This window comes from Dysidea avara, chromosome 4 (genome assembly GCF_963678975.1).
Source record: "Dysidea avara chromosome 4, odDysAvar1.4, whole genome shotgun sequence".
NCBI lineage: Eukaryota > Metazoa > Porifera > Demospongiae > Dictyoceratida > Dysideidae > Dysidea > Dysidea avara.
Window position 1 is genome coordinate 18,519,138 of NC_089275.1, and position 256,129 is coordinate 18,775,266.

Here is a 256,129-nt window from a genome sequence, read left to right on the forward strand (position 1 = left end):
CAGTACTCAATATCATGCATGAGTTCTTGCATTTCATTAGAAGTCAACATTATTACTATCCCACTAGAGACTTCCAACTATACAGTAGATACTACAATTATATCTATATATGCTTCGGGGAAGATGCAGAAAGCCACCTGTTAGTCTCATGGCAATTCCAGACTCTCTAGTGATGCAACTATCAATGCTAATTTATATAGGCAATATATTGGGATTAGATACAAATTTGCTCAGCAAACTCTACCCGTGGGACAGTTTGTCTATTCCCCTATTTCAAATGAATATCACTATATATGGGAATGTAGTACTGACCACACTAATTATGTAGACTGTACATGTTCACTGGGTAGTTGAGTGATGGTGGAATAGGAGAACAAGACAATGGATACTGCATGTACGTGAACTGTACGAGATACAACATTCTTGCAATACTAAATTAAAGGTACAATACAAGAAGCCATTTCCTATTGAATGTGAATATAGGTAAACACCAGCTTGAAAACATGTACATGAGAAGAATTCAACTAGCAGTGCAAATGCTTTGCACATCAGACCATGATCAGTGATGGATTTATGGGAGGGGGTTCTCAGGGTTCCATCTGGTTCGAATCTTACTCTCAGTCAGTACCACATTTCATTGAATTAGTTTTAAAGTTGCCATCAGTGCAGCCAAAAGTTTGTCACTAACAAGAATGTTGACCATATAACTTCAGTGGCATGTGTCCAAGTGCATAGCTTTCTATGTTGTGTCACATTACAAAGCCTCACTGTGTATTTATTTGTGGGTTTTCACCCACTACTTGACACATTATAAATTCCATGATATATTTCCAAAGTATTCACTAGTTACAAATATCCCCCATGAGCAATTATAACAATAAAATTAATACGTAGTTGTTGGGACTTTAAAGCAATCATTTACCACTTGTCTATGCAGCATGCATTATAGCACCTCTGTTAAGAGTAATAAATATTATTGTTTTGCAGTTGAATCTCTTAATTGTAATTGCATTTCATACACACAGTACTACAACTAAGTATAGCTGAACTAAACATGCCTTTACCCATTTCAAAATGTTGCTGTCAGACCTTCAGTGCTGGTCACTGTAAAGCTATAATGATAGTAATAATAATAATAATAATAAAAGTTTAGATCTGCATGGTGGTATAGACCAACCAAAGATTTTATATGTGTATGTTTACCTGCATAGAGTTTACAAAACTTACACCTTTATGTTGCATACTTATGAATGTTGAAAAATAAATTGATGTGGTGATTAGTACCCTAAATACAATCTCTAATTACCATAATTCACTTTATTTTCATGTAAAATATTTCATGATATATATTTTCATGTAAAAATATTTTCATTTGATTAACGTGAATGACTGCTCTATTAGAGTAATTAATCTTGAGTAAAAATCTTTGTACACAGTTTTCCATATGAAATTCTTGTCAAATTTGGCTTGCTATGCCCTATGCATAGCTATAGTAATGGACTTGTGTTGGGAATTTGTAAAATAGTACAGTCAGACTGATGTGTTGAGAAATTTGTGACAAACTGACATGTGCAGACAATGGTACGTATACTTCAAGATAGATAGATAGATATTTTTTTACAGTCAGCTAAAGCCATTCTTCCTTGCAGGAGATATTACAATACATAAGTACAATACAACAACAAAAACAAACACTACAGTTAGCTACAGTTATAAACAAGACAGTACATACACAAAATAATCATTGCAGAAACTATTAAAGTGACAGAAACTATTAAAGTGACAGAAACTATTATTATTCCAAGCCATACTAAGGTGTGAAACTGTTACATACAATATAAATACCTGTTGCAAACTCTGTCACTTCACAGTGAACTGCAAGTTTCTACTGCTAACTGTTCTACTCTTGTCTTCTCCAATAACAGTAGCTATGATGTTGAAGATTGTTGCCCAGCTTCAGTTTGCCATCCATGGTCCATAATTACATGCCAGTGAATACTGTGATGCTCATTGCCAACTTTGGGTGTACAGTGATGGACACGATGATCATGAGAAAAAGGCTTGCAAAACTCCCTAATATAGCACACGGCTTTGCATAATCATTGCCTGTATATCGTGGTTTGCTTTGCCATGCTGTACTGTGATGTATTCTCTGTGTGTATACGTGCATGCATTTACTGTAATGATGTTTTTTGACTTTTTCATAAGGCAATTTCTTGAAGAAAACTACCAATGGCTTGTAAACTACAGGAGTGTATTAATGTAATGTATATAAATCTTTGAATTTAATTATGTTGTCGCGTGATCTCACGTGATCCTCTTAAAATCACCTTAGTGGTTTGTGGGTTGGGGGATGGCAGATGAGAAGTGGGTGGCACAATATCTGGTACTGCTATTCAACCAGCTGATGGTGTAGCTATATCTAGGACACTCTGCTGATGCATGTCTGTTAGAAAACCCTTACTGTTTTCTTTTCTTTTGTTTTTGTTTTTTTTTTAAGAAAAAGGTGTGGGTTCAGCTAACTAACTCACCTAATCTTTTCTGTCTAAAGAGTGCTGAATAGCTGTGTATAGTTGGGCTGAAGTCTGGAAGATTATATGATTATTTCCTGCCTTTATCCTTGTTATTTTACAATCGTGGAAAGTATGGATTCATATTTTATGCACTGTGTTACCAGTCAAGAAAGTCATTCTCCTTGTCAAGAAGCATTATAATGTTATAACATTCCTCTGTTTTATTTGAAAAGCTGTGTTCAAATACCTATTCATCATCTCTTTAAAAGTACAATAGCACCAGCAGTGGATTAAATACCTATGAAAAACTCATAGAATTGTCTCAGTACTCAAGTTAGGTGGAAATACAGTGTATTGCCTAAGAATTACTGCCTAATCTCTTGCATTTGAGTATTTCTACTTGTTAACACTACACAATGCTACATTTCCCATGTCATAAGCAGCTGTGAAGGCGCAACAAAACATTGTGGTCTAAATAAGTTAAACACCAAAACACAGGGTTCCATGGAATTTAGAACCCCTCAGGCCCTGTGGTGGCACCCCCGCTTCACTTTGCTCAGGTGCCACAACACAAGGCCTTTCAGGTTACTAAATCCCATAGAACCGAAACCATATTAGAAATCTCCTTGAGTTGGTTAGAAACCTACTGAATAATGTATTAGACTACCAAGTACGTTCACTTTGTATAGTATTTTAACAAAATGTAGGAACCAAATCCTTGGTTCTTCATAGTTTTAGAAACCTTGGCTTCACTTCAGTTTCTAAAACCATGAAGAACCTTGGTCTGAGTTTCTAACTTATACTTATAAGGCAGAAATTGATGCAATCCATTTCCATAAGGAATTTGATAGCATGCCACTAAACAAATTGTTGGTCAAATTATGGGGGATGGGAATCATGAGTAAGGTACATTGTGGAACTGGTTTAATTCATATTAATTTTACAATCAGCAACAGAATCCATTTGCCATACTTCATGCATAGATTATATATACTACGTACCAGGGTACATAGTATATATTATCTATGCTTCATGCTACTTATCAGTATTCCTCAGGGGAGCATACGGGTGTTTATCAATGACTTACCATCTACTATTACATTCCAGTCATTTGTCTATTGCAATGACACAAAGTATTACCAGAAAATCATCTATTTGTCTAATATTCAACAGATTCAAAAGAATATTAACTTATTGTTTACCTGGCTGGTAAAAATCTTTTCTTTAAAGATTGGATCTTGATATACTTTTAGTTAAATGTTAGATGGTAAAGATTTTTAAAATGCACATGCAAATGCATAGCTCAACTTTAATTTATACACACAGTGACTGTTCAGTGCACAATTTACAACTAGCCCAAAACTACTTACAACTAGACTTTTGACCACAACTAACCCGTTTTTGCCCCTGTCTTGTTCAAGATATTTTGCATATCATATGTGACTGGATTTGCGAAAAGGGGTCTTCCACACACATCCAATTCTATGAACTTGAAAGACCATACCTTTGTGTTCAAAAAAGATACTAACCTGACAATTTTTTCATCTATTAACCTATGTTGGTACCCATCACTGTCCAAATTTCCAAGCAATATCATTTTCCTATCTGAAGTTATGAATTGCCAAAGTTCGTAAATTGGATGTGTGTGGAAGACCCCTTTTCGCAAATCCGGTCACATATAGATAACTACACTCTTAATCCACAACACATCTTGCATTAAAGAAATTACTAATTGTGCATTTTACAACTCAAGTACTTGAACCCAATTACACAAGAGAACATCAATGAGCTCGAGAAATGATGGGATTGATAGGCATATGTTCACTAAATGTGTGTGTGGTGTAGGGATACATAGTTAGCTACCAGTAGTCTGTTCCACTGTCAATTGGCTTGAAAGCTGAAGGGTTTGAATACATTTGGAGCATAGCTTATTATAGTGAAATACTAACAACTGTTCTAATCATAAATACTTGTGCTAGTAAGTAACACTTTATCGTAGACATTAATGAATAGCAAATGGAAACATATTTCATACTAAGCTGGAGGGTGAAAAGGTATGTACAGAGCTTTCAGGTAAAATGCCATCTGACACCCATGCATTGGTTTGGTGTAGAGAATTTGAACTATGATATATAAACAGATTAGTTTGTTAACTGATGAGCAAAACTATATAAGTACGTACCAATACACTAACACACAATAGTATAATATAGTGGATAAATAAGACACTATGCATGCAGTACTGATTCTGCTAAAGAAAGATTTTGCTACCATAGCTACTGTGTGTCAAACATTCAAGTAATCTGATAGTGGCTTGTTAGCCTGCATGTTGTGCAAAACTGATTGGCTTGTGATGAAAATTATATACGACATTCTAGACAGAGTGGCTATATTTTGTGCAAGATCATATACATAGTAATACCAGTATGCACGGCCATATGCATATACATTGGAATATATTGGTACAAGCACATAATGTAAAGATCATTATGTTGATACAATAAATTATATGGTGCACATGTTGAAAGAATGTAGCTATCTATACACAGTTGCGGTTATATTGTGTGTTTGTATAATGTAGAAAGACATCATTAATGCTTTTGTTGAGTAGCGAAACTGAAATTTATGCTACTTAATAGTCCATTTACCCTTACTTCCAATCTTATAATATTGAATTATTATTCGTAAACAAGTTACTTTACTATTTTCTGTGCATGTAAGTGCATGTGGAAGAACAATTTGTGAAATTTAGATTACAGTGTAGTTACATGTTGACAAGTGAGTGTAAGCAAAAATCAACAATGACTACTAGTGCATACATAATTACAGTTGAAATAGTTACTAAATGTAAAACATTAAGGGATTGAAATAAGAGACCAGACCGTATATCACAGGTATGGGGAAATCGCTACATTAGCAATGGAATTAAATATATACATGTATATTTCGCTTAATATGTCAAAGTAAGTAGGGTATCCCACATAGTTATAGCTAGCTAATTGGGCTTAACTATAATCCTACACAATAGCTATAACTGACTAACTTTGGAGTTTGATCATATCGCTCACTTTTTAGTGAAACTGGTTGTATGATCCATCCATCCATCCTAGGCTGTGGCATCCTTAGGCTATCCACTTATCCTCTATACAGCCTAGTTTTAAAAAAATTCTATGACGGCTACAGTATATAGGTTTGCAATGCTAGATTTTTACCTTAAATTCACTGTAGCCCTCCCATAAAGGTACTTTTGTTGTGTAAAAATATTTCTATGATACTTATATTCTAAGCCTAGGATGCCATAATTAATTGGATTTTATTTGGGGGATATTTCTACCAAACACGTACTATATGATTACATCATTTTTATGCATTTACACATTTATCCTGAAAGTATTACAGTATTTTTCCAGAATGTTACCGATTGTTTGCTGTGATGCTTTGCTACTGCTCCTGGCATTATTTTGGACTACCACAACTGGTAGTGTCTACACTGTGACACCTGATGATTACTACTATCCTAAGACTACATGTCTTCATTGTCATAACCTAAAACACTACCTGTTCAATGCCACCAAATACTTCACCTCTAACACTCAACTACTCTTCCTACCAGGAATACATCACCTTAATACTGATCTTATAATACAAAATGTCCACAACATTTCACTCATTGGAAATAATACTGCTAGTGGCACAACACCAGATGTAGTCGTTCTTTGCAATGCTAGTATTGTTATTAGCGTAAAATTTATCAATGTCACAAACTTAACAATAAACAATATTACCATCAATGATTGTACACGTTATGCTCCTTTACATGATGATGATCATGGCTATGCAATGTTGGTAATTAAAGAGTGTAGCAGTGTACTGCTTCATCGAATACATATCAGTAAAAAGTTTCTACATATCACAATGTATGCCTTAATAGGAATCAATATTTTGGGTGACTTAAAATTTAGTCATGTCATGTGTTATGGAATTTACCTGTATTACAGTGGAACAAATTTAGCAATGAATAATTCTGTTATTTCAATTAATTCATACAAATTGCATTGTGATGATAATTGTGATTTGAGTAGTGCAGTTAGTCTATTAGTTCTACATGTCCCAGTAAAGAATTTTAAGGTCATATTAAACATCTCTAACAGTAGTAATCAAGAAGTCCAACAAATAACTCACTGGCAAATACCTGCATTTCACATTACAGGAAACACAGCAGTATTGATAACAGATTGTGAGTTTGTTAGTAATAATTATCTTGGAAATTTTTTTAGTTTTATTGGTACAAATAGCACTGTTAAGTTAGCTAATTGTAGGTTCTTAAACAATGCAGCACGGTTTCAGTTAATATTTGTAATCATGGAAAATAATGCAACTGTGCATGTAAATAATTGTATATTCCTACACAATGAACTGAGTGATGCACTAATATCGTTGACTGATACAGATGAAGCAATTATCTCAAATTCTGTGTTCCATAATAATAGTAATGGAAAGATGTTACACATTAAAAGTAACCTAAAACTCAGAACATTGATATTAGATAACAGTAATTTTTCTAATAATTATCACACAAAAAATGTGACACATGGTAATGTTATTGAGTTATTCAGCACTAACATTATTTTGATCAATGACGTAATGTTTCACATGAATTTGATGTATAGAAGTATTATTCAACTAAATTTTAACAGTTTAATTCTCCTGCGAAATGGAACAACAACGTTTCTTAAAAATGTAGCAATATGCATCATAGACTTCAACTATGAAAACCGTGAAGAATCTGTAGCTATAGCAGAAAACACTGCATTAATTTTCTACAAAAATCGTGTTTGTAAAATTTTTATTTTGAGTTTACTGCCTTTTCCATTATGCATTTTTCAGTACTATAGTGATACTCAACTTACTGATCAAGTTTCAAAAGATAAAAACTATTCAATCATTTTTCATACTAATTATTACAGCCCACAAGTACAGTGCTACAATTATATGCCACTAGACACTTGCCGCTGGTATCCGGAATCATCGTTTTCAAACATGCTCCCATCTGATGTCAACAAGAAGTACATAAAATTTACAAATCTATCAGTTAATTATCATGTATTACCACAGATTTCTAGAAATACACTTTGTACCTGCAAAGATAATGAACATCCTGATTGTAGTATAAAAGAATTAGGTTATTTGTTTTCTGGACAAACCATGAATATATACGTTTCTTACAACACCAAAGCGTTTACGAACTCAAAAGTAAAAATTGCATTTGAGACTGCTGTCAACCAGTTGTATGCAACACCATGTATTATCAATGTTATAGAAACCATGCAAAATACCAATAGTAGCTGTGTCAACGTGACATGTGCTGTGGTTTTCCCAACAGACAAATGGTGTGTAATGTTTCTGAAAATTCCTTCACAATCAAATGATTACCTCAATATGTTTTACATAAAGCAACATTCGTGTCCACCAGGTTTTATTAAAATGGCAAAAAAATGTGTATTCTATCCAAAACTTACACAATATGGAGTAACCAGTTGCAACATTGATGATCAAACTATACTACATCCTGCTAATAGTTGGATATCTGCTACACCTCACAACAACTCCTACATTTATCATATTAGGCCACAATTCCCATTCCATTATTGCTTGCCTCATCCATCACTCCTTAACTTCTCCACTGCTAACTCACAATGTCAGTTTAATAGGTCAGGAGTCATGTACGGTCATTGTCAGCAAGGCCTCAGCAGCGTTTTTGCTTCCTCCAAATGTCAACTTTGTTCCAATATCTATTTGTTCCTTATCATACCTATTGCAATAACTGGTCTTCTCTTAGTTTTTATGCTCTTTATAGTGAACCTCACAGTAACTGAAGGAACCATCAATGTCTTCATTTTCTATGTACAGTAGGTTGCAAAAAAAAGTTTACGTTTCGTAATTGTAATTACGGTGTGATTACTAAGTAATTACCATGTTTGTACTGTAATTACGTTTTGACCGTAATCCATAATTATGCAAAAAAGTAGTTTTTCACCAGCCATATTTACAATATATTCATAATTACCAATAGAGCATAATTCGTAATTACGTTCTGTAATTACGTTACTACAGTGTAATTAAAATTACAAACGTAAACTTTTTTTTGCAGCCTACTGTAAATGTCACTGGCATACATGCAACAGTGCTACTTCATACTAACACATTAGCATATATGTTTACATCACTAGCTAATCTTGATTTGGGTATTCAGAACATGTTTCTACAATGGTATGGATGACTATGCTAAGATATGGTTACAATTATCATTTCCCTTCTACCTCATCTTCATTGCTACATCACTCATCATAACAAGTCGTTACTCCACTACAATACAGAGGCTCACTGCACGTAGAGCACTACCTGTTCTTGCTACACTATTCCTATTGTCCTATACTAAAATACTCCACACAGTATCCATTGTCTTGTTCTCCCATTCCACCATCACTCAACTACCCAGTGAACAGTCTACATTAGTGTGGTCAGTAGATGCTAATGTGCCACTACTTGGAGTAAGATTTATCATCTTATTCATAACATATCTCATCATATTCCTGATACAAGTACCCTTTACCATTATCTTGTTGATTAGCAGACCACTCCAGAGATTCCATTACATTAACAAATTTAAGCCACTAATAGATGCTTATCGAGGGCCATACAAAGATAAATTCTACTACTGGCCTGGTTTACAGTTAGTGATGCGCATTGTTTTTCTGGGAATTTCTACATTAGATAGAAACACTATCCTCGGATTTGGCAACATTATTGCAGCTGCAATATGTGTAATGACTGGAATAGCACATCCCTTCAAAACTAAATTCCACAATTATCATGAACTACTGCTACTTCTAAATCTTCAGATTTTATATATTGTTGTACATCACAATTTCAGTGAGACCATTATCAATACAGTTATTACTATGGCTGCAGTTCACTTCACTCTTATTGTGGTGTACCACATCATCACTTACATGTATGGTGGAGTGATCAGGAACAAGATACAACAAGGTGTGAACACAGTTATGGGATGGATTAGGAAGAGACCAACACTACAAAGTTTTCAGCTTGCTAACGTTCCTGAAGTTGCTTTCAACTATTGTGAATATCGAGAGCCTTTGCTGGAACAAGAACAGTGAACACAACCACTAATTGCACATCACATTATATAAAATTCTGCAGCTATGCCAATGATGTATGTATATTAGCATGGTAAATGCACTTGCACTTTTTCAGGCATTCATGCAGACCCCATTAAATATGTAACTAACACCATCCATAGCTTGGCATGTGAGTATGGTGCCAACCTGGAATTTGGTCAACTTACACTCCTGGTGTGGTGCTGTTCCTAGATGTAATTTTAAGACAATAGGTTAAACACATGATGAGTTATGACTCATCAAACTTGGAAATTTGGAAAGGCTATAAGACCCCTTTTTGCAGATCTGGTCACATTTAACGTTACTTGCTTACTGTATGATAATATTCTAATACTTCTCTGTGCATTTATGGGGTTACATGTTAGTTAGTGTTGCTATTAACATTTAATTGTTTTGTTAAATCCTTTGTATATAATAGCTACATCCTGTGCATATGTATGATCATGATGTACATACAAAATACCATTAAATTTAGTATGCAGTACATATAGTCAACTATAAGCATAGATGATATACAGTACCAATTTACACAATAATGCTTCATATGTGACCCGGTCTGAAAAACCAGTTTTACAGCCTTTACCACTTAACAAATAATAACTTGTAATTGTTCTGTGAACAAGGTATAGCTAGCAACCAAAACTTAGTTAGCTCAGAGCTGTTGTATATATAGCACAGTAATGGGGCAAAGTTTCAAGTAAGGTATGGGGAGTTGTCCGTAAACAAACTTGGATATCTTGAACTTTTATCAGGCCAGGTCACATTATGTAGTTCTACATTTAGGGTTGATTCAATATGTAGCTGAACAAAGGTATTCACATTCACAACAGAGTATTACAAAAGGTGGTACAGTAACTGATTACAAAATGACTGATAACAGCAAATAATGCATGCTAAATAATGTGTTAGTTACATGTAGCTACATGTGTGCTTGTGTATAGTGAAGCACGTAGAAATGTGTGGAATATTAGAGACATATATGTAAAGGAACCACTATTGATTACTTTATTGCAGTGATGATAGTACTAATAGTTATAATCAAAAATCAAAATTATATTGAACTAAAGAAGCTCATGGATTTTTATATACATATATAATATAGCTGCTACTTTGTCAGTTGATTGGCTGACTGACTGAATGCATGACCCACTGACTGTTTGACAGACAGACAGACTGACTGACTGACAGACACACTAACTGTTTGATTGACTGACTCACTGATTGATTCATTCATTCATTCATGCCAGCCTGACCAACCAACCAGTCCTACTGACCAACTTTGAAAGTAGAAATTAAGATTTTAATGTACACACCTGTATGGCGTCACATTTTTAGCCACATAATTAATTTGTTGAAAAGTTACACTATCATGTAACTGCACTCGTACTACAGTGAATTCCCTTATGCTCTCAATCACTTGATACAAAATCTTGTTTGTTGTACCATACAAGGCACATGCTGGCACTAAAACTATTGTTGAGATTGTGCTTTCTAGTTAAAACACCAGAAGAATTCATTTGTAAAGTAATACCCTTACAGTACCTAAAACATTAAGTATAAAATATAGGAAATTTGTAATTCATTAGTAGTATACAGCTCAGAAATAAATGAATAGGAAATAACATATGTGACTGCCACGTTCAAGAAGACCAACCTTTCATTTTGCTAAACACTTGAACATTTGGTCTAGATACAGTATAATAATTATAGTAAGTGCTGCTTTCATTGTAACTTAAAATGAATATTATTACTCATAAGATGAAAGAACATAGTTACCTATAGTCTGGAACCATATTTCAATTTTTCCACTGTTCTAGCTATATCCTTAAGTCTTTCATACTCTACAGGACCAGTTCTCTTTACCATACTATGAAATGTTGAGTGCTGTTTCTGTAGGAGGTTAAATGGTGTATCAAACTCTATCACTTTACCTGAAGATAAAACCTACAAATCGCACTGACTCAAAATGTTAACGAGATATATGCACTGCTACCAGTGCGTATATCTCATTAACTTGAGACGTTGCACACCTAATAGGAGTGTACACTATATTCAGAAATCATTAGATTTCTTTGATGTTATACTGTTATTGTCTTCTCTTATATATGGAATCAAGCAAGCTGCGATTGTGGGATTGAATTCTGCCAAACAACCTGTGATTGTGGGATTCAGTTTTAATACATCAACAGTAGTTTTTTTTACTTTTGTAAATGTAGCGATTAAAGTAACATAATTAACACTAGTCTCTTAAAATTGCTATACTAGCAAAAAATAAAATCAAACTACTGTTTGATGTATTAAAATTGAATCCCACAATCACAGTTTGTTTGGTAAAATTCAATCCCACAATCACAGCTTACTTGGTTCCCTATATAAGGGAAGGGTATAGCAACTAAAGATTTTGCCAATTAGGTGGATCTACATGCTAAAGTAGAACATATTAGTTATTCCACGGGCACTTGTGCTTTGCTTGTATATATGCACTCGTGCCCGTGGTATAACTATTATATATATATAATAAGACTTATCCAAAATGGTAAAGCATGTAGTGGTGAGGTATGTCTCTGGAAATGGAATTGATCATGTCCTAACTACTTGTGAATTATGCATACTGTATAGTAGAAACTTTGGCAGTATAAAACTTTAATGAATCCAATTAGCAAAAAAACTTAGGCAAATTGCCACACTTCGTCATATACCACATATTGCTTGTAGATAACAACATTTGCATGAATATGCTTTGATTTGTATGTTGCAAAGTATATGAATTTTGTAAAACAGCTGCCTCTCGTAAACTCTGCAGGTGTACTAATAAAGGTGGTCTAATATTAGGGGTGACTATAAACTAATCTACGTAGTAGAAATGTATAGAATGCTGAGTTAGCTCTCAGAGTTCACCTTCATAAAAGACACTGTATACATACAAATTTTCATGGGACGCAATTTTTGCTGTTACTTACCGTTAGCAAATTTCATCTTGAAAATTAGCGATTATCAGGATTGGCTCTATGTTTTCTAATAGGTAAAAAAAAAGTGATCCTCAAAAATAAAACTGCAAAAAATCCTGACCATACCTCGAAAATTTGTATATAATTATTATGGTGCACCTCTATGGAATGTATGCAGTACTAGAACACAGAATTAAATGATATCAAATTACGGTGGCAGTATAAGACATGTTAAGATCTCAGATCACCTTTTATAGCAAAAATACTTTCATCCTAATAATGTAACCCCCACAGATAGTTAACAAGTTGCAAAGCACAATGGACAAAATGTTGATGTTGGACAAGATTATGGTGATGGTAGAGAAGCCAGTAACCATGGAACCGATATGACACAAACCAACAACAATCTGATTTAGGTGCTCCTGATATAGCCAGTACTGACCTATGAGTACTATAAATAGGTACAGATTTCTTCTATTTTCCATAATGAACTCTGTGTTTTAGAATATACTACTAATAATAAAATTACACAAATCATATTAAAACTTTAAACGTGGCCCTAAAAAGCTGCAATATATGTTGTAGTTCCAAATGTAAATACAGTATGGCTATACTTTACTAACTTGGAGGAAGATACAATCACCTTTGAGATACTGACATGTGAGAGTGACCTTGTGGAGCTCTTCATTAGAAATGAACTGCTGTCTTCCCCAACCTCTAGCTCTATCACCATCAGTGACTCTACCAGCATTATCATCTTGGGAACGATCATCATAAGCCACTGTACTTGAATAATGATCACAGTCACTGATCTGGTTCAACAATGTCACTTCAAACTCTCCCCTCAGTGGCCATGATAGCTCATCATCATGTGGACCCTTCATGAGGCACATGTACACTGACAGATGAGTGCCTATAGAAGTCCTATTGCCAGCAGGGTAAACACACAGACACATCTTGTATCCTATAGTAACATCAGTGTAGAATGCATCACTGCACCATATAGTACTATCTGCTTTTTTTTCATGAAACTCGGTGATACTGACAGTTACTGGACACACTTGATTGCCCGATTTTGTCATTGCCACTGCAGCTGTTAACTCAATACATCGCTTAGCTATTGCTAAAAACCATGTATCATTATCAACAACACAAGCATCTTCATCGGGATCTTGGGGAACAAGTGTCTGTACTACAAGCATTAGTGTATTGATTTGTTTCATTGCAGTGGTGAGTTGTGATTTTGCACCAGACAGTTCTTTATCAGAGGCTGTAAGTCGACTTTTTGTCATGGACAGATGTTCTTTCATCTTCTCATCTGCATGTTTCTCTACGTCCTTACGCTTTATCCTCTCCTCACACCCCACATTGTGATACTCACACTGTATCATCTCAAGAGGACACTCCTTCCTGTGTGCTTCCATGTCTTCACGAGGGACACTCCCTACCTCACACTTATTGGGACAGGGTAGGGAAAGCTTGGAACATTGCTCCTTGTGTTCTCCCACAATAAATTGATGTTCTCCTGTAATGTGGCAGTACTGACAGTCAACCTTACGACTTACACACATGGTCTCAACATGACTGGTAAGATATCGTCGCTGTAACATCTTTCCACACTCATTGGAATATTTCACATCCTCAAACTGACAACCGTCACTGTTTCCAAAGTGATTTTTGATGTCATTCAGTTCACCGTGCCACTCACAACCTCTGTCCTTGTTAGTACACATCACATGAAGACTTTTAACTTCTCGATCAAGTTGTTTGTTGGGAAATGTAACAAACTCTTCATCTCGACAAACAGGGCAAGCATTGGTAACAGTAGCGGCTTTTTTGATATTATCCAGACAAGACTTACAGAAAACATGTCCGCAACACGTAGTGAGGTAAGGATCTCGGCTCGGGAGATGACAAATGTTGCAGACATAACGATCTGGCGTGGTATCGACAAATTTGTACTCGTATCCACCAGTTCCATTGGGCGTGGCTATGGCCATTATGTTGAACTACTAGTCTCGTCCTCGCAGACCCGTTCTCTGGGGTGGCGCTTATCGATTAGAGATTATAAGCGCCCCTCCGAAAATCTCTAATCGATAAGCGCCACCCCAGAGAATGGGTCTGCGCGAGGGTCTACGAGGACGATACTACTGAACTACAATGATTCAGTACTACAATATCTACTTGTCTCAAGCGACTTGTCTTACTTAATGGACGGTAGACTACCTGGAGAAATCAGTGAACGTGGGAGCAGAGAGAGTGCCGGCCTGAGAGACAGCACGAAACCGAGGCCGAGAGCCTGGGACTATTCGAACTAATGCACCTATCAATACTAAGCTCCACTGCCCCCCTCCCGGGAGTACACGGGGGAATAATGGGGATTTGATCCCATTTGACCTTAAATCGCCCCACTACTGGGGCATTTGACTGTTCAAAAATTTTAGCACTTGCTTGACTTCAGCCCTCAGGGGCTAAAAAAGGGGGCTAGTTGTGGCCAAAAAGCTAGTTGTAAGAGACTTTTGGCTAGTTGTAAGAGACTTTTGGCTAGTTGTAAGAGACTTTTGGCTAGTTGTAAATGGTGATTGGGCTAGTTGTAAAAGTCAGGTTAAAATAGCAAGCTGCACCACAGAAAAGTATAACCTCAAAGTTACGTATAATAATCTATGTGCACATGTGTGCAGCTTAAATCTCTTACAGGGATTTGGCTAAAAGTACCTGAAGATCCTATCTTGAGATGGCTATTTTTCAAAAACATTCTCCACTTCACTATTTGATTAGAGATTGCCTCTACAATTCAGCCTATAGTCATAGTTACTTTTATTACAGTCCATGACTAAAATTGCCCTAAATTCTAGCTACTAATTGTACAATAGTTTATTCTAAAAAAACTACTTTTAAACCCTGTAACTGCTGCCTCTATATGTAGCTCTTTTAATCCTTTCAATTCACCATTTCCTTAGATTTCAGTCAGGCATTTCTCTCAAATTGCTTCCAGATTCAATCTCATCATAGCTACATTTCAAAATTTTCCTGGGGCAGTATATATGCCCCAGCCCCCCTAGTCCCCCTTTGGCCTCCCCCATCCACTGACACTTCACTACACAAGTTATAACTCTCTTCACTACTTTAGCTATTTAGACAATCACAATGATAATTAGAGTACAATATGTATATACACCAAACATAAATGCAAATTTTGTTACTCGCGAAATTCGTGAAAGTTTCGTCCCTCGAAAATTTCCGGCCATACGGTATCTGCAGCCACCAACAAACATGCACGTGATCCCCAAGAGGGGAGAAGTAAAAGATGGAGCTACAGAAGAATCCTGATCCTAGCTGACTCTAGAATTTGCCAGCTGGTAGGCCACTGTAAAAGAATTGAACACTAGTACATGTTTAAACTAACCATTGCGATAGTTTCCAAATATATCATGTGTGAACAAAGCGATCAGCCACCTGCTTGATGAGGTCACCCCTAAAGTTAGGCCACTTATTGTTACTTATGTTTCAGATCCCCACCAACATTGCTATGTTTTACCACCTAAAGTTGGTCATCATTATGAGCTTCACTACTTATTTATTGGTAAATGATCAATCCAAATGTCAGGAGAAGGGACTTTAATACTTTCACTTCTCAATAAGCAAGATACCATAAACAACAAAAGTTTGCTGAATTTACCCGTAGCTAATGTGGAACAATTATACTGAATAGCTGATTGGCAATTAAAGTTTTGGTGAATTTCCTCAATTCGTCAAATTTGCCAATCTTTAGTCACTCCAAACTTTCATCATTTGTGGTAATAATTAGTAAAAAATCAAGATACTCTATTAGAGCATTCAGCTTTAATTAGCAATAAGTGGCCTCATGTATAAAGATGGTTTCACTGTACAAGGTCTAACCCTTAGTCTATTTGAAAAGTCTTAGATTTTTTCTAAGAAGCATCTAGATCTGAACACTACACAATCAGTTGTAATTCTACTAGAATATATGTAGTTCTTATAACAACTCAGGGCACTGCCATAAAGTAGTATTTTATGAGGGCACTGCTGATTTTTATGCTGAATACCTTCCTTCATCAAAAACCTCTCTCTTAATGAATATAGCTAAGGCCACTTCAACTTAATTTCATGTTTCTCAGGCCCGACCGACCCATTTAATTTCTTGGAACAATGTCTATATTAACTTTTAAGATCACGTGTTTGGTCACGTGAGTGAAAGGAAATGGTGTCGATGTATTGCTGGCCTTCCGTATCAGTAAAGCGCGGAGCAAATCTGGTTATTGGTCATGGTTATTGTAGCATTACTATGGATAGCTTATTGTGCAAGACTTACTTTTTGTTGTAAAATAACTTGGTGCATGAAGCTATTTACTTTTTGGGTGTTTATATAATAGTACATTAAAGTATGTATTATTCTTTTGCATGGTTATATATACTGTGAGTGGCATGTTTAGCTTTAGTCTAAGTTTAGAAAAAAAAATTTTTATTTTGCCTACCTACCGACCCTATGTTTGCCTATCTTTCGCCCGAGAAACATTAATTCAAGTTGATGTGGCCTAAATTGGTTATTTGAGTCTTGAGACTACATGCTAAATGGTTGGTGAAAACTTGTTTTTCTTAAAAGTTGAGTGAAATGTTCTGTGTTGTCATTTATCAATACAGCATAATTTTAGAAAGAATGATTTTAGTAGTTGCTGTTTTGAAAGGTTACTAATACATGTCTTTGAAATGCTTCTGTTATTAACAGAGCAGTCACATTTTAATTTAAAATGACTGGTGCAGTGGTTTATTTTAAATGACATTAAGCCTTCCACCTGCATTGAATTTGGGAACATCCAGATGATAAATTACGTACATTCTCAGTTGGAGTACATTTTTTTACTGACATGTCACTTACATACAGGTACCCAGTGGATTGATCATCACTATGATATTTCCTTATCTGTTGTTTATGGTTGAGGTATGTAGATATATATATGTGCTATGCGTATTGTGTAAATGGTGCCGAAATTATGCTGAACTATATTTTGCAACCTTTCGGTTAATAAATTGTGGCAATACTCTATAGTACAACTCATAGGAGATCTGGGAAACAAGTTGTACACAGGATAGAGGCTGAGGTTCCATTCTTACATTATCCTGCAAAAACTGGGAATGTGGGGTAGGCACATAAAATAATTTTAAATTGGCTAACTTTTTCAAAATCTCATGACTCGTATCAATCATTTTGTTATTAGCATGCAATTTTTTTAACTTGTACAGTCGAACCTCTCTAATCCAACACCTATGTAATCTAGAATCCTCTCTAATCCGACCACAATGTCATTTTCCAACACTTTTGCATAGAAAACAACCTCTGTAATCTGACACCTCTGTACTCCGTAATCTGACACAAAATTTGATTCCCTAGACTTGGAAGTACATTGTTTTTGACCTTTGTAATCCGACAGAGAATAATAGCACGGCAATAAAAACAATTACGGAAAATAATTTTTAAGCAACCAAAGTATTTAATTGGTTGAGAGTAACAGAAAAAAAAGCTGTAATAGTTGCAAATTTTAAAATTTATCATTCTTGTTAATAATCTTGTGTGATCTGTTTTACCTGCATAATCTGACATAATTCTAAATATTGTACTATGTCGGATTACAGAGGTGACTTGATAATCCAACAACCTGCTAAATCCAGCAAAATTTATGGCTCCCATTGAGCATCGGATTAGAGGGGTTTGACTGTATAAACTTTTACTTGATACAAGCTACAGAATGCAAATATTCTATTTCAGTAGTTGTTATATAAATAATAATTTATGGTGTATTTTGTATAATTATTTTTTGTAGTTTGTACCCAAATGCCAGCCAGGCCTGGTCACATTAATTAACTTAGAAAATTGTGTTTAATGTGTCCTTGATTATGAATTTTGTGTTTTGTGTTCTGGCATGTAATTAGTTCATCAAATGTACAAGTTGCACATTACATAAACTGCTGTAGAATTTTTACAGCATAGCATTGTTATTGCATATGAATTTTAGCGTTTAAGCTTGCTTGGCTGTCTGCCATTCTTGAATTTTGTAATCATCAAGATTTATTTTACAGTGTAGCAACAACACAATTAATCTTCCATTCTTCCACAAAAATGTACATATACAGTGGAACCTCAGTTATCTGAACTGTATTTACTCTAAAAATGATGGGTTTAGAGTTGCGAGTGTTCTATTACAGTAGTCAAAGTGTTGTATTGTTTTCAAAAGTGCCTAATTACATTGTTTAATTTTAAATTACACACAACTTCTGCACTTTTAAGTTATCTGAACACTAGATGGCCCCAGGGTGGTTCAGACAACTGAGGTGCCATTGTATAATGTACATTATGTTTGGTGTTTTCATTTGTAGTTTTTACTTCCTGATGTGGAACATAGAAATATTGGTGAGGTGTACTATAGTTGTATGTATATACTGTGTTTGTGTACTAATTAGTGATGTGTGTCTATTATGATCAAACATAACAATTATGTGTTGTTATCTTACGTTACATGTGTGCTGTTGCAATTCTCAACTAGCGTGCAATAATGGCAAAATACATAGAAGGGGTGGGGTATTTTTTGTAATTTTGTTGTGAAGTTCACAAGATTAACAGGTCCAGATGGGATCTAAAGTTTCTCTGGAAATCTGACCCCAGGAAAATTTATAAGAAATATAATTTTAGACTATTTTCACTTGTATATTAAATGGCTGTTTACAGTTTTTAATGGGATATAAAATGTGATTGTATTACTGGAATGTAGAGTATCTCAATCACTTGTTACATACACTCTTTACTTGGCCCCCTTCTATATTTCTTTACTCTCCCATACTTATGTCAAAATTGTACTTCTCTACTATTAATTTTTGTCACACCTTTTAATTATATATTTTGTTACAAGAAAATATTCAGGATTTTTGGCTTCCTCAATGTATTTTGATGGAATGTGCAGCAGGGTATGATGCATAATTGTTTAAGAAATTTGACATAAATGGAAGGAGAGTCTATATGGCTTATCTAACTTGCACATCAAATGGATGAATAAAAGCAGTTCACTGGCCTATTTGCAGCTGTATAATTATTTGCATACCAAGCTGGTTGTGTTCAATCTTGGCCTTAACAAGGAGGTAGCTACATTATACAGCTGTTAAGTGTGATGGTCATAAAGGAGGTTGGATGAGAGTGGCTAACTTTAGTACCAGCTCAGGAGATGACTGTCCCACAGGATGGACTAAGATTACTACTCCTGCTGACCCTACATTTCCCAGCATCGATGTGTGTCATTCACCAAATGATGCTGCTGGTTGGTGCCCAGTAATCTTCTCTGTATGTGGAGTGAAGTATTACAAGATATGTGGAATGGCAAGAGACTACCAAAAAGGAACTCCAGATGTTCTTAGCTTGCAAAATTCTAGACCGAGAAGCATTAATGGTGCCTACGTGGATGACTTATCCATAACTATTGGCAGCCCTCGACAACATGTGTGGACTTATGTTATAGGAATCAATGAGGATCCTGATGCATCACCCAACATTTGTCCTTGTGCTGGTAATTCAGACACATCTGCTTATCCAGATCCTTTTATAGGTAGTCACTACTATTGTGAATCAGGGATTACACAAGGAATAGCGTTTGATAATTATTACACCAATGATCCTTTGTGGGATGGTGAAGGCTGTGTCAATCCTAACAACAATTGTTGTACTAGTCCCGGAATGCCATGGTTTTTTGCGAGATTTTCCAGTTTCCCAAAGGTCCAACATCGAAGCAAGGATTTGTACAGATGAAGTTTATGCAAATGAAGGAGTTGAAGTAGATCAACTTCAATTTTATGTTTTGTAAGATACTATAGGACTCATACATTTAATGCCGTATCGATTTCTATATAACCATTTGTGGCCGGATTTCACATTACAAGACTTCCACACACTCAAAATCAAACTTACGTTTTTACCAGAAATGGATTGCTGGCCTAATACACTATCATATTCCACACTGTACTTCCTTCAGGACTGGCAAGTCTGGTTTCTGTGGCAGCTTTCTTCCGACCCTGTCAAAGCCACGAGTGGGAGATTGGTGCCATTGAATGGCCATGGCTTTGTGATAATGGTGTGTAGTGAGCTGGGACCTCACAGAGAGCTCGCCAATAGTGTTCTCAGTCAATTTGGAGTGATTTGAGGGCCATGGAGGGCCATGGAGAGCCCAAACTTGGCCTCTGGATTCCAATCGTCTTCTTGCTTTATTTTATACCCCTATATTAAGCCCACCCACCGCCCCTCACCCTCCCACCGCCCCCCATCCTATTACTACCACCTGTGATATTATTACCCGCTCGAGAAAAGCTGCCCAAAACAGGGCTAATTTTGGGTATCAGAAATGTATACACCCACTCAGTGATAGCTACGTAGTAAATAGATGCATACTTGGTGCAAATTTTGTTTGCACAGCTGTAGGCACTGGGAAGTTATTACACAATGATTACTTAAAATCGCCATATCTCCTAACGAAGTTTTGTGCGTCAAAGCCGGGTTTTGTCAAATTCAGTCACATTTGTACATTACATATTTCTGACAAATAGTCTTAAAATACTATATTATGAGATGATTTGATAATTCTCCTGCTGATCAGCTGAATTATTACAAGAAGCATAGGAGTATAAAGGATCTATGCAAGAAGGCATACACAAGCTTATATCGCTTGGACTAACAATTTGGCAAATGAAGTTTATAGATAATGCTAACAAATGCTGCATTATGTATATAGTTAGATCTAAGAAAAATCACAAATTATAAGACCACACATTAGAAATTTATTTTCCTCTTCCATTAACAATCACTAACATAGCTATATATACAGCTATACTAACACTGAGACATGTAAATGCATAACACAACTGTAGTATAGTGATACCATAACACTAATATATTATACACATTTTCTGTTACTGCGCTTTTGTCATAGATTCTCTGCATGCACACCAATATTCACTTTACTGCATGTCGTAAAAAATTGCCGAGATTCTAAGGTAATCCAGTCTATTAATTAATTGTCTTTAAAATACATTGAATAAAAAATTTTTTTTAAATATTCTGCCTCCTTAGGCCTGTTACACACAGGCTTTCAATCTTTTGGTGTATATAAATGCATTTGGTATATAGTAATTAAGAGTACTGCATGTATAATTATATTCAGTATGCAACTATTAGAGAATTTGTGTAAGACCAGAATACTGTTATGGCTCAGTTTTAAAGTCATATTGCAGACCTTTAAGGAAAATATTGACCTGAACAGACCAGATTTTAAAATATCTGTCCTTTTAGCAATCACCACTTCATGGATAATAATAATACTAGTTTTATGTTTTTCATTTATCATTAATTTTTGTTTCACTTTTTTTATCAATGTTGTACCAAACCTATAACCATTATGCAATAATGAAATGTGTAATTTAACACAGTGTGATATTATAATTATAAACTTGGTGGAGTACAAAACTGCCAGTGTACTTGCTGGTGAGGCTGTGTGACACCTCAGGCACTTTCATAAACCGCAAGTTTTCTGTAGATTAAGTTACCATCTGAGCAAACTCTGGGATTTTTCTGCATTCAACATAGGTTTAGTCTCATTCTCTGCTCAATAGGAGCCTCCCTTGTAGATCCATAATGAGATAAATAAACATAGAAACATGTGGTATGCATAACACATTAATACTATAACACACTTCTGCAAAAACATGTACTGACAGATATGACACACGACTGAATGATAATGCTATAGCATCATGTTATGTTTTAATGCCATAAACACATTATGACAGAAGATTTGGCACTATAGCTCATTTCTTACTCCACATAACAAAAATCAAATGGGCCAGATTTTAATCAAACTGCAGGCATTGAAGATGAGCAAACCATCAAGCATTATGCAATAGCATATCCGTAAGCTGGTAAAACTTTAATTTTATGCACCTGTGTTGTATAAGGTGTCTTATTATGTTATGCATACTGCATCTTCCTGTGTATGTAAGTAGTTGGTATAGATTAGATTTCCTTTGTTGATTTACAATGTGAACAATTACTGACCTCCAGGTATTTCCACTGCATTCAACCAGTACTCAATATCATGCATGAGTTCTTGCATTTCATTAGAAGTCAACATTATTACTATCCCACTAGAGACTTCCAACTATACAGTAGATACTACAATTATATCTATATATGCTTCTGGGAAGATGCAGAAAGCCACCTGTTAGTCTCATGGCAATTCCAGACTCTCTAGTGATGCAACTATCAATGCTAATTTATATAGGCAATATATTGGGATTAGATACAAATTTGCTCAGCAAACCCTACCCTCACTTCTATAGTGGGACAGTTTGTCTATTCCCCTATTTCAAATGAATATCACTATATATGGGAATGTAGTACTGACCACAATAATTATGTAGACTGTACATGTTCACTGGGTAGTTGAGTGATGGTGGAATAGGAGAACAAGACAATGGATACTGTACGTGAACTGTATGAGATACAACATTAATATTCTTACAATACTAACTTAAAGGTACAGTACAAGAAGCCATTTCCTATTGAATGTGAATACAGCTTAAACACCAGCTTGAAAACATGTACATGAGAAGAATTCAACTAGCAGTGCAAATGCTTTGCACATCAGACCATGATCAGTGATGGATTTATGGGAGGGGGTTCTCAGGGTTCCATCTGGTTCGAATCTTATTCTCAGTCAGTACCACATTTCATTGAATTATTTTTAAAGTTGCCATCAGTGCAGCCCAAATCAGTTTGTCACTAACAAGAATGTTGACCAAATAACTTCAGTGGCATGTATTCTCAAGTGCATAGCTTTCTATGCTGTGTCACATTACGAAGCCTCACTGTGTATTTATTTGTGGGTTTTCACCCACTATTTGACACATTATAAATTCCATGATATATTTCCAAAGTATTCACTAGTTACAAATATCCCCCATGAGCAATTATAACAATAAAATTAATACGTAGTTGTTGGGACTTTATACAGCATTCATTTACCACTTGTCTATGCAGCATGTCATTATAGCACCTCTGTTAAGACTAATAAATATTATTGTTTTGCAGTTGAATCTCTTAATTGTAATTGCATTTCATACACACAGTACTACAACTAAATAGCTGAACTAATCATGCCTTTACCCATTTCAAAATGTTGCTGTCAGACCTTCAGTGCTGGCCACTGTAAAGTTATAATGATAGTACTGTAATAATAATAATAATAATAATAAAAGTCTAGATCTGCATGGTGGTATAGGCCAATCAAAGATTTTATATGTGTATGTTTACCTGCATAGAGTTTACAAAACTTACACCTTTATGTTGCATACTTATGAATGTTGAAACATAAATTAATGTGGTGATTATTACCCTAAATACAATCTCTAATTACCATAATTCACTTTATTTTCATGTAAAATATTTCATGATATATATTTTCATGTAAAAATATTTTCATTTGATTAGCGTGAATGACTGCTCTATTAGAGTAATTGATCTTGAGTAAAAATCTTTGTACACAGTTTTCCATATGAAATTCTTGTCAAATTTGACTTGCTATGCCCTATGCATACCTATAGTAATGGACTTGTGTTGGGGATTTGTAAAATAGTACGGTCAGACTGATGTGTTGAGAAATTTGTGACAAACTGACATGTGCAGACAATGGTACGTATACTTCAAGATAGATAGATAGATATTTTTTTACAGTCAGCTAAAGCCATTCTTCCTTGCAGGAGATATTACAATACATAAGTACAATACAACAACAAAAACAAACACTACAGTTAGCTACAGTTATAACAAGACAGTACATACACAAAATAATCATTACAGAAACTATTAAAGTGACAGAAACTATTAAAGTGACAGAAACTATTATTATTCCAAGCCATACTAAGGTGTGAAACTGTTACATACAATATAAATACTTGTTGCAAACTCTGTCACTTCACAGTGAACTGCAAGTTTCTACTGCTAACTGTTCTACTCTTGTCTTCTCCAATAACAGTAGCTATGATGTTGAAGATTGTTGCCCAGCTTCAGTTTGCCATCCATGGTCCATAATTACATGCCAGTGAATGCCGTGATGCTCATTGCCAACTTTGGGTGTACAGTGATGGACACGATGATCATGAGAAAAAGGCTTGCAAAACTCCCTAATATAGCACATGGCTTTGCATAATCATTGTCTGTATATCGTGGTTTGCTTTGCCATGTTGTACTGTGATGTATTCTCTGTGTGTATACGTGCATGCATTTACTGTAATGATGTTTTTTGACTTTTTCATAAGGCAGAAAACTACCAATGGCTTGTAAACTACAGGGGTGTATTAATGCAATGTATACAAATCTATGAATTTAATTATGTTGTCGCGTGATCTCACGTGATCCTCTTAAAATCACCTTAGTGGTTTGTGGGTTGGGGGATGGCAGATGAGAAGTGGGTGGCACAATGTCTGGTACTGCTATTCAACCAGCTGATGGTGTAGCTATATCTAGGACACTCTGCTGATGCATGTCTGTTAGAAAACTCTTCCTGTTTTCTTTTGTTTTCTTTTTGTTTTTTTTTTAGAAAAAGGTGTGGGTTCAGCTAACTAACTCACCTAATCTTTTCTGTCTAAAGAGTGCTGAATAGCTGTGTATAGTTGGGCTGAGGTCTGGAAGGTTATCTGATTATTTCCTGCCTTTATCCTTGTTATTTTACAATCATGGAAAGTATGGATTCATATTTTATGCACTGTGTTACCAGTCAAGAAAGTCATTCTCCTTGTCAAGAAGCATTATAGTGTTATAACATTCCTCTGTTTTATTTGAAAAGCTGTGTTCAAATACCTATTCATCATCTCTTTAAAAGTACAGTAGCACCAGCAGTGGATTAAATACCTATGAAAAACTCAATCGAATTGTCTCAGTACTCAAGTTAGGTGGAAATACAGTGTATTGCCTAAGAATTACTGCCTAATCTCTTGCATTTGAGTATTTCTACTTGTTAACACTACACAATGCTACATTTCCCATGTCATAAGCAGCTGTGAAGGCACAACAAAATGCTGTGGTCTAAATAAGTTAAACATCAAAACACAGGGTTCCATGGAATTTAGAACCCCTCAGGCCCTGTGGTGGCACCCCCGCTTCACTTCGCTCAGGTGCCACAACACAAGGCCTTTCAGGTTACTAAATTTCATAGAACCGAAACCATATTAGAAATCTCCTTGAGTTGGTTAGAAACCTACTGAATAATGTATTAGACTACCAAGCACGTTCACTTTGTAGTATTTTAACAAAATGTAGGAACCAAATCCTTGGTTCTTTATAGTTTTAGAAACCTTGGCTTCACCTCAGTTTCTAAAACCATGAAGAACCTTGGTCTGGGTTCCTAACTTATACTTATAAGGCAGAAATTGATGCAATCCATTTCCATAAGGCATTTGATAGCATGCCACTAAACAAATTGTTGGTAAAATTATGGGGGATGGGAATCATGAGTAAGGTACATTGTGGAACTGGTTTAATTCATATTAATTTTACAATCAGCAACAGAATCCATTTGCCATACTTCATGCATAGATTATATATACTACGTACCAGGGTACGTAGTATATATTATCTATGTTTCATGCTACTTATCGGTATTCCTCAGGGGAGCATACAGGTGTTTATCAATGACTTACCATCTACTATTACATTCCAGTCGTTTGTCTATTGCAATGACACAAAGTATTACCAGAAAATCATCTATTTGTCTAATATTCAACAGATTCAAAAGAGTATTAACTTATTGTTTACCTGCATGGCTGGTAAAAATCTTTTCTTTAAAGATTGGATCTTGATATACTTTTAGTTAAATGTTAGATGGTAAAGATTTTTAAAATGCACATGCAAATGCATAGCTCAACTTTAATTTATACACACAGTGACTGTTCAGTGTACAATTTACAACTAGCCCAAAGCTACTTACAACTAGACTTTTGACCACAACTAACCCGTTTTTGCCCCTGTCTTGTTCAAGATATTTTACATATCATTAACTACACTCTTAATCCACAACACATCTTGCATTAAAGAAATTACTAATTGTGCATTTTACAACTCAAGTACTTGAACCCAATTACACAAGAGAACATCAATGAGCGAGAGAAATGATGGGATTGATAGGTATATGTTCACTAAATGTGTGTGTGGTGTAGGGATACGTAGTTAGCTACCTGTAGTCTGTTCCACTGTCAATTGGCTTGAAAGCTGAAGGGTTTGAATGCATTTGGAGCATAGCTTATTATAGTGAAATACTAACACCTGTTCTAATCATAAATACTTGTGCTAGTAAGTAACACTTTATTGTAGATATTAATAAATAGCAAATGGAAACTCATACTAAGCTGGAGGGTGAAAAGGTATGTACAGAGCTTTCAGGTAAAATGCCATCTGACACCCATGCATTGGTTTGGTGTAGAGAATTTGAACTATGATATATAAACAGATTAGTTTGTTAACTGATGAGCAAAACTATATAGGTACGTACCAATACACTAACACACAATAGTATAATATAGTGGATAAATAAGACACTATGCATGTAGTACTGATTCTGCTAAAGAAAGATTTTGCTACCATAGCTACTGTGTGTCAAACATTCAAGTAATCTGATAGTGCATGGCTTGTTAGCCTGCATGTTGTGCAAAACTGATTGGCTTGTGATGAAAATTATATACGACTTTCTAGACAGAGTGGCTATATTTTGTGCAAGATCATATACATAGGAATACCAGTATGCATGGCCATATGCATATACATTGGCATATATTGGTACAAGCACATAATGTAAAGATCATTATGTTGATGCAATAAATTATATGGTGCACATGTTGAAAGAATGTAGCTATACACAATTGCGGTTATATTGTGTGTTTGTATAATGTAGAAAGACATCATTAATGCTTTTGTTGAGTAGCGAAACGGAAATTTATGCTACTTAATAGTCCATTTACCCTTACTTCCAATCTTATAATATTGAATTATTATCCGTAAACAAGTTACTTTACTATTTTCTGTGCATGTAAGTGCATGTGGAAGAACAATTTGTGAAATTTAGATTACAGTGTAGTTACATGTTGGCAAGTGAGTGTAAGCAAAAATCAACAATGACTACTAGTGCATACGTAATTACAGTTGAAATAGTTACTAAATGTAAAACATTAAGGGATTTGAAATAAGAGACCAGACCGTATATCACAGGTATGGGGAAATTGCTACATTAGCAATGGAATTAAATATATACATGTATATTTCGCTTAATATGTCAAAGTAAGTAGGGGTATCCCACGTAGTTATAGCTAGCTAATTGAGCTTAACTATAATCCTACACAATAGCTATAACTGACTAACTTTGGGGTTTGATCATATCACTCACTTTTTAGTGAAACTGGTTGTATGATCCATCCATCCATCCTAGGCTGTGGCATCCTTAGGCTACCCACTTATCCTCTATACAGCCTAGTTTTAAAAAAATTATATGACGGCTACTGTATATAGGTTTGCAATGCTAGATTTTTACCTTAAATTCACTGTAGCCCTCCCATGAAGGTACTTTTGTTGTGTAAAATATTTCTATGATACTTATATTCTAGGCCTAGGATGATTAATTGGATTTTGTTTGGGGGATATTTCTACCAAACAGTATAATGACATAATTTCTATGCATTTACACATTTATCCTGAAAGTATTACAGTATTTTTCCAGAATGTTACCAATTGTTTGCTGTGAAGCTTTGCTACTGCTCCTGTCATTATTCCGAAGTACCACAAGTGGTAGTGTTTAAATTGTGACACCTGCTGATGATTACTACTATCCTAACACTACATGTCATCATTGTCATAACCTAAAACACTACCTGTTCAATGCCACCAAATACTTCACCTCTAATACTCAACTACTCTTCCTACCAGGAATACATCACCTTCATACTGATCTTATAATACAAAATGTCCACAACATTTCACTCATTGGAAATAATACTGCTAGTGGCACAGCACCAGATGTAGTCATTCTTTGCAATGCTAGTATTGTTATTAGCGTAAAATTTATCAATGTCATAAACTTAACAATAAACAGTATTGCCATCAATGATTGTACAAGTTATGCTCCTTTACATGATGATGATTATGGCTATGCAATGTTGCTTATCAAAGAGTGCAGCAACGTACTGCTTCATCGAATACATATCAGTAAAAAGTTTCTATATATCACAATGTATGCCTTAATAGGAATCAATATTTTGGGTGACTTAAAATTTAGTCATGTCATGTGTTATGGAGTTTACCTGTATTACAGTGGAACAAATTTAGCAATGAATAATTCTGTTATTTCAATTAATTCATACAAATTCCATTGTGATGATAATTGTGATTTGAGTAGTCCAGTTAGTCTATTAGTTCTACATGTCCCAGTAAAGAATTTTAAGGTCATATTAAACATCTCTAACAGTAGTATTCAAGAAGTCCAACAAATAAATCGCTGGCAAATACCTGCATTTCACATTACAGGAAACACAGCAGTATTGATAACAGATTGTGAGTTTGCTAGTAATAATTATCTTGGAAACTTTTTTAGTTTTGTTGGTACAAATAGCACTATTAAGTTAGCTAATTGTAGGTTCTTAAACAATGCAGCACAGTTTCAGTTAATATCTGTAATCATGGAAAATAATGCAACTATGCACGTAAATAATTGTATATTCCTACACAATGAACTGAGTGATGCACTAATATCGTTGACTGATACAGATGATGCAATTATCTCAAATTCTGTGTTCCATAATAATAGTAATGGAAAGATGCTACACACTAAAAGTAACCTAAAACTCAGAACACTGATATTAGATAACAGTAATTTTTCTAATAATTATCACACAAAAAATGTGACACATGGTAATGTTATTGAGTTATTCAGCACTAACATTATTTTGATCAATGACGTAATGTTTCACATGAATTTGATGTATAGAAGTATTATTCAACTAAATTTTAACAGTTTCATTCTCCTGCGAAATGGAACAACAAAGTTTCTTAAAAATGTAGCAATATGCATCATAGACTTCAACTATGAAAACCGTGAAGAAACTGTAGCTATAGCAGAAAACACTGCATTAATTTTATGCAAAAATCATGTTTGTAAAATTTTTATTTTGAGTTTACTGCCTTTTCCATTATGCATTTTTCAGTATTATAGTGATACTCAACTTAATGATCAAGTTTCAAAAGATAAAAACTATTCAATCATTTTTCATACTAAACATTACAGCCCACAAGTACAGTGCTACAATTATATGCCACTAGACACTTGCCGCTGGTATCCGGAATCATCGTTTTCAAACATGCTCCCATCTGATGTCACAAGAAGTACATAAAATATACAAATTTATCAGGTAATTATCATGTATTACCACAGATTTCTAGAAATACACTTTGTATCTGCAAAGATAATGAACATCCTGATTGTAGTATAAAAGAATTAGGTTATTTGTTTTCTGGATAAACCATGAATATATACGTTTCTTACAACACCAAAGCGTTTACCAACTCAAAAATAAAAATTGCATTTGAGACTGTTGTCGACCAGTTATATGTGACACCATGTGTTATCAATGCCATAGAAACTGTGCAAAATGCCAATAGTACCTGTGCCAAAGTGACATGTACAGTGGTTTTTCCTACAGACAAATGGTGTGCAATATTTTTGAAAATTCCTTCACGATCAAATGATTATCTCAATATGTTTTACATAAAGCAATATTCATGTCCACCAGGTTTTATTAAAATGGCAAAAAAATGTGTATGCTATCCAAAACTTACACAATATTATGGAGTAACCAGTTGCAAAATTGATGATCAAACTATACTACGTCCTGCTAATAGTTGGATATCTGCTACACCTCACAACAACTCCTACATTTATCATATTACGCAACTTTGTTCCAATATCTACTTATTCTTTATCATACCTATTGCAATAGCTGGTCTTCTCTTAGTTTTTGTGCTCTTTATTGTGAACCTCACAGTAACTGAAGGAACCATCAATGTCTTCATTTTCTATGTAAATGTCACTGGCATACATGCAACAGTGCTACTTCATACTAACACATTAGCTTATATGTTTACATCACTAGCTAATTTTGATTTGGGTATTCCATCATGTTTCTACAATGGTATGGATGACTATGCTAAGATGTGGTTACAATTATCATTTCCCTTCTACCTCATCTTCATTGCTACATCACTCATCATTACAAGTCGTTACTCCACTAAAATACAGAGGCTCACTGCACGTAGAGCACTACCAGTTCTTGCTACACTATTCCTATTGTCCTATACTAAAATACTCCACACAGTATCCATTGTCTTGTTCTCATATTCCACCATCACTCAACTACCCAGTGAACAGTCTACATTAGTGTGGTCAGTAGATGCTAATGTGCCACTACTTGGAGTAAGGTTTATCATCTTATTCATAACATGTCTCATCATATTCCTGATACAAGTACCCTTTACCATTATCTTGTTGTTTAGCAGGCCACTCCAGAGATTCCATTACATCAACAAATTTAAGCCACTACTGGATGCTTATCAAGGACCATACAAAGATAAATTCTACTACTGGCCTGGTTTACAGTAGGTGATGCGTATTGTGTTTCTGGGAATTTCCACATTAGATAGAAACACTATCCTTGGATTTGGCAACATTATCACTGCTACAATGTGTGTAATGACTGGAATAACACATCCCTTCAAAAATAAATTCCACAATTATCATGAACTACTGCTACTTCTAAATCTTCAACTTTTATATATTGCTGTGCATCACAAATTCAGTGTGACCATTATCAATACAGTTATTGCTATGGCTGCAGTTCACTTCACTCTTATTGTGGTGTACCACATCATCACTTACATGTGTGGTGGAGTGATCAGGAACAAGATACAACAAGGTGTGAACACAGTTATGGGATGGATTAGGAAGAGATCAACAGTGCAAAGATTTCAACTCACTAACATTCCTGAAGTTGCTTTCAACTATCGTGAGTATCGAGAGCCTTTGCTGGAACAAGAACAGTAAACACTACCACTCACATTTATAAATTATAATTATAGAAAATTCTGCAGCTATGCCAATGACGCAGCACAGTAAAATTAATGCACTTATATTTGCATTCATGCAGACCCCATAAAATATGTTACTAACACATTGAGAAGTCATGCATATAAAATAAATCATATATTTAATGTTAATTGCTTACTGTGTGACAATATCTATAATATTATTCTAATACTTCTCTGTGCATTTATGGGGTTACCTGTTATTTTGTGTTGCTATGAACATTAAATTCTTGTTTATAAATTCTTCATAATAGCTACATCCTGTGTATGATGTACTCTATTTAGTATGTAGTCACCTATTAAGCATAGATGATGTATAATACACAACAATACTGTCATATATATGTGACCCGTTATGATAAAACCAGTTTTATAGCTTTTACAGTTGACTCCAGTCAACTTGTAACTGTTTTGTGAACAAGGTAGCAACCAAAACTTGGTAAACTTAGAACTGTTGTACAGCATAGTAATGGGGCAATGTATCAATTAAGGTATGGGGATTTATCTGATATAACAAACTTGGATATCTGGAACTAGTTTTATCAGGCCAGTGCTGTACCACATTTATAGGGTTGGTTCGTTATGTGGCTGAACAAAAGGTGGTATAGTAACTGATTACAAAATAGTAGTTATTATGTATTTACATGCAGCTACATATGTATGTATGCAAATATGTACGTATGTATGTGTGTATGTGTGTATGTATGTATGTATGTATGTATGTATGTATGTATGTATGTATGTATGTATGTATGTATGTATGTATGTATGTATGTATGTATGTATGTATGTATGTATGCTGCATGCATGCATGTATGTATGTATGTATGTATGTATGTATGTATGTATGTATGTATGTATGTATGTATGTATGTATGTATGTATGTGTGGATAATATTATTACTCAAATGATGAAAGAATATAGCTATACATGTACCTATAATCTGGAACCATATTTCAATTTTTCCACTGTTCTGGCAATATCCTTAAGTCTTTCTGACTCTACAAGACCAGTTCTGTTTACCATACTATTAAATGTTGAGTGTTGTTTCTGTAGGAGGTTAAATGGTGTATCAAACTCTATCACTTTACCAGAAGATAAAACCTACAAATCAACAACATCTGTACAATTGTTCACCATCATCCTAACTCACCAGTACTCTATCAGAGTCCATTATTGTTTCCAGTCGATGAGCAATAGTAAGGATAGTACAATAGCTGAACTTTTTGCGTATCATTTCCTGAATTATACCATCCGTTCTGTAGTCAAAAAGAAGTGTCTACCATACATCTCTTCTCATGAGTTAACATCTTCACTCACATTAGATCAACGTTGGCAGTTGCTTCATCAATTACGAGAATCTTGTTTCTCCTCAATAAAGCTCTTGCTAGACACATCAACTGTCATTGACCCACACTAAAGTTAGAACCACCCTCAGACACTTGTGCTTCTAACCCATCCTCCAAATTCACTATAACGTCTCTCAATTGAACCTGTAAGAATTGTATTGTTATTCTAAACTACTGTATTTTGAATAGTAACCTCTTCCAAGGCATCCCATAGTTGGTGATCTGCAAGTTCACTGAATGGATCCAAGTTGTACCTCACAGTTCGACTGAACAGTACTGGGTCCTGTGTCCTGTGTCATACACACACTAATCCATGGCTACATATACATATCTCACCACAACATACTACACGTCACCTGTGGAATAATTGATATCTTTTTACGAAGATCATGTAATCCTATGTCCGTTATTTGCATTCCATCAACTTCAAACATTCCTTCTGGTTCTGCTAATGCTAATCTGAACAATGCTGCTAATAATGAAGACTTGCCAGCTCCAGTCCTACCCACAACACAAACCTAATACAATACATACATGCAACTTGTTACAAAGGAATAATAATTGGTTATCAATGTATTAACCTTTTCACATGATTCAATTCTAAAAGATATCGATTTCAGCACGTAGGGATAATCAATAGCATATTTAAACTTTGTGTTATGAAGTTCAATAACTCCTTTGTCAGGCCATTCAAGAGGAGGAGTTTTGTTATGTAAAATGGTTTCCAGTTCTGCTTCACTTTCTAACTGACCATAAGCCATGACCCTCTCCACAGATACCATCTATAACAGGTATACTTGTCTATATCATTCAAAGATCTTATACCAGGCTCTCTACTTCAGCACTTAAGCGGACAGCATATTGCAGTACATTGCTTATAGTAGCAGCATAAGCCAGTGATAATCCCACAAGTGCTGGATCAAGAACTAAATACAAGTAAACATGTTAAAGTGTTACATAAAAAACCCATACTATACCATCAGCCAGTGGAACAGAAGTAAAAACAACAAACATAATAAAGACTGCTCCCAATATGTCAAGTATCATCCCAAACCATCGAGTAGTGGCTACCTTCAAGTACCATGCTTTAGTGTGTTCATTCTGGTAGAAATGGTGAGTATTAAGAAATTTAGCTTGCTCTTTGTAGGCTCTGATGATAGATAGACCTTGAATGGTGCATGAAATGTGAGAGTATACAGGACTATGAGCTGAGGAGAAAGTAAAACACTTGAGCAACTGACACTATATCACATTCTGCTTACCCAGTGCCTCAAGTCTTTGTATATTTCTTGAAGCACACAAAAAGTAATGTCGAAATGCAAGCAGTGACACAACAACAAGAACCACAAGTATGGATAACCAGTAGTTGGTGACACAGGCGGTCACAAAGACACCAACAATACGTAACCCTAACTAAACAAAAATGGAACGGTTGTTGCACTGTACATTTCATTGCTTACAGAAATGAAATCTAGCAGTTTATTTGGTAACAGTACATCCATAAATCCCAATCTTTTGAAAATCGGTTAAGCACACGACCTATGTTAGCATAAAATGTACACATTGGTAACCTGTTGTTCACTTCACTTGTAAAACTACAAAACATACTATCTATACTATCTTGTAGTGTGTCAAGTGTGATTTATTAGTACATCACACCAGCATGTTTTGTACAAGAACAACAAACATTCTCCCTTCTCTGAATGAGATGACTTTTACAATGGAATTCTCCACCAGGAATGCAGTACACTTATCAAGTTTAAGCAATGCATACACCTACAGCTATGTGCAGCCAAAATTTCATCATGCCTTTCTCTGCAATCTTTACAAAATACGTAATCTAATCACCTTGAAATTAGGTTGCACACCTCAATAGGGTCTAAAGCAAATAAATTAATGTGAAAACTAAATGTGAGCAACATGTGGATAAGAAAAGATACAATGATGTGCACAAAGTTTTAAAATAAATTAACTACAAGCAGCCCTCGGGGTTTGGGTGTGTATATCAGCAAAATCCCTTGCAGCCATGGTATAGCTATTACAAAGACAGAATACCACAAATTGTTTGTGTACAGATAAAAATGATACACAGTAGTGTGTTGTGCAGACCACAACAGGAAGAACAATAACACAATTTCCCTCATACTTATAAACAACTTTTACAGTGAAATTGTCTGCTAAATATTGAGAAAACTCTCTCAAGCCACTCCTGAGATACTGTAGCTATAGGTAGATAACTTAGAAGTTTTATTGTTTTCTTTGGTTTTATCAAATTAATGTCTTAAATCAATGTTGTAAGTTGATGGGATACAGAGATCAGGATTTTATACATTCTTTCCTACAGTCATGATCATAATTAATAGGGTACATAGTATGACTTGAGTATATGGTCTAGGGAGCACAGTGCACCAGACGACTAGCCTTGTTAGCTTTAAAGATGCTTAAAATTTCACTGCATGGATTTACATTGTAGTCGTAGCATAAATGGATATTAATTTCAACCCGTATGACAGCACATTAGCATCAAAAAGTAGTTAGGATTTACATTGTAGTCGTAGCATAAATGGATATTAATTTCAACCCGTATGACAGCACATTAGCATCAAAAAGTAGTTATTGTTGGGATGGTATTTCGATGACATTATACAGAAAATTATACTTCCAATTCAACAGTAAATGTGGAGCAGAATGCAGGGGCGGATCCAGAGTTTGGAAAGAGGGGGGGGCACCTTGCTGAAAAACTGTTGAAGACCAAAAAAAAAAAGGTCACAACAATAATAACTAGTTATCCTTTACCAAATATATCACGTCTTTTATAGCTTCATAGGTAAGCTACACTGCCTCATGAACGTTGTGACTGCTTTATTAGAGTAATTGACTGCTCTATTAGAGTATCTCGATCTTGTATGCAATTTCTTGAAGGGGGGGGGGGGGGGAGGGGGGAATTTGCCCCAAATGCCCCATCCTGGATCCGCCATTGGAATGTTCACAATCATGGGATATAAGTGCAGGGGCCAACAATAAAAATATTCATTTCAGCTCACATCAGCTTTTTTACTGAGCTTATGAAATGATTTTGGATTTGATATAGTAGTGTATCTAATCCAAAACAGCCCAGCTGTGAAAAAGGGTGTAGCCTTCCAACAATAGGCTAGTATGAAAAAGATGTAATATCAAAGGTGGCGGCCAATAAATGGCTGCAAAGATATTACAAATTAAGTAACAGTATAACATCTTTGCAACTATTTTTTGGCCATCACCGTTGATATTACATCTTTTTCATACTAGCCTATATTTGAAAGGCCGCACCCCTTTTTACAGCTGGGCTGCTTTTTTTTCTTTTTTTTAATGTTATACTCCTTTAATATAATTATGACCATTTTCATTGAAGTGCACCCATTCCCGTCGCTCTTCCTTTTGCTTACAATAAAATAATGTAGCTAACATAACTATGATGAATTTTGGAGAGGATCCAAAGTACAATCGTCAAACAATATGAAGCTGAAAATGCTGTGAAATCAAAGGTGGTGGCCAACAATTTTAATGTTCTTAGATGCTGTCATCATTTACATAACTGTGGTCATTTCTTGGCCACCATCATAGATTCCACAACCAGATTCTTTTGAAGGTGACACTTTTTTCTAGGGCTGAAACTATCAGGTTTTTTAAGTATATGAGTACTCTCTAGAGTTAACAATCGAGTGCTCACGGATACTAGCTACTTTTAGTCATACCCAATTGACAAGTTTTACACTGACCTTAAGCAATGATACACACACTGTATTAAAGTACTGATGTTAGTGTTCCTAACAAGAAATTATGCCAATTTAACTCTATAGCCTTCATTGTGTCACTTCCTGATGGCAAATGCATCATGTGAGCTGGGTCATGTGATCTTAACAAGTACTCGAGTATTTGTAGTATTTGTTTCAGCCCTACTTTTTTCCAGCTTGGCTGTTTGGTGTAAATTACACATCACTGCTACATAATAACTGTATACTTCACACATTATCCTGTACTCACCAACTGGGTTAGTATCAAAAAACAGTATTGGAGCACGTAGTAGTGATTTAAACATTTTACTATGTAAATTACTAGTAGCAGCAAAGCAGAGCAGGTAACACAGTACAGCTCTGGATAATATTAGTGTAGTAGTCACTCCAACAAGTCCACCATATATTCCAACTCTTTGGTCTGTAGTGAGGTTAAAATCAGAAGAACTTGCAGTGGAAATGTTAGCAGTTTCTGGTAAGCAAGACTCAGCTTCACTGGCCCTAACAATCACAGGTTACTAAGCAGGATTACCTCACAATTTCATCTTACCAATTAGCCAACCACCAATCTGTACCAATCACTGAAAATATTGCATGATTTAAACTGTAGTTGAATGCTTCAATTTAATACTACCCTCTACTGCTAACAGTAGTACAATGAGGGCTATTGTTATTAAGTGACTTCCACTACCTTCTTTGGCAAATACAAAGTAAGTCTTGTTTGAAATGGTATCATGAGCTCTCTCCTCTTCTGGCATCAAGTTACACTTATTCTAGAAGCAACAACATTACTAAATACAACCACACAAACTGGTTCTTACATAGCTACTAAGGCTGAGTGACAATGGATAATGACAATGTCACTTTATCACAAAAAGTCACAGAAGCATCAGGTGTGATTTATTTCAATTACCACACAGTCTTAATAAACACTGGCCTGAGTCAAAAATCAAAAATATGTATAAACATTGAGGCACTTTATATCTCATATAGTACAAGCAAAGCAATGTTTTAATTCATATATGAAACTACTTATGGATTGCAGTCCAATACATAAAATGTGCTGACATGAAGGTTTATATACAGCATGGTTGCACACGTACAAGTGTGAACAGTGTTATATACATAGTCCAAGAGCAAGTTATGAATACTAGCCTCCTTGTATTGTACAACAATCATTATTGCATTCCTTATATATATGTGACTGGATTAATGTCAACTAGTACAGCTAATATACAGATGTAGATAATGATTCCCATAGGCGGCGGAAAGGGGGGGGGCTAGGGGGCTAAAGCCTCCCTCAGAATGATATCACACCGAAATTATCTTTCTTGGAGTGGGGCTGAAAACCGTGATAAAGATCGAGATACTCTAGGCCAATGAAACTTGATTAGCAGTTTCGCGTCATCGCCCGCATGCTTTTGATGCACCCGCATGGAATTTCATTATTGGTATTTCAGATCGAAATACTCTAATAGAGCAGTCACTTTTACTCTAATAGAGCAATCAGCTATACTCTAATGGAAAAATCACTTGTTATAGATTAGTAACGTACTTTAGCTATTTAATGCAAGAATAATCAGTGTAGATCTCACTGTTTTTTGACAGAAATCGTCATGTTTGGATGTGTGTTGTGCTTTTGGAAAAATAGTGAATAATGAATAATAACCGCCCGTCCGCATCAAATTTTCAAAAATCTGAGCGAGAAACTGGTAATCAAGTTTCATTGGCCTCTAATAGAGCAGTCACTCTAATAAAGTAGTCAGTGTGTAGCGAGCTATGTAAGGATTTTTATGTAGTTTATCAGCTAGAAATGGTAGCTGGTAAGGTGGAAAGCTCTTGTCAGTTAGTTGTGACCTTTTTTTTTTTTTTTGGTCTCACCTTACCAAACTATAGAAATAAGTCTGGGTCAGCCCAGCCCCCCCTCATATCAACTACTTCCTCCGCCGCTGATGATTCCCTTGTTTCATTGGGTTTTTTATCTGTGACCCCTACTCAAATGTAATTTTTACTTACAGTTTACCTTTTTACAATAACATACATAACTCATTACCATTGCATACTACATCAAGGGAAAGAGTGTTTAACATGTTTAACATTAATCATGTTTAACATGCTGATTGGTATGGCAACACCCCCAGTGTGCACTCGAGCAGCACACGCCCCCAGGGTTCAATCACCACTTATTATGGATTTCATATGTGTACATGCATATAGCTACATACAAAATAGACATGACTATATAATGTTTTCCTAGCTATACACACCACCCTTCCACCACACTTAGCTCTATTGTCTACTTTTGTCTAATTCTAACCACAATAACATTTTCCACAAAGCCATAAAGTATATGCAACAACAAACAAACAAACACTCATGCAGATATTTACCACATAACATTGTACCAATACCATAAAGTGTACAAAACAACACAAAACAAAATAAACATTCGTACAGATATCTATACACAAGTAAAAGGGCAACTGAGGAAATCGTTGGAGTAGGGTGAAATAACCTTTGCACAAGCCAGGCAGATAAACATTGCAGATGTGGCACAATACAAAACTAGATTAACAGTTGACCATGAAGCAAATAGGTCTCCAATAAGTAGTACAAGATTGCAGCAAAGCACAATATATGCATAGCAACACAACATGATAGCAGCAGCCACTGAATAATCATATAAGTTAGATTTAGCATGATTGATTTGGTTTTGCCATGTGCAGATAATTAGCACTTCATTTGCCTAAATTCTCCCCAAATTTCCTCAGTTCCCTAACAACCCATTATAGCAACACTACCATATTAGTTGGTATCACACACACACACACGCACACGCACACGCACACGCACACACACACACTCACACACCCACGCACGCACGCACGCACGCACGCACGCACGCACGCACGCACACACACACACACACAATGTGTTATAGGAGCTACGATCCCATGATCTTAAACCTGTCAAACTAGTCGACAAATTATACAACGAATCATTAGGACATCATTATGTTTCACGTATCCTACAAGATTGGTTTACGTTCTAACCTGAATCAAGTGCATCAGATTCATTTCATGGTGCTAGTACTAGGGTACTATACTAATGTACAATTCTCTAATGGACATTGCATTCAACTGAGGGAATCTGTGTTGTTGAATTCAATTTCCTTCACCCAAAAGGCTAGTTTATAAATTATTCTCTTTCTTTATCATTAAAGTATGTTGGCTTTATTTACTGTGATATGGTATGTGTAGGTTTGCACTTCATTTTATTTAAATTACATGACTGAACATGTGTCACAATTATCAATGACTGAAATGCGAAGTCGCCATTTCACTTCTTTTTCAGCTTTGTTCCACTCATCATACAGCATTACAAATGAAGAGCAGTACAAGAAGCACTTCTGCAATCAATCCAGTCACACTACAGAAAACAGGGCTGGATCTAGCACTGCTAGCTATGGTGGTCAGGCCATCTAAGTGGACTATAAGCCTCACAGTTCAAGCCACAGTTTCCAAAGACATCACAGCTACAAATTTTTAAAATTTAGTGCTCTGAAATGGTATCTGGAGCATTTTTAGCTTCAAATTTAATGTTTACCACACCAGTAATCATTATGAAAATAATAATCTAATCAAAAACAGCCAAGCTGTAAAAAAAGGTGCGGCCCCCAAAAAGGCCATGGTGAAAGGTGGCGGCCAAGAAATGGCTGTGATGGTAGGTTAATGGTTACATTTTAATAACAACAATTCAGGTGAATTTGGTGCCAAGACCAATGCAAGCGGCACAAAATTCACCTGAATTGTCGTTATTAAAATGTAACCATTAACCTACCATCACAGCCATTTCTTGGCCGCCACCTTGGATTTCACATCTTTTTTCACCATGGCCTTTTTGGGGGCCGCACCTTTTTTTACAGCTTGGCTGTTTTTGATTAGATATCACTTCTTTTTGTATTTGTATACTGCAAAGCCGGCCTATGGATGGCTTTGGGGCTTTTTTAACCCATGTGTTTTTTTTCTTTACTACAGGAAGAAGAAAAGAACTTAAAGAAGAATTTTAGTACTTCAATTATTTTTGATTTTATTAGTAATTATACAAATTATATACATATATTTATTACATGCCCATTATTCCCCACAGGATATTTTTTGCAGCTGATCTCTCTACTGGGTGACTTGAAATGTAACTGAACTATATACAGGATGGTTTCTTTATAGCTGAACTCTCTACAAGGTAACCTCTTCTAGCTGGTCTCTCTACAGGGTATTTTGTTTCTAGCTGAACTCTCTACAGGTGATTTGTTTGCAGCTAAACTCTCTACATGGTGGTGTCTTTGTAGCCGAACTCTCTACATGATGGTTTCTTTGTAGCTGAACTCTCTATAAGGTGACTTCGTCTAGCTGAACTCTCTACAGGTGATTTGTTTGCAGCTAAACTCTCTACATGGTGGTGTCTTTGTAGCCGAACTCTCTACATGATGGTTTCTTTGTAGCTGAACTCTCTATAAGGTGACTTCGTCTAGCTGAACTCTCTACAGGGTGATTTTTTTGTAGCTGAACTCTCTGCAGGGTGATTTGTTTGCAGCTGAACTCTCTACATGATGGTTTCTTTGTAGCTGAACTCTCTACAAGTTGACTTCGTCCAGCTGATCTCTCTACGGGGTGATTTGTTTCTAACTGAGCTCTCTACAGGTGATTTGTTTGCAGCTAAACTCTCTACATGGTGGTTTCTTTGTAGCTGAACTCCCTACATGAAGGTTTCTTTGTAGCTGAACTCTCTACAAGGTAACTTCTTCTCTACAGGGTGATTTGTTGTAGTTGAATTCTCTACAAGGTGGTTTGTATGAGGCTGAACTCTCTACATGGCGGTTTCTTTGTAGCTGAACTCTCTACAGAGTGATTTGTTTGCAGCTGAACTCTCTACATGATGGTTTCTTTGTAACTGAACACTCTACAAGGTGACTTCTTCTAGCTGATCTTTCTACACGGTGAATTGTTGTAGCTGAACTATCTACAAGGTAACTTCTTCTAGCTGATCTCTATACAGGGTAATTTGTTTGTAGTTGAATTCTGTGCAGGTGGTTTCTTTGTAGCTGAACTCTGTACATGATGGTTTCTTTGTAGCTGAACTCTTTACAAGGTGACTTCTTCTAGCTGAACTCTCTACGGGGTAATTTCTTTGTAGCTGAACTCTCTATATGATGGTTTCTTTGTAACTGAACTCTCTACAAGGTAACTTCTTCTAGCTGATCTTTCTACTGGGTGATTTGTTTGCAGCTGAACTCTCTACATGGTGGTTTCTTTGTTGCTGAACTCTCTACAAGGTGAATTCTTCTACCTGATCTCTCTACAGGGTGATTTGTTTGTAACTGAACTCTGTACAAGTGCGTTTTTGTGGGTGATCTCACTGCAGGCTGATTTGTTTGTAGCTGAACTCACTAAAGGGTGATTTTGCTTGTAGCTGAACTCCTTGCATTGTATCTAGTTTCTAGCTGATCTCTCTACAGGGTGATTTGTTTGTAGCTGATCTATCTGCAGGTTGATTAATTTGCAGCCGATCTCTCTACAAGGTAATTTGTTTGTAGCTGAACTGTCTGTATAGTGATTTATTTGTAGCTGATCTCTCTGCAGGTTGATTTGTTTTAGCTGAACTCTCTACAGGGTGGTTTACTTGTGTAGCTGAACTCCTTACATTGTGTCTAGTTTCTAGCTGATCTCTCTACAGGGTGATTTGTTTGTAGCTGATCTCTCTACAAGTTGATTTGTGTGTAGCTGATCTTTCTACTGGTTGATTTGTTTGTAGCCGATCTCTCTACAGGGTAATTTGTTTGTAGCTGAACTCTGTACAAGGTGCTTTTTTGTAGGTGATCTCACTGCAGGTTGATTTGTTTGTAGCTGAACTCACTAAAGGGTGATTTGCTTGTAGCTGAACTCCTTACATTGTGTCTAGTTTCTAGCTGATCTCTCTACAGGGTGATTTGTTTGTAGCTGAACTCTCTATAAGGTGATTTGTTTGCAGCTAAACTCTCTACATGGTGGTTTCTTTGTTGCTGAACTCTCTACAGGGTGTTTTGCTTGTAGCTACTCTCTACAGGGTGATTTGTTTTTAGCTTATCTCTCTACAGGTTGATTCGTGTGTAACTGATCTCTCTACAAGCTGATTTGTTTGTAGCTGAATTCTCTGCAAAGTGTTTTGTTTGTAGCTGACCTCTCTCCAGGGTGATTTGTTTCTAGCTGATCTCTCTACAGGGTGATTTTTTTGTAGTTGACCTCTCTTCAGGGTGATTTGTTTCTAGCTGATATCTCTACAGGGTGATTTTTTGTAGCTGACCTCTCTTCAGGGTGATTTGTTTCTAGCTGATCGCTCTACAGGTTGGTTTGTTTGTAGCTGAACTCTCTACATGGTGATTTGCTTGTAGCTGAACTCCTTACATTGTGTCTAGTTTCTAGCTGATCTCTCTACAGGGTGATTTGTTTGTAGCTGATCTCTCTACAAGTTGAATTGTGTGTAGCTGATCTCTCTGCAGGTTGATTTGTTTTAGCTGAACTCTCTACAGGGTGATTTATTTGTAGCTGAACTCCTTACATTGTGTGTAGTTTCTAGCTGATCTCTCTACAGGGTGATTTGTTTGTAGTTGATCTCTCTACAAGTTGATTTGTGTGTAGCTGATCTCTGCAGGTTGATTTGTTTTAGCTGAACTCTCTACAGGCTGATTTGTTTGTAGCCGATCTCTCTACAGGGTAATTTGTTTGTAGCTGAACTCTCTACATGGTGGTTTCTTTGTTGCTGAATTCTCTACAGGGTGTTTTGCTTGTAGCTGATCTCTCTACAGGGCAATTTGTTTGTAGCTGATCTCTCTACAGGGTGATTTTTTTGTAGCTGACCTCTCTTCAGGGTGATTTGTTTCTAGCTGATCTCTCTACAGGGTGATTTTTTGTAGCTGACCTCTCTTCAGGGTGATTTGTTTGTAGCTGAACTCCTTACATTGTGTGTAGTTTCTAGCTGATCTCTCTACAGGGTGATTTGTTTGTAGCTGATCTCTCTACAAGTTGATTTGTGTGTAGCTGATCTCTCTGCAGGTTGATTTGTTTGTAGCCGATCTCTCTACAGGTAATCTGTTTGTAGCTGAACTCTCTATAAGGTGATTTGTTTGTAGCTGATCTCTCTACAGGTAATCTGTTTGTAGCTGAACTCTCTATAAGGTGATTTGTTTGTAGCTGATCTCTCTGCAGGTTGATTTGTTTTAGCTGAACTCTCTACAGGGTGATTGCTTGTAGCTGAACTCCTTACATTGTGTCTAGTTTCTAGCTGATGTCTCTACAGGGTGATTTTTTGCAGCTGAACTCTCTTCAGGGTGATTTGTTTCTAGCTGATCTCTCTACAGGTAGATTTGTGTTGATTTGTTCATTGCTGATCGCTCTAAAGGTTGATTTGTTGCAGCTGAACACCCTGCAAAATGTTTTGTTTGTAGCTGATCACTCTAAAGGGTAATTTGTTTGTAGCTGAACTCTCTCCACAGTGACTTGTGTGTAGCTGAATTCTGTGTAACTGAATTCTCTAGAGAGTGACTTAATTGTAGCTGAATTCTCTACACAGTGCATGACTTGTTTATAGCTGAACTTTCTTCAGTGTGACTTGTAATGTTCTGAATCTCTATAGTGATATATTTGCTTAACTCTCCACATGGTGACTGTCTTCTTGCTGAACTGTCTATAAGATTAACTGTTTGCAGCTGAACTCCCTACAGAATAACTTGTGATGTAATAAAATTCTATAATGGAGTAAATAAATTAGCCGAATGCTCTATTAGGGTGACTGTTCTATTAGAGTATCTCGATCTCGCATTTGCTACACGGAGTTGGCTTTCGAATCATAACTCAGTGGTTTGTAATCCGATTCTTCTGTACTACTGCAAGGACTTTCTATGAAGAGTATTCCAGCTATACACCGATTTTCAGCTCATTGTTCTAAGCGGTTTGCCTAGTAGGCGTGAAAACTAATACTTTTTTATTCATAAAAATCGATCGCGTAATTGTGACACAGGTTGGGTTTTGTGTTATATCTCCGTGGTCTTTATCTCGATTCCTTTCAAACCACCAAAAGGCACTCCTACGATGGTTACTCCATCTACATAGCAATTTTCAACTTATTCCATGAAGCGGTTTACCCTGTAGGCGTGACAACAAATCGATCTTGTTTTACGCGAATAATCGGTCATAACTCCTGAACCATTCATCGGATTTGCACCAAATTTGATGCTAGGATTCGCCTTTGGACTCCCTTTCTGTGTGCCAAATTTCAAGGCGATCAGAGTACGCGTTTGCTTGTTATAGCAATTTTTGCAAGTGTGCGAAAAGACGAAGAAGAAAAAAAACGAAGAAAAAAAACGAACCTTTGGCAGCTCGTATCTCGGAAATGGCTGGAGCGATTTCCTTCAAATGTGGAATGTAGACTCCCTTGGCTGGCGGGAAACTGTGTAGCAAATTTGGTTCCAATCAGATAAGTGATCACCGAGATACAAAGGTGTGAAAATGACGTTTTCGTTCTTCCTGTCAATATACTCACGGTGTGGCGCGCCGGCTTCTTGGGCCGCACGACACACTATCGTGTGTCTTGATAGTGAAAATAAATTCTGGCCAATTCCCCACGCAACAGAACTATTACAAAAAGCATCTTTATACAACAGCTGCAATCAAAACATGAGTCCACTAATCAAACTGTGAGTCCACTGATGATAAGGAATCCATGAAGAACCATCCTGCTAATACAGGCTCACCATAGAAATCACATGTGCACATTTTGATTACCGCACATGTACATTTTCTTTCTGTTTTATTTTTTGGAAATAAATGCTCAAAATTTGGTACAGCCGTTTTTGTATAGGCCATACTGCTAGATCTGGCCTTGGAAAATAAAACACCAAAGCTATGCCTTGAGTTACTGCCAATCAACACTTATGCGGTAGTGAAGAAAGAAATGGATACAAAGGAGGACCCATTGTACTGTTAGTAGCTGCTGCAGTTGGCAAAAAGGCACGTCTCAGGTGACACAATGTTGAACAGTGAAGAAATCAAACCCATAGTCTTATCCATAGTCATGCTAGGCTTAGCTGGCGCCATTGACAGTCAATTATCAGAAAAATCCATTAAATAAAACATAAATTTCATAGAAACTTGTTGAAAGGGTTTGGAGTCACTTTGAAGACATTTATGGGCTTGGTTATGCCTAACCAATACTGCCAAGTGAGGCTGGTTTTTGGGTGATATTCTTGGGGAAAAAAAGCCCATAATATATATATATCTCCATGATCCCTATTAACAGTATGCATGCATTAAAATTGCCTGTGTTCTTAGGACCAATAATCTCTAAAGCCTTTAAGTTGACCAAACAGTTACAGAATACAGGAGCCATTTAAACACATATTGTACACAGCCATGCACCGACCTCGTTGTAATCAGTATTGATGTTTAAACCCTCAAAGTGACTGGGAATTGACACCAGGGAAAACATTGAAGGAACAGTATGTAAAGACATTTCATCTGGCACTGAACTTTCAGAATGTAACCGTTTACCACGATTTAGTGCCCTATTTAATAATAATTGCCGTGGATCAATTGGACTTTTAGGTAAGTCAAAATTTGTTTCTTCTGTTACATCTTCATACTCCTCTACAACGTTTTGGACTACTAAATCAGACGGTTTATCTTCTACATCATCAAATAGTTCAGTAGGGTCAAGGCCAGTTGATTTTAACTCCTCATAATTTCCATATCCTTGTACACACCCCTACTGAACCAAATAACGTTACTGTCACTTCGTTTAACTAACACAAACCTCTTTTAGTACTAGAATACGATCTGCATGTTCAGCATATTGTAACTGATGGGTCACTAAGATCACCAACTTATCAGCTAACACTCCACACATACACCTTATAAGAAAACAACTAACACCTATTCATTCCATTGAACATTACATACCTATCAAACAGATGTCTGCTCACTGCAGCACCTACAGCACTCAGAGGATCATCCAATAACATGATGTCACTGTCCCTGTACACTGCCCTACACACAGGATTTAAACTACTTGTCTACTAACATCCTTATAACACCTGGCAAAGTTCACTCTAGCCTTCTGACCACCACTAAGGTTCACTCCTCGTTCTCCTATCAAAGTTTTATCACCACATGGCATCTCATCAATATCCTACAGTTAAACATATAGTACTTCATCGTACAGGTATAACCACCGTGATAATATTTAACCTTACCTTGTAGCAATGAGAATGTAAGGATAATATTATATACCTTAACTAGTGAACAACACTCCACTACTCTTTTGTACCAAACTTCATCATACTCTTGTCCAAACAAAATGTTTTCTTTCAGCGTTCCAGAAAATATCCATGGGTCCTGACTAGCATAAGATACACTACCCTCAATGTCTACTGACCCATCCAATGCTTCTAGTTCTCTCAGTAGACACTGTAGTATTGATGACTATAGTTGGTGATATGAAGATCAGTTAGAATAGTCAACTAGCATAACATGTCACCTTTCCTGATCCAAATGGACCAATTACAGCTAATAACCTGTTTGACTACATCAACTGGTTATAATCACTTTGTCTACAAACTAAATATCTCACCCGATCTACAGTGAAGTTGATGTCTTTTAAAACAATGTTTTCTCTGGCCTAAATGTATGCACAAATACCAAACATTTAGTCAATATGTGTATGCATAGAGAATAATTACCATATTCACACATACATTGTCAAATTGCATGTACGGTATGAAATAATTATGGTTTAAAACATTTCAGTATTTTCATGGTATTTTTGTGGGTCACTTGTTTTTCACTCAGGTTACCTGTTACTGTATAGCATGTTATAGCATAGAGCTAATGTTGATGATTACGTTTCAAGGATGAAAAATTTGCATACAGTTGGCAACTATGAAATAAAATTAATAAGTCTCTTGAAAATTTGTACACTTACAGTAGAAAATTAGTTAACACACATACAACACTAAAGGGTGACAAAATGCATTAAATCAAATGTTCAAATTTACTCTCAGTTACTTATACGCTATAAATGCATTTCTCGTATACTAATTGGCCATTTAAGGATAGGGTAACAATATTGGCACATGTTTCCAGACCCAAAAACTTAGCACTATCAGAATTAGTATTGTATAAAAGTGGCTAGGTATTCAGAATAAATGTGTATAATATACATCAATGTTTCTATCAAATCTGGTCATGGGAGCTGCTATACACTAACATGTGCACTAACATGTGTCCAGGATGCTGTTAGATTATTGACTATAATCCTGGGAGTTACTCCATTGGACAATGATCCATCTCCACTATCAGTAGTGATTTCTTCATTGACCAACATTAGAGGAAGCATCACATTAGGGGAACATGATCTACTACTTGTCTTGACCTCATCACTATAATTATGTTATTGTAATATTACTCAGTTCTGGAAGTAGTAACAAGTTCTGTGAATAGTGAGACAATTATTATAGACCTGAATTCCTACTTTGTGTTTACCTGAATTTGTTTTGAAGCAACCCACATGTCTGACAATCCTAGTAAACAGTTCACAACTGTAAAGAAGTAAAAGATTATTGTAACTGCAAAGACAGTGATTACAATAAACACTTTCTTAGGAGTAAGAACATTTCCCAGTCCAGTATATGTAGAAAAAGTGGCAAAACTGAGTAAAGTGATTAGTGCATAAAAGAGTCCTTGATTGAAGGATCTGATCATACTAGTTGTGGTGATAATCTTGCTCTCTTTCCTAACACATGTAAAATAAACTATTGTGATAATGATGAAACTGCTACGTATGACCAACTTTCTTATCCTCTTCACATATTCATGGAATGCCCACTCCCAGGCATACATCTTGATCAGTCTCATACCACCGATGATCTCATTCATCACTCTCACTCTATTGTCTGTCACTTTAGCTGCCTTCAACCTGTAACATCCATGGATATCAGAGACCACTATCATGTCCTCAACCTCAACATACCACATCCTGGTGTACACACGTGCTAGTATATATTGAAGTGGTGGTTGTAGGAACATGATCCCAAAGCCAACCAAACAGCTGGGTCCTACTTCATTCCACAAGAAGTACACAGCCAGTGGTGCTGATAGGGGGAATATCCACCACATGTTGATAAACTCTAAGCCCTAAGGAGATTTGTGTAAAATTGCTGATATAGCCAGACAAGGGTGATGTACTATATTATGAGTGTAAATGAGTAGTGTGTGTGTGTGTGTGTGTGTGTGTGTGTGTGTGTGTGTGTGTGTGTGTGTGTGTGTGTGTGTGTGTGTGTGTGTGTGTGTGTGTGTGTGTGTGTGTGTGTGTGGGTGGTGTGTGTGTGTGTGTGTGTGTGTGTGTGGAGAGGGGTGTAGCATGTGTATTTGCATGTAGTGAGCATGTGTGTGTCTGTGTGTGAGTGTCGGCTTTGTAGTGTATTGTGTGTGTTTGTGTAGTGTTCATACGTATGTGTGTGTGCATGTGTGTGTGCATGTGTGCATTATTGATTTCTGTACCAAAGAAAGATGACTTTTCTTTGTGTGACAATTGGATTGTTATTTGGTGTAATTGTGGTTGCGCAAACATGACATGTCAGCTACAGTAGTAGAAACATGACACAAAAGTTTTATACTTTTATAGACTTAAAGAAGACTACCTAGGACTGCAATGAAGACTACCTAAGGCTGGTCTAATGCAGGGACCTGATCTGACCAGATCCCTGCATGAGAACATGCAAGCTAGAAATTCACTTCTGGAGAGGGGGATTGGCTAAAATTGAGGTTTCCAATGGAGATGTATTCTTGCACCTACTTTGTTTATCCTCTTCTTTAATGTGGTGTTGGCAATAACAATGTACACAACTTGGCATCACATTTCTTTATAAATGTGGAGGTAAGCTAGTGGGTGAGAGAGGATTAGAGCACCCTCCACATCTTGGATGACTGGGTAGATGATTCTGCTATAGTAACGTCTGAATGTACTGTTCAGAATTTTGGTAAAAACTAATCAGAAGAACTTTAGGGTTTTCTGAAGGTACAACTAGGCTTTACTGTGCCTGGCCAATACTACCAAAGTTGTAACTTTTTTTCTAATCAATCACAAAACAAAGCATTCACAATCCCTATAGCTACCACCAATTTTAATGCAGCAATTAATTTCACAACACAAAAATAAATCAAGTACTACATATACACATTACCACATCAAATCTCTGGACATCATTAGAGGCAAGGTTTACAATGTGTCCAATAGATAACTGTCCAATGGTGGAGTGGGATAGGTACAGGATCTAATAATTATATAATAAACATGAAAAAAGGTACAATTAAACCTATCAATTATAATGAGAAATAATGTCATGATAATTAAAACTAAGCACACGTATGCTAGCTGTATAGTACCTGCCAGTTAAAACTATCATATGTGATAATGCTCACATGGTTGGATCTAGAAGTAAATGGCATGTAGACTGTCTACTGAAATTTATCACTGAAATAATTAGACAACAATATTAGCTATATAGGGCCAATAGGTTATGCATAAGGATTAGCTGTTATGCATAAGGTTATGCATAAGGATTAGATTAGCTGTCTGTTACTATAACGGTTAGTTAAAGTCTTTTAGAACTAGTACTTACATTTTACCACTGTTTCTGTATACCCAAAAAGTGTGAAACACCATACATTAGTAATACAAAGAAGGAGAAAATCAAACATGCATAAGTATATTCTAAAAACTATCTTGGAATGCTTTTATCACAGGGGTATATTTAATAGGTTGCTATATACCCTTGAACACAAAATTTCACTGACCAAGATACTGTAGTGATAATGAAATTAGCTCCATTTTTTTAAATGTATATATACGTAAATACATATACAAGCACAGAATTGTTACCTTTTCATATATGACAGCAGTAAGCAATATTCTGTTTCTCATACCAGTAGCGCTAGCCAGATAAAACACCCAGGCATGCAACACAGCTATAACAAACGTGATTGCGGTGACTCCAGCTGCATACAAATAAGCATTCCTAGTAGCCATTTCAATTTCATCCTCTAATGAATTCACCAGAGTGGAATTATTAGCTTCTTGTGCTATGGACAATTCTTCTTCTAAACTGTTCTTTTCACAAAAGTATTGTGATAGATTACCCACCAGTACTGCTTGTACAAGAAGTATTACTACCTGTCACGTTTCACTCATTATAATACTGACTGAGTTTTAAAATGTTAACTACCTCAACATAATTCAAAATGCCATAAAGAAGTATTACTCCCTTAAAGTATCGAAGTAAGGCTAACCATAGTCTTGGCTGTTTATTCCTTTGTTGACGTCTTAATTCAAGAGCCCAATACCTGTGTGACAATTATTTACACAGCTAATCATGCATGAAGATATATCAATGTGTACAAGAAAATAAGGTATCCTGAAATAAAGTGCTTAAAGGCTTAAATCTTCTAATGCTGTTTGTCACTCAATAAATTTTATTTAGCGTATCATCGTAGTTTCAAATCCTCGTGTTCAGTAGCTATTATTAACAATTGTAGAGAATGCTGCATAACAAAGCTAATGGAGTTTCAGCAGACTATCAAAAGAAACTTCATAGGTTAACATGAAACCTTCATTACGCTGTACACCAGATATGCTCCTATGAATGGTTGACAGGGACCAGCAAAATAGTTATGCTTTTAAATCTCCCTATTATACTTTTTAGCAATTCTGTTTTCTTCACTTATTATTCCCACTACAATTTCCTGGAGTCATTCATGATAATTATGTAGTTGTTTTCTTCTGAAAGTTTCGAGGCAAATACTATAGCAAGTGTAAATTGTAGTTTTAAAAGATTGTGATACTCCAATAGAACAGTCGCTTTACTTTTGGGTGACTGCTTTTCTCTGGTTTTATACTAGTAGTATTTAAGTGATGTCTCCAACATTATTCTACAAGTTTAAGGAAAAATTAGAAATTTTAAATTCAATTAGGGATCATAGAAAAAAAAGTAGGGAAACAAGGGAAGTCGTCTACACCTGCAGATATACTAGTGAACATTTAATCCCTAATCCATTTGCAGGTGTAGCTTGTTTCTCTGCTTTTTTTTCTATGATCCCTAATTGAACTTAGAATTTCTAATTTTTCCGTAAACTTGTTTGTTTCCTATTTTTGTAACATTATTATTATGACTGGTGAACCCACTCTTACTGCATCAAAAGAAAGGATGGTGCCAGAATTAATGCTTTCGTCTGAACGTGCGCCCCAGCTATCATATACTACTTCAAAAGTGCAGTGGCCATTACGCTTCGCTTTCAGCTTTGTTCAGTCCGTTACACAGTACTACAGACAAAAGAAACAGTAGAAAAAGTGCCTCTGCAAAAATCCAGTCACCACGAAAATGCAACGATCCACGTGCCTCCGACTATCAATTACTGCCTTGAAAGTGCAGCAGTCATTATACTTCACTTTCAGTCCCTTACACAGCATTACAAACAAAGAACAATGTTAGAATCATCTCTGCAATCAGTCCAGTCACCACAAAAAATACGGATGATTCCGGTTTACAAACATACTGTAGGGAAGCCATGCATCACACTACTGCAAATCGACACTTTGGGCTGTCAGAAAAAAGAAATGGGACACAAAGGAGGACAAAGGTAAGTCCATGATGCGTGCATTGTACGTACTGCGGTATGCCAAAAGGCATGTTTCAGGACGAAGTGACGTTGAACAGTGAAAAAATCACACCCATAGCCATGAAAATGGGCATGATAATGGGCGTGAAAAATCATGTCCATTATCGAGTTACGCTTGCCTGAAGGCATCGGGCAGGCAGGCAGTTAGTCAGTAGAAAATTCCATTGAATAAACTTTTTTTTAAATTTTGTAACAATTTATTGGAAGCCTTTAGGATCGTACTGAAGGCACTTTTGGGTTTGGTTATACCTAACCAATACTGCCAAGGTGCCAGGATGGAGTTGCGAAGCTGGTTTTGGGGTGAATTTTTTGGCTAGGAAAACCCAAATCTCCATGATCCCTAATATACAATACTACCATACTGTATGATATTTTGAGTTGTTTCTGAATCATATCATTCCAGATTCTTTTTACCTCCTAATATATATTCCTGAAATTATTCCAGCATATTCTGCGCATCCCTAATGGTTAAGGGGTAATTAATATCAACAATAAATTTATCTCTCTGTTCTGAAGAGTATTTAAACTATTAGCATCGATTATTCCAATAACACTGCTGGACAGAGACTACAGTAATTGCTTATTTGATTTTGTATAGTAATTAGAATAGCTAAGTACATAATTAATTTTGTTTATGGATGTACAGGCATAAGCCTTTATTCTTAAAATACAAATACAAATACAAATAGTGCATAGCTACTCTATTTAGTACACACTATTTTTTTACACATGAACTAAGCATTGTTCATACTGTATAAGTCATACTCAAATCATTGGTAGGCTTAACAAGTATTAAAGTAGGAAAAGACTTAGTTTTCTTAACAGCAATGAAAATAAATAAATAAACAGAAGCATAGATTGTTTATGGTGATATATGTAATCTAATCAAAAGCAGCCAAACTGTAAAAAAGGTGCAACTTCCAAAAAAGTCAAGGTGAAAAGATGTGAAGTCCAAGGTGGTGGCCAAGAAATGGCTGTGATGGTAGGTTATAGTGGCAAAAATTTTAATGACAACAATTCAGGTAAATTTGTGTTGCCTCTTATGGAAAGTTCTTTTAACTTGTCTTTTTCGAATTGTTTAGCTATACATGCACATTCAACAACATTATTTAGTAATTATTGTGTTGATTAATCATTACATTAACTCAATATACAGGCTGAATTGTTTACAGGTAAATGTGTATGTGCATAACTGAAACTTCTACAGGAGGACTCAATGACACAATGTAGCTGTACTCTTAGACTACATGGAGAATGGTTTGTAGTTGAACTCACCACAGAGTGACTCATAACCTAACTAAACTCTACAGAAAGAATTGCAAGATAGCTGAACTTTCTACAGGGTAGTTTTCTTGTAGGTGAACCCTCTACAGGGTGACATGTTTCTAACTCACTCTCTACAAGGTGACTTGGTTCTATCTGATCTCTCTACAGGATCATTTGTTTCTAACTGATATCCTTCTACAGGGTCAAGCTGACCTTTCTACAGGGTGATTTGAAGTTTAAGTGATTTTTCTACATGGTGACTTGTTTCTAGCTGATCTCTCTACAGGGTAATTGTTTCAAGCTGATCTTTCTACAGGGTAACTTGTTTCAAGCTGATCTTTCTACAGGGTGACTTGTTTCTAGCTCAACTTTCTACAGGGTGACTGGTTTCTAGCTGCAGGGTGATTTGAAATGTGGTATAACACTTTGCAGGTTGGCTTTTCTTGACTTGTTTCTAGCTGATCTCTCTACAGGGTGACTTTTATAATTAAGTTCCATACAGAGTGGCTTATACAGTGTTAATTTCTCTACAAGATATAGATGAATGCTTTGATAGAGTACTGAACTATTTACTTCTCAGCTGACTTCTCTATCAGGGTGACTGCTCTATTAGAGTATCTCAATGTTGTACTTTCTATACCAAGTTGTATGCACCTATCAACGTAATCTCCGACTATCACTGATATGGGATGAGGTGGGGATTTGCATCACTGAAAATTACAATTCCCCGCCTACTGGTGAAGTACTGGCAATGCAAACCCCGGGAATACTGGAGCTAGGAAGGGATTTGTACAGTTGTGTGGCATTGGTCTAGCAATGAGTTAGTTTGAGTGGATTCTAGTATGAAAGTAGTAGCTAGCACTCAAGACACTCCTTCCTAAACTGAAATCACATGCTTTTGGTGCCTGAGTGATTTTTGTTGTGCAGACACATCCCCACTATGTCAGGGAAATTTAACAATCAAATCCCCCACCATCCCCAACCTTGCCCATATCTGTGGTACTCGGGCATTACATTGATAGGCGCATTATAACTCCGTGGTTTTAAGTCTGATTCTTCTATACCATTGAGCCTTTCTAAAATGATTACTCCATCCATACAGCGATTTTCAAAGCATTACTCCAAGCGGTTTTTCTGATAGGTGTGGCAAGCAGTCGCTTATTATTAGTTAATCTAGATTGTGTAATTGTTATACACTGTTGGTCTTTTCGTTGTATCTTTGTGGTCTTTAGCTAGCTCGATTTCTTTCAAACCACAACACGTTTGAGGTTTTATAGTTAACCTATCCACGCACTGGTTTTCAGCTTCTTCCCACAAGCAGTTTACCCTGTAGGCGTGACAACATATTGATGATATTTTCGTGAATAAGGCCATACCTATTTGAAAAGTTGTTGCTCAGACCCGACCGACTCAATTTTGCACAGATTTTAATTAAGAAAAGAAAAAAAATAGATTACGTGACACCTTAAAATTGCTGCAAAAGATCGAGATACTCTAATAGAGCAGTCAGTTGGTACAATTTTGATTTCAAATATAATGCTAGTTATCTGTAAACATAAAACCAGTGTATTCCTCACCCCTGGTGAAGAAAATCTATGATAGCATCAGTGCAGTGCTCATTGAACTAGCTACTAGCTATGTTTATCTGTTTTTCATTAGAAGAAATTTGATAAGTCTGCATACAGCTTTAATGTGACTTACTGTGCTTATCTATTATATGGCTTGTAACCAGAAGTGGCTCATGATCACTCTCGGGATATTTACGTACACTATACCATTTAAACGTAATTTGACTAATTACATTTTGTCGAGTTGGAGTCCTTGTTATCTCCTTGACTCCAGACACTTTTACTGTCTCTCACCAAGGTGGTAGGAAATAAATTACTAGTAGAGCAGCTAAGCGAAAAAAATCGTTCATTATGTATGGTTGTAAACAAAGCACTGTAACTTTTGAAGCATTTATTGAATAACATTGTACTTGCATCATTTTACTTGTAAAGATTGAAATGATACTGAGGGGACAACGACTTAACAGTTCACTAGCAACAATGACACTGCCTATCAAATACATACTCACACCCATAGTTTCCTTACTCTATGCTGGGTCCTCTATAATTCTCTGCACATTTTGCTGAAACACAACCAGGAGATTTAGACTTCAGTTCTTCCTCGGTGACTTGATAGGAATCTGTCCCACAAACACCGTGTTTGGAAAAAGACCACGGCTGCCATCACTTATAACTAAATGTAAATGTTAAAAAATACTTTAACAGATCCCAATGCATTATTACAATACAAAAATAGCCTTATGATCAGGTTTGTTTCACCTTGTTGTCTACGCTGTTTTAATTCATCTACTAGTTTCTTGTGCTTGGCTCTTTCGAACTTTGTCATGTCGGGGGCGATAAATTAATAGGTTTCACGTTACAGTTTGGAGGTTAAAAGTCATGGAACTATACGTACCTGTTTAGAATATAATCTTGATTGATTTAAAATTATTGGTAACTTATTAGCTATCAGTGTAAGTACAGTTCCTTTATTAGTTTTAGAATTAGTATTCAATTGCAGGTAGTAACATGTACATGTACTAGCATGTACATATCCGGCTAAGAATAAGATATTGTAGTTAACTTTTTTTTGCCTACCGGCCAACCCATTCTGTTGTAAAATAAATCCAAGCAACAACTTTTCAAATAGGTATGGCCTAATCACTAATAACTTCTTGGTTGTTTATCGTATTCCAGCCAAACTTGGTACCAAGATACGCCTTTATACCCCTGGCTTCTGTGTGCCAAATTTCCTGTTGTAATTGTGCTTGTAGTTTAGTTCTAGAGTAGTTCGCATTGTAGTTGTAATTAATTTTGTGTTTGCTAATAAAATACTGCCTGACAAAAAAAATTGAAGTCTCACATCTCAGGAATGCATGAAGTGATTTTACTCAAATTGGCATGTGTACCACTGATGGTGGAGGGTGTGTCCACAGCAAAAATTGCTTCATTTTGTGAAGGAAGCACGGAGCTATGAATGCATGAACATCGTGTTTTCTTTCTTCCTGTCAATATGCTCATGGTGTTACATGCAAGCTTAATTCTTGGGCCGCACGACACACTACCATGTGTCTTGATTTGATCCATTTAAATCGTGACAATAATGAGCAAACAAGTATGGTTAGTACATTACTTTTTAAAGTCTTTCAATAACTTCTGTGATCTGGCCCCTTCAGGGTTAGCATAAAGATCTTCTTGTTTTAGTTCTCGTCTATACCCAGTCCACACCAGTGGGTCTAGCCAGCTGAAAACAAAATATTTGGCATAAATAAATGTACTCTCTGTTGTAGCAAAAAGTTTCCAAGTTTCAGGTGAACATACATAAACTCAGTCTAATTATTAGCTTAAGCAATAGATGCGGTGAGCAAAACATATCATTTAGGCTACTTCAACTTGATTAATTGTTTCATGGGTGAAAATCTTTAGAGTTTATAGGGTTGGTAGGTAATTGTAAATAAAAATGTCAGTACAAAAGGAGGAATAAAAACAAAATACAAGTAAGGGAGTGTGGTCTAGACAAAACGACAACTTATTTGCAGCCATAGTCATTGTGTTTCTGAGCTAGGTTACAGGTAAACAGTATAGTAAATTCATTGATACAATACAAGGCCTGTGCTTATATAGTTTCTAGTGGTATTTTAGCTTCATTTTCAAGCTATGAAAAAGCCAGGTGGGTCAGTCAGGCCCATTAAACAAGTAATCAAGTAAAGAGTGTGCTTTCACACAGATAAATAGAAAGTTAGAAAAACATTTACTTAACAATCTAACAATACTTAACAATCTAGCTGACTTACACAGTAAAAACGAACTAGTAAAGGTCACTACTATAATGTCCGCCACAATACTCACTATTTTTGTGTAGTGACATTCACTACTAATTTTGTAGCGAACATCACTACCATGTAGTGAGGGTCACTATTCACAGAAATAGTGAGTATTGTGGCAGAAATTAGTAGTGACCTTCACTACTTTGTTTTTACTGTGTACAGGTTCCTCGTGGTGATTTTATGCCTTAACACTGATACATAAATATAGCAGAGATTACTATATTTATAGTACACACAGGATATAGTAGTAAAAATGTACAGAAGCAGGTCATGAGTCTGAGATAAGGTATATAGCCATATAAGGGTCTTATTATTATCAAGATGATCTCACTTATAGTATGTTCACGTTGAGCTGAATCCTCAAAAACATTTAATAACTCATGGATGCAATTACACACAACCTTGAAATTTGGCTCATTTGTAGTACTGCTTGACCCGCTAAAAATGTTTCAAAATCTTGTTGTTCAAATGTTTGACATAATATTTACGGCCAATCAAAATTTTCACAATACATTTCTTATGGGAAAGCCATATGAGTACAGTGTCCATTACAGTCCTTTCCCGAACTCGTAATGGAGCCAAACCATGTCTGTCTGTTGTTGACACCTTTGCTGTTACCAATAATCATCTGGTTGGCTTAAAATGTTAACTCAGTTGAGAAAAAATCTACTTTTAATTTTTAGCTGTTTTTCAGGATTCAGCTCAACGTGAACATACTATAGGCCAGGTGAACTTGATTAGCTAATTGTTTCTCGTCCCACCTGCATCACTTTACACCACACTGCCTCAAATTTTATTGCTGTTATCACTAAGCTATGTGTGCAAATGTTGTGATGCTAAGAAGGCTGGCTTTCATTTTTGCAGCACAGCAAACATCTCTTGCACCTCAGAAAACATGCATGCATGGTACAATCTGAGCATTGTTTGTAAAAGGCTTCAGTTGACCTTTTTAGTGGAGCATTTTGAAAAATGACATTCGATCTGCCCACATTAGAATCAAAAATTTTGTGGATGAGAAATTAGTAATCAGCTAATAGCTTCCATAGAGGAGAGGTAACACCTTCAATTCAGTAGCTAGTCTCCCAGACCCAAATGCAAAACTGAAGCGGTCTGGGTACGAGACTATTCAGTAGCTACATGACTTGACAACTATATTTACTGTACACCTCGTCGAATACTGTAGCTGAATAAAGACCTCATAGCTAAATCCCTGAATAGTTCCCTGTACTGGGGGTATATCTATGCAGTTATGGCGATTATATGGTGACCTGCCGACTTCACGACCTTCAATCCTTCGGGGTGGTATTATAAGCGCCCCTACCTCTTTGACCTTACCCAAAGAACAGCCTTGAAATAAGATTTGCCTCTTTCCTGGGATCTTTAGCTGGTGTTTCGTACTTGTACTGATCAGTCATTGTTTAAAGTATTCCTCACATCAACGCTTCACAGTATTATGCATGGACCAATCACATCTTCACACGGGAACGCCTATCAATCACGCAGTGTTCGTAGCTATGTGCATCACGTGAAGCAGAGATTTTACCAACCCCCTGTTGTAGTGCTACACATCTACAAGGTGAAGGTGTGTTGAAGACGTCGCAGCAGCTGAGTGAAAGCCACGAAAGCTTCGTGTAGCAGCAGCACCTAACCAATTTAAGCACATGATAGCTAGCTAATGGAGTGTAATTTTGTTGGTGAGTAGCTAACTAACTAAATTTAACACAATGATGAAACTTGTTATTATTATTATTATTATTATTATTAACACTTTACAGTGACCAGCACTGAAGGTCTACAGCAACATGTGCTGCAGCCTTAGGATTACCTAACCTAACTTCAAGGACTTAGACTTAATGACCTATAGCTGGAAAGGTGTAACAGAAAAGGGGCCAAAGTAAGGAAAAAAATCCCTCCAACCCCAGGATTCGAACTGCAGGTCACCCAATGTCTAGTCGGGGCCACACTCAGTCTTCCTCCAGGAGGGATGGATTTTCTTCCCTCCTGGAGGAATAACTTTCAGGAAAAAAATCCCTCCAACCCCAGGATTCGAACTGCAGGTCACCCAATGTCTAGTCGGGGCCACACTCAGTCTTCCTCCAGGAGGGATGGATTTTCTTCCCTCCTGGAGGATTTTCTTGTCTAATCGAGTCACTAAATAATAAAGCCACCTGTCTAAACTGTCCATTGTAATAAGCTAATCATGTCATTTCCCACCTTTTGAGTCAAACAGTTTAAGTTGGTGTAACAACTTTCAATTCAAGATGTAGGACCAGCTAGGTGTCCTACAGACCATCAGCACTTGTGACGAGTGTTAATAAATAAATTTGTGTATTAAATAACTTGCCTAACCAAACCACCTGCCTAATAAGGTTAGGAAAATTTACCCCCAAAACTTAGCCATAATCAGGCAGGTCTCAAAACTTACCTGTATATAGACAGGTTTCAAAACTTACCTATATATAGACAGGTTTAAAAACTGCACAAATACCTAACTATATAAATACTCTAATTGAAAGTTTCTTCAAATGTCATGTATTGTTTAAGTACACCAACCCCCTGCCACTGTGTTAGTCAGACATGGGGCCAAGTACATGAGTACTTATACTTAAGTACACTTAAGTACAGATTTGAAAGTACTTGTAGTTTACTTAAATACTTTCTTAAATTCCCCAATGTACTTGTACTTATACTCAAGTACTTTGCTAAGTACTTGTATCAAGAGTTCATAAAATAAATATATATATTATGTACTCTTGCTTGTATGTACTTGAGTACTTAAAGTACTTGTAAGTACTTGTAAGTACTGCAAACATTGTACATAGTTTGTACACAGTGGGTGTACAATGAGAATATCAAAATTGTATGAAGGTGCAGTTTACAACTTCTTGCGATTCTTCTACTGCCTTCCCCAACCTTACTGTGTATCATGTTGCCACGATTAACGATGTCGCCAATGCTGTTGTTCAAGTCAGTGCGTTTTAAGAGTTTAAGAGAGAGAATAGTTGACAATAACCAACCCCCCTAGGCACACTTACATACTACAATACACTGAATACAGCAAATATTTTACTACAGCAAAATGTACTTGTACTTTCCTTAAGTACTCTCTTGATTGCTGCTGGAGTACTTGTACTTGTACTTGGAAAATTCAAAAGTACTTGTACTTTACTTAAGTACTTTTAAATGTACTTGGCCCCATGTCTGGTGTTAGTGTCCAGTAGAAATAATCATGAAAGACTTGCATGCATGCAAGTATGCAGGGTTATTATTCTGGCAAAAGACCTGTACACATGCAGGTGTCTTACTGGGTAAGACACCTAGAGACATCTAGCCACAACTTTTGACAAACAAATTGCATACTTTGTCGGCTACAAAAAAATCCGTTACAAAAAGCCATTGTAACTAAGACATGCATTGCTAGGATTCTATAAACACCCTCAGGAATGATGTACTCAGCTGCCTTGGTGGTTATTACATCATTCCTTTGGGGCTGAAAAATTCTAGCACTTCACATCTTACCTATACCAGCAAATCCCAAGCACATCTGTGTTATACAACATTTTCTAGTTAGCTCAATTTGTATTAAAACCTACAACTTGAATGTGGGATGCAAAAGTGGCATGACGGACCATGTGAGAATGAGCAAATTGTTAGAACTTGTCTCTCATAACTGGGAGGGAAGTCCAAGGTGGGTTCTAGTGGCACCATTCAAGTAGACAGGGTTTGTTGTCATGACATACATGATTAGAAATTATGCAACAATGGAACACATGGTGCACAGCTAGAAAACAGTGCAGAATTGATGATTCTAGTCTCAATGTTGTGTTCAATGCCAATGAAGCAGTGTGCATGTGAGTGGTTGTGTTAGTTTGAATTTCCAATGCATACTTCACCAGCAATGACCGACGTATGTGCTATTTAAGGGTGTACAATAGGCATATGCTCAAAATTTTCCCAGAATACTTTCAGAAATTTCCCAAATTTTTTGCCTACAATGCTCTTCAGTGTTTCCATTATGCTTGCTTGCATTATACTTCTAGGTCAACAACATTTCTTACAATTATCTTGGAACATTTTAATCAGTGAATGCTCTGTTAGAGTATTTCACTGCAAAGTGATTGTAGTTTATTAGAGAGTATTGATCTAAGGAGCTGAATACTCTATTGCAGTTTGCTGCTCTATTAGGGAGTGTCAACCTATTTTCATGGAATTATGCCCCTATTATATACTATGAAGTATAATATATATTCCAGAAATATTTTAGTAAAATTTAATTTGAATACGCATGCCAAACAGAAACTAATATTGAACACACTACTTTATCAAAATTAATATTGATTAGCTATTTGACTGTTTCTTAGCTAATAATTTACACCTCAAGGAAATGATAATCTAATGTAACACTTCATTCTAATGCAACAGTCAGAAATTACTGATACACTCTAATAAAACAGTCACTTGTTAATTTTTGAAAGCAAAAGGATTTGGCTTAATTAAGTGTCCCTTTTTTTGCTCATCGCATAAATACAGCTGTATCATCCTACTGGGGACCTGTATTGGAGCCTGTATGATTAACATTTTGAGAGTTGACATATTTATAGCTCTGCCCTCTTCATGTATCAGCCTAGTCTACTAAATGAAAAGATTTTAACCACAACAACACCATCACATAACAAAGGTGTTGCTTAATAGTACAACAAATTACATTTTTAGCTAACTGACTGATGATACTAAATACACTAAATCTAACTGATATGCTTCATGATCAGTCAGTAATATTCTTGTCTAGGTAGAAAACAATAAGGAAATTAATCAAGCCAAAATGGCATGATCTTCAAAAAATTAATGTCTGCACTAAAGTAGCAGTGTCAAAGAGGTGGCTACAGTGGAACCTCAGTTATCCGGATTCTTGGTAACCGAACTACGGAAATGGCTGCTCTATTAGAGTAGTGACTGTTCTATTAGGGTAGTTGAAAATGCTGATATTTTAAAACTTTCTCTTATGCAGTTTTAAGGCTGTTTACACACAGTTTCAGAGATACAAACTTTTCAGGCTTATAGACAGTGCTCGAAATAGTATATTAAAAATTATCTGTCACAATGTCTGGACAAAGCAGTAAATGACCTGCCAAAGTATAAATCTGTCCTGCATCATGGTTCTAGTTTGACCTATACACCAGATTAACATATGGAGCAAGTACTGAAAGTACTGTAACAATGTCATATAATGTACACACTGTTTCTAGTCAAGTAGAGCAGGGAAACTGAAGTTTTAAGCTATTACAATGAAGTTACAAGGATCCCATAAGTCAAAGGTAACACTGGTAAACAAGGTTATAAATACATTTTATATCTTCATAGCTGACAAGTACAAGTAGGATGATGTTCAAACCTCAATGTTTGTCTGAGGTATACACCCAGTGGCTTCTGGTCACCCACAAACCATCAACAAGTTACTTAATGAAATTCCACTGTTTTTGTAAGGCTGCTCATCAGCATTCTGAGTTATCCAGACACTATGTCTGGACAACAATTAAATTGACTGGAAATTGTCCGGTTGTCGGACGTTATTTCGAGCACTGCTTATGGACCACCCCTGGTCCCAAAGTTCGAATAATTGAGGTTCCACTGTACTAACTACCTGTATAACTCCAAGAATTTCAAAATGACGAAATTTACTATCACTGAATCAGATCATCTGCAAGTTATTATAACTATCTTGTACTATAGTTAATTAAATACTATATATACATTTTTTAGTGTAAATACTAAGCCTGAGTCAAATATGCTCAAAATTTTGCCCAAAATGCTTTCAGGAATTTCCCCATATTGTCACCCATAATGCTCTTACAGTATTCCCATTATGCTTGCATTATGCTCCTAATTAAGTTAGCAACATATGTCACAATTATCTTAGAACATTTTAATCGGTGAATGCTCTATTAGAGTATTTCACTATAATGTGACTGTTCTATTACAGAGTAGTGATCTAAGGAGCTATGTACACTGTACAATGTATTTGAGTGTTCTATTGCAGTTTGCACTGACTGCTCTATTAGGGAGTCTATTTTTATGGAATTGAGCTCTCATATAATTATACTTTGCCTAATATGCCAGCATTATGTTGGCATAGTACTCCAGCCTATTAGCTATGCTTTTATTATGATGGCATATTTGACGTAGGCCTAATAAATACATTTGCATGTATTAATTGGCTATAACCATATATACCATCAAATAGAATCCACACAAGTGTATTATAATTAAATTTATGAGTTCAATTACTGCCACTGTACATTTACTAGTTTATCAATATACAAGGTTCATTCCCTTCTGCTCTTATACTTGACACAGAAAATCTTGCTTGCTGTACCTTATACAATGTTTTCTAGTTGAACTGGAAGAATTTATTTGTAAACAATAATTAAGAGTAAACAGGCAATGTGTAATACTTCATTAGTAGCAGTTCTGAAATAAATGAAAAGAAGTAACATAACTATGGTAACTGCCAAGTTCAAGGAAGACCAAACTTTCGTGTTTAACTATTTTTTAGTCTAGATACAGACTCATACATGCAGTATTATTATACTGCGTTGTAATCTATAATAAACATATTTTATAATAATGAAATAATTATTCCAACTTAAGAAATATAGCTATACCTATAGTCTGGAACCATGCTTCAATTTTTCCACCGTTCTGGCAATATCCTTAAGTCTTTCTGACTCTACAGGACCAGTTCTCTTTACCATACTATGAAATGTTGAGTGTTGTTTTTGTAGGAGGTTAAATGGTGTATCAAACTCTATCACTTTACCAGAAGATAAAACCTACAAATCAACAACATCTACACATTGTTCACCATCATCCTAACTCACCAGTACTCTATCAGAGTCCATTATTGTTTCCAGTCGATGAGCAATAGTAAGGATAGTACAATAGCTGAACTTTCTGCGTATCATTTCCTGAATTATACCATCCGTTCTGTAGTCAAAAAGAAGTGTCTACCATACATCTCTTCTCATGAGTTAACATCTTCACTCACATTAGATCAACGTTGGCAGTTGCTTCATCAATCACAAGGATCTTGTTCCTCCTCAATAAAGCTCTTGCTAGACACATCAACTGTCGTTGACCCACGCTAAAGTTAGAGCCACCCTCAGACACTTGTGCTTCTAACCCATCCTCCAAATTCAGTATAACATCTCTTAATTGAACCTGTATGAATTATATTGTTACTCTAAACTACTGTATTTTTGAAGCATAACCTCTTCCAAGGCATCCCATAGTTGGTGATCTTTAAGTTCACTAAATGGGTCCAAGTTGTACCTCACAGTTCCACTGAACAGTACTGGGTCCTGTATCATACACACACTAATCCATGGCCACACAATACATATCTCACCACAACATACTACACACATCACCTGTGGAATAATTGATATCTTTTTACGAAGATCATGTAGTCCTATATCTGTTATTTGCATTCCATCAATTTCGAAAACTCCCTCTGGTTCTGCCAATCTGAACAATGCTGCCAACAAAGAAGACTTGCCAGCTCCAGTCCTCCCCACAATGCCAACCTAATATATAACATATACACCCAACTTGCTACAATCCTTAATTGAATATCAATGTATTAACCTTTTCACATGATTCAATCTTAAAAGATATCGATTTCAGCACGTAAGGATGATCGATAGCATATTTAAATTTGGTGTTATGAAGTTCTATCACTCCTTTGTCAGGCCATTTAATATGAGGAGCTTTGTCATGTGGAATAGTTTCTAGTTCTGCTTCACTGTCGAACTGACTATAAGCCACAACCCTCTCCACAGATACCATCTATAACAGGTATACTTGTCTATATCATTCAAATATGCAATGATCTCATACCAGGGTCTCTACTTCAGCACTTAAACGAACAGTATATTGCAGTACATTGCTTACAGTAGCAGCATAAGCCAGTGATAATCCCACAAGAGCTGGATCAAGAACTAAATACAAGTCAATATGTTAAAGTGTTACATAAAAACCCATACTATACCATCAGCCAGTGGGATGGAAGTAAAAACAACAAACATAATAAAGACTGCTCCCAATATGTCAAGTCTCATCCCAAACCATCGAGTAGTGGCTACCTTCAAGTACCATGCTTTAGTGTGCTCGTTCTGGTAGAAATGGTGAGTATTAAGAAATTTAGCTTGTTCTTTGTAGGCTCTGATGATGGATAGACCTTGAATGGTGCATGAAATATGAGAGTATACTGGACTACGAGCTGAGGAGAAAGTAAAACACTTAAAAACTGACACTATATCACATTCTGCTTACCCAGTGCCTCAAGTCTTTGTATATTTCTTGAAGCACACAAAAAGTAATGTCGAAATGCAAGCAGTGACACAACAACAAGAACCACAAGTATGGATAACCAGTAGTTGGCAACACAGGTAGTCACAAAGACACCAACAATACGTAACCCTAACTAAACAATAAATGAAACAGTTATTGCACTGCATATTTCATTACTTACAGAAATGAAATCCAGTAGTTTGAATGGTAACAGCGCATCCATAAATCCAATATCTTTTGAAAATCGGTTAAGTACACGTCCTATGTTATCATAAAACACTCTAGTAACCTGTTGTTGTTCACTTTTAAATCTACAAGATATATTTCATTACCTATACTATCTAGTAGTGCTTCACATGGTGCATTACACCAGCATGTTTTTTACGAGAACAACAAAATGCTTTGTTCTCCCTTCTCCACATGAGATGGTTTTTACAGTAGATTTCTCCACCAGGAAGGCAGTTCAAATTTAAGCTATGCATGCACCTACAGCTATGTGCAACCAAAAGTTCACTATGCCTTTTATGGTCTGGTCTCTGCATACTTCACTTAAAACAAAGTTTTACAACTAGCTCAATCATCATTTACAAATAGCCAAAAGTCATTTTTTACAACTAGCTTTTTGGTCACAACTAGCCCCCTTTTAGCCCCTGGAGGCCAACAACAAAAATATTTATTTCAGCTCACACCAGCCTTTGCACTAAACTTAAATGATTGTGGATTTGATATTAGAGTAGTATACTCTCATTGAAGTGAATCCATTCCCTTCGCTCTTTCTTTTACTTAAGATCAAGACACACAGTAGTGTGTCATGGCCCAAGAAGCCGGTGCACCACACCCTGAGTATATTAACAGGAAGAAAGAAAACGTTATTTTTACGCATATGTAGCTCCATGATCTCTTGTATGATTTAAACCAAAAGTGCCCGCATGGTAGGGGAGTCTACATACGAAATGTGAAGAAAATTGCCCCAGCCATTTCCGAGATGCAAGCGGTTAAAATTTCGGGTTTTTTCTTTGTTTTTTTTCTTCCTATACTTCTTTTCACACACTTTGCAAAATCTGCCATAAAATACAAACGCATATTCCTATCAAGCTGAAATTTGGTACACTTAAAGGGCTTATTAAGGCGGATCTCAGTACCACGTTTGGTGGGAATCCAATAAAGAATCACACAGATATGACTAATTATTTGCGTAAAATTAGACTGAACTCCTGTCATGCCCACAGGGTAAACCCCTAGAAGAAATGAGCTGAAAATTGCTATGTAGATGGAGTAACCATCGTAGGAGTGCCTTTTTGTGGTTTGAAGGGAATCCAGATAAAGGCCATCGAGATATGACAAAATCCAACCTGTGTCACAATTACACAATTGAGTTTTATGAATAAAAATATTAGTTTTTACGCCTACCATTTAAGATTTAAGATCAGATACTGGACAGTCAGCTCAGCTGATTTACCCAGGGGATGAAAAATATAAAAAGGTACAATTACATGCATGCATTCTATTAAACTAACAATTACAACAATTAAGATTAAGTAAGTAAATTCGTCTATGTCTCTTGATACAATCACATTAACTGGTAAATTGTTCCAATCTTTAATCGTTCTAGGGTAGAATCTGTACTTATAAATGTTAGGGGTGGCTTGTGGCTGGATAAAGTGATCCAGGTGGTGTTGCCTTGTGTGAAATTGGATACGTTGGTAATGTGCGGGAAGAGATAGGTAGTGAGTTGTTAATTATTTTGTAGAACAATGTTAACCTTGATGATTGATGACGCTGTTGTGATGTGGATATGTTAAGAGTGGATAATAATGATGTAACACTGATGGTTCTAAAGAAAATCCATCGTGCAGCTCTTCTTTGTATACAAATACAAGAAGTTATATCTAATCAAAAGCAGCCAAGCTGTAAAAAAAGGTGCGGCCCCCAAAAAGGCGATGGTGAAAAAAGATGTGAAATCCAAGTTGGCGGCCAAGAAATGGCTGTGATGATAGGTTAATGGAAAAAGGCGATGGTGAAAAAAGATGTGAAATCCAAGGTGGCGGCCAAGAAATGGCTGTGATGGTAGGTCAATGGTAAAAAATTTAATAATGACAATTCAGGTGAATTTGGTGCCGAATTTTAGGAGTAGGCAACACAAATTCACCTGAATTGTCATTATTAAAATTTTTACCATTAACCTACCATAACAGCCATTTCTTGGCCGCCACCTTGAATCTCACATCTTTTTCACCATGGCCTTTTTGGGGGCCGCACCTTTTTTACAGCTTGGCTGTTTTTGATTAGATACAATATGTGACTGGATTTGCGAAAAGGTACCTTTTCCACACATTTGACATACCAGCAAACACAATGATGTACCGTATAGTAAAAAACTTTGACGGTAAAAAACTTTGGCGAATTTGGCGAATAAGGTTCGATTCGCCAAAGTTTTTTACCGCCATTTTTTTTCTTTACAGTTATCACATGATCACAATCGAGTGGCCACGTTGACGGATTGTGATGAAGTCTATCCTTCAATATTTCAAACCGCTACCAAAAGAGAAGACAGAAGATATTGCTCTACCTGCTCCACATGGACCGTTAAGCAGCAAAGTTCCACCGGGAGCAATCGAAGCGGCCAATGAAAGGGTATCGTCTAAGCTACAACCTCCGCCGTCAACGAAATCCTCCAGTGATGCTGATTCCAGCAGGGGTAACTACATAAAAGTGAGTGATGCCCAAAGATTTGCTATTGCAAAGCGAGCGGCACAGTTTGGAACAACCGCTTCGATGAGATATTTTGCCAGCAAATACCCTGATCAATTTGCGTCTTTGAAAGAACCTACTGTTAGGAGGTGGAAGAATAAATATAAGGCAGACTTGGCAAATAATAAATCTGTTGGCACTGTGAATGACGATTCTGAACAGGAAGAATCACGAGAACTCTGTCTGAAAAAGACTGGACGACCACTCAAGCTGGGTGAAGAACTCGATAAACAGGTCAGGGAGTATGTTGGGGTTCTAAGAGCTAAGGGCCTTGTTATCAACACTGCTGTTGTTATAGCTAGTGCTGAGGGTATACTCATGCACAAAGATGCCAACTTATTACAACAAATCGCTTTGACAGAAGGATGGGCAAAGTATCTGTTACGGCGAATGGGGTTTGTGAGGAGGAAGGCTACAACAAAAGCTAAAATCTCTGTTGAGGACTTTGAAGAAATCAAGAGAGACTACGTTTTAGACATGGAGGTAGTGGTATCAATGGATGAAATTCCTAAGGAGCTTATAATTAATTTTGATCAAACTGGAATACATTATGTTCCAGTTTCAGATTGGACGATGGCTGAAGAAGGGGCAAAACGGGTTGAATTGGTAGGCAAAGACGACAAAAGACAGCTAACTGCTGTTTTTGCAGGTTCCATGAGTGGAGAGTTTTTGCCACCTCAATTAGTTTATCAAGGGAAAACAACACGTTGCCTTCCACATTATGACTTTCCGTCGGATTGGCACATAACATTTTCTGCTAATCATTGGTCAAATGAGGACACGATGAAAGAGTACATTACCTACATTATTCTACCATACATCCATAAGAAGAGGGAAGAATTAAAGCTTGCTAGTGATTATCCAGCATTGCTTACCTTTGATAATTTCAAAGCCCAGTGTACTCATGCAATCCTCACTCTCCTCGATCAAAATAACATTAATGTTGTATTGGTTCCAGCAAACTGCACCGATAGGTTGCAACCACTAGATTTGAGTGTGAACAAATCAGTGAAATCTCACTTACGAAACGAGTTTCAGACCTGGTATGCCAAGAAAGTATGTACACAGTTGCAAGGAGAGTCGAAACACGAACCTGTTGATTTAAAACTTAGCACAGTCAAGCCATTGGGAGCTGGGTGGATGAAATCTTGCTATGACTACATTAAAAGCAAACCTGACATCATTATAAATGGCTTCAGGGAAGCTGGAATTCTACTTTAACTCAACCAGTATTTGATTTTAATGATAATTTCATTAATGCAATAAATTATTTAATGAATCATAACATACACTTATAGCAAAGCATGAGAAGTAGTGGGGTATATATCCACATTATTTAATTGCATGCCCTGAAAATGGAGTCATTTGTTTTGCAGCAAAACAGCGGACTAGGTGCATTCTCATTGCCGACTGTTTATACTTTTGCTTGCTTGGGTGTAATCCAAAAGCCAAGGCTGTAGCATTAGCAATAGAGAACAGCCCACAATCCATCCCTCCTTTCTGCTTTTGACAACGTCCCATTGTTATGGTGAGCTTTGGAAAATTTGCTGTAGCAAAGAGTTTGTGAATTATTCCAGTTGTTTCTTGATCACAGTGATTGAACAACGTATCAAAAACCTTCACTTCACCTAACTTGCAGTTTATAGTCGAAGCTGTAACCCAGTGATGCCTTGCTTGACAGTGAACAATTTGGATGCAGTTAGTGAGGAAACCATTTGGAAAAAGCTGATTTCTTTCTTGAAAAAGTGTAGACTGAAGTCCACTCACTTTTGGATATTGAGCTTTTAGTAACTCCTGTGAAAGATTGATCTCAAGATCAGAGAGTTCTTGGCCCATTATTATGTCTTCTTCACAAAAGTTTTTTGGATTCTTTTTTGGTGGTGACTGATCAACCTGATCTTGAGTGCTGCATTGAGCAGTTAAATCCACCATTGATACAGACCCATCTATAGATTCCATAGCAACTGGCGGTGCAGTTGACTCAGCACTGGCATTAGCAAGAAAGTCCAAATTAACTAAATCATCCACACAATCTGCAGTTTTTATGCCCAACTTTACATTGATGGTTTCCTGTGTCTTTGCCCATTCCTTTTGGTCATCTATAATGTAGGTTAAAATACAAGGAATTTCTAATCCTCCTTGCTCAAGGTCAGCTGAATAACATCGGTGCCCATTTACCCTACACTGAATCGTGCCACCACGCCTTATAAAGATTGAGCTCACTTTAGAAATCTTCCTAGGAACGTGTCCCACAGTCGAAAGTACTCCAGAAATATATTTCTTGATGGCAACGGCATGTGTATCGTGACTATTTCCAGGTTCTCGTTCGCATAAAAGTTCATCGTATGCGGTTGGATTCGGCCATATACTTTGGTACTCATGATAACCTCTGCTGCTAGAGTCCACTGAAAAACGAAACGACGATCTTGGCATCGCAGGAGACTACAGCAAACTACACGCTTTCACTAGCACGTGGTTCCGGTTTGACCAAACCAGTTTACGAGAGTCCACGTGCCTTGTCGTACGCCATTACGTAATTTCACAAAAGCCACCCAATCGTCAATGTTTTTTCCGTCAATTTTCAAACTGCGGGCATTCGCCAAACTTTTTTACCGTCAAAGTTTTTTACTATACGGTAACACTTGACTCCTTACACTGATTAACTTGCTCTTAGTATCAAATTGTAGCCAGATACTGTAGCCACATTCAGTGAAAATTGCAAGCATGTGTATGCCATGATCAAAATGTTATGAAGCTTTAAAGTTCAAAAAATGGGTCACATTTTGTGTGTGAAAAAGGTACCTTTTCGCAAATCCGGTCACATATGTAGCTAGTATAACTATGATGAGTTCTGGAGGGGATCCAAAGTGCAATCTTCAAAAAATACGAAGTTGAAAATGGTGTGAAATCAAAGGTGGTGGCCATGAATCTTATGTCCTTAACCGGACGCTGTCTTATTACTGTAATTGAATTGACTGTCATTTACGTCACTGTAGTCAATTCTTGGCCACCATCATAGATTCCACAACCGGATTCTTTTGAAGGTGACACTTTTTCCAGCTTGGCTGTTTGGTGCAGATTACATACATTGCTCCCTTTCCACTGCTACATATGTAACTACACACTTTACACATTATCCTGTACTCACCAACTGGGTTAGTATCAAAAAACAGTACTGGAGTACGTAGTATTGATTTAAACATTTTACTGTGTAAACTACTAGTAGCAGCAAAGCAGAGCAGGTAACACAGTACAGCTCTGGATAATATTAGTGTAGTAGTCACTCCAACAAGTCCACCATATATTCCAACTCTTTGGTCTGTAGTGAGGCTATAATCAGAAGAACTTGCAGTCGAAATATTAGCAGTTTCTGGTAAGCAAGACTCAGCTTCACTAGCCCTATAACAATCAGGCTACTATACAGGATTACCTCATAATTTTACCTTACCAGTCAGCCAACCACCAATCTGTACTTACCACTGATCCCTTCAAAAAATATAGCATGATTAAAACTGTAGTTGACTGCTTGACTTAGCACTGACCTCTACTACTAACAGTAGTACAATGAGGGCTATTGTTATTAGGTTACTTCCACTACCTTCTTTTGCAAATAACAAGTAAGTCTTGTTTGAAATGGTACCATGAGCTCTCTCCTCTTCTGGCATCATGTTATGCTTATTCTAAATGGAGCACAACATCATTTCTAAATACAATCATACATACTTTTTTAAACTTGTCTTTGCATAGGAACTAACCAGGCTATGCAACAATGAAAACCCTCAAGTTATCTCCATATATTGACAATGTCACTTTATTATAAAAGGTCACAAAAGTGTCAGGATGTTTCAATTATCACACAGTCTTAATGAATGCTATACATCCACTGGATAGAAAATATTGCAATATACTCCGGTATCGATAGGTAGTTTATATACAGTTTGTACACTTACAAGTGCTAACTGTACTATTTTACGTAGTTCAAGTGCAAGTTATGGCTGCAGCTCCTGGTGTAGTTTACAACTATCTTTGTGGCAATCTTTATACATACAATTTGCCTACAAGAAGCACTTCTGCAATTAATCCAGTCACACTACAGAAAATAAAACACTAAAGCTATGCCTCAAGTTACCAACATCCACGCGGTAGTGGAAAAGAAGTGGAACACAAAGGAGGACAAAGGTAGGTCCATGATGTGTATATATTGTAGGTGAGCAAAAAGGCATGTCTCGGGCTGAAGCAATGTTGAACAGTGAAGAGATCACACCCATAGTCTTATCCATAGTCAAGCTATGCTTGGCTGGAGGCATCAGTCAGGCAGTCAGTCAGTTACAGTAACAGAAAATTCATCTAATAAAGAAATAATTTTAATAGAAAGTTTTTGGAAATAGAAAGTTTTTGAAATAATTAAAAATTCACTTCCAGTTGCCTTCGTGGTATAGTGCCACACCATGGCTTCTATAAATGCACTCTCACCCGCTAAACATGATACAAGCCTCTCTATAACGAAGTCACAGACTTACTCATGGGCATCAAGCCAGGCCTCAAACGATATGAACGAGGAACAAACAATTGGCCACTTACTGTTGCTCTTGGCAGCTTAAATCAATTAAAGCTACGTAGCTAGCTAGCTTCATCACACTGAATCACTGTAATACACACGGTCTTGAACTTACGCGTATAGGCACTCACCTCGTCACCCCCCCTCTTAGCAGCCACTACTTTAGTACAATAAACTAGTTAAAGCAAATTAACTGGAAGTGAAATAGAAATGTAAATTCACTGGAAGTGAAATAGAAAGTTTTGAGAGAATCCCATGGAATGAGAGAATCCATTGAGAGAATCCCATGGAATGAGAGAATCCATTGAGAGAATCCATTGAGAGAATCCCATGGAATGAGAGAATCCATTGAGAGAATTCATTGAGAGAATCCCATGGAATGACGACCGAAACGTTTGACGCTCTTCACCCAGATGGTGAGAAGTCTCAGATCCTTTCCAGACTAACAGCATAGACAGACTATACATCCAACCTTATTACATCACTATGAGGAATAGTTGTCTTGGCTGGGAAGGAGGTTTGGAAGTGAAATAGAAAGTTTTTTTAATAGAAAGTTTTTGGAAAGGTCATCTCGAAGATTTTTATGGTTTTGGTTTATGCCTACTACCTAACCAGTACTGCCTAGCTGTTATAAAGGAAAAGTGAGGATACATGATGTTCCTGGCAAGACAACTCCATGATCCCTATTATACAGAGTACTGACACGGATAAAAATTACTTGTGTTCTTTGCACACACTATCTATCATGACCATATATGTGACCAAATATTGGTAAATCACCCATATTGTCTTGTATGGAATAGTTAGAATTTTAATGTTTAGGGTGATGCTGTTTAATAAGTGCTAGGTTTAATGTCTTGAAATCTTTCTAGTAATTTAAGGAATTAAAATCACTGACAAGTGGATTTATACCAAGAAGCTTATTACTTAATCATTAAATATTTTATGTGTCTAATGCACCCATGTGGGTGCATTTCCAAAATTCGATCACATGTATTGTAAAACCAATTTAGTGTGCTTGGCTAAGGCCTTTAGATTTCCCAAACAGTTTAATGCAGGAGCCATTTAAGTACATATACAACCACCCACCTCATTGTAATTAGTATTGATGTTTAAACCTTCAAAGTGACTGGGCATTGACACTAGGGAAAACATTGAAGGAACAGTATGTAAAGACATTTCGTCTGCCGCTGAACTTTCAGAATGTAACCGTTTACCACGATTTAGTGCCCTGTCTAATAATAATCGCTGTGCATCAGTTGGACTTTTCGACAAGTCAAAATTTGTTTCTTCTGTTACATCTTCATACTCCTCTACAATGTTTTGGACTATTAAATTAGATAATTTATCTTCTACATCATCAAATAGTTCAGTAGGGTCAAGGCCAGTTGATGTTAACTCTTCATAATTTCCATATCCTTGTACACACCCCTACTGAACCAAATAACATTATTGTCACTTCGTTTAACTAACACAAACCTCTTTTAGTACTAGAATACGATCTGCATGTTCAGCATATTGTAACTGATGGGTCACTAAGATCACCAATTTATCAGCTAACACTCCACATATACACCTAGTAAGAACACAACTAACATATATTTATTCCATTAAACATTATGTACCTATCAAACAGATGTCTGCTCACTGCAGCATCTACAGCACTCAGAGGATCATCCAATAACATGATGTCACTGTCCCTGTACACTGCCCTACACACAAGATTTAAACTACTCGTTAAACAAATACACAGTGTAACACCTGGCAAAGTTCACTCTAGCCTTCTGACCACCACTAAGGTTCACTCCTCGTTCTCCTATCAGGGTCTCATCGCCAAATGGCATCTCATCGATGTCCTACAGTCAAACATATAGTACTAAATCGTACAGGTACAACTACAGTGATAGTATTTAACTTTGCCCTGTTAGCAATGAGAATGTAAGGATAATCCACTTTTATAGCTTATATATATACCTTAACTAGTGAACAACACTCCACTACTCTTTTGTACCAAACTTCATCATACTCTTGTCCAAACAAAATATTTTCTTTCAGCGTTCCAGAAAATATCCATGGGTCCTGACTAGCATAAGATACACTACCCTCAATGTCTACTGATCCATCCAATGCTTCTAGTTCTCTCAGTAGACACTGTAGTATTGATGACTATAGTGGGTGATATGAAGATCAGTTAGAATAGTCAACTAGCATAATATCTCACCTTTCCTGATCCAACTGGACCAACCACTGCTAATAACCTGTATGACTAAACCAACTAGTTAATCACAATGTCTACAAACTTAATATCTCACCTGGTCTACAGTGAAGTTGATGTCCTTTAAGACAATGTTTTCACTGGCCTAAATGTTGCACAAATACCAAGTATTTAGTCAATATGTGTATGCATACAGAACAATTATTCACATGTACAAATTTTGTGGTATGAAATATTTGCTGAATAAAACTTTTCAGTATTTTGTGGATCACTTGCTTTTCAAGCAGGTTACCTGTTACTGTATATAGCATGTTATATATTATATAACATCTTGATGATTAGGTTTTGAGGATGAAAATTTTGCAGATAGTTAGCAACTATGAAATACACAAAAATTATATCTCTTGAAAATTTGAACATACCTATAACACATATGGTAGATCACTGATGGACACACATACAGTAACTACTAGATGAAGGGTGCCAAAATGCACCACAGCAAATACTCAAATTTAATCTCAGGAATTTTCACTTACTTATACACTGTTAATACATTTCTCATATACTTATTTAAAGCTAGAGTAAGGACATTGGCACATGTTTCCAGAAAATTCCAGACCCAACAACTTAGCACTATCAGAATTAGCAGTGTATACAAGTGGCTACACATTCAGAATAAATGTGTATCTATCAAATCTGGGCAAGGGAACTGCTATACACTAACATGTGTCCAGGATGCTGTTAGATTATTGACTATGATCCTGGGAGTTACTCCTTTGGACAATGATCCATCTCCACTATCAGTAGTGACTTCTTCATTGACCAACTTTAGAGGAAGCATCACATTAGGGGAACATGATCTACTAGCTGTCTTGACCTCATCACTATAAGTTATTGTATTATTACTCAGTTCTGGTAGTAGTAACAAGTTCTGTGAATAGAGAGACAACATACATACCTGAGTGTATTCCATACACTGTTGTACCTGAATTCGTTTTGAAGCAACCCACATGTCTGACAATCCGAGTAAACAGTTCACAACTGTATAGAAATAAAAGATTCTTGTAACTGCAAAGACAGTGATTACAGTAAACACTTTCTTAGGAGTAAGAACATTTCCTAGTGCAGTATACACTGAGAAAGTGGCAAAACTGAGTAAACTGATTAGTGCATAAAAGAATCCTTGATTGACGGATCTGATCATGCTAGTTGTGGTGATGATTTTGCTCTCCTTCCTAACACACGTAAAACTAATGTGACAGTGATGAAATCGCCATTACTAACTTTCTGATTTTCTTCACATATTCATGGAATGCCCACTCCCAGGCATACATCTTGATCAGTCTCATACCACTGATGATCTCATTCATCACTCTCACTCTTTTGTCTGTCACTTTAGCTGCCTTTAACCTGTAACATCCATGGATATCTGAGACCATTACCATGTTACATACCACATCCTCGTGTACAGACGTGCCAGTATGTATTGAAGTGGTGGTTGTAGGAACATGATTCCAAAGCCAACCAAACAGCTGGGACCTACTTCATTCCACAAGAAGTACACAGCCAGTGGTGCTGATAGGGGGAATATCCACCACATGTGGATAAACTCCAAGCCCTAAGGAGATTTGTGTAAAACTGCTGATATAGCCAGACAAGGGTGATGTTATGCTATATTATGTGCGTTTTGTGTGTGTGTGTGGGTGTGGGTGCATTTGTAGTGTATTGTGTGTGTTTGTGTAGTGTTTGGTGTAGTGTCACTAGTTTGTGTGTATGTGTATGTGTGCATGTGTATGTGAGTATGTCCATGCATGCGTGTGTGCATTCCTGTACCAAAGAAAGATAACTTTTCCTTGTGTGACAATTGGAGGGGGGTTAGTTTGCTGAATTTGGTAGGTAAAGGTTTTGCTAAACTAGTCCAAGAACTTTCACAGGAAGTTATGGAGGAGACTTTTCAGTGTGGTTTTCAGTGCAACAGTGGTTGCACAAACATGACATGCCAGCTAGTAGAAAGATGACACAAAGGCTTTTATACTTTTATAGACTCAACGAAGACTACCTAGGGCTGCAATGTGGCTAATTCTTGGAGTGCCTGATTAGGTCCCTGCATGAGGACATGCAAGCTGAAAATTCACTTCTGGCTAAAATTGACTCTTCCAATGGCATGAGGAAGGGGTGTGTTCTTGCACCTATGTTGTTCATCCTCTTCTTTAATGTGGTGATGTGATGTTGATAACAATGCACACAACTTGGCATCAAATTTCTTTATAAATGTCAAGGTAAGCTAGTGGGTGAGAGAACAGAGCACCCTCCACATCTTGGATGACTGCGTAGATGATTCTGCTATAGTAACTTGTGCTAGAGAAGACCCTGTCAAAGCTACTGTTGAATTATATTGTGACAGTTTGTGGCCTAACTATTAGTATAATTTATACCAAATACAAAGTTTTCGATTACAGGCATGTGCAGTGATGCTGTTCAGGTCAATTTGGTACCCATTGTAGTTGGTAATGATTCTATATTGTATCATCCTTCAATCATCTTGACTCTCTTGTGGAATTCACAGTCAAGTGCAGATGGAATTGAACACTGGGATAGATATCCCGTGCTACCAGTGTTTTTGTAGCTCTCAGAAGATCTGTTTTCAGTAACCGTATGCAATCTTTGTAACCACAAAATGCAGCTTGGTGTTCAGTTATGTATTGTGGAAACTTGGCCTGTGAAGCAGAGGGAGGTGGTACACAGATTTTGGAAACATATCGCTATCATTGTTTATTAGGTATCTTGTGTGAGCTTTGCAGATTTTCCAAAATGAAGAAGTGAGGAGTAAGATGTTGGCTCACCTGTAACTTTGGCAGATATGATTCCCTGTAAAGATTCCATTGGTTGGAACATATTGCTAGAATGAGTGATGATTATTTTGCAAGCAGTTGCTGTTTGGGTGACTGCCCCACCACATGTGGCAAAGATTCACAGTTGTGACCAAGTTATAGGCACAATTTAAGAAATTTTCATACGATGAAGCAGCCTGGTAAGTAATGGCACAAGATATCCTAAGATTGTCCATCACAATAAAATCTTCTTTCTTACATACAGATGGGCCTCTTCACACATCCCGTGCCACTCCTCTCTATAAGCCAGACAGAGTAGTAGCAGTGTTAGGTCACAACATGCAGCAAGCAATGTCAGTGCTCCAGTCACCTGTTCTCAATGACAACAGATGTTTCGAAGGCCCCCAAGATATGGCAAGACACAACTGACCTACAACCAGATGGCTGTAATTTATGTATTAATTCAGTCTGCATACAGTTACATCACCTTACAGTGTTCTGCTCCAGTGTCGTGTCGTGTGTGTGTGTGCATGCGTGCATGTATGTGTGTGGTGTGCGTGCATGCGTGTGTGCATGCGTGCGTGCATATGTGTGTGTGTGTGTGTGTGGTGTGCGTGTGCATGCATGCGTGTGTGCATATGTGCATACGTGCGTGCATATATGCGTGCGTGCATATGTGCATGTGTGTGTGCATGCACGCATGTATGTGTACGTGCATGTATGTGTGTGTGTGTTGGCAGATAAAACATGTTGATCGTAACATCAAGTATTTGACTATAATTTAGTAGATTTTGACACCACAATCAGGCTGTGAATTTAAAAATCCACTTATGTTCTGCATAATTTTGGAGCATCCAGCTTGACCTTGTTCAGCCATAAGCAATACACAAAGAGTGATCTATTGTAGGAAGCACAGACACTTCCTTCTGTGATAGCTAATGCACAAAATCACACTCTATTAGCACAATTGTATCACAAAACAACTCTATAAGGATACTGTATGTAAGTCCATAATGCATGTATCATGTTGCCTGTGCATGGCATGCAAAAGGGTACCCCTCAAGCTGAAGCAACACCTAACTTAAATAATTAAGCCTGCAACATTAACCATGGTTCAGGTAAACCTATAAAGCTACAAAACTGATCAGAAAAATTTCAGGTTAATGATCTGGGCAGGCCAATACTGTAAAAGTTGTCGATTTGCTAACGAAAATTCACAATCCCAATAGCTGCCATCAAGCAGCTACCATATTTAATGCAACAATTAATTTTACAACACAAAAAAAACCAAGTACTACCTATACAACATTACCAAGTCAAATCGTTGAACATCATTAGAAGCAAGGTTTACAATGTGTCCAATAGATAATTGCCCAATAGTGGAGTGGGACAGGTACAGAATCTAATATACAAAAATTAATAAACATGAAAAAGGTACAATTACGCCAGTGGACACCTATCAATTGCAATAAGAAATGATGTCACAAAACTTAAAACTAAGCACACACACACACATGCTAGCCGTAGTACCTACAAGTTAAAACTATCATATGCTTACATGATTGGATCTAGGAGTAAATTGCACACAGATCGTCTACTAAAATTATCACTGAAATAATTAGACAGCATTATTAGTTACATAGGACCAATAGGTTATGTGTAAGCATATCTCATAATATTATATGATGTGTATTACATACACTGGCAGCATGTGAAGTACAAGTGTATAATTTTTCATCCTGCTAGTCCTATTAATATGAATCTACAACTGTCCGTAGAAGAAGTATTTTAGTTGCTTACGCTAATAAGAAGTTGAAATGTTATATTTGTAAACATGTTGCTCTCTTGACTGTTCTATTAGAGCATTATGTTGATTTAGTAGAATATTTCAACCTCTGAAAGTACAGAGGTTATTTTTCAACACTTTCTTATTTTTCATACATAAGTATTCTAAAATCTATCTTGGAATACCACAGGGGTACATATATCTATTAAATCGCTATACAGATAGTGATAATGAAATTAGCTCTATTTTTTAAAATGTATATTATGATACAAACACAAGATTATTACCTTTTCATATATGACAGCAGTAAGCAATATTCTGTTTCTCATACCAGTAACACTACCCAGATAAAAAACCCAGGCATGCAACACAGCTACAACAAATGCGATTGTGGTGATTCCAGCTGCATATAAATAAGCATTCCTAGTAGCCATTTCAATTTCATCCTTTACTGAATCCACCAGAATAGAGTTATTAGCTACTTGTGCTGCAGACAATTCTTCTTCTAAACTGTTCTTTTCACAAAAGTATTGTGATAGATTACCCACCAGTACTGCTTGTACAAGAAGTATTATTACCTGGTAAGTTTCACTCATTACAATACTGAATGAGTTTTAAAATGTTAGATACCTCAACATAATTCAAAATGCCATAAAGAAGTATCACTCCCTTGAAGTATCGAAGTAAGGCAAACAATAGTCTTGGCTGTCTATTCCTTTGTTGGCGTCTTAACTCAAGAGTCCAATATCTGGGTGACCAAAATGTACTGTATATAGTTACAATGACAATATCCATGTGTACAAGAAATTGTGGTATTCAGTAAAATTGTTTGAAGGCTTAAATCTTCTAACGCTGTTTGTCACTCAATAAATTTCACTAAGCATGTCAGCATAGTTTCAAACCCTCGTATTCAGTAGCTGTTATTGACAATTTTGTATAACATGCATGAAAAAGGTAATGAAGTTTTTAGCCCATGTTTCACAGGTTAACATTAAACCTTCGCTCTAGCCCTAATATGCTGTAGTAACTGTACACAGATAAGCTCCTATGTATGAATGGTTAATAGGGACCCACAGAATACCTATTATTCTTTCTATATAACAATTCTTTTTTCTTCACCTAGCATTCCCAAAATTATTCCCTAAAATTTCAAATTTCTAGAGTAATTCCTGAAATGTAGCTGCAACTGTAGAGGCAAATACTAGCAAGCATAAATTTAGCTCAGATAAAACAGTCATTTCATTGTTGGGTGACTGCTTTATCAGGGTAGCTACCTCTATTAGAGTATCTTAAACCTTTATTCTGGTTTTATACTAGCAGGGGTTTCTCCAACATGATTTTATTATAATGCAAATTATGAGTTTTAATTAATTATACCTGAAAAACTGTTCTGCTATTCTAGTTGATTCTTAATACCAGCTAATATATTTTTCTAGCATATTCTGTGGGTCCCTAATGGTCACGGGAAACAATAAACTCTCTTTATCCTGAAGTGCATTTTAAATTTTAACATTGATTGCTCCAATAGTGCGTACTATATTTAGTAAATACTCTTCATTTACACATGAAAAAAAGCATTGTTCATATGAAATCATACTTCACACTGGTAAGTTTACTGAAAATAACAATATTAATGTAGAAAAAGATTTAGTTTCCTTAACAACCATAATTAAGTAGAGGCATTGATTGCTTGTGATATATCATCTAATGTTATCCAATTATATACATCTTGACAAAAATGAACAAATAATTATGATTAGTACATTACTTTTTAAAATCTTTTAATAGCTTCTGTGATCTGGCCTCTTCAGGGTTAGCATAAAGATCTTCTTGTTTTAGTTCTCGTCTATACCCAGTCCACACCAGTGGATCTAGCCAGCTGATGAGAGACAAACACAATGATTAAGCATGTATGTATGTATGTATGTATGTATGTATGTATGTATGTATGTATGTATGTATGTATGTATGTATGTATGTATGTATGTATGTATGTATGTATGTATGTATGTATGTATGTATGTATGTATGTATGTATGTATGTATGTATGTATGTATGTATGTATGTATGTAATGCCCTTTAATAAACAATGAAAAGCAGTACAAAACACATTGCAGTACCATACTAATCATGGCAATAGGTATATAAGTATTGTGAGAAAGCTGACTCATCACACTGTGGATAGAAGATAGAAAATGTGACTCCCAACCATACGTAGAGTAACTCCAAGGTTCCTTCTGCCATATTTGCAGTGGAGCTGGCCACCAGGTAGAGCAAGCCACACAGAAAATGTGAGTGAAATTACTCAACCATTCCAAATACATACAATATACAAGTGTAGGGAAAAAGTAGGAATTTTAAGTTTGATTAGGGATCATAGAAAAAAAGTTGGGAAACAAGGGAGGTCGCCTACACCTGCAGATATACTAGTGAACATTTAATCCCTAATTAAGTCTATACCCCAAGACCATGACTGAATTAGGGATTAAATGTTCACTAGTATATCTGGAGGTGTATAGGCGACCTCCCTTGTTTCCCTACTTTTTTTCTATGATCCCTAAAATTCCTACTTTTTCCCTACACTTGTTTGTTTATTTTTATTATGACATTATTATGACTGTTGAACCCCGCATCAAAAGAAAGGATGGTGCCAGAATTAATGCTTTCATCTGAATGTGCGCCACAGCTATCACATACTGCTTCGAAAGTGCAGTGGCCATTACGCTTCACTTTCAGCTATGTTCAACCCGTTACACAGCGCTACAAATGAAAAACAGTAGAAGAACTGCCTCAGCAATCAATCTAGTCACCACAAAAATATGACATTTTCACGTGCCCCAACTATCAATTACTGCCTCAAAAGTGTAACAGCCATTACGCTCCACTTTCAGCTTTTTTCAGCCCGTTACACAGCATTACAAACAAAGAACAGTGTTAGAATCATCTCTGCAATCAATCCAGTCATCATGGAAAATACAGACGATTCCTGTTTACAAACGTGCTGTAGGGAAGCCATGCATCACGCTATCAATACCTTGGGCTGTCAGTAAAAAAAAAAGGGACACAAAGAAGGACAAAGGTGAGTCCATGACACGTGCATTGTACACACTGCAGTATGCCAAGTGTATGCCAAAAGGCACATCTCTGGATGAAACAACATCAAACAGTGAAAAAATCAAGCCCATAGCCTTAGCTGTTATTGAGTTACACTTGCCTGAAGGCATCAGGCAGGCATCAGGTAGGCAAGCAGGCGGGCGGGCGGGTGGGCGGGCAGGCAGGCAGGGCAGGGCAGGGCAGGCAGGCAGATAGTCAGTAGAAAATTCCATTTAATAATTTTTTTTTAAATTTTGTATCAATTTATTGGAATCCTTTAGGATCGTACTGAAGGCACTTTTGGACTTGGTTATACGTACCTAACTAATACTGCCAAGGTGTTGGATGGTATTGTGAAGCTGGTTTTTGGGTAATTTTTTTGACCAGAAAAATCCAGATCTCCATGATCCTATACAGTACTACCGTACTGTACGATGCACAAAATGTACAAAGAGTACAAAAACAACAATATACAAGTAAGGGAGCATAATGACAACTCATTTGCATCTGTATAGTGTTTCTGAGCTATATAGAAGATATTTACAGGTAAACACTAAAGAGTCAATGCAATGGAATAATGCAAGGCTTGTGCTCAGAGTTTTTAGCGTCATTTCTAACTTATAAACATGCAGTGTTGGGATGGTTACTTTTTAAAAGCAACTAGTTACATATTACATATTATTTACAACTGAACTATTTAGTTACAGTTACATATTACCCATATAATAAAGTAACTATCATATTACATTACTTTGTGTCCACAGCCTTAAGCTGTCACGTGTGAAACTACCACTTTATCACGTGACATGATTGCATTGTTGGACAATGTGCAAATCTTGGTTATAAGCAAGAAGCTGGTGAATAGGCTTCATTCAGTAGGCTTCGTTATTTCATAGTGGCTAGGCATTACTCAGTGGATTACTAACGAGATTAGTAACTTCGTTACTTAAAGTAATAATATTACATAATATTAGACTCGTTACAGTAGCTATACTACTTAGGTAACACGTTACATTTGCAAGTAAAGTAACTTGAGTTATATTACCTGTTTTTACACTTCGTTACCAAAAAGGGCAATAATATTATGTAACGCATTACTTATGTAACGTGTTACACCCAACACTTTAAAGAATGTATTTTTAATTTTTTGATCTATAGAAAAGGTGGGTTGGTCAGACCCATGAAACAACTAACGAAGTTGAGATTGTGTTTTCATGGAGATAAATAGAAACACCATAGTGAGAAGGCTTTTCAAAAATATATATTCTTTAATTAAATTTACATTTAACAATCTGATCAAGCCTTCTCATGGTAATTCTCTGACTAAGAAGATGATAGCCATTTAAGGGTGTATCATGGATTAGTGGGCTGGATTAATGGGGACTCACATAAAATTTGCTCAACTATATATCTTTTCCAACTAGTTAGCCACATGATTACTTTGCATACCACACACTCTCAGTGTCTTGTCCTGCATTTTAGAGGCACAAACAACTAATGGTATGATAAGCAGTGTTGGGCCGGTACTTTTTAAAAGTAATATATTACATATTACTCGTTACAGCCACTGCGATGAAATGCGCTACAGTTATATATGGGTCATTCCATACCAAATCAACAAAAAAAAATCCGGACCCCTTTCGATTTTCATGAAATTTGGCACAAACATGGACCCTATCAAGAAACTTTCTTACACCAAAATTTGGCTCATTTCATTGGTCTCCCTTTAAGTTATGACCACTCAAAGTTTCTGTTGAAAATTTCATTTTACTTACATGTCTTCAATAAAATGACCATAACTTTGCTTATGATTGATGTAGACACTTCTGGTTTAGAGTTTTGACATGCTTATTAAATTCTCTTTTAGGTGATGTATAAAGTTTTATAATTTCTCAAAAGAAAAGGTCAAACCACAAAAATGTAGCTTTTTCCTTTGATCTTAATTTTCAAAAATATATATTCTTTAATTAAATTTATTTTTGGTTTACATGTTACTCTAATACCCATCATTCACCACTGTGAGTTTAAAGTTGGGACCAATAGTAGATCATGAGTTATAACTGTTAATGTGTAGCCTTGTAATCATTGCTGTTTGTATGGTTCAAGTATGAAAAGATGCAATACCAATTGCAAGTAACTTTATATAATACTATGTCACAATCATTTTATACATTGTTGGTTTGTAAGTAAAGTTCATTTGTTTATGCTTTGTAAGAAAACCCAGACTTAAATATGTAATTTACCCCTAATCAAGCTTGTATATACGGTTTCTGATTATGACGCCAAGTCTATTATATAGTAGCCTCGATGACATTTTCACTAGCTACAGCAACTGCTACTGCTACTGTTAGTATTTAATGCTGATTATTGATATGCAAGCACGTATTTTGATACACAAATGTAGCTATAGTGGAAACTGTCTAAGCCAGTCAGGACCAAACTTTTTTGGCCTTAATATGCAGGTGGCTATTTATATAGTTTGGTGTGTATAGATGCCTTACTAGAACAATTTAAAGTTGGCCCTTAACAGATATTGTAATCTACTAGAGCTTTTCTAACGAGTAGTAATGAATGACTGATGCAGTAGAATGGCTTTAAAGTCTTTTCAACTTGCACCTTCAAAGATTCAATTGTGTACTGATATCAATGCATCAGATTTCGTTGCATGTCAAAGTTACATGTGAATAATTGTAGAGACCATCATGCAATATGCACCACTTTCAGTCTCAACTTTACTACGATATACTTCTATATTACATGATTTAGTGTGCAATTGCTGTAGTGAATCTTTTGTACAATGTAACACATAGCAATTTCTATGGAACATTTCTATGATATTACAATTCTCAATTATAGAATCAAATTATGAGCTACATTACTATAATAAATAGTTTCATCATGATACAGTTGATGTATGGAGTTACCTTAGGGCCAAAATTATTGGGCCTTAATGACAGTTAATGTGCAGGTAGCTGTTTAATACAGTTGCATAAGTGTACCGTATAGCCTAAATATTTCGAGGGGCAAATTTTTCAAGGTTGAGCAATGTTGCTAAAATAAAAATTTTGCGGATTTGCAAACACTCCTAAAATATATGGAGGTCTAAATATTTCAAGCATAAAATTTTCACTGGTAACACCCAAAACTGCAAAATCAGCAAAAAAATTTCCCTTCGAAATATTTAAGCTTTACGGTTATATATAGGCAACTGCAATTTAAAATTGGCCCTTATGAAGTGGTGGCCTTTCTATACAGGTGGCAACTAAGACAGGTCATGGGTTCCACTCTATTCAATCAAATTTTTGATGAGTAAGACAATGCATAGTGGTTTTAGAAGCATACATTTTTCCAGCAAAGACATTGTCTATAGGTACAAACATATAAAGATGGCCTTTAAGTGGTCAGTAGTATGCATGCTCATTCAAAGTCTGCATGATTCAAAGTGATATACAGTAGAACATATCTTAGTGGCCACCTCTTTATAATTATATATATACAAGGGCCAACTTTAAATAGGAAATTGTTTAATCAAAATGCCATGTCTTAATGGTATCCAAAACTTCTTGGTTTTAATGCCTAGGTGGTTGCTTCATATAGTTGCATTAGAGTAACACATTACATGTATATACATACAAATGTATAAATAACTGTATCATTTGCATCCTGCAGTTACTATAACTTATTATACACAATATAAGATTGGAAACTATCATCATAATCTGTGGCGGCATAATACAGTAAGATTGAAAGAATAGATTGGAATATCATTAGTTGTACAGTAAGCCCCCTATAAATATAGCTACCTCTATAATAAGACCACCTTCTTATAGTGGCCACCTCTTATATAGGACACTGAACTTACAGCAAAAATATAATTAGTGACTCCTTTATTTATAGGCAGCCTTATTACTGCACAAACTTTCTTAGATTTAAAAGTGGCTTGTGTTAGTATGGTTTCACTGTAGTGAGACTTTGACAATACAAACCCTAACTAATTCGTTGCATAAAATGATTTTTGACATACTTTACTTGCAATTGGTATTGGAAATTACTATACACATAATTATTTATACCATACAAACAGCAATGTTTACAAGGCTACACATTAATAGTTATAACTCATGATCTACTATTGGTCCCAACTTTAAACTCACAGTGGTGAATGATGGGTATTAGAGTAACATGTAAACCAAAAATACATTTAATTAAAGAATATATATTTTTGAAAATTAAGATCAAAGGAAAAAGCTACATTTTTGTGGTTTGACCTTTTCCTTTGAGCAATTATAACCCTTCATATATCACCTAAAAGAGAATTTAATATGCATTTCAAAAATCTAAACCAGAAGTGTCTACGTCAATCACAAGCAAAGTTATGGTCATTTTATTGAAGACATGTAAGTAAAATGAAATTTTCAACAGAAACTTTGAGTGGTCATAACTTAAAGGGAGACCAATGAAATGAGCCAAATTTTGGTGTGAGAAAGTTTCTTGATAGGGTCCATGTTTGTGCCAAATTTCATGAAAATCGAAAGGGGTCCAGATTTTTTTTTGTTGATTTGGTATGGAATGACCCATATGTGACCGGGCCTGCGAAAACAGGGCATGTGGGCACAAGCTACACCCAATCACTCTACAGGTCATATCTCAGCACTGGAAAAACGTATTTCCATTCTGTAAATTGCATCATGATGCCAATTAAATGCTTACTAAGTGCTGAAAATTGTCATGCCATAGCAAAATGGTACAAAAAGTTATGAATGATGAAATTGCGAAAAAGTAGGCAAAAATCATGTACCCACATGCCCTGTTATCACAGGCCCAGTCACATATTACTTCAGTTTAAAAGTAACTAGCAATATGTTATATTACATATTACGCAATGTATAAAGATATTTCGCTAGGTAATATTATACTAACATTATAGTAACATGCTAGTTAAGTAACCCGTTAGTACTTAGTTTGGTAATAATATTACAGTAACGTGCTAGTTTAGTGCTTCGTTAGGTAATAATATTACAGTAATGAGTAGTAAAATAACAATCCGTTACACATTACTAGCATAAGAAATGAAGCATACTATATTACTCCATTACTGCATTAAGTAATAATATTACATAACGCATTACATAAGTAACGCATTACGCCCAACACCGATGATAAGTTCATAATCAATAGGATGAATACTTTATTATTATCAAGAAAGGATCTCACTTAGGCCAGGCAAGCTTGATTAATTGTTTCTCATCCCCACCCACACCACCTTCATCCCACCACCTCAAAATTCATTATTACTGTTATCTCTCACGTGTGCATGTATTTTGATGCTATTAAACAGGCTGGCTATAGTACATGCAGTTGCATTTCAGACAAGGTGCACATATAATGTGAGCACTACCTTTTAGGCTTTAATAGTAATTAGTTTGGAGTATTTTCTTTAACAAAAATGACCTCCCACCCACATTAGAATCCAAAATTTTGTGGATGAGAAATTAGTAACTAATCAAGTTTACAAGGGGTGTCCTGCAGGTACAGATCTGATCTGCGATCATGGTCAAAGTTGTTAACAGACAAAATTTCATTGTGACTTTGACTAAGAGCTTTTTTCAGTATGTGACCCATGACTAAGTCAATATTTTAGCACTTTTCAGTTATGGGTAGGAAGCATTTGCCCTTGACCATTGGCTTGAGTTTAGTGGCCTTGACAAGTAATTTAGAGTTTGACCACAGTCGCAGATCTACCTACAAGGGGTGTCACGTAAGTACGTGCAGTAGGTAGATCTGCGACCACGGTCAAAGCCTTGACAGACTGAAATTTTGCTTTGACCAGTGACTAAGAGCCTTTTTCGACCTTTGACCAGTGATTTAGCAACGGTATTTCAGTACTTTTTGATTGTGGTTTGGAAACATGACTGTTGACTTGGCACGAAATTGGTGGCCTTCACCTTTGACTTAGACCGCAGTCACGGATCTACCAACAGTGAGTGCCTGTGTCATCCCCTTGTACCTACACTACCGTGTGTCACCCCCTTGGGTTTGCCTGTAGGGCTTAGTGGTATCAGTGCAGTAAAAATAAGTGTCAAACCTTCAGTACATCTACAGCTCTGAGCAACTATACACCTTGAATATTGTAGTTGAATAGAGCTATAGATATTACACCTGGTGATCGTGTGACCTCGATAACCTAATTATAAGTTAGCATGACTAGGCTATGGGTAAACACCTCGAAAAGGCTCTGCCTTCTGTGTACACCCTCCAGTGCCTAACTGGTAAAGTAGATAATAACATGACCTATGGCATGACCTTACCCAAAGAACAGCCTTGAAATAAGATTTGCCTTTTTCCTGGGATCTTCAGCTGGTGTTTCATACCTGTACTGATCAGCCATTGTTTTAAGTATTCCTCACATCAACGCTTCAACTCGAAGGCCAATCACCGAGGCGCCAACCACATCTTCACACGGTAACGCCTGCCATTCACGTATACGCGCATCTCTAGGTCAGTGTCACGCCGGCGCTTATTAGTCTGGCGGCGCCCGCCCTACTTTATGCGAAAGGGCGGGCGCCGCCAGACTAGCGCTTAATATTATCGATTGATTAGCTGGTACGTAGCTCGGTACGTAGTCTACAAGGGAATTTCAGTTCCATTTGAAATTATAACTGGGCCTGCGAAAATAGGGCACGTGGGCACAAATTACACCCCGCCACATAACATCCCATATCTCAGTACTGGGATAGAATATTTTCATTTTGTAACTTGTTGAAGCCAATTAAATTTTGAATAAGTGCTGAAAATGTCATGGTCAAGCAATAATGGGATACAAAGTTATGACACATCAAAGTTTCAAAAAGTAGGCAATTTTATGTGCCCACATGCCCTATTTGCACAGGCCTGGTCAAATTATACTGTTTACATGATGACGTCAACACGTTTAAAACAACGTGATTACATCATCACAAACTGAAATCCCTGGTATGGTTCTGGCGAGTTCCAAGATTCTGTATCTACCACACTAGGCTAGGACTTCACCTCAGACTTCACTAGCTGGAGCACAGAATATACCAAGCTCCTCCCCCTATCTGCAAAAGTAGGCACCAGCCTATTATCAAGAGTTAATAATAAGAGAGGTTTGCTATTATGCTGGCATAATTTTGAGCATAATAGGTGCCCGAAAGCATCAAGCATAATGCTAGCATAATAGGCAGAATAATTGTCATCCTGTAAGTGTTACATGATACAAGAGACCATAGCAAGAGATTTATGAAACCAATGCTAAGAATTGATTCTTATGTATATTCCTTCTTTCCCTCCGCTATCAAACTCTGGAATTCTCTACCCCAACACGTGATTGACTTTAAGGACATTGATTAATTTAAGCAAAGACTAGCTGGTCTAGCAACAATTATTAATATTGATTAAGCTGTTTGTTTGTTTGTTTGTTTGTTTGTTTGTTTGTTTGTGATCTGTGTGCATCATACTCTTTTCAGAGGTCTGCACAGTAATAATATAATAATAATAAGCAAAAATGCATGCCACAGTAAAAGGTTGACTTACAGAACAGTCGATGCCACTCATATGGTATTAAGTAGTTATTTGACATGACTGTTATTAGAGTTTACAATGTAGCCAAATTCTTATTGCATAATGAGTAGTTGTTCATTAGCCAAAGTTTATCATTATCCATTAGAAAGTAACAAAACATGGGAACTGTAGCAAAACGTTTGGGCATAATTTGAGCATAATAGGCAAAATTTTTGAGTACTGCAGCATAGCATAATAGGCTAAATTAAAAGCATAATAGGCTGGTGCCTATGCAAAAGCCAGTGAAGGTGGATGTTGCAGCTGCTGAAAAGTTTCGATTGTTACTACTATTCATTCATTTAGCTATTAGGCCATCATTATTATATTGCTTGTTTCCCATAACCCAATGGCAAAAACTGATGCAGGTGGGAGGTGTTGGCTTCACTCTTGTTATTCCAGATAACCCAATCTTGAAGGCTGCTAGGACTGCGCGTGCACACCTGTTGAACAAGAGTAGAGGGATTTCCACCCTTCTGCTATCTTTACATACACAACCAATGCATTCATCTTACAACTTGGTCACTTTGTGCCTCCTTCTATCATGAAATAGTGCATTCACGTGATCTATAGAACTAGACTACAATCATTTTTATTGTAAATTGCATATGATTGGGTATAACCTGAGCACACCAGCAGGACTGACTGCTCAGTAATAATAATAATATAATCAAATAATTAAAATTTGGTGCGGCTACCTAAAAATTGATGTGGGCGGTGATGGGAAACAAGGAATAATAATGATGGCCTTAAAATAAATTCATGTATTTATTTGTAATGTACAGAACTTAGTATTGAGCGAAGTGTTGAGTTAAATACAGCTGTAGATGAATTTTTAAAAGTGCCTTAAAATGATCAAAGTCCAGGCTAGGGAGTTTACAATTTCTTCTAGGTCGGAGGGTGCCAGTTCCATTGGTAAATAGAAAGAGGGAGTGCAGGTATATAGTTATTCATTCTAGTGTAACATCACCAACTGAAGCACATGATAAATAGTGTGTATAGTTTTGATGAGTAGCTAGCTATCTTCCAGTTGAGCAAATTTAAAATTTAATGCAGTGGGACGTGTTTAATTTTACCCCTAAAGCTGTATACAAACAGGTTTCGCTGTAACCCTTATACTCTAATTGAAAGCTTGTACTGTTTCTGCATTTTATATTGTAACATGGCGGCAGGAAGTTTGGCTTATATGTACACCCGAGGACAAGATTGTATACATACCTGAACAAATCTGTGTTGCTACCAATTGTTATTCAGCACTTCCTAGTGTTACTATATATACATGGTTTGCAATGTATCTTTTTAACCGAATTTGACAAAACAAGGCTTCCACACTCATCCAATTTTCTGACCGTAACTTGACTACTCAATATGCCATCAACTTAAAATTTTCTTCTTCCATAGCGTTGTAAAATAGCAGGTCAAAATTTGAAACTAATGGCATACTCCTACATTAAGGTATAGTCATAAAAGTGGATGTGTGTGGAGGCCTTGTTTTATATTAATTTTAAAGCCTATACAACTATTTTTGTTTCAATTGTGGAATGCAAAAGTGGCATATAATTATATGTAATATGCCATGACCTTACTGAGAATGGAGCAAACTGTGTAGAACTTGTCTCTCATTACAGGGAATGAAATCTGAGGCAGATTTTCACTAGTGATAATGTTTAAGTAGACAGGTTTGTTGTGATATGTAGAGAAACTACAAGGTGATGGAAGGCGTGACACAGAGATAGAAAACAGAAGAATTGATTATTCTAGTCTCAATTGTGTGTTGAATGTCAATGATGAATGGTTGTGTTAGTTTGTATCTAAAACAGCCAAGCAGTGAAAATAAAGGTGCAGCCACCCAAAAGCCAGGTGATAAAAAAAATTGAAATCCAAGGCAGTTAAATTCATATCAACATTTCAGGTGAATTTGTGTTGCTTCAGCCTGTTTCACTAGGATTCAGCCCTAAACAAATTGCTGTTATTAAAATTTTCGCCATTAACCTACTATCTGACACATGCAGCCATTTCTTCCCTTGGATTTGGCATCTTTTTCACCCTAACTTTTGGGGTGCGCCTTTTTTCACACCTTGGTTGTTTGGTATTCTGCACCAATTCAAACATACTTAATAAAAATAATCTTTTTAAATTAAACAAATGTGACCAGGTGTCCTACAGATCTTCAGCACTTCTGCTGCAAAGCCTTAATAAATACTATACATTTTGTACTGACATATATATAATATACTCCAAAGTCAGTCAATGGCCAGCTTTGGAACTTCTTTTACTTATCTTCTTTTTCTTTACTGCAGAAAGGAGAAAAGATCAAGAGCATAATTCTAGACATTCCATTTTTGCTTTAATGATGTAACTTTTTTTAAATTAATACTGTGTGACATGAATTTTCTCATACAGGTGGGCTACTTGTTTGTAATTATAGGTTTGTATTTTCTTTCTAACTAGTATATAGATGTACAATGACTGAAATGTACTATGTATTGATTGGTGAAGTCTGTTTAAAGGGTGTGCAGTGATTGTAGTTTATAGTATGTACTGTACTGTTAAAGCAGAAAATATTGACAGGAAATATTTGGTAAATTGCACATGACAATTTTAAATCTTGTTGCTCACTGGAATCATGCATCATGGTAAATGAGAGTCATGGCAGCTGATTGACTGATTTATAATTAATTTTAAACTCACAACAATCTGCTAAAGCTGTTCCTCCTTGTTGGAATTCAAAAAGAACAACACCAGTATATGATTTGAATATATTAAGTTTCATTATACTGTTCACAAGCCAGTGATTCACTAATGACAATTGATGGTTTAGAGTGGCAGCAACTTCTGAAGGAGAAAACCCAGAACAAATTAAAGTAGCATCATCTGAATGCTCTAATAGGATTCCATTGTAAATGGCAGACAGTAGCTTCATCTAGATCAGGAACAGTAGAGGTCCTAGCTCAAGCACCAGCTTCCCAGTATTATAGCTGCATCCGAGGCTGATGTTACAATGGGTACAAATGTACTTTTTAATGTAGAATGCATCGGTAGGAGAATCACTTGCAAGGTCACTTGGTAGGAGTGAACACCTTGCAGTTGGCCTGATGTATGAAAAATCTGAAAGGTATATATACAGAAAAGTGTTTGGCTGCAGCTGTGGGACCCTGCTCAGTAGCAGCTAGCATATGTTCTATCAGGAAAAAGGACCATCGGCTCACAGGTCTTCCCTTGCTTTAGCTAGATGGTACATTTGGCAGATTTAAATTTACACTACGATTTCAATGAAATTCACCAATGCCAATTTTACTGTAATTCCCTGTCAAATTTTCTGCTTGGCTATATTATGGTATAATACATACATAGCTTTGTACAGTGTATTTTAAAAATTGTATCCCACAATTGCAACTGTACTAAGGCTACAATATAATGTGAAACATCTACTGTAACAGTAGATGTTTCACATTATAAGTGTAAATTAATTGGTTTTTGAAAACATGTGCTATTCCAATAGACTGTATAAGGCCACTCCAAATCAGATTGTATAGTCCTGCCCTCCACCTGTATCACATCTGATTACCCATTTTGATTATCACTATTGTCATTATTTCCTTACAGTTGAGCAAAAATCAAATCTGATCAGGCTTTGCTGTCATACAGAGCACGTTATATTATACATGGAATAACATAGAAGGAACGATTTTAGTAGTTGCTGGTTCACAAGGTGACTAATTTATGTCTTTGAAATGCTCCCGATTGTAATTGACTGTTTTATTAGAGTAGCTATATTAGTGTTTCTTGACAGCTGTATTAGAGTAAGTGACTGCTCTATTAGAGTGTCTTGATCGCATGATGTTATATTTCTACGAAGTGTGAAGACCCATCCAAGAAATGCTTCATTTGTTATTATACCAGAATTATATTCATTATTTGCTTTCTTTCTGGCACACCCATTGTGCATTATTTCTAAAAATCTTTCCTCTTATGCTGGCATAATGCTTGATGTTTATGATTACGTATTATGCTTTAACATGTACTGGCATAATCAGCCAGCCATAGCCTACCTTTTAATTGACTTTGAAATATAAGTTACAGAATGCAGACATTCTGTTTCAGCACCGATGTAATTATTATTTATGACCTGTTGTGTGATGCTTAACTGGTCAATAGTATTTCTTATCTGGGTAGGAAACAAATAAGGGAACCAATTCAAAAAGGCACGAGTGTCTATACTAAAGAATTGGTGTCAAAGTTGACAGGCTACTAATAAACTGTTCTACGTATATAATGCTAAGAACTTCAAAATGGCAAATCTTTTTTGTCAGAATTACTTCTGTGAATTATTACAATTATTGTGTTCTGGATAATAACAGTAATTGTATGCACAAAATTTTAGCGTATATATTGACAAGAGAAGCCATACTGTCAAGCAGAACCCACATGAGTGTACCAGGGGCGGATCCAGGGGGGGGGGGGGGGGGCACAGGGGGCACGTGCCCCCCCTCCTTTAAAAAATGTATATAAGATCGAGATACTCTAATAGAGCAGTCAATCACCAATCACTCTAATAAAGCAGTCACAGTGTTCATGGGGAAGTGTAGCTTACTTAGGAAGCTATAAATAGGATTTTATTTTACATAACATACGTGATATAATATATTTGGTAAAGGATAACTAGCTATTATTGTTGTGACCTTTTCTTTTTTTTTTTGCTCTTCAACTTTTTTTCAGCAAGGTGCCCCCCCCTCTTTCCAGACTCTGGATCCGCCCCTGTGTACTTTAAATTTATGAGATCAATTAATGCCACTATACATCTACTGGTTTATCCCTTGTGCTCTCAATCACAATATACTACTTGACACAGACCTTACAAGGGAATGCTACACTGAGATTGTGTTTTCTAGTTGAGATCCCAGAAAAATATGTAGGCAAAGTGTCCTTCATTAGTGGTAATTCTGATATAAATGAAAAAGAAATGACAAAAATTAATAATGTGTGAAGTTTTTGGATGAAAATGATAATTGTCAACATGGTTTTATTAAAAAGAAATCTAGTTTTACTAATCCTTGAGGATTAGACTATTGCAGTTGATCATGGTCATGGAGTTAATGTTGTCTACTTTGATTTCAGTAAGGCATTTGACTCAGACTCACTCAGTGCCACATCAAAGACTTCTTCAGAAGTTGGCTAGTTATGGATTTAGTGGCAAGCTGCTTTCTTGGCTTAAAGGCTTTCTCTCAGATCACCACCAGAGAGTTATTTTGAATGGTTCCTTTTCACGTTAGTGTGCTGTGACACTACTATTCACATTATATATAATTAGCTATATTAATGACCTACCAAACATTGTTCATACTGATCTGATCATGAGTTGTTTTTTTTTGCTGATGATTCTAAAGTCTACACAGTTATCAAGACACTTGAGGATTCCCACAAGCTACAGGCAGACCTTGCACAGTATTCAAAACTAGTGTCATATAGTTATTGAGACTAAACCTATTGAAATGTGAAGTCATGCATGTGGGGCATTCTCACATTGTTACTGAATACATTTTGTGTGACAATTCTGGGGAATGTGTTGAACTGACTCATGAGAAAGATATTGGGGTCTGGATTACTAGTCACCTTAAATCATCTTTGCCTTGTTCTAAGGCAGTAGCATCTGCTATGACAGTTCTATCTATGATATTTGGAGGGAACTATAATTTGTATTTTTTTGTATTAGACATATGTGAGGCCACATTTGGAATATTGCACATCTGTTTGGAGCCCCAGTCTTGCTAAAGATATTGACGCACTGGAAGAAGTCCAAAAGCAGGCTACAAAGATGATCAAGGGCTTTGGACAGTTATCATGAACAGAGGTTAAAGTGTTTAGGTATTACTGTATATTTTGTTTTGCCAATGCTCACTTTGTTTCGTAGATGCCAATGTGGTGACCTCATGACGTCTTTAAGATTTTGAACAGGTATTGAAACATATACCCTACAAAGTTATTTACTCTAACTGATACTAACAACACCAGAAACCATCACATGAAGCTTTTCAAATCTCCCACCAGACTGAATGCTTGATCCATTTTTTACTCAACATATCACTAATAGCTGAAATAATTTACCTCAGGAAGTAGTTTCAGCCAATACTATTGCAATTCCTTCAATTGGATAACTATTGGATATGGATATGAACAAAGGCTTACAGTCTTGCACTTAATATATTTGCATATCCATAATAATAATAATAATGGTGGCTGCCAAGTTCGAGAAGACCAAACTTTCATGCTTGACTATATTTGGTCTAGATACAGACTCATACAGTACATTATAATAAATGTTGCTTTCATTGTAATTTATAATAAACATTTTTTTATATGACAATGAAATTGTTGCCACTTGAAAATATACCTATAATCTGGAACCATGTTTCAATTTTTCCACTGTTCTGGCAATATCCTTAAGTCTTTCTGACTCTACAGGACCAGTTCTCTTTACCATACTATGAAATGTTGAGTGCTGTTTCTGTAGGAGGTTAAATGGTGTATCAAACTCTATCACTTTACCAGAAGATAAAACCTACAAATCAACAACATCTGTACAATTGTTCACCATCATCCTAACTCACCAGTACTCTATCAGAGTCCATTATTGTTTCCAGTCGATGAGCAATAGTAAGGATAGTACAATAATTGAACTTCTTGCGGATCATTTCCTGAATCATACCATCCGTTCTGTAGTCATAAAGAAGTGTCTACCATACATCTCTTCTCATGAGTTAACATCTTCACTCACATTAGATCAACGTTGGCAGTTGCTTCATCGATTACGAGGATCTTGTTCCTCCTCAATAAAGCTCTTGCTAGACACATCAACTGTCGTTGACCCATGCTAAAGTTAGAACCACCTTCAGACACTTGTGCTTCTAGCCCATCCTCCAAATTTGCTATAACTTCTCTCAATTGAACCTGAATAAAGAAAAAGAGAAATTTCACATTTGAGTAGGGATCATAGAAATAAAAAGCAATGCAACAAGGGAGGATATCTACACTTGCAGCCATAGCATACTAACAGGCCATATACAGCCTGTCATAGTAGCTATAGCTATAGCCATGACTGAAGTAGGGAGAAATGTCCACTAGTATAGCTGCAGGTGTAGATGACCTCCCTTGTTTCATGCTATAATCCCTACTTATGCATAAAATTTCTGATATGCCTTTTTTACTCTTCTGTAGCACAATATACATGTATTAACCAGAACGGACTGCATGAAAAGAAAGAATATTAATTGCATGAGTGGTGGCAGGTTGCTTTATTTTTCAGTTATGTTTCACCTGTTATACAGTGTTACAAACGATGAGGAGTGCCTTTGCAATCAATCCATTTACTGGAGAAGTTACAGATAAATTTCTTAATAGCCACAAGAAGCCGTGATGTGCTATCTGTAAATCAACGCTTACGTGGCAGTGCAGGGAAAAGAAATGGGACACAAAAGAGGACAAAGGTAAGTTCGTGGTGCATGCATTGTAGCTACTGTGGTTGGCAAAAAGGCATGTCTCTGGCTTAAGCAATGTTGAATAGTGAAGTACTTAAGTCCACACCTTTGCCCATAGTTGGGTTATGTTTAGTTGAAAGAATTAGTCTGTCAGTTAAACTTCAGGTAAATAATTTTTTTAGAAACTTGTTTGGGGTTACTCTAAATGTCTATACTTGGGTTCCTAATATTGCAAAGCTGGAGTGAAGGAAAAGTGAACCAGATGTTAGATTTTTGGGTGGTATTTTTTTGGGTAAGAAAGCCCAAAAATTCATGATCCCTACTATACAGTACTACTATACTACATGACTGCATTGCCACAATTATTTAGGAAATAACCTCTTCCAATGCATCCCATAATTGATGATCTGCAAGTTCACTGAATGGGTCCAAGTTATACCTCACAGTTCCACTGAACAGTACTGGGTCCTGTATCATACACACACTAGTATAAATCTCACTACAACATATACAATACATTACCTGTGGAATAATTGATATCTTTTTACGAAGATGGTGTAATCCTATGTCCGTTATTTGTATTCCATCAATTTCAAACACTCCTTCTGGTTCTGCTAATCTGAACAATGCTGCCAACAATGAAGATTTGCCAGCTCCAGTCCTACCCACAACACCAACCTATTATCATAGCATAGTAATTACAATCAAATAACTATTAATTATCAACCTTTTCACATGATTCAATCCCAAAAGATATTGATTTCAGCACAAAGGGATAGTCAGTAGCATATTTGAATTTAGTGTTATGAAGTTCAATAACTCCTTTGTCAGGCCATTCAAAAGGAGGAGCTTTGTTGCGTGGAATAGTTTCCAGTTCCGCTTCACTTTCTAACTGACCATAAGCCATGACTCTCTCCACTGATACCATCTACATACATCACACATATTATATCATCAAAATCTGGAATAATCTCTTACCAGGCTCTCCACTTCAGCACTTAAACGGACAGCATATTGCAGCATGGCACTGACAGTAGCAGCGTAGGCCAAAGATAATCCCACAAGTGCTGGATCAAGAACTAAACACAAGTTAATCAGACTGCTACTTAATGTTAATTCCCTACCATCAGCCAGTGGAACCGAAGTGAAAACAACAAATGTAAGAAAAACTGCTCCAAACAAATCGAGTCTCATCCCAAACCATCGAGTAGTGGCTACCTTCAAGTACCATGCTTTAGTGTGTTCATTCTGGTAGAAATGGTGAGTATTAAGAAATTTAGCTTGCTCTTTGTAGGCTCTGATGATAGATAGACCTTGTACGGTAGATGAAATATGAGAGTACACTGGACTACGAGCTGAGGGGACTATAACAACTGAGATTAAGATCAAAGCAGCACCTTACCCAGTGCCTCGAGTCTTTGTATATTCCGTGAAGCACGCAAGAAATATTGTCGAAACAGAAATATCAATACAACAATAAGAACCACAAGTATGGATAACCAGTAGTTAGCAACACAAGCAGTCACAAAGACACCAACAATACGTAATCCAAACTAAATGAAATATGCGTACCATTTACACATTGAAGGTATGTCATACATACAGTGATAAAATCCAGTAGCTTGTTTGGTAAAAGAGCATCCATAAATCCAATATCTTTTGAAAATCGGTTAAGAACACGACCTATAAAAAGGCAAGCATAAACACTTGTAGCCCCATTGTTCACTCTGCATGTAAAAAACTTCACCTACTATATCTAGACACACAGTAGTGTATCACACAGCCCAACAGCAAATGCACCACACCAGTGTTATTACCCATAAGCAGTGGAAACAGGCTTGGGACAGTCAAATACTCTAATAGAACAGTCACATTTCATTGTATGAAGCTACAGCAAAAATAGTTTCTAGGGTAATTCTCCCAGATCCCCTAGAGCGACATTAATGTTTATTGTATGCGACTAACGCTACTGTGTAACTTATTGTAAAAGTCTCCCCCCATTCCTTTTTCCAGCCCACTCTTTGGTCTACCTCACTACCCCGTGAATGACAGAAGCGCAATATGTAGCTCTGCGCTCCTTTCTCTTAATGGAATAACTTTTACAACAGAATTCTCTACCACGTACAGTAGTTCATGTATATCAAGTTTAAGCAAAGGACTAGATGTTCACAACCAAACTTTCATAAATTTTTCTTAGACTATTTGTCTTTTTGCACAAATTAAAAAAAAAACTACTACATTACACAAACACATACTCTGATTGCTTTGAATTTTGAATGTAGACAAAACATAAGCACCATATTTGAAATATTCTAAATATGAATTTTCCTAAAAGGCTTCTTAAGGAAGTATAACATTGGAAAAGGTCTGTGCATAGATTACATAGCCAGGGTAGTGCAGTTTGGTGGGCTAAAAGAAATCATGGTACAGTTATTATGCACAAACCAAATATGAGTATTAGCATGCAACACAAAATATGAAAATATTTAATGCTAATTGGAACTATGGCCTCAAAACTCACATCCAGGACCATAACCAACTTCCTTACTTTCTACGTTATAAAAGGTTTAAAGGTTTTTTAAATGAAAACTCTGTATTATAGTCATACTTAGTCTAGTACACAAAAAAACAAAAGCAAGCACCAAAATAGCCAGTTTTGGAAAAGAGTGTAGGCTATATCAAGGACTTGTGCAATTAATACTTGAAAGAGACCAGCATCCTCTTGCCTAGTGTTTGCATGCAAATTAAATTTCCATTCCTTCCTTATCACTACACACTTCACACATTGTCCTGTACTCACCAACTGGGTTAGTATCAAAAAACAGTATTGGAGTACGTAGTATTGATTTAAACATTTTACTATGTAAACTACTAGTAGCAGCAAAGCAGAGCAGGTAACACAGTACAGCTCTGGATAATATTAGTGTAGCAGTCACTCCAACAAGTCCACCATATATTCCAACTCTTTGGTCTGTAGTGAGGCTATAATCAGAAGAACTTGTAGTGGAAATGTTAACAGTATCTGGTAAGCAAGAGTCAGCTTCACTAGCCCTGTATCAAAGCTATACTAAGCAGAATTATCTGACAATTTTGTCTTACCATTTAGCTAACCATCAATCTGTACTGATAACAGATCCCTGTAAAAAAGCAGCATGATTAAAACTACAGTTGGCTATTAAACACTAACCTCTACTACTAACAGTAGTACAATGAGGGCTATTGTTATCAAGTGACTTCCACTACCTTCTTTGGCAAATAACAAGTAAGTCTTGTTTGAAATGGTACCATGAGCTCTCTCCTCTTCTGGCATCCAGTTACGCTTATTCTAGAGCAATGATCATACTAAAATACATCAGCCCACACTTCTCTAACATGAGGTATACTTGTATGCATATACTACTATACATAGGTACTACAGTGCCTAAATATTTCCAGGGGCAACATTTTTGAGGTTGAGCAATGTTTACAGAATTAAACCCTCTGAGATTGAATCTGAGAGTTTATCACAAACATAATCAACATTTAGCTCTTTTGACTGTTGTACTGAAGTGACTGCTCTTTTAGGGTATCTTGATACTGGTGAGTGCATGTCACCCAAGAAATTTTAAGCATTAAACTCTCTGAAAGTTAATGCATGTGAGGCTGATTTCCCCAATTTATTGGAACATTTTTTTCAGCAGGACTCTCCGGGCTATTTATGCAGCATGGATGTACAATAATCACAATCATTTACAGTAAATTACTAAATTTTAGTGATTGCTAGTTTTAATCTACACAGTAAGTCTCAATAATCTCATTATCCGGCCTATTCCATGAGTTCTTGGCTGAATATTTGTCTGACTGCTGAAATAGGGTGACTGTTCTATTAGAGCATTATTAATCCAGTGGGAGGTAAATAGTAAAGTGTTGCTGAGGATTTTATAGCTATAATGGATGTTATAGGTAAATGCAATTGCATGAATGCATACTATTGAAGTACAGTGGTATAAAGATTTTTTGCTATATGATTAATTGTTAACACATTAATAATAAAGCTACCACTAGGCTAAATTAGTTTTTGTTGAAACCTCAGAAACCCACCTAGATCTGTCACTGAAAAGACATTACCTCGATATTACAAAATGTAGAGAAATAGTACAGTTTCATGCAAGTAAAGGCAGGTAATACTTCCCAAGATTGATTTTTTTTTTCAGCAACTGATGGAGACCTTTCTCTAAATGTATCATCTGACTGCTGTCATACAGAGATTTAATAGTATATAATAGTAAATTTTATCACGATCATTGCACAGCCCAAGGAGGGAAAACTATTATGCACAATAAAAGTTTAAGGACTGCTAATGAACTAAGCATTAAAAACTAGTTGGTGTGCTAGCTTTATCTCTAAGCCATGATACATCATCTTTGCTGAGTATATAGGAGATGAACGGTTAAGTACACACACCTCATTATTATCAGTATTGATGTTTAAACCCTCAAAGTGACTGGGTATTGACACTAGGGAAAACATTGAAGGAACAGTATGTAAAGACATTTCGTCTGCCGCTGAACTTTCAGAATGTAACCATTTACCACGATTTAGTGCCCTGTCTAATAACAATCGCTGTGCATCCATTGGACTTGTAGGTAAGTCAAGATTTGTTTCTTCTGTTACATCTTCATACTCCTCTGTAAAATTTGGGGCCACAAAATCAAACGGTTTATCTTCTACATCATCAAATAGTTCAGTAGGGTCAAGACCACTTGATGTTAACTCATCATAATTTCCATATCCTTGTACACAACCCTACTGAGCAACATAAAATTACTGTTACTTTATTGGCCTCACACAAACCTCCTTTAATACTAGAATATGATCTGCATTTTCAGCATCTTGTAACTGATGGGTCACTAAGACCACCAACTTATCAGCTAACACTCCACATATACACCTTAAAATAGTACCAGAAATAACATTTACTCTGTTAACATTTTATACATACTTATCAAACAGGTGTCTGCTCACTGCAGCATCTACTGCACTCAGAGGATCATCCAACAACATGATGTCACTGTCCCTGTACACTGCCCTACACACAAGACTTGAACTACTTGTAAAACAAATACACAGCGTAACACCTGGCAAGGTTCACTCTAGCCTTCTGACCGCCACTAAGGTTCACTCCTCGTTCTCCTATCAATGTCTCATTACCAAATGGCATCTCATCAATATCCTATACAATTGAACACAGTGCATTGTCGTACCGCCACAGTAATACTATTAGTATGGCCAAGAATCTTGTTTAACCTTACATTTCACCATAGAACACTATAGCTTGTTTATCTTTTAGACTATTTTATATTTTGCACAGTACCAATAAGAATGTAAGGATAATGAGCTTATGTACCTTAACAAGAGAACAACACTCCACTACTCTTTTATACCAAACTTCATTGTATTGCAGTCCTAATAAAATGTTCTGTTTCATAGTTCCAGAAAATATCCATGGGACCTGACTAGCATAAGATACACTACCCTCAATGTCTACTGATCCATCCAATGCTTCTAATTCTCTCAGTAGACACTGTAGTATTGATGACTATAGTATAACATGGAAATCAGTTAGAGTAGTCAACTGGAAAAACACTTACCTTTCCTGATCCAACTGGACCAACTACTGCTAGTAACCTGTTTGACTTGATCAACCAGGTATAATCACCATGTCTACCATTTAAATATACTTTACCTGATCTACAGTGAAGTTGATGTCTTTTAAAACAGCTTTTTCTCTGTCCTAAATGTATACAAATTAAAATACCAAATAGTTACTATATTACATATCTGACCACAATATTAGTGCTGCTGCCACAATATATAGAAAAACTCTATTATATCACCAAGAGTTCCCTACTATTATTAACTCTATTATATCACAATAAATAACATATAGAACTAACAACTGCAAGACAAACATAATACATACCTGCTCATCAAGGTTAAAATATATAAAGTTGGATGTGTACCATCAGTAAGAACTACATTCATGTTTACCTACTACAACCTTAAAACCTCACTATTACACACACGCACATACAGCACTGGTATTACAGGGTACTGAAATGCATCAAATAACTACTGATATTAAGTAGGGAGTCAGAAACTTGACAGACTTTGTTAAATGACAGACCAGCATGCTTTATATTGCATTAAATGGCCACCTACAGAAATATCTATTTAAGTACTCCAGAAATGGGTCGGCCCAGCACCACAGAAACAAGAATTATTTTCCAATTAAATTTGGTCAGCTAACATGCGTCCAGGATGCTGTTAGATTATTGATTATAATCCTGGGAGTTACTCCATTGGACAATGATCCGTCTCCATATATCAGTAGTGACTTCTTCATTGACTAACTTTAGAGGAAGCATCAGATTAGGGGAACATGATCTACTAGTTCTCTTGACGTCATCACTATAAGTTATTGTATTATTACTCAGTTCTGGTAGTAGCAATAGTTTCTGCGAATAGCAAGACATACATATACACACCTGTATATTCATTACATCATTGTATTTACCTGAATTCGTTTTGAAGCAACCCACATGTCTGACAATCCTAGTAAGCAGTAAACAAATGTGTAGAAGTAATGGATCCTTGTAACTGAAAAGAGAGTAATTACAGTAAACACTTTCTTAGGAGTAAGGGCATTTTCCAATCCAGTATATGTAGAAAAAGTGGCAAAACTGAGTAAGCTGAGCAGTGAATAAAAGAATGCTTGATTGAAGCACCTGATCATACTAGCTTTAGTAATGATCTTACTCTCCTTCCTATGTACCACATAAAATGATACTGACATCAATGAAATTGTTGACTGCTAACTTTCTGATCTTCTTAACATATTCATGGAATGCCCACTCCCAGGCATACATCTTGATCAGTCTCATACCGCTGATGATCTCATTCATCACTCTCACTCTATTGTCTGTCACTTTAGCTGCCTTTAACCTGTAACATCCATGGATAACAAGGACCATTACCACGTCCTCAGTCTCAACATACCACATCCTGGTATATACACGTGCTAGTATATATTGAAGTGGTGGTTGTAGGAACATGATACCAAAGCCAACCAAACAGCTTGGGCCTATTTCATTCCACAAGAAGTAAACAGCCAGTGGTGCTGACAAAGGGAATATCTACCACATATGGACAAACTCTAAGCCCTATAGTATAAAAAATGATTAGATAAAATTGTGTAAAATCACAGAAAGTCAAAGTTGTATGTGCAATAATAGGTGTGAATATATCCAACACAGCAAAGCTGTGAAAAAGGGTGCGGTCTTTGGCTAGAATGAAAAAGATGTGATATTAAAGGTGCCGACCAAGAAATGGCTGCAGTTATATTATACTGTCAATAAATTTTGCAACATTAATTGACATAAAATATTATTGCAGCCATTTCTTGGCCATCACATGTGATTTCTATTTTTGAAAGGCCGCACTCTTTTTCACAGCTTGGTTGTTTTGAATTAGATATAATTTATTTTAAATTTGCATAGCTATGCTGGCTGTTGTCAATCTTTTTTCCCAGGTAAACAGAAGAACTAGATTTTAAGAGACGTTTGTATTATTTTGAAATTAATTTTTCAGTTAATATTAGTTGCTGAACATTCCAGCATGCTGTGGCATTAGCACTTAGGGTAGAATGTTCACAATGTGCGGCTTTACAATTTCTTGGAGAAACTGAATCATTTTGCTGCTCTAAACATAATGTTCAACTGGAATCATTTGCTCAGCCACGGCTAGCATCTGAATGAGGGTACAGATAGTGATTGCAAACATTTCCTAGCAAACATACATCAACGTTTCAAATGACCACCTATACTTATACCGGTACACATTGTAGGAGAAGGTATTTTAGTGATACCATTACCATACTGGATAAGTGAAGAAGATACCACCATACCGTCTAGAGCTGATTCATACCGCCATCCTGTTATTTCCTGCCTTTACTAATGTAAAAGGAACCTTCTAACTGCATTTAAATGTTTCATCAACCTTCTATCACACTTTCCAGTTCACTTTATTCATAAAATGCAATCCATACCGTGATATGTATTTGTATCGTGATATTTTCTATAATACCGTATACCGGACAAATCTCATACTGCCCAGCTTTACCCCCTTCCTCCAAAGACCACATGAAAAGATTTTTTTGCTTTGCGTCAAGTAGACAACTTTGCCAAGACATTGACAATTCAGAGTACTACACATGGAACAAGTCTTGGTTGAAGAAGAAACAAGGAACAGAGGTGTTGGCTATCCTGGTGTTAACCAATGGTATAGGATTATACCATCAGCTCATGATAAGGAGAATACTTCTATCTCTGTTTGCTTTAAAGGTCATCAGTGATTTGCTGACCGATCATGATTTGTGTAGTTCCTTCTGGTGAGGCATACCTCTGCTTAAAGGTTGGTACCACTTGGCTATGAAGAATGCAACAGTCTCTGCTGTGATACTGGCCTGGAGTGAACCATCCAACCCACTGGAGATATATGACAACCACAAAGACCTTGTACATCAACAAAATATTCTACACAGGGATGAGCAGTTGGAGGCAAATGATGACATCATCAACCTGGGATTCATTGATTTGCATGAAAAAGTACGGAATTTCCATGGGATTTTGGCAACTATCTGAATGTGGCCTACCTCATGTAGACAACAATAAACACTTGAAACAGAGTACCGCAGGGACAATATAGAACAGTAACAATTAAGTGTACGACTGCTTTTGTTCTATGGTAGGGAGATTTGTTATTTTTGGATGCTCCAGGAGTAACAGGACTTTTTAATATTATAAATAAATTCAGGTCTAAAGGTAAGATATAGCATCGGTAACTGCATCTAGCTACACTTCTAAGTGAAGGCCGCGCCTTGCATACCACCTGATCTTAGGAGAAGACTTGAATGCTATGGACATTTCTATGCAAGCATTAAGAGGGGAACTGTATTCTGCAAAGTTATACAGGAAACTGAAGCTATTGTTGATGAGGCTCCAATGACAAACAGATGTGTATTTGAAACTCTGGACCAGAGCTCAGTCTGGCAGGCAACAGTATGGAATTAGTATGTGGTTGGTGCTTGAGTTTATCCAGGACATACATCACGTACGTAATTATCGTATTTTTAATCTCTTAACAAATCTACCTATACCACCAACACAACCTTGTTACCTGATGAGTGCATTCAGTGCCTGCTGATAAATTCCAAGCAGTTGAGTTTCCAACAGAGCTTTCAGATTTGCCTTTGCACTTACTTTAATAGAAGGTCTAGTTCTTGGTTACTCCACACCACCATTTGAGTCTAGATGTGTGCAGTTTCCTGTTTTTCTTTACTTGCAATGACGGTCAACAAAAGCCAGGGTCAAACTTTTAACAACGGTAGCAGCAGATAGGTACAGTGTAGTATAGCTTAAACAACCCCTCACTATACACTAAATTACACATTTGGTGGTCCTCCCTAAGGCCATACCTATTTGAAAAGTTGTTGCTCGGGTTTATTTTGCAACAAAATGGGTCGGTCGGTAGGCAAAAAAACAACAAAAAAACAGCTAGCTATAATTTTAGATGTGTACATGCTTATGATTTCTGGTTACAAGCCATATAGATCAGTAAGTCACATTAAAGCTGTATGTAGATCTATCAAATACCTTCTAATACATAACTATTAAAAACAGATAAACATAGCTTGTAGTTCAATGAGCACTGCACTGATGCTATCATAGAGTTTCTTCACCAGGAGTGAGGAACATGCTGGCTTTACATTTACAGATAGCTAGCATTATATTTGAGATCAAAATTGCACCAACTGACTGTTCTATTAGAGTATCTTGATCTTTTGCAGCAATTTTATAGGTGTCACATGATCTAATTTTTTCTTTTCTTGATTAAAATCTGCGCAAAATTGGGTCGGCTGGGTCCAAGCAACAACTTTTCAAATAGGTATGGCCTAACCAAGAGTGTAAGGCAATCAGGGGAAGTTACTCTAGATAGTGCAACATATCTATAATCCAATGCTCATTGGACAAGAAAATTATGTCAGATTATTGAGGATGCAAGGTAGTACTACATAGAAAAGTCATTTAACAATGTTAGAGGTATTCTGGATTACAGAGGTGTCGGATTAGAGAGGTTTCACTGTACCGACTAACACCAAGAGTAATCTTGCTAACTACAGGTAATTGCTATAGTGCGCTCTTACACAAACTGTAATTCAGTTGAAGTATGCATATACGTACCTCAAAATTGAGTGTTGAATGTATAATTATATAGCACAACAAAACTAAAATTATTGTAGTCTAATGTGACGAAGTGCATTCTATTAACTCAGGTGAATTAACTAGGTTATCAGGTAGGGAGTCAATTTGAGTATGGAAGAAATTAATGAAATAATTCTAACAGGTAAACTGATGAATCTTTTGAGTAGCAGAATAGATGACAATATTGGTTGGAGATCATGTGAAAAGAGGCAATAGAGCTCAAATTGTTGATAACTGTGTAAAAATGGTGATAGTGACATTAGTACTTCTAATGATTGCCAGTTAAGCTGGAGATCACACTAACAAAGCAAGCAGCTTTACATGAACCATTATTAATCTAGTGATATCTGTTTTAACATAGGGGTACCAAATAATAGAAGGTATACTCCTAAATTCGTCTAACGAATCAGAGATTTGACAGCAGTAAAACGTTGTCTGGCTGTACCAAACATAACTAGTACCAAGTTAGCATAGACAAAAAGTTTTTATATAGGGAAACACAGATTTTTAAACCTATGAGTATTGGTAAACACAGTTATATTCTCACCACATAAATATACATAATATTTTGGTTGATGTGTATATAGGGTATGTGTACTGTACAGTTATTTTACCATGTCAAATCGCTGAACATCATTAGAGGCAAGGTTTACAATGTGTCCAATAGATAACTGTCCAATAGTGGATTGGGACAGGTACAGGATCTAAACATTAGAACACAAAATATATAATGAGGATTGTATCACACATTTTTTTTTAAATTCTATATTTGATATTAAGAGTTTTTGTCCAATATTTCCATGGTGGTTTTTAATGGCAGTGTTTTGGTGAGCATCCCTTCATTTTGGGGTGGGAAATCCCTAACAGTGAAGATATCAAGCCCATGATGTTTTGCTTGGCTAAAGGCATCAATTATTGAGTTAGTCGCTCAGTAAATCTTTAAATTTCTTAGAAACTTGTTTGGGGTCATCCTGAAGGCACAAATTGGGTCTGATTATAATTATGCTAACCAATATTAGAAAGTGAGGCTGATAACGCCACTGGTTTTGGGTTGGCCAGAAAGCCCAAAGCTTCATACTGTACTGTATATGATTACCTTTTCATATATAGCAGCAGTAAGCAATACTCTGTATTTCATACCAGTAGTACCAGACAGGTAAAATACCCAGGAATGCAACACAGCTACTACAAAACCAATCGCGGTGATTCCTGCTGCATACAAATAAGCATCTCTGGTAGCCACATTTATTTCTTCTTCTACTGAATTCATTAAACTGGAGTCATTAGCTTCCCGTGCTACAGACAATTCTTCTTCTAAACTGTTCTTTTCACAAAAGTATTGTGATAGATTACCCACCAGTACTGCTTGTACAAGAAGTATTACTACCTGTTAAGTTTCACAAGTTTAACCTTCACTAGGTCTTGTTAAATGACAGTTACCTCAATATAAAACATAATGCCATAAAGAAGTACTACTCCTTTGAAGTGTCGAAACAAGGCAAACCATAGTCTCGGCTGCTTATTCCTTTGCTGACGTCTTAATTCAACAGTCCAGAACCTGTGTGAACAATATACATATATAGCTACACCCTGTTGTATGAGGATATAAAAGTATGCGTATATGACATCATACAGAGCCATAATAAAGTATTCAAAGGTTATTCGATTAATGTGCAAAAAGAATTTTCTTGAACACAAGTACAGTAGTATATATCTATATGTACGTACCTTCATGAATTACTTTCACACATATTGCATGCCTGTATTTCTCTGTTGCTTTCGGTTATAACTATATGTTTAACTGATGTGATGCATTTATAACTTGAAGAATAAAAGTACTATATTACTTTTTGAAATCTTTTAGTAGCTTCTGTGATCTGGCTCCCTCAGGGCTAGCATAAAGATCTTCTTGTTTTAGCTCTCGTCGATACCCAGTCCACACCAGTAGGTCTAGCCAGCTGATGAGAGACAGACAAAATGAAAAATGGTTATGTATATACATACTTAATCAATAGTGATAAAGCAGTGCCTATATGTATAATAAAAATGTTGCAGCACCAAGGCACACAGTAATGTATTATGTGTCATGTAGCTAAGAAAGCTGGCCCATCACACTGTAGGTAGTGTAATTTCCATGCACCATAGTCCCTTCATCAAATTGGACCCATTCTTGCAGTGGAGCTGGCCACCAGTAGAGCAAGCCATACACCAAATGTGAGTGAAACCATTCCCAAGATATACACAATAAAATATGTTTGTATTTTTTGTCCAGAGGTCTAGATTTTTCTTCTTTTCGCACACTTTACAAACATCACCATAAATGTAAACATGTTAGTACACTGTCTCTGTTGTAACTGTTACCAAGTTTCAGGTGACCATATATAAACTCAGTCTAATTATTAATTTAATACATAATTTGCATAGTGAAATAATCAGTTCGATAGCAAAACAAATCATTTAGCTAATACTTAGAGTATGTAGAGTGTTTTCATGCAGACAAATAGAAAACAAAACCACCTTCTAATGTACTAAAATGGTAGCCATGGCAATGTCAAAAAACTACTGTACACTCTTCTTGCATATAATTACATATTTTTATTACAACTAAATTGATCTAACCTTCTCACAGGTTCCTTGAGGGATAACACTAACAATGGTAATGATTCTATGACTACATATGTGACCTTTGATATGTACTTAACGAACACCAGTTGTTCTATAAAGCTTAAATGGTTGCTCTGTTAGAATAGTTGACTGCAAACAATATTTTAAAAAAGTGATATTTGCATCATTTTTTATTTATTTATTTATTTGTAATTGCTCTGGCATACAATGACGATTCTGCAAATTCTTACAGATGATTCCAGCAATATAACCTTTTCAGATATCAGTATAAACAAATTGGTAGAGTCTAACATTGAGTTCAATCCCTTCTGCCAATGTTAGTTTTCACCATGCAATATGTATCATTGCATGGTTGGTACATACTTTAATGCGCTTAATTGCTTATATTTATTTGGTATTTCACATGACCCTCAATAGTTGCAATACAAAATAACCAAACAGTGGGGCAGACTTAATATTCAGATCACTCTTCATGTAAGCTTTAAGGAGACATTGCAAAAGCACTTTAAGTTTTAATTGAAAATTCCAAACCACTTTTTCACACATAAAACTTAAATCAGACTGATTGTGTACGTCTTCATAAAAGAAAAGACGATATCTCACTATTTTATATTGAGACAACTGTTTATTCCACTCCATACAAATAGACTTTCGTATAATTTATTTTAGCAGCGTTTAAAGCGTGTCAACCTCCTCCAGTTAGCAATCAAATACTAATTCTTATGTTTCCAGAGTTGGAAGAGACAATTTCTATATAAATGAGACAACAATACTGTTATATTACTATTAAAAATCCATTAGCCATGAACAATGTTAAGGCCACTTATTCAGACTACAAAAGTTAGTCTAAATCAATGAGGGCAGGCAGTTCATTATGATCGTACATGCTCCTGTCTGTTTTATTAGAGTTAGCTGAATGTTCTATTAGAGTATTTTGATCTTTTAAGTGAAAGGGTTAAACCTCATCCCTTGACATTGCATAGGGTTTTCAGCTCATCTAGGCTCCAGATCCCTTCCTCTAGATGTAAGCAAGTTAGTTTATAACTTCTATATGATCATTAATATAGATTGAGATGACAGAATAATGGTGTAAATTTGCAAGATCTCATAATGATGACCAAATTTAGGTGGTGAGCAGGAGACTTGAAACGTAATATTAACAATAAATACAACGTGGTCCAAAAAAAATCATGTTATAGTAACATTGATGCACCCTATCAACCCCCCCCCCCCCCCCCCCCCGTCTATTGAGGAAGGGACACAGTGGGATTTCGAGAAGCTTCTTAGGCCACTCCAAATAAATTATCTGTTTCCCGTCCTGGACTCAGGCATATTTGCATCCGGACGGGCGGTCCATTTCCATTATTTCATTAGGGAGTTTTTCAAGCCATTATTTGCCTAGCACAACCATAAAAAGCTGCATAAAAGCATGTTTAAGCTTGTTCTTTCCTTTTTAAGTTGCAAAATAGCACAAACGTGAAGTCTGTGCCAACGTGATAGCACTGTTTCAAGATAGCTTTTACTGAGTCTGTCAGTATACAAGGATAACCGGAAAATAATGAAAGAATACGGAAAAATGGAATAATTTAGAGCTGGAAGTAACCAGATGCGGGCGGTGGACGGGAAACAGAGAATTTATTTGGAGTGGCCTTAGCCCCAGTACTGGGGAATTTGACACTAGACTTTGTCAAATCTCCTGTATTCCCTCACCCTACCCGTGGGACATGGCATTGATAGGTGTATAATGTTTTCACAGACTGGTAATGATCTCATGTACGTATTACGCGCCTACCAATTGTAACCCCCAGTACGGGATTTCACCTACAAAGTTACCCCCAGTAGTGGGGCTTTTGACACAAGCATTTTTTATAACAATCGAATTGTGTAGTTATATATTTAGTTAAATCACGTGACGTTGACCCATAGCCAAATCTTAACGTGTATTGTCTGCAGGTATGGCAGAACAGAAGAGAGTGTTGGTGCTGTTAGCTGAACACAGCAGGTCCGTCGTATTTCATAGTGAGGAACCAGATGGAGACCTTAACTCCCTGAAGAAGGCTATTCTTTCTCCAGTTAAAAGATGAAGAATGGAAGGGAGAATTTTTAGATATTCTACCTGGCGATAGCATAACGGACAAGTCGGTGATCAAAGTTCAGGTATATTGATTCTAAATCGCGATAGGCTAGCTAGAATAACATTCCACACGTAGCGGGTCAGTCTCTGAGTATAAAGCTATACGTAGCTAGCTAGCTAACAGTATATTTGACACTTTTCAGTCTGTATGCCGTGCTATGGTGGTCCCTGATAGGACTGTTGTATACATGGTTCCATAGCCCATGCGGCATGAAGCTACTGATGATGAAATTATATAGATTAGCCTCTCATGTTTCACACACTAGATGCAGCAAACTGAGTTCAGTGTACAAGAAGTGGTGCAAGAGGCCAAACGTTGTTGGGATCCCAGAGGATGATGTTCCTGATAGTTACTATTGTGCGGAATGTTCACATTAAAACTTGATATATTACTCCAGTAATCATTCTCTAGTAGAGCTGAAACGAATAGTAATTTTTACTATTCAAATATTTGTGAACAGAATGACCGAATATTCGACTATTACACTTTTATTGAATAAGTACCAAAACCTTTAGTTAGGGAGCAAGGTAGCTAAAGCCTAAGTGTTATTTCTACAGTATCTTTTCTAATTTTACAGCATAGACACATTACTTCATTCACAATCTTAAGTTTCAAGGTTGACTTTTCCTTCTGAATACAGTGTGCAAAGTGCTAACGATTATTCGAATAGTGTGTTAACAAATCGAATAGTGTTATACCAACCAAATAGTCAAATAATCGAATAATTGTTTCAGCACTATAGATATACTGTAATGTAATGTAGTATCTCTGTAATGTGACATGCATGTGTTCAACTGATCATGGAGTGGGGGAATACCTCGGGGAATATAGGGGGTAGGTAGGGGATTAGACAAACACTTAGGCCCCAGTAGTGGGGTTATTGCTCTTGCAGGGTGTAAATCCCCACCTTGTCTCCACATGCTGGGGGGGTAGGGGCTTAACATTGATAGATGCATTATCAGTGGAACAATAGTTTCCATAGAAGGCAAGTGTAAAATAGCTGTCAAACCTTCAGTACATGCTATATAATATAGATCAGGTGACCTCGATAGTGACCTTACCTAAAGAATAGCCTTGAAATAAGATTCGCCTCTTTCCTGGGATCGTCAGCTGGTGTTTCATACTCGTACTGATCAGCCATTATTTTCCTTACGTCAACGCTTCAATTCCGTCCGTTACAATTACTGAACATTTCGAGGATCATCTTGCCTCCTTGAACTAATCCTACGCGCATCTCTAGATTAGCGGCGCATAACAGTGGCGCTTATTACGATTGATTAGTTTGTTTTTGGTCTAAACATACGGCCGAGATCCTGTATCTTCTGTTGTCGGAAACAGGTGAATATAATGTTATAGTGCACACTGGAGTGCGACAAAGTATTCGTTCTTCTAGTACCAAATGTACATCACGTGAAAGCACAGTTTTACCCAAGCTCCTCCCCTGTCATATATCTGCAAGGTGTATTGAAGATGTTGCAGGAGCTGAAAGCGAAGTTTCAGCGTTTACTACAGCAGCACCACATCACCAAACACATGATAAAAGTCTACTTTTCCTGCTATGTAATTCTGGTAAGCTGGTAATTCTACGTCATCTTGGCTAACACAATGAGACTTGTCTAATTAGGTCACTGTGTAATAAGGTAAACTGGCCATTGTAATTGTCTCCAAATATGCCATTTGTGTACAAAGTGACCTCCCTAATCCAGCCATCTGTTTAACTAGGTCAGGAAATTTTACCCTACCAAGCGATTTTTTAAATGCAGTGTACCACATGCTTAGCCTTCAACAAGAAAGCATAAACAGATAGAATCCAATTTACTGTATACTTCACAAGTTCAAAAGATAAAAGCAGAAATTGACATGATTACATGCTATCTAGCTAAATGTATAATTGTAACTGCCTGTTTTTCTATTGTTTTATAAAAACACAAATTTGTAAACCTTACTCCTCAAAATCTCTATAGTAACCTATACTATAAAGTAAAACCAACTGTACAATTTTCTATTGAGAAAATCACTTAATGTGAAGGTATGAGATGAAAATATTAATATTTATGCTTTTTAGCTGGAGTGTCCTAAAACAGTTTTCGCATGTCTCTTACATACAGGTACCCAGTGGATTGATCATCACTATGATATTTCCTTATCTGTTGTTTATGGTTGAGGTACGTATATTTGGATACGTACTTGTATTGTGAAAAAAATTATGCCGAACCATGTATAGTTTTGGTATACGTAGTTCTTTTTAAAAAATGGTTGCGACATACACCACTTATAGGAGATCTGAGTACTACAGACTAGAGTTATTCTGAGGGGTCCAACACTGCCCAAAAATGGAACGTAAGATTCTGAATCTCACCAAGTTTTTACAAAGATTCCGAATTCCAATCCAAGATTCCAGATTGCGAATTTTGAAGTTTATATAGCTGTCTACACATAGAGTCAACTATCCATTATCGGGCACTATGGTTTTCAAACAGCTGCCACTTACTTCATGGAGCTTGGGTTATTGTACCACAAAGTAGCCTACACTAAACAGAAATTATCCTCCAATAATCAGGTATGTCGGATTGATAGCGTGAGAGCTGCAGCTAATAGTATGCAAGGTCCAATAAATTCCAGGTTCGAACAAAACTATCCGTTTGCGAACATTGCGTTTTACTACCAGAAAACAATGCCCAATTTTTTTCAAATTTATGTATAATATACCTGTGTTCATTAGTTACCAATGACCAGAAAATAGTTTTGATATCTTTAGCATAGAGGGAGTACAATATTAGGCAGTATTTTAGCAGTATTTTCAGACGCCTTTTATTTAGCCATGCCCACCAGTAGATTTTATGCTCCTGCAAGAAATTCACCAGTGCTAAAGTACAGAAACCGGTAAATAAATACCTTGCATGTATAGAATTGTACTGTGAAGTTGATATCAAGGATATTTTCGTTGTTGCACTGCATGTTTAGCTCCTACATGAAGGAGATACAAAAATGAAGTAACGAGAAGCAACCTCCTAGCCATCCCTATATGTTAGCCTAGGTGGCCCACCACAAATACAACCACAAAATTTAAAGTTTGTTGCTTTATCTACCTTATATGGGTGCATAAAATAGCGAAATTTCGACAATAGCGTACATCTTTATGCACCCATATAAGGTAGAAAAAGGAAAGTCCCTCATTTTTTATGATGGTATTTGTGGTGGGCCACCTAGACTAACATATAGGGATGGTTAGGAGGTTGCTTCTCGTTACTTCATTTTTGTATCTCCTTCATGTAGGAGCTAAAAATGCAGTGCAACAATGAAAATATCCTTGATATTAACTTCACAGTACAGTTCTATACATGCAAGGTATTTATTTACCAGTTTCTGTACTTTAGCACTGGTGCATTTCTTGCAGAAGTTTAAAATCTACTGGTGGGCATGGCTAAATAAAATAATAAAAGGCATCCAAAAATACCGCCAAATATTGTAAGGCCCATACTCCCTCTATGCTAAAGATATCGAAACCATTTTCTGGTCATTGGTAGCTAATGAACGCAGGTGTATTATACATAAATTTGGGTGCAATGTTCGTAAATGGATAGTTTTGTTCGAACCTGGAATTTATCGGACCTTGCATACTATTGGCTGCAGCCCTCAAGCTATCAATCCTACATGCCTGATTATTGGAGGATAAGTGCTGCTTAGTGTAGGCTACTTTGTGGTATAATAACCTAAGCTGTTAGATTTCCATGAAGTGAGTGGCAGCTGTTCGAAAACCATAGTGCCCGATAATTGATAGTTGACTCTAATTTCTAAAACAATGTATACACCATAAGTGTTTTTTACAGACCCAGTCACATTACGTAACTTAGAAAATTGTTTAGTGTTTTGGCATGTAACTGTTCAACAGATCGCACTAGATGCTTATGCAAATTGCTTTAGCGTTGCATTATCATTCATGTGAATTTAGCATTTACAGTATGGTTGTTTGGCTGTCTGCTAAATTTTTATCCCTGAGTTTTGGATTTACCTTGTGCTATGCTATAGTGTAGCAACAACACAATCTTCCATTCTTCCACAGAAATACACATACAGTGGAACCTCAAGTTATCTGAACTCCAGGTATTTGAACTTTCAGTTAATACTGAATGCTATAAAAATGATGGTTCTGTTAAGAGTGTTCTATTAGAGCTACTAGTCAAAGTATCGTTAAAATTTTATTGCTTTCAAAAGTACCTAATTTCATTGTTTAAGGTGATTTTGCAAACAACTTCACAGTTATGTACTTTTTGAATGCTAGATGGTCCTGGAAGGGTTCGGACAACTGATCATATGAGGTTCCACTGTTTAATGTAAAATTATATTTGGTCTTTTCATTTGTAGTTTTTACTTCCTGATGTGGAACATAGAAATATTGGTGAGGTGTACTATAGTTGTATGCATATACTGTGTTTGTGTCTATATAGTAGAATTGAACTGAGACTTTAGACTATTTTATTTCACCATTAAAAGAAGTGGCTGTTCACAGCTTTAATGAAATTTTAAAAAGCAACTAAAGTGGTAGACTGCTCTATTAGATTATCTTGATCATTTGTTACAAACACGCCCTGCTTGGCCCCTTCTATGCCTGCTACAATTCTTACTCTCCCATATGTCAAACTTGTACTAATTCTGTATTTTTCATATGCTTAAATTATGTGTATTACAGGAAAATATTCAGGATTTTTGGCTTCCTCAATGTATTTTGGTGGAATGTGCAGCAGGTATGATAATTATGTAAGAAGAAGAGTCCATGGCTTTAACTAACTAACCAACCAACCAACTAACTAACTAACTAACTAACTAACTAACCAACCAACCAACTAACTAACTAACTAACTAACTAACTAACTAACTTACAGATGAATAAAGGCAGTGCACTGGCCTATTTGCATCTGTATGTTTATGTGCATACTAATGTGTGTAAGATGACAGGCTTGGCTTAAACAAGGAGGTGATTGTGTAAATTTCTTACATGGACAATTAGTTGACCAGTTTTGACATTTCTAGTTAGCTGCTAAGACAAGTTCAACTGCAGTTATACTTCAATGCACACCCACATTGCAATAAGCAACTTTCTTATACAAAAGTTCTTTGTGTACAGGATTTCATAGTGTGTCCAAATTTGGCTCCCTTTAAACTAGGTCTAGTCTAGTGGAATATATAGCACCTGTGATAATAAACAGATTACGTAGATAATATTGCATATGCCTTTGGCTATAACTCTATGCTAAAATCTCATTATCTGTAGCTATAAGGCTGTTTATAAACTGTTAGTGGTGAGGTCTGTTTCTGGGAAATTGGTCATGTCCTACCTACTTTTTATAAGAGTGAATTATACATACCGTACAGTGGGAAACTTTGGCAGTATAGAACTTTGGCAAAGTTCCATTGGCATAAAAAACTTTGTCAGTGTTGTGCTTTGGCACGTGTCACTACGCATTGCTTATAGATAACGACATCAGGAAATATAGCAAAATGTATGGAGAATCAAAGGACAATTCACCATGTTTTGTAACGCCAAAGTTTTCTACTATACAGTAGTCTGTGATCAAAGTTGTAGTACCGTATTTGCATAGTCACTCAATTAACATAATTACTCACAGTTACTTCTGGGGTTGGTTAGCAGACAAACACAACAAGAAGACCATCTTGATGTACAGTGGAATATGTATGGCATTCTCATCATTCTTCTTTGGATTCAGTATCAACTTTTATATGGCTGTTATCTTCAGGTTTCTCACTGGATTATCCAATGGTACTTACACGTGTAAGATGCATGTGTTTAACAATGCCTTTAGGTACATCTTTACTTATATAATGTGTTTACAGGTGTATGTATGTACTGTATAACAAAATACATTTTGAAATTAACAGTGTCTGTCTGCATGTGTACATTTGTTAGGCATAGTTGTTAATGTGAAGGCTATCATATCAGAACATTCTGATGATGTTAATCAGGTAGGCAGTGCATGTATGCATACACGTATTTGTTTGTGTGTATGCGTTTGTGTGTTTGTGTACATGTGTGTTGTGTGTGTTTTTTTTTGTTTGTATGTCCACGTTACCTGGTGTTAACTCGGGAAGCAAATTCCCAGCTGTCCTGGTCTTGCTTAGTGGTGTTGGGGTAGTTGTAGAACTTCAGGTTTTGCTGCCTCTCTCCATGAAACTTGGACAATCCTCCTGCAGGTTAGCCCCAAGAAGAGTTGTCTGCACAAGACTCAAGTGTCTGAGTAGTGCACAGGCATCCCAGTACTAGCTGTGTTTCGTATGGCTTTGTGTGTAGTGTGTGTTTGTGTAGTGTGTGTGTATGTGTGTGTGCAAGCGCGCATGACGTGTGCGTAGTATGTGTATACATGCATAAGTATATGTACGTATGTGTGTGTGTGTGCATTCACATGTGCGTACACATGTGTGTACAAACATGTCAACTATATACATATATGGATAGTACAGTTCACTCCTGTCCCATATAGGGATTTGGTATGTCACTGGTCATTGCCTTATGGGATGCCAGTATAGTATTTGGACCTGCAATATCAGGTGACTTAATAAACTTATCATAACTGTAGTATTCATACATTGCTGGTACTATACAGGGGTATTAGCAGACCCAGTTGGACAGTACAACTTATCATCAAGTAAGCACATTGTATATTAATGGTTACTTCACTATATTCCGACTATTACAGATTCATTCTTAGAGAAGTTCCCATATTGTCTACCCAACATGTTTACTGCACTACTCTGTGTACTGGGTGTTGTCACTGTGGGATGTCTCCTACCTGATAAGCCTGAACAGTAAGTGATGAGTCTTGGGGTTATAATTGTCTGAAGATGCCACAGTGTGGTGTTTACATGCTCACAGCCCAACCACAGTAGATATTATTTCAATGATCACTTGTGTATTGTTATTTCATAAGTGATAGAGAAATGTTTCTAACATTTACAAAACTAAATGGGTCATATCAATGATAACAAACCATTTCTTTTGCCAGGTAGCTAATTTGCATGATCACATCACTGTCATTCCTCCATGCCTCGATCCATCACATTGTAATAATATATGGTGGTGAAATACTAGCAGTCTTTTTGTGTCCAATTTGAATGCTGCATAAAGATATTTGTAGTTACTGATCATGTGCTGTAACTGTAGTCATGAGTAAATGACTCATTTTTACTGAATAGTACTCTAATAGAACACATAATTAAATGTTGCGCTTCTGCAGCAATGATGATGAAGCAACAACTGCACAGTCCACAGGTAACATCACTGCTGGAGACTGTGTACTCATTGTTTTACTATCAGAGAACAGCCCATCATGTGAACGTGTAGATACATCAGATGGAATAGAATTAGAACCACTAGCAGACAATACTAAACAGAAATCATCAACAGATGGACTATCATATAAAGAATTGTTATCTAAAGAAGAAATTGAAAACACAATTACAATGGAAGATTTATTGGTTAGTGATAGCGATGCTATTGTAGATCGAAAAGTGACACCAATTCCTGGTATTAAGAGCAAGTACCTTCATGCAAGAAAGGAGGTAATCTCTGGTTGCCAAGTTTTCATCAACTTAATAAAGTGAGAAGAGAGTGCACATGTTCACACATGCATGCACACACAAACACACGCGCAAACGCATACAAATAAACACGTACAAGCACGTATGCTGGTATGCACACCTTCTTCACTGAGTACAACAATTTTCTGGAAGCATCCACCCAAGAGCCAAGCAACATCAAGACACACGGTAGTGTGTCGTGCGGCCCAAGAAGCCGGCGCGTAACACCCGTGAGTATATTGACAGGAAGAAAGAAAACGCAATTTTCGCACCTCCGTAGCTCTGTGCTTCCTTGATGAAACAAGACGATTTTTGCTGTGGACATGCCCCCCAACTGCAGCACTCTACATTCCAAATTTGAGCGAAATCGCTTCGCGCGTTCCCGAGATATGCGACTTCAAAAATTGGCTGAGTTTCTTCGTTTTTTTCTTCTTATTTTTCTTTTTCTTGTCGCACACTTACAAAATCTGCTATAAAACTCGAACGCGTTATCCGATTGCCTTGAAATTTGGCACACAGAAGGGGGGTATAAAGGCGCATCTCGGTACCAACTTTGGCTGGAATACCATAAACAGACAAAGAGCTATCAGCGATTATGCACGAAAAATAACACCAATATGTTGTCACGCCTACAGGGTAAACCGCGTATGGGAAGAAGCTGAAAATCGGTGGGTGAATAGGTTAACTATTGAACCTCAAACCTTTTGTGGTTTGAAAGAAATCGAGCTAAAAACCAGGAAGATACAGCGAAAAAATCAACAGTGTGTAACAATTACGCAATCGAGATTAGCTAATTTTTAATATTTTTATTTTATTATTATTATTATTATTATGCTTGCCACGCCTACCAGGTAAACCGCTTGGGGTAATGCTTTCAAAATCGCTGTACAGATGGAGTTATCATCTTAGAAAGGCTCTTCAATGGTGTAGAAGAATCAGACTTAAAGCCACGGAGTTATAACACGAAATCCAACTTGGTGTAGCAAGTGCTAGATCGAGATACTCTAATAGAGCAGTCATACTAATAGAGCAGTCACCCTGAACAGAATTCAAGAGATCAGTTAGAAATAAGTAACCCGTATAGAGATCAGCTACAAACAAATCACCCTGTAGAGAGTTCAGCTACAAACAATTCACCCTGTTAAAACATCAGTTAGAAGAAGATTTCTTGTAGAGAGCTCAGATACAAACAAATCACCCTGTTGAAAGATCAGCTAGAAGATGTCACCTTGTAGATACTTCAGTTACAAAGAAACCACCATGTAGAGAATTCAGCTACAAACTAGTGACCCTGTAGATACATCAGCTAGAAGAAGTTACCTTGTAGAGAGTTCAGCTACAAAGAAACCATTATGTAAAGAGCTCAGCTGCAAACAAATCACCTATACAGAATTCAGCTACAAACAAATCACCCTGTAGAGAGATCAGCTAGAAGAAGTTACCTTGTAGATAGTTCAGCTACAAACAAATCATCCTGTAGAGAGATCAGCTAGAAGAAGTTACCTTGTAGATAGTTCAGCTACAAACAATTCACCCTGTACAGAGCTCAGTTAAAAGAGGTTTCCTTGTAAAAAGTTCAGCTACAAACAAATCACCCTGTAGAGAGATAAGTAAGAAGAAGTTACCTTGTAGATCGTTCTGCTACAAACAATTCACCCTGTAAAGAGATCAGCTAGAAGAAGTTACCTTGTAGAGAGTTCAGCTACAAAGAAACCATCATGTAGAGAATTCAGCCGCAAACAAATCATGTATAGAGAGTTCAGCTACAAACAAATCTCCCTGTAGAGAGATCAGCTAGAAGAAGTTTCCTTGTAGAGAGTTCTGCTACAAACAAATCACCCTGTAGAAAGATCAGCTAGAAGAAATCACCTCGTAGAGAGTTCAGCTTCAAAGAAACAATCATGTGAGAGTTCAGGTACAAACAAATTGTCCTGTAGAGAGATCAGCTAGAAGAAGTTACCTTGTAGAGAGTTCAGCTACAAAGAAACCATCATGTAGATAGTTCAGGTACAAACAAATCACCCTGTAGAAAGATCAGCTATAGAAGAAATCACCTTGTAGAGAGTTCAGCTACAAAGATCTATCGTGTAGAGAGTTTAACTACAAACAAATCACCCTGTAGAAAGATCAGCTATAGAAGAAATCACCTTGTAGAGAGTTCAGCTACAAAGAAACAATCATGTAGAGAGTTCAGCTGCAAACAAATCACCTGTAGAGAGTTCAGCTAGAAACAAATCACCCTGTAGAGAGATCAGCTAGAAACAAGTCACCTTGTAGAGAGTTCAGCTAGAAGAAGTAACATTGTAGAGCTACAAAGAAGCTACCATGTAGAGTTCAGCTGCAAACAAATCACCCTGTAGAGAACTCAGCTACAAACAAATCGCCCTGTAGAAAGATTAGCTAGAAGAAGTTACCTTATAGGGAGTTCAGCTATGAACAGATCACCCTGTAGAGAGTTCAGCTACAAACAAATCACCCTGTAGAGAGTTAAGTTACAAAGAAACCACCATGTGGAGAGTTCAGCTGCAAAAAAAATCAATCACTCTGTAGAGAGTTCAGCTAGAAGAAGTCACCTTGTAGAGAGTTAAGCTGCAAATAAATCACCCTGTAGAGAATTCAGCTACAAACAAATCACCCTGTAGAAAGATCAGCTAGAAGAAGTTACCTTGTAGAGAGTTCAGCTACAAAGAAACCACCATGTAGAGAGTTCAGCTGCAAACAAATCACCTGTAGAGAGTTCAGCTAGAAACAAGTCACCCTGTAGAGAGATCAGCTAAAAACAAGTCACCCTGTAGAGAGTTCAGTTAGAAGAAGTCACATTGTAGAGAGTTCAGCTACAAAGAAACTACCACGTAGAGAATCCAGCTGCAAACAAATCATCCTGTAGAGAGTTCAACTAGAAGAAGTCACCTTTTAGAGAGTTCAGCTACAAAGCAACCACCATGTAAAGAGTTCAGCTGCAAAAAACTCAATCACCTTGTAGAAAGATCGGCTAGAAGAAGTTACCTTGTAGAGAGTTCAGCTACAAAGAAACCACCATGTAGAGAGTTCAGCTGCAAACAAATCACCTGTAGAGAGTTCAGCTAGAAACAAGTCACCCTGTAGAGAGTTCAGCTAGAAGAAGTCACATTGTAGAGAGTTCAGCTACAATGAAACTCCCATGTAGAGAGTTCAGCTGCAAACAAATCACCCTGTAGAGAACTCAGCTACAAACAAATATGCAGTGAAAAAGATCAGCTAGAAGAAGTTACCTTGTAGAGAGTTCAGCTACAAAGAAACCACCATGTAGAGAGTTCAGCTGCAAACAAATCACCTGTAGAGAGTTCAGCTAGAAACAAGTCACCCTGTAGAGAGATCAGCTAAAAACAAGTCACCCTGTAGAGAGTTCAGCTGCGAACAAATCACCTGTAGAGAGTTCAGCTAGAAACAAGTCACCCTGTAGAGAGTTCAGCTAGAAGAAGTCACATTGTAGAGAGTTCAGCTACAATGAAACTCCCATGTAGAGAGTTCAGCTGCAAACAAATCACCCTGTAGAGAACTCAGCTACAAACAAATATGCAGTGTAAAAAGATCAGCTAGAAGAAGTTACCTTGTAGAGAGTTCAGCTACAACGAAACCACCATGTAGAGAGTTCAGCTACAAACAAATCACCTGTAGAGAGTTCAGCTAGAAACAAGTCACCCTGTAGAGAGATCAGCTAGAAACAAGTCACCTTGTAGAGAGTTCAGCTAGAAGAAGTCACATTGTAGAGAATTCAGCTACAAAGAAACCACCATTTAGAGAGTTCAGCTGCAAACAAATCACCCAGTAGAAAGTTCAGCTATGAACAGATTACCCTGTTGAGAGTTCAGTTAGAAACAAAGAATCCTGTAGAGAGATCACCTAGAAGTATCGCCTTGTAGAGAATTCAGCTACAAACAAATCACCTGTAGAGAGTTCAGCTACAAACAAATCACCCTGTAGAGAGATCAGCTAGAAGAAGTTACCTTGTAGGGATTTCAGCTACAAACACATCACCCTGTAGAGAGTTCAGCTACAAAGAAACCATTCTGTAAAGAGCTCAGCTGCAAACAAATCACTTGTACAGAATTCAGCTACAAGCAAATCACCCTGTAGAGAGATCAGCTAGAAGAGATTACCTTGTAGATAGTTCAGCTACAAACAAATCACCCTGTAGAAAGATCAGTTAGAAGAAGTTACCTTGGAGAAAGTTCAGCTACAAAGAAATCATTTTGTAAAGAGCTCAGCTGCAAACAAATCACCTGTACAGAATTCAACTACGAACAAATCTCCCTGTAGAGAGATCAGCTAGAAGAAATTACCTTGTAGAGAGTTCAGCTACAAAGAAACCACCATGTAGAGAGTTCAGCTGCAAAGAAATCACCCTGTAGAAAATTCTGCCAGAAACAAATTGCCCTGTAGAAAGATCAGTTAGAAGAAGTTACCTTTTAGAGAGTTCAGCTACAAAGAAACCATTCTGTAAAGAACTCAGCTGCAAACAAATCACCTATACAAAATTCAGCTACAAACACATCACCCTGTAGAGAGATCAGCTAGAAGAAGTTACCTTGTAGATCGTTCAGCTACAAACAATTCACCCTGTAGAGAGAGCAATTAGAAGAAGTCACCTTGTAGAGTGTTCAGTTACAAAGAAACCACCATGGAGATTTCTGTAATCAATATAATTTATGTGACCGGATTTGCGAAAAGGGGTCTTCCACACACATCCAATTCCGTAAACGTTGGAGACCATACCTCAGTGTTCAAGTAACATATTAACCTGAAAATGTCACCACTTATTCAGCTATAGTGGTGCTCACCACTGTCCAAATATCAAGGCAATAGCTCTTTCCAATCTGAAGTTATCAATTGTCAAAGTTGGCAAATTGGATGTGTGTGGAAGACCCCTTTTCGCAAATGCGGTCAAATATGCATTATACAGTATATATAATTTGTACATTTACTGATAAAATATTTAAAGTACATCTACTTCATCTTTTCTTCTTCCTGTAGTAAAGAAAAAAAAATGTGGGTTAAAAAAGTCCCAAAGCTGGTATACAAATACAAAAAGAAATGAAATCTAATCCAAAACAGCCAAGCTGTAAAAAAAGTGTGCGGCCCTCAGAAAGGCTATGGTGAAAAAAGATGTGAAATCCAAGGTGGCGGCCAAGAAATGGCTGTGATGGTAGGTTAATGGTAAAAATTTTAATAATGACAATTTAGGTAAATTTTGTGAAGCGGCACAAAAATTCACCTGAATTGTCTTTATTAAAATTTTTACCATTAACCTACCATCACAGCCATTTCTTGGCCGCCACCTTGGATTTCACATCTTTTTTCACCATAGCCTTTCTGAGGGCCGCACACTTTTTTTACAGCTTGGCTGTTTTGGATTAGATAATATTATGTACAAGCCTATTTATTAAGAGCTGAGAGGGCCCTCAAAAGAGTGTCAGAAGCCATGATCAATAGTGAATTAATTTCCAGCTGTAAAAGCATCTTCTCCTGCATTAGAATACGTCATGTGTATGCACAGTGTAAGGTGAGCCCTAACCCTGCCTAGTCTATACCAGGGACAGGGCATGATTGTACACACCAGCAACAAGGTGTGTGTTACCAGATCTACCACCAGGTCAAACGTACGCACACACACACACACACACACACACACACACACACACACACACACACACACACATACACACACACACACACATGCATGCACATGCACGTGTGTGCAGATACACATCCATTCATGTGCATGCACACACTATACTGAATGGCTATGTCTACTATTGGTATTTTAGTATGCTTGACAGTAATTAATGTATTTCCTAAGGGATAAAGTCACTGTTGGAGCTGTACTACTGTGGGGTGTATTTGCATTTGGTGTCATTGGCTTTGAAGAGTGTTCTGCATTGTGGTCTGCTACAGACAAGTCCTTAGGTAAATATGATAAATTCTGATAAGTATATAAATGTGTTACTTTTCCTACATGCTGTACACAAATATGTACTACAATGGTTACTGTATAACAGGAAAGTTTGGGAGGAGAAAAGTTGGCAATGAGTGGTGGTTTGCCCGACTAAAATCTGCCAAATCCTTCGTCCAGCTGAAACAAATTTGTCAAATGTTTTTCTCACCAAATTCCTATCACGGCAAGTTTGCTCCTGCCAAACTTTCCTGTACATTGGTTAGTATAATATTATTCATTGGTTATTACATGTACACAGTATAAGTATGTAATTGTGTGACTTCCCAGGTGAAACCTTACTGGGTGTAGTTGGTGGAATGCTCTAAAGGTATTCATCAAGCTATTCGTGATAAGTTTGATGGCAAGCAGTTAGGATGTAATATAATTCATTGCTATTTAACTAAATTAATAAACACAATCAGATTATGTGTAATATACATTGGTCTATGGCTTCTTTATGGTTACTGAACAAAGAGATGACACACTTTTAAAAAGTACCCGTTGTACTGTTTTTCATACTAAGAACTCAACCTGTGGTGTAAAAGGGTGTGTCATGCATGTCAAACATGCGCATAATACGTTTGCTGTCTTCATGTACAGGTGGATTAGGGTTTTCCCCACATGATATTGGAACGGTTCTAGGAATTGCTGGTCTACTGTTAGTACCTGTTTCCATGATAGTGTTTATTCCAGTGAGTGAACATGTAATCACTAAAAACATTTCCCTTAGAGCTGTATCATGATGGCATACCAACTCACACTGTTTCAGTCTTATTGCTACATATTTATATTTTGTCATTTTGTCTAAATAAGGATGTACACATAGCTATATTAAGTATAGACACTCATTTATTTTAAATGTTTCATATCCCACATGTAAAAAAAAGTTTGAAAAGAAGTTTGGTGCTTTAATGGTAAGTATATTCATGTATATACATGTAAAGATTATATAAACATGTACACATATGTATATTATAAAATAGTGAATAGTTATCTATGAATTTGGGTCAGATTATTACTGCGTAACCAGTGGTCAGTTAATCATCGTGACATTCATGGAATCTGAAGTAGCGAGTTTGGTAATTTCCCAAATATTTACAGTACAATTGTGAACAATCTACAAAACTTTATAGACATGGACTTCGTAACCATATCTACATGTATTCTGACTAACGTATGACTAAATATGCTGACTTAAAATTCATATCCTTGTTATGGTGTTGGTATACTACTTGAAACAAATGACCTGCTGTCTCCAGGCTTGTCGTTCCATAGGAATGGCATGATGTAGGTCTGATCTACTAATAATTTGTAACTACCATTAGAGATATTATCCAGGAGTTTGGAATGTTAGCTGTTCTACCGAGAGAACTGGCCAAACACCATTGATATGTGAGACTAAGCCTTCTGAATTCTAATTTTAAATGAATTTGCAAATATATGTTCATATTTGTATTGTACAGTACCGCCCAGAGGTAACATTACAATCCCTTGCTAGTGCTCAAATCCAGGCCACGACTTGACATGACACAAACTGGAATACATCACGTGTGAAGGCACGTGGTTACTGGAGCAGCCACCCAAGAGAGCTCGCATGTCATGGCTACACATGGTGAGTTAACTAGTGCACACATGCCAAAGAAACTTGCGGATCAACAATGGGCTACACGAGTGTAACGTTACCTCTGGGCGGTACTGTACTATTGCTGTGATTCATTAATAGTCAGCATATATTAACAGTATACACTGAGCTACTTTATTATGGTAAATCGTTCATTAGTAAATTTCTTCATTGTAGACATTTCACATTCACATGGCATTTGTGATACTGTTGTTACCAATATTCCCATCCTTCACTTATATTGACAAGTAAGTCAGTTGTAATTACATAGTAAGTGTGTTCGTCTATTTGGGACCGCTTAATTAAGCTTGTGTACATACACATACAACGTTTAAGACTTACGTACTTGACACTGTCATTGTATTGAGGTGTTTTTATTGTAGGTAGGACATATTCTTTCAACATATGCACTATGCATGGGTATAGGTGTATTGTTATTGAATCTGTAACTATGCTAATACTGACACGTACAAACTGGTATGAATACTTTTTACCTATATATAGAATCTATCCAGGCCCCGGTAATCTGTATGTTAGATCCTTTCCCAGACATGTAGTAATGAATTTGAGCTATAGGATGTGTTTCATTCCAGTCATAGGATTAGGTTTCGTCACTGAAAACTGCCCTGCTTGAAAAGTTGCCGCAGTCACATTGCTGGAATGCTACAAGGAAACTTTATCTACATATAGAACAGCTGCTTGTTGGGTGTTTGTTTTTCTCAGCTTGTCATTTAACTGACTCTGCAAAGCTTGTAGCACCAAAGCTGTAGAACTCCTAGCTACTCATATATGCCATCCTGTATAATTCCAGTAGATAGGTTGCTCTCCTCTCCATTGTGGTCCACTCTAATACGTAGTGCATTTGAGCTTGGAATGATTGCCTGAGGCCTTATAACAGCTGTGATTTGTTGTAACCTCTCTGAATATATCAGTTGCTAACTGTACATGTATTTTCAGTATCCTTGATCATAATTAAACAGTCCTGGATGGGTTCCTGCAATATGCTCAGTCGATTGGCCATAATGTAGGTACATCAAGCTAAGTGCACACTACAGGAAAGTAGTATGTAACATTGCTTAATAAAGAATTACTTCATAGCATCAAGCTCAATGAAGTATTAGTAGTAGCAATCATATTTATAGTTTTTACGTCAGAGTTTTAGTGCAAAGTTGATCATTGTAAGAGTTGTTTCCCATATACATGTCAACTGACTTAATATCTGTAACTAATCCTGTCTGGTTATAATTGATGCATCCATTTACTTGCTTACATCACACAACTTCAGTTAATGGTCCACCCTTTGGTATGTAGATTAAGGCACCATTAGTGGGCTTCGACGTTAAATTGATATTCCTTACAAAAGTGTTTCGATTACATTACCAGTGAAATATGCTATAAAAAAGTTATCTCAAAGCAGCCTCAGAAGCTATTGTATATGCCTTGTGGTTTTCAAAACAGTCAAACTTTACAAGCCATTCAGTGACCACATGCACACACACACATACAGTAAACACATTGTATTATGTCCTTTTGGATTATATTTGTAGTTTATTTAAGCCACTTCTCAAAGGACATGGGTTTACTTGCGATAGACTTCTCAATGTCCATATGTGTTTGAGAAAATTATGTCCCATCATATTGATTGTATTCCATGGTCTATGTTTCCTTTTTATACAGTGCGGTGTTGCTATGGATACTACTGGGTACATTCTCTGTCATCATCCGTGTGGCGATCAACAATTGTTTTGTGTGTGAATCACTCTTCCTTAACAACTCTGTTACTCCTGATAAACTTGGTATTGCTAATGGACTGGCCAACACAGTGACCAACGTGTTTCAGTAAGTTGGTGATCAGTTCCATTGTGTAATGCCATATAATTGTCAGAATAGCTCTATGATTGCCGTGTTAACAAATTGATGATTACCTGGTAATGAAACAAATCCAGGAAAAGGAATCTAAAAGCACATTCCATGCATCGTACAGGCCTGTTGTATGGTATGCTTGCATTCCCGTGGCCATGCATAGGCCAATACACCACTGAACTAAGACCATAATTAGAAAGCCAACACAAAGGCTCATATCATAAACTTTTTTTTTTGGTTAAATGGTAGAGTGCCTTATCATTTGTTAACTGTCAGGCAGCTGTAACCTTTTGTACTGTACTACACCGTGTATAACACATGTTTCTCTTGCAGGGTATTCTCTCCAGTTTTGTTTGGCACCTTATATTCTCTGTCGTTATCAGACACAGCACAAGATATTGGGTTTCCATTTGACTTTCATCTAACGTTCATATTGTTATCATTTGTGTTCTTCTTAACTATGACACTGGTTGCCTTCTTTCCTAAGAGGTTGGACCAACAAACACTGAATAATGAAATTCAGTAATAATTTATTTTACTGTGTAACTATATAATTATTTTATAAACGTTTTTTAAAATTATTATTATACGTTTTTAAATAATTCATCACCTTCTATGCTAATGGACTCGCAATTATGTAAGGAATTTGAAACTTGTATGGAATCCCAGCTTCCGTTTGGTAGTAGGTTTCCTCCGGATACGGAAAAGCCGGATTTGTTAATCTGTTAAATGACATCCGTGATTCGTGTAGGCCAATATTTCAGTTATTGCTATAGCTTAGTGTAGGGTCGTAGTGTAGTAAGTATCTATCTTTTTAAGATGTCACAAATCAGTGGTAGTTCGCCGGTGCCTAACTACAGCATTTGCGAGTCATGTGGACAGAGTCACAATTTTGACAAGAACCACGTTTACGATTATCCAGACGAGGTCGAGGATGAATTGCTGTGTCAGCTATGTTGCCAGCCATTGGTGGACCCTGTAGACACCCCATGCAGCCACACGTTTTGTTACACGTGTCTAAGGGACCATCTGAAACAGAAGAAAGCGTGTCCAACTGATTCCAGCCCAGTCAGAAACAGAGATGTCAGACCAGCTAGTATACTAGTGCGAAGACTACTTGATAAACTGACAGTGGTGTGTCCCAATAATGCTTACTGTGACGACACCATGCAGAGATGCGCCCTGGAAGTGCACTTGAAATATCAATGCGGCGGGTCTTATGTCGGCTGTCCGCGAAATGACATGGGCTGCGAGTACAGAGGGCCGCGATGTGAATTGGAAGAGCATTTATGGAACTGTCCGTACGGAGAAGACAAAGATGATGGTGAGATTTTTGTGTCTAGGGCGTGTACCGTATGATGTGAAACGATTTAGGGCGTTGCTCTTTAAGTGCGATAGTTTGAGCGTGTGTATTTTGTGTATCGTTAAACTATCTTAACACTACATGTTAGGGTGTGTGTGAAACTGACAGGTATTCTGGTGTGAATGTAACACCTGCTATTTGCCTGTGAAAAGTGTTGTTTGTGAAATTACACCCTGCTTGATTTTTTTGAGTACTTCAGATGCCCCTGTTGATTACACATCACCTGTTTCATCTACTAGATCATAAGGGATATAAAGACATTATATAGATACACTCTATGTGTGAGTATATCTATGTGTTTTCAGTTGTCATCTATAATAGAAAAGTTTTGTCTGCTGCAATTGTATGTAACAAAAGATATACACGATGTTAAAACTTTCTATACAATAATAGATATTACAGCTGCCGATTTGTGCATGTGAATAAAGTAGCTTGTTGTGGCTTGATAGACACTAAAGTCATTTGTTTGATAAAACAAATAACACATTTCTTATCAAGTGGGATCATTTCTTTGTTCTGCAACTTGTTAATCACTGTTTTCATGGTGACATGAAATGTTGGGTGTATATTAGTAATGCTAATGTGTATAACATTTCCATCTCCCTCCCCTGCTTATAACCAGCCTGTGTTCTAAGCATCACCATGTACCAGTTTGTAGTTGTGGTGACTTTGATAGCTAAAGATAAAGTCATGGAATGCTTTGATAATCGTCCCTTCATCAGTTGTATAGGTTTTCACAATGAGGTCTTTAACATTTTATGGTGTCCATGATGGAATCATCACTGTATTTGGCATGTATCTCGTGCAGGATTCTTCCAGTTAAAAATGTTATAGGATTTTTTTATTCTTAAAATGGGTTAACCAGGGTCAACAGAAGCTTTGTTGATGACTGAGCAAGTTCTGCTACCACAAAAACACAAGCTGTGGCCATAGTAAACAATATTTTATAGGATTAAGACCACACTTAGTAAATTTTATTAACACTCAGTTATAGAGCAAGGTTTAGTGGAATAGAGTGCATGTATCTATGATAACGTTAGTAGAATAAACATTTCAGCCTTTACTCAGCATCCTTCATGAAGATGGTCATGTTTGTGTTGAAGAAGATTAGCATTTTTTGTAATTGTGGTTGTTTATATGCTCCACCTATATTGTACTTGTAAGGGAATTTAGGGTCATTTTGGGAACATCCTGTTTGCTTGTGGTTTGGAGATGGTTATAACAAGTGTTACCAATGGTATGTTAGGCATACTGAGGTTACAGGTGCGTTGGGTGTGCTTTGTTACTGTCCTTGCACTTTGGGTTCGATTCCCAGATACTTCTTTTAGGGCAAAGTTCCTTTCTCTTTTTTTTGTGACATACTTTTTAAATTCTTATTCTAGGATCATTTGTAATTTGACCGCAAAGCTAACAGTAAAATATGTAGGAAATTGAGATTCTTTCTTAAGAGATAGTGTTACAGTCTACAAATGTTACGGTATCTTTAGTGTGGGAGCGAAATTCTTTTCTGATAGCTTTTACGATGATAATACTGAAACTATTTTGTTACTCAGCTTGTTAGTATGACGTGTATCCCAGTGTGTGTTCTGCATGTGTGGCAGGGAGGAGTATTGAATATCCTAACATTTCAGTTGCTCCTTTGCTTGTGTGGTCAAAATATTTAGCATTAATAGTGTCGAAACAGCATTGTTAATGTGTAGGAGTTGTGATGTGGTTAGCAGAATTACTGCTTACGACATATGTTAACAAATCGTGGGTTTAGTTGCTGAAGTTGTAGCTGTGTACACACACTACAAATTATTTTTATTCCCTGCAGATTAGTTGGCTATTTGTTAAATACATGTTTTGTGTGGAGTGTGTATGTACATGTACTGAACTTGCTGTTAATGTGTGTAGGAGTATCTGGTTTTCTTCTTGGTCTCTTGCCTCCACCATCGAGGCTGATCCCATAACCAATTGTATGCAAACATTGTGTTGTGTTTGTGTCCTTTTATTTTAACGGTCTACCACATTTCTTCCACAAACAAACCCTCTAGGCTGTTTATCATACCAGAGAGAGAAATTCTAATCAACTTTGTGTACTGTTATTGCAGTATGCATGAATAGAGCAATGTGAATTGAATAGATTATTTTGTATATAACAAATCTGTAGTTGAAATGTGTTTGTACATTCACTGTTGTAATGACATTTCTTGTTTGCTGCGTAGATGGTGAACTCATGCCGATAAGAGAGAATGAGTATTGTTTACTTGAAATCCCGAAGGGCACTGCAGAACTTGGCTTAAGGGTCACAGCTGTGCCGGAGATGAAAGGAGTAAGTTTATATTACTATATACATAACCTTGTACATGATATCACTGTTCATTAAATGTTAAAGCCTGTTCAATTCTTTTAATACACGTGTTGGCCGAGCAATTTCTCTCTGGCAACACGCTAAAAGAAGCTTTAGAGATTTTCCTTTTAGATGTTTATAGAGTTACATTCCCATGGGCTTGTATGTCTTTCCCTTCCTGTGATCTTGAGAAGTGCAGAAGGTTGTGCTTGTCCATGGCTGCTGCTGTGATTTTAAAGATTCCAGACACTTCTGTATGTTGGCTTTATAATTATAGTCATAATTCGTTAATTAGCACGTTCTATATTTTGCTTTGAAGACGCAGCTTGAGTAGAATATCTCTTAATTTGGTTGTATCAAATTAAAACCTGAAGCTCATGTCTAATCATGCCAGTACACTTTGTTAGCTTTTGGTTTCAACTGTATGAGATTTCTAGATCTGTTTTCCAACTTAACGTGATAACACTCAAACTACAAGCAGTGGTTTTGTCAGCTGAATGCCCCACTTGTCATACAATACAATCAACCACAGCTCATAATTCTGATATTCCTGCCAGTGTAGTGTAACAGAATCCTTAACAATTCTACCCTCATGACAGCTTTAGGTTCATTTGTGCTAACTTAGAAACTCTTACTGGATGTCTGGATAAGCCTGGGAAGGTGTTAAGTGCCTAGAGCATTATGAGCAGTTATCACTTATCAGTTGAGAAATAGTTTGTGGTTGTCACACTGGTGGTAAAGTGTCTATATCTTGGGTGTGTGAAATTTTGTGGTCTGAGGAATAAAGTATTTTAACTGATAAATAATAGCAATTCAACACCACCTTTGTGCTATATTAAGAATCTGTGTGTACCTGTATGAAATTGCCTGCTAATGAAAATGCCTTTGTTATGGGTTTATCAACTATTGCTTTCACCCTGTTCCTGTTTGTTTAAGTGAAGAATCAGTTTTGTTATCCTGATCACCATTCCATTATTCCTCAGTATGTGCAAACATAGTGAAGCCCCGTGTGTTTATAACTAGTAGGAGTAGAACTATGTGGTGTGTTCAATGGAAAGCCCACTGTGTCAAAGTGTGCAAAACACCACGCATTTGATTTCTGATAATAGTGCACAAAACAACATGTGTATCTATGCTACATTTGTGTGTATGGAAGAATAGCGATAACATTTGTCTTGTTATGTTGTTATTTCACGCATGGCTATGCCTGGTTGTTAGCGTTTAACAAGTTTAGAAATAATATTGTGACAAACAATATGATGCTCTTAATATTTTTGTTGTGTACTTTTCAGGGCGGTGTGGTCGTTGAGCAGATATTTCCTGAGGGTGTTGCAGCTAAGGATGCCAGATTAAGAGTTGGAGATCGAATTCTTGAGATTAATGAAGTGGATATTACTCAGAAAACATTTGCACAAGCTTGTCTAGCTCTCGGAGGCACAACCCCACTTCTAAAACTGGTCATTTTCAGACAGTCTATTGATGAATCCATTTCATCAGACAGTAAGTTAAAAAGATGTTTATAAGTAGTTTCTTATCATTAGAATCCCATAGAAAGCTGCAAGATATTTTAGTTTGCTAATACAATAACATGTACTCCTCCAATGCTTTTGTATGGTACCAACTAATTTTGTTTACAAATTTGTTAGTGTTAAGTTACTGAGCTATTGTTAGGACCTGTTTTGTGCTGTATTCAGTGACAGAAATAATAGGGCTTTTAGTGGGATGAGACCTGATGCATGTGAGAGAGATTGTGAAAAGTGATATGCTTTATTAAAACCTTTACATTATGTATATTTCATTGGTTGTTATTTCTACAGCTGGCTCTGAATCAGATCAAATTGTGTTGACAAGAAAGAATGGACAGAATCTCGGAATTCAAATCATGACTAGAAAGTGAGCAAATGTTTCTTTTATACACATACGGGTTCAGTGTATCTTTTAAAATTCCACTACTTTGTTTTCGAGCATATTTTGATCTTTCAGTCTTCAAAAGGAAGTGTTTACGCTCTCACCTAGTACCATTGTATGCCTAACAAATTGCCATGTTGCCATTCTATTGGCTATTGTGTTTGAATGGGAACATTTAGAGGTTGAATAGATAATGTGATGACACTGGTATGGCTTTGCCTACATACTTTCCATACTAATAGAATCACCTTTCACACACCATACTTCACTGTACAGTAGTCAATTTTTGGGTTTAAGAATTAAATTTGATCATTGTTTATGTGCATACATACATACATACATGGTATGTCGGTCTTATTAGCTCTGATTTTGGAGTATAACAGCTTTTAATCTGCTATTTTTGTTCAACAGGGGCAGGACTGGGGTGTTTGTGTGTGGATTACTGCCTAACAGTGCTGCAATGGATTGTGGCAAGATTAGTATCGGTGACCAGATTATTGAAGTGAATGGTGTAGACATGAGGAATGCTACAGTGGACGAAGCTGCAGATATAATGGTAAGCTTGACATCCACACCATGTGTAGCTAAGTTACATATGCCAGCTAAAATTGTACATTCATCGCATACCGACATTTTTGATAATTGATACACACCCATTCTTTACTGGCTTGTGTTGCTTTGACAAATTGTAAAACGTATCTCATTGTTTTTGTTCCAGGCTTCCAGTAGTCAAGTGACTTTAGTGTTATCAAAGAAAGCCTCATCCAAACCAGCTTCATTGAGATCACTTGGTAAGTGTTCATTCCATTGCAGCACTTCTATATACACACTTTGTATTGTTTCATCCATTTGTCATGTGTTATAACGTACATGTGGTTGTGCGACAACTGCTGGTGATGGTTGGCATTTTTTTTTCTTTGTAGCTCATGTTTACGATGAAGTGCAGACACCTAGTGGTATACCAGTAGGCCAAGAGAAACACGTCATCATTAATAAGGTAGGGAATTGCCATATGTTTTCATAGGCATGCACACAGCCACATGTCTTGTCAGACACGCACGCACCAACTACAGACACCAACTACACACACGCACACACATTACATGCTCTTTTAACGTCTCTTTCTTGTTTTACAGAAACCCTATGAGTCATTTGGCATGAGTATCGCTGGTGGTAAAGGTCCAATGTGTGGAGACATGCCAGTGTATATCAATGACTTGATAGGAGAAGGCATTGTATCACAAACTAAACAAATACAGGTGTGCACTTGTACAGTGTGCTAATAGCTAGTGTATACACAACTTGTGTGCAAGTAGATTGTTACAACTTCCCATACCACTGAACTCTTCCTAGTAACTGCATGACAATTGTTTGCAAATATTTGCTCACAAACATATGTAGTGATTCTGTCTGACACAGCTGGCTTTAGGAAGTAAATAATTACGTAGCTGTAACAAATTTGTGAATTCATGTCTTGTCTGTAAATTGAAAACATAGTTCATTTGATATTAGCAGTATGTATACTATGCTACTGTAAGTACAGGTGGTTATGAAATTATTGTACTATTTTACATTACTGTCTGTTACTATAGAAAGGAGACATTTTATTGGCGTTAAATGAGAAGAGTCTAGTAGGCAAGTCACACTCAGAAGCAGTTCAGATTATCAAGTCGATGCCAGCGTCCGGTACAGTACACTTTCATCTCATCCAAGGTGACATGGTGGATGGAACCAACTGTTTATCACCAGACTGGCCCATGTGGATGGAGAAGTTTATAGGAAAGAGGTAAGAATGTGTTTACCATTGTGAAATAGTGGATATATACGTAATGCATGGGTATGTGTATATAAATATCCCAATGTTGTATCTTGTTGGCTTTAACCATGCATTCCGTTGTGCTGGAGTCTGTGTCTGTGCACAGCATTTACTGAGTGTCTCTCTTCCACCATAGATGCAACACAAACAGCTACATAGAGATGGATGTCACCCTACATCGAGAGGCAAATGAAGAACTCGGCTTCAGTGTTGTTGGTGGAGTAGGCTCACCAAAAGGAGACAGTCCCATCTTTGTCAAGTACATCTCATCCAAAGGTTTAGCTGGACAATCAGGAAGATTAAAATGTGGCGATGAAATCTTAAAGATCAACAGGATAGCCATAGACAATATGACACAAAGTGAAGTAGTAAAACTTATCAAGAGTTTCTCTGGCAGTGTAACACTAACAGTCAGATCAGAACTTGCACAAAGATAATAATTATTAATAATTAATACTTAATTCTCAATAATTTCAATTCATGTAACATGATTTCACGATTTTTAATCTCTGTAACGTTTTTGTGTGTAATTTTTTGAGTCTTGTACAAATGTATGTATGTTTCTGTACGCCCACGTACTATAAATTGTTCTGATTCTGATTAAAGCGCACTGACTATGCCGAAAGATAAGCGAAAAACGATAGTACACAGGGACCGGGTTGTGACCATTTTTCCGTACGCTAAAGGGTTTAAGCCACCGACAATAAAGAAATGTCGGGATGCTATTGAGAACACAAAGAAGGAGGTTCACTTTGATGCGCTTGCAGAGTTTTTCCCGCCAATTCCGCCACCTTCTTGCGAAGATGACTGGCTGGCAATGTACAACGAGCCAGGACAAACTTTTAGAGAGTTTACAGAAGGAACTCCTTGGCTATCTAGCAGAAAACGTCGCTACACACAGCAAAAATTTGTATCCAAAGGAGTTGACATACCAAGCAAGTACCCTGATGGTGTAATTTGTCTGTTACCAATTGGAGATTTTGATTCTAGTAACATGCATCCAAAATTTGAGGTCTTAGCTGCTTATACTAAGGCATATATAGGACTACCAGTTACAATACTACCTTCGGTTGACCTGGAATTCGATGAGAAAACTAGCTGTGCATATTGGAGTGGACTAGGTAAAGGATACAGTGGTAATGTCTTGGATGAGGAAAGTGCTGAATTACAAAGAAATTATACTAAGAGGACAAAGCTTAATGCAAGGTTTGACAGAGCTACCGGTACATGGCAGTTGTGTGTTGATACAGTACTGGACAAGTTAAGGTCCATATTACCCAAGAATGCATTGTGTTTGGTGGCTCTTACTATGACAGATCTTTATTGTGATGATACTGATCTGTTTGTGGCTGGTATGAGTGCTGGAAATCGTGGGGTGGCCGTGTTCAGCTTTGCACGATATGACCCAGCATTGACTTTCTCAACAGAATTTTGGTACGAGATGTATTACTCAAAAGCGATTACTGTGAAAGAAAGAAAGAAGCTAATGCTACAACGAAGCTGTCGACTTTTGGTACATGAAATCGGTCACCTACTAGGCCTTGATCACTGTATATGGTTCCAGTGTTGTATGAATGGATCTGGTCATTTAGCAGAAGATTTCTCCCAGCCAATGAGTCTATGCCCAGTAGATCTCCACAAGCTGCAAGCACTATGTGGCTTTGACATACTCAAGAGGTACTCAGAATTGTTAGCCTTCTACAAGAAACATGGCTTCAAAGAGGAACAAGACTGGGTCACCAGCAGAGTAACACATATCACTAAAGGGAAGTAACAAAAAGTTTTAAAGTGTTCAATTATTTTTAAAAGCAAAAGGTTATTTTATACATACGTACATACTGTTGTTAATGTGTTAGTAAAGTACCTAAGTCTCTACTAGGGCTAGTATTGGACTATCTTCTCTGATCTGATAAGTCAATGTCCTGTTAGCATAATAGTTGGAGTCAACACGTTTGATATTCTCAATGACATCTTCCAGCAAGTGTGACTGACCAACCATTGACCCTGGTGCCTGGTAGCCGACTAGAGTGAAGTGGACATGTAGGTGGTAGTAGGATGGGTGGTAGTGGATGTACGCTCTTATCTGATTGGCTGGAACCTTGTACTTGTCTGCAATGGCTTTCTGAAAAAAAAAAAAAACAAGCATGTAGGATTGCTATCATACCGTTTGTGTACACAGTAACACATACTGTTTTGCTAGCCAATTTGTGGAAATATATTTTCTCACAATTTCCAAAGAGTTCTGTGCAAAAAGTACATACACTTCTATATTGGAGAATGGAATTTAGTAAATGTGCTAAGCCAGCCATTTTCAGGGCCAAATTGTTTTAACCTTACATGTGCATGTGGTTGCTTTGGGATAATGTATAAATACCTCACTAGAGAAATTTAAAGTTGTACAGTTGGATGCTAAGATAGGTTCTCCTGTACTATGAAAATATCTGTCCCTAACAATTACTATAGTGCAAACATGAAGAAAGCCAATATGAGGACATAAAATTTAAACATCTGATGATCATTACACTACCAGATGTAGCTAGCAGGTATCCTTCACACATGGGGAGACACTTAATTATCACATATCAGTCATTATGCCCACAGGGAGTGAGCGTATCACTTACACTCCACCAATAAATGCCCTCAGGTGATGTATTACATTACAACAGCTCCCATGTCACTTACAAGTACACTTCTGCACCTGATACCAACCTCCATAATCCAACACCCTCTCTGATGCTTACCTACGTAAAGAAGATTTGTCTGCTAGCAAGGTTGTTAGATTAATGGTAGTAAGTTCTTATAGCAATCAGTTGGTATCAGATGACATGAGGGTCATTGAATATGTGATAAGACTATTCAGCAAAGATAAACCACCAACAGACGCTAACTCAATATTAACGTAATTATGATAGCCCAAAATTTAGCTTTTCCAAGTAACATTACAGCAGGGGACTTGATGTACAACAATACAAGGAAACATCTTGTAACTTCTTAGCACTAGTGTTACCAACAATCATCTCATCCTATGGTACTTACATGTAATGCTTGAAGGAGTATAAATAAATTTTTAAAAGATAAAATTTACCCAGAGGCTGGGAAGTTGTAATGCCATTTTCCTCCACATCAATGAAGCGGTCACCTTTTTATATAATTTCTAATTGACCAATGAACTACACAAGGAAACCTCATATCCTTACCAATAACTGCTACCCACATGTAGGGAATAAACCAGTTTAAAACTGTCAGCTATATGTCATACCACGTGGTGAAGTGATCAATCGATAACCAGTTACTATAATCAGCAAATGCTCCAAACATTACCAATAAAAACAGTAAATATTTTGATAGAGATTACGACTGATATCACACTGCCAAGATGAAAGTTTGAAATTCTGTTAATCAGAGGTGACAATTGAATTATGTGGTGACATGCATTTGTTACAACAGAAGAAATGCCCAATATAAAATATCAGGGTCGCATTTAGAATCATTAATACTTCAACATTCCTATAGAAACACTCCTAACTTCAACACTAGTATAGTTAACTATCTGGTACCTATGATCATGTAGTTGTTATGGTCTTCAAGTTCAAAGTCATCTGTTCAGTTTACAGATCCAGTAGAGGTCATGGATTGTTCATGTGATTCATTGACCCAATGAGACTAAGCCATCCTGAAAGTAACATTACATATGTGACCAGTATGAACCATACAACCATGTGATAGGTCACTGGCTTATTGTTTAAGGCAAATGACCTTGTTGGTGACTGTGTGTTGAGCAAGTGCATATATGCACACAGGAATGTCCCTGGTTACAGTTTCACTTGCTCAGAAACATCATGTTGAAAAACTGATTCCTTGAAGATTAACATACCCACCAAATGAGTCAATTTAGCTACGTAGTAGAGAACACATACACTTTTGCTAATACAATTCCAGAGTGTAGATCAAAAGTGACTTGATTTCTGTCAAGTGCCTTGCCAGGGGTAAATGTTTTTCGACTACAACATTATACTGTTGACATAAGTAATAAACGGAAAGTCAAACTATCTTTAAAATGCTGAAGGCCTGTATTTTCCCACAAAGTTATGTATAGCTTATTATTATTATAGTTAACAGGTAATGTGGGAGATACAACACGACCTTTAATTTAGTATATATATATAAGTATACGTGAGCAGGAAAATAATCTGGTTTCTGTTACTTATAAATACTGCATGGAAGATAAGAATTGGCGGGACACATTGAGTACTATCATACCAGTTAAATGAGGTGTAAGTGTATTACTGGTCACCAAAAGCCAGCTCAGCTGATCACCCGTAGCTATGTGTCTTACCACTACCCACACCTCAAACTTGTTAGGAATGATAACAACAATGTCAACTCTCAGGCATTCATAACTACTGTCAATTCTGCAGCGTCATGATATTTTTGTTTTTCAATAACAACTGTGTTTTGTGGACAAAATATAAATACCCTAGTATAAGTAGGCAATTCACAAATGCACAGCAGTGCAAGATTTAAATTTCCAGTTAGTAAGGTATAAACACAGATCCCATATGTTTATTTGGTAAACCTAGCCAGACAGATAAGATACACACATGCTCTTTAGACAGTGAAGCCGTCTCTATGTACTGAAAGTTTTTATACCATGATTCTCTACATAAAATCATTCAACCAATTGTATTTATCAGTAAGAAAATTCATTGACTTTAATTGAAAGTCAGCACAGTATTATTCACAGTAAATCAGTTTTGTTGATGGACAATTTAGAATTTCACGGGAATACCTATGAGGGGGTAACCAATTGCAATATGCACGGAATTGATGTTGTAAACTATCCTGCTATTAGCACCATTGTACTACAAAGCAATGGCAAGAATCTATAACAATATGTGAAGTATTTGTATTACACCAATGATTCATTGTATTTCCTACATATGAAATATTACGCATAGTACCAACAACATTCTTAACAGTCAAAGTAATAGTGATCCATCGACAACTAACCATTTCAAAATAGTAGTTATAGCTACCGCATGTGGTCAATATCTAATCTAAAAATAGCCTGTATGATTTATTGGTGAATTACAGTAAATTACAACAAGGAAATTATTCACTGTTGCTGTTTGTACAGTACAGTACTTGATTGACACATCACAAGATTAATAGAATTTCAGAGTGAATTTGCTATCATGTTAACATACACAGACGCCAGGCGGACCACTCAGAACTTTATGAGGAAATACGTTGTATAATACATGTAACAAGGTAACCGTATGCAAAATCCATCAAAAGTAATGTATAATGTATGTAAACCTATCCTGCCACAAGGCATTGTGGCAATGGCAATAATCTATAAACATTTAAAGTACCTGTATTACACCAAACGACGATTCATTGTGTTACCTTTATACAGTTATATGTGGCCAATATCTAATTTACAAATATCATCTATGATTTGTTGATATGCACAGACTTATTATAGAAGGAAGTCAGTATGCTGGAGAAGATGCTATGTGTAGAGTTGATGGTATAATTAAATAGTACAACATGGTTGGGTAATGGTGCACCTCAAAATCATTCCCACACGTATGGGATAGTAAATTAAATACTAAACTTCATATAATTCCAAATCCTTCATGAACTTCTAGTCCCAATTACACATGAAACGTGTAACATATTACATACTGCAATGTTGTAAAACTGTTGAAACCGGTTTCTAATTATAAGCAAACTACTCTATCATACAACACCAGAAAGATTTGCACTATGTATATCAACTAATGGATACTATTATCTCAAAGTACTAGTCTACTAACTCATCACACTGGTCAGACAGTATAAACGCAATTAGGAAAAATGTAACTACAAAAACTCCCACTAATGTGTCTAATTACTTGTGATTACAGTTAATGCACAACCTATCAGCCACATGATGATGAATATCATGTTGGGATGTTAACTGACATCAAACATTGATATTATTAGTGGTGATGTCAATGGTATATGAATATGCTCTATTATAACATCACTATCCATTATATGCTGTGTTCCTTAGTGCTTTACTGTACACGCAAAAATATTTTGCTGATATTTATGAGGATCATCACATTCACAGACATCGTTCAATTTCTTTGCTAACTACATGAGTACTGTGAAACCAACTAAGACTCTCAATACTTCATGTACAATCAGTGATACTCTGATAGGAGATTTTGCTGACTATCAGATTAACCAATACTTACAATGGCTAATATGCTGTTTACTAAGTGGAGGTAGCTACGTGCATGTCATTTACTTTAAGAATTTTATGTGGGTCTCAATAGTTGTAATACAAAACCAGCAAACACTGAGGGCTCACATATAAGCTTTAAGAAAATGTACTTTGTTTCAAAGAGCCACTGTTTAGGCATGTGAAAGAGTAATTTTTTTGCCATTTTGCAAATAAACCCAAGGCCCCATACAAAACAAAGTTTACGTGAAGCACTTGTAAATATCTACCGGCACTAGTGAACCGCTGCGCTCCATTGTTTGCTAGTTTGTACTGCAATTATTAGGACTCATGTGACGGTAAATCAAGTGGCGTACAATGCTCCTGTTAAGTCTGTATTTCATCTGTACGTTGTACACATATTATACTGATATCAATGTTTCAAATTTCTCAATTACAGTCTCTAATTACTCTAATAGAACATACATTAATTGTTAAAGCTAGAAAACTGGATAGCAAACAAAACCTTTCCTTTCCTTTCCTCACACACAGTATTCATGGTTGTGATGTTGTGGATGTGGTGCCTTGATAGATACATGATCACAGCCAACAAGATGTTACTGTTACCATACGACCGTTTTCTATCAATACCTACATGTGGACATCTATCTGTGGTTTACTATAGTGTGTCATCACACGAAGCCAAATATTAGCAATAACTGATTCCTTTCAAGATCCCAGCTGATGTTCATGCGTCACTTGATCAATCAAATGACAAAAATGTTACTGAGAGGTTATGACAAAACACTCTAATATAACATACACTTTGGCTGGAAGTAACAAAGAACACTATTTTGCCTGTATATACACAATGTTGTTTGACAACATTCTAACCAGGATCATCTTTGTATACATACATATCAGCTAGGGGCTGTTCAAATTTTCTTTTCCATTACTCAGCTGCAAGTATTGTTGAAAGTGAAACTTTAAACTGCCGCACCAATGTTTTGTAAGCAACAATGTCTTACACGCAGCTAAGCCAGACTAATTCACATACAATAGTCTATTTTCATACATATGCTTTGTGCATACTTTCTACAAGCAGTCCATTCCTGGTGGCAGGCGACATTTCATCTACAATGGAAAACAGCTCACTTTCTTTGTACACAAGCAATCCATCTCCTGATAGCAGGCGAATTCTCAAAGTACAGCTCACTGAACAACCCACCTGGAATCGAAACACGTGTATCCCAATATGTTGGTGCAATAACATTGTGAAACTTGCACAGCCAGAGATCGAAGCCGTACTGTGCTATGGCCTCTTCAGAATATGGAAGGATAAAATTAAGTAGGGCTATTAATATGCCAAATGTTTCTTCTTAAGTGAATTCAAAGTGTTTCTGTAGGTGTAGCCACTTTTCTGCTACGCTTGACTGAACGCATCAGGTAGGCAAGCAGTAGAAAATTCTATTGAATAATTTTAAAAAATCTGTAGCAACTTTACGAAAATGTTTTGAAGACATTTTTGGGCTAGATTTTACCCATCCAATACTGTCATGTCATCATGAGGAGAAATCGAGGCAGGTTTTTGGGTGATATTTTATCATGGGCCATGTCAACACCTTCGTTGTCCCTACCATTGTACTGTATGATAAGCACAGAAACTAACATCTCTACTTTTCCATATTAAAGCCACTGTCAAATACACGCAGGATCTCAAATACTGCTGAGTACTCCATCCCAAGGTTTGGAATACATGCTCTGTTTAAACACTGGGGTGGTTACTACGTTGTAAGTGCCATAATCACATGCTATATACTAGATAAACATGCTTCACTTCGCATTTTATTATTGCGAGTGAAGATTCCAAAACTCTAAGTGGATTAATACTCTCAGCACACAGTCACCCTACATCTTGAGTGCTGTTAAAAAGCAAATTCCTGACCTGAATAGACACCAGGCTCATTAAACCACCAGGCCTAAAATTGATTTAGAGGAAGTAAATGTCTGGGCTTCTACATATATGGATTAATACGGTATGATCTTTAATATCACATGATAGTTTGGGGTAGCTAGGTAGTGTATAGAAAGACTCTACTTATTAAATGTACATGGTTAATAAGCACAGTTAAGTACACATACTTAGTATCCCTTATAAAAATTATTGCCTGTTATCAGCCTTCTGCAAGCCTGTCAATGTTATAATGTCACTAGCCTGTCACTGTACTGTATTCTAGATTATGCTGTTGTACCATTCCTGGGGCAGGCCTGTCTGGCAGGATTGCTGCAGGACGGTAACAGTATAGACCATATTCCAAATGACGTCACGAAATAAAATGGCTGCGGATATTTGGGGTATTCTAACATTTTCGAGTGAGAGTTCCAATGAGGCTTAATAAAATTCAAATCGCTATTCAATCCTGGAAGAAGATATTGACCTAAAACCAACAGGTACAGTTATAAGGGTATAAAATCTATTCTCTAACGCCAGGTTAGAAATTTTTAACTGGTTTTCAAAGTCTAGAAGAAAAACTATTGTTTCTTTGCTGTAATAACCAACCTGGTAGTTTCGCCTTGATATATATTTTGTTAGCCTCTATATCAATCTTCGAAATCTCGACTGCCATTGGTGATAATACTTGAAAATATAAGAACCTCCCAAATAGAAAATTCGTGTGACGTCATTTGGAATATTTGGAATATGGTCTATTGTGGCAGGTGTGTAATTTCAATTTACGGGCCTGTTACAGTCAAGGACCAGGGTATCCTGAAAAAAATGTACAACAGGCCTGGAACATACATGTAACTTGTTGCTATGGTGACCACTGTTGCTACTGGTTACTATATTGCTTAGCTCACTTAGTAGATTTCCAAGTTCCTGCAGTAGAGCAGTTATACATACCATACTGACTAACTTGCCTCGCCATCTTCCTGTTATATTAAAGGTTTCATTTTGTGTATTTATAATCTTGCTAACAAGTAAACTTTTCATTGTGGGATTTGAAATGCAGCAGCGTTTACAGGCCTGTATCAGTTAGTACAAAATGAATGAATCTTTACAGACCTGCCACAGATTTTGACTATTTCACAGGCTTGTTACCAGTCCTGTATACAATGTAACACAGGCCTGTTGTACACAATAGAGCAGGTTACAGGCCTCCTAACATACAAAAACGACCAATTCCATGTCTGTACCAGGACAAAAATTTTGTAAGGGATACTTGTGGAAGACAAACTACAAATTGCTACTACAAGCTCATGTTATGTAGAATGAAAGTGGACTATCATCAAAACAAACCAGAAGTGTCGCAGTATACTAGATGCTTCCTAATGTCCAATAAAGAGTGTCAACTGTAACAGTGATATCAGTGTAGCAGCACATGGCATTTCCTTGATTGCTTGAAAAATGTGGTGGACACATAGCTCAATAGATTTTAGGGTTGTGCAACCTTAGAGTGATGAGGTCTATAAAGACCGGAACTTTGAAAATGCTGTAATAGTAAGTCTGACCATGCGTTCACTTATGAATTTGAATTTGTGCCTTTCTTGGTATTGATGTGTAGGGAAAAACAAATACACCCACCAAAATAATATGGAGATAGTATAGAAGTGCAACCTCCCTAACTGCCCACAGAAGCTGCTCAATGACCTGGACAAAGACATATCCATTGAATCTAGATCAAGTGTGTCAGGTAGTGTATGCAAGGGGCATACCCCTACTGATGGACTGCAAATCCAACACAATAGATTTACATAGCACGTGGTCAGGGACTGCCATATAGCTATAGTACCAACTGGTCTGTTACCAGGACTACCACATGGAGGTTAGCATCATGGGAAGACACACACACACACACACACAAACTAATATACACACTCGTGTACTGTACACATACATGCATACACATGCACACACACACACACACACACACACACACACACACACACACACACACACACAAACTAATATACACACTCGTATACTGTACACATACATGCATACACATGCACGCACGCATGTGCACACATAATACAAACTTACTCTCCCATGTGTGAGAACATTTTCAAGCAAGGAAAGATGATTTGCATCCAACTCCCTGAGACATAGAATACCCTTCTTCCTCACGATAGCCAGCACATACAAATCCTCAACATTCTCCTGTGACCACTTCAAGTCAGGCAGCAACAAGAAACCAGTCTCACTACCTTCATCATTGTAGATCACTCGGTCTGCTTCTGCCCTACCCTCCAGTATGTTATCCACCCACTATGGTGGAGATGATACAGTATGATCATGATTTCACATATGTACGTACATGCATTGATATATATGTATATGCATATATAAATACTATCTACCCCCTACTTAGCTTGCACACATGTGTACATAGATGTATGTATAGTGTAAAACTGAGGTCCTGTGTCCATTTCCTTAATAATAAGATTATTGACAAATTTAAGCATAAGGTTGGAGTAACTCATTGTTAAGAATTTAAGATTATAGTTTTCATTCCTTAATGGGGTTTTATCACAACTATGCAAAAAATTTGTAATTTTCAACTAGAGCAGGGACCATAGCACATCGATAAAAAGTACTGAAACAAGTTGGAGTAGTGCATGATATTGAATAACAGTAAAACAATAAGAAGTGTTATATCCACGATGAAGGGATGAACATCGTTCAACCTTTGTGTCCCATTTGACAACTTTTCTGCAATCAAAATAGCTACTGATTTTCGTTGCAAAGGGAAGCCATCACGTGCTACCGCCAAATCGACACCTATCACTGTTAGCAAAGATAAATGGGACACAAAGGAGTAAGTTAATGAAGAATGCATTGTATGCACTATGGTAAGCCAAAGGCACATGTCTGGCTAAAGCAACGTCATACAGTGAAAAATCAAGCCTGTAGCCTTAGCTGTTATCGAGTTACGCTGCATCAATCAGTCAGTTACTCAGTCAGTAGAAAATTCCGTAGCAACTTGTTGAAAGTGTTTTGGGTCGCTCTGAAGACTTAGTTTGGGACTAGCCAATACTGCTTCATCATTGTCAGAGAAAAGTGCGTGACGTTGGTTTTGGATGATGTGTTGTCATTCCCCACACCTTTGTGGTCCCTACTATACAGTACCGTATTGTACTGTATAATTAGGCTTGTGAAGCCAGACTGATACAGATGCACAGAAGCTTATCAGTTAAAGATCTGCTTGTGTTACTGACAGATCGTGAGGCTAAATATCATTTGTAGTCTACACCAATAAATAAATTGCAAATCTGATGTCTAGTTTACCACAGCCAAAATGAAGTGAAAACAGAACCGCTATTGTTATGCAGACCTCTCTTATCATGTAGGTGCTGTAATAAGGCCAAGTCAACTGTCAACTTGATTAGTTGCTTCATGGGCCACCTTTTTACTGTATATAAATTTTCATGAGTGGAAAATGAAGCTAAAGTACCACTAGAAATTCTGAGCCCAGGCCTCATAATCTTCCAATGCACTCTACATAATTGATAAAATCCCACATGAAAGTAGCAGTCTAATCATGCAGACTAGAAGATTAAGGTACGTACCTGAAGACTTAGTGCTTGTGTTTGTGCATATGGTCTAACATAAGTAGCATATACATGTCCACTCTCTTGTATCATAATTGACCTCTGCTGGGAGTACTTCTTTACATGTTTTTCTGTAGCAGGATAAACCACTGTTAACTTTATCCCTGTGTCACTAGAATACTGTCCATAGATATCATTCTGAAAGTTGTGCGTGAACGATGTACGACCGTCTGTAAACAAAGTGGTGACTGCTTCACGAGTAAACACTGTCTTCTCAGCTAAGATAACAGCAAACTTGTCTTCTGACTCATCGAACTTACCATACAGTACAATAGACTTGGTTGTAGGGTTTTCTGATAGCACTCTTTCAAATTTGAAATTCTCTAGTGGTAATGTGTTAAGCTCGTTCTTTGTTTCTGCTGCTCCAGAGGAACTGGTTTGTTCTATATTAACAGATTCTGGTGTTAAACAGCCCCCTTGATCTGTAGCCAACTGCTGTTTAAGATTTGATCTTCTTGCACTAGTCAATTCAGTTTTCTTTCCTTTAACAACACTCTTGCTTTTTGCATCTACACCAGACGTTCCAGGCGAAGTCGTCTGCGATTTTTTCGTGGTCTTTCTCGGCATTATGCGCTTAATATAAGGCACAGTAAATTACTTTTAATCAAGCGCCGAAGTTACGAAAATATCCTAATTTAGCACCGTAAAACAGGGTGTTCGTAGCGTTCAAGTCCTTGGCAACTTGACTCCAATTTCTACTGCGTTAGAAGGAATTGTATTTAATTCTCGGTTCGAGAACTGCATTTACGTTTCGTTATCTTTCTATTGAAAGCGTTTTAAGCGACAATGTCTCACCATAACATTTCGAATACAATTTTGAGACACGAAAACCGTCCAGAGGTAAGCGAATTTATATGTACCAGCTCAGTAGCGTTTTCATTTAGTGTTTTGTCGTTATGTTGTTGCTTGTATGTCGCTGTGGGTTGCGAATTTATTTCGTTTTTTCCTTTTAGTGCCCGCTATGCTTGGAATCATTAGAACTTGATGATATCAATTTCTACCCTTGCGAGTGCGGCTACCAGGTATGTTATTGGACAACTGGTGGTTTGTTTGTAGTTTTCCACACTTACACCAAGCCTGCCTGATTTAGAAGGGACATAATTAGCTGTCATTTTACACCATGAATTCAGAATTGCACTAACAAGTGTAAATTTGGTGAAAGAATTTTTTAGTCATCTTGTTTGCAAGCTGTCATACCCCTTTTGGCTAAGATATAGCCTTTTTTGCTTGCGGCAACTGTTGGTCCCATTTTTTATTAATGAGCGTGAAGTCAGGACATCTTGCATCAACATGGAAATAGTAAGAATAAGTTGATTTACAGCAGACTTTTGCTTTCATAATTAATCCCTTGTCAGTAATTGGTTAAGCATCATTGTCAGTTATGTCATATGGTGTTGACAGCAAGTGTTGTCGTGATGCAGTCATGTTGGAATTCCTGGTGGATGTTTGATCATTGGACCATGTTGTATGCATTTCTTTGGGTATTGGCCCTGCCTTTGTAAAGACAAGTTTGATTGCATGTACATTATGTGGTTATGGGGGAGATTTCTGTTGTGTGTATGATGGTTAGGACTGAATGTGTTTGTGTGTATAGGTGTGTAGATTTTGCTGGCACAGGATCAGAACTGATGAGAATGGATTATGTCCACAATGTAGAAAGGTGAGGAAGTGTGATGTGTGTATTTAAATGAGGAACTATTTGGGGAAAATGTATTCCTTCTTTAATTTGCTATTTGCTATTATTCTGGTACTTTTTGTGTAGCCATACTCAGAAAACCCAGCAGAATATATACCCTTATCACAAGAGCAGTAAGTGATTTGTGTGCATGTGTGTTAGTTTTGCAGACTTAAGGTTACGGGATACTGTAAACCTCACATGTACACTATCAATCATTTTTCATGATTAGGGGTTTGATTTTTCTTAATGCATTGTTATCAAATATTTATGCATTCTTAAGGTTACGGGATACTGTAAACCCACATGTACACTATCAATCATTTTTCATGATTAGGGGTTTGATTTTTCTTAATACATTGTTATCAAATATTTATACATTCTTAACTTCTCATAAATCGACATGGAATTCAAATGTTGTTATGGAAACATGAGTTGTCCCCATGCCAAATAGTGAAAACTGTGAACCAAAAATCAGACCAATGAAGAACCATGAGAACTTACTAACAATTCTAAGGTTTGAAGAACATCACTTGTGAAGGACTGACAAGAGGATTTGTGAATAATGTGTATAGTTGCTGAAATATGACTACAATATGGCCTAAAGCAAGACACTGTAGTCACAAAATTAATTTTTAAATTGATATCACAAGCACTAGAAACATTATTTCTAACAAATGGCTCCGTCAGGACCTAGACAAGAAGCCAGACTAGTAGTCTGTTTATACAAAATGTTAACAACTAGTTTGACAGTCCTGATTTTTGGTTCAGGAAAATATCGCCATTAGTCAGCAAAACTACCCATGTGCTTACAGGTGTACCAGTTGCTAAGTGTGTTGTATCTATGTTATCTTGTACTGTTACGTGAGTTTTCTTGTACCTTGTAACTGTCCAGTCAGCACGCTATTATTCTCCCAACAATTTAAGCCTGTTACCAGCTGATACAAAATACAACAACACCAAGCCCGCCTTAATTAAAATTTTTGTTTGACAGTCGCTCACTATCCCGTAACCTTAAAACAGTAATTCATTAACATTTCAGTTAATATATCTGCAAAATAATTGATGGTATTGTGATTAGGGCTACAAAATTATAGTGATTGTGGGATTAATCGTGATTGTCTCTGAACATCGTGATATTGGTGTGTGTGTGTGACTGTGTGTGTGTGTCTGTGTCTGTGTCTGTGTGTGTGTGTGTGTGTGTGTGTGTGTGTCTGTGTGTCTGTGTGTCTGTGTGTGTGTGTGTGTGACTGTGTGTGTGTGACTGTGTGTGTGTGACTGTGTGTGTGACTGTGTGAGCATGTCATAATAGTATGTATGTTATGGTTTGTATCCTACCCCACATCAGGTTACAGAAGATGAAGGAAGTTAAGAGACAACGAAGTATGGAGAAGAAACACAAAGTGATTGAGAGCAGGAAGAGTCTTACCAATGTCAGAGTGGTGCAGAAGAATCTGGTGTTTGTAATAGGATTATCGCCCAGACTGGCTGACCCTGAGGTGTGTGTGTGTGTGCGTACGTGCGTTGCGTTGTGTGTGTGAAACAATTTGAACATACACACTTACAGTGACACACATGTGCACGCACGTGTGTGTCACTGTAAGTGTGTATGTTCACTTTGTTGTAAGGTTTTACAGGGTTGTGCTAGTTGAATGTACTGGTCTTAATAGCCATTAACTTGGCTCCATCCAGTCTGTCTGGTTATTCATATTGTATTTATGTTATGACATGATTACATGTGTGGGTGTTATCAAGTTACTAGCGTGCTATATGACACTGGTGAGATGGTAAATAACTTTTATTCAAGCTGGTCTATATGTACTGTACTATCTCTGACTTGTAAATGTTGTCTGTAAGGAGTGCTTACTCTGTATGTACGTATGTTTTATTGTGCTAACACAACCCTTACAAAGATGGGTATCCTAGCTGTTTGTATTTGGCTAAACCCAAGTTCCCAAGTTGCACGACCATCGTTCACATGTTTCCTTTCACTTATTTTGAAAAGCCACTTACATTTTCATGCAAAATAGAACTGCTTAACACAACCACTGCTTCTAATGTATCAGTCGCGTATTTTTGGTCGTGCACATACATTGCTTATTACACTAAGTAGTCTTGTTTTCAGTACATTTGACACTAATCCCCCACAATTCAGTTATTCATGAACTGTGAAACTATGTAGTTTGTACTGAATGTGTTAACAAGTATCAGAATATGTTTGTTTGCACACCTCGTCAACCCTAAAATGAGGGTATGCTGAAACGTTGTACAAAAGGTTTAACAATTCTTTAATGTTGGCAGTTCCAATCAGATTGCTGCATTTCAAGTTGTGTATATTTCTAAGTATTCATGGCTAATGGCTTAATTGTTACTTCCAGTAATAAATTGTGATAAAACCTGGTGTAAAAAAACCTGTCATTTCTGTTGGGTTCATCCTAGTAGCACCATCAAGTAGCTGCTATAAGTAGGGATGGGCGGTATTGCTTTTTTGAAGAATGGTACGGTATTAGGAAAAATACCTCGGTATCACTAAATACCTTGTATATTGTACACTTTTTTAAACACCTGGGTAAGCTATGATTTACACTTATACCCACATTGTGCTAGTAGTGAAAGTTATCTTTTAAAGGAACAAATGAAATGACAATTGTACCACAAAGTAAGGTTTTGAATATCTCAAAAGGTAAATTATTGTGTTTGTCTTAAACACATGGTTGTATGGGGCTTGACTTTATGTGTAGCCACCACTAAACCACCAAAAATTTAATTAATACATTAAATTTGGTATTCGGTATTTTTAGAAAGCCACAACGGTACCTGAAAATACCTTTTTAACTACTAATACCTAAATACCTCCCAACCCTAGCTGTAAGCGGATCAGGTTAAGTAATATTTGTAACACGGCCATGAGGGCTTTGCCTGAAATATATGCCCAACTGCCCAGGCCTAAGGACAGAGGGCATACATTTCAGGCAAGCCCGAATGCTTCATGTTACAGAGCTCTAATAATTATGTAACACTTCCCATCGTATCAGGCTGATAGCCTACACAGGGAGATCAAACACCCAAGCCAGTATGAGTGCAGCCACCGGATATATTATATAATGCAAGTATAAAAATTTCAATTATGGTTCAGCAATAGTACATTCTGGTTATGTTTGGTTACGACGAACAGACAAATCCTAGAGATATCACAGAGAATTTTGGTTATGCAAATTTAATGTTTAAATCAATGCTATTGAATCGTTTATGGGATAATTATGGAGTCTACTAAAGACCTAGATAGGTAAGCTTGCTTGTAGAGTGGTCACTACATGCAGAGTGGTAATTTCGTGATGGAGGCGTGGTCCGTATTTGGAAACGATTGGTGAATATGTGACCGGGCCTGCGCATGTGGGCACAAACTACACCCCGTCACTTTACAGGTCATATCTCAGTACTGGAACGGAATATTTGCATTCTGTAACTTGCATCCTAAAGCCAATTAAATGCTTACTAAGAGCTGAAATTGTATTGCCATAGCATTATGGTACAAAAAGTTATGAGTGATGAAAGTTTGAAAAAGTAGGCAAAAATCAAGTGCCCACATGCCCTATTTTCGCAGGGCCAGTCACATATAATAATAAGCTATAGCACTAGTTCTCACCTTAGCCCAACGTTTTGTCAACTTGTAGGATAGAAATGCTTTCTGTCTGAGTAGTTTTCCTGGTGAAATCCAGGTCGTGCATTATAATCATGTATTAATCGATCCCCACAATCGATTTTGGCCTTAACGTCTGTCAGGAGCGCATCGAATCCTATGGACAAGGGAGCATGTAACTTTCTGAAGAGCAAAATTCAAACATGGTTGCCGTGTACTATAATAAATAACTTTTTAAAATTTCCCAATTAGGATATTATGCGGAGGCACATGCTCTAGTATGTCACACTTCTGCTGCGACGAAGTGAAGCTATGGAAACGAAGTTCATTGTCACGATGGAGGAATAGTAGCACAGGCTTAGCAGGACAGTCTTTCTACAGTCACTAATCATGTGAAATCATGCGAAATTGCTCACTTGACTATTCCTAGCTCTACCTTAGACTCGACCATCTTCCTATCGAAGCAGCTTTACATAAAACAATGGAGTAGCAGCCCATTCAGTGTATCCCTGTTGCGCGTAAGAATGATGTAACCAATTATGTACATAGTAACACTGTATGAATTTCGCCCGTAGTATTGGTAGTGTACGGAGTTACATGCTCCCTTGTCCATAGGATTCAGTGAGCTCCTGCGTCTATACAATCGCTGCCCAGATGTAGCCCAGTCTACATTTTGTATGTCTGAGCTAGGTAGCTGGGCTACATACGAAATGTAGCCCAGGCAGCTCCTTTAATCAGAAGTGTGGAAGCGTTATATATTATGATGTACACACATAATTATGTAATGTGCAACGCCATCCAGTAAACATTCCAGTGCTCTGTACATAGCTTTCCCAGACCTGTTTTTTTTTTGGGTCAGGTGATGGTAGAATTTATCAAGTTGTCTATCTGTGTATCCAGTGGTTAGGTGACCTCAATGTGGTCTCAATGGGTGAGGTCATGATGACCTAACTTTGAAACCTGGTATATCAGTGTGCCATTGTGTGAGTTAGTGTTAATAGACTCTATCCAAAACCACGCCCACTTTTCGGACGCCATTTTGAATGGGGCCAATTTCAATATCACTGACTGCACTGCATTGAAATTCAACGATGAAGAAAGCTCGCACAAAGTGGTATTGTCAAACAGTAGTCCATGAAAGCTTTCAATGCTGTAAATTCTTTGTTCTGGCTAAAAGCAGGTGATTATCAGGTGATGAACAAGGCGGACGACACTAATTCCCTTGTTTACCTGTACAGGGAGCGCCTGGATGGTCAGCCGCTACTACAGTTGCTATCACTAATAATTTACCGCAGTAATGGAACTAAAATACTATCTATTTGTTTTGCAGTGCTTCCTGTGTGGGCCAACAAGGCAATTTGGGCTGTCGATGCTTTGCGCCTTGTTCAACCCTAATAACCACCTGCCCCTAACCAATTTACAACCTTGATTACTTCCACGGCCAATTGTTCGACAATACCCCCTAGTTCGAGCTTTATTCATCATCAGATTTCAATGTAGCGCAATCGTAATAATTGATACTGGCCCCATTCAAAATGGCGGGAAGCTGTTGCTATGACAATTACGTAGTTTTGGATTGTGTCTATTAATGCAAGATGAAAATTTTGATGTGCTCATTTTGTGGGGAGTAAATTTTGTAATGTGCAATGCTCCATATATAACCACCAGTTAGTGTAACAAAACTAGTTCTAGCACAAACTCCACGACGATTAGCACAACTAATTTCACCCCCTTTGGCGATGCTAAGGGATTCCGTTAGCACCTCATGTCGACGGCCATTACGGTTTTGTTCACGTGAGCGAATAATTATTTTTAAAACAATTACAACACATTATGCTTCTGTTCTGTTACACTCCCCGTGATTGATTTGCGGGTGAAAATCAAGCATACATAGTGACCTAACCTGTTACAAGATGAAAAGCAAATGAAAAACCATAACTAGTACAACTAAAGGAAAGAAAATGAAATTATAGCCTAACATAACAATTGAAATGGGTTCAGTTTCAGCTCACTTCTGACCTCTACGCAACTTCTCCCCAGCTATTGCTGCCTGACGACGAGGACGCTGACTGAGTGTTCCATCATTCCCTTGGGTAGACTGATGTTCTTCAGACAATTCAGCAGCCGGAACAGTTGGAGGATTCAAAGCGACTTGTCTTGCTCTCTCCGACGGGGGAGACTGAGCTTTCACTTCAAGGGGGTATAGGTGCTTTATGGAACGTCTCAATAAAACTGCTCTTTTTCCACCAGACTTGTCAGCGACTTTGACTACAGCTGCTCGGACATTGTCATCTCTTCCTGGTAATAACTCCTCTACCACTCCCAGTCGCCAAAATGCTCGGTTGGATAGATCACCTTTAACTAGCACTACATCTCCCAATTTAATTGATAAACTTCCTTTACTACTGGTTCCCTGACGATGGTGTTCTCTCAGACTCAACAAATAATCCTTTCTCCACTTCATAGTAAATTGAGACAATAAATGCTTGTGGTGTTTAGCTCTTCTTCTGAGAGATTGATGCGTACTGATAACTTCAAAGGTTTCAGAATTCGGCATTGTTGTGATCTTTCTACCATAAACTAGGTGAGAGGGAGACAGTGCTGTGCTAATTCCCTCCTGGTCATCATAAAGGTATGTGATGGGTCTTGCATTCAAAATTGATTCTATTTCCACGATAACTGTGTGGAGCTCATCGAAAGACAAGTTGGCTCGACCAATAGATTTTTTAAGGCAGCGTTTCACTGAGCGGATCAGTCGCTCCCAAAATCCACCCCACCAGGGAGCCCGCTCAGTTATAAAGGTCCAGGTGATCCGATGATTACTTAGAAACTGTACTACTTCTGATGCTCGAGAAATCCGTGCTATGATCTGAGATGAAGCCTTGAAGGTTTTAGCATTATCAGTTATGAGTGTTGACGGAAGCCCTCTACGGCTGGCAAAACGTCTAAACAATCGAAGGAAAGTGTTAACAGACAGATCTTGTGCCAGTTCCAAATGCACAGCCCTTGTAGAAGCGCAGGTGAACAGACACACATAAGCCTTGTTGGAGTCGCCACCAGTTGAGGTTTCAAAGGTGTAGAGAGGCCCCGCAAAATCTATTCCAGTATTTGTGAATGGAGCATCTTCTGATACTCTAAGACTTGGCAGGTCTGGAGACTTGACTGACGCATATGGAATTCCCTCGAATCTGCTACAAACAACACATGAGTTTAACACTCGTTTCACAGCTTGCCTTCCTTTCAAGATCCAGTAACTTTCTCGCAGGGTGGACAGTGTGTCAGCGATTCCACTGTGCTTTACTTGCACGTGGACATGGAGTATCAGTAAGTCAACAAAAGGATGCCGCGTTGGCAACAACACTGGAGTCTTAGAACTCTCTGGAACATTTGCATTCCCAATTCGCCCTTTACACTTAAGCACAGATTCTTCACTTAAAAACAAATTGAACTGATCGGCTCTGATGGGTTTGGGAGGTGACGGGTGTTTCAAGTGACTGATTTCCGAGGCAAACATTTTTCCTTGAATTGACTGGATCCAATATCGTTCAGCTTTGTTCAATTCACTAGCTGTTGGGACACAGTTCGATGTTTTAGGAGGACATAAAATCTTCGCAAATCTCAATACGTATACTGTGACTCTAAGAAGCTTGACAAAGGATCCAAATCTGCGGCAATCAAATATATCTTCCAGGTTTTTTGAAGAGCGGCTCAGATTAGCAACCAGGGAGTGAGTGTTTAAAGAAGGACTCTTGATTAATTCTGACTCGACAGTGCAACTGGTGGGGGGAACAGTTGACTCTGGCCACCTTTCCTCTGGCAACTGCAAAAACTGAGGTCCACACCACCACAATTCACTGGACAATAGACTCTCTCCATTAACACCCCTCGACGGAAGATCAGCAGGATTACATGCACCAGGACAATGCCTCCAGCTCCCCGCAGTGGAGCGGGTTTTAATCTCATTAACACGATTGCTTACATACTGTTTCCATTGTCTGTGGTTACAGATCCAGTGCAACACGGTAGTCGAATCAGTCCAGTAGAAGGGTGTGGGGTTAGTCGGCAGAGAACTAACAACTGTGGCAGAAAGCCTCGAGAGTATTAGAGCTCTAAGCAACTCAAGTCGAGGAATGGTTTGTGGCTTAGATGGTGCAACACGGCTTTTGGATGCAACCATCCTAACTTGCACATGGCCACTCCCATAAGTTGAACGAAGATAAACCACTGCTGCGTATGCATGACTAGAGGCATCACAGAATCCATGAAGCTGGATTGTGTCCACATCATCGTAACTTACTTCAAAATAGTACCTTGGCACTTTGACCCTTGACAGAAAGTGCAATTCAGAAACTATGCTCTTGTATTTCTCTAGCAGTTCACCATGAAGGGGATCATCCCAACATTTGTGGTCATCACATAGCTTCTGAAACAGTATCTTCAACTGTATAATATACGGACTCAGGAACCCTAAAGGGTCAAACAACTTTGCTGTGAATTTCAAAAGAGTAACGTTTAGTAAATGTAAGTGATTCAGCATACCTTATCAGCTCAGTGAAGTTAAAGGTCAAATCATCAGTACCAGCATTCCAGGCTACGCCAAGGAGTTTAACAAGGTCATCATTTGCCTCTGCTATGTAACCAGTAGTGGCCTTAGCAAATGATTCATCTTCTTCAGACACAGTTCCTGAACTTATCTGGAGACGTTCACTCACTTCAGATCCCTTAACATGATGAAGTAACTCTTGTGAGTTTGATTTCCACTTACGCAGGTTCATTCCTGCTTCTGACATAACCTTCCTGGCATCACAATAAAATTCAATTGCTTCAGTGACTGTGTTTGTACCTGACACCAAATCATCTACATACAACGAATCCTGTAATTTACTCACTAACTCTGGAACACTGTCTTTGTATTTCTGCAAATGATGACAGATGACGGCTCCCAAAATTGCGGGTGATGGTCGAAGGCCAAATACTAGTCTTGCAAAACGGAGATGAACTATCTCGGACTGAGGGTTAGTTGGGTTCTTTAACCAAAGGAAACGGAGAAGGTCGCGATCTGGCTCTCTTATGCCTACCATGAGGAAAGCCTTCTCAATATCAGCAGCAACAGCCACACGATGAAATCGAAAACGGATGAGCACTTCAAACAATTTGGGTATGTAGTTTGGGCCTTTCTGCAAACAGTCGTTTAATGAACAGTCATCACCTGCAGCTCGAGCTGAGCCATCATAAATGATACGGAGCTTTGTAGTTTGGCTGCTCGTACGCACCACTCCATGATGAGGAAGATAATGAATGGTTGAACTAGACTTATCAGTCGAAGTCAATGGTTCCTTGACGGTTTCAACAATACCGAGATTGATCTGCTCTTCAATTATTCTACTGTACTCTTGCACTAATTCAGGCTGAGAGCAAAGTCGCCTCTGCAGCAACTTTAATTGTGTTTGACACATGGTCAAGTGGTTGGGTACGTCTGGATGACCATCCCTCCATGGCAGCCCCACCTCATAACGAGTGCCATCAAAACTTATTGAGGAAAGAAACAACTCTTCATTCTCATTTACAGTAGAATTCTCAATGACGCCGATAGACTCAGTGTCCCAAAATTTCTTCACTGCTGATAGCAGTTCAGAATCTCTGTCCTTGAACACAGAATTGTCAAGGCCTGCAGCTATACTAACATGTGTATGCGACAAGGGACTTGAGCCAAGAGGGGGAACCGGTCCGGAAAGAAGCCACCCAAATTTGCTGCTGACAGCCACAGGCCCTCTTTCACCCCTTCGCAAGTCACCGGTAACAATGGTCCAATAGTAATTGGAACCCACCAGTACGTCAATAGTACCATGGTCATCTGTACCACTGTCAGCCAAAACCAAATCTTCAAGATGTGCGTAACTCACAGGATTAACAACAGAAGGTAAGGGAGAGCATATGACTGGGAAACTTAGAGCAGAGATGGTGACAACATCCTCAAGGCCTGGCTTCCTTAAAGACAACTTCACTACACCACATGATTGAGACTTGTACCCAGAACTTCCAAATGTGTTGAGATGTAATTTTTCAATCCTTATGGGCTTTAGCTTCAGTTGATGTTGAAGTTTCTCAGAAACGTAGGACAGTTGACTGCCACTATCAAAAAGTACACGGACCAGAGCTTGAGGCTGCTCACTCTCCCCAGATGCCACCACTCTAGCAGTTTGTAAAAGGACAGTTTGAGGATTCTTCATACCAACATTGGCGGTGCTGGAAGAGGTCTCCACTGATTGTACTGCTTGGTTACCTGGCTCCTTTGGTGAGGGATTGAGTCGGTCACAGATAGATTGGTGATGTTTCCTGTGACAGTGCCTACAACTCTTGGTAGAAGTGCAATCTCGCGCCTTGTGATCTGGCCTCAGACAATTAAAACATCGGTTGGCACTCAGTAACAGTTTCTTGCGGTCTTGAATGTTCTGAACCTTGTCACATGAAGCCGAAAAATGATCCTCATTACAGTATGCACACTTGACCTTCATTTGGCTGGCAGAGAGTGCATTGGCAGTGGGGTTGTGGTTTCCTGATGAAGATCTATTGGAAGGTGGCATGGGTGGTTTAACTGCATTCATTCTCACTCCCTCGCTAGCTTCTCTTGCCTCGACCTCAGCTTGAATGACTTGCATTAGATCATCTAAACTCCACACATCATCCTTGGTTTCTCTCGCCACTCTCAATCGTATTTCTCCAGGTAACTTGGACATTATTATTGGTATAAGCAAACTGCCGTACTGGGTGGAGCCAATCCCCAAAGTAGCCAACCCTCTTATGTGTACTGTTATCTGGTCATAGATATACCTCAGAGCCTGGGGACGATCATTAGCACTGCAGGGTATCTTCACAAGCTCTTCCATGTGTGCACAGATAATATGTTGAGGACGTCCAAAACGCTGTTTCAGTAATTCAACTGCTGCATCATAGTTGCCATCAGAAAGTGTTAAGCCCTTGATGGCACGGGCAGCTGCACCATCTAGCAAGCTAACCAGATAATTAAACTTGTCAATTTTTGTTAACTGATTGTTATCGTGAATTGCAGACTTGAATGAGTCCCAGAATGATGTCCATTTTGTGACATCCCCTTTGAACGTGGGAAGGACCAACTTTGGAAGGCGGGCCTCGGCGCCCACAACAGAAGGAGCTCCGGATACGGTAGAAGTTACAACGGGTGAGCGACGAAGCTTCATTGATTCTATCTTTCCCTTGCACTCCATAATTCGGGCGACGACCGACTCAGATTCTTCCACTTCCATTGATATGTCCTTTATGTCACATAACGATAAGGCTTCTTTGTCCAATTCAGCTAACGACAACGACTTGGCTTCCAACTGGCGATAGATCACGTCTAGTCTAGTGTACTGATCATTAGAAACAGTAGCGGTGGATGAGATAGTGTTTGTCTCCTCTAGTAACTTAATCACGAAGCTCCTATTAGCTGCCCGGATCGCTTTGCATCGTTCATATTTGACTTGCTTTTCTTCGTCTCCCATTCGGCCGCCGATCCACTGTTGGGGTGCCTGTTCTAACCCGGCACCAAGGAATTCAAAGTTTACAGGTGACTTCGTGCCCCACGTTGGGCGCCAGATGTAACAAAACTAGTTCTAGCACAAACTCCACGACGATTAGCACAACTAATTTCACCCCCTTTGGCGATGCGAAGGGATTCCGTTAGCACCTCATGTCGACGGCCATTACGGTTTTGTTCACGTGAGCGAATAATTATTTTTAAAACAATTACAACACATTATGCTTCTGTTCTGTTACAGTTAGTGGATATTTTGATTTACCTATTTATTATATGCACTAGAGCTATTTCACAATAATTTTTCATGGATAATTCTACATTTTTGTCATTGCACTTACATTCTATTTAACAAAACTGACACCTTGGCTAATGCTGTTGATTGTACTCCTCTGCAGGTACTGAAGAAACCAGAATACTTTGGCAAGTTTGGCAGGATCTACAGGGTGGTGATTAATAACAGTACTGTATATACCTGTTCTCAGGTTAGGCTATGTACATACATGTATATGGTAAAGATGTTATATGTGTGTATGTAATAGTTTTAACATGGGAATGAGGGCTTTGCCTGATATATGCCCGACTGCCCGAGGGTATGCATATCAGGCAAAGCCCAAATGCCCCGTGTTACAGCTAATATGTAACACTCATCAGCCTGATAGCCTGTATAGGGAGATCAATCACCCAAGCCAATACAAATGTAGCCAGTGGATGTATTATATATGCATACCTAAAAATTATCGATTATGGGTCAGCAGCTAGAACATTCTGGTTACGTTCGATTATGACACATGGACATATCCTAGAGATATCGTGGAGAATTTCAGTTACGTGAGTGTGATGTTTTAATCAGTGCTATTGAATCATTTACAGAAAAGGTATGGAGTTCACTAAAGGCTTAGATAGGTAAGCTTGCTTGTAGAGTGGTTACTCCATACAAAGTGGTAGCTTCGTGATGGGTGTGTGTCCATACTTGAAGATGTGTGGAAACAATTGATGAATAAGCTGTAGCGCTAGTTTTGACCTTAGCCCAATGTTTTTCAACTCGTAGGATGGTGGGGATAACAAAACGCCCTCCGTCTGAGTGGTTTTCATAGTGAAATCCTAGTTATAAATTCTAATCACGTGAGTATAATCAATTTTGGCCTCAATGTCTATATAATCAGTGCCCAGTAGTAGCCTGGCTACATTTCGTATGTAGCCCGGCTAGCTGGGCTACATACAAAATGTAGCCCAGGCAGCTCCTTTGATCTGAAGTGTGATTGTGTTTGACAGTCCCTATAGAATGTTGTTGTTTTGTGTAGGGAAACAGCCTGGGGGCATACATAACATTCTACCGCAGTGAAGATGCCAGTAAAGCAATACAAGCTGTCAATAATGCTTACATTGATGGGAGATGTCTTAAGTGAGTGAATGTTGTTATGTTAATCCTCACTTTTGATTATCATTGTGATCTCATCCAAAGTGTTGTAAATGTGTTGCATTGAGCATAGACAGTGATACTATACGTTCAAAGGACTCTCTGTCTGCAAGTTATGTATGGCATAAATGTGACTGTCTCTGGGAAAACCGGTCTTATCGCCCATTTAAAAGTATCGAGAAATGTCGGTTTTAAATATTCAGAGTGTTGTAGCCGGCCAGTGGTGGTAGCTATGCATACTAAATTTTCACACGTTTCACAACAATTTCTTACCTTCCAGATCATCCACTGATGAAGTAGCCAATGGCCAAGTTTCCCGCCATTTTGGATAGTTTTTAAACCGAGGTTGTCTGTATCAGGCAAGCTCCAGAAGGGTGGGAGGCAGGGACCCTGGAAGGTGGGCAAGATGGTGTTCAAAAATTAAAAAGAAATGTGTTGGGATGAATTAGGCCAAGTCATGGGCCATTTAGGGCTCAGAACTGGCTAAAACGAAAGGAAATTTATAGCACAGTCATTGTCCAACACCACAGAGCTGTACAGCCACACACAGCCATCTCCTGGTTGGCCAGGGCTCCACCAAAACTCCAGACCTCTCGTATGGCTCGCCACTGTGCTTTTAAAAAGCAGTCAGCAAAAGCAGACCACTTTAGTCTGGTCAACTGTGACAGTGAAATTTGATTAGTACATTCATTAAGCTTTGTGTTTGTGTGAAAAAATCAAACTTCCTGTCTTGGGCAATAGGAACAGTTTTCACAGATCCAGTCACATATAGTGATTGAAGGACTTTTGAATGGTAGGGAAATGGCTAGTGCCACCTTGAAGTTTTTGTAGATGTGTCTGTGTGGTACGTGTCACCTCAATCTACTAGACTTTAACCCTTAAACCAGAAAACTGGATTTAAGCTTAATAAATAAGTATACTTTGTACAAAGCATTGTACCTTTCGAAGCGTCCATCCTATGGCTATGCAATTTACGTCATTCTACTGGTGATGTAACAAGGATTAAAATGCCTAGAGTTTTGCCCTAAAGCTAAATAGTGAGGCCAAAACTAGCCGTGAAAATAACTTTTCAGTAAAGAAACACTCAAACCCTTTAAATACCTTTATAAAATGGTCGATAACTCGATGGTAGTTGCTCCTATTACCTTGCAACAACTTCCATTCAATTTGTTGTGAAATTTTCTATCAGGCCATACATATATGACTCATATTAGTGAACCCACAATCGAAATTAAACACTTGGCAAGAATTTTGACAGAGACGCAACTCGTCACTGTTGATTGCTTCATAACAAGTAAGCCACTATAGTTACAGTGTTCATTTAACCTTTTCCAAGTAGCCCAGTAAACACACTTTTAATCTATGTGACTGGATTTGCAAAAAGAGGTCTTCCACACACATCCAATTTGTCAACTTTGACAATTCATAACTTCAGATTGAAAAGAGTTATTGACTTGAAATTTGGTCAGAAGTCGGCACCAACATAGCTGAATAGATGGGAATAATTTCAGGTTAATATTAGTGCTCTGCGATATATCGGTAATACCGTTTATCGTGATAAATTATTGTAACCGATTATCATACCGTGACAGCGTTTGATAACTGATATATCGAAATACCGGTATATCGATGAATACTGGTATAGGATTGCTTTTAACCCAGCCTTTGGTGTTTAATTATCCAATTTGTTGATGGTTTAGTAGACATTCCCTAAACAAAACTTGAGGTCGTCACATTACAACACATGCTTACTTGTACTGAACTATATAGTTTTGGATTTTGGGATGATACTAGGCCCAAGAAATGATGCAATAGTTACAATAACAAGCTAACTATATACCGATATACCGCGATATTTTCCTGTTACTAATACCGTGTATTCAAATTTCAATACCGCCGAGCTCTAGTTAATATGTTACTTGAACACCAAGGTCTCCCAAATTTATGAAAAAGTTATTTTATTGGCTTTGTTCTGGTAAATCATGCAACTGATATTTTTGTGATGTTCGTAATTGTTTTTTACAGTTAAAGTTTTGCAATTACAAATAGTTATATTATTTATTCTTCCTGTGTAGGGCATCATTAGGAACAACAAAGTATTGTTCACACTTCTTGGCTGGTTTGACGTGTCCCAAGTCGGTGAGTACTGTATGGTGTGTGTCAGTGCTAGACTTGGTAGCCTTTTGTGTTTGTGTACACATGTCTAATGTATCAGAAGCAAGTCCTCTCCAATATTACTGGACGTACCATTCTCCCATTATAATTCTAACCCTGTATGTACATGATGTTCTTACAGGATTGTTTATTCCTTCATGAGCTAGGAGAAGAGGAAGCTAGCTTTACTAAGGAGGACATGCAACTTGGGTAGGTATCTGTATAACATGCAGTCACATGTACTAGTTTGGGAGAAAGTAATGTCTTGTAGACGTGCATTTCTGACCTGAAATGCTTCGGTTAATTATAAGGTGGTAGTCACCTTATACTTTCCTGTAACCCACAAGTGTGCATGATTAGATTAACTATGTGGATGCACCTTGTACAGGCAAGTCATGATGGTGCTGTTAATCCTTGTTGAGATGCTTCACTTGTAGAGAATACATTGTAACAACCCATCAGTACAAGCACTTGTACAACAGAAGCTCTTACATAATGCTGTGGCGAACATGCCGTTGTGAAATTCGCATTGATTATGTAACTTGCCTATTCCTGTTGAGCAGGTTTTTCTACAATGGTTCATCGTAACAGGGCCAACTTTTGAATGCTAGTTGTGAACAGGTTGAAATAAAGAATGTTCCCTTGTATAACCATCATGTTGTGGTTAGGTTTTTAGCAGTAGAGCTGCTTTTTCAAGCTTAGTGTGAGTTTTGTGCATCCAGTATTGATTATTATATATAGGAACATCAGTGTTAAGAATCACAGGATACCAAAAGGGATGATTATTGTTTCATGTTGAGTTATGTAATATTCTGAAACAGTGTAACATAGTACCGAAGATGAAATGGTCTTCTTTACACAGTGGAAATATAGGTTCATGAACTTTATCTATATAGAGATAAGCATTTCAAAGAACTTTGTTACAATATATAATGAGTGACCTTAAATACTTTGTATTGTCTGTTATATATGTTAAACATATACAATTGGTTAATACATGTAATTGCAGTAAATTTGTCTGACTGCTAAAATTATGCCAACTTGACTGCTATTGCTGGTGTACATGTAATAGTTGTAACACGGGCATGAGGGCTTTGCCTGATGTATATGCCCGACTGCCCCAAGGGCCACAGGCCCGAGGGTAGAGGGCATACATATCAGGCAAAGTCCTAATGCCTCGTAATATGTAACACTCATCAAGCTGATAGCCTGTATAGGGTGGTCAATGCCAATACGACTGCAGCCACTGGATGTATTATATATGCATACCTAAATTTTCTATTATGGGTCACAGCTAGTACACTATAGTTACATTTTGTTATGATGAATGGATATATCCTAGAGATATCGTGGAGAATTTCAGTTACGCGAGTTTAATGTTTTAATCAGTGCTATCAAGAGTTCATAATATATGTATATATATTTAGGAGAGTATCCAACGCCTTTATTGCTGGTTCAAAACACACTGCTATATTAATTGTGCAACATATCCGAATATTTTAGTATAATTTCAGTAAACTCCAACACATGGCTTCACCATGAAAGACTTGTTGATAGGCGTTGATATACCAAAGCGAAGACCTGCAAGCACTTCAAGGTCCTTATAGCTCTTGAAGCAAGTTAACACATTTGGTGATGACGACTATTGCGTAACATTATTAAGCAGTGTGTTTTGAAGGGGCAATACAGCATTGGATACTCTCCTAAATATATATATATATATTATGAACTCTTGGTGCTATTGAATCATTTATGGAAAAATTACAAATTTCACTAAAGGCCTAGATAGGTAAGCTTGCTTGTTGAGTGGTTATTCTGTGCAGGGTGGTAGCTTTGCGATGAGGGCGTGTCCGTATTCCAAAACGTGCAGAAACAGTCAGTGAATAAGCTATAGCTTTAGTTCTCACCTTAGCCCAATGTTTTCAACTTGTAGGATGGCGAGGATAACAAAACGCTCTCCGTCTGAGTAGTTTTCATGGTGAAATCCAAGTCATGCATCCTAATCACATGAGTATTAATTGATACCCACAATCAATTTCGGCCTCTACATCTATATAATTACTGCCCGGTTGTAGCCCGGTCTACATTTCGTATGTAGCCCGGGCGGCTCCTTTGATCTGAAGTGTGAAAGTGTTACATACTGTAATAGATTACCTTTACTTATCCCCTCATGTGTACAGGAAACACCAAACCTACGAGTCCACCACACTGGCTCAAGCTGCTAACACTACAGCAGTCAGTAAAGAACAGGATAAACAACCACAGTACGTTAAAAGGTCAGCTTGTGGTGATGTGTATCACTGCATGAGTTAGTTGTAAAACATTGTAGTGTCTATGTAATGTACTGTACACACTTTCTTTAATTCACATGTGTGTTTTGTAGGCCTCTGGTTGCTCAAAAGTCTAAAGAGGTTAGTTTGTATGGTCAGATGTGTACATTAATGATAGGTCATTGTTTAGTATGATAGTATTCCTGAACCAGTTCACTTCCAGTCAGAATCAGCCTTACCTGCTACAGCCCACTGGTAATGCTTGTCAGTATGTTGGTGTACGTGTATCCATTACATTATATTCACTTTATATTGAGTTATGGATGGAGATATACTTTGTGAACTGTTTCCCATATGTAAAGTTGTGTGACAGGCAGATCAAAGCTGAAATACATTTTTGTTGTGGACTTATACTACCTGCACTATCTTTCCATTTATCCCATTTAGTTGGTACTTACTGTGTTGCATCATAATGGCTATTGTTTCAGGCGTGAATCCTTGCTTCATTTTTTAACGTTTTAGCTTCAAAACATATTTAGGTTTTGACGTCTGACTGTAAGCAAAATACTCTATCTTTCAAACCATCTTCCTATATTTAGCAATTTTACACGTTATGTAATAAGCTTTAAAAATAACTAGATTTTAGTCCAAACCTTGCCATGAAAACAGCTTTTTTTTGCTCAGAGACTGTACATGTACATTCACCCCAAGTTCAGATGTTCTGGTAACATGAAATGGAGGTTGCACAATATAGCATTTTGACCGCTTGAGGGTGATCATGCAGACCAGTAGGTAAGCAAATCATACATTTTGCTTTTTAAAATGTAGTATTGGTACTGCTTTTCCTAAATTCTGATGTTACATCCACCAAGATTAGTACTCTTCCGCAAAGATATTTTGTTTCATAAAGAGTCTTTCCATTTTTAACTACAGCATGTAGAGGATACTGTTTTCTTAAATGCTACTATGTATACCTACGTAATTATATTGCTTGCTTATGTACATGTACACAACCTATCAGGGCCTCACAAAGTAGCAAGTTACCAGATGTCCCAAAACCCATCATCACTCAAGCACCACATACAACTGATGTTAATACCAATGATAGTAACACTACAGTGAAGAACAGTAGTGAAATAAGGAGTGTAGAAGACCTGTCATCACTGACTATACACGACAATATTATTGTTGCTTCTTTGACTAACAGTGGAGGCTATGACCTCACTAACACTGGCCAACACAATTACTCTGCCATGTACCAAATTGTGAATGAAGAACCATCATCTACTAATAGTAACGTTGCTATTGCTAGTACTGGGGATGTTATGTTAGAACGGCAAAGTAGTGGTGACTCTAATAGCAGCAGAAATCACCAGCAATCTCAAAGTTTGGGCAAGGAGAGTGTACCATCACAGTCCCACAAGGGACAGCAGCCAAAGTCTGGTAGTAATAAGACAACTAAAAAGTCTAAAGACAAGAAAAACACTTCAAATGTTGCGGACAAATCGAAGCAAAGCAGTGGACATACAAGTGGTGGAGCATCTCCTGTTAAACATGATAATGTTCCTAAGCTAGTTAAAGAGAACACTGGTAAAGTGAGCACAGCTGGTGGTGATGTTCATAAGAAGAAGAAGAAAGATAATGTTGTTTTACCTGCTGAGAGTGTGGTCACTCATGAAGGACAAGTAGCTGCTATAGTGAAGACTGAGAATGTTGTGGAGCGTAAGGTACCACCTACCGGAGGTGTGAAGGCACCCCCACCTGGACTGACTAAACAACCATCACACACTAATGCTGTAAATGGTAAGTTGCAATTGTTTGTGTGTGCGTGTGTGTACGTGCATGCATATGCGTGTGTGCATGCGTGCATTGCATGTGACTATGTGATAGTGTCCTTGTATGCAAGTGACTTATTTGTATGTTAATGTTGCTCAAGTAAGAAATCATTGTTGAAGGCAAGTATGCTCCATTTCATATTGTTGTCTTTAATTTGTAGTTCTATCACAATTAACCAGAAATCAGTACAATACTAGGTAAGTGTTTGTGCACCATCTCCACATTGTAAAGTGTTATTGCAATTTGTGTGTATACCGTATATTATTGTACACTATCGTACACTACACACTGAATTATATCTACGTTGTATTACTATATTTTATGTACACAGTTATGGACTGAACTGGCCTGACCTCAGTACACGAAATGATGATGATGAGTTAGGTCAGTATTTGTATCATTAATTTCACTGTTCACAGTGTAATTACAATAGGGTTTGATCCATGGAGTATATCATCAAAAGGATTTGAGGACATGTTAACATCACAACCAGTCACTTCTGTTTATAGTCAGCCTCCTCCTCCTCCTGTGGTTGATACCATGAAGACTGAAAAAAGTGAGTAATAGGCTGTGAGATATGTTGATATGTTTGAGTACATCACTGGATGACACTGTGTCTGTACTATTTTTGCACACATTTGTGCACACATGACCACACTAAAGCATACCCGGACAGATGCACTCTCAGCCACACTGACACCAGGGTTAAAACCAAATTGACATCACCAACCCGGTTAGTAATCTAGATTTGAAACAGTTTCATTAGAACAGTAGCATTTCAGGTACTTGTATAATCTTTTTTCATTGATTTCAACCTGGTACATGTAGTGAAAAAAGGTGATGCAAGGATAAACTTACCCAGCAATGAATTTCCCTATTCACGGCGAACATGGTGCAAATATCATTGCGTTCTTAAGTACCTGTAATTTATTTCCCAATATTTGCTTTACAAATTGATCTTTCTGTTTGTAGGGCTACAAGTTATTGGCATACAAGGCTGTAAGAGTATCATACAATATGGTAGTACTGTATAGTAGGGACCACAAAGGAGTAGACGTGGCCCACAAAATGACATCACCCGAAAACTAGGGCTGGGAGATTATATTGATTATGGGATTAATCATGATTGTTTCTGAACATTGTGATGTTGATATGTGTTATATGAACATCGTGATGTGACATCACAAGTAAACAAATTCAAATGGTGACACATACTATTGTGTAAGCGCTTGATCTGGAAAACAAGCCTACACTTCTGAGACTGTTCATTGTGTGAATAAATCTTACTACTGAAAAGCTTACCTGTTACAAACCGTTGAATTTCTAAGGACACTATTATTCAGTATACTGTTTGTATTGAACTATAGCTGGTCTGATCAGTTGTACACAATTTCACCTTGTTTTGTAATTTATACGAAGTTGTGCATATGCGATAGTTTGATGCATGTAAAGATATGACATCATGATTGTTATCATAATCGTGATAAGTTGCATTTTATAATCGTGAAGGTAGCAAAATTTCATAATCGCTCAGCCCTACCGAAAACCAGCCTCGATTTTCCCTGACGGCGATGAGGCAGTATTGGTTAGGCAAAACTAATTCCCAAAATGCTTTTTCAACAAGTTGCTATGGAATCTGAAAAGAAAATTATTTAATGGAATTTTCTACTGACTAAGTAACTGACTGATGCCTTCAGACAAGCGTAACTCGACAACGTCTAAGGATACGGGCTTGATTTTTTATTATTTTTATTGTTCGGCATCACTTTGGCCTGAGAGGTGCCTTTTGGCATACCACAGTATGTACAATGCATTCTTCATGGACTTACCAGTGTCCTGCTTTGTGTCCCATTCATCTTTGCTGACAGTGAAAAGTGTTGATTTGGTGATACCATGTGTTGGCTTCCCTTCGTAACGGAAACCGTCCGTATTTTTCATAGTGGCTATTTTAATTGCAGAGGTGTTTTTCAAACAGTTCTTGATTCGTACTGCTGTATAACGGGTTGAACATAACCAACAATGAAGCGAATAATGGATACTTCACTTTTCAGACGATAATTGATATAACTGGGGTACGCTGCACCATTTCTTTCTTTTGGTATGCATGAATTGCAGAGGGGACTTTTTGAACAGTTCTTGATTTGAAATGCTGTGTAACAATGGGTTGAACATAGCTGACAACAGATACTTCACTTTTCAGACGATAATTGATATAGCTGGGGTAGGGCGCATAGCACCATTTCAGATGCGGTATGTGTGGATTCACTAGTCATAATAATTATAGCTAACAAACAAGTACACAAAATAAATTGGAACTTTCAACTGGAGTAGGGACCATAGCACATTGATTAAAAGTACTGAAACAAGCTGGAGTAGTTAAATCATAGTAAAACAATAAGAAGTGTTATACCCCTACTGTGCATTTCCGAGTACCTTGGAGCACAGTAGGGATATAACACTTCTTATTGTTTAACTGTGATTAATATCGTGCACTACTCCAGCTTTTTTCAGTACTTTTTATTGATGTGCTATGGTCCCTACTCTAGTTGAAAATTCTATTTATTGATTTTTGTGTGGTTGTATATTTGGCTATGTATATAAATATTCAACACATGTTTATCCAATGCACAATTTGGGTCAGACCCAGTTGACCTGAAGACAACATTGCGCTCTCTCCTCCCTCACGCACACACATGCACGCGTGTGCACACACACAAAAGCTAACTGGCACGCCTACCCAGTGAACCAACACTGAGACACCTGTGCTGTACTCATGTGCTTGGAGTCAGCACGCACAAAGCAAAGCCTCCGGCAGCCCTGCAAAACACAGCTATTGTCACCCAGTGAACCAACACTGAGACACCTGTGCTGTACTCGTGTGCTTGGAGTCAGCACGCACAAAGCAAAGCCTCCGGCAGCCCTGCAAAACACAGCTATTGTCACCCAGTGAACCACCACTGGGATTCCTGTGCACTACTCAGGCACTTGAGTCTAGTGCAGGCGAATCCTCCTGGGGCAGAACTAATCACCTGCAGGAGGACCATCCATCCAGGTGTCATGGAGAGAAGTCGCGGAACTTTGGAAGTTCCACAACAACCTCTAAGCAAGACAAGGACAGTTGGCATTTGCTTCCCCAGTTTACACCAGGTACCCATTGGTATTACATCTGGGTGGGCTGCTTCCCTAGTTAACACCTGGCACACACAAACATTACTCACTATACACACATATACACACATGTACATAAATAAGCACACAGCATTCATGAAATGTTTAATGTTCCAGGACATAGTCAACCATTGTCCAGCACATTTGTAGATCCACAGAGACAAGCGGCTGCAGCATATGTCAACTATGGTCCCATCACCAATGATCAACTTCATCAGTTACAATATCATGGCATACCCATCCATCAGCAACAACACTCCCCTCGCAGTCATCCTCCGACAGCTGTAAGTATTGTGTGGCTAGCTAGGAGTGTATTATTGTGTGTGCCAAAGTGTGATATCAAAGGTGGTGGTCATGATGTTAAAGTGACAATATCAATGTAGTAATTTCTTGACCACCACATTTGATATCACATCTCTTATTAACCCTTTGAATTGCATATCGGCCACTACAAAGTGCTGTAAGTATTTTACTCATGATGTAATAAGCCTTAAAATGATACCTAGGAACTTACCCTACACCAAAAGTATGAGGACCAAAACAGGGAATGGAAGTTTATAAGCACACAAATCTTTTATATATGATTAGTAACTCATTGCCAGTTGATCCGATTCACTTCAAATAACTATTAGCCGCTTTGACATTCAGTAGTGAGTAAGGTCATACATGCAGCTCATGTGATCCTGGCTACGATTACAAAGCATGAAATATGCTGTTGTAATAAAACCAGTCGCTGTTCATTGCTTTATAACCAAGTAATCCCCTGTTGTTACAGTGGCCAGGTTATTGGCTTTCTTCTAATATCTCAATGAATAAGGTTTCTTTTGATATCTGCTTAAGGAGGCCAAGCTACTTGGCCATATAAGACATGTTTTGTGTAGACGTACGTTCCTCAAACTTTTTATACAGCTTCAAGGGTCAATGCTGGTTTGTTTCTAAATGCTTGCAAGGTACTTGATGTTGCAATGAGATTTAAAGAGCATGAAAATCTTAATTTTTTGGTTCCTGTGTGTACACTTGTCAGTTACATACCCGCATGCTATTTTTGGTTGCACAACACATCACATTGCTTTATAAGGATAGGTTTGTGTATGTATAGGCTCTACAGGGAGCTTGCATTCTTATTAAATGTACATTGTTTTCTTTGATTTTCCATTTCAGTCTAATAATCACACAATGGAGAACCAGTTACGTGCTCTCCTACCTGGGATTAACATCAGTATTGACTGTAAGTACATGTTATGTAATGTTAGGGATCATAGAGGTTTGGGTTTTATGGCCGAAAATATCACCCAAAAACCAGCTTCATAATATCATCCTGGCAGTATTGGTTAGCCCAAAAGTGCCTTCAGGATGACCCCAAATGCTTCAAATAGATTGTTACAAAATTTTGAGATTTTTTATTTAATGGTATTTTCTACTGATTAACTACCTGCCTGATGCCTTCAGGCAAGTGTAACTCGATAACAGCTAAAGCTATGTGCTTGACTTTTCACTGTTCCAAGTCCCAAGATGTGCCTTGCGTACCGCAGTACATACAGTGCACACATCGTGCACACATCGTGGACTCACCTTTGTCCTTTGTGACCCATCTCTTTTTGCTGACAGCCCAAGGTGTCAATTTGCAGTAGTGTGATGCTGTAAATGGGAATCGTCCGTATTTTCCATGCTGACTGGATTGATTGCAGAGAAGCTTCTAATACTATTCTTTGTTTGTAATGTGTAATGGACTGAAAATCGGTGAAGGCAGGACCTTATGAGCTGGCGAAGGAGCATGAAACTCGGTTCCAGCACAATCCAAATACGTCACGTTTTTTGAATAAATTGCTACAAGTGTCGTTCACTATTAGCACACGGTGTCTACTAATGAGATTATTCTTTCCTTATATGGAAACTAATTGCTAATGAATTTGGATTTCGATAGCACCCAGCAGGCAGCGTAAGTTTCATGCTCCTTCGCCGCCTTCGGCGGCTCATAAGTTCCTGGTGAAAGCGAAACATAATGACCACTTCACTTTTGCGTCAGTAATTGATAGTTGGGGCATGCGAATCGTCCGTATTTTTTGTGGTGATTGGCTTGCTTGCCAATGTGTTTCTCCTACTGTTCTTCATTAGTAGAGCTGTATAATGGGCTGAAAGCAAAGCGTAGTGGCCACTTCATTTTCGAGACAGTAATTGATAACTGGGGTGTGTGTTCAGATGTAAACTTTATCTCTGGCACCATCCTTCCTTGTGATGTGGTATGGGCGATTCACCAGTCATAGTGATGTTGCAAAAAAAGTTAACAAACAAATTTTAAGTTCGATTAGGGATCATAGAAAAAAGTAGGGAAACAAGGGAGGAGGTCGCCTACACCTGCAGATATACTAGTGAACATTTATTCCCTATGGTATAAAATTACTAATTTTTCCTTATGCTTGTATACTACTGTAATTTACTTTTTCCCCTGTTATTTTCATATGCAAAACTTGTACATAGATTTCTCACACAAAATTTTTACACAAGATCGAATTACTCTAATAGAGCAGTCATTTATGTAAATCATATAAATATATTGTTACACGGAAATTTTTTGCACGAAAATAAAAATTATGTTGTAATAGACTGTATCATATAGTACTGTGTAATAGTAGTAAGATATATGTACTACATGTATGATGGTTTATTAATGACTTGTCTGTTCTATAGCTGGTGCACAGTACCCACTTCCTCACAACAACACACACTACACCTCATCATATCCTACTCAACAAGTTCAACCTCCACCTTCACTGCCGATGATGCCACATGCCCAGTCACGGCCTACCCTCCCACTGACACACCGCCCTGCAGTAACCAGCTCCAGACATGTCATTGCATCTCCATTTGATATTCCCTCCCTCAGCTATGTCACTACCACCATGCAGAGTGGATGGCCTGATTTGATCAATAGTAGTGACAGTAGAGGTGGTTCTGTTAACAGTAGTAGTGTAGGTTGTGTTGGTGGTAGAGCAATGATGAGGGAACCAGTGACTGCTTCACATCATCATCAACCACAGCCCACTGTGTTCCCATCCAATCCTGAACCATTTCTAGGTATAGTGTGAGCTTGTGATGTGTACACTATGTACGTTATAATACACACAAGTGTACACAGGACACACTGTATAATGCTCTTTTGTAGTAAATGTATTGTATGATGTACAGTTTTTGAGTGCAACTTGATGCAGGCACAAAGGTACAGTCCTAGCACTTGGAGGGGTGGGGAGTTACCTTTTGACCAACTAATAGCTTTTATAAATCTTATTAAAAGGGTATATCGATCTCCTTTAGCATTATGTTTGTCTGTCTGACATGTGAGCAAGAGGTGTGGGTTTCAAACAACAACTGTTTAACTACACATGTGGTACAGCTTAAGCACAAATTGATACAGTTGCTACATTAAGTTACTCTTGAAGTTACCCTCAAGGCAACCTGATTGTTACATGATCTTATCAACTATATCAAGTATTGACAGGTACACTAGTCTGATACTTGCTCTATGGTGCAGGACTTACCATACCGAGCAGTGTAAAAAAGTTGTGACCAAAGGGTTACCAAACAAAAGAAAGGATGAAAGGAATTGATTAGAAAGCACCTCTAACAAGTTGTCTGTAAAAGAAGACATGAATAATTTGAATAGCTAGGTTGTTTGCTTACGGTTCTCCATGCGGTTGGCACTAAGAATTTCAATGTGTTTTTCACTACACCCTTGCATCCAATGTGTTGTGGACAATGATTGATTGGTTACTGTTATAAACTGCATTGAAAGTCCACGTGAATGTTGACAGAATCATTTCAGCATGCGAAAGTGGGTGACATCAATGGACAGATAGACAGACAGCTTTAAGAGACCTATAGGACTGTTTATCACAGAGCCGGTCACACGTGTATTATTTAACCTAATTGTACTGTAGATTATCGTACTGGTATGAGGTATTCAGCCCCAGTGACCAGTAGAAATACTGCTGGTGCTACTCATCCAATTGATGGTGAACGCAACAAGGGAGAATACAATCTGTGGAGTGATAACAGTTCATTTGGTATGTGTCTGAGTTGGTGTACTTTTGTCTAACTCTACAAGTGTAGAGCTGTAAATCTACAGTTTGATTGTACATATATTTAAATCAGTGTTTGAAAAAGTAATTTGAATGTTTGCTTAATAAATTATTTATGTTATAGTGATTAATTGGGGAGGCTGAATAAGCCACTGTCATACCAAGTACACTTATAGTATTTCTATATTTCACAGGTACTGATTTCAACTTATTTTCATCATATGCTACTGAGTACCACCAGACCATCATCAAGGCAAGTTGTACCATCAAGAGACAAACAGCTACAAGATAACTGAAATGTTTACTCAGAGAATTTTATGTTTATATGCAAATGACTGTATATTATGTACAGATGTACTTTGTGACTGAGAACAGTTTTATACAAAACTAAAAAAATCTGGTTTGTTTTGTGTGCATGGGAGTGTACAAAATTTAGTTTGTGTGTCTGTCTGTCTGCGTACATGTGTGTTGAGTTACATGGTGAATGACCAAGCTTTGATAGAGCCAGAGCATCGTTGAGCATGCTGCATGAAGTTGGCTTGTTTTGAATGTGAGTTGTGAGCATATTTCTGTAACGTGTGTATGTGTGCAAGTTTCTAATATAGTGAGATTTTTTAATCTCTTTTCTCTTTGTGTAGGAGATGCAAGGTACGAAATCTTTGAAGAGCTCATGGCTGGATTTGTGTAGCAATGGTGACTGTAGCATTCCTCCATCTGGTCTGGAGTTCCACAACACACGACTACTACCAGACAATGCTTCACAACAATCTGCTACTGTCAATCCGGCACCAAATCCTCAAGCTAAATTCCCTCAACAACTTCAGGGGAGAGAAACTGTGGAACAATCAGCTGTTGGTAAACCAAAAAACAATACAGCAAAGTTTACTAGTGGTAGTTGTGTTTCTCAGAGTAACCCACTGACTACAACAAGTGTTCAAGACACCAGTAGACATGTTGGTGCTAGTAAGAGTCATAACAAGCCCAACCAAAGTGTCACCACTATAATGAACTATTCATCACATCATTACACTGGTCCACACTACAGTAGACTACAAGCAGCATCATCATCATCAGGTAGTTATCAGAGAAACAGTAGACACTCTAATTATCATCAACATCATCACAATACATAGATCTTCTGGCATATCTGTCAACTTCACATACATTTTTATTATTTTTCAATGAAAATAAAAACTGTAGAAATAATGCCTAAAAATACAAAATCCCTCTGGGAGCATTGGTAATATCAACCCGTAAAACCTGTTTGTGTAAGAGCAAAGTAGGTATGCAACAAGAACTATACTAATGAATTGACATTAATATTTTCATGTTAACAATGAAAGCCAGTAGAGATAAGTGCATTTTATGTGAACAGACAACAAAACATTCCCTAGTGTTATGGTGTTGTTTCCTGTTGCTATAATAAACACAAAGTACAATCCCACCATATAGTTATTTCTTTGTGCACGTCGGAAAGTGCATGATCATTGACATCATTGTCCATGTAGAATATCAGGCATAAACTTACAAGTTATTTACTCACCCACCCACACATTTATTCTATACCCCATTAGATATATTCTACATTGTTGATTATGTTTTCATGCCTTGATCTGCTCATTAGTATTATTTGCAACCAAATTTTGGAAATGGGTGCAAGTGAGAATATTCATGTTTAGTGGGTTACTATTTTGAGCAGAGTTATAAAAATATTTCTAGAATTTTCTAGTAATTTAAGGTATTGAGAATGGCTTACAATCAATAACAAGTAGGTTTGCACTATAAAGCTTGTTATTTGGTCCTAAGTGTCAAATGCACCCATGTGGTTGATTTTCCAAAATTCGGTCAGATTTATGCTTTATTGTGGTTATAAATGTTTGCAGTGTCTCAAAGCACACTTATAAATAGTAACAAAAATCTGTAATCTGAGTTCACTGTCGTAGAACAAAAATTTCATAAAGCCCCACTTATTGAATTAGACAGGCCTGATCTTCTTTCAGAAAATTAGTAAAAGGTTGTTTTTTTAAGTACCATAATTCGTTTTATTTTCGTGCAAAAAAAACTTTTGTGTAAAAATATTTTCACATGATTTATTTGAATGACTGCTCTATTAGAGTAGTTTGATTTTGCGTAAAAAAAATTTGTGTAAGAAATTTTCGTACAAGTTCAAAAATATTTTACAACTTAAAAAAAACTCATTACAATATGTGAAAAACTATATATGTATTTCGAAAACCTATGGAAACCACAATGTAACTTTTTAAAAACATTTTTTTTTTAAAATCTGGTCCTATTAAATGTCAAGCCTAGTGAGAGCTTTCATCAGTTACAAAATCATTGCTAATGAAACTGAAAGCCATAAATATACATAATTTTGTGTGGTTGCCATGGTAACATGTGTCTAAATATAGTATGTACAAGTTGAGCTGGGTCCTTCAGATCCTTCAGATCTACCTGAAATGCTTTCAACAAGTTGCTATATGTGGAATTTTAAATATATATTATATATATTAAATGGAATTTTCTGCTGACTAATGTCAAGCGTAACTCAATAATGGCTAAGGCTACGGACTTGATTTTTACTGTTTGATGTTGCTTCAGCCAGACATGTGCCTTTTGGCATACCGTAGTACGTACAATGCATTCTTCATGGACTTACCAGTGTCCTCCTTTGTGTCCCATTTATCTTTGCTACTATCACGAAAGGTGTTGATTTTGCAGTACCACAGAGAGCTCCAGAACTGTAAGAGTTGGTGTGATTAAAAAAAAAATTCTGCCTCTGAGAGGGTTTCGTCTGAACATCCGAACCCCTCTCTGGCTATGCCCTTGACATAGTCTTGTCCTTATGGAAAGAAAATCTTCAGTACAAAGATGACTGTAAAGGTGACCAAAGGTCAAATCAGAGATGGCACTATAAAAAATGAATGTCATTAGGAATACAATTACTATATTATGGAAAGTTTCATCACAAATGACACAACTTTCACACTGTGCCGCTCTCCTATCACCAAATTATTTGTACTGCTCAAGAGAAAGTTGTACTTTTAGCAAACATTTCTGATGCATGTAAAGTGTTTTTAAAGTTGGTTGTGGGGATGAAACAACTACAGTGTGACCACTAACTGACTATACTACATATACACCCTGTGTACAGATAGCCAGAGATTATAGATACCGTACATGTTATCATGCTCCACATTAAAACCCTTTAATCCTCATTTGATATTAAAGCACACAGGAGATACTAGCACTGTATACGGAATGGACGCTGTCCGCGAATCATTTCACTTGGCGGACTGTATACGGGTGTAAACCCGTGCGGTGCCCGCCTAATGGCTTCCTCCACTACGCGGATACAACGCCTATATCCGCAAAGCAACTTATTCTACAACGCGGACAAGACGGAAGTAACGGGTAGATAATTATAGTAGCTACAGGCTCCCACAATGATGTATCTATAAGGCTAAAACCACAGATTCAGATTTATAGCCCATGCGCGTCACGGCGTTATAGCTTGAGGCCTGCACTCACTACTGTCCACTTTACCAGTCAGGTACTGGAAGGTGAACATTGGAGGCAAAACCTGTACGAGGTGCTTATCACGAGCCTGGACACATAGAGGCCAATGAACGACTGATAAGAAAAATCGGGAGTATCGATGCCGGAGTTTAGGTATTAATGGTGAAACTGGCGCCTGGGCACTTGAAAGCAGGCGACCACTGTGTCTCGGTGCTGGAAACACTTTGCACATGATGCATCAGCTAGCATGAGACCCCTCCTCGCCACAGATTATACCCCAGCACTCGTGTTTAGTGGCAAGTACCGCGGGTGCGGTTACCATTAGCTGCAAGAATCCAGACCTGCAGTTCTGTGGCATATTATGGCACAATATACCTACATCAACTTTTTAAGCTAGCCTCACCCCCGGAATCCCGATACACCTACTGGGGATTTGACCATCTACATCCTGGGGCTTTTGATAGTGGCGGTCAAAAATCATTTTGATAAATTAATTCCCCTCAGAAACCCCCTTTTGAGGTGGGAATATAGTGGGGTTTTAGCTTCAGTACTGGGAAATTTGACACTATACCTTGTCAAATCTGCTATATTCCCCACCCTACCTGGAGTGGGACATGAATAGTGCATTGAAGTTTGGTATAACTCACCATAAAAGCTATCATATTAACAAATACTTGAATTGGAGCTATGACATCATGGGAAGTGTGGCTTCATGGACCAAGTAACTAAACTAACTTCGTAACAGTATACTACATCCCCCTTCTTCAATAAGACACTCAGAACATTGTTTGTCATGCATTAATCAATTATAAATTATTATACTTCTTTCATTCGTGTTTCCCATTTATGGTATGTACTGTCCAACTTGACAGCAGCTCATGGTTATAGGCTAGCTTCAATCACATGGCAAAGTTGTTAGCCCAGTTGCATACCTTTACCACGTCCAGTATGTGCATAGACAGGTGACATATATAATTATTACGATGATAATTTCACTGTGACAGTTCATTTAACCTGCAAACAGAAACAAACAACTCAATATGTAGTAGTTTCAATAGCCGTATGTGTCCAACTCAGCAAAATCCTCGTATGTGTCCAACTCAGCAAAATCCTCAGCATATCACAAAGCACCACTGCTGGACCTGTATAAGTGTTGTATATGTACAATTCATTAATTATCGAACCTGACAAACACATAATGGACAAATCACATGCTGGAAGGAATGATGTGGCGGACACGGCTTTACAATACAATCATTGTTATACAATTGCTTTACTTTCAGCAGGTAGTACATATGAATAATAGTTAGCATATTATATAGTTACTGTGGGCTTGTCCCACCACCCTTGCATACCATCCCACAATTCAGCTCCATTTCACAGTTTTAACTATGCCACTAATACAAGCTTGGAGTTCCACATGCCAGACAAGTGGGCAGTTTAAATCTTGCTACACAGTCACAACATTAAAGAATACTTATAAGCATTTGATCTGATTAATGCACAGTAAAGAGGAAATTGTTCACTATCAATATCAGTGGATATATAATTAACATCTTGCAGAGGAGGCTGGTCATGCTACATCAAACATCTTATGGTCTCCAAAAATTGTTCAAACCATTCAACTGTGATGCTAAAAATTATTGAATTTAATTATTTTAAAAGGACTCTGGGAACTTCCCAGAACCCTACTCAACACTTGTTTGGCTTTCGTAACTAATAAACAAATGCTACGAACATTATGCATACCCACTTAAAAGTGTCAAAGGACTCCATATGGACGATGATATTTTCAGTGCCCCGTTTGGTTCTGCAGGCAATGTTGTAGAGCTATGACACACGGCGAACCATGAGCTCCTCTGGTTTAGGGTAGTAAAGATCAATCACCCTATCTCATACACACTTATGTTAATCCAGTTTGGTAAATCAACTAAGTACTTACACACACACACACACAGACGCACATCCACACACCAGGAATATGGCAGGAAACACCAACAAAATAGTTATGAGAAATTTTGATAGCTGAGATTTCTGAAAACTTTCATGTTTTCAAAGCTGCAAACAGTGAGCTGCGTACCCACTGCGTATCCACATGCCAACAAAAGATGGGACATCTTGACAGGACATGCCAACAAAAGATGGGACATCTTGATGGCTGAAAATCATGAGTACCGTTTTGCAACTGCGAACATTGTAATAACATTGATAATGATAAACAGCTACGTACCCACTGATTTTTCCTGACTAAAGATGGGACATCTTGACAGGACTTGCCAACAAAAGATGGGACATCTTGATGGCTGAAAATCATGAGTACAGAGCTAAAGCTTGTACGGCTTTGAAACTGCGAACACCGTAATAACATTGATATTGATAAACAGCTACGTGCTCACTGATTTTTCCTGCCTAAAGATGGGACATCTTGACAGGACTTGCCAACAAAAGATGGGACATCTTGATGGCTGAAAATCATGAGTACAGAGCTAAAGCTTGTACGGCTTTGAAACTGCGAACACCGTAATAACACTGATATTGATAAACAGCTATGTACCCACTGATTTTTCCTGACTAAAGATGGGACATCTTGACAGGACTTGCCAACAAAAGATAGGACATCTTGATGGCTGAAAATCATGAGTACAGAGCTATATATAGCTTGTACCGTTTTGCAACTGCGAACATTGTAATAACATTGATATTGATAAACAGCTATGTACCCACTGATTTTTCCTGCCTAAAGATGGGACATCTTGACAAGACTTGCCAACAAAAGATGGGACATCTTGATGGCTGAAAATCATGAGTACACAGCCAAAGCTTGTACGGATTTGAAACTGAAAACACCGTAATGACACTGATATTGATAAACAGCTACGTGCTCACTGATTTTTCCTGCCTAAAGATGGGACATCTTGACAGGACTTGCCAACAAAAGATGGGACATCTTGATGGCTGAAAATCATGAGTACAGAGCTAAAGCTTGTACGGCTTTGAAACTGCGAACACCGTAATAATACTGATATTGATAAACAGCTATGTACCCACTGATTTTTCCTGACTAAAGATGGGACATCTTGACAGGACTTGCCAACAAAAGATGGGACATCTTGATGGCTGAAAATCATGAGTACAGAGCTATAGCTTGTACCGTTTTGCAACTGCGAACATTGTAATAACATTGATATTGATAAACAGCTACGTACCCACTGATTTTTCCTGCCTAAAGATGGGACATCTTGACAGGACTTGCCAACAAAAGATGGGACATCTTGATGGCTGAAAATCATGAGTACAGAGCTATAGCTTGTACCGTTTTGCAACTGCGAACATTGTAATAACATTGATATTGATAAACAGCTACGTGCTCACTGATTTTTCCTGCCTAAAGATGGGACATCTTGACAGGACTTGCCAACAAAAGATGGGACATCTTGATGGCTGAAAATCATGAGTACAGAGCTAAAGCTTGTACGGCTTTGAAACTGCGAACACCGTAATAACACTGATATTGATAAACAGCTATGTACCCACTGATTTTTCCTGACTAAAGATGGGACATCTTGACAGGACTTGCCAACAAAAGATGGGACATCTTGATGGCTGAAAATCATGAGTACAGAGCTAAAGCTTGTACGGCTTTTAAACTGTGAACATCGTAATGCATTGACATTGATAAACAGCTACGTACCCACTGATTTTTCCTGCCTAAAGATGGGACATCTTGACAGGACTTGCCAACAAAAAGATGGGACATCCTGATGGCTGAAAATCATGAGTACAGCGCTAAAGCTTGTACGGCTTTGAACTGCGAACACCGTAATAACACTGATATTGATAAACAGCTACGTACCCACTTATTTTTCCTGTCTAAAGATGGGACATCTTGACAGGACTTGCCAACAAAAGATGGGACATCTTGATGGCTGAAAATTATGAGTACAGAGCTAAAGCTTGCAGTTTATAAAACTGTGAGCATTGTAATAACATAAAATGAGATATCTTGAAAGCTAAAAACCATGAGTACAAAGTTAATTTGTATATTGACAGCGATTATCAAACATAGAACGTCTTTGAAGTGGTCTATTTTCTTCATTGCTCTACAGATACATATATGCAATTACGATGTGGGTTAGGTTTACACTAGTCTCGCGTGGCCAGACCGCTTTTTCTTCGTCACGGCGCTTATCGATTAGAGATTCTAAGCGCCTACTCCGAAATAGGGTCTGGTCCAGAATCAATACGTAAACTCGTTTTCACACCCCAAGCAAGAGCTCGGGGTGTTTAATCAACTTTCGTCATAAAACGTATACTCCCTTTTAAACTTCAAGCCACGTACGCACTGGAAATGCCATGAGCGATAGTCGGTAGAGTCGATGAGAAACACTGAGGGTGGTTTTCTAAGGCTAAAAAGAACACGGGTTGATTCCTTGCTCAGTTCGCCTTCAGTCTTTTCGTTTTCACAAGGAATCGATCCGTGACCTTTTTAAACCAGCCTCAGTGTCTCTCATCAACTCCACCGACTATCGTTCATGGCATTTCCAGTGCGTACGTGGCTTGAAGTTTAAAAGGGAGTATACGTTTTATGACGAAAGTTGATTAAACACCCTGAGCTCTTGCTTAGGGTGTGAAAACGAGTTTACGTATTGATTCTGGACCAGACCCTATTTCGGAGTAGGCGCTTATAATCTCTAATCGATAAGCGCCGTGACGAAGAAAAAGCGGTCTGGCCACGCGAGACTAGGTTTACACCTCTTGAGTTCACCAAAGACTTAAATACAGGTCGGCTCACCATTTGTGAGGGTACGGACAGTATACTATCTAACAGGATATCTCGTCGGATGTGTCAGTCACTCTGAGGATAGCTACATGTTAGCCGCTAGCTCAGTACGTCGGTAACGAAGAGACGGTTGTTTCTTCCGTTTATCGTCCAATACTTGAACACAATACAGTAGCAGAATGATAGGTACCACACGAGGTCTAAAGATTGTTCTGGAATTATTTTAACAGATGCGCACCTTTTAACTGGTGGAGGCGTGCGCACAACAAACCATCTTTGATCATCAAAATCACGTGCGGTTTCTTTTTGACGGAAGTGATTGGATACTGACGCTAAGCAGTCTAACGCAGCCGGATTGTTGAAGAAAACTAGGGTTAAACATGGCGCAACATTGGCGCTACTCAATACCAATGATTGCGACGATACTTTCATGGAATTTGGGGGGTTTTCGGGTGCTTGGCAGCTGAGACGTAATGGCGCTTGACTGAGCAGATCTAGATGTGAAGGATACCATCGTGTCAAACACCTCAGATTGTTTTCGCCAATCGATACGGTGAAATACGTATTGTTTTTAATAACTGTTTTATGTATTATAACAGACATTCCGGGTAGAGAGAACTACCGTCCTAGTCTGCTTTCTTCTGTTAGAACACTAAGCTGTGTGATGGTATGTACTCTTTGGTAAGTATAGTTGTGTTTTGGTTGGTAAGCCATGGCTGTTTTGTAGTGTAGTTTATTGGACCGTGCCCTTAGTGGATGATTTCAACCCAATATCTGCTATGTTGCTGGGATGCAATCGTACCATGGGCTGTTTGGCTGTCGTAAGGATTTTAGTTACTTACTATTCAAATTCATGGTAAGACTTGTTTTAGTGTAGCTTGATATAATTTAATGTGTTTCTCTGTGTACCAGTTGTCTAGCCAGCTTTCCAACAGTAGTTCAGTGCTATCAAATGATTTTACAGCATTAGCATCTCAATGGAATTTCCTTGCCACTACTTGCAATAAGCTGTCAAGTACTCAATAACTGAAATACCAGAGACTGTTAACAGAATCCTATGGCATTAAGCCAGTCTTTGGAAGCCAGATTGTTGCAAGCTGATCGTAGCAGTATGATGACCCCTCTGGCACGTGATGGCAGACATCAACCACAAAACAAACTCTTTACCTTACCCAGAAACTTCTAATGGATATTCCACTTTCTGCTAACGTCAAAGTCAACTTGTAAACAGTGGTAGCTGATGGACACGTGACTATGGTACGTGCTGATAGTGTAACTATTTTCTTTCCATTATGTATAGGCTTTTTCCAGGTGTTGTCGTGTTTGCAACAAAGAACTATTCACACAAGTAGTGTTCACATCTGGTACTTTGGCATGTGCTAGGTTAGTGTATAGTAATGTGCAGTTTGTGATACACTGTAATGTATGTTTTTCTTCAGGTTGAACTTGCTTTGCTTCGAACAGTTATTCAAGGTACATGTGTAGTGTGTAGCTGCATCATCTTACTTTTGTTATTGACAGAACTGGAACGTTGGAATGCATGGAGCTAAGAATGTTGTGTAAAAGAATGAACAAGACATTTTTATTTTTATTGTGGAATTTTATGCATTTTAAATTATGCTCTCACGTGACAAAAACTGAATTCATTATCGGACACAGCGGCCCGCGCGTAGGATCCTGCGTGACCCTTTAGGCTCATTGGCGGACACCGGATAGGTGCTTACGGAGAACTAGGCGGTTTATTGATGGCACCGTACGGAATTCTTCGCGGGTGAGACGCGTACATCCGCGTATAAGTGGTCCCAAACGGGGTACTAACAGTAGTCCGCGTACGCCTACGCGGATAACCGCATCTCAACCGTCTGCTCCCACTACGCGGTGTCTAATCCCCTTGGTACGTTGTCCGCAATCAAGGTGCGTTATTCCTGTGGCAACTATAGAAAAGTTCATCACACAGTAATACTATTACAGGTTTGTGTGTAGAAGTTGTACATATACAAAACAATACTTACAATTGGGTCATAACTGATAATAATGTCAAGTGGTAATAACTTGAAGACGTTGATTGATCCTCTCTGTAACAAAGATAGTACCAACACTGTTGACTGCTATACCAGTGATGTCATTGAATTGTCCTCTTTGACTTCCTTTTGTTCCAAACTTAGTAATCAACTGGTGGGTGGGGCTGAACACTGTGAGGATGTCACCATCATCAGTTATTATATAATCATCAGGAGTAAGACAAATGGCATATGGATTGTTACAATTGATCTTCTTAATAAAGTGACCATCTTCACTAAACACAATTATTCCTCCACTACTATCATAGTCAGTCACATACACTTGGTCACTGTTGTCCAGGGCAATATAACGTGGATACTGAAACTGTCCTGGATTAGATCCTTTGGAGCCAAATTTGAATAAAAATTTATTATTGCTATCAAACACCTGAATTCTACGATTACTACAGTCCACCACATATAGTAAACCTTTACTATTAAATGTTAGTCCTAGAGGATTATGGAATTGGCCATCTCCACGTCCACTGCCACGGGAGCCAAACTTTGATAGGTAGTCTCCTTGTAGAGTAAACTTCTTCACCACATGATCATCATACTCACTGACTGCTATTACATTGTGACCTATAGCTACACCTACAGGATTGTTCAGTTTACTGTCTCCACTTCCTTGACCAAATGATCTGATCAACTTCATATCTTTATTTAGTATCACTACATCTTTATTGTCACAGTCTACCATAACAACATCATCATTAGTGGTGGTGGTAACACCACGAGGCCACTGAAACTTTTTTCCTCCATATTGTGTGATCAGTTGACAATTTTGTACTTCAATTTTAGTGTAGTCTCTCAATGTTGTTGTCACTCTAAGACAATACACAATAATTTAGTGAATGTTAAGGCTACCTCAATGCTATTGTACAATTGAAAGATAATCAAATTCTATTTCATAGTTCACCAAAATACAAATCACTTTGTGAGGGATAAACTCTTATCAGCAGTTCATACTTTCTACACAAGCAACAAAATTCTAACAATACATTTATCATTTAACTGGTGTTTGCTGTTCACTGAAATTGTGGTACTGTTGTTAGCATATCAAAACTTGTATAAGATATTCCGGTTTTCCGAATAGGTTACACCCGTTTCGTATAAAATAACACCGTCTTTTAAACAAGGTGCTATAACTTCCGTGTACTCTGGTTGACAGATAGGGATGTGGTGATTATGCCAGCATAATTTCGGGCATAATATATTAAGGTATGTGTGGGAATCAGAAATTATGCTAGCATTTTGAGGTGATTATAAAAGCTTTAACAGTAGGAAAATCTGCAGATTGCACAATTCCGTTAAAAAAATCGAGATACTCTAATAGAGCAGTCAGAAACTCTAATAGAACAGTCACTGAATATTATTTACTCTAATAAAGCAGTCATATTGAAACGAAACTCTAATACAACAACCAACCAGTGTGTCTGTCTCCTTAGCACTATTACAGTATACAGCATCTCACAGGTGTTGTTTCAAACACTTTCTGTATCTACAGTACAGTCCACTTACACCTTCACATTTTCTGTGCATCTGACATGCAACCACATATGTAGCAAGTGCCACACAGCCATGTTGTGTTTGCCACACAGTAGTTTTGTATCTTAGCGGCACTATATGGCACTCAGTTGTAATGTTGAGGCATTGATGTAGCTACAGGTTGCTGGCAAGTATCTAGTCAGTTATTGGTATGGCCTAATAGTTACTGTACATAGCTACAGTAGTTACCCATTGTATGTGAACTATGACCTTTAACATGAGCAAACCTCAACCTCAGTAGCTAAGTGGTAGGATACAGTACTAATGTAGTACAATAGTATAAACAATTTAGAGCTACATTGGCCAAGACATTGTATCAGCTGCTTCCTGTCCTGTTGTAGACTATAGTACCAGCTTACCACAATTAAAAAAAAAATTGTAATAATAACTTAACTGTGCATGAGAGGAGCTAACATTGTTGTTCACTAGAGCAGGGGCGTAGCCAGGGGGGGTTCAAAGGGTTCGGATGAACCCCCTTTTCAGAGTTAAGTTTTTTAAATCGTGATACTGGTTAACTAGAACTGAATTAACTTACACAAATCCACTGAAATGGGTAGCTACAGGTCTTCAGGCAGAGGAATTCAAGTACCTCTACTCGCTATTGCGAATGAATTTATAAGAATACACATGTTTACACGTGTACACGGCCCCAGACCCCCGCTGTGGAGATTCTATACTTAGGGCAGAACCCCCCTTTTGGAAATCCTGCCTACGCCCCTGTAGAGTAATGTATCACAAGCTTAACAGAAAAATGTATGGTGGTACACAAATTGCCATGTGTGGTATGTGTGAGGTAATAAGATAAGTGGACCGTACTGCAACATATAGGCAGCGGAAAAGGGGGGCTAGGGGGTTGAAGCCTCCCTCAGTCTGTTGAGGGGGTTTAGCCCTCCTCAGAATGATATCTCGCTGAAATGATCCCTCTTGGAGTGGGGCTGAAACCATGTAAAAGATCATTATACTCTAATAAAATGCTCAAATATCCTAATAGAACAGGTGCTTCATAAAACCGTGTTCCTAATAGATACTTACAGTGGGACTCAAACCATTGATCTCTTACTTTGACAGCTGGCATCTTACCACTGTGCCAAGTGTTTCCAGGCTATTTTTACTGCCTATATACTACATACAGGTACTGTGTGTTTGCCACCTCTGTAGTTGACAGTTAAAATCTGTCAAAAGAGATTTTTATTAACTGCAAATAGCTTGTATAACTGCAAATAGCTTGTATTAATTGCAAATAGCTTGTATTAACTGCAAATAGCTTGTATTAACTGCAAATAGCTTGTATTAACTACAAATAGCTTGTATTTACTACAAATAGCTTGTATTGACTGCAAATAGCTTGTATTAACTGCAAATAGCTTGTATTAACTACAAATAGCTTGTATTAACTACAAATAGCTTGTATTTACTACAAATAGCTTGTATTAACTGCAAATAGCTTGTATTAACTGCAAATAGCTTGTATTAACTACAAATAGCTTGTATTAACTGCAAATAGCTTGTATTAACTGCAAATAGCTTGTATTTACTACAAATAGCTTGTATTAACTGCAAATAGCTTGTATTTACTACAAATAGCTTGTATTAACTGCAAATAGCTTGTATTAACTGCAAATAGCTTGTTGTTTAGTTGAAATGCACAAATTGCACCTATAAATTAATTCTGGTGAACTTTTGAGACATTGTGAAAATTAAATGGCTACAGCTTCTGGAGGGCTATGCCCCCCAGACCCCCGCTGCTTACTCTGCTCAGCCACTCCTCACATCAACTATTTCCTCCACCACTGCTGTAACACTGTTCACAATAAAAACTCCCCATGCACAACCAGTTTATAGGGGTAGCTATTCTTGTTTGTGTTCAACATGAACAGTCATTATTGAGTGTGAAAAGTATCTCATACCGTAGACGTAGGCACCCAGTTTCCTAGTGATGTTAATTTGTAACTGTTGTTTATGATTGTGATAATCCCTAACTAGTGCAATTAAAAGTTATTAAGCTACAAAATATATATGAATGATTACAACATAGCTATGTAGTGGCCATAGACATAGCAAAATACTTTTAGATAGTGAGGCTCTGCTCCAAGCTAAGTACAGTAGTATTCAAGACACAAGGAGCACAATCCCTCTGGTGGACTGGTGGCATGCTCCACAGGAATTTTATCCTTCGAAAGTTAAATCTGAGGCAATTATTTTCACTGACTGCTGTAGTAGAACGGCTGACTGTTCTATTAGAGTATTTCAATCTTCAAAAAACACACCTACATAATTGGTTTATGACGTGGCTTTCAGAATGTGATGTTGCCTTCAATGACTATTATTAATGTTCAGTGTTGGGCAAGTTATTTTTGTAAAAGTAACTAGTTACATATTACTTGCAACTGAACTATTTAGTTACAGTTACATATTACCCATAAAATAAAGTAACTGTAATAATATTACATATTATATTACTTTGTGTCCACAGCCTTAAGCTGTCACGTGTGAAACTACCACCTTATCACGTGACATGTTTGCGTTGTTGGACAATGTGCAAATCTTGGTTATAAGTAAGAAGCTAGTGAATAAGCTTCATTCAGTAGGCCTCGTTACTTCGTTGTGGTTAGGTGTTACTCAGAGCATTACTAACGAGATTAGTAACTTCGTTACTTTTAGCAATAATATTACATAATATTAGACTCGTTACAGTAACTATATTACTTAGGTAACACGTTACATTTGTAAGTAAAGTATCTTGCGTTATATTACTTGTTTTCATAGCGTATTTCGTTATATTACTTTGTTACTACAAAAGTAATAATATTACGTAACGCGTTACATAAGCAACGCGTTACATAAGCAACGCGTTACTCCCAACACTGTTAATGTTGTAGCAGTGTAGCTGCTGTATATATCGCTAATAATGGACCTTTTCACAATGATGTCAAAGCACAAAATGTCATAGCGTGGACACTTTCGTACAGAGAGTATTGGGAGAGATGGCAGTTTGCTGTTAATATTTACATACTGCAGCAAGGGGCAAGGTGAGGCATGCATACTCACAAGACAAATGCGCATCGTTGTGTCAATACCAAAACTTAAGTCTGGTTTCGTCTGGTGGGACTATTTTGCATCGCCACATCATGTTAACTATATAGCCTCTCACCTTATTATTCAGTAGTTCCATGTCATGAAGTCTGCAAACAAAGCTCATTTTAGTGATTACATACAAAGTGCCCACACTAAACACGGTCAATTATGATGTCATTGCGGATAAGGTCCCTTTCGTATTAATGGGTAAGTGTTGGCAAGTGGTGGATTATTACTTTTTAGTTCTAATTTGCAAGTAATTAATGGGATTATCAAGTTAAAGCCGTCTTGGCTTTATTGCCATGCCATGTTACATGAATGCTAGTTCACTGAAACAGCATGAAAGGAGAGTACTGTATACAGGTAGCCCAGCGATGTAGCCTAGATCAACAGCATGGCACTCACACGCTATCCAAGAGCTACAATAGCGTCAGATAAATTCTCAACAGTGCGTAGATTCCTAGTGTCACTGCCAGCTATTTGTAATTTCATTAGCCTCTCTAGTACGCTGGTTTCTCTATACTAAAACTACCACCAAAGTTTGGGAACAGTACACCGATCAACCGCCACCTTCACCATTGTTCCAGGTATATCATCACTATAAGACCACTATTTTCTGTAGTCCCTATCCTTAGCTTGAATTACTGCTAGCGGTGAGAATGGTGGTGAACTATCATTAGCACTAGAATTATCACCAGTGGTTTTGTTAAGTAGAGTACTAAACGAAGCAATTAGGCCACTCCAAATAAATTCTGTTTCCCATACTGGACTCAAGCATATTTGCATGTGGGCAGGCGGTCCATTTCCATTATTTCATTATAAGATTGGCAGCTATTCAAGCCATTATTTGCCTTAAAAAGCTGCATAAAAGCAAGCAGTATGAATAATAAGCTTGTTCCTTCCTTTTCAAGTTGCAAAAATAACACAAACATGAAGTTTGTGCCGAGGAAGTTTGTGCCGAGGAAGTTTGTGCCGAGTTGATAGCACTGCTGACATGTGAGCTGACACTGTTCAAGATGGCTTTTACTGAGCCTGTTAGTATGGAAGAATAAGCGGACAATAATGGAAGAATACGGAATAATGGAATATTTAGAGCTGACAGTAGGCTAGATGCGGGCGGTGGATGGGAAACAGAGAATTTATTTGGAGTGGCCTTAAGTACATGAACAGCCATTTATACAACCTGTAACTGCAGACAGGTTGTTGTAATGCAATGAGACAAAGTTTTCCTGAGAGAGGAAGACCACATCTAACATCTAAAGCAGCTTTGATGCATATATGGTAGTATGAAAAACTTTCAGCCTTTAAAAATGTATTTTGTACAGGAGTCTATCGAAACCGTGAGTTGTGGTTAACAATATCGTACTCCAGAAAAGTGAAGGAAGTAATTAATACTAATGACATATTTTGGTTAGGTAAACAAAAAGGCCTATAGGGAGCTTCAGCTACTTCAATTTAAGCAATTTTTTAATGGCACTAGTTTAGGTCACTATGCAGTGATTCTCTGTTTTTCATCAGAAAATTCCAAACGTAGAATGTGGACAGGTGTGTCATTACCATTACCCATTAACCTTAGTGCTGGCACAATATAGCTAGCTAGTAAGCTCATTTTCGTATCTACTTCTATTCTCTACATAACTGGCAGTTAGCTAACTAGGATGACTCTATATATGTACAACTTGGTATACCTACCTGCCTGATACCAAGAGTATATAATAGTAACCAAGAATATCAAATGGGTGTATTACCCCGTGATTAATGATTGCATAAAGTAACATGGATATTTCAGTAATTGTTCATTTATATTGTCAATTTGCCTTGAAGGGTTGCTGTATTTAGCCACTAAACAAAGCGAAAACATGATAGCATTAAAGGGAATTGGTTAAGTTCTCTGCCAAGCAGATCCCTGAAGGCATGACAACACGCTCGTTTGTGTAACCATTGTTTTAACAAGTTGGAGTTATCTTGGGTCCTTACTACACTTTCCTTGTACAATAACTGTTGAATACTTGGTTGAATAACATGGAAAACTGGCAAGCAAACACCCGTTGTCATGTACACATTTCAAATTACCATTTCACGTAAATGAACAATTACTGAAGTATCCGTGTTACTTTACGCAATCATTAATCACGGGCTAATATACCATTTGACACTCTTGGCTTCTATTGTATACCCTTGCTGATACCGATACCTAGCAGTAAATGTTCACCAACAGAGATACCGATAATTGCCATACAATTCACACACCTCTCAAGTTAGCTATGTGTGACTACTCTATTAAAGAATATTTTATTGTGCAGTGACTGTTCTATTAGAGCATTTCAATCTTAAAATCAGTAAATCAATAGGGAGCTCCAGTTACTTCAATTTAAAAAACTTTTTAAATGCACTAGTTTAGGCCACTATTTGGTGATTTTCTGTAAAATTCCAAATGTAAGGTGTGGGAGGGTGGGTCATTACCTTTATCCATATATAGTACTGGCACAATATAGTGAGCTGGTAGGCTTATTTTCATACTCATATTCTCGCACAACTGGAAGTTAGCTAAGGGATGACTCTACATACGTTTAGACTATGGTATGGCTCATATACAGGTTTACTAAATCACTTAGTCACCTGACATGCTCACTTAGTCACCTGACATGCTCACTTAGTCACCTGACATGCTCACTTAACCACCTATACATGTTCACTTAGAAACCCACCCTCAAGCAATTTTGTACATGATAAAGAATTATAACATGAAAGGCATACTGCAGTACTTGATAATACTGTAACACTCTTCTTCTCCGTGTTCTGCAAATAATTCTGGCCAAATAGTAGACTAAGCGGCGTATCTACTGTAGCTCTAGCTGTTACTGTGGTTACTGATCAAATAATTATTTTTGTGGGCGCTGTATGGAATACAGGATGAACTGTTCCACTGTTGTGCATTGCTCTTTCATCCCACACTCATGCTCTGGCTATAAAGGTACCTACTTTAAAACCATTGTCTAAATAAGTTAGACACCAAGACCAACTGGAACTAAGCAATTTAGTAACCCCTTAGTAGCGCTCTTGCTGCGCTCGGGACACTACAACTTTGGGCCATCAGGGTTACTAAATTGCTTGTTCCCTTGGACTTGGTGTCTAACTATTATATAATTTGGTATTCTTCTCAAGTAACAACCACACTTGCAACCACAAGATTCTGGTCCACTTCAGATGTGGCTACATATACTAGTCATCCTTGAGTCTAGTCCCACATGAGGTTCAACTTCTTTAAACTTTTGCAAATGCTAATTTTCATAGAGTTTACTACACAATTTTCTTGGCTACAATGCACAAGGTACAGTAGCTATTGTATGGCAATCTTGAAAAACTGAAGTGTACATGCTCAGTATTTCATTAATAATGGTTAAATCTTTAGTAATGGGAAATATGTGTGGTAGTAAAAATACATGTGGTATGTATAGTGAAAAACAGAAAATCATTAAATAGTTTAACCCACTCACTAGCAAATTTTTAGAAGCTCTAACCGACTGCTCTAACTTATAAACCATACAATATAAGCCCATAAAACTATATATTAAATTACTTGCTATACGTAGAACAATTAGGAAATTAACCACAAATCCATTACGTATATGTTAAAGCATAGCCGCGAATGCTATATGAAAAATAAAGTACGAGGGGCGCGGCCAAGATGCTAATAAAGCACGAGGCGAAGCCGAGTGCTTTATTAGCATCGAGGCCAAGCGCCGAGTACTTTATTTTTCATATAGCACGAGCAAGGCTATGCTTTAAATGATTTATGGAACTTTCTAGTCGTGTAGCTTCACCATACACTAGGACTCGTAACTAACAATCGTTTCACGAATTATTAGCAGCCTGAACGCACACAAACTAGTTTAACAAAGTAACTCAAGCATATTTCACCATAGTTTGGCACAGTAGACGTTCATCGCGTCTTTTGGCAGGTTTTGCTCGCAACCCACAATCGGTTCTATTGTGAGTCACATGGTGAAGTATTTCCGTGATATCTCCAGGACTTGTCCGTTTACATTAACAAACGTAACAGCAACGTTACCTTCTCCCACCCATCATCGAAGCATTTAGGTATGTCTATAAAAGCAATCCAGTGGTAGAAATCGTATTGGCTGGGGTGATTGATCACTCAGCGCGGCGAGGCTATCAGCCTTCACCGGCTTGGGTGATTAGTCGTACTGGCGCGAGCCCCGTAGGCTATTAGCCTACACTAAGGCACGTGGGCAACTGTGCTTTATTGCCCACAAAGAGTGCTTTATTGCACCGCAAAGAGTGTTTTATTGAACGAATAAAGCACTCTTTGCGGTGCAATAAAGCACTCTTTGTGGTCAATGAAGCAGTTGGCCGGCTGAGAGTGTACTTTATGAAATTTAAAGTACACTTTTCCTTTGATCTCGCCAACACAAAGTTCTATAAACAACTATAAAATGCAAAATTTGGCTTAAGTGAAACCACACGTGATATCTCACAACTTATCAGTCTAGTACTTTAAGCAAAGGTAAATACTGCTTTTACCATTCTTACATAACCTTTTTAGGTAATGTGATAGACAAGCATGGAATTTTACCTGACTCAAAGAAAACCACCATGGTCACCAGAGTATCCAACACTATAGGATGCATGTCTCACCTTATTAGGGAAATTGAGAATTTGTGCAATCATGTCTTGTCTGTTAGAAAACAACAACTAAAACAGAGAGCCTCTGATTGATGTATCATTGCCCAGTCATCCTTGGGAAAATATTGTTGTAAAACTCTTTGAGCTTAGGAATTCTACCTATCTAATAACAGTTGATTATCACTCCTGAAGTATAAAGATGAATTCAACAGTTTTGTGACACATTCAAGGGTTGAGATCATAGGCATAGCAAGATATTTTTAGATAGGGGGGCTCTAGTTTGGTGTTGAAGAGAAAAAAAAAAGGTTGACACCTGCTAAGAATGGCTGCCCTCCACTAAATAATATCAATTGTATCACTGATAAAGCACATAAAATCCTTATTCACAAGTGAATTGTAACTTCACAGTTTGCTACATTGTTTTTCTGAACATTGTGACTGCTTTATTAGAGTAATTGACTGCTCTATTAGAGTACCTCCATCTTCTTTGAATTTACAATCAGCAAATCGTAAGGGGGCTCCAGCCCCCCTGGGTTGCTACACCTATGGAGATGGTATCAAAAATGGATATCTACACTATTTCTGAAGCCCTAAGAGGCAATTAAGCACTTGTCAAGCACAATAAGAAGGTTATTGACAAAGACTGTGTAGAGTTGCTGTACCCAAATTTCACACCAGCAGAAAGAAACCACCTCAGAGCAAAGCATACTGTACCTATGTGGAGGCTAAAGCAGGCTTCATTTAGCCTTTCACCACGTAATGGTTTGCTTAAGTCTGTTTATACAGACAAACATGGGTACATGCACAGATAAGTACACGTACACACACACACACACTTTATTAGGAAAGTAGGAACACTCATAGCTTGCCTGCGACTGGCTGTAGGCAAGCACCTGGTTAAAAGTTTTAAAAATGTGCCAATACGTGAGGTCACAGATTCATACACTAACTTACTTAAATGGACTTCCTGGGATTGGTTCTCCTGCCACTAGTACAGACAAGGTGTGGACACCACAAACCCTGGGAGTATATGAGACTTCATAGTGACCACGTCCAGTATCTTTGATTGTAGCTAGTTCAGTAAGGTGAGGTATACCACTGTAGTGAACTTCAACCTTCATACAATCTGTAACATTTGGTACCCCTTGACCATGTGAGTCATTAGCTTTAGCAGAAAAGGTGGTTATACAATTCTTCTTAAAAGGAAACGTGCATTTCATGTCACTTACGGTGCACTTTTGTATATCAATAGGTGTAAACATTCCTAAACAAGATAACCATTTCTTCACTTGATGACTGCCATAAAACTGTATCTTCTCTTGCTCACAAACTGTTGGATTTAGATTTACGTTGCTCTTCATTTCTTTTAGTTTATCTCTTCGCTCCAACATTGATTTCTTCATGGCCAACACATCTTTGCTAATACCTCGTTGTAGTTTGTCATCGATGAAACTCCAGCAGCTCTTCAACTGGCTTAACAAGAAACACAGTTCATCTTCCTGTACTACTAAGCCTTTATCCTTTCCCTCTGTATCCTGTGTGATCTGTTGTTGTAATTGCCTCTTTCGTTCATCTAGGGCAGCATGAAGAGCATGAAAGGCATCATCCAACCTGTGAAAGTTTTCTTCTTTCCTGTTCTTCACATCTTGTCTTTTGCTCTTTACTCCATTGATGGCTCCTTCTACTTCATCTATTAGTTGCTGGATACCAGGAAGAGCTTCCTTTAGTATCTTCTTCTCACCATCTACGACATCAGAGATCACATCATAGTCATGGTCCTTGTGTTTCTTGATGATGCAGTCTCGACAGATCAACACATCTTCACACCTGCAGTACAACTCTAGTGGTTTGGTAGGGTGGACGGGACACATCTCAACCTTCTCTGGTAAGATGGATGGAATATCAGTAACACTGCCTTTTCTCAGCTCATCCAGTGAGCGGATTTTGTGCCCTCTAAAGGTTCTAATTTTTCGATGTGCTTTTTCACAAAAATCACACAAGAATATAGCACACTCGCTGCACGACGACGTTGCCACTTCTCCAACTTCACAACTCTGACAGATGGGCGTGACCTTCTTACTGCTTGCTTGTTCTTGTAGACGCACGATCTCCACCAGACGAACGACTGAAAAATGCGATGGTAACTCTTCTACAGCACGTGGAGTAGATAGCGCAACCTTTCCTCTGCATAGTGGACACTCGAGCTCACGTTTCGAAGCCTCCAAGTAGGGCAATCGTCCCAACCATTCTTTAAGGCAGCCAGTACAAAACGAATGAAGACAAGGGAGTATCTTGGGATCTTTCAGGAGATCTTGACAAATTGCACAAGTGAGCTCTTCTTTAACCTTTTCCCAGTTAGTCGCCATGTTTCTATTGTTGAGTTGCTCGCATATGCTTGCATGCAGCTGCAGCAATAACTGTAACCAAATATAGAAATGTTCGGGCATGTTGCTTAGCGACAAGCGCTAGTATAAGCATATGTTGCGCCTGTGCGTAAAACTGAGTTCATGCTTGTGCTTGGAACCTTGGTTGGGACCCATTCTCTCTGCAGCCGTGTGCAATCGAAGAAGGAACAATCACTGGCGAGATCATATGGCACGCCATCTGTAACAAAAATAGGCTGTTAAATCGGGCCCTTTTAAAGCAAATCCGGCTCGATTTAAGACAATCCGGCTAGACTTAAGAGCTGCAAGCTTATCTCTGGCCCTATTTAAGCCTTATCTCGGGCCCTAATTAAGCGTCTTATCTCGGGCCTTATTTAGGCGTCTTATCTCGAGCCTGATTTAAGGGTTTATCTTGGGCCCTTTTTATGTCGTATCAGCACTTAATTTTTGGACGATGTTAATGATCCTTATGCATGGAATTGATGATGGGAAAACTAACAGCTGAATACAATGAGGATGAGGAGGTGATAACTGGTTCCTCCATCAACAAAATAAGGACCAGAGGGAGGCACGGGGGGCACGTGCCCCCTCCCCTCCCACCCACCCACCGACCCACCCACCCACCGACCCACCCACCCACCCAAAAAAGGGAAACCATAATGCAAGATCGAGATACTCTAATAGAACAGTCAGTCAAATACTCTAATAGAACAGTCACCACACATAATGCTACTTTCATAGTTATATTAGTATTAGTATTTGTGTTACAGGTAAAGAAGGCTCAAGGAGCCTGTAAAGCCTGATCTGTACAAAAAGAATTTGCAACTACATAGCAAAAACTTATATACAATAATAGTTAACTAATTAATAATCATACAATAAAGTAGACCAGCCACTGTCAAGAAAATTTTTAAAATCATCAAGTGTGGGTGCATTAACTATGTGATTGGGTAAACTGTTCCAGTCATTGATGGCTCGTACAGTGAAAAAAGTAGATCTCACTCTTGCGGTTGCTTGAGGTTTAAATAACTCGTAATTGTGACCCGTAGTTGTTGATGAAGTTGCAGTAGTAAACAAATCTGATGTATCTAGACTGAAATGGCTGTGTAATAGCTGATAGAACATTATCATATCACGCGCAGTCTGCGGTATTTAAGTGATGGCAAGTTTAGAGCAGTGAGGCGATCATTATATGTGTAGTTTTGAGGATCCTGGACCAATTTTGTGGCTCTTCTCTGTATCTTCTCTATTTGTTCTTGATCTAGAATGTATTGCGGTCCCCAGATGACGTTACCATACTCTAACACTGGGCGGATATATGATTTATACAAGTTGATGAATGCAGCATGGTCGAAATTCTGAAAAGTCTTGTGAATAACTGCTAGTAGTCTGTTAGATTTCTTGGCAACTGTGGTGGTATGATCGTGAAACTTTAACTGATTGTCAATCATTATTCCCAAGTCCCTTACAACATCACAAGATGTAATAGTAGTGCCATCAATTACATATTCACCAAATCCGTGAGGTTTACCTAAGTGTAACCAATTACACTTACTAATGTTGAACTTCAGTTGCCATTTCTTAGACCATGCAAAAAGCAAATTTATATCTTGTTGAAGTTGGCAAAAGTCGTCCACAGTCCTGGACATCTTGACGTCATCTGCAAATTGAAAAATGGGACTATTAACTATTAAGGGCATGTCGCTGACATATATATTAAACAAAATAGAGCCCAAAACAGAACCTTGAGGCACTCCACTACTGACACTTGACCAATCTGATGCATGACTGTTCAGTACAACTTTCTGCTTCCTTCCCACAAGAAAATTCTTCACCCACGCTAGCAGTTTGCCAGATATGCCACACCCTTGCAACTTGGAAATTAAACGGTTGTGTGGGATGGAATCAAATGCCTTAGCAAAATCAAAATACAAGATATCAACAGAATGGCCATCGTCAAGCGCTTTGGTCCAATCGTTCATGGCCAATAACAGTTGAGTTGAACAGGATCTTCCAGGAGTAAAACCATGCTGATGAGGAAGCATCACATTGTTAGTCATCAAAAGTTCTTGGATGTTGTCTTTAATGATGGATTCCAAGATTCTACAAATAGGCAAGGTCAAACTAACAGGACGATAATTGCTAACATTAGAGCGATCTCCCTTCTTATGTACTGGAGTTATTAGAACTTCCTTCCAGTGCTTGGGTAGTACTGAACACTCCAAGGACTTATTAAATAATGTGCAGCCTCAGTTTGAGTTGACGATAAATGCACATACATTACACTTACACTAACTAAGGTACATATGTATTACTTAATAAAGAAATAATGTTGCTACTATATGATGTTAATTTGCTGAGAAAAGGAATGATTTCAACTGCTGTTTAAGGATAGATAATGATGGTTGTTGGATAAGTTCTTGAGGTAGTGAGTTCCATAGCCTGATTGATCTTGGAAAAAAAGGAATTGCTGTATTGGGTTGTTCGAGCATAGATCTGACGGAATATTTGATTGTAACCTCTGGTGGATGGGTTAACAGGAATAAGATCAGTAGAAGTTATTAACAATCTTATGGAACAGGATGATACTAGAAACTTCTCTTCTACATTCAAGACTGGGGATGTTAAGATCCAAAAGCAAGTTAGTTACACTACTGAAGCGGGAATAGTCACCTGTTATAAATCTTGCACACTGTCTTTGCACTCATTTAGGGTATGAGGCAGAACCCCAGTGAAAATGTCAGGCAAACTAAAGCTTTACCTGACATTGATAGCTACACTGCTGCTTCACACAATTTGGCATTCAGGGAATTTAATACATCGACAGATTTACTTAAGCTTAGTATGTGTAATGGTACACTCATTATTGTGTTTACAATTTACTTGTACACTAAAAACCCTATAATCAACCTTGCACTACTTCCTTGCATTTTAATCTGACATTTTGTCAGGCAGGTTCCATTGCGGTCGGCCGTGCATGCATGATATTTACCTGACAAATGGCCTATGTCAGGCAGTAATAATTGACTCTGCATAGTAAGAGGTAACCAGACTGGGTTGGCATACTCTATTAATGGATGTACCATGGTGTTATAACATTACTAGCATCTACAGCACTATCACATGCATGGGCACACTTAGCCAGCTAAGGATATTTTGCAAATGAAATGCACTTGGTCATGTGTGTGCCATTCTTTAGGTCGATTATTATTAAGTAGTTCAGCTACTCATGTCCGTCACTTATAACTCTTGATCAATGTAGTCCACTTAGAAAGCAGTATGATTTAGAAATATGTATATAAAACTACATCAAAACATTTAGCCCTGAAAAATATGAAATGGCTTTAGCTTCTGGGGGCTGTGCCCCCTGACCCTTATGCCTACTGCCTTGGCGTCCCTCCCCCTCCCCCCCCCCCCCCCCCCTGCCAAACCCTGGATCCGCTCCTGAGGACTGCAATTCAGTACAACAGACTGTCAATCCACTAATTGCACCAGATAGCTATGGATCTACCAGCATGCAAGCACTTGATTCAGTGTTAGACATCATACAGCTGATTTGTGTTAGCTATAATGATTTTTTAATATTAAGGAATGATTGAGCAGTCACAGTAACAGAGTCGCATGTCTTGCTATATGGTGTCCATGATCCAACTGTTTTCATCGCTTAATACAACTTTCATCTCGGTGGAGAACTGCACATAGTTACTATATTCAGTTGAAATCTCAATGATAAATGCACATGTATGTGCAATAGGGCGATGAGTGTAATTCTAATCTGGATCTTCCTTAAAATTGTAGGACACACACTGCATTCAGTAACAAATCGATTGATTGATTGATTTTGATTTGATTTTTTGTTTAAACTCATGACGTTCGGCATAGCCGTTCTTCCACGTCAGAGTACGCTGAGACATATACAAATACAAAAGTAGCTACAAAACTGAAAAACATACAAGACATGACACATACAAAGCAATACATTTAAATAATACACAGATTAATTATTATTAGTCATACAGTGGGTCTTCATTAAAGTGACAAATTCTCCATGCTTGTGGGGCACTTCAAATGGTAGCTTATTCCACCAGCAAGTGGCACGATGTCGAAAATATTGCTGTGTTCTAGCCAGATGATGGTAAGTGCTGTTAGCAAAATAGGCCTTACACCAAGTGTTATAGGTGTGAGAGTGACCAAATGTTATTGGAGGTGACTAAAACAGTGATGATGAAATGCTGCCAAGCTACAGATCTCAATTTCTTCTGATATGTTAGGCCAACCTAGCTGTTCACGTGGTACAGACACATGATCAAACTTCTTAAGGGAGAAGACTACCCTCACCGCCCTATTCTGTATACGCTGTAAGCAGCCAACTTGGTGATTCAGAAGAGGGGTCCCCACACTGGTAGAGCATACATGATGCACGATGAAATGAGGGACTCCAGGGGTGGATCCAGGACCTGGAAAGGGGAGGGGCACAAGCAGGCAAGTTGTAGGTGGTTAGGGAGAGCCAGATCCTCTTGTTAGTTGCTGCATTTTTGAAGCAGCAACTAATACATCCCTTAGTAGTGTCTCACTTTTGATTTTTACCATTTTGGTCTTTTTAGATGGTTGTGAAGTCTTTAAAACTGTTTAAAAGGCTCTGAATGTCTTAAACAACACAACAATTATTTTTAGAGGCGCTTAGTATGCACGGAAGTGCTAGGTGATAATTTCATAGTTAGTTTGACTTTGGTTCGCTTTAGTTTCTGGTAAATTCGTAATGAATGCTAGTAAATGTGTATATTTTCGTGAATTTTATAAGCTGATCTTGGCTTGGCATAAAATTTAGTATTTTAATCAGAAGTATGGCTCCTCCACAAGGTGAGCTAATAATTGAATTGAATTGAGGGGGGGGGATTTGCCCCAAATGCCTCATCCTGGATCCGCCATTGGACTCCATTAGCAACTTAAGAAGGGAAACAGGTAGATGTTTGTGACTGCATCCAATGAGATATAAATAGTAAGAGCACTTGCGACACACTTCAGACACCTGAGCATTCCACTGAAGACAACAATCAAAAATTATTCCTAAATAGCATTGCTGAGTGACAGCTGTAAGAGGTTGGTCATCAATCATAATAGCTAGGAGGATATTCTGACTTTCTTTTGCTGTGCTTGGAAGAGAACCACATCACACTTGATTTGTTAACATTAAGCCGCATCTTACTCTGAAAGATCCACTTAGAAATCAGCTCAAGGTTGTGCAATAACTTCTTCTCAACTTCTTCACAAGTATCTCCAGAACAAATTAGAGTTGTGTCATCAGCAAACTGCAAGAGGTTACCATGGTGCACCAGGGAGGGCATATCATTGACATATACTAGGAATAAAAGTGGCCCTAAGGCACTTCCCTGTGGTATACCTCCACAAACAGAAATCCATGGTGAAAAAGAACCCTCGGATTTTACTGTGACTCTCCTGCAAACGGTTGGTCACTGAAGTAATCGAAGGAAACGACCAACATCTTCAGTGGATGAGTTCAATCAACTGCTTTAGTTTAAATACTCAAAAACTTTCTTTTCTCGTGGATTCAACAGAACAGGCTCTTCAATAAGGTTCAAGACTTGACTAGGTGATGCTACACTTATTGTCGTACACAAAGAATTCAAAGTGGTATTAAACACACAAGGCGATGCCAGCACTACTGAGGTGTGGGTGAGCCAACAAATAGAGTTCTTAAATGGAGCCCGAGATAAGGCATAAAAAGGGCTCAAGATAAACCCTTAAATCAGGCCCAAGATAAGCCGCCTAAATAGGGCCCGAGATAGCTTAAATAGGGCCCGAGATAAGGCTTAAATAGGGCCAGAGATAAGCTTGCAGCTCTTAAGTCTAGCCGGATTGTCTTAAATCGAGCCGGATTTGCTTAAAAAGGGCCCGATTTAACAGCCTATTTTTGTTACAGATGGCGTGCCATAAATCCGAGATAAGACATAAATAGGGCCCAAGATAACTTAAATAGGGCCCGAGATAAGACGCTTAGCTAAATAGGGCCCGAGATAGCTTAAATAGGGCCCGAGATAAGGCTTAAATAGGGCCCGAGTTAAGTCTAGCCGGATTGTCTTAAATCGAGCCGGATTTGCTTAAAAAGGGCCCGATTTAACAGCCTATTTTTGTTACAGATGGCGTGCCATACGCCCGCCCCTTCGCATAAAGTAAGGGTCTGGTGAAATACAGATACTAAATCATTTCTAGCGCCCAGATTCGGCGCTAGCCAATTAGTGCATGCCAATGACGTTCACACAGAAATCGCCTTGGCATACGGTGGCCCGTTCCGGTCTACTTCTGGGAAATTTCCCAGAAATTTCTTTCATTTCTGGGAAATTTCCGAGAAATTTCTTCACTTTTTCTAAAGTTTCTCACCTTCTTCTCAATTTTTTCTCTATTCTTGAAACTTTCCCTAAATTTCTTTAGTACTTCTCGATCTTTTCTCGTTTCTCAAAAATTTCCATAGAATTTCTTTTTGAAATACGACGTCATTAGACGTCATGTGCACGTGATATTTGTTATTATGGGATGGTGTCAAGCACGGCACTATCATGGCCATTCCTGCTTTGTATACAGTGGGTGAGGAAGATTTAATATTACGTTATTTCAAAGACGATTATACATATGAGGACATTTGCAAGTTTTTACACTTACGGCACGGTATAAACTTAACAATAGATCAACTGAGGAAGCGACTGAAGAGGATGGGCTTGCGAAGAAGAGACAAAAACGGTCAAACTTCCTTTGAAGAAGTCGAAGCGGCTATTAAAGTAAGTTGTATATCTATGAAAGTAGTTCATTCGCATACTCCCTTCTCCACAGCTGTTTAGTCTATAGCCTATCTGTAGGTCCCTAGTGGGAGATATACTTTTTTGCACCTATTAAATCCCCAACTACCATGGTCCACAGATGTGGGCTGAGATTGCGGATGGTGCAGGGAATCTGTAATTTTCAGCTCCTTACTTATAGGAGAAGTATAGGCATTCAAGTAAAGCACAGGAAAATAGCTAGTGGGACAGTCACAGGAAGGGATGTGCAATCTTGTGGTGTTGATCTATGAATTCCAAGTTGCGAGTCGATATGCGTGAGTGGCCCCTTACATGAATACATGCAGTATCTTAGTATCCAAACGTTCAAGGGACCCACATCTTTGCCTCAGTTAATAGCAATCAATTCCCCCCTACCCCAGCCTGTATCTGTGGTAGTCAGAAATTACACTGAATGGTATATTGTAGCCTATAAAGCAAATAGTATTCAAGAGGTAACACACAAGCACTTGCTGTAGGCTGGCAGATCTGTAACAACGGTGCGAGGACACTGGTAAAATGTTCTCCACACATCTTGTACTGGAAAAGTATCTTATTCACAGGTCAAGAATTATAAAATTGTCAGTGTTGAAGAGTCGGTATCATAGTACTACAATACAACCTGCTGCATAGCTATGAGAGCTATTCTATTAAAGAATTTCTGTTGTTTATGAATTTCTGCCTATCCTATTATGAGTTGTGAGAGGATGCTTTCATTGTATGTTGCAGGCTTTGTGTAGCTTAAAGAAGGGTGAGAAGCAATTGCTGGTTCCAAATTCCATGCTACATGGATCCAACATTGGGACAATTGTTTACATTCATTCTACGGTCTTTCAAAATAAATGTGACTATCATTACTGCAATACTGTATTCATAGAAAGAAAGAGAGGTGTCAGGGAACTGCATTGGTTACCGCATATTGCACAAGAGGCTGAAAGAGAAACATAGTTTGCGTGTTGGAAGGTGAGTCAGTTGGTCCTTTATTTAGTCGGTAAGCAACATTTTGCTACAGAAATGTTGTGATGATGTTGTCAGCTTTGGATAACCCAGAAGGCGCTGCAGCTAGGAAAGGAAAAAAAACTGAAGAGAAGGATATATCACAGCAAGGTGTATTCATTTCACCAGATAATGCTTTATTGTACTTTGCGTCCACTTTTCTGGTGAACTGTAGGGGCCAGACTATATATGGCATTGTGACGGATATGATAAATTAAAGCCGTATGGTTTTGCCATACATGGCTGCATTGACGGGTAAGCAATATTAAAAACAAGCGCATAATCCTTATCTAACCTTTTAACAGCTACTCACGTAGAATCCTTTGGCTTCATGTATCCCCCTCAAATAATGATCCATACATTATTGCAGGGTACTATTTAAATTGTGTAGAAAAATTAGCAGGTTAGTTGAAAACATGAGATAAATATAGTATACATACAACCAAGCATTAATCCTCTAACTCTTGATATTACTTGTTCAACTTTTTTGCTGAATGACTTAAGCATTTTTACACTTTAATATTTTAGGATTGCTTTACTTTAATTGTCTACTGATGTGTTCTAAGGATGAAAATTTTGTGAAAACATCAACTTGCAATCCATATAACGACATTGCGTTTGAGTATATAGTACCATAAGATAGTTGCCTTTTGGGCATTGGAATAAGTGAATAGGTGCTGCCCTCAAAAATGGCAGAGGGTGCAGTTGCCCACCCTCATCCTTCCTAATTCTCAGCTCCTGCAGGATGGCATTTTGATCCTCGGATATACAGTATATGTAAACATATAAGGCCAAGACATAATATCCAAATGTACTATAATAACGTACATTTTTAGATTTGATAAAAAAAAGGCTTACATTTGAATATAGTGGCTGTAGCTATACTGTGTCAGTGAACATGCCTCACGGTGACAATAATTATGTATCTGTAGTGTTAGAAAGGTAATCCTACAGTAATAGAGAAGAGAACAAACAATAGTTATTCTATAATGTGTTTCTGTATGCCATACCTTTTGTCTATTGTTTCCATTTTTAGTGTACATTGTGGTGAAACACATTGCAGCTATTGTAATAAGTACGTACTCTTTTTTTGATGCACTGAGGTCTATGAGCTGCTTTGTACTGATAGCACCGGCTACCCTTGAATATCCTCATTAGTTTTTTATACTATATTATAGGCTAATTACAGCTGCAGTGTTTAATTAATCAATTGAATGTGGTATGTTTTAAGGCATATGATAGCTAAACATATAAATTAAAACTGATGTGTTTATTACTGTAGGGTGCCCTACAATTTTAAGAACGGACAGAGGAACTGAGAATACAAATACAGTGGATCCTCACTAATCCGAACTCCAGTAATCCAAACGCTCGATAGTCCGAACAGTACAAATGACTGTTTTATTAGAGTATTTGCAAACAAATGTATGTTCTATTAGAGTAATTGAATTAGGTTCTGTATATAATCAATGGGTTCACTAATCCAAACAAATTCACTAATCTGAACAGACTTTTGTCAACTTGAGAACAGAACTGTTCGGATTAGTGAGGATTCACTGTATAGCATTTTTGCAGCCATTTTTGCGAGATCAACATGACGATCCCTTTGCAAAGGAGAAAAGCTTCATGTATGGCCGATCTACTTCCAATCAAGTTTGTTTACCTTGTATTTTATTATTTGTTTGTTTTAATCGTGCACAAACTAGCGTATTGAGGCTTGGTGGGGACAGCTCCGCAAGAATGCTGCGCAATGGTGGATGGATTATTTTAAGGTGTGTGAAATTAGTGTTTCACATGTGATAAGTGCAAAATTGCTATGATTACAGGCTTTGAGAGAAACTGGTGAACTGGATGACAGCAGTGAATATCATATGTAAGTAAAAGAGTGTTGAGACAATGTATATTGGCTGGATTATAGTTTGGCTAACACAGCTATAGAATTTGTCAAAATACACATACTTCTCACCAATTAAACAATGGATTTTGTCTGTAGTGACTGCCTTCGATACTGTTTTATGGACTTGATACAAGCTGAATTGGATTACGTGGCACATGAATGGAACATTCATAGAATACGACCAAGTAATTATAATCCTGGTGGTATACCAGATAAGCTGTATTTTCTTCCTGAAGATGAAGGTATGATAAACTTAAATTTGAATAAAATGTTATGCAATTATTAGGGACACGATCATATAGACACACCGTGAGTAGTGATGATGTAGAATCTGCACGTGAATGGAGTGTCACTAAGCCCTGCTCTGTACCAAAGGAGTTCACTGATTTAGCTGAACATGTAATGAGTGAAGATAATATTTCAAAGCCTACAAATGCCGATGAAGCTATAGTATTGTACAAACATTTAAAAAGTGTCTTGAGTTGTTAAATATTTATTCCCTTAGTTGTTGTATCACAGTCATCATATTGATTCTCTTTTTCTCATCATACTGCAAACAACCTTCACACACCCTTCTGATGGTTGGGTTGAGGTGTTGTACGGAAGGTAGAGTTTTAGCCACAATAAGTTGTGCCATCTCAGCATGGGTCATTAGTTTTCCCCACGCATGCTTTCTCCCGAACACTTCAGATAAGACTAAACCAAAGCTCCAAACATCAGACGCAAGGCATGTGTTTCCAAAAAAGCATTCTGGTGAAGAATAATAAGGTGTGCCTTCAGCTTTTCCAACATTTGTCATTGTACAAGCTGTTGTCTTGAGTCTGGCTAATCCCATGTCTGTTAAGTATACATGGAAAGTTCCCTTTTCAACCTGTGAACAATAATTATAATTTCTAAAAAACCATAAAATTATTTTATTCATAAATAAGTTTAAAAGTACAATATTTACTTGGTTAAACGCTGCGGCTACTATTACCTTATAGTCTCAAAAATCGATGTGGCGACTATTCAAGCTTAACCACCGTTCAATACACGTGAACGATGTTTAAGCCCTTATTTTCACAATCGATTGTGGGCCCCCCTTCAGTGCGGCAACTATTAAAGGTGCGGCGTTTAACCAAGTAAATATGGTATATTGTTTTATGTGCAGCAGAAAGTCCAAAGTAATACAAAAGTACTTGTGAAGTTCATTTGCACAATGTACAAAGCTTTTAAGGTACCATATCAGTGACATCCCATAACATTTATACCCAATCTTTCTCTAGTAGTACTATTAAGGCACCGAAGAACTTGACAAGTACACAGACAATGCTTGCCTATATTACATCAATCTACATATGTACTTACCAATATGTTCATTGGCTTTACATCTCGATGAATAAAAGGAGGCTTTCGTCCATGCATATAAGCAAGTGCCTGTGCCACTTGATCGGTTATCGACAGTTGGTCACTTGCTGAGAGTGGTATTTTCTGTGACGATAATTACACATGTAAAGATTTCAGTCAAGTCAATAAATGTACCTCTTTGAAAAGGAGGTTGAATAAATCTCCACCATGTACATAATTAGTCAAGATGTATATGTGATGTTCATCTCTGGAGTACCCCATGAACACAACAATGTTAGGGTGGCACAGTGAGCTGTTCAGTGTAAACAAATGTTATAAAAGCACGTATGGAAATCATATAGCTATATAACTATTTTATCACCTTAAAACATTAATCTCACTCATGTCGACCTCATCTGATGTCAATGGAATTTGCTTTGCAGCAACAAACGTTCCATTTAGTTCGGACAGGAACACCAATCCATAACCCCCCTTCCCAAGTTTACGTCCCAGTGTAAATGATGAAAATGGAATTAAGTGTTCATCTTCGTACATGCGTAGAGATTGAAATTGTGTTACAAAGCTGTGATATATTTACCTATTTTCTTTTCACTGCTGCGTTGTACATCTCTCAAAGCCACCTCATCATTTGAGTCAGATGGTATTGTGGCAACAACATGAGAAGTACCTGGCTCTGGTATTGGAGTATGAACATTATCTGGCTCACTGGGAATACCGATGATCTCTTGCTATATAGATTTCCAATACACATGATTAAATATCCCATATTCAGCATATACACAAGACTGCTTACTTGTACACAGAATATCCTAGTCTTTGATGGAAACATGCCATGCATGTGTAGATAATCTGCCAAAACCCATGGGCGGCCTTGCAAGGTGTTGGGCAACTTGCTTCCTTGCCCATCTGCCAAAAAGTATTCACGACTTGCCACACCTGCTGCGTTTTCCTTGTAACTGAAGAAGTATTTTATTCCTTCCTCAACCAATTCATCATACGTTGCTCTGGGTGCCATAGAAACCCTAACATTAGGTCCAAGTTCCTTGCAGTGTACACCACGTTGCTTTACATCATCGAACCTCATTCTACCAAGTGTAATCTAACATAATCGAACAAACTTATTGAGTCATTTGCACACATGTGGCTAATGCCTCAAGGGGTGGATCCATACTTTCAGGGTTTCACTATTGCAACCCACACTTTTGAAGGCTCAGACCAAAAGCGGCAGAAATTTTGAGTGAATTTCAGTTTTTCTCAAGTTCAACATACAGTAAGACCAATTTGGCAACCGCCATTTGATTACATCCTGGACGGTTGCATTATTGTAGTGATGGTACAATCTATCGTATACCGTGTATCTCATGATAATCATATTGTGACAAAGCTATATTGTGATATAAAAATTTCAACTAAATACATAGTAATTGCAATAAACAAGAAACTTTCTCTGATAGAAATTTTCATCACTAGTTACAACTGCACTCAGAAACTTGTTGTTTGTATAAGTTCTCACCTGTAGACTGGCATCTAATGTTACATGTTAATTGTCGTGATAATTATCATAATCGTGATAATTTTGCTTGCAATAATCACAACATGCAATGTAAACAATAAGCTATATCGCACATCACTAGATTTTAGTGAATGCTCTATTAGAGAATTTTGATTGTGCTTCATTGCTGATTTTTCAAAAAGGGTGCTCCATGAACCCTCTCAAACCCCCTGGATACACCACTGATGCTTATTAGAATAGTTAGTTATACACTGACCTTAATTAAAACTGGGTTTCTCTTTTGAACACTAGCAGCACATCTTGTCTTCTTAGAGCTATTTGATCGTTCTCCTCGTTGGAGTTGCTTATATTTTTCAATAATCTCAGCTCTTTTACTGCTACCTAGTAAAATGAAAGTGCCATGTTGCTGGTGATGCCTATAAAACACTAGCTAGTCACGTTCCTCGTAAGCACCACTCGTCAATTAGAAGTTTAAAATCCCCCATTTCTAGGAAGGGGTCTGGTGAATCATCCATACCATTCTTGTTCAAAATTGTTGCATGCAAATTAAGGTTAAGGCCTTGGTGGTAAGATTATATGGTTAATGCCTTGGTGGTAACAACAAATTGTATGCAAAAAGTTGCTGAACAAAAAGGTGTGGGCAGACGACAAAACTTTTTCTGAGGGGGTACTTATAATCTCTAATTGATAATGTCAAGAAGTTAAGGCAATACGGTCTGGACAGGAGACTTTCATGCGACTAGCTACATATTATACAAATTAAAGCAGGCATTAAAAGGAAAAATACAAGTTGGCTACAATAAAAATGTTATGAACAAAAAAGATATTTTCTGATAAGAGCTCAAGGCAGAAGATCCTGCTTTTAAAACACCATTGCTCATGAGCACTACATATAGAGCATTTTGTTTTGACAAAAACCAGACAGCTCTACAGACCAAAGCCAGGTTTATACATTAAAGTCAATATGCACGTGCTCGAACTACGTTCAGTATGTGTAACAAGATAACGGTTGCTGGCTTACTTGCAATTGGTGTAGGGGGTTGGATACTATGATTGGGTCCATATCTCATAATAGCTCCTGTGGTGGCTGATGATCTGCCCTTGCCAATGATATTGATGGCTTCGTCTCCCATAATCTTGCCTTCCTTAACGCACTTGAACAAAAAAGAAACTTCATCTTTTCCCGCCATATCCACGCGCACTTTTAAGTTGTACAGTAAGAACTCTTAATTACGCATTATGACGTCGTATGCCACGAAGAAATTCTATGGAAATTTTAGAGAAGTACTGATCACGTGCACATGATCTCTTATTTCTCAAAGAAATTCTATGGAAATTTTTGAGAAACGAGAAAAGATCGAGAAGTACTAAAGAAATTTAGGGAAAGTTTCAAGAATAGAGAAAAATTTGAGAAAAAGGTGAGAAACTTTATGAGAAATGAGAAAAAGTGAAGAAATTTCTCGGAAATTTCCCAGAAATGAAAGAAATTTCCGGAAAATAGACCGAAACGGGCCACCGTATTGGCAACACAATGCTTTTGTTCGAATTGAAGTGCAATCATCTGACGTAACAAGCATTACGTGCGCTGTCTAATTGAATTCCTTTTGAAATGATTAGGTATTTGTATTTCACCAGACCCTTACTTTTTGCGAAGGGGTGGGCGGCGCCAGACTAGGGTCTGGTATGGTATGCTTAGTATAGTGGAGTTGTACCGGATTACCAAAAACTGGTGCAACCAATCAGAACGCTCCACGTTTAATCAGCACATTTTTGTGTATGTTACGTCAAAAGAATGAATCAAATGCCCTAACAGTACTGAAGAAACATAAGGAGTTAGCTAATAAAGAACAAATTAGGAGAAGAAAGTGTTATATCGGGAAAGGCTTTTCGCCTTGTTTGATACGCGAAAAACCCGGGTACGCTCTGATTTCCTAGGTAGGGAGACGTGTGTACTTTATAAAAGTAGACCAATCCACTTTCGCCTGTGTAAAGGTAGGGTCCGCAATCCGAAAAATCAACTTTTACAAATCGAACCCCCTACCATTGTGGGATGTTCATTGTGGTATCCCATTGCTAGATCCACCATGAAACCGGAGGCACGATTGTCGTCTTCACAGAAATATCAATTTTAGTATTTCGTGAGAAGCAAAAATTATTTTTAAAATTTTGTGCTCCACACAAACAACAGGATAAAACTTACTGCTTAGCTAGATATTATCTAGAGTTAATGTAGTTTAAAAGTACGCACAGAAATAAGCAAATGATTCACTGGATTCCTGGCACAGAATTGCTTTCTCTCGAAAACGAAACACAAATTTTCGAATTCAAACTGCCCTACCAACCAAGACAAGAAAAGCCAACTCTTCCTCATAGTGATGTGATAAAGTTGGATGCATAGTCTGTCTATGCTGTTAGTCTGGAAAGGATCTGAGACTTCTCACCATCTGGGTGAAGAACGTCAAACTTTTCGTGCGTCATTTCAAGGGATTCTCTAAATGGTACCAAAGTGCTTTCCAGTACTTCTGATGCCACAATGGTCACTTAATTTTGTTTAGAATGATGATAAATGATGGATCAAAACGTTTGGTAGTAGTAGTTGGTGTTTCTGTGATTTCATATTAGGCCACTCCAAGTCATACCTTAGTTTCTGGTCACTCCCTAGCCAACAAAAGGATGCGGGCGGGCGGATGATCAGGACTTCAGGACTATCATAGACTCTTACATATACACCAGTAATACTGTAATGTTATTAATTTTGCTCAATTTACCCATTTCATATTGAGTTTACAACCAAGCTTAACCAACATTCTTATAGCATAAGTAGTTAATTATGCTTCTGCAAAGTGCACCAGGAAAATTGTTGATGGCTAGCTACACTGCTGAGCACAACAATGTGTAGCTAACACTAAGGAAAGGTCTGCTCATGTAGCTACTTTTGCTTTACAAATGAAATGTTTCATTAGCTATGTCAGGAAATTATTATTTATTAGCTAGCTAATAATAATCCAAAACTATATTAACACATCAGAAACTCTTTCAAATCTGAAGTCTTAGTCAACTATATATGCATGTGTTTCCAGCCTTCTATACAGTAAACCTTCAGTAAAGTAGCTGTCAAAGTTTTGAGTTGAGTTGTTGAGTGCTCCAGGCTAGTGTTTTTCAGTGATCATGTGGGAAAGCTAAGTTAATGTTTTAACTAAGGGATGCCATGCACTTGTTAATTTAGGACCATACTTGCAATTATGTAATCATGGAAAAGTTGAAGTTTGAGCTCACCAAATGTTACCGGATTTCTAGTCAGTATATCAGTGATCAGTGATAAGGAAGTCCAAGTTTAGATCCACTAGAAGAGTTACTAGATTAATCATTAGAGGACCACATCTGAATTGTTAGGAAAGTTTAAGCTGTGGTATATCTGATCATTAGGATAGTGATCAATGCTACATACATACTGTACTGAAGTTACTTACTGGCAACAGAAGCATTACTAATAGCTATATAGCTAATCAAGGACAAGTCAAAAACGTTATAGTAGTATCTGTCTATTCTAGTATTAAAGTTAAGGGTAGTGTGACTGCTCTATTAGAGTATCTCGATCTTTTGCAATGTTTAAAAATCACTGTCCTTGGTCACGTACACTTAAGCGCCTGTAATATTAATAATAGTCCTCATAAACTGGGGTTCCAGTTTTCCATGCGGGCGGGTGACCAGAAACTAAGGTTTGACTTGGTGTGGCCTTATCTGAAAACGTTCGCGATCAGAACCGTAACGAACTGGAACTATCCCGGATTGCCGTGATGTCGACGGATTCCCCTCAGCTCGAGCACACACAACACATGCCACAGTATTCTCACGTGATTAAACATTACATAATACATTCTAAATAGTACACACTAATTCTAAATAATAAGCGCTATATAACCTGTTCTCTACATTTTCTCCGGGGGGCGGCGTAGTGTATTAGTCCACTCTGAAATGTTCTTCATAGCTCTAGTAGCAGCTGCTCTCTTAGGTCTTGGTAGTACTGGACCATCACATTGAACATCAGTATTAGATTGTTGTTGCATACTTACTGGGGTTGAACTATCCTCTGTACTCTCTCCAGTCAAATTGTTATTTGGAGTGCTGACAACTTCCAACGGATATAGTCTGGTGATGGGTCTATTAGTCTTGTAGTTAGCAGTTGAAATGTGGGCTGAGCGAACTAATCCATCATTTCCCTTGACTAGATCATCCACTATAGCCAACTTCCAGTGGAGTCTTGGGGTGTCATCATGGACCAACACAACATCACCCTTCTTGATGCACTGTTTGTTATTTCCTGAAGCTTTGTGAAGTTCTCTAAGGGCAGTTAAATATTCCCTTTTCCAACGAAGCCAGAACTGTTGAATAAGTCTTGAGTGCTTGTTTACAGCCTTTCTCATGTCTTTGTCAGTCAAGTAGGATGGATCAGTGATCTCCTCCTGGTCATCAATAGGGTGTGGAGCAGACACTATTCTTCTGCCGTACATGAGGTGAGCTGGGGTAAGAGGTTCAGGGTCAGAAATATCGGTAGACACATAAGTAAGTGGTCGATCGTTAAGCATGCTCTCAATCTTGACAACAACTGTCTCTAAAACTTGCAGTGATACAAACGTTCTTCCTAGGGTTTTCTTTACTGCCTGCTTTGTGAGGCCTATAAGGCGCTCCCAAAACCCCCCATACCATGGGGCCCGTTTAGGTATAAAACTCCATGTGACGTATTGACGCCCCAAAGCTTCCTTCAGATCATCAGATTCAAACAGTTCCTTAATTTCCTCCGCAGCAGCACGATAAGTAGAGGCATTGTCAGATAGCATCTGTGTTGGGAGTGACTTTCGACTTGAGAATCTACGAAAAGCAAGTAAAAAACTATCCACAGTTAAGTCATGTACAATTTCTAAATGCACTGCCCTAGTACAGGCGCAGGTAAACAAGCATATGTAAACCTTCCTCTCTCCTGTTGTGTCTCTTACATACAGTGCCCCAGTGATGTCAACTCCTGTGACTTTAAATGGCTGAGATGCTTCTACACGCATTCTTGGTAACGGTGGAGGATCTGGAGCTTGGTAAGGTTTACCCATGAGTCTATTGCATGTCACACACTGGCGTAGCTGCTTCTTGACTCGTTGTCGAATAGTCGGAATCCAGAAGACTTGTCTCAACGCGGTTATGGTGGTACTGACTCCAGCATGGTGAAGCTTCTTGTGTGTTTGTTGTATAAACATGTCAGTCAGTAAGTGTTTGGGGGGTAGTAGAATTGGAAATTTGGCAGCATCTGCTACAGGGGCATTGTGTATTCTGCCACCACATCGTATGAGGTTACTCTTGTCAAGGAACAATCTCAGCTGCTTAACCAGCGTAGGGCAATGGTGCTTGCTCCTCTTCATCAAATAGGAGAGTTCCTCCTTGAAACATGAGTGCTGGCTACTTGAGATCCAGAGCTTCTTAGCTGCCTGCAATTCAGAAGCACTCAAGGGTCCACTTAGTCTAGTGTGTTGTCGAGACAAATTGTGAGTAAACCTCAAAACATATGCAGTTACAGCTAACAACTTGTAGATGTTACTATGGCGTGTTATGGTGACAACATTTGAAATACCTGTAGTAATGCTGGCGTCATCTTCTGGTGTAGTCACTTCTACCTCCTCCTCAGCTTCTGCTATGTTGATGTGTAGAATACCTGTTGGCAACCACTTGGGCCATTCAGATTCTGATGGTAACCAGCAGGGACCTTGAAGCCACAACTGTGAAGAAAATAACTGCTGGGCTGATATGCCTCTTGTAAGTAGGTCAGCTGGGTTGTCTGATGTTGGAGTAAATGACCACATCTTAGGTGGGAAGGAGTTGACAATTTCAGTGACACGGTGATTGATAAATGGCTTTGAACTGGTCTGTTTGTAAATCCAATACAGCACAATTTGGCTATCAGTCCATAAGTGAGTATTGGTAGACAAATTGTAACTATGTAGTGAAGACTTGACAAAGTTAGCTAGTCGAGAAGCCATTACTGCAGCCATTAACTCTAGTTTGGGTAGTGTAACAGTCCTAGTAGGAGCAACTCGGCTCTTGGACATCACTAAACAGACCTTGCCCTGCTGACATAAGTACACTACTGTGCCATAAGCTTTGGTGCTGGCATCTGAAAACACATACATGTTACAAGTATTGTACCTCTGATTAGATGGTGTGAAGTAGGGTCTTGGTACTGTTAGCTTGGGTAACTCAAACAAGTCAGCAAGAATACCGATCCATCTGTCTCTGATATCAGTTGGTAGAGGCTCATCCCAAGAGAGCTTGCTTTGCCAAATATCTTGAAGTAGTATCTTGGCCTTAATTGTAATGGGTGTAGCCCATCCTAGAGGATCATAGATTTGTGAGGATGTTTGCAACATGTCTCTCTTGGTAAGTAGATTTGTGTTAGTGGACAACTTCTTTGGGGAGAGCGACAAAGTATCCGTTGCTATGTTCCACTGTAACCCCAAAATTCCAACTGTTGTGCTAGGATCTCCTGTCTTCTCTTTGGCTACAAGTTCTTGGAGCTGTTGACTGTTAGAGGACCACGACCACAGATTAAACTTTGCCTTACCCATGATTGTTCTAGCTTGAGTGTAGTACTGTACTACTTCCTCCTCTGTATCACAGCCTGATAAAATATTATCTACGTATAGATTCTCTTTCATATCATCAGCTATGGGTGAAGGCGTATTGTTTAGATGTAGATTAAGAACAGCAGCAAGCATGAAGGGGGAACTACAGGAGCCAAATGGTACAACTGCAAAGCGGTACGCCTGAAACTTGCTGTCTGGTTTATCTGGTAGCTTTGGCCATAGGAAGCGAGTAAAGTTCCGATCATCATTATGCAACTGAACATGTAAAAAGGCCTTCTCAATGTCTGTAGAAAGCGCATAATTATGATACGGAATCTGAGTAAGATGGCACAAAGGTTATTAAGGAATGGAGGCCCCACCATCAAACAGTCATTGAGACTAGGAGAATTTGAATGTTCTCTACAGCTACAGTCGTATACGATACGAACAGGTGTTGTGGTGGAATCCTTCTTCACAGGGCGATGTGGTAAATAGTGTGTATTGTTGGTACTGTGATCAATAATCCTCTCAATAAATCCACGTCTCTCTTGTTCCAGTATTATCTCATCATAGATCTTCAAGAGTTGTGGAGTACCCCTTAACTTGTTGAGCAGGTGAGTTGTTCTCTTCTGACAAATGGCAAAATTTGATGGTAAGAATGGTCTGTCTTCCTTCCATGGGAATCTTGCTACATACATTCCTGTGGGTGACTGATAAACACAAGTATCTTGGTATGTCTGTAGGAATGATGAGTCAGATGATTTGTCACTGGTAGTGCCAATTGCTTCTACTGACCAGAATTGTTCTAGATCTGGTGCTTCTGGAGTAGGTACTGCTGAAGTGAGTTGTAAAAGAACTGACGATGATGATTCTAGAAGTGGAGAAGGTACTGGTCCTGACAGCAAATAGCCCAGCTTGGATTGTTGAGCTGTGGGACCATCTCCTCTGACTATGTGATCTTGGATAAATGTCCAATAATAGTCGGTCCCAATGAGTATGGAAATCTTGAATTGATGGTTGGAGGTTACTGGGTGTGCCAACTTGAGACCTTGTAAATACAACATGTTTCTGACTGAAGAGTTGATTGAGCTTTGAATAGGAGCTGCTATGGATGGTATAACCAGAACTGATATTGGAATAACTTCACCGGATATCGTCTCAATTTCTACAGTTGCCACGCCAAGCTCTTGGTATGAAGCTGTAGTAGTGCCAAAGGATGCTAGTGCCATTCCTTGTGTTGAAGTCGGCTGAATGCACAGTTCAGTGGCATGTTCAGCAGAAATAAATGAGCGTTGAGCTCCTTCATCGAATAAGATGTTGGCCTGTGTCTTGATGGAGCCAGCAATAACAGGGGCAACAGCTGTTTTCAATAAACAAGTATAGTTGTGGGAGTGACTATTAAGTGCTGAAGTAAGCAGACCAGCTGTTGTGAAAGGGACAACTTGAACATCAGATGATGCACCACCTTGGTTACTGCTTCTGCTGTCATTGGGTCTAGGTGTCTCACTGCTGCACAGACTTGTGTGATGTCGTTTCTTGCAGCGAAATCTGGATGTGCATTGAGAGATCTTATGATGGCCCAAACAGTTAAAACACAAGTTTTCCTTCTTAACTATGTCAATCCGTACTTGCTGATCTGTTGTAACACAGGAGTGTGAAGGATGTGGGCCCTTACAAAAGACACAAGCTGTACTTTTCTTAGTACCTGAGTGAGAACCTGGGAAATTGCTCTTAGATCCAACATAAAATGTCGCTGTGCTTCTGGAGGAAGCATGTAAATCTGTTGGTTGGTAACCAGATTCGAGAACTCTGATCTCTTTCAAAATAGCTGCTGTCAAATCGTCAAACGTCCATTCAGTATTTGCCTGTTCTCGTGCAAGATTTCTTCTAATCTCTGCAGGGAGCTTCTTCAATATAACTGACACCATTATATCACCATACGAGTCCTTCGACTTCCCCAAAGAAGCAAGTGCCCTTGTGTGTGTTGCAACTGTGTCATAAAGCAGACGGAGACTGGTAAGGCTTGCAGTAGCATTAGGCATATCTAACAGGACTTGCATGTGTGCATTGATCAGTTTGTGGGGTTGTCCAAATCTCTCTTCAAGTAGTGCAACTGAATGCTGGTAGTTCAGCTCTGTGAGTGGAAGACCTGCTATGGCTCTTGCAGCGTCTCCTTGTAACTGGGCCTTCAAGTAGTTGAACTTTTGTATACCATCTAAGGCAGGATTTGTGTGCACTGCTGCATTGAATGAGTCCCAGAAAGTTTGCCAGCTTAAGGGGTCTCCAGAGAAAGTAGGCAATGTGAGCTTAGGGAGACGACTGTTAGCAGATTGTAAGGAGGCATGTACATGGCTTCTCTGTTCTGGGGTGGTAATAGAGCTATGACTTGAAAGGCTTGTTGTACTTGTAATAGTGGTCACTGGTAACATTGGAAGTGCTAAAGAATTAAGACTTGCTGTGGTGTTTGTAGCAGGCACTAGAGAAGGTAACAGCAGCGGGGTAGTGAGTGGCACTGTTGTGACTGTGGCATTGCTGCTTGCTGTTGGTTAAGTTGCTAGACTAACAATGGACGGTGTTGGGGCACTACTAACAATGGTTGATACAGTCTGGTGTGTAGAGTTTAACAGTGGACTAGCTTCTAGTGATAGTGGCTGAGCTCATAGGCTGTATGTGTGGATTTGATAGTAATGGACCCATCTCAGTTGATGGTTGAGTGGTGGGGTTTATCAATGTATGTGGCTTTACACTGTTCTTATTTAGCTCTATAAACCTCTTCACCTTAGCAATCTTATCCATGATTGAGTCCTCGAGTTCTCCAGCTTCGATCATAGCCTCAGTGAGCTCCTCAGGTTCCTTAATCAGCGTGGTGATCCGTTCATCTAGCTCAGCGATCTTAGTCTGTTTGCTGCTCAGTTGTTCGACGGCAGTAGTCAAGGTTGTGATAGTATAATCGTCGGTCTCAGAGTTAAACAAGTCGTCAATCTTATTGTAGAGCCTCGTGACTTGTAGGCCTTCCGGGAAGCTTGAAGGCGTGTTAGGTCCTCCATCAGAATGATTCGCTAAAACGACAGGAACAAAAAAAAAACAGTACTGACAGTTAACGAAGCTTGCCTTAAATGGTACCGTTAACTGCTAGGCAGTCTGCCACGGTACCACGACTTCTGGGGGTGTACGGTGAAGTAAGAGTCCCGGTCGAGGGTCGAGTCAGTTGCGTCAGCAAATCACTCCCACTGGTCCACAGCACCAAACAATATCTGAAAACGTTCGCGATCAGAACCGTAACGAACTGGAACTATCCCGGATTGCCGTGATGTCGACGGATTCCCCTCAGCTCGAGCACACACAACACATGCCACAGTATTCTCACGTGATTAAACATTACATAATACATTCTAAATAGTACACACTAATTCTAAATAATAAGCGCTATATAACCTGTTCTCTACACATATGATGCAGTATACCAGCAGCTCACCAGGAGCTCCACTCAGCTCGAATCAAAAATGAAAGATTTTGTGCTTTTTTCGGTTTGTTTTTGGATGTTTTGCAGCATAATGGTGATGTAGGGTGATCTAGTGAAGATTTGAAGCTGCTGCGGAGCGTGAGAGGTGAAGTCAAATTTGGACGATTTTGCTGCCTCCCTTGATACATAGCTTAGAGCGAGGCGTGGAAGCCGTGGATGAAATAATAATTGACAACCGCTGCTACCAAATGTTCAGGGACATCTTTTGCCATAGTTTTAGTTTATAATTGATGATTGTTGTGACTGCAGAAGCGCTGGAAATGACTAGAAAGCGTGACACAATTCTTTGATGCTGCAGAAAATTTTGACGCTCGTCACCCAGATGGTGAGAAGTTCAGATCTTTTCCAAACTAACAGCATAGACAGACTATGCACCCAACCGTATCGAAACACTATGAGGAAGAGTTGGCTTCTCTTGCCCTGGGTGGTAGGGCAGTTTGAATTCGAAACTTCATATCTCTTTGTCTGTTTTTTCAAAGAAAGCAACCCTGTGCCGGGCACCCAGCAAATCATTTACTTATTTTTGTGCGTACTTTTCAACTACAACAACTCTGGATACGATTTGGCTAAGTAGCAAGTTTCATCCAGTCCTTTGTGTGGAGCACGAAATTTTAAAAATAAATTTTGCATCTTGCGGGATACTGAAAACAACATTTCTGTGAAGACAACAATCGTGCCTCCGGTTTCATGGTGAATCAAGCAATGGGATACTACAATGAACATCCCACAATGGTAGGGGGATTGATTTGTAGAAGTTGATTTTTCGGATTGCGGACCCTAGTAAAGGCGAAGAAAGTTCAATATCTCTGCCACAGTTTTGGGTGAGGCACTTCCGTTAAGGCCATTTTCGTTACGTCATTACATTCAAATTAAATTCCAGTGTTGCCAGCTGATTTGCTCCAAATGTTCATGTGAAAAAATAAATTTGTTCATAAAAAGTTCATAAATACATAGTCACTTTCCGAAAACTAGCCTACACATTATAAATAGGTGGATCTCTGGGTTAGTAGGGCACTGAAGAGCAAAAAAAAAAAAGGTTACCACCTAAAATTGCCAAAAGTTCTTAAAAGTTCACAGATTACTCCAGGTTCATAAAAAAGTTCATAGATTATTTCAGGTTCACAAACCAGCCAAAGTTCATAAAAAGTTCATAGATTATTTCAGGTTCACAAACAAGACAAAAAGTTCATAAATCTATGAACTTTATTCACAGCATGGCAACACTGTTAAATTCCTCCAGAACAACTCGGTGATACTAAGCATACCAGACCCTTACTCTATGCGAAGGGGCGGGTGCCGTCAGACTAAGTTTTATATAGTTTCCTCCTATATGGAAGAACGGTTATGCACCTATCAATGTTAGGCCCCTACCCCCCCAGTACGGGCCATGTGGGGACAAGGTGGGGATTTGGCACCCTGCAAGAGCAATAACCCCACTACTGAGGCCTAGCTAAGTGTTTGTCTAATCCCCTACCTACCCCCTTTATTCCCCGAGGTATTCCCCCACTCCATGATTAACGCCGCTTCGCTGGCTAAGGGGCAACATCATGTGATTTAACTAAATGTAGTTACACAATTCGATTGTTATAAAAATGTTTATGTCAAAAGCCCCACTACTGGGGGTAACTTTGTAGGTAAACCCCCTATAATCCCCCTATGGATCCCGTACTGGGGGTACTGGCAGTTACAATTGATAGGTGCATTATGCCGAATATAGGAGTTTAAAACCAAATTCAAATATTCAAATTATCCCACTATAGACATGTGGCTGTGCTGTGAACATGCTCCTGTCTTGATTCCGAGCTTGATTCCTTTTAATATATTAAGGTGATTCGGGATGATCACGTCGACTCGGTGGACGGAGTTTGGAAGCGTTGAGTCGGTTGACATGAGGAATACTTGAATGATAACTGATCATTGCGAGTATGAAACACCAGCTAAAGATCCCAGGAGAGAAGCAAATCTTATTTCAAGGCTGTTCTTTGGGTAAGCCACTATACATTTAGACTGGGCAGGGGGGGTACTAACTAACAACAGAAACTGTTAACTCGCTGTAGTGCACCTACCCGCATTGCAGTAAAGTGTACAGAGCAGTCACGTATAGCATTAAAATACCAAAACTATCTTGGAAAGCGTTATCTTCTGCATCTTTAAAATCCAAAAGGATTTCCTTATTAGCAATGTTGATGTCATAATCTGGTTTCAGCTTTTTTAACATTTTAAGTGAGTATCAACAAAGCCTTACCTATCAAGTGCTCATTTTGATGGCTGAGCAGTGCCCTAGTCCTACCACATGCCATGTACTATCCAGACATGGGGCCAAGTACATGAGTACTTATACTTAAGTACACTTAAGTACAGATTTGAAAGTACTTGTACTTTACTTAAATACTTTCTTAATTTCCCCAATGTACTTGTACTTATACTCAAGTACTTTGCTAAGTACTTGCATGTACCTGAGTACTTAAAGTACTTGTAAGTACTGTAAACATTAAACGTAGTTTGTACACAGTGCAGTTTACAGCTTCTTGCGATTCTTCTACTGCCTTCCCCAACCTTACTATGTACCATGTTGTCATGATTAATGATGTCATAGCATTCTGGCAAACAAAAACAATGCTGCTGTTCAAGTCAGTGAATTTTAAGAGTTTAAGAGAGAGAATGGTTGACAAAAACCAACCCCCCTAGGCACACTTACATACTACAATACACTGAATACAGCATATATTTTACTACAGCAAAATGTACTTGTACTTTACTTAAGTACTCTCTTGATTGCTGCTGGAGTACTTGTACTTGTACTTGCAAAATTCAAAAGTACTTGTACTTTACTTAAGTACTTTTAAATGTACTTGGCCCCATGTCTGGTACTATCTGGTAATATTATCAAGGCATACAACATTTGCATATGGAAAGTGGTGACAACCTCCAATAAGACATCAGCCTTAAACCACTGCAATTCTTGAAAGAGTGACTGAAATATAGCATACTGCCTGTCACAGCCAAAACTATATAGGAATCATCACCATCTAAACTCACTAATTTGTCAATTGCATCAGAATGTGTCTGACCAGCTGAGTTAGGTTCTATGCACTCCTTAATCAAAGGAAAGAATGCAATAATCAAACAGTACGGTTGTACCGTTTAAGCGGATCTTGTTGAAATATTTGTGTGCCGCCCAAAATTCTTCTTTTAAAAATCATCCTAGAGACATTTTACACGACGAAAATCACCTTTATGGAATAGTACTATATATAAAACAGCATTAAATATAAACACTTACGGGTGGCCAGATATAGAATTTTTAAAAATCACCAAAACTTGAATTTTAGTCTCACTGCCTCACTGCCTCACTGACCACAGTCACAAGGCTAGAGACTAAACGAAGCAACGTGCGGCCACCATTTTACGCCACAACAACAAACTCACCAGAGGGATGTGCCTTTGGGGTTCCGACGAGTGGAGGCCCTGTGCGCCTTGCTTTTTCTTTTATCTTCAATCAGGCTGCTTGTCTTCTTCTTCATCCAACGAAGCAATATTATATACTAGCTAGATATCTGCAAGTTCATGATTGGGATCTCGTTCATGATAGGTTTGCAACCACGCTGATCAAAATAGTGAAAGAGTATGGAGACCGTGTCTCTTAACAATCTAGCTATTTTTTTAACAGTAAACAAGATCACCTCACTCCTTATTGGTCTAGCTAGCTGCTCACCCCTTGGCTGACTCGAGATATACTCTAATACAACAGTCAAGTATGATAGAACAGTTACAAGTTACATTGTTATGGTAGACATATTTATGTAAGAAAAAGAAGCAAGCACAATACAAAAACATTATTGCTCTAAAGGAGACAGATGCCCCTCAGCAACAGCAAGGTTGTCAGCTGGAGGTACAAGTGATGGTGTCTGCCCTCCCATACCTACAGATGTGGGAAATACAAGTGGACTAATACAAGTTACATTGTAGCTAGCTGTGCCACAACAATAAAAACTAAACAAACTAGTATCTTTAAAAATTGTTAATCTAAAATGAAGTAGGGATCTATGGAACAAAAAGTAGTAAAACAAGAGATGAATGATGGTGTTACAGCATAGCTCAGTGGGAAGTCCCTACTTTGGCACTGATAGCTAATATGCCAAAGTAGGGACTTTCCCACTGAGCTATGCTGTAACACCATCATTCATCTCTTGTTTTACTACTTTTTATTGCATAGATCCCTACTTAATTTTTAAATTAACAATTGTTCAATGCCAAAGTAGGGACTTCCCACTGAGCTGTGCTGTAACACCATCATTCATGTTGTAACACCATCATACTTTTTGTTGCATAGAACTCTACTTCATTTTTAAATTAACAATTTAAAAAATACTAATCTTGAAAGGGTTGATTCTTTCATTGTCCACTTTCTCTATTTCTTTTCTAGCCTTTTTGACAGAGCTCTAATATAGCCAGCTCACCCTGTAAAAATTTACGATCAGTTTACTTCCTGTCCTCTACAGTAATCTGACCAGTATGACTTCCAACTTTATAGTTGCCCTGGTCAGGAATGGGTGCAAGGGGGGGTTCTTTGGGGTCCCGAGACCCCCCTCAGGTTGAACCTCGAACAGGAAATCTAAGACAGAAAGTGCACAGAGAAAAGCAACAGATTGTGAAAGATCGATATACTCTAATAGAGCAGTCCCAAACTATAGTCTGTTCGCGTTCACCTGAGCCCTCATTTCTTGTTAATAACTCTTGTTATAAGGGCCAGCTGCTCAAACATTTAGTAGTACTGTGAAGACCTTCAAACACCAGAACTGTTAATCAAAAAAGCGCTTTGATGCTGACAAAAGCAAGTGAGTTATGAGGTTTTAAAAATATCCCATACATTTAGTATGGATGATTCAGGCGCAAACAGTTAACAACATGAAAACATACTTGTTCCTGTACAAAAGCATTGGCAGTGAACATCTCTTTGATATTACTATAGGTATTTGGCAGGCTCAGCGACTATTCTAATTAACTATGATATATTATTATTATTAGTAATTAGCAAAGCCCTGTAAGGGCAAATTCGAGTTTTGGTGACTTTCCAGATCCTGTTATGTTGGCTGTACTGCCACAATATCCTTTCTTTGTTGAAATAAAATAAACTTGAAACCTTTAACCTCTTTTATTTTTAAAGTTGACTTAGCTACAGTATCTCCATGTCTACACTACAGTAGCTTGGAGAATACTATCGTCAAGATGAGATACCATAGAATCTTGGGACAATGTTGTTAGACTGTAAGAGTATAGTGCAACAGAAGCATTGGACACACCCAAGACAGTTGAATCTTGTTTAGATGGTAAAGAGGTTCCAAGGTAAGACAGTGTTGAATCATGGGATATGCTACTGTGTAACTGATTCTCAGCAGGTGTTAAATTACTTTTGTCAGAAGTGTTAGGCACTGTAGAACTATACAAGCTCATAGTAGTGGAGCTTGACTGGTTATCATTAGTCTTACTAAGTTGATGGGATGCTACTGTGGTACTAAAAGTTGACTTTGATGTGGAAGTACTGCATGATGAGGCATAACAATGTCAGTATCTGAGCCGTAGCTTATTTATAATAAGAACTAGAACACTGTTAAGTGTCTTTATGGCTTCTTTTAACATTTGCAATACCTGTGGGCACATGGCTGCAAATTGTAGTCATGTTGCCAACATTAATTACATCTTAGTTATAAACTGAGGCTTGCTTGTATGTCACTGAGTTAATTGTGAATTTATTTCATTTTCCTTTTAGTGCCTGCCATGCTTGGAATCATCAGAATTGCACTAACAAAGCATGAAAGAATTTTACAGTCACCTTGTTTGAAAGCTGTCACACCCCTTTTGGGTAAACTAAAGCCTTTTTTGCTTGCAGCAACAGAATCAACAGATAATAACTTGACATGTTGCAACAACTTGGCCCCAAGATATCTTAAGTAGAAGAGTTACACTTAATGCTGATCTCAAAGCTTCTGAATAGGTTAATTTACAGTTGTTCTTGTAACTTCTTTGCTTTTATAATATTAATCTCTTGCCAATAATTGGTTAAGCATCATTGTCACATAGTGTTGTTGACATCAGCAAGTGTTGTCGTGATGTAGTCATGCTGGAATTCCTGGTGGATGTTTGATCATGTTGTATGCATTTCAGCCCTGCCTTTGTAAAGACATTATTTAATTACATGTACATTATGTGGTTATGGGGAGATTACTGCTGTGCGTATGTATGATGGTTAGTGGGACTGAATGTGTACGTGTGTAGGTTTTGCTAGCACAGGATCAGAACTGATGAGAATGGATTAAGTCCACAATGTAGAAGAAAGGTGAGGATGTGTGATGTGTGTATATTTAAATTGGACCTGTTTAGGGAAAAACGTATTTCTTTACTATTGTTTTGGTCTGATATAGCTGTACTCAGAAAACCCAGCAGAATATATGGTGTTTGTGTGTCAGAGATGATCATTACAGAAGGTTCTGTATCCTTTACTAGCGAGTTGTTGAACATAATTATTTAGCTGAGCATGTATTCAAAAAAATGCTAGACAGTTAAAGCAAGACTTAATAATAATATGTACCTCATTATTAACTCTTGGTTCAAGTCAATAAAAAAACAATGATTGCTTACAATAAAGTGTTTAGTTTTGTAATCACTATTCAACCTTATTTCTGACATTTTCAGTATGCCTTGTGTGTATTTCAAAATTTCCTCTTCATGTTAATTCCTTTTGTGTGTGTGTGTGTTTTAGGGCTGGAACAGAGGTCTAATTTTAACCCCTAAAGTTTCTTGTAAGCTACCAAAGCTTTGAGGTTTTGATGATTATGTCATGTTACTAATGTATGATCATAGTTGATGGGTATGAAGCCATATGGTCTTACACATTATTGCAAGTGTAGTACATGATCTGGTACAACTGCTTAGACTACAATAATAGTTACTTGCTTTTAGGAAACACTTGGCTTTTTGACTGGTTGGACATGCCAGTATTCATGGTTGTAAAGCTGTGGATAGGGTAAAACTACTTCAAAATTAGTTACAAAAAACCTTTACACAACATTGGTAATAGAGCTTCAAAGCTTCAGAAGCACTTTCATAGGGTGCTTTGGAGGACAGACATATTTGTACATTCGTTCCCACCTTAGTATGTGACTCTGTGTGTGTGTGTATGTGTGCGCATGTACATAATAAGCTATGATTTTTGTCCTACCCCACAACAGGTTACAGAATATGAAGGAAGTTAAGAAAAAACGAAGTATGGAGAAGAAACACAAAGTGATTGAGAGCAGCAAGAGTCTTAACAATGTCAGAGTGGTGTTGAAGAATCTGGTGTTTGTAATAGGATTATCGCCAAGTCTGGCTGACCCCGAGGTATGTGTGTGTGCGTGTGTGTGTATGTGTCACTATGTTGAATTCCCCTGTATGCCCGGACCATGTGGTGCAGACCAGGTCGGGTGTGCTGCTGATCCATCTTGGTGTTGCGAGCCATGATGGTAACCTTAAGCACCCGAGAGTATGCAGGAAACGTAGTGGTAAGTGTATATCTTGTAAGGTTTTACTGGGTTGTGTCAGTTGAATGTACTGATTTTAATTAGAGATGGACCGATACCACTTTTTACCGATACTTCCGATACGATTATTTGTACTGCCGATACCAATACTTAGCCTAGACAAGTTTATTGTAGAAATTTCACTGTTGTGATACATAGCTAGCTATTAAAATATCACAGTAATTGATTGATCTCAGCTCAATCAAGTTTTAAAATATTCAGTTATAACAGCTAAACATGATAAACATCATTGTGAATTACTAATTTCTTGATTTGAGGTAGTTTTCTTGTAAGCTTATTGATTAGGCAATTAATTGCATGGGCGGCTGATAATTGTACAATGTTTGTTACAGCTTTGTAACCGAACCTTTTCATGAAAAAGCAAGCCAAGTAGTCATAAACTTATTTCTTGAGGAACAACTGCACTGCCATTTAGTTACAAAGGATTCACGTGCTCTAATATATTAGAATATACAACTAAGTTACTGATTTGCTCAACTAAGTTATTAGCTACTGGAAACTTAGCTATCTGATGGTTTAATAAAAGTGGTGAGTGTCTACTGGTGGTATCTGTACCTTGTATTACCGATACCGATCCGATCCGATACCGATCCGATACCACTGGTATCAACATCAGTACGGATACTGGTATCGGTATCGGTCCACCTTTTGTTTTAACAGCCATTAACTTGGCTCCATCCAGTCTGTCTGGTTATTCACATTGTATTTGTGTTATGACAATTACATGTGTGGATGTTATCAAGTTACAGTGTGCTGGTGAGATAGCAAAAAAATGGCTGATAACTGTCTGTACTGTACTGTACTATCTCTGACTTGTAAATATGTTGTCTGTAAAATAAAACAAGGAGTGCTTACACTGTATGTATGTTTTATTGTGCTAACACAACCATTACCAATGATGGCTATCCTATTCGTGTTTGGCTAAACTAAGTTGCACGACCATCATTCACATGTCTCCATTCACACTTATGTTGGAAAGCCACTTTACATTTTCATCCAAAATAGAACCAGTGTTGGGAGTAACGCGTTACGTAATATTAATACTTTTGTGGTAACTAAGTAATATAACGAAATACGCTATAAAAACAGGTAATATAACTCAAGTTACTTTACTTACTAATGTAACACGTTACCTAAGTAATATAGTTACTGAACGAGTCTAATATTACGTAATATTATTACTACAAGTAACGAAGTTACTAATCTCGTTAATAATCCACTGAGTAATGCCTAGCCACAACGAAGTAATGAAGCCTACTGAATGAAGCTTATTCACCAGCTTCTTACTTATAACCCAAGATTTGCACATTGCTCAATGACGCAATCATGTCACGTGATAAGGTGGTAGTTTCACACGTGACAGCTTTAGCTGTGGACACAAAGTAATATAATATATAACTATTATATTAAAAATTTAAAATTTAAACATGAAGTAGGGATCCAAGTGATAAAAAGTAGTGAAACAAGAGATGAATGATGGTAGTTATTACAGCATAGCTCGGTGGGAAATCCCTACTTTGGCATGGTATAGCAATTATTTTGTGATCAATGCCAAAGTAGGGATTTCCCACCAAACTGTGCCGTAATAACTACCATCATTCATCTCTTGTTTCACTACTTTTTATCGCTTGGATCCCTACTTCATGTTTAAATTTTTAATATACTAGTTTGTTTAGTTTTTGTTAAGGCATACAGCCAGCTATAAACATGTGACTGTTCTATTAGAGTGACTGCTGTATTAGAGTATTTCGAGTCAGCTTGCAAAGATGTGCGCTTACCCAAAATGGGCGTGGTCATCATAGTTTCGATCAATTATTGGACTATCTCAAGTCAGCCTTCCAACTTGAAGGTGTGTGGTCACTGAAATACAGCTAGCGTAAAAGGGGTGTGTCAATCAATAGATCGGTAATGCGTATATAAAGAATGGGTGTGATCTTGTGACCTATTGTGAAAGCTATCTAGTACCGGTACCTCCGTATAGTAGCGCGTAGTCTAAGCCGCATCTTAAATAATCTTGTGGCATCTATTATGCTGCTTAGAGAAAGTGTTGATACGGAAAATTAACGCCTTGATATAGTTTCGTTAGATGAAGAGGAAGACAAGCAGCCTGATTGAAGATAAAAGAAAAGATAAGGCGCAGAGGGCACACACTCGTCGGAACCCCAAAAGGCACATCCCACTGGTGAGTTTGTTATTGTGGCGTTAAATGGTGGCCGTGCACTGCTTCATTTGGCCCCTAGGCTTGCGACTGTGGTCAGTCAGGCAGTCAGGCAGTCAGTCTAAAATTCAAGTCTTGGTGATTTTTTAAAATTCTATATTCGGCCACCTGTAAGTGTTTTGTTGTATTTAATGCTGTTTTATGTATTGTATGGACTAGTACTATTCCGTAAAGGTGATTTTCGTCTCATAAGATATCTCTAGGATGCTTTTTAAAGGCGGAATTTTGGGCAGCGCGCGAAAATTTCACCAGGATCCTTACTTAAACAGTACGACCATACTGTTTGATATTATTATGTATTTTGAATAGTATACAACTGCAACTAAATAGTTCTGTTGCAAGTAATATGTAATATGTAACTGTCCCAACACTGAATAGAACTGCTTAACACAACCACTGCTCCTATTGTATCCGTCACATATTTTTGGTCGTGCACATGTTGTCAACTATGGAAATGCACATACATTGCTTATTACACTAAGTCGTCTTGTTTTCAGTACATTTGACACTAATCCCCCACAATTCAATTATTCATGAACTGTGAAAATTTGTAGTTTGCACTGGATGTGTTAACAAGTATCACAATGTGTGTTTGCACGCCTCGTCGACCCTAAGGGTATGCTGAAACATTGTGTAACGATTCTTTAAAAGTTGGCAGTTCTAATCAGATTGCTGCATTTCAAGTTGTGTATATTTCTAAGTATTCATGGCTAATGGCTTAATTGTTACTTCCAGTGATTGTGATAAAACCTGGTGTGGTGTTATACAAGTAGCACCATCAAGTTGTGGATCAGGTTAAGTAATAGTTGTAACACGGGCATAGGGGGGCTTTGCCTGAAATGTATGCCTGAGGGCCCAGCAAGGGTGGAGGACAATATGTGAAACCTGGTATATCAGTGTATCATTGTGTGAGTTAGTGTTAAGTAATGCAAGATGGAAAATTTCAATGTGCTCATTTTGTGGGAGTAAATTTTGCAATGTGCAAGGCGTCAGTAGGAAGTTTTTGTTATATAGAATGTAAGTGCAGTACGTGAAGAAATAGCTACAGTGCATGTAGTAAATAGTTAAATTAAAATATCCACTAACTGGTGGTTGTATGTGTAACAAGGTTAATGATGTTGATTGTACTCCTCTGCAGGTACTGAAGAAACCAGGATAGTTTGGCAAGTTTGGCAGGATCTACAGGGTGGTGATTAATAACAGTACTGTATATACCTGTTCTCAGGTAGGCTATGTACATACATGTATATGGTAAAGATATTATATGTGTGTATGTATAGATAGTGTATGTGTGATTGTATTTGACAGTCCCTATAGAATGTTGTGTAGGGAAACAGCCTGGGGGCATACATAACATTCTACCATAGTGAAGATGCCACTAAAGCAATACAAGCTGTCAATAATGCTTACATTGATGGGAGATGTCTTAAGTGAGTGAATGTTGTTATGTTAATCCTCACTTTTGATTATCATTGTGATCTCATCCAAAGTGTTGTAAATGTGTTGTATTGAGCATAAGCAGTGATACTATATGTTCAAAGGACTCATTGTCCGCAAGCTATGTATGGTATATATAGTGATAGAAGGAAAATAGTCTTTTGTATGGTAGGGAAATGGCTAGTGCCACCTTGAAGTTATTGGAGTCATGGTAGATGTGTTTGTGTGGTACATATCACCACAATGACACTGTACTAAACTTTAAAATGAAAAAGTTATTTTATTGGCTTTGTTCTGGTAAATCGTGTAACTGATGTTCATAATTGTTTTGTACAGTTTAAGTTTTGCAATTACAATTAGTTATATTATTTATTCTTCCTGTGTAGGGCATCATTAGGAACAACAAAGTATTGTTCACACTTCTTGGCTGGTTTGACATGTCCCAAGTCGGTGAGTACTGTATAGTGTGTGTCAATGCTAGACTTGGTAGCCTTTTGTATTTGTGGTTGTGTACACATGTCTAATGTGTCAGAAGCAAGTCCTCTCCAATATTACTGGACGTACCATTCTCCCATTATAATTCTAACCCTGTATGTACATGTATGTTCTTACAGGATTGTTTATTCCTTCATGAGCTAGGAGAAGAGGAAGCTAGCTTTACTAAGGAGGACATGCAACTTGGGTAGGTAGCTGTATAACATGCAGTCACATGTACTAGTTTGGGAATAATGTCTTGTAGACTTGCGGTTCTGACCTGAAATATGCTTCAGTTAAGGTGGCAGTCACCTTATAACCAGGGCCGCCCAGAGAAATTAAGGGGCCCAGAGTTAAAATTGGGCCCCAGGGGCAAGGAGGTTTCCATTCTGAATCACAAATTCACCCAAGAAGACCAACAACAAAAAAAAAAGTCATTACATGCTGACAATGACAATAGCTACCCCTCACCAACCATATCTCCTTATTTATAAGCTTGCTACACTGCTCCTCTGAAGAATACTGTGACTGCTCTATTAGAGTATCTAGATCTGACTGCTCTATTAGAGTATATCGATCTTTTAAACAGGTATTCAAGGGGCCCTTCATGAGGCCTCCTGGGACCTCTTTCAGGCTGGGGCCTGGGACAAAATTCCCCAGTTGTCCCCCTCCCCCTACCGTGGGTGGCCCTGCTTATAACTTACCTGTAACCCACAAGTGTGCATGATTAGGTTAGCTATGTGGGCACGTCTTGTACAGGGAAGTCACGGTGGAGCTGTTAATCCTTGTTGAGGTGCTTCACATGTAGAGAATACATTATAGCAACCCATCAGTACAAGTGCTTGTACAACAGAAGCTGTTATATAATGCTGTGGTGAACATGCCATTGTGAAATCCGCATTGATTATGTAACTTGTGCATATTCCTGTTGAGCAAGATTTTTCTACAATAGTTCATGGTAACAGGACCAATTTTTGAAAGCTAATCGTGAACAGTTTAAGGAATATTCCCTTGTATAACCATCATGCTATGTAGAGGTGTACCGATATAAGTAAACTAAACTGATCTGATACCGATCCGATATGAGATTGATCATTTTGAAACCGATACGATACCAATCCAATATACCGATATAATTAAATGTAGCTATTTATATTTGAGAAACACGTATATATGACTTCATTCTAACTACTGAAGACAGTCTTAAGATCATTGGCTATGCTTGGTTACCCATGGTGGTGTGGCCTCTATTCACAGCTCAGACTATAAAGCACCACAAATATTTTAATACTTTCCCCTACTAAGATTGGTCCGGATTAGTCCGGATTACTTGTAGAGATTAGTCCGGATGGCTTGTAGAGATTAGTCCGGTCCGGATTAGTCCGGATGGCTTGTAGAGATTAGTCCGGTCCGGATTAGTCCGGATGGCTTGTAGAGATGGTTGGTTGTTTTATGCTGTGCTCTTGGCATTTTATTGCTGTTTCTCTAGGCTCACCACTATGAGTGTTTGTTGTATGATGGGTAAGTATTGTGACAACAAAACAGTAGTTATGGATGCACTTATATGGCTTCACACTGAGCTTCGCACAGCGTACTCGGTGCTTTTAGACAAGGAAAATGACTACTGTTTCCCACCCTTTTTAGCCAAATAATAGGATTTATAAAGTGGCTTGATCATTGGACAGTGTCCTTAAGATAGTTCAGTTGTATATTGGTGTATCGTATCGGTTTTTAGCAGCAATATCGGCTCCCTCTAATCGCAATATAGTCAAAATTTCTATATTGGCCACCAATGTATATCGGTACACTTATAATGCTGTGGTTAGGTTTTTTACCAGTAGAGCTGCTTTTTCCAGCGTAGTGTGAGCTTTGTGCATCCAGTATTGATTGTAATATATAGGAACATCAGCGTTAAGAATCACAAGTTACCAAAAAGGATGATTATTGCTTCGTGTTTGTTTATAAACTTACTTATTGTAATATTCTGAAACAGTATAGCGTAGTGCCGAAGATGAAATGGTCTTTTTTACACAGTGGGAACATACAGTAGGCCATGAATTTTAGTTAATTAACGAGTTCATGAATGTTCATGACAATGTCATAAAACATGTTTCATAAATGGTTCATGACATACGCTTGGAGCAGTGTTCATGAAAATTCATCTCTTAATTGTAAAGTTTTTTGTGCATCCTAACTGTATGTTAAACATAAACAATTGGTTGATAATTGCAGTAAATTTGTCTGACTGAAAATAGGGTCGGTTGTCTGATTGCTAAAATTATGCCAACTTGACTGCTATTGCTGGTGTACATGTTATAATACATTACCTTTACTTATCCCCTCATGTGTACAGGAAACACCAAACCTATGAGTCTGCCACACTGGCTCAAGCTGCTAACACTGCTGCAGTCAGTAAAGAGCAGGATAAACAGCCACAGTACGTTAAAAGGTCAGCTTGTGGTAATGTGTATCACTACATGAGTTAGTTGTAAAACATTGTAGTGTCTATCATGCAGTACGGTAGTACTGTATTTAGGGATCATAGAGATTTGAGTTTTCCTAGACAAAAAAAAAATCATCCTAAAACCAGTTTCACAACTCCATCCTGGCACCTTGGCAGTATAACCAAGCCCAAAAGTGCCTTCAGTATGACCCTAAAGGCTTCCAATAAATTGTTACAAAATTTTTATTTATAAAAAATTATTCAATGGAATTTTCTACTGACTAACTGCCTGATCCCTTCAGGCAAGCATAACTCGATAACGGATGGCTAAGGCTATGAGCTTGATTTTTTCACTGTTCGACGTCGCTTCACCCCGAGACGTGCCTTTTGGCATACCACAGTATGTACAATGCACGTGTCATGGGTTTACCTTTTTCCTCCTTTGTGTCCCATTTCTTTTTGCTGACAACCCAAGGTGCCAATTCGTGGTAGCACGATACATGGCTTCCCTACAGTACGTTGGTAAACGGGAATCGTCCGTATTTCCTTGGTGACTGGATTGATTGCAGAGACGATTCTAACACTGTTCTTTGTTTCTAACGCTGTGTAATGGGCTTAACATAACTGAAAGCGAAGCGTAATAGCCGCTACACTTTCAAGGCATTGATAGTTGGGGGTGCACAAATTGTCGTATTTTCGTGGTAACCGGATTGTTGCAGAGGAACTTCCTATATTATTTATTGTCTGTAGCGCTACGTAATGGGCTGAGCATAGCTGAAAGCAAAGCGTAATGGCCACTGCACTTTCATAGCAGTATTTGATAGCTGGGGTGCACGTTCAGACGAAAACATTAGTTCTGGCACCATCCTTTGTTTTGATGTAGTATGCATGGGTTCACCAATTGTTACAAAAAAAGTAAACAAACAAGTTTAAGGAAAAATGAGGAATTTTAAATTTGATTAGGGATAATAGAAAAAAAGCAGGGAAACAAGGGAAGTCGCCTACACCTGCAGATATACTAGTGAACATTTAATCCCTAATTCAGTCTATACCCATGAATTAGGGATTAAATGTTCACTAGTATATCTGCAGGTGTAGGCAACCTCCCTTGTTTCCCTGCTTTTTTTTTCTACGATCCCTAATCGAACTTAAAATTCCTAATTTTCCCTTAATGTAATGTACTGTACACACTTTCTTTAATTCACATGTGTGTTTTGTAGGCCTCTGGTTGCTCAAAAGTCTAAAGAGGTTAGTGTATGTGTGTTTGTATGGTCAGATGTGTACATTAATGATTGGTCATTGTTTAGTGTGATAGTATTCCTGAACCAGTTCACCTCCAGTCAGAATCAGCCTTACCTGCTACAGCCAACTGGTAATGTTTGTCAGTATGTTGGTGTATACGCAGAGTTGGGGGTAACACATTACAAATGTAACGCGTGTAATGCATTACATAATAATATTACTTTTACAGTAACGAGTAATATAACGTGTTACATGACAAAGTAGTGAGTAATATGTAGCGGATATTACATCCGGAAATTGTAACGAATGTAATGCGTTACTTCCTTTTAAGGCGCATTGTATCTGGGCACGTGATTGATTGCATTTTGGGTCCAGACAAGACTGGAGATGGCGTTATAGGCACGGACAAAGAATGATAGTGTATGGGGAGTGCCCTTGAGGCCAAGATACAACAACAAAGTATGTATTTGTGGCTGAACTACACCAGAGAAACACAGGTCTCGCTTGTGTCACTTGTGGTTGTAGGCTGGTAGCTTTTACTTAGAAGGTTGGACTTACTTTATAGTTTGTAATGAACAAATGTAATATGTAATATTGATACTAGTTACAGCCCTCAGAGTAGCGAGTAATATGTAACTCGTTACATTTTTCAGTAGGTACTAATATGTAACTGTAGCACGCTACATCGCGTAAAAATAACAAGTAATATGTAACTAGTTACATTTTTAGTGTAACGTCCCCAACTCTGTGTATACGTGTATCCGTTACATTATATTCACTTTATATTGAGTTATGGATGGAGATATACTTTGTGGACTGTTTCCCATATGTAAAATTGTGTGACAGGCAAATCAAAGCTGAAAATAAAACAAAAATGCTTGTGGTGTGTTTTTGTTGTGGAATTATGCTACCTGCACTATCATTCCAATTATCCCATTTAGTTGTTTCAGGTGTGAATGCTTGTTATTTTTAAGTTTTAGCCTGTATAATTGGCTGAAAGTGAGCATAGTGGCCACTACAATTTAGAGTCAGTAATTGATAACTGGGGTGCGTGTTCAGATGTAAACTTTCCATGTGTTATTGCTCTGGATGGGATTAGGATCCAGATTAATTTTTGAGCCCCATTTATACTACGAAGGCTGAGCATGTTCCAATCTGAAAAAATTTAAACCCACAATCATAATTTGCATCAAACTAAAGGTTGTTGATTAAGTTAAAAAGGATTGTACTCTCAGGTTATTAGGAATGATAAAGTCTATAAGTGTTGGCGTCGGTGTTAGTGACTACTCTCAGCTCCATATAGTTAGTTAATGTTGATTTGTACACATATGTGTTTGCTTTGAGTCCTCATGTTGTTCTAGAGGGTGTCTTTCTGTATCATCGTCTAAACACTTTGTTGTTTCTTCATTCCGTCATTGCAGTCACCATTTTAATTAGCTGTAACTGTCCGTACCTCTATTCCATTTATTAGAGTTAAATCGAACTGCAAGGTCACAACTGTTTACACGCAGATGTGAGTCACATTGAATTGAACTGGACCACTTCAGGTAGTAGCCCATTCAAATTTGTATGGCTTAATTCGGCATGTGTTTACACTGAAGCGTTAATCGCCCAGGTTTATTTACGCCACTGTAGCTTGAATTTTGCATCTAGTGTAAATGTGCTATATATCTCTGGTGCCATCCTTCCTTGTGATGTGGTATGGGGGATTCACCAGTCATAATAAAGTTACAAAAAATGTATAAAGAAAAATTAAGAATTTTATGTTTGATTGGGGATTATAGAAAAAAGTAGGGAAACAAGGGAGGTTGCCTATACCTGCAGATAAACTAATGAACACTTATTCCCTGATTCATGATCAGTCTACGATATAAAATTCCTAATACTTGTATATTACCATAATTTGCTTTTTTTATTTGTTGATTTTCATATGCAAAACGAGTACAAAAATTTCTTACACAAAAATTGTTACATAAGATCGAATTACTCTAATAGAGCAATCAGTAAATATTTTTGCACGAAAAATTTTATCATAAAATTTTTTTTGCACGAAAATAAAGTGAATTATGGTATAATAGACTATCATACAGTACAGTAGTACTGTGTAGTAGTAAGATATATGTACTACATGTATGATGGTTTATTAATGACTTGTCTGTTCTATAGCTGGTGCACAGTACCCACTTCCTCACAACAACACACACTACACCTCATCATATCCTACTCAACAAGTTCAACCTCCACCTTCACTGCCGATGATACCACATGCCCAGTCACGGCCTACCCTCCCACTGACACACCGCCCTGCAGTAACCAGCTCCAGACATGTCATTGCATCTCCATTTGATATTCCTTTCCTCAGCTATGTCACTACCACCATGCAGAGTGGATGGCCTGACTTGATCAATAGTAGTAACAGTAGAGGTGGTTCTGTTAACAGTAGTAGTGTAGGTTGTGTTGGTGGTAGAGCAATGATGAGGGAACCAGTGACTGCTTCACATCATCATCAACCACAGCCCACTGTGTTCCTATCCAATCCTGAACCATTTCTAAGTATAGTGTGAGCTTGTGATGTGTACACTATGTACGTTATAATACACACAAGTGTACACAGGACACACTGTATAATGCTCTTTTGTAGTAAATGTATTGTATGATGTACATTTTTTGAGTGCAACTTGATGCAGGCACAAAGGTACAGTGCTAGCACTTGGAGGGGTGGGGAGTTACCTTTTGACCAACTAATAGCTTTTATAAATCTTATTAAAAGGGTATATCGATCTCCTTTAGCATTATGTTTGTCTGTCTGACATGTGAGCAAGAGTTGTGGGTTTCAAACAGCAACTAAAGTTTTCACTACTACACATGTGGTACAGCTTAAGCACAAATTGATACAGTGGCTACCTTAAGTTACCCTTGAAGTCGCCCTCAAGGCAACCTGATTGTTACATGATCTTATCAACTATATCAAGTACTGACAGGTACACTAGTACTGATACCTGCTCTATGGTATGGACTTACCCTACTGAGCAATACTTGCAAGAGTATAAAGTTGTGACCAACAAAAACAAAAGAGAGGATGAAAGGAATTGAATTGACTACCTCTCAATTAGAAAGCACCTCTAACAAGTGGTCTGTAAAAGAAAACATGAATAATCATACAGTACTAGGGACCACAAAGAAGTAGGTGTGGCCCACTAAATAACATCAGTCAAAAACCAGCCTCAAATTCCCCTGACGACGATGAGGTAGTATGGTCAAGTAAAACTAAGCCCAAACAAGCTTTCAGATTGACTCGAAACACTTTCAACAAGTTGCTATGGAATTTAAATATATATGTATATATTAATTTTCCACTAACTGACTGAGTAACTGACTGATGTCTTCAGACAAGCATAACTCGATAGCGGCTAAGGCTACGGGTTTGATTTTTCACTGTTTGACATCGCTTTGACCTGAGAAGTGCCTTTTGGCATACTGGAGTATGTACAATGCATTCTTCGTGGACTTACCAGTGTCCTCCTTTGTGTACCATTCATCTTTGCTGACAGCGAAAAGTGTCCATTTTGTGGTGGCATGTTATGGCTTCCCTTCATAATGGAAACCGTCCATATTTTTCATAGTGGCTATTTTGATTGCAGTGGTGCTTTTTGAACAGTTCTTAATTCAAAATGCTGTGTAACAGGTTGAACATAGATGACAACGAAGTATACTGGATACTTCACTTTTCAGACGATAATTAATATAGCTGGGGTATGCGGAGCCATTTCTTTTGTGGTATGCGTAGGTTCAATGGTCATAATAATTATTTACAAAAAAGTTAACAAACAAGTACACAAAAAAATTTGGAATTTTTAACTACAGCAGGGACCATAGCACATTAGTGTTGGGAGGTATAGCATTTTTTGATCTGGTATTCAGTATTGAGAAAATACCCCGGTATCCTGTATTTCACGGTATCCTGGCAGTCAACTAATAATACATTTCAGTCAACATGGTATTGCTCTATTTGTGACAAAGAACAGTCAATTGCAAGTCAAGTGTTAATCTGTAGTTACTATCCAAAGTTGGATGTATGCCACAAGTAAAAGTTACTTATGTCTAACAGGTTATAAATACTTGTAACCTGAAACCTCACAGTTTACTGTTAGGCTGGCCTTGTGGTCACATCCAAACCATTAACACATTACTTAATTAAATGCCAAGACCTGATATCTGGATTCCTTTTCTTGCATCCAATGCATTGTGGACAATGATTGATTAGTGTTATAAGCTGCATTGAAAGTCCACGTGAATGTTGTTTGATGCAAGAATCATTTCAGCACACAAAAGTGGGTGACAGCAATGGACAGACAGACAGACAGCTTTAAGAGACCTATAGGACTGTTTATCACAGAGCTGGTCACATGTTATTATTTAACCTAATTGTACTGTAGATTATTACACTGGTATAAGGTATTCAGCCCCAGTGACTAGTAGAACTACTGCTAGTGCTACTCATCAAGTTGATGGTGAACACAACAAGGGAGAATACAACCTGTGGAGTGATAACAGTTCATTTGGTATGTGTCTGGGTTGGTGTACTTTTGCCTGTAGTTCTACAAGTGCAGAGGTGTAAATCTACAGTTTGATTGTAAATCAGTGTTTGAAACAGTAATTTGAATGTCTGCTTAAAAAAATATTTATGTTTTGGAAGTTATACTTATTAATTGGGGAGGCTGAATAAGCCACTGTCATACCAAGTGCACTTATAGTATTTCTATATTTCACAGGTACTGATTTCAACTTATTTTCATCATATGCTACTGAGTACCACCAGACCATCATCAAGGCAAGTTGTACCATCAAGAGACAAACAGCTACAAGATAACTGAAATGTTTACTCAGAGAATTTTATGTTTGTATGCAAATGACTGTATATTATGTACAGATGTACTTTGTGACTGAGAACAGTTTTATACAAAACTAAAAAAATCTGGTTTGTTTTCTGTGCATGGGAGTGTACGAAATTTAGTTTGTGTGTGTGTCTGTCTGCGTGCATGTGTGTTGAGTTACATGGTGAATGACCAAGCTTTGATAGAGCCAGAGCATCGTTGAGCATGTTGCATGAAGTTGGCTTGTTTTAAATGTGAGTTGTGAGCGTATTAGCATACCATGTGTATGTGTGCGAGTTTCTAATATAGTGAGATTTTAAATCTCTTTTCTCTTTGTATAGGAGATGCAAGGTACGAAATCTTCGAAGAGCTTGGATTTGTGTAGCAATGGTGACTGTAACGTTCCTCCATCTGGTCTGGAGTTCCACAACACACGACTACTACCAGACAATGCTTCACAACAATCTGCTACTGTCAATCCGTCACCAAATCCTCAAGCTAAATTCCCTCAACAACTTCAGGGGAGAGAAACTGTGGAACAATCAGCTGTTGGTAAACCAAAACAGAACAATACAGCAAAGTTTACTAGTGGTAATTGTGTTTCTCAGAGTAACCCACTGACTACAACAAGTGTTCAAGACACCAGTAGACATGTTGGTGCTATAAAGAGTCATAACAAGCCCAACCAAAGTGTCACCACTATAATGAACTATTCATCACATCATTACACTGGTCCACACTACAGTAGACTACAAGCAGCATCATCATCATCAGGTAGTTATCAGAGAAACAGTAGACACTCTAATTATCATCAACATCATCACAATACATAGATCTTCTGGCATATCTGTCAACTTCACATACATTTTTATTATTTCTCAATGAAAATAAAATAAAGCCTTCAAATATAAAATCCCTCTGGGAGCATTGGTAATAGCAGCCTGTAAAACCTGTTTGTGAAAGAACAAATTGAGTAGGTATGCAACAAGAACTATGCTAATGGATTGACATTAATATTATGTTAACAATAAAAGCCAGTAGAGATGAGAGCATTTTATGTGAACAGACAACAAAATAGTCCCCTTCTTACATAGTAATATATGGTGTTGTTTCCAGTTGCTATAATACAAAGTGCAGCCCCACCATAGTTATTTCTTTGTGCATGTCGGAAACTGCATGATCATTGACATCATTGTCCATGTAAACCATATTTACTGAATATAGTGCAACCAGGTATAAACCTCCGAGTTATTTACTCACCCACCCACACATTTATTCTATATCCCATTATGTTCTACATTGTTGATTATGCTTTCATGCCTTGATCTCATTACTATTATTTGTGACCGAATTTTGGAAATGAATGTGAGTGAAATAATTAGAATATTCATGTTTAGTGGGTTACTATTATGAGCAGAGCAAAGTTATAAAAATATTTCTAGAATTTTAAGGTATTGAGAATGGCTTACAATCAATAACAAGTAGGTTTGCACTGTAAAGCTTGTTATTTAGTGATTAAATATTTTAAGTGTCAAATGCATCCATGTGGTTTATTTTCCAAAATTCGGTCACATTTACTGCTTTATTGTGGTTATAAATGTTTGTGGTGTCTCAAAGCACACTTATAAATAGTAACAAAAATCTGTAATCTGAGTTCACTGTCGTAAAACAAAAATTTCATAAACCCCACTTATTGAATATTAGACAGGTCTATCTTCTTTCAGAAAATAATTAGTAAATGTATACATTATTGAGAACCGTAATTTGCTTTATTTTCGTGCAAAAAATTTTTCACAAATATTTTCACATGATTTACTTGGATGACCACTCTATTACAGTTGTTTGATCTTGCGTAAAAGTTTTTGTGTAAGAAATTTTTGTACAAGTTTTGATACAAAATTATTTTACAACGAAAAAAAGCAAATTGCAATATCTGAAAAACTATATATGTTTTTTGAAAACCTAACAATGTAACTTAAAAACATGTTTTTTTAAAAATCTGTTCCTATTAAACGTTGGGCCTAGTGAGAGCTTTCATCTACTACAAAATCATTGCCAATGAAACTGAAAACCATAAATATACAAGTCATGGCATAATTTTGTGTGGTTTGCCATGGTAACATGTGCACAAATGTTGTATGATTGTACAAGTTGAGCTGGATCCTGAAAAATAACTAAAAATTAAAAGTGGACTTTTCTCAACAGAGTTAACATTTCAGCCAACCAGATGATAAGTGGTGACAATAAAGGTGTCAACAACAGGCATGTACAGTTTGGCTTCATTACCAGTTTGGGAACAGGCTGTAATGGACACTGTACTTTTATGGCTTCCATATAGGAAATATGGGAAAACTTTGATTGGCTATAATATTGTGTCAACCAAAACAATTTTGAAATATTTTTAGTGGAAATGAGCCAAATTTCAAGATCGTGTGTAATTGTGCATCCGTGGGTTATTAAACGTTTTTGAAGATCTAGTATCATAGCTACTATCGGTACAGATACATGAGGATAATGATGTACAACTAAACAGAATTAAGGAATCTGGCCATGGAGTAGATCCGAAGTTATGATCAAAAAATTAAACCTTGTCCGGTGGCCCTATACAACAATGTCTGCAAGAAGTATGCATTATACTGAAAGTCCAGAACCTTACAAATACATTGACATTCGTAAATTCTAAGTTGAGAACTTCACAATATGAACTTTATCATACAGTACAATAGTATTGCATAGTAAAGACCACAAAGTTGTGGTCATGGCTCATAACAAAACATTACCCAAAAACCAGTCTCTTTTTTTTCCCTGACGACAATGAAGCAGTTCTGGTTAGCATAAACAAGCCTTCAGATTGACCTGAAATGCTTTCAACAAGTTGCTATATTATATGGGAATTTTCTACTAACTAATGTCAAGCATAACTCAATAATGGCTAAGGCTACAGGATTTTTTACTGTTTGATGTCGCTTCAGCCGGACACGCGCCTTTTGGCATACCGCAGTACATACAATGCGTTCTTCATGGACTTATACCAGTGTCCTCCTTTGTGCCCCATTCATCATTGCTACTATCGTGAAAGGTGTCGATTTTTCAGTATTGGAGAACTCTAGAACTGTAGGAGTTGGTGAGATTTTTTTTTTAAATTCTGGGGGGTTCATCTGAACATCCAACCCCCCCGTCTATGCCCTTGACGTAGTCTTGTCCTACCCCCACCTTTTGAAATGAAAATCTTCAGTACAAAGATGGCTGTAAAGGTGACCAAAGGTCAAACCAGAGATGGCACTATAAAAAAAATGAATGTCATTAGGAATACAATTACTATATTATGGAAAGTTTCATCACAAATGACACAACTTTCACACTATGCCACTCTCTCCTATCACCAAATTAATTTGTACTGCTCTAGAGAAAGTTGTACTTTTAGCAAACATTTCTGATATATGCAAAGTGTTTTAAAGTTGGTTGTGGGGATGAAACATGTGGCATGCTTGTATGTTACAACTAATTTTAGAAAAGGTTTAGAGGCGTGTATATAGCTAGATGGGTTCTATCTGACTATAGTTATCACAGTAGTGTCAGTGCCATGCTGGGACAGCTCAACTTGTTACCCCTAGTGAAGAGAAAGAAGCAACAGAGGCTTAATTTGTTCTATCAAATAATGCATGGAGAAATTGGCTTATCTTTACCAGAATACATTCATTTCACCACCAGACACACTAGACATCATCCGTTTCACTTGATTGTGCCACCAACAAACAACACCTACATGACAAGTTATTTTCCAAGAACCATCCGGGAATAGAATTCACTGCCACCGCAACTAATTGAACTGAACACTTTAGCTACATTTTCAAACTTGATTGAACAGCACTTATAATTTGTAATTGTTTGGACTTTGCTGTCTGCCCTTTTCCCCCAAATAATAATAATAATACAGTGTGACCACTAACTGACTATACTACACATACACCCTGTGTACATATAGCCAGAGATTATAGATACTATACATGTTCATGCTCCACATTAAACCCTTTAATCCTCATTTGATATTAAAGTAAAATACAAAACTACAGAAAAGTACATCACACAGTAATACTATTACAGGTTTGTGTGTAGAAGTTGTACATATACAAAACAATACTTACAATTGGGTCATAACTGATAATAATGTCAAGTGGTAATAACTTGAAGACGATGATTGTAGTGCTCTGTAACAAAGATAGTACCAACACTGTTGACTGCTATACCATGGATGAAATTGAATTGTCGTCTTTGACTTCCTTTTATTCCAAACATAGTAATCAACTGGTGGGTGGGGCTGAACACTGTGAAGTAGTGGTTGAAAAGAGCATTAGTAATTATATAATGATCAGGGGTAAGGCAAATGGTATATGGATTATTATAGTCTATATTCTTAATGAATTTTCCATCTTCACTAAATATAGCTATTCCTTGAACACTCTGGTCAGTCACATACACTTGATCACCATTGTCCAGAGCAATATAACGTGGATTTCGGAGAATTCGGGAGCCAAAGGTGAAAGAAAAATGATCGTTTTTATCAAATACTTGAACTCTGCAATTATCATTGTCCACCACATATAGTAAACCTTTACTATTAAATGTTAGTCCTTGAGGATGATTGAATTGGCCATCTCCACTGCCATAGGAGCCAAACTTTGATAGGTAGTCTCCTTGTAGAGTAAACTTCTTCACCACATGATCATCATACTCACTAACTGCTATTACATTGTGACCTACAGCTACACCTACAGGATCGTTCAGTTTACTATCTCCACTTCCTTGACCAAATGATCTGATCAACTTCATATCTTTATTTAGTATCACTACATCTTTATTGTCTCTGTCTACCATAACAACATCATCATTAGTGGTGGTGGTAATATCACCAGGACACACTGTGAAAAAGGTGGGATATAAGATGGTATTTCCAGTGGCTTATTGAATACAAATAAGCCTTAATATAAATTCTGTATTATACTCATGTTATACTTTAGTATAATCCATACTATACTATTACATATATGGTTTCAGTTTATTTACCACATTACCTGAAATAGCTTATATCTAGTATAATGTCCACGCTATACCATCACATATATGGTTTCAGTATGTTTAACACAGTAACTAAAGCCTTACATGTGATTGTTAGTATAATACAGATTATATCAAGCTTTTTTGTATTCAATAAGCCACTGGAAATACCATCTTATATCCCTCATTTTTCACAGTGACACTGAAACTTCTTCCCTCCATATTGTGTGATCAGTTGACAATTTTGTACTTCAATTTTAGTGTAGTCTCTCAATGTTGTTGTCACTCTAAAACAATACACAATTTTGTTAGCCAATTGCAATGTTAAGGCTACCTCAATTAAAAGATAAAAATTTTTCTATTTCATAGTTCACCAAAATACAAATCAAAATACAAATCATTTTGTGAGGGATAAACTATCAGCAGTTCATACTTTCTACACAAGCAACAAAATTCTAACAATACATTAATTGTTGAACTGGTGTTTGCTGTTCACTGAAATTCTGGCACTATTGTTAGTACCTTCACAGTGGCTATCACCAGCTAGCCAAACTCTACACAAAACTTGAGTATGCCAAAATTAATGTATCATTTAATCTTGATGAATGGCAGGTCTTGCAAATATATATAATTTGAAAACAAAGACCTTTCAAAATAATCACAAATCAACCTTTTGAAATTATCTGCCACAGAAAATATTTGGTGTGAAGAAACTAGTACCATGGGGATCTAAATATTTACTGATAGTCCACAATTGTATTACAAGTAGCATAATAAATGATGTCTCTCCTTAGCATTATCAAGACACGTGTGTGTCATGCAGCCAAGAAAGCTGGGGCACCACACCGTGAGTATATTGACAGGAAGTAAGAAAACAGCTTTTTACGTCTGCATAGCTCCAAGGCCCCTTCTCCAAAGCATCCCATTTTTGCATTATAGCTGTCCACCAGGTAGGGTAGGGTGTGCCACACAGCAAATTTGATTAAACTCACAACAGCCATTTGCGAGATATAGGCGTTCAAAGTTTCATTTTAGTTTCTTCATTTTTTCTTCTTATGCAGTACGGGGGGCTATAGAGGCTTCAATTTATTTTTGCACACTTTGCAAAAATTGTTATAAAATGCAAACATGTAAATCAATTGCCTCGATCATTTGTACAAATGAAGAGCATGTAACGGTGGATTCACGTACCAAGTTTGCTGTGAATCTGAGGAATATGGAATATCCAAGGAGTTATGAGTATTTATTCACATAAAATAAAGATCAAACTTCTGTCACGGCTACAGGGTAAACCGAATATAGGAATAACTTGAAAATTGGTGTGTAGATAGGCTGATCATCGTAGCAGTGCCTTGATAGTCTGAAAAGCAATAGAGTTACAGCAACAAAGTTATAAAGTAAAAACCAAAAAAAGTGTAAAATTACAGGATCAAGATACTCTAATAGAGCAGTCACCATGGGGTAAAAAAAGTGTACAAAAAATGTCAAAAAAAACTTTACCAGAGTTCGAACCAGGGACCTCCATGCCTAACACCTGCATCCTTAACCACTGAACCACTGCTACCTTTACTGATCACCTCACGTAATATCTGCTTTATAAAAGAAATTTTCAGTTTAAATCTACTTATAATCAAATGTTTGTAAACCACACAAAAGCAGCCAAGCTGTGAAAAAAAGGTGCGGCCTTAAAAGCCTGGGTGAAAAAAGATGTGAAATCAAAGGCGGCAGCCAATAAATGGCTGCAATGATGTTAATGCTAATAAATTTCAACAATACACACAGCCATTATTAAATTTTATTAACATTAACATCATTGCAGCCATTTGTTGGCTGCCGCCTTTGATTTCACATCTTTTTTCACCCAGGCTTTTAAGGCCGCACCTTTTTTTCACAGCTTGGTTGCTTTTGTGTGGATATTAATGTGTAATTGCAAGTTCCAAAACCAGCCTATGGTTGACCTTGATAATTCCTTTTAACATTTTCCCTTTACTACAGGAATCATCAAAGACTGAGTGGCTATATGAAGAACTGAAATAAGATGAATTTTGAAGGTGCATATACCCACAACTGAGCAGATTCAACTCAAACTAGGAATGGGAGATGCCCTACCCTGAGGAAGCTTCCACTACAGAAAATGGTTAATTATACTGTTCAAGCACTATGGAGCTATGGATACATGAAAACTTTTTTATTTAGATTCCTTATTATTATTCCCAGGATTACCAGCACCCTGAACTATATGACATTGCTCATTCTGAAGAGAGACAAGGAGAGCAAGTCTTCTGTAAAATACAGCACTGAGCAGCATGACCCATATCACCCCTTAATGTTGAAAATACAAGTGGGGTAAAAGAACCCATCTCAATTTCACTGTCCATACTTTTGTTGTTTCTCACATTCAAAACGTGGATAAACTACAGTGAGGATACTTGGGTACTACGATATGAAGGAGCAATAGCCTTAACTTTGACATTTAAAAAATGCCTTCAGATGTTTGTTTACCTCCCCAGAATCCTGAAGCATAAATGTCTACACGAGCTCCATCCTCATTATTAGGTGTTGCGTGTCAAAGGCTGCAATGGATGCATGAAAATGACATTTCCTGGTTCCGTAAAACAAGAGTTGCCCGCCCACACTGGCTGCACTTGGCCGCACGACACAGCTGCTTTCATAATATTTGTAGAATGTTCTAGAACAATCTAGATTTTCCATTGGTAGATCTATGAAATTATGAACTTGGCTATTGAGTAGATTTTAGCTAGAATTTTCATATATACAGTAGAAACAAAGTGAGGCGATCAGTAGTGACAGCAGTGGCTCAGTGGTTAAGGATTTGGGTGTTCAGTGTGGAGGTCCCTGGTTCGAATGCTGGTCAGTAATTTTTTTGACATTTCCCCCCAACATTTTTTATGCAACTTTTTACCTCGCAGTGACTGTTCTATTATAGTATTTCGACCCTGTGATTTACAGCTGTTTGGTTTTTGCCTTGTACCTCTGTAGCAGTCAATGCGATTTCACAAAAGGTTTGAGCTATGATGGTTAACCTATAATTATGCATACCAATTTTTAAGTTACTCCCATAAATGGTTTACCCTGTAAGCGTGACAACAAGTTGGCCTTTTTTAACGTCCATAGCTCTATGAATATTAATTTATACAAAAACAGCCAAGCTGTGAAAAAAGGGTGCAGCCTCCAAAAAATCCCAGGGTGAAAAATCAAAGATGGTGGCCAAGGAATGGCTGTGATGGTAGGTTAATGGCAAAAAATTTAATAACAACAATTCTTGTGTTGGGATTCGGCAACAAATTCATCTGAATTGTCGTTATTAAAATTTTTGCCATTAACCTACCATCACAGCCATTTCTTGGCCACCACCGTTGATTTCACATCCTTTTTCACCCTGGCTTTTTTGGAGGCCGTACCCTTTTTCACAGCTTGGCTGTTTTTGTATAGATATCACTTCTTTTTGTATTTGTCTACTCCAAAGCCAGCCTGTGGCCAGTGTTGTAGTTCTTTTATTTGTCTTTTTCTGCAGAAATGAGAAGACATCAAGATCTGAGTTCTATGGATACTTTTTTATGATGCATTTTTTACAAAAATTAATACTGTATGAAAATTATCACATGTCCTCTCTCCTACAGGTAGACAACTTTGTAGCAGAAATCTCCACAAGGTAACTTGTTTGTTGCTGAATTCTACAGGGTGACTTGTTTGTTGCTGAACTCGCTACAGGGCGATTTGTTTGTAGCTGAACTCTCTACAGGGTGATTTGTTTGTAACTGAACTCTCTACAGGGTGATTTGTTTGTAGCTGAACTCTCTACAGGGTGATTTGTTTGTAGCTGAACTCTCTATAGGGTGACTTATTTGTAACTGAACTCTCTACAGGGTGATTTGTTTGTAGCCCCCTCAGAATGATATCCTCAGAATGATATCTTGCTGAAATTATCCTTCTTGGGGTACTGTGAAAAAGATCGATATATCCTAATATAATGCTCAAATACCCTAATAGAGCAGTCAAAGTGTTTCATAAAAGTGCTCCTAAAACTAAAAGATGAAGAAAACAAATTCCTACAGTGAGAATCAAACCACTGACCTCTTACTTTGAAAGCAGGTATCTTTCCACTGTGCTAACTATTTCCAGGCTATTTTTACTGCTTATACAGTAAATACTGTATATATGTTCATCAACTCTGTAGTTGACAGCTAAAAACTTTGTCAAAAGATGTTTTTATTAACTGCAAATAGCCTGTTTTAAGCACTTTTGACTAAAAAAACTTAGCATTTTAGTTGAAATGCTTCAAATTGCACCTATAAATTAATTCTGGTGAATAGACCTGCGCCTAATATGCCTGCATATAATAGGTCACCAATTTTGTATCAGTAGTAAGGGGCGTACCTATTCTTGATTAGCTAGAAGAAAGCACTAAACTACTAAGAATGACAGGTAGTTGGCATTATTATACGAGTGCTGGCTGAATGGAGCTCAAAACTGAACCTCTGAAAGATCGATAGAACGCTCAAATACTCTAATAGAGCAGTCAGATTGTTTCATGTTAACAATCTGCAGACAGCATCAGGGATTTAACAGCATGATTATCTGCAATTCTGAAACTTATACATCTTATACCAGTGTATCTTCTTTAAGTCTTTCAACAAACATATTGATATCATTATCCACTAAACTTAGCATGTAGTTATAGCTACAGCTTTAATACACTGATAATTGAAAACTCTTTTGTTATACTCCTGATACCTATTTTATGTCTGTTGTAATGGCTATAACCATTATGTGTAAGGTTGAATGCTTCATTTATGGCTAGCTATTGATTAATTAATACTGACAAAACTAGCATCTTGAGAATTAAGTGACTATAGCTACAGAAACTAAGTGAGCATTATTATGGAATAATAGGTTAGATAAAAGAATAATAAAAGAATAATAGGAGAAAATTTTGGGAATTTCTGGAAAGAATAATAGGTAAAAGTTTGAGCATATTAGGCTCAGGCCTACTGGTGAACTTTTGAGACATTGTGAAAGCTTAAATGGCTACAGCTTTGGGAGGGCTTTGCCCCCAGACCCCAACTGCATACTCCGGTCAGCCCCCCCCTCACATCAACTACTTCCTCCACCACTGCTGTAACACTCTTCACAAAGAAAACTATCCATGCACAACCAGTCTATGGGTAGCTATTCTTGCTTGTGTTTAACATGAGCAGTCATTATTGAGTGTGAGGATTTTCTCGTGCCATAGACGTAGGCACCCAGTCTCCTAGTGATCTTAATTTGTAACTGTTGTTTATGATTGCAATTAAAAATTATTAATTTACAAAATATATGAATGATTACAACATAGCTATGTAGTGGCCATAGGCATAGCAAGATATTTTTAGATAGGGAGGCTCTGCTCCAAGATAAAGCTAATAAATACAGTAGTATTCAAGACACATGAGCTCAATCCCTCTGGTGGACTGGGGGCATGCCCCACAGGAATTTTAGCCTTCCAAAGTCAATTGAGGGCAATTATTTTCATTGACTGCTGTAGAACAACTGACTGTTATATTACAGTATTTCAATCTTAAAATCAATAGGCCTTTCGTTTAAGGTAGTGGAATGTTGTGGTTAGACTGTGACGACATAATTGGTCTATATATGACGTGGCTTCTGGAGTGCAATGTTGCCTTCAATGACTAATACATTACCATTGATATTGGTAGTGTTTGTAGCAGTGCAGCTGCCATATAATATTATATTGCTAACAAATTCGTATGAACTGGTAAGCATTTGCAAGTGGTGGATTATTCCTTTCAGTGCTAATTCGAGAGTAATAAGTGAGATTATCTTAGCTTTGTTGCCATGTTAGGTAAACGCTAGTCCTGTATTGTTCACTGAAACAGCATGAAAGGAGAGTACTGTATACAGGTAGCCCAGCAATGTAGCCTAGATACACCTAGATCAACAGCATGGCACTCACAAGCATCAGATAAATTCCCAGCTGTGCATAGATTTTTAGTGTCACTGCCAGCTATTTTAAATTTCTTTAGCTTCTCTAGTATGCTGGTTTCTCTATACAATAACTACCATCAAAGTTTGGAAACAGTACACTGGTCAACTGTCGCCTTCACCATTGCTCCAGGTATGTCATTCACTCTAAGATCACTATTTTCTGTTGTTGCAATCCTTAGCTGGGCTTGAATGGCTGCTAGTGGTGAGAATGGTGGTGAACTATCATTAGCACTAGAATTATCACCAGTGGCTTCGTTAACTACAGCGCTAAGCAAAGCGATTAAGTACATGACCAGACGTTTATACAACTTCTGTAACTCCAGACAAGTTGTTGTAATGCAATGAGACAAAGTGTTCATGAGAGAGGAAGACCACATCTAACATCTACAGAAACTTGAGATGCATATACGGTGGTAGTATGAAAAAGTCTCAGCTTAAGGTTACGGGATACTGTAAACCCCACATGTACACTATCGATCATTTTTCATGATTAGGGGTTTGATTTTTCTTAATGTATTGTTATCAAATATTTATGCATTCTTAACTTCTCATAAATCGACATGGAATTCAAATGTTGTTATGGAAACATGAGTTGTCCCCATGCCAAACAGTGAAAACTGTGAACCAAAAATCAGACCAATGAAGAACCATGAGAACTTATGAACAATTCTAAAGTTTGAAGAACATCACTTGTGAGGGACTGACAAGAGGATTTGTGAATAATGTGTATAGTTGCTGAAATATGACTACAATATGGCCTAAAGCAAGACACTAGTCACAAAATTAATTTTTAAATTGATATCACAAGCACTAGAAACATTATTTCTAACAAATGGCTCCGTCAGGACCTAGACAAGAAGCCAGACTAGTAGTCTGTTTATACAAAATGTTAACAACTAGTTTGACAGTCCTGATTTTTGGTTCAGGAAAATATCGCCATTAGTCAGCAAAACTACGCATGCGCTTACAGGTGCGCCAGTTGCTAAGTGTGTTGTATCTATGTTATCTTGTACTGTTACGTGTGTTTTCTTGTACCTTGTAACTGTCCAGTCAGCACGCTATTATTCTCCCAACAATTTAAGCCTGTTACCAGCTGATACAAAACACAACAACACCAAGCCCGCCTTAATTACGTAATAAAGTTTTTGTTTGACAGTCGCTCACTATCCCGTAACCTTAAAAAAGTATTTTTGCACAGGGAACTGCAAGTTGTGGATAGCAATATCGTACTCCAGAAAAGTGAAGGAAGTAATTAATACTAATGAAATATCTTGGTTAGTTAAACAAAAAGGCCTTAGGGCTCCAGCTACTTCAATTTAAGCAATTGTTTAATTGCACTAGTTTAGGTCATTATGCAGTGATTTTTTTGTTTTTCATCAGAAAATTACAAAATAATGTAAAGTGTGGGTAGGTGTGTCACTACCATTAACCCTAGTGCTGGCACGATATAGCTAGCTAGTAGGCTTATTTTCATACTTCTATTCTCTGCATAACTGGAAGTTAGATGGCTCTACATACGTACAACTTGGTATACCTACTGAACTGATACTGATACCTAGCAGTAAATTTTCACTGATACAGATACCGATAATTGCCATACAATTTACACACCTCTCAAGTTAGCTATGTGTGACTGCTCTATTAGAATATTTATTGTGCAGTGACTGTTCTATTAGAGTATTTCAATCTTTAAAAAAAAAATCAGAAAATCATTAAGGAGCTCTAGTTACTTCAATTTTAAATGCACTAGGTTAGGCCATTATTCAGTGATTTTCTGTAAAATTCCAAATGTAAAGTGTGGGAGGGTGGGTCATTACCATTATCCATATAGTGCTGGTGCAATATAGCTAGCTAGTAGGCTTATTTTCGTACTTCTATTCTCTGCACAACTGGAAGTTAGCTAAATACATACATATAACTTGTTATATCCTCTAAAGTAACAACCACACTTGCAACCACAAGAATCCGGTCCACTTCAGATGTAGCTACAGTACATATACTAGTCATCGTTCCACTTGTGATTCAACCTCTTTTAAAATTTTGCAAATGCTAATTTTCATAGAGTTTACTGGCTACAAAGCACAAGGTACAGTAGCTACTGTATGGCTATCTTGAAAAACTGAAGTGTACATGCTCAGTATTTCATTAATAATGGTTAAATCTCTAGTAATGGGAAATACGTGCGGAAGTAAAAATACATTTGGTATGTATAGTGAAAAACAGAAAATCATTAAAATTTAATAGTGTAACCCACTCACTAGCAAATTTGTAGAAGCTCTAACCGACTGCTTCTAAACTGCTATAACTTATAAAGCATACAATATAAGCCCATAAAAGTATGTACAGGTTATTGCACAAATCCAGGTTTCTTCGCTATTTTAGAG

The 256,129-nt window shown here is 37.7% G+C and overlaps 15 protein-coding genes, 4 long non-coding RNA genes and 2 pseudogenes across 36 annotated transcripts in view; 8 read left to right on the forward strand and 13 right to left on the reverse strand.

Annotated features, from left to right (window-relative positions):
• Nucleotides 1-1,911: 1,911 nt before the first annotated feature.
• On the reverse strand, nt 1,912-5,773 carry LOC136252404 (uncharacterized). Its single transcript, XR_010699542.1, has 3 exons — nt 5,726-5,773; nt 5,582-5,664; nt 1,912-2,073 (listed from the first exon to the last, which is right to left on the reverse strand). It is a non-coding gene; the product is annotated as an uncharacterized lncRNA (long non-coding RNA).
• A 7,355-nt stretch (nt 5,774-13,128) lies between these two features.
• On the reverse strand, nt 13,129-14,713 carry LOC136252809 (TNF receptor-associated factor 4-like). The gene has a single exon (XM_066045381.1). It carries the CDS (start codon nt 14,658-14,660, stop codon nt 13,269-13,271), a length of 1,392 nt encoding a protein of 463 aa, XP_065901453.1. The 5' UTR covers nt 14,661-14,713; the 3' UTR covers nt 13,129-13,268.
• A 15,765-nt stretch (nt 14,714-30,478) lies between these two features.
• LOC136253998 (uncharacterized) lies at nt 30,479-30,941 on the reverse strand. The gene is made up of 2 exons (XR_010700236.1): nt 30,733-30,941; nt 30,479-30,676 (listed from the first exon to the last, which is right to left on the reverse strand). It is a non-coding gene; the product is annotated as an uncharacterized lncRNA (long non-coding RNA).
• A 1,837-nt stretch (nt 30,942-32,778) lies between these two features.
• Nucleotides 32,779-48,719, reverse strand: LOC136253628 (ATP-binding cassette sub-family C member 4-like; annotated as a pseudogene).
• Nucleotides 48,482-56,429, reverse strand: LOC136253629 (ATP-binding cassette subfamily C member 4-like). Its single transcript, XM_066046294.1, has 8 exons — nt 56,363-56,429; nt 56,130-56,223; nt 51,320-51,437; nt 50,977-51,267; nt 50,279-50,368; nt 48,886-49,229; nt 48,579-48,828; nt 48,482-48,526 (listed from the first exon to the last, which is right to left on the reverse strand). Exons 1-8 carry the CDS (start codon nt 56,427-56,429, stop codon nt 48,482-48,484), a joined length of 1,299 nt encoding a protein of 432 aa, XP_065902366.1.
• An 8,081-nt stretch (nt 56,430-64,510) lies between these two features.
• Nucleotides 64,511-89,973, reverse strand: LOC136253992 (ATP-binding cassette sub-family C member 4-like). The gene is made up of 29 exons (XM_066046636.1): nt 89,802-89,973; nt 82,168-82,278; nt 81,030-81,147; nt 80,687-80,977; nt 79,926-80,015; nt 77,237-77,400; nt 77,067-77,192; nt 76,768-77,017; nt 76,507-76,713; nt 75,880-75,927; nt 75,789-75,833; nt 75,542-75,733; nt 75,329-75,423; nt 75,193-75,279; nt 75,047-75,143; nt 74,657-74,998; nt 72,552-72,689; nt 72,458-72,495; nt 72,158-72,408; nt 66,440-66,519; nt 66,241-66,391; nt 65,957-66,187; nt 65,806-65,906; nt 65,554-65,754; nt 65,337-65,492; nt 65,178-65,267; nt 64,955-65,127; nt 64,788-64,893; nt 64,511-64,739 (listed from the first exon to the last, which is right to left on the reverse strand). The coding sequence occupies exons 1-29, from the start codon at nt 89,879-89,881 to the stop codon at nt 64,572-64,574; spliced, it is 4,227 nt and encodes a 1,408-aa protein (XP_065902708.1). The 5' UTR covers nt 89,882-89,973; the 3' UTR covers nt 64,511-64,571.
• Nucleotides 89,974-97,395: 7,422 nt separating this feature from the next.
• LOC136253630 (ATP-binding cassette sub-family C member 4-like) lies at nt 97,396-114,832 on the reverse strand (annotated as a pseudogene).
• Nucleotides 114,833-114,848: 16 nt separating this feature from the next.
• LOC136253994 (uncharacterized) lies at nt 114,849-131,239 on the forward strand. Its single transcript, XM_066046638.1, has 18 exons — nt 114,849-114,945; nt 115,001-115,176; nt 115,716-115,772; nt 117,973-118,006; nt 118,298-118,352; nt 119,235-119,386; nt 119,534-119,589; nt 120,105-120,171; nt 120,228-120,269; nt 120,321-120,429; nt 120,858-120,892; nt 120,938-121,220; nt 127,040-127,146; nt 127,775-127,866; nt 128,062-128,088; nt 128,973-129,043; nt 130,473-130,634; nt 130,992-131,239. The coding sequence occupies exons 2-18, from the start codon at nt 115,078-115,080 to the stop codon at nt 131,182-131,184; spliced, it is 1,641 nt and encodes a 546-aa protein (XP_065902710.1). The 5' UTR covers nt 114,849-114,945; nt 115,001-115,077; the 3' UTR covers nt 131,185-131,239.
• A 128-nt stretch (nt 131,240-131,367) lies between these two features.
• On the forward strand, nt 131,368-138,682 carry LOC136253993 (ligand of Numb protein X 2-like). The gene is made up of 10 exons (XM_066046637.1): nt 131,368-131,982; nt 134,229-134,335; nt 135,646-135,853; nt 136,171-136,246; nt 136,673-136,817; nt 136,980-137,052; nt 137,185-137,258; nt 137,398-137,520; nt 137,854-138,047; nt 138,214-138,682. The coding sequence occupies exons 1-10, from the start codon at nt 131,478-131,480 to the stop codon at nt 138,512-138,514; spliced, it is 1,806 nt and encodes a 601-aa protein (XP_065902709.1). The 5' UTR covers nt 131,368-131,477; the 3' UTR covers nt 138,515-138,682.
• A 10-nt stretch (nt 138,683-138,692) lies between these two features.
• Nucleotides 138,693-139,911, forward strand: LOC136253995 (archaemetzincin-2-like). Its single transcript, XM_066046639.1, has one exon. The coding sequence runs from the start codon at nt 138,694-138,696 to the stop codon at nt 139,849-139,851; it is 1,158 nt and encodes a 385-aa protein (XP_065902711.1). The 5' UTR covers nt 138,693; the 3' UTR covers nt 139,852-139,911.
• LOC136253996 (m7GpppX diphosphatase-like) lies at nt 139,859-150,490 on the reverse strand. 3 transcript variants are annotated; one of them, XR_010700234.1, is made up of 4 exons: nt 149,860-150,490; nt 148,334-148,558; nt 141,635-141,750; nt 140,062-140,199 (listed from the first exon to the last, which is right to left on the reverse strand). XR_010700234.1 is itself a non-coding variant. In XM_066046640.1 (3 exons), the coding sequence occupies exons 1-3, from the start codon at nt 150,466-150,468 to the stop codon at nt 139,942-139,944; spliced, it is 1,092 nt and encodes a 363-aa protein (XP_065902712.1). In that variant the 5' UTR covers nt 150,469-150,490; the 3' UTR covers nt 139,859-139,941. The 3 variants fall into 3 exon arrangements, 1 of the variants encoding a protein (XP_065902712.1); XR_010700235.1 differs by lacking the exon at nt 140,062-140,199 and adding an exon at nt 140,786-140,818; XM_066046640.1 differs by lacking the exon at nt 141,635-141,750 and having other exon boundaries at nt 139,859-140,199.
• Nucleotides 150,491-150,527: 37 nt separating this feature from the next.
• Nucleotides 150,528-178,956, forward strand: LOC136254018 (uncharacterized). 3 transcript variants are annotated; one of them, XM_066046656.1, is made up of 22 exons: nt 150,528-150,741; nt 150,855-150,923; nt 151,496-151,561; nt 151,664-151,710; nt 152,925-153,075; nt 163,167-163,253; nt 164,073-164,173; nt 166,264-166,327; nt 166,485-166,552; nt 168,523-168,618; nt 168,726-168,753; nt 168,803-168,867; nt 169,634-170,415; nt 170,609-170,645; nt 170,780-170,832; nt 170,882-171,004; nt 173,734-173,900; nt 174,778-174,844; nt 176,305-176,691; nt 177,552-177,677; nt 177,887-177,945; nt 178,331-178,956. In XM_066046656.1, the coding sequence occupies exons 1-22, from the start codon at nt 150,688-150,690 to the stop codon at nt 178,823-178,825; spliced, it is 3,192 nt and encodes a 1,063-aa protein (XP_065902728.1). In that variant the 5' UTR covers nt 150,528-150,687; the 3' UTR covers nt 178,826-178,956. The 3 variants fall into 3 exon arrangements, with proteins under 3 accessions (XP_065902728.1, XP_065902729.1, XP_065902730.1); XM_066046657.1 differs by having other exon boundaries at nt 168,523-168,606; XM_066046658.1 differs by lacking the exons at nt 166,264-166,327; nt 166,485-166,552.
• Nucleotides 178,957-182,174: 3,218 nt separating this feature from the next.
• LOC136254022 (uncharacterized) lies at nt 182,175-186,792 on the reverse strand. 2 transcript variants are annotated; one of them, XR_010700261.1, is made up of 2 exons: nt 186,004-186,792; nt 182,175-182,353 (listed from the first exon to the last, which is right to left on the reverse strand). It is a non-coding gene; the product is annotated as an uncharacterized lncRNA (long non-coding RNA). The 2 variants fall into 2 exon arrangements; XR_010700260.1 differs by lacking the exon at nt 186,004-186,792 and adding an exon at nt 182,961-185,479.
• On the forward strand, nt 185,941-187,633 carry LOC136254020 (uncharacterized). 5 transcript variants are annotated; one of them, XR_010700258.1, is made up of 7 exons: nt 185,942-186,544; nt 186,591-186,672; nt 186,724-186,847; nt 186,904-187,248; nt 187,303-187,374; nt 187,431-187,464; nt 187,513-187,633. It is a non-coding gene; the product is annotated as an uncharacterized lncRNA (long non-coding RNA). The 5 variants fall into 5 exon arrangements; XR_010700255.1 differs by having other exon boundaries at nt 185,943-186,544; nt 186,719-186,847; XR_010700254.1 differs by having other exon boundaries at nt 185,941-186,544; nt 186,719-187,248.
• Nucleotides 187,634-187,927: 294 nt separating this feature from the next.
• LOC136254019 (E3 ubiquitin-protein ligase TRIM71-like) lies at nt 187,928-199,699 on the reverse strand. The gene is made up of 2 exons (XM_066046659.1): nt 198,276-199,699; nt 187,928-188,878 (listed from the first exon to the last, which is right to left on the reverse strand). The coding sequence occupies exons 1-2, from the start codon at nt 199,685-199,687 to the stop codon at nt 188,029-188,031; spliced, it is 2,262 nt and encodes a 753-aa protein (XP_065902731.1). The 5' UTR covers nt 199,688-199,699; the 3' UTR covers nt 187,928-188,028.
• Nucleotides 199,700-206,245: 6,546 nt separating this feature from the next.
• Nucleotides 206,246-209,932, forward strand: LOC136254447 (uncharacterized). The gene is made up of 10 exons (XM_066047136.1): nt 206,246-206,499; nt 207,413-207,498; nt 207,548-207,642; nt 207,707-207,786; nt 208,814-208,863; nt 209,107-209,184; nt 209,238-209,303; nt 209,358-209,404; nt 209,525-209,670; nt 209,715-209,932. Exons 4-10 carry the CDS (start codon nt 207,756-207,758, stop codon nt 209,915-209,917), a joined length of 621 nt encoding a protein of 206 aa, XP_065903208.1. The 5' UTR covers nt 206,246-206,499; nt 207,413-207,498; nt 207,548-207,642; nt 207,707-207,755; the 3' UTR covers nt 209,918-209,932.
• On the reverse strand, nt 209,907-211,758 carry LOC136254446 (uncharacterized). Its single transcript, XM_066047135.1, has 6 exons — nt 211,569-211,758; nt 211,353-211,503; nt 211,137-211,299; nt 210,950-211,067; nt 210,776-210,898; nt 209,907-210,299 (listed from the first exon to the last, which is right to left on the reverse strand). The coding sequence occupies exons 1-6, from the start codon at nt 211,611-211,613 to the stop codon at nt 209,922-209,924; spliced, it is 978 nt and encodes a 325-aa protein (XP_065903207.1). The 5' UTR covers nt 211,614-211,758; the 3' UTR covers nt 209,907-209,921.
• A 4,459-nt stretch (nt 211,759-216,217) lies between these two features.
• LOC136253631 (uncharacterized) lies at nt 216,218-221,322 on the reverse strand. Its single transcript, XM_066046295.1, has 2 exons — nt 219,405-221,322; nt 216,218-219,198 (listed from the first exon to the last, which is right to left on the reverse strand). The coding sequence occupies exons 1-2, from the start codon at nt 221,320-221,322 to the stop codon at nt 216,218-216,220; spliced, it is 4,899 nt and encodes a 1,632-aa protein (XP_065902367.1).
• A 655-nt stretch (nt 221,323-221,977) lies between these two features.
• Nucleotides 221,978-243,576, forward strand: LOC136254027 (uncharacterized). Of its 9 annotated transcripts, XM_066046672.1 has the most exons (18): nt 221,978-223,237; nt 224,177-224,402; nt 228,693-228,753; nt 228,798-228,901; nt 229,177-229,284; nt 229,646-229,796; nt 229,870-229,957; nt 233,353-233,439; nt 233,523-233,644; nt 234,038-234,101; nt 234,266-234,333; nt 236,479-236,574; nt 237,789-237,816; nt 237,876-237,940; nt 239,977-240,363; nt 242,247-242,372; nt 242,583-242,641; nt 243,026-243,576. In XM_066046672.1, the coding sequence occupies exons 12-18, from the start codon at nt 236,493-236,495 to the stop codon at nt 243,515-243,517; spliced, it is 1,239 nt and encodes a 412-aa protein (XP_065902744.1). In that variant the 5' UTR covers nt 221,978-223,237; nt 224,177-224,402; nt 228,693-228,753; nt 228,798-228,901; nt 229,177-229,284; nt 229,646-229,796; nt 229,870-229,957; nt 233,353-233,439; nt 233,523-233,644; nt 234,038-234,101; nt 234,266-234,333; nt 236,479-236,492; the 3' UTR covers nt 243,518-243,576. The 9 variants fall into 9 exon arrangements, with proteins under 9 accessions (XP_065902744.1, XP_065902743.1, XP_065902747.1 ...); XM_066046671.1 differs by having other exon boundaries at nt 221,978-224,402; XM_066046670.1 differs by lacking the exons at nt 221,978-223,237; nt 224,177-224,402 and having other exon boundaries at nt 226,645-228,753.
• LOC136253632 (CCR4-NOT transcription complex subunit 4-like) lies at nt 229,683-234,337 on the forward strand. Its single transcript, XM_066046296.1, has 4 exons — nt 229,683-229,796; nt 233,544-233,644; nt 234,038-234,101; nt 234,266-234,337. The coding sequence occupies exons 1-4, from the start codon at nt 229,683-229,685 to the stop codon at nt 234,335-234,337; spliced, it is 351 nt and encodes a 116-aa protein (XP_065902368.1).
• A 3,278-nt stretch (nt 243,577-246,854) lies between the features above and the next one.
• LOC136253633 (E3 ubiquitin-protein ligase TRIM71-like) overlaps nt 246,855-256,129 on the reverse strand; it is a 12,811-nt gene continuing 3,536 nt past the window's right edge. Inside the window, exons 2-3 of the mRNA XM_066046297.1 lie at nt 247,935-248,026; nt 246,855-247,603 (exon numbers count right to left, since the gene is read on the reverse strand). Coding sequence (XP_065902369.1) covers nt 246,855-247,603; nt 247,935-248,026 — 841 coding nt within the window. The remainder of the gene's footprint in view (nt 247,604-247,934; nt 248,027-256,129) is intronic.

Coding starts and splice junctions, on each gene's coding strand:
- LOC136252809 (XM_066045381.1), bottom strand. CDS start 14,660: ATGGCCATAGCCACGCCCAATGGAACTGGTGGATACGAGTACAAATTT.
- LOC136253629 (XM_066046294.1), bottom strand. CDS start 56,429: ATGACAAAGTTCGAAAGAGCCAAGCACAAGAAACTAGTAGATGAATTA. Junction 51,268..51,319: donor GCATTTTGAATTATGTTGAG/GTAGTTAACATT, acceptor GAAACGTGACAG/GTAGTAATACTTCTTGTACA. Junction 50,369..50,976: donor CTGCTGTCATATATGAAAAG/GTAACAATTCTG, acceptor TATAATTATTAG/ATCCTGTACCTATCCCACTC.
- LOC136253992 (XM_066046636.1), bottom strand. CDS start 89,881: ATGGCTGATCAGTACAGGTATGAAACACCAGCTGAAGATCCCAGGAAA. Junction 76,714..76,767: donor TTGCTTCAAAACGAATTCAG/GTACAACAGTGT, acceptor CTCTATTCACAG/AACTTGTTACTACTACCAGA. Junction 75,280..75,328: donor GCTAGAGTGAACTTTGCCAG/GTGTTACACTGT, acceptor TCTTGTGTGTAG/GGCAGTGTACAGGGACAGTG.
- LOC136253994 (XM_066046638.1), top strand. CDS start 115,078: ATGTTGCAGGAGCTGAAAGCGAAGTTTCAGCGTTTACTACAGCAGCAC. Junction 120,430..120,857: donor CTACCTGATAAGCCTGAACA/GTAAGTGATGAG, acceptor GCGCTTCTGCAG/CAATGATGATGAAGCAACAA. Junction 127,147..127,774: donor TGCTACAGACAAGTCCTTAG/GTAAATATGATA, acceptor CTTCATGTACAG/GTGGATTAGGGTTTTCCCCA.
- LOC136253993 (XM_066046637.1), top strand. CDS start 131,478: ATGTCACAAATCAGTGGTAGTTCGCCGGTGCCTAACTACAGCATTTGC. Junction 135,854..136,170: donor TGAATCCATTTCATCAGACA/GTAAGTTAAAAA, acceptor TTATTTCTACAG/CTGGCTCTGAATCAGATCAA. Junction 138,048..138,213: donor GAGAAGTTTATAGGAAAGAG/GTAAGAATGTGT, acceptor CTTCCACCATAG/ATGCAACACAAACAGCTACA.
- LOC136253995 (XM_066046639.1), top strand. CDS start 138,694: ATGCCGAAAGATAAGCGAAAAACGATAGTACACAGGGACCGGGTTGTG.
- LOC136253996 (XM_066046640.1), bottom strand. CDS start 150,468: ATGCCGAGAAAGACCACGAAAAAATCGCAGACGACTTCGCCTGGAACG. Junction 148,559..149,859: donor CACAAGCACTAAGTCTTCAG/GTACGTACCTTA, acceptor TCTCCACCATAG/TGGGTGGATAACATACTGGA. Junction 140,200..148,333: donor ATGTTCTCACACATGGGAGA/GTAAGTTTGTAT, acceptor TTTTTTTTTCAG/AAAGCCATTGCAGACAAGTA.
- LOC136254018 (XM_066046656.1), top strand. CDS start 150,688: ATGTCTCACCATAACATTTCGAATACAATTTTGAGACACGAAAACCGT. Junction 163,254..164,072: donor CTGTATATACCTGTTCTCAG/GTTAGGCTATGT, acceptor TGTTTTGTGTAG/GGAAACAGCCTGGGGGCATA. Junction 173,901..174,777: donor GCAGTCATCCTCCGACAGCT/GTAAGTATTGTG, acceptor TTTCCATTTCAG/TCTAATAATCACACAATGGA.
- LOC136254019 (XM_066046659.1), bottom strand. CDS start 199,687: ATGGCGACTAACTGGGAAAAGGTTAAAGAAGAGCTCACTTGTGCAATT. Junction 188,879..198,275: donor ATCCCAGGAAGTCCATTTAA/GTAAGTTAGTGT, acceptor GTATTGTCTTAG/AGTGACAACAACATTGAGAG.
- LOC136254447 (XM_066047136.1), top strand. CDS start 207,756: ATGGTTTTGCCATACATGGCTGCATTGACGG. Junction 207,787..208,813: donor ATACATGGCTGCATTGACGG/GTAAGCAATATT, acceptor TTATTACTGTAG/GGTGCCCTACAATTTTAAGA. Junction 209,405..209,524: donor GACAGCAGTGAATATCATAT/GTAAGTAAAAGA, acceptor TTTTGTCTGTAG/TGACTGCCTTCGATACTGTT.
- LOC136254446 (XM_066047135.1), bottom strand. CDS start 211,613: ATGCATGGCATGTTTCCATCAAAGACTAGGATATTCTGTGTACAA. Junction 211,300..211,352: donor CAGCAGTGAAAAGAAAATAG/GTAAATATATCA, acceptor GCATGTACGAAG/ATGAACACTTAATTCCATTT. Junction 210,899..210,949: donor TCAACCTCCTTTTCAAAGAG/GTACATTTATTG, acceptor TTATCGTCACAG/AAAATACCACTCTCAGCAAG.
- LOC136253631 (XM_066046295.1), bottom strand. CDS start 221,322: ATGTTACCAGTGACCACTATTACAAGTACAACAAGCCTTTCAAGTCAT. Junction 219,199..219,404: donor TGAGAGGATTATTGATCACA/GTACCAACAATA, acceptor CGCTTTCTACAG/ACATTGAGAAGGCCTTTTTA.
- LOC136253632 (XM_066046296.1), top strand. CDS start 229,683: ATGGAGAAGAAACACAAAGTGATTGAGAGCAGCAAGAGTCTTAACAAT. Junction 233,645..234,037: donor ATTGATGGGAGATGTCTTAA/GTGAGTGAATGT, acceptor CTTCCTGTGTAG/GGCATCATTAGGAACAACAA. Junction 234,102..234,265: donor GTTTGACATGTCCCAAGTCG/GTGAGTACTGTA, acceptor ATGTTCTTACAG/GATTGTTTATTCCTTCATGA.
- LOC136254027 (XM_066046671.1), top strand. CDS start 236,493: ATGAGTCTGCCACACTGGCTCAAGCTGCTAACACTGCTGCAGTCAGTA. Junction 237,817..237,875: donor TTGCTCAAAAGTCTAAAGAG/GTTAGTGTATGT, acceptor GTCATTGTTTAG/TGTGATAGTATTCCTGAACC. Junction 242,373..242,582: donor GAGTGATAACAGTTCATTTG/GTATGTGTCTGG, acceptor TATATTTCACAG/GTACTGATTTCAACTTATTT.